At 41.0% G+C, this 287046-nt stretch overlaps 3 protein-coding genes, 1 non-coding gene and 2 pseudogenes across 15 annotated transcripts; 4 read left to right on the plus strand and 2 right to left on the minus strand.

Moving 5' to 3' along the window:
• Positions 1–3822: 3822 nt before the first annotated feature.
• Positions 3823–164020, minus strand: CPLANE1 (ciliogenesis and planar polarity effector 1). 10 transcript variants are annotated; one of them, XM_033179383.1, is made up of 53 exons: positions 163844–163973; positions 161540–161667; positions 159032–159167; positions 158801–158920; positions 157966–158198; positions 156922–157028; positions 153397–153553; positions 152573–152676; positions 140419–140601; positions 136797–137046; positions 136466–136621; positions 135527–136296; positions 133475–133683; positions 133196–133276; positions 130472–130636; positions 121386–121559; positions 113800–113899; positions 112613–112752; positions 108906–109123; positions 105714–105878; positions 102174–102312; positions 94404–94513; positions 94085–94243; positions 93286–93394; positions 91476–91776; positions 89454–90393; positions 87260–87408; positions 86087–86253; positions 85426–85508; positions 83692–83771; positions 81872–81949; positions 79737–79932; positions 76041–76331; positions 74778–75554; positions 73022–73188; positions 71495–71627; positions 70219–70273; positions 68373–68474; positions 64435–64556; positions 63895–64093; positions 63539–63646; positions 57342–57595; positions 51756–51843; positions 45857–46021; positions 42607–42637; positions 41997–42125; positions 30744–30909; positions 27288–27346; positions 26127–26294; positions 18212–18336; positions 12627–12716; positions 5876–6054; positions 3824–5374 (listed from the first exon to the last, which is right to left on the minus strand). In XM_033179383.1, the coding sequence occupies exons 2-53, from the start codon at positions 161618–161620 to the stop codon at positions 5198–5200; spliced, it is 9645 nt and encodes a 3214-aa protein (XP_033035274.1). In that variant the 5' UTR covers positions 161621–161667; positions 163844–163973; the 3' UTR covers positions 3824–5197. The 10 variants fall into 10 exon arrangements, 8 of the variants coding, with proteins under 8 accessions (XP_033035275.1, XP_033035277.1, XP_033035279.1 ...); XM_033179380.1 differs by having other exon boundaries at positions 86087–86250; positions 113800–114028; XM_033179379.1 differs by having other exon boundaries at positions 113800–114028.
• Positions 35771–36435, plus strand: LOC117064640 (annotated as a pseudogene).
• On the plus strand, positions 116846–120020 carry LOC117065032 (oral-facial-digital syndrome 1 protein-like). The gene has a single exon (XM_033179389.1). It carries the CDS (start codon positions 116885–116887, stop codon positions 119903–119905), a length of 3021 nt encoding a protein of 1006 aa, XP_033035280.1. The 5' UTR covers positions 116846–116884; the 3' UTR covers positions 119906–120020.
• Positions 164021–206661: 42641 nt separating the features above from the next.
• Positions 206662–284471, minus strand: NUP155 (nucleoporin 155). 2 transcript variants are annotated; one of them, XM_033179390.1, is made up of 35 exons: positions 283820–284471; positions 280250–280387; positions 279562–279658; positions 270526–270596; positions 268053–268145; positions 266853–267019; positions 265796–265901; positions 264813–264886; positions 264148–264239; positions 258615–258712; positions 257162–257314; positions 253571–253671; positions 249450–249620; positions 247823–247933; positions 246201–246295; positions 245353–245441; positions 244510–244572; positions 243833–243980; positions 241485–241551; positions 239589–239704; positions 233032–233129; positions 226922–227052; positions 222885–223076; positions 221396–221534; positions 219564–219699; positions 216460–216613; positions 216142–216246; positions 214677–214831; positions 214202–214331; positions 212859–212972; positions 210865–210985; positions 210293–210403; positions 208656–208792; positions 207547–207653; positions 206662–206975 (listed from the first exon to the last, which is right to left on the minus strand). In XM_033179390.1, the coding sequence occupies exons 1-35, from the start codon at positions 283974–283976 to the stop codon at positions 206837–206839; spliced, it is 4176 nt and encodes a 1391-aa protein (XP_033035281.1). In that variant the 5' UTR covers positions 283977–284471; the 3' UTR covers positions 206662–206836. The 2 variants fall into 2 exon arrangements, with proteins under 2 accessions (XP_033035281.1, XP_033035282.1); XM_033179391.1 differs by lacking the exons at positions 279562–279658; positions 280250–280387 and having other exon boundaries at positions 283820–283893.
• LOC117066235 lies at positions 242712–242773 on the plus strand. The gene has a single exon (XR_004430217.1). It is a non-coding gene; the product is annotated as a U7 small nuclear RNA (small nuclear RNA).
• On the plus strand, positions 272940–274279 carry LOC117065034 (annotated as a pseudogene). The gene is made up of 2 exons (XR_004429801.1): positions 272940–273669; positions 274031–274279. The product of XR_004429801.1 is annotated as a stathmin-like (transcript).
• Positions 284472–287046: the final 2575 nt, after the last annotated feature.

Below are 287046 nucleotides of genomic sequence, written 5' to 3' on the forward strand. Positions count from 1 at the left end.
CCCAAGTAGCTGGAATTACAGGCATGCACCACTATGCTCGGCTAATTTTTGTAAGTTTAGTTGAGGCAGGGTTTTACCATGTTAACCAGGCTGGTCTCAAACTCCTGAGCTCAACCACTCCACCCACCTCGGCCTCCCAAAGTGCTGGGATCACAGGCATGAGCCACCATGCCTGGACTCTAGTTTACTTGTGATGTTAGGTTGTTGATTTGAGATCTTTCTGTTGTGGGGATTTAGTGCTATAAACTTCCCCGTTAACACTGCTTTAGCTGTGTCCCGGAGATTCTGGTACATTGTCTCTTTGTTCTCATTAGTTTCAAATAACTTCTTGATTTCTGCCTTAATTTCATTTACTCAGGAGTCATTCAGGAACAGGTTGTTCAACTTCTACGTAGTTGTGTGGTTTTAAGTGAGTTTCTTGAGTTCTAACTTGATTGTGCTGTGGTCTGAGCAGTTTGATTTCAGTTCTTTCGCATTTGCTGAGGGGTGTTTTACTTCCAATTATGTGATCAATTTTAGAGTGCCATGTGATGAGAATAATGTATATTCTGTTGTTTTGGAATGGAGAGTTCTGTAGATATCTATCAGGTCCACTTGATCCAGAGCTGAGTTCAGGACTTGAATATCTATGTTAATTTTCTGTCTTGATGATCTAATATTGTCAGTGGGGTGTTAAAGTGTCCGCTATTACTGTGTGGGAATCTAAGTCTCTTTGAAGGTCTCTAAGAACTTGCTTTATGAATCTGAGTGCTCCTATATTGGGTGCATATATATTTAGGATAGTTAGCTCTTGATGAATTGAACCCTTTACCATTATGTAACGACCTTTTTTTATCTTTGTTGGTTTAAAGTGTATTTTGTCAGAAACCAGGATTGTGACCCCAGCTTTTTTCTGTTTTCCATTTTTCCTCCATCCCTTTGAGCATATGTGTGTTTCTGGATGTGACATGTGTCTCCTGAAGAGAGAATACTGATGGGGCTTGACTCTATCCAGTTTGCCATTTTATGTCTTTTAATTGAGGCATTAAGCCCATTTACATTTAAGGTTAATATTTTTATGTGTGAATCTGATCCTGTCATCATGATGCTAACTGGTTATTTTGCAGACTTGTTTATGTGGTTCCTTCATAGTGTCATTGGTGTGTATACTTCAGTGTGCCTTCGCAGTGGCTGTTAATGGTTTTTCCTTTCCACATCTAGTACTTCCTTCAGGAGCTCTTGCAAGGCAGGCTTGGTCGAGATGTATTCACTCAGCATTTGCTTGTCTGAAAAGGAGCTTATTTCTCTTTCATTTATGAAGCTTAGTTTGGCCGAATATGAAATTCTCGGTTGGTAACTCTTTTAAGAATGTTGAATATTGACCCCCAATCTCTTCTGGCTTGTTGGGTTTCCACTAAGAGATGTGCTATTAGTCTAATAGGCTTACTTTTTTAGGTGACCTGGCCTCTCTGGCTGCCCTTAACACTTCTTCTTTCATTTTGACCTTGGCAAATGTGATGGTATGTTTTGGGGTTTTCTCGTAAAGTATCTTACTGGGGTTCTATGGATTTCCTGAATTTGAATGTTGGCCTGTCTTGCTAGGTTGGGGAAGTTCTCCTGGATGATATTCTGAAGTGTGTTTTCCAACTTGGTTCCATTCTCCCCATCTCTTTCAGGTACCCCAATCAGTCACAGGATGTCTTTTTACATAATCTCATATTTCTCGGAGTTTTATTAGTTCCTTTTCACTCTCTTTTCTTTATTCCTGTCTGCCTGTTTTATTTCAGAAGGATAGTCTTCAAGCTGAGATTCTTTTCTCCACTGGGCCTATTCTGTTATTGATACTTGTGACTGCACAGTATATTTCTTGTGTTGTGTTTTTCAGCTCTATTAGGTCAGTTTTGTTCCTCTCTAAACTGGTTATTCTGGTTATCAGCTCCTGTAGTTTTACCATGGTTCTTAAGAGTCTCTGCATTGGGTTCTAACTATGCTCCAGGATAGGCGCGGTGGCTCATGCCTGTAATTCCAGCAGTTTGGGAGGTCTAGGGGGACTGATCACCTGAGGTCAGGAGTTAAGAGACCAGCCTGGTCAACAAGCTGAAACCCCATCTCTACTAAAAATACAGAAAAGTAGCCGGGCATGATGGCACGTGCCTTTAGTCCCAGCTACTCAGGTGGCTGAGGCACAAGAATCGCTTGAACCTGGGAGGAAGAGGTTGTAGTGAGCCAAGATTGCACCACTGGACTCCAGCCTGGGTGACAAAGTGAGACTCTGTCTAAAAAATAATAATAATAATACACCATAATTCAGCCGAGTGTGGTGGCTCATGCCTGTAATCCCAGCACTTTGGGAGGCCAAGGCAGGCGGATCACCTGAGGTGAGGAGTTTGAGACCACCCTGGTCAACATTGTGAAACCCCATCTCTACTAAAAACACACACACACACACACACAAATTAGCTGAGCATGGTGGCAGGTGCCTGTAGTCCCAGCTATTCAGGAGACTGAGGCAGAAGAATCACTTAAACCCGGGAGGCGGAGGTTGCAGTGAGCCGAGATTGTGCCATTGCACTCCAGCCTGGGCGACAAGAGTGAAATTCCATCTCTCCATGTGATATTATTACACAGTTATAATAACAAAAACAGCACGGAACTGGCATAAAAACACATAGACCAATAGAACAGAATAAAGAACCCATCAATAGGTTGGGTGCGGTGGCCCATCCCTCTAATCCAAGCATTTTGGGAGGCCGAGGTGGGAGGATCACTGGAACTCAGGAGTTCCAGAGGAGCCTGGGCAACATGAAACACTGTCTCTATGAAAATCACAAAAAATTAGCCAGGCATGGTGGCATGCACCTAGTCCCAGCTACTTGGGTGGTCGAGGTGGGAGGATCGCTTGAGCCTGGGAGGTCAAGGCTGCAGTGAGCCAACATCACACCACTGTACTCCAGCCTGGAGAACAAAGTGAGATCCTGTCACAAAGGAAAAAAAAAAGAACTATCAATAAATCCATGCACTTACAGTCAGCTCATTTTTGGCAAAGACATTAAGAACATACAATGGGGAAAGGATACCCTCCTCTTCAATAAATGCTGCCAAGAAAACTAGATGTCCATTATAGAAGAATAAAACTACATCTGTATAAATCATATATAAAACCAAAATAGATTGGACTTAAATGTGAGAACTGAAACTATGAAACTGCTTGAAAAAAAATTTGGGAAACATTTCAGGACACTCGTCTAGGCAGAGATTTTTTTCTGAGTAAAACCTCAAAAGCACAGGCGATGAAAGCAAAAATTGACAAACAGAATTACATCAAGCTGAAAAGCTTCTGCACAGCAAAGAAAACAATCAACAAAGTGAAAAGACAACCTAAAGAATGGGAGAAAATATTTGCCAGCTACCCCTCCAACAAAGCATTAATAACCGCAATATATAAAGAACTTAAACAATTTAGTAACAAAACAGAATCCTACTACAAAATGGACAAAATATCTGAATGGACATTTCTTAAAAATGACATAAAAATGGCCAACAGGTATATGAAAAAATGCTCAATACTACTATCATGTGAAAAATGCAAGTCAATATCATAATGAGGTATCGTTGCACCCCGGTTAAAATGACTACTATAGGAAAGATGGAAAATAAATGCTTGTGGGCATACAGATAAAGGGGAATGCTCATACAGCCTTGGTGGGAATGCAAATTAGTACAGCAGCTATGGAAAACAGTATGGAGGTTCCTCAAATAATTAAAAATAGAACTACCATATGATCCAGCAATCCCATGGCTGGGTATATATCCAAAAGAAAGAAAATCAGTATATGAAAGAGATATCTGCACTTCCACATTTATTGCAGCTCTATTCACAACAGCTAAGATATAAAATTGATGTAAGTATCCAACAATGGATAAATAGCTAGAAGAAAAGGTTTGGAATGTTTCTAACACAAATAATGATAAATGTTTGAGGTGATGAATATCCCAATTACCCTGATTTCATTGCTAAACATTGTATGCATGTATTAAAATATCACATGCACCCCATTAAAAATGTACAAGTATCATGTATCAATACCCATAGAATACACAAAAAAGAAACAGAAAACGTTGTAAAATATTTTAAATGACAATAACAATTACATGACAATTAATAATAATGTTAGCATATAAAGCTATTTTCTAAAACAATTTAGTAAGGAGAGTGGCACTGTTTTATAGTTCAACAAATCTCTTTAATGTTTAGCTTAATAGAAGGCAGCTATTACCATACCTGCTTCTGCATTCAACTTGCTGCATATGTTGTAAAATCTGGCTTCACACAGGTAGATATTTGGAAAAAAGGGGGTATTTAATTGCTTTTTCAGATAATAGTGTGCTTTGATATTATACCAAACATTGATGAAGTAGTTGAAGGATCCTGGTTCTGAGTCAATTGTCATAAAAATTATCTCTTAAAACTATAACACTGTTGGAGCTCAATACCAAAACCTAACCAGGTCTCTGTACCATGGTTCTTACAAATTTAAGGTAAGCCTTCTAGAGCCTGGAGTCATATTCCCCTACTTTCCCGCCCAAAGCATCCACGCCTGTTTCTTCCTCCAAGGCTTCAGGCTGCAGGGCAGAAGACAGAAGATCTCCTGGCCTCCATGAAACTTGGCTTATTTAGAAATTCATGGTTGGTAAAATGTAGCTGGTTTTTCTTTTTTCTTTTCTTTTCACGGTTGGTAAAATGTAGTTGGCTAAACCCTGCATAGGTGTTTTAAAATAGGGTTCATAATTGAGTTCTCAGGTGAGACTGTGATTTTCTTCTCAAAGAAAAGAATTTTTTTCCCTATTAATCTATATATGGTTGTTTCTCAAAACTCAGAGGGTAATAAAGGAGGAGGCAAGATAGAATGTTTTTATTGAAAGTAGGTTATGCAAACTTGGCTTGAAAGGTACTTATCATTTTAAAAATTATGCCTAATGATGCAGCAAATACAAAAACATATAATACATCAATAGTCAACCTTTTCCCCATGAAGGCAAAGTTATTGAGAAATGTTTATTTTTCCTCTTGAAATGGCTAATCCAGTTAATAATATGATAGCAGATGGAAAATTCACATTGCTTCTTTCATTGCTTCTGTCCCTTAAACCTGTTAATCTTTCAGAATCACATTACTGAGGTGCTGGCCTGTGTATGGAAACAGAATGATATCCAGGTCTTACAGGTCCAGGGCCCAGTGGACAGACAGGCCCTGGTCCTCCACGCTGGCCACCATGTCTTCAATGGCATTCCAGTCCAGCTTGCTGAGGATGCTGCCAGTTCTCTCAGACACGCTGTCCATGCCGCCCACCCCAAAAGGATGCTCTGGCTCTTCCTCTTCAGTTGGAGACAAGTCCTATTGAATTGAAAAGATAGTCAGTTGTGGTCCTAGCCCCTAAAAACAAACAGAAAAACAAAAACAAAAAAACCTGGAGTGTGAACTAAGCTTTCAAAAATTCTAGAGTTGTTCATCCATCAAAGGGCTGAAGGAAATGTGCCAGGAAATAGGGCTGTCATTGCCCAGCACATCCAGATGGACAAGAGCTGAACATCATCTCACACAACGAGATGCTGGCACTGGATTCAAAGACAGGGAAGAATGGACGTTGATACTTGTAGTACGATTTTATATTCTTACATTTTGGTCATTTTTTAGTTAAAAAATACAGTCACAGAGAATTCTGAAAGATAAATGCTGGAGTACTAAGCCAAAAGGGAAGATGTTTTGCATCACGATTTCAAACTGACCTAACAACCTTTCAGTATTTCCACATCCCACAAAAAACAAACTAAAAAACAAACACAAAACCTGAAGAACATAGAGCAATCACTAGACAAAATCTAGAACAATGCTTACTTGTAGAAGGGAATTGTGGCTGTCATGAAGAATCTTACGGATTTCTGAAGGTATCGTCCAGGGACTCACCACAGTCTCCTCTCTCTCATACTCCACACACACCTGCTTGGTTTGAGGTGCAAGTCCAGCACTTCCATGTTTTTTTGTATGCTGCTGACTACGACATGGAGCATTAGGGCCTTTTAAGGGATAAGAACAAAGCATACATTGGGATGGATTGATTGATTGACTCATTTGTTAATTGTGACCTTTATCATCAAAGCAAAGGTAGTCACATTTTAAATAATATTCAAATCATAAGGTCTGGATATGGTTCACTTTGGGGTTCGAAAATTCCTGTCCTGTCAGTGTACGAGATGGAAAATGAATTCCAGCCTTCTTTGGATTTGAAAACTATTAGTAATTAATCTCTAAGACAAGAAAATTTAGGGAGGAGAGGCCACAGATATAACAGAACTGTGGAGAGGTCTTCACATCAAAAGTTGGGTGAACTCTGAAACCTGTGCCTTCCCTGTCTTTTACGGAAAGTCTTGTGAAAACTTCTTTTTTTCTTTTTTTTGAGATGGAGTCTTGCTCTGTCTCCCAGGCAGGAGTGCAGTGGCGCGATCTCAGCTCACTGCAAGCTACGCCTCCCAGGTTCAGGCCATTCTCCTGCCTCAGCCTCCCGAGTAGCTGGGATTACAGGCACCCGCCACCATGTCCAGCTAATTTTTTTGTATTTTTAGTAGAGACGAGGTTTCACCATCTTAGCCAGGATGGTCTTGATCTGCTGACCTCGTGATCTGCCCGCCTCGGCCTCCCAAAGTGCTGGGATTACAGGCGTGAGCCACCGCGCCCGGCCGTGAAAACTTAGAAGCAATGCTTTGGGCATCTTCACCCAGGCTTAATGCTTACAATCTGCCTTTGGGCAAAGGCATCACAGTGAGTGTGGTGACAACACATTATGACCCTCTTTCTTCTTACTGCATGTATCAGTATTTGTTGAAAAGAAACTTTCATTCCAGCTAATGCCCAGAAGCAGCTTAGTAAACCCACAAACCAATAAGGTTTCTCCGCACAAAGTCCTAGAGGAGCCTACCTCACCTAACACAATGTTCCAAAGCCAGCGTCACAGCATGTTCTACCCTTCAAGGTGATTTCAAGACATGGGGCAAGATGGGATTAGATCCCAAACAAGCAGTCATGTGGCTCCCTGAAGCAGGAAGAAGAGGTAGGACAGTGCTGAAGTTTGGGCCCTCTTTGTCTTTTGTAACTCTACCAACCTTATGTCCTTATGTACTTGAAGCTGAGGATATCTCCAAGAAATAAAGCCCCCAAAATAATCACAGCACACACTTTGGCATTTATATGGGCTAATAAGCACTTTTACATTCAGTCCCTTGAACTTACCAGATATTCATGCCTGGTCTTTGGATTTTCTAACACACCTCTGCTTTCCCTAGCTAACTTCATTTAGTTCCATGGCTTTAAATATCACCTACATGCTGATAACTCTCTAAAACCTGTACCTCCAGTCTCAAAGCTAACTGCCACTTCTTAAAATCTTTGCTTGGATGTGCCATAAACATCTGAACTTTAACAGGTCAAAAACCACACTGTTAATTTTTACCCCTAAACTGCCCCATCCCAGGAGACACTCAGGTTAAAGTCCAGTTGTTTATCTTTCTTTTTTTTTTGAGACGGAATCTCACTATGTCCCCAGGCTGGAGTGTAGTGGTGCGATTTCAGCTCGCTGCAACCTCCGCCTCCCGGATTCAAGTGATTTTCCTGTCTCAGCCTCCCGAGTAGCTGGGATTACAGGCATGCGCCACCATGCCCAGCTAATTTTGGTATTTTTAGTAGAGATGGGGTTTCACCATGTTGGCCAGGCTGGTCTGGAACTCCTGGCCTCAAGTGATCTGCCTGCCTCAGCCTCCCAAACTGCTGGGATTACAGTCGTGAGCCACTGTGCCCTGCCTCATCCTTCTTTCTTATACATGTCACATCCAATCATCAGCAAGTCCTAATTTTGTCTATCTTCAAAATATATCCAAATCAAACCATTTCCCCCATCTCCATTGTTAAAACCCTAGCCCAAGCAATCTATCCTTGTATGCTGTCTTCTTTTTCTCCACATGTTCTAAAACATAAATTATTTTATCTCTGCTTAATTGCCTAAAATGGAGTCTCACTGGATCTCAAGTAAAATCCAAACTCCTTGCCTTAGCCTACAGTATCTAGCCCATCTCTTCCACCATATCTCTTGTCACTTTTCCATATTGATCTTTTCTGTCATACCAACTTTGTTTCTGTACCAGGGCTCTGAACTTTCTGTTCTGCCTTATCTTTATATAACACTCTTACCAGAACTTTGAACTTCTGCCTGAAACTGTTTTGCCTTATCTTTACCTAACAATCTCCTTTTCATCATTTAAGATCTTCACTTCAACATCACCTTCTCTTTTTCTAACTTTTTTTTTTTTTTTTTTTTTTGAGACGGAGTCTCGCTCTGTCGCCCAGGCTGGAGTGCAGTGGCCAGATCTCAGCTCACTGCAAGCTCCGCCTCCCGGGTTTACGCCATTCTCCTGCCTCAGCCTCCCGAGTAGCTGGGACTACAGGCGCCCGCCACCTCGCCCAGCTAGTTTTTTGTATTTTTTAGTAGAGACGGGGTTTCACCGTGTTAGCCAGGATGGTCTCAATCTCCTGACCTCGTGATCCGCCCGTCTCGGCCTCCCAAAGTGCTGGGATTACAGGCTTGAGCCACCGCGCCCGGCCTCTTTTTCTCAATTTTTATTTAATTTTTAATTTGCTTCATACTAAGAGCTGGAGTAAGAGTTTCACCTTCTCAAAGAGACCTTCAACCACCCTTGCTAGAGTAGTTCCAACTAGCCAGCCTCATTCTCCCTTATTGATGTGCTGCTTTCTGTGTTGTTCATGAGTAACAGTGCCTGGTATGTTGTAGAAGCTCAATGGGCAGTTGCTGAGTGAATACTCTTCCTGACAGTTCTATGGAGAAAGCATTATTTTATTTATTTATTTTTTTGAGATGGAGTCTTGCTCTGTCGCCCAGGCTGGAGTGCAGTGGCCAGATCTCAGCTCACTGCAACCTCTGCCTCCCGGGTTCACGCCATTCTCCTGCCTCAGCCTCCCGAGTAGCTGGGACCACAGGCGCCCGCCACCTCTCCCGGCTAATTTTTTGTATTTTTAGTAGAGACGGGGTTTCACCGTGTTAGCCAGGATGGTCTCGATCTCCTGACCTCGTGATCCGCCCGTCTCGGCCTCCCAAAGTGCTGGGATTACAGGCTTGAGCCACCGCGCCCGGCCACGAATAGATCTATTAATTTGCATCCACAAGGTGGCAGCTTTCCAAAAGCTTCTTCCTGGATTAGTGCCAAAGGGAAGGGAGCAGTGGTACAGACAGCTTAGGGATTTTTCTTTTGACTAGCCCCAAGAGTCTGAAAAAGAAACAAAGCTAACATCATTTGGTAGCACCTGCTACTGTAATATCCAGTGTGAGAGCTATGCTCTAGTTGAAAAGGTTTGACATTTTTTCTGCTACTTAAAGACATCAGAGAGTATTTTGAAATGCCACTGAAAGTCCCATGTTAAAATAATTCAGTAAATTATTTTTCAGTAAATATTATTCAGTAAATAATTATTTCAGTATATATTAATAAGAAACAAATTTTGAAAAACCTTATAAAGGAAAAAATCTACAAGCAGATCACAGGAATGCATATGAGAACAAATACTGTGGTAAAAAAGAAAACAGTCATTAAAACAGAAAAAGTGAGACTGAAAGAGAAACCAATGAGTGGTTAAGCAACACAACCACAAGAGTAGGCTTCCACTTCAAAGCAGATGGGAACAAGTGGAGGTGGGGTGCTAAAGTATCCTTCAAGTATTCACGATATGACTAGAGATTAGCAAAGACTACAAACATCAACTAATCCCAACCCCATCTTGGCTACAATTAATTTGGTATCTAGACATTGACACTCTTGTTTTGTCAAATGAACATGATTATTGCCAGCTAGAAAGAATGACAAAATCAAACCACTACCTAGTCTGCTAAAATTACAGTTAAGAGTCTTGCACTTTAGGATAAATCTTCACCTATGGGGTATTACAAACCTTGAGAGGCTATCACTGGGTTTCTCTCACCTTGCTTTACCTAGAGATGGTTTTGTAATATCCTTCCTTTCAGATCATAATGCATTTTTCTAGGGTTTATCTGGGATATCCAATTTGAGATAAAAATATAATATGAGAAAATTTCTGTGAAACTGAGCATGCATAAGCCTTTTCAAGGTAAACTGTCCTGCCCCATCGGACAGTGAAAGCTTTCTAAAGTGAAAGGTAAGTTACAGATCAAGAAGACACCCCACAGCAGAAACCAGACTGCCAAGTACACTGGCTTCCCTCAGCAAAGGAAGTACTCTTTCTCTAGGATGATGGGCACTGACACTCAGTTTCTTTATAACATAACACCAAACAGTGTCTACAGAGTCTAGCCTGAGAAATCTGAAACTGGATGATAAAACTAAACCTATTACCTCCACCATTCCCAAAGAAAATCCTGCTTCTTTTCTTGCTCTACTTGTGTCAATTTGTGGGTCACAGTCTATCTAAGCACTTAAGCTAGAAAGTTGGAGTCATACACATTTCCAACTTTCAGAGGCAGGGTTACCATTGAACAATGAAACAAATATGTACAGCTTTCTATGGGCAAGGCCTCATGTTAGATTATAATGACCTCAAGAACACAAAACTCTGGATCTCTGGGACTTTCAAAAACAAAACAATATAATGGTACAAGTAATTTCAACTGTTTTGAGAGGTAACATTGTATTTGGGGAACATTTGATCTGTTGAACTAGACATTGCTAGATATTTGCTTTGAAAAGAATAAAAAGCTATTGAGTACTCTAAACTAGAAAATAATTCATAATGGATAAAAAGGAAAGACTTTGAAAGTGAGAAAAGCTAGCATGGGATTTAGAAGCTGATATGGTTTGGCTGTGTCCTCAACCAAAACTCATCTTGAATTGTAGTTCCCATAATTCCCATGTGCTGTGGGAGGGGCCAGGTGGGAGGTAATTGAATCATGGGGGCAGTTACCTTCATGCTGCTGTTCTTGTGATAGTGGGCTCTCATGAGATCTGATGGTTTTATAAAGGGGAGTTCCCGTGAATACGCTCTCTTGCCTGCCACCATGTAAGACTTGACTTTGCTTCTCCTTTGCCTTTTACCATGATTGTGAGGCCTCCATAGCCATGTGAAACTGTGAGTCCATTAAACCTCTCCTTTTACATTACCCAGTCCCAGGTATGTATTAGCAGCGTGAGAACAGACTAATACACAAGCACAGGAAATGATGCTTTGAGGATTCAAATTGATCCAAATGACCAGAAACTTGGGTTTTAATGCGTACACGGGGAAAAGAGTAGAAAAAGTACCAAATGCATCGTCTAGAAAATACAGCCATAGACATTAAAAAGTTGATAAATGAGTTAAATAATGGATTACACATAGGTAAAACGAGATAGGGTAAACTGAACGACGGATCTGCAAAGTAATGAGCCAGTAGTAGAGAACGAGGCATAATACCAAGCCTAGGCTAATTACTTTGTATTTCTCATCATTTCTCACAGTACATATAAATTAGTGGGGTTTGTTTTGTTTTGTTTTGAGACAGTCTCACTCTGTTGCCAGGCTGGAGTGCAGTGGTGCAATCTCGGCTCACTGCAACCTCCACCTGCTGGGTTCAAGCGATTCTCCTGCCTCAGCCTCCTGAGTAGCTGGGACTACGGGTGCATGCCACCATGCCCAGCTAATTTTTGTATTTTTAGTAGAGACGGGATTTCACCATGTTAACCAGGATGGTCTCAATTTCTTGACCTCGTGATCCACCCGTCTTGGCCTCCCAAAGTGCTAAGATTATAGGCATGAGCTACCGCGCCCAGCCAAATCAGTGGGTTTTTAAAAAATAATTACCCCTACCAAATTTAGTTCTGTTCTTTCAATAGGGGATAACTGCACAGATTTCATTGGGTTTAATGTGAGGATCAAGTGAGATAATGCACATGAGGTGTGAACATAATGCCTGGCATAGAGTAAATGCTCTATACCTATTAGCTACTATTGTTATTGTTTTAAGGATATCTGAACAAGTCATTTAACTTCTCTATGTCTGTTCTCATAGTAAGACACGGATAATAGTTACCCTGTTCACCTACCAAGGTAGTTACATATATCCTCACTACTATAATCTGTATTTTTTCCAGGTGAGAAAATTAAGGATACATAAATGGGTTAGAAATTTGTGTAAGGTTGAGTAAGTGGTTAACTTGATTCCATAAAGCTACTCCAAAACTTCTTCTCTGAACCACTGCAGCACAGAGTCACAGCATTCACTCTGAAATCTATATTTGAAATTGAGTGATTTATAATTTTTAAAAATTTAGTATTAAGGGCCAGGCACAGTGGCTCATGCTAAAGCCCACGCACAGTCGCAGGACTTTGGGAGGCCAAGATGGGTAGATCACCTGAGGTCAGGAGTTCAAGACCAGCCTGGCCAACATGGCAAAACCCCATCTCTACGAAAAATACAAAAATTAACCGGGCGCGGTGGTGGGCACCTGTAATCCCAGCTACTGGGAGGCTGAGGCAGGAGAATCGCTTGAACCCAGGAGCCGAGATCGTGCCATTGCACTTCAGCCTAAGAAAATTTAGTATTAAGTCTGAGAACTTTATCTTCTTTATCCCTTACCTTTTCGGAAGGTAACTGGAGACTGCATAGCCTTTCTTACTGATGCTTTGGCTCCACCAGCTTTTTTCTGTATGGTGAAAGTGGCAGTTCCTGTACAGACAAACATTATTAATCTTCCATAGGCATTCATGATTTTTATATATATTGTGAGTTATTTGAGGACAGGCATCTTCTCCTGATCAGCTCTGAATCTACTCACCAAGACCTTTTCACAGTAGGGGCCCAATAAATGGTGGCTGGTTTGAACCAAGGCGGCAAAACATAAGTGCAGACAAAGAAAGGGAACACTCTGCTTTGACACCTGGTATCCTTCAAGCACAGCCATATTCTTGTTTCAAATAGCAAATGTGTTTTGACGTTTCTGGCAACTGGAAAAGCTAGGAACATAATACACCTCTTAGCAGTAAACACCTAGACAAAATGCCAAGTTAAATTTTATCAACAGAATGATTAGTTTCTTTTACTCAAAGATTAATAACAATCATTTACTTCCATGTTATGCAATATGTTCTCTTATTAATATAATCCTCAACAACTCTCTGAGGTAGGTTTCAGATAACTTATCTGAGGGCAAAAATCAGCAGCAGAGCTGGGATATAAACCTAAGTTCAGGGGATTTTAAAACTTAGACTTTTATTTCTTTTTTTTTTTTTTTGAGATGGAGTCTCGTTCTGTCACCAAGCTGGAGTATAGTGGTGCAATCTCTGTTCACTGCAACCTCCACCTCCCAGGGTCAGATTCCCCCGCCTCGGCCTCCCAAGCAGCTAGGACTGCTGGTGCGTGGGCCCGGCTACCTTTTTGTATTTTTAGTAGAGATGGGGTTTCACCATGTTGGCCAGGATGGTCTCGATCATCTGACCTTGTGATCTGCCTGCCTCAGCCTCCCAAAGTGCTGGGATTACAGGCATGAGCCACCATGCCCAGCTGACTTTTACTTTTTTATGCCTAAGATGCTTCTCGGTTACTAATCACATAATCTTTGTATTGTAGTTGACAGAACTAAACATAAAACAAGCAACAATAACACAAACTACTCCTGGCCAGGCACGGTGGCTTATGCCTGTAATTCTTGCACTTTGGGAGGCCAATGTGGGAAGACTGCTTGAGCCCAGGAGTTTGAGAACAGCCTGGACAACATGGCAAGACTCTTGTCTCTACGAAAAAATTTAAAAATTACCTGGGTGTGGTGGTGCTCACCGGTAGTTCCAGCCATTCAAGAGGCTGAGGTGTCTAACATACCACTAGGCACGGTGGCTCATGTCTATAATCCCATCATTTTGGGAGGCCAAAGCTGGCAGATCACTTGAGGCCAGGAGTTTGTGACCAGCCTGGCCAACATGGTGAAACCCTGTCCCTACTAAAAAATACAAAAATTAGTTGGGCGTGGTGGTGTGAGCCTGTAGTCCCCGTTACTCCAAAGGCTGAGGCAGGAGAATTGCTTGAACCTAGAGGGCAGAGGTTGCAGTGAGCTGAGATCACACCACTGCACTCCAGTCTGGGTGACAGAGCAAGACTCTGCCTCAAAAAAACAAACAAAAAAAACAGAAACAAAAAAAGGCTGAAGTGAGAGGATCATCTGAGCCAGGGAGGTCAAGGTTGCAGTGAGCCATGATCACACCACTGCACTTCCATCTGGGCGACAGAATGAGTTCCTGTGTCAAAACAAACAAACTCTTAACAGTATGGAAGCAGGGCTGAAGAAATTAGCCAAAAACTACATACTGCTTCACAAGATAGAAAGCAACATACAGCCAAACTCCCAAGTACATTAAGAAAAACTCTTCATTTACAAATGAACTGCAGTGCATTTGAAAATCTTGATGGAGCCTCACCTCCCCACATGTGCAATGACTGAACTTGACCTATGTGAGTTCAGGTTATCTGTATCACTGACAAGGAAAAGGTCTGGAATCAGTCTTGCCTGGGTTTCCCTTCATTCTCCCAAACACTGGGGGACCTGAAACTTCTGAATGTAGCCAGGTGAAATGGTTGGGTGTGGGTGTGACAGAGGCCACAAGAACAAGGGGAGCCACAGCCTGCTCTACTGAGGCAGAGAAGTCAGAATATCCACAAGCACTCAGGCTGCCTCTTTTATCTTTGCCTTAAAAGACAGGACAATAGCCAGGCATATGGTATTATTCTCTGACGTGATATAAATACTATAATACCTGCCTATTAATATCCTTGAACAATAATTTGTTTATAAATAGCTATGCTTAGGCAAAAAGCTCAATAACTATTTTTTCCATTTATCCATTTGTTCAATGTTTGAGTATTTCATTTGTTCAATGTGAGGGGTAATATGAAGATGAATAAGGGAATACTGCTGCAACGTATTCTAGTATGGGGCATGAAGTTTACAGGTAACAATAACAGGACGCCTGTTGTAGTGCTTCAAGAGGGACATAAACACGTGACTAAGGGTTCAAAGAACAGAAAAATAACTGCTTTGGCCACCATTATCTCTAACTTTCATAGCAACCATGCAGATTAAATATAAGCCTCAATTTAGAAATGAGAATGTAGAATTTCAAGTTGATTATATCAGATTGGACAAACTAAATAATTACGATTAGGAATGTCTTCAGACATACAGAAGTGAGACATTCAAGGTATAAGGGAGCATAAATCATGTCATGCGGTTGGAAAACAAGCTGCTGAGCAGCACAGGTTCTATGGGGAAAGGAGGTCAAGGAAGCAGGAGAACACACAGAGGATGCTTGAAGGCCAAGCAGAGGGTCTAGACGTTTTTGCATGGGTATGAGTGTTGCTGAGGGTTTCTGAGACCAGGAGTAGCAGGAGCACCTCCTCAGCATAATCCAGCAAGGGCAGGTGAGATTAACGGAAAGACAGGCTAAGGCCACAGCAACTGTCAAAGCACAAGGTAAAAATAAAGACTTGAAATTGAACATATATAACAGGAAGACATATTTCTGTATAATTCAAGACTTTTTCATCAGATGTTAAGAAACCATTAGATGTTAAGAAACCATCAGATGTTCTTAAAACCTTGACAATTTTAGATATGTGTTTAATTCTGGCAAATATATCAGGTGTAAAATAATTTTTTTTAAAAAAGTATGGTTCACTATTTTAAAATTTCAGTTTTAAAAGAGCAGTATTTTCTTACTGTAATTTGTCAATCAAAAAAGCCAAGAGCTGGTCAGGCATGATAGCTCACACCTGTAATCCCGGCACTTTGGGAGGCTGAGGTGGGTAGATGCTTGAGCTCAGGAGTTCAAGACCAGCCTGGGCAACACAGCGAGACCTCCCCCCATCTCTACAAAAAACTAACAAATAACCAAAAATTAGCTGAGAATGGTAGCACACACCTATAATCACAGCTACTCGGGAGGTTGAGGTGGGAGACGTCTGTTGAGCCTAGGAGGCAAAGGTTGCAGTAAGTCAAGATTATCGCACAGCACTCCAGACTGGGCGACAGACTCTGTCTCAAAAAAAAAAAAAAAAAAAAAGCCAAGAGCTAACCAAATCATGAAGGGTTTCATCTAAAGAATTGGGATTTATGGAAATTTCAATTTTCTAAATTGAGGCAGCATATTGAAGTGTTGGTTCTATGTGTGTAGGCTCTAGACCCACCCTAGGATTAAATCTTGGCTCTACCACTTCCTAGTTGTATGATCTTGGGCAATTATTTGAGCTTTCTATCTGCCTTGGTTTCCTCGTCTTTAAAGTGGGAACATAATAGCACCTATCTCACAGGGTTGTAATTAAAGAACATAAACAGAACCTGCCACATAATTAGTTGTTATTCTACTTTTTTTTTTTTTTTGAGACAGAGTCTCGCTCTGTCACCAGGCTGGAGTGCAGTGTTGCGATCTCAGCTCACTGCAACCTCTGCCTCTTAGGTTCAAGCGATTCTCCTGCTTCAGCCTCCAGAGTAGCTGGGACTACAGGCGCATACCACTATGCCCAGCTAATTTTAGTATTTTCAGTAGAGACGGGGTTTCACCATGTTGGCCAGGATCTTCTCAGTCTCTTGACCTTGTAATCTGCCCGCCTCGGCCTCCCAAAGTGCTGGGATTACAGGCATGAGCCACCACACTGGGCTTATTTTGCATTTGTAAATGTACACATTTATATTACATGTCAGCTATTATAATACATTCTTAATATATAAACATATTACAAATAACTATGTTTTACTTTAGTAATCAAAACTCAAATATGGCACAATTACCTAAAGAAAGGTTAGTAAATAATGGATATATCTTGAAAAGTGGAAAAGAATTTTTTTTTTTTTTTTTTTTTTTTGAGACGGAGTCTCGCTCTGTCTCGCGGGCTGGAGTGCAGTTGCCGGATCTCAGCTCACTGCAAGCTCCGCCTCCCGGGTTTAAGCCATTCTCCTGCCTCAGCTTCCCAAGTAGCTGGGACTACAGGTGCCCGCCACCTCGCCCGGCTAGCTTTTTGTATTTTTTAGTAGAGACGGGGTTTCAACGTGTTAGCCAGGATGGTCTGGATCGGCTGACCTCGTGATCCGCCCGTCTCGGCCTCCCAAAGTGCTGGGATTACAGGCTTGAGCCACCGCGCCCGGCCTGGAAAAGAATTTTCAAAGGATAAAAACATGATATTATTTCAATCTGAGCTTCTTAGCATTTCTCTTCTGTGATGTATTCATCCTGCAATCTATCAGAACTTGATTTGTTCAAATGCCTACATCTTTAGCCAGATATACAAAAGAAACAGACTCCCAAAAAAGTTATATCTAATACCCTGACTCTTCAAATGCTATTATAAAAAAGCCATTCGGCCGGCTGCAGTGGCTCACGCCTGTAATCTCAGCACTTTGGGAGGCTAAGGCGGGCGGATCACCCGAGGTCAGGAGTTTGAGACCAGCCTGACCAACATGGAGAAACCCCGTCTCTTCTAAAAATACAAAATTAGCCAGGCGTGGTGGTGCATACCTATAATCCCAGATATTTGGGAGGCCGAGGCAGGAAAATCGCTTGAACCCGGGAGGCGGAGGTTGTAGTAAGCCAAGGTCACACTACTGGCACTCCAGCCTGGCAAACGAGCAAAACTCCGTCTCAAAAAAACGAAAAATAAAAAAATAGTCATTCAAGGCCAGGCGTGGTGGCTCACGCCTGTAATCCCACCACTTTGGGAGGCAGAAGCAGGTGGATCACCAGGTCAGGAGATCAAGACCATCCTGGTTAACATGGTGAAACCCATCTCTACTAAAAAAATATTAAAAATTAGCCAGGCATGGTGGTAGGCGCCTGTAGTCCCAGCTACTTGGAAAGCTGAGGCAGGAGAATGGCGTGAACCCGGGAGGCAAAGCTTGCAGTGAGCCGAGATCTCACCACTGCACTCTAGCCTGGGCGACAGAGCGAGACTCCGCCTCAAAAAAAAAACAAAGCCATTCATTTAGAAAAATTCCTAGGGCCTTACTTCAAAGCAGAAAAAAAAAAAAATTACAGCTAAGTCTTTATCAATGCTTTGCATTATGTTCAAATCAGAACGCCTCTTTACTAAGACTTATACCTTTTACTAATGAAAACACAACTTTGGAAACAAGAAGGAATAGGTCCAAATCAGACAATTTACAAAAAAGCTTTAAGTCTTACCATGTGGCCAAGGTGAGCCTTGAGGTTGCCCAAAAGACTTTCTCTTATGGATGTAACTTGGTTTGGACATATATTTGACTTTCCCAGGTCGATTTATTAGAAAACTGTAACCATGTTGATTCTCTCTATAGTAGAAATCACATAATTATTATATTCCTAGAATCTCATATCAGTGATAAACTTTAATATTTCAAAAAGCCCAAATTAAGCTGGGCACAGTAGCGCAAGCCTATAGCCCCAGCTCCTGGGGAGGGTGAGACAGGAGGATCACTGGAACCCAGAGGCTCGAGCTGTGGTGTGCCATGATTGCACCTGTGAATGCCACTGCACTCCAGCCTGGGTGACAGAGCAAGACCCCGTTACTTTAAGGAAAAAAAATGGACCAAAATATAGCTCAGATTATATTCACTTGATACTGCCTATTCTGTACCTCAGTGATACACTTAACATATAACTCTCAACAAATTATTCTTTGTATCTCATACCTCAAACTTCATTTTTTTCACAAAATTTTTTTGTGGTTATCTCACTCCCCATTTCAAATTATCCATATACTGGGAGGGGCGGAGCAAGATGGCCGAATAGGAACAGCTCCAGTCTCCAACTCCCAGCGCGAGCGACACAGAAGACCGGTGATTTCTGCATTTTCAACTGAGGTACTGGGGTCATCTCTCTAGGGAGTGCCGGACAATCGGTGCTGGTCAGCTGCTGCAGCCTGACCAGCGAGAGCTGAAGCAGGGCGAGGCATCGCCTCACCTGGAAGCCTTGCAAGGGGGAAGGAAATCCGTTTTCCTAGCCAGGGGAACTGAGACACACAACACCTGGAAAATCGGGTAACTCCCACCCCAATACTGCACTTTAAGCAAACGGGCACACCAGGAGAATATATCCCACACCTGGCCGGGAGGGTCCCATGCCCACGGAGCCTCCCTCACTGCTAACTCAGCAGTCTGCGGCGATCTATCCGCAAGGCAGCAGCAAGGCTGGGGGAGGGGCAACCGCCATTGCTGAGGCTTAAGTAGGTAAACAAAGCCGCTGGGAAGCTCGAACTGGGTGGAGCTCACAGCAGCTCAAGGAAGCCTGCCTGTCTCTGTAGACTCCACCTCTGGGGACAGCCCACAGCTGAAGTCCAATAGGGGAAGCAGCGGGGGCCGGTGCAAACGCGAAGGACTCTGTCTGACAGCTTTGGGGAGAGCCGTGGATCTCCCAACGCGGAGGCTGAGATCCGAGAACGGACAGACTGCCTGCTCAGGTGGGTCCCTGACCCCTGAGTAGCCTAGCTGGGAGACATCCCCCACTAGGAGCAGTCTGACACCCCACAACTCACAGGGTGGAGTCACCCCTGAGAGGAAACTTCCAAAGGAAGAATCAGACAGGTACACTCGCTGTTCAGCAATATTCTATCTTCGGCAACCTCTGCTGCTGATACCCAGGCAAACAGGGTCTGGAGTGGACCTCAAGCAATCTCCAACAGACCAACAGACAGTCCTTCTGACTGTCAGACGGAAAACTATCAAACAGGAAGGACACCTATACCAAAACCCCATCAGTACGTCACCATCATCAAAGACCAGAGACAGATAAAACCACAAAGATGGGGAAGAAGCAGGGCAGAAAAGCTGGAAATTCAAAAAATAAGAGCGCATCTCCCCCTGCAAAGGAGCGCAGCCCATCGCCAGCAACGGATCAAAGCTGGTCAGAGAATGACTTTGACGAGATGAGAGAAGAAGGCTTCAGTCCATCAAACTCATCAAACTTCTCAGAGCTAAAGGAGGAATTACGTACCCAGCGCAAAGAAACTAAAAATCTTGAAAAAAGAGTGGAAGAATTGACAGCTAGACTAATTAATGCAGAGAAGGTCATAAACGAAATGACAGAGATGAAAACCATGACACGAGAAATACGTGACAAATGCACAAGCTTCAGTAACCGACTCGATCAACTGGAAGAAAAGAGTATCAGCGATTGAGGATCAAATGAATGAAATGAAGCGAGAAGAGAAACCAAAAGAAAAAAGAAGAAAAAGAAATGAACAAAGCCTGCAAGAAGTATGGGATTATGTAAAAAGACCAAATCTACGTCTGATTGGGGTACCTGAAAGTGAGGGGGAAAATGGAACCAAGTTGGAAAACACTCTTCAGGATATCATCCAGGAGAACTTCCCCAACCTAGTAGGGCAGGCCAACATTCAAATTCAGGAAATACAGAGAACGCCACAAAGATACTCCTCCAGAAGAGCAACTCCAAGACACATAATTGCCAGATTCACCAAAGTTGAAATGAAGGAAAAAATCTTAAGGGCAGCCAGAGAGAAAGCTCGGGTTACCCACAAAGGAAGCCCATCAGACTAACAGCAGATCTCTCGGCAGAAACTCTACAAGCCAGAAGAGAGTGGGGGCCAATATTCAACGTTCTTAAAGAAAAGAATTTTCAACCCAGAATTTCATATCCAGCCAAACTAAGTTTCATCAGTGAAGGAGAAATAAAATCCTTTACAGATAAGCAAATGCTTAGAGATTTTGTCACCACCAGGCCTGCCTTACAAGAGACCCTGAAGGAAGCCCTAAACATGGAAAGGAACAACCGGTACCAGCCATTGCAAAAACATGCCAAAATGTAAAGACCATCGAGGCGAGGAAGAAACTGCATCAACTAACGAGCAAAATAACCAGTTAATATCATAATGACAGGATCAAGTTCACACATAACAATATTAACCTTAAATGTAAATGGACTAAATGCTCCAATTAAAAGACACAGACTGGCAAACTGGATAAAGAGTCAAGACCCATCAGTCTGCTGTATTCAGGAGACCCATCTCACATGCAGAGACATACATAGGCTCAAAATAAAGGGATGGAGGAAGATCTACCAAGCAAATGGAGAACAAAAAAAAGCAGGGGTTGCAATCCTAGTCTCTGATAAAACAGACTTTAAACCATCAAAGATCAAAAGAGACAAAGAAGGCCATTACGTAATGGTAAAGGGATCAATTCAACAGGAAGAGCTAACTCTCCTAAATATATGCACCCAATACAGGAGCACCCAGATTCATAAAGCAAGTCCTTAGAGACCTACAAAGAGACTTAGGCTCCCATACAATAATAATGGGAGACTTCAACACCCCACTGTCAACATTAGACAGATCAACGAGACAGAAAGTTAACAAGGATATCCAGGAATGAACTCATCTCTGCACCAAGCGGACCTAATAGACATCTATAGAACTCTCCACCCCAAATCAACAGAATATACATTCTTCTCAGCACCACATCGCACTTATTCCAAAATTCACCACATAATTGGAAGTAAAGCACTCCTCAGCAAATGTAAAAGAACAGAAATTATAACAAACTGTCTCTCAGACCACAGTGCAATCAAACTAGAACTCAGGACTAAGAAACTCAATCCAAACCGCTCAACTACATGGAAACTGAACAACCTGCTCCTGAATGACTACTGGGTACATAACGAAATGAAAGCAGAAATAAAGATGTTCTTTGAAACCAATGAGAACAAAGATACAACATACCAGAATCTCTGGGACACATTTAAAGCAGTGTGTAGAGGGAAATTTATAGCACTAAATGCCCACAAGAGAAAGCAGGAGAGATCTAAAATTGACACTCTAACATCACAATTAAAAGAACTTGAGAGGCAAGAGCAAACACATTCAAAAGCTAGCAGAAGGCAAGAAATAACTAAGATCAGAGCAGAACTGAAGGAGAGAGAGACACAAAAAACCCTCCAAAAAATCAATGAATCCAGGAGTTGGTTTTTTGAAAAGATCAACAAAATTTAGAGACCGCTAGTAAGACTAATAAAGAAGAAAAGAGACAGGAATCAAACAGACGCAATAAAAAATGATAAAGGGGATATCACCACCGACCCCACAGAAATACAAACAACCATCAGAGAATACTATAAACACCTCTATGCAAATCAACTAGAAAATCTAGAAGAAATGGATAATTTCCTGGACACTTACACTCTCCCAAGACTAAATCAGGAAGAAGTTGAATCCCTGAATAGACCAATAGCAGGCTCTGAAATTGAGGCAATAATTAATAGCCTACCCACCAAAAAAAGTCCAGGACCAGATGGATTCACAGCTGAATTCTACCAGAGGTACAAGGAGGAGCTGGTACCATTCCTTCTGAAACTATTCCAATCAATAGAAAAAGAGGGAATCCTCCCTAACTCTTTTTATGAGGCCAACATCATCCTGATACCAAAGCCTGGCAGAGACACAACAAAAAAGAGAATTTTAGACCAATATCCCTGATGAACATCCATGCAAAAATTCTCAATAAAATACTGGCAAACCAGATTCAGCAGCACATCAAAAAGCTTATCCACCATGATCAAGTGGGCTTCATCCCTGGGATGCAAGGCTGGTTCAACATTCGCAAATCAATAACGTAATCCAGCATATAAACAGAACCAAAGACAAGAACCACATGATTATCTCAATAGATGCAGAAAAGGCTTTTGACAAAATTCAACAGCCCTTCATGCTAAAAACGCTCAATAAAGTCGGTATCGATGGAACGTACCTCAAAATAATAAGAGCTATTTATGACAAACCACAGCTAATATCATACTGAATGGGCAAAAACTGGAAAAATTCCCTTTGAAACCTGGCACAAGACAGGGATGCCCTCTCTCACCACTCCTATTCAACATAGTGTTGGAAGTTCTGGCTAGGGCAATCAGGCAAGAGAAAGAAATCAAGGGTATCCAGTTAGGAAAAGAAGAAGTCAAATTGTCCCTGTTTACAGATGACATGATTGTATATTTAGAAAACCCCATTGTCTCAGCCCAAAAGCTCCTTAAGCTGATAAGCAACTTCAGCAAAGTCTCAGGATACAAAATTAATGTGCAAAAATCACAAGCATTCTTATACACCAGTAACAGACAAGCAGAGAGCCAAATCAGGAATGAACTTCCATTCACAATTGCTTCAAAGAGAATAAAATACCTAGGAATCCAGCTTACAAGAGATGTAAAGGACCTCTTCAAGGAGAACTACAAACCACTGCTCAGTGAATAAAAAGGACACAAACAAATGGAAGAACATACCATGCTCATGGATAGGAAGAATCAATATCGTGAAAATGGCCATACTGCCCAAGGTTTTTATAGATTCAATGCCATCCCCATCAAGCTACCAATGAGTTTCTTCACAGAATTGGAAAAAACTGCTTTAAAGTTCATATGGAACCAAAAAAGAGCCCGCATTGCCAAGACAATCCTAAGTCAAAAGGACAAAGCTGGAGGTGTCACGCTACCTGACTTCAAACTATACTACAAGGCTACAGTAACCAAAACAGCATGGTACTGGTACCACAACAGAGATCAAGACCAATGGAACAGAACAGAGTCCTCAGAAATAATACCACACATCCACAGCCATCTGATCTTTGACAAACCTGAGAGAAACAAGAAATGGGGAAAGGATTCCCTATTTAATAAATGGTGCTGGGAAAATTGGCTAGCCATAAGTAGAAAGCTGAAACTGGATCCTTTCCTTACCCCTTATACGAAGATTAATTCAAGATGGATTAGAGACTTAAATGTTAGACCTAATACCATAAAAACCCTAGAAGAAAATCTAGGTAGTACCATTCAGGACATAGGCATGGGCAAGGACTTCATGTCTAAAACACCAAAAGCAACGGCAGCAAAAGCCAAAATGGACAAATGGGATCTAATTAAACTAAAGAGCTTTTGCACAGCTAAAGAAACTACCATCAGAGTGAACAGGCAACCTACAGAATGGGAGAACATTTTTGCAACCTACTCATCTGACAAAGGGCTAATATCCAGAATCTACAAAGAACTCAAACAAATATACAAGAAAAAAACAAACAACCCCATCAAAAAGTAGGGAAAGGATATGAACAGACATTTCTCAAAAGAAGACATCCAAACAGCCAACAGACACATGAAAAAATGCTCATCATCACTCGCCATCAGAGAAATGCAAATCAAAACCACAATGAGATACCATCTCACACCAGTCAGAATGGCAATCATTAAGAAGTCAGGAAACAACAGGTGTTGGAGAGGATGTGGAGAAATAGGAACACTTTTACACTGTTGGCGGGACTGTAAACTAGTTCAACCATTATGGAAAACAGTATGGCGATTCCTCAAGGATCTAGAACTAGATGTACCATATGACCCAGCCATCCCACTACTGGGTATATACCCAAAGGATTATAAATTACTCTACTACAAAGACACATGCACACGTATGTTTATTGCGGCACTATTCACAATAGCAAAGACTTGGAATCAACCCAAATGTCCATCTGTGACAGACTGGATTAAGAAAATGTGGCACATATACACCATGGAATACTATGCAGCCATCAAAAAGGATGAGTTTGCATCCTTTGTAGGGACATGGATGCAGCTGGAAACCATCATTCTTTGCAAACTATCACAAGAAGAGAAAACCAAACACTGCATGTTCTCACTCATAGGTGGGAACTGAACAATGAGATCACTTGGACTGGGGAAGGGGACATCACACACTGGGGCCTATCATGGGGAGGGGGGAGGAGGGAGGGATTGCATTGGGGAGTTATACATGATATAAATGATGAATTGATGGGTGCTGACAAGTTGATGGGTGCAGCACACCAACATGGCATAAGTATACATATGTAACAAACCTGCACGTTATGCACATGTACCCTAGAACTTAAAGTATAATAATAAAAAAAAAAAAAAAAACAAATTATCCATATACTGGGCAGTTATATATGTATTTAATCCCTGGTTTATTCTAGAAAAGTCCCAATGGGAATCTTTGGTATTGGAAGTAAACTCCACAGTACACACACAAATGATCTGATTACATCTGGGTTTGTGTTGGTAGTATCTCCTCTAGGCTCTTAAATTATGTGATTATGTTTATAATTCTAATAATTCATTTTGTCAAAGGTGGTGATGCTTAACAACACTGTACTCCATTTCATGTTCACCTTATGATTATCAATAGAACTTTGCATGTTTGTTGACCATGCATAAGAAATTTTATACTTGGGTAGTTTTCTTCAGCGTTCTATGTTTAATTAATTACTGCCTAATGAACTCACATATAACCCCTCTGTAGGTGATTAAAGTGAAATACATGATAGTAGCTACAGTTGGCCGGGCGCGGTGGCTCAAGCCTGTAATCCCACCACTTTGGGAGGCCGAGACGGGCGGATCACGAGGTCAGGAGATTGAGACCATCCTGGTTAACACGGTGAAACCCCGTCTCTACTAAAAATACAAAAACTAGCCGGGCGAGGTGGCAGGCGCCTGTAGTCCCAGCTACTCGGGAGGCTGAGGCAGGAGAATGGCGTAAACCCAGGAGGCAGAGCTTGCAGTGAGCTGAGATCCGGCCACTGCACTCCAGTCCGGGCGACAGAGCGAGACCTCTCCTCAAAAAAAAAAAAAAAAAAAAAAAGTAGCTACAGTTGAATGAGCATAACTGGGCAGGTCTGGGGTGGGTAGCAGAAAGGGAAGTGGTAAGCAGCTGGGGACTGGCTGTTTCTGCAAGAGAGATGACAAATGGAAAAATAGGATGAGCAGTTAGGAGGCAAATTACGGAGGCAAATATTAACAACTAACTAAATAAAACAGGACTGCACACATATTAAATTTCATACTTCTGGAATACCTAAATGCTCTGTAAGCTTAGTGAGAAATGTAACACAATTTCTGCCTTTTTCCTTGGTGATTATATCAATGTATAAAGACCTCATGATTATGAGACTACTTTTTTTCCTTCACTTTATCATCACAACTCTAAGCAGGGTAAATGCAAATGCACTGAACTTAGGTCACAAAAGTGCTACATTTCTTCTTATCAGGCCTGACATTATCTTGCCAAATGGCATGTCAAACCTTGTCTTACCCTCTTGGAGAAGGACAGTGTTGACATCTGGAAGAGTGAGTAGGGCTGGGTTTGTTAGGCAATGGTTTCTGTGGTACAGTTGGTAGCTGTACTGACTCAGATAATAGTTCATTCATCAGACCGTATGCTTGTGAGATTCGACGACTGTAGTGTTCAGAGAGCAGCAATCTGTAGACAAAGAATTAAGCATCATTTACTAAGAGTCGCTAGTATCTTACTTCCATAAAATGGACACTCAGAAGAGTATCCAGAGGGAATATAGTGTTTGAAGATCACCTAGCATTTTCTTTCCTTTTTTTCTTTTTTTTTGAGACGGAGTTTCACTCTTGTCACCCAGGCTGGATTGCAATGGCACAATCTCGGCTCACTGCAATCTCCGCCTCCTGGGTTCAAGTGAGTCTCCTGCCTCAACCTCGTGAGTAACTGGGATTACAGGCACGGGGCCACCATGCCTGGCTAATTTCACTGAGCATTTTCTTTCTTCAACGCTTCTCACATCCTTCTATTTATCAGGTTTCTGAAAATGATTAGGCAGTATTATTAAAAGTACTTGTAGTGGGCCGGGCGCGGTGGCTCAAGCCTGTAATCCAAACACTTTGGGAGGCAGAGACGGGCGGATCATGAGGTCAGGAGATCGAGACTATCCTGGCTAATACGGTGAAACCCCGTCTCTACTAAAAAATACAAAAAACTAGCCGGGCGACGAGGCGGGCGCCTGTAGTCCCAGCTACTTGGGAGGCTGAGACAGGAGAATGGCATGAACCCGGGAGGCGGAGCTTGCAGTGAGCTGAGAGCCGGCCACTGCACTCCAGCCTGGGCGGCAGAGCAAGACTCCGTCTCAAAAAAAAAAAAAAAAAAAAAAGTACTTGTAGTTATGGTCTCTGGAGTATTTCCCAAATGCATGTAAATATCTGGCTTGGGAAAGGGAGAACAGCAGAAATAAAAGTCATAAAAACTGAATGAAACACATAATATTTGAAAGCAAATTTGAAAAAAGGGTAGTGAGTCTCATTATTTTCCTTGCAGTGATATCTTCCATAATTTTCTGTTTATTCACAAAAAAGAGACTATTGTGAACACAAAATTCCTAAGGCATTAACCTATGCCTTAGGCAGTAAGGAAGTCAGAGAGAATATACAGGGTTACAGCTACCAAACTCACCTGTCTTTTTCATGCTTCATCTTTTGTCTCAGCCTTATTTCCCTTGAAGTCATGTAAAGCTGCATAAGAAATATCCAGTTGATTCATTATTGTTCAATCCAAATAATTAAACCATTAGACATAATTCTGTTATTGAGGAAACAGTACAAAACACTGTGGTGTTTGATGAAGCTTCCTACTCTAGCACAAAACATAAAAATGTTAAATTAAAACATCATGTAATTAAAGTAAAAACCAAGTTAGGGAGGCGGCGGCAGGCGGATCACCTGAGGTCAGGAGTTCCTGACCAGCTTGGCCAACATGGTGAAACCTCGTCTCTACTAAAAGTACAAAAAGTAGCCAGGTATGTGGCACAGGCCTGCAATCTCAGCTACCCAGGAGGCAGAGGCGGCAGTGAACTGAAATCGCGCCACTGCACTCCAGCCTGGGCGACGGAGCAAGACTCCATTTCAAAATAAAGAAAAATTTAATAAATGGAATGCAAAATCTATTTCCTAGTTCAATTAATATATTTTATTGAGTTAATTAGGAGAGAACCTTATTTGGCTGCACAAAAAATGTGAAGTAGGAACATTTTAGGTGGAAGCACCTATGCTTTGTACTCAATCTTGTAACTAACCTCACCAAGAGCCTGTTAATAAAGCTGAAATTAGACATTTAAAATCATTTTTATGTTTTTTTTTTTTTTTTGAGACGGAGTCTCGCTCTGTCGCCCAGGCTGGAGTGCAGTGGCCGGATCTCTGCTCACTGCAAGCTCCGCCTCCCAGGTTTACGCCATTCTCCTGCCTCAGCCTCCCGAGTAACTAGGACTACAAGCGCCGGCCACCTCGCTCGGCTAGTTTTTTGTATTTTTTAGTAGAGACGGGGTTTCACTGTGTTAGCCAGGATGGTCTCGATCTCCTGACCTCGTGATCCGCCCGTCTCGGCCTCCCAAAGTGCTGGGATTACAGGCTTGAGCCACCGCGCCCGGCTATTTTTATGTTTTAAAATGTTTATCAGAAACCTACTACAGCGAATTGACTGTGACTTGTAAACTCTTCAAGTTATACACCAGAAGGCAAACAACAAATGTCAGACACATTACATATTATTCCAGAACATTAAGAACTATTGGTGTGAGTTACATGTGAGGTTCTTTTCACACACAATTATGTATATAAAAATGGACACTCAGAAGTAAACACACTTTTTCAAGGTCCTGTAGAGAAGTAATCACTAACAAATTAAAGGTCTTGTTGATTTCTAATAGAAATTCAAATGAAAATTTTAATTACATTAACACCTCACTAATCTCATCCAAACTTACCCAAATAGAAGTTAAAAAACAAAACAAAAAATGTCTGCAATCTTGAATGAGACCACAAAATCTATGAACCAAGCAGTTCTTAAACCCTTAGAGTTTACTTATTTTGAGACAAGAGCTCACTCTGCTGCCCAGGCAGGAGTGCAGTGGCATGATCACAACTCACTTTAACCTCCAACTCCTGGGCATAAGTGATCTTCTCACCTCGAGTAGTTAGGACTACAGGTGTGTGCCACTACATCTGGCTAATTTTCATTTTCTTATTTTTTATTTTTATTTTTTAGAGACGAGGTCTTACTATGTTGCCTAGGCTGGTCTTGAACTCCTGGCGTCAGGTGATCCTCCTATCTCGGACTCCCAAAGTGCTGGGGTTACAGACATGAGCCACTACTCCTGGCCAATTTATTCTAAATTTGGACACAATTCTAACCATCTTGGGTATTTACTTCACTGACAGCGAGAAGGTAATGTCAGAACCCATTCTACATTAGGCTGGGGGAACACACATACACACACACACACACACACATTCTTCTCTCAAATACACATGCACACACTTTAAGATTCTGGTCATGTACCTCAGTAGCCCTGAAGGCCACTACCATGTCTCCTGGGCTATCAAGAAAATGTTATGTTAACACCAATATACTCTTTTCAGAGACAGGTAAGTAAATTGCACACTTTAAACAATAGTTCACCTACTTTTGCAGCATTTGGTGTTTTAATGGAACAGTTTATCTGGAAAATTCACCAAAAGAATTTGTTATCCTAATGATGCTGAAAAAATGAAGGGATATTGTATTTTATTTCAGATTACAAAGTAAAAGATAAACTGTAATCTAAATGTAATTTTCATAGTAATGTGACTATCAAAGTAACAGTGCTTTGTTTTACCATCTGAAAAAAAATATACCTGACCTAACTATGGTGATGTCTGTATTTAGGGCTCAGTAAATAAACGCTGACAGTTTTAAAGACAGTTAAAAAAACAAAAACCACACACACAGAAGTGACATTGTTCTGTTGATACATGATTGGACAATTTTTTTTTTGTATTTTTTGTAGGTAACTTATTAACAGAAAATTAAGGGGCTTTTTATTTGTTAGCTTTTGCTTTATTTGTAGACACAGGGTCACCCTTTGTCTCCCAGGCTGGAGTGCAGTGGTATGATCATAGCTCGATACAGTCTCAAATTTCTGGGCTCAAATGATCCTCCTGCCTCAGCCTCTAGAGTAGCTGGGACTAAAAGTGTGTGCTACCACACCTGGCTAATTTCTGTTTTTTTTTTTTTTTGGTAGAGATGAGGTCTCACGATGTTGCCCAGGATGCTCTCAACTCTTGGTCAAAAGTGATCCTCTCACTTTGGTCTCCCAAAGTGCTGGGATTACAAGCATGAGCCACCATGCTGAGCCTCAAAGTTTTCTAAGCAAGTAAATTTTATAAACTAAGTAAGGGAGCAGGCATAGAAAAGTGAGTTTTTAAAATGGCTTTAATACACATAGTTGTTTCAACTGCCAATGACTCTCACTGAAAATTAAAGGAACAACTCCAACTGGTCACCCAATTACTCAACCTCCTCCTCTTGTTAAAATGCTATGGCCGGCCGGGCGCGGTGGCTCAAGCCTGTAATCCCAGCACTTTGGGAGGCTGAGACGGGCGGATCACGAGGTCAGGAGATCGAGACCATCCTGGCGAACACGGTGAAACCCCGTCTCTACTAAAAATACAAAAACTAGCCGGGCGAGGCGGCGGGCGCCTGTAGTCCCAGCTACTCGGGAGGCTGAGGCAGGAGAATGGCGGGAACCCGGGAGGCGGAGCTTGCAGTGAGCTGAGATCCGGCCACTGCACTCCAGTCCGGGCGACAGAGCGAGACTCCGCCTCAAAAAAAAAAAATAAAATAAAATAAAATGCTATGGCCATCATTAGCCTGGGGGACAAAAAAAATTTAAGATAATTCAGTATAACTTGGTTAGCACAATATCCGGTAACATTTTAAGGTAATTAACTTTTCCTGACTTAAGTAAAACATTTACTTTTCTATATGCCAAATTAAAAATGTGTCCAAATTATGTTCATCTTTTTCTTAAAATTTTGCCAGGAAAGTAATTACACATATTCTATAACTCCATTGCCCTTGACACTGCAGACTTACTGGATTGCTTCTGGGACAGAAAGGATCATGTTCTTGCCCTCTCTTTTCTGCCAGCTCATTTAAGTACTTTGCCATTCTTTCTTTTCGTTTTCTTTTCATCCAGGCTTGAATCTCTCTTCTTTCCTTGTCAGTTCTTTGTGAATGTCTGCCAGAAGAATGCTGAATTCTGAGAAATTTAACAAGACATCATTTGCTTTTAAATTTGTTATGCAGATAAGATATATCACGACTAAACACTATTTATCTGGAAATATTTTGCCCCATCTTCAAAAGCAGTATATACTTATGTTCTCTAGTCAACTCACTCCAATTTGTTACCTGAACTCCAGTGAAAAGGGACTCAGAAAGCTAACAACTTCTTTACAACATTTGCCTTAAACTCTTTTCCCTTCTTCTTTAAACTCTATCTTACTGGGTCTTTTCCTAACTCTCAGAAAACTATATAGCCTCCTGCATTGGCTCCTTTCTTCTCTGCTCACTGCTTCAAAACTAATGTCTTAAAGGTTCTCCTTTTGACTTTTTTTTTAACTTTTTAATTTTGTGGGTACATAGTAGATGTATATATTTATAGGGTACATGAGATATTTTGATACAGGTATGCAATGCATAATAATCACATCATGTAAAATGGGGAGGTTTTCACTTCTTTATCTATTAATGTAACTTATTCCCTGTACTGTTTCTATCACTTTCAAAACTTCTAATACAGGGCTGGGCTCAGTGGCTCACACCTGTAATCCCAGAACTCTGGGAGGCCAAGGCAGGTGGACTGCTTTAGCCCAGGAGTTCAAGGCCAGCCTGGGCAAGATGATGAGATGCCATCTCTATAAAAAAGAAAAAAAAAATTTGCTAGGTTGAATGGCACATGCCTGTAGTCCCAGCTACTCAGGAGACTGAGGTGGGTGGGAGGATCACTTGAGCCTGGGAGGTCGAAGCTGCAGTGAGCAGTGATCGTGCCACTGCATTCCAGCCTGGGTGACAAAGGAAGACTGTCTCAAAAAAACAAAACAATTGCAACACAGAGGTGACTTCCAACACTTGCCCTTCTGGATCTACTCCCATGCTTAGGTTCATGTCATACTTTCCATGGTCTGGCCCAAATTAATGGACTAAGCACGGCAGGGATACTGCGAAAGGCCCATTCCTGCAAGACACAGGTGACTCTGTGGGTAACTTGGCCTGAGGTCTTACCACTGACCCAGCTGAAACATTCATAAAACTACACAGTGCACTGAGACTCTGTCTCCCCCACCCTTTTTCCCTCTCCTTTGCAGGGAGGGCTGAGAGCTGCTTCGTAGTCTGATGCTTCTCCTTACTTCTTCCCCGCATTCTGCTATCCTCTCACAAGCATTTTCCCCAGTAAATCTCTTCTGCAGCTAAACCGACCTTAGCTTCTTGGAGGATCTGAACTAACATACATGTACTAGGAGTGGTCTGAGAAAATGGGTGGTGCAAAATGGGGATTTGGAGCCAGGTGCAGTGGCATGCACCTGTCGTCCCAGCTACTTGGGAGGCTGAAGTGGGACAATCATGAGTTTGAGCCTAGTTTGGTCAAAATAGCAAACCTCCGTCTCCAAAAAATAAAATTTTAAAAAATTTCTGTTTTAAAAGATGGGGACTTGGACAGATGCATCACCCAGTGATTGAAGAAGACACCCTCCTAAACAGAAGACTAGTCACAAATACAAACACTACATTTTATTCTGAATATCTGCTTTCCTTTTGAGACTCTGGAATCTTAACACATGGCAGGCAGTATCCTCCCAGTAAAACCCCAGGCACTGAGTTTCTAATGGGCTTGCCTGGTAGACATTTCACACATGTTGTCACAACTTGTTACTGGAGGAATTAAGTGCATTCTGTGTGACTCCACTGGGAAAAGACTCTTGGAAGTTTGTGCCTGATTTCCCCTGGAATTTACTCCATGTACCTTTTGCCTCCTGTTAGGATAAATTATAGCCATGAAAATGACTATTTGCTGAGTTCTGTGCATCCTCCTAGGTGATTTCTGAACCTGGGGGTGATCTTGGGGACTCCCAGCACAGGGTCAGCTCTACATCAGCACTGCAGTCTGATAGTTTTCCCCAATTTTATGGCATCCTCCCTTTTTCCTTCACAGGCATTTCTCCAAATAAATCTCTTGCTCATCAAAATCCCATCTGCTTTGCAGAGGACTTAAAACTAATATACCACTGAATATTACCACTCGATGTTTTTCTGCCACCTTATATCTAAAACTGCATTCTCTTTTTTATTTATTTATGTTTTTGAGATGGAGTTTCATTCTTGTTGCCCAGGCTGGAGTGCAATGGCACGATCTCCGCTCACTGCAACCTCTGCCTCCCAGGCTTAAGTGATTCTCCTGCCTCAGACTCCTGAGTAGCTGAGATTACAGAATTGCAGCACCATGCCCGGCTTTTTGTACTTTTAGTAGAAACGGGTTTTCACCATGTTAGCCAGGCTGGTCTTGAACTCCTGATCTCAGGTGATCTGCCCACCTCAGCCTCCCAAAATGCTGGGATTACAGGAGTGAGCCACTGAGCCCAGCCATTATTTAATTAAATTAATTAATTAAATTATTTATTTGTGTTTTTGAAACCTAGTCTCTACCAAAACTATAAAGACTAGCGGGATGCAGTGGCACATACCTGTAGTCCCAACTACTTGCAGGCTAAGGTGGGAGAATCACCTAAGCCTGGGGAGGTTGAGGCTGCAGTAAGCCATGATTGTGCCACTGCACCCCAGCCTGGGTGACAGACTGAGACCCTATCTCAAAAACCAAATAAACAAACAAAAGATATATTATGTCCTTCTCAGGGAAGGAAGCAAAATTAACAGAATGCAGGATTTAAAAGATATTTTTATTAAAAAAAAATTTTGAGATTGGGTTATGAGGCTGGCTAATTTTTATATTTTTGGTAGAGACTGGGTTTCCCTGTGTTGCCCCTGCATTCTTTATCCTGCTAAAGAAATCACCATCAACTCAGTCACCCAAGTAGAAAAGCTGTCACTCTTACCACCTGATAGCCTCCAAATGTTTACTTACACCTATTACCCTACACTCTCCATTCTGATCACCTCATCTCTAAACTACTGAAATAAGTCTTCTAACCGGCTCTAATTTCCATCTTAAAGCCCTGTGCTGCATGCAGATGGTGCCACCTGGAGCTTAAGGACCTGCATGCATGTATTACTGCTGAAAGAAATCATAAATAACAAAACAAATGGAAACGCATCCCATGCTCATTGATGGGTAGAATCAATATTGTGAAAATGACCATATTGCCAAAAGCAGTCTACAAATTCAATGCAATTCCTATCAAAATACCACCATAAGGGCCAGGCGAGGTGGCTCACACTTGTAATCCCAGCACTTTGGGAGGCCGAGGCGGGTGGATCACCTGAGGTCAGGAGTTCAAGATCAGCCTGGCCAACATGGCAAAATCCCATCTCTATTAAAAACGAACAAATTAGCTGGGTGTGGTGGTGCGGACCTGTAATCTCAGCTACTAGGGAGGCTGAGGCAGAAAAATTGCTTGAACCCAGGAGGTAGAGGTTGCAGTGAGCTGAGATTGTGCCACTGCACTCCAGCCTGGGCAACAAAGTGCGACTCTGTAAAAAAACAAAAACAAAAAAACAAAACAACAACAACAACAAAAAACCCCATCATCATTCTTCACAGAACTAGAAAAGACAATCCTAAAATTCATATGGAACCAAAAAAAGAGCCTGTATAGCCAAAGTAAGACAAAGCAAAAAGAATAAATCTGGAGGCATCACATTATGACTTCAAACTATAAGGCCATAGTCACCAAAACAGCACGGTACTGGTATAAAAATAGGCACGCAGACCAATGGAACAGAATAGAGAACCCAGAAATAAACCCAAATACTTACAGCCAACTGATCTTCCACAAAGCAAACAAAAACATAACGGGGGAAGGACACTCTATTCAACAAATGGTGCTGGGATAATTGGCAAGCCACATGTAGAAGAATAAAACTGGATCCTCATCTCTCACCTTATACAAAAATCAACTCAAGATGTATCAAGGACTTAAATCTAAGACCTGAAACCACAAAAATTCTAGAAGATAACACAGGAAAAATTCTTCTAGACAGTGGCTTATGCAAAGGCTTCATGACCAAGAATCCAAAAGCAAATGCAACAAAAACAATGATAAATAGGAGGAACTTAAACTAAAAAGTTTCTGCACAGCAAAAGAAACAATCAGCAAAGTAAACAGACAACTCACAGGGTGAGAGAAAATCTTCACAATCTATACATCCGACAAAGAACTAATACCCAGAATATACAAGGAACTCAAATAAATAAGCAAGAAAAAAAATCCCATCAAAACAATAGAGTTAAGGCATGAAGAGACAATTCACAAAAGAAGATATACAAATGGCCAACAATCATATGAAAAAATGCTCAACATCACTAATGATCAGGGAAATGCACATAAAAACCACAATGCGATACCATCATACTTCTGTAAGAATGAACATAATTAAAAAATCAAAAAACAATAGATGTTGGCAGCGATGCGGTTAAAAGGGAACACTCCTACACTGCTGGTGGGAATGTAAACTAATACAACCACTATGGAAAACAGTGTGGATATTCCTTAAAGAACTAAAAGTAGAACTACCATTTGATCTAGCAATCCCACTACTGGATATCTACCCAGAGGAAAAGAAGTCGTTATATGAAAAAGATACTTGCACACACGTTTATAGCAGCACAATTCACAATTGCAAAAATATGGAACCAGCCCAAATGCCCATCAAGCAATGAGTGGGTAAAGAAATTGTGGTACACATATACACCATGTCATACTATTCAGCCACCAAAAGGAATGAAATAATGGCATTCGCAGCAACCTGGATAGAATTGGAGACCATTATTCTAAGTGAAATAACTCAGGAATGGAAAACCAAACGTCGTATGCTCTCACTCAAAAGCTATGAGGAAACAAAGGCCTAAGAATGATATAATGGACTTCAGGGACTTGGGAGAAAGGGTAGGAGGTGGGTGAGGAATAAAGACTACAAATTGGGTACTGTTGAGGTTGATGGGTGCACCAAATCTCACAAATTACCACTGGAGAACTTACTCATGTAACCAAATACCACCTGTTCCCCCAAAACCTATGGAATTAAAAAAAAAAAAAAAAAAGAACCTGCATGTACACATCAAAGACAATGGCCAAGAACAAATTAAGGGGGCAGAAGTCCAGGAACGTATTTCACATTGCCAGCCACAACAACTTTAAGGCAAAAAACAAAGCAAAGCCAAGTGATTCTCCTGCCTCAGCTTCCCGAGTAGCTGGGATTACAGGCATGTGTCACCACGCCCGGCTAATTTTGTATTTTTAGTAGGGACGGGGTTTCACCATGTTGCCCAGGCTGATCTCGAATTTTTGACCTCAGGTAATGCACCTGCCTCGGCCTCCCAAAGTGCTGGGATTATAGGCGTGAGCCACTGCACCCAGCCCACTAATCTTAAAATATACATTATGAATGATGAAAAGTTAACAATGTGAATAAAGCATTTGTAAATATACAAAAGGAACTAGAGAACTTCTCAAAAGCCCTTTCTCTTGAACCTCTGCAAAAAGAACCAATTCCTCAGAAACATCACGAAAGCAAACCAGTTAATGTCGATGAAGCTGTAATACAGTTGTGATACAGTGTAATACAGTGATGTGATACAGTGTAATACAGTGATGATGCATCTAATTCCCCCCAAAAGACCAATACATTATATGTTTTATACAATTTTATTTTTAAAAATCTTAACGTGCAGGCACTGGCACATTTAAAAACAAACTACATAAACAGATCTTTCCTCCAATCTAGGAAAAATGGAAAGTCAGAAGTCAACAAAATGTGATAAACTTAAAGTACTAAAACAGAAGGCACTTCACCAAATCTGTTCATTGAAACAGTTATATATCCTTGCTTACATCTTTCACGTTATAGACTGCAGTGAATGTCTGTCTGGATAGAAGAACATACAGGAAATAGTTTCATGGCAATAAAAATGTAAGTCGAAGAAGTGACGAGTACTTTGCCAACGTATTTTGTTTTTGATAACCTTCCTTTGTTTTTGATAACTTTCCTTTTATAAGAGGAGAAAACAGGATTCAGAATTGGAAGAAAAGTTGAAATCGTAGAATGCAGCCAAGTACTTGGGGGATGGGGAGGTTGGAAGATATTAAATCGTTTTTCCCCTGAAGCAAAATGAAAAGAAAAAAAGCCCCTTCTTATCACCCCCTACTGCTTGTCAATAGGTTGAACTCAGTGATTCCCTCTGGTCTCCACACTCAGCTAGTCCCACTCTTCCCTTCTAATGCACAAACTCTAGTTACATCTAATTCCTTGCCCTTCACTTATAAATACAAGAACTGCTGTGAATGCCTTCTTTCACTGACTTTCTTCCCCGAGCTCAAATAAACACTGATATAACTTGGTCTTAGAGCTCTAAGAGGTGTGTGTGTGCGTGCGTGTGTGTGTGTGTGTGTCTGTTGTAAATGGGACTGCATTCTTGCTTTGGTTCTCCATAGAAATGCTACTGATTTTTGTATATTGATTTTGTATCCTGAAACTTTACTGAAGTCATTTATCAGTTGTAGGAGGCTTTTGGAGGAGTCTTTAGGTTTTCTAGGTATAGAATCATACTGTCATGGAAAAGAGATAATCTGAATTCTTATTTTCCTATTTCAATGCCTTGCATGTATTTATCTTACCTGATTGCTCTGGCTAGGACTTCCAGTACTATGTTATATAGAAATGGTAAGATTAAGCATCCTTGTCTTGTACCAGTTCTTAAGGTGAATGCTTCCAGCTTTTGCCCATTCAGTAAGATGTTGGCTGTGGGTGTGTCATAAATGGCTATTTATTGATTTGTGTATGTTGAACCAATCTTGCATCCTAGAAATGAGGCCTACTTGATTGTGGTGAATTAACAATCACCGCAATTTGATGTGCTGCTTTCGGTTTGCTGTATTTTGTTGAAGATTTTTGCTTCTATATTCATCAGGGATATTGGCCTACAGTTTTCCTTTTTCCTTGTGTCTTTGCCAGGTTTTGGTATCAGGGTGATGCCACCTTCATAGAATGACTGGGGATGAGTCTGTCCTTGATTTTTTAAAAAGAGTTTCAGTAGAATTCCTATCAGCTCTTATTTTATGTCTGGCAGAATACGGCTGTGAATCCATCCAGTCTCGGGCTTTTATTGGTTGGTGGGTTTTTTATCACTGATTCCATTTCAGGACTTCATATTGGTCTGTTCAGGGTTTCAAATTTCTTCCTGATTCAATGTTGGGAGGTTGTGTGTTTCCAGGAATTTACCCATTTCCTCTAGATTTTCTACTTTGTGCATACAGGTGTTCATAATAGTCTCAGGATCTTTTGTATCTCTGTGGGATCAGTTGTAATGTCACCTTTGTTGTTTCCTCTTTTTTTCTTTGTTAATGTAGCTAGTGGTCTATCAATCTAGTTATCCTTTCTAATAACCAACTTTTGGCTTTGTTGATTCTCTGTATGGATATTTGGTTCTCGATTTTGTTCACTTCTGCTCTGATTTTAGTTACGTATTTTGCTAGCTCTGGGGTTAACTTGTTCTTGTTTTTCTGTTTCCTCTATGTGTGATGTTAGATCACTAATTTGAAATCATTCTAACTTTTTGATGCAGGTGGTTAGTGCTATAAATTTTCCACTTTTTTTTTTTTTTTTTTTTTGAGAAAGAATTTTGCTCTTGTTGCCCAGGCTGGAGTGCAATGGCACGATCTTGGCTCACCACAACCCCTGCGTCCTAGGTTTAAGTGATTCTCCTGCCTCCGCCTCCCGAGTAGCTGGGATTACAGGCATGTGCCACCATGCCCAGCTAGTTTTATATTTTTAGTAGAGATGAGGTTTCTCCATGTTGATCAGGCTGGTCTCCAACTCCCAACCTCAGGTGATCTGCCCGCCTCAGCCTCCCAAAGTGCTGGGATTACAGGCGTGAGATACCATGCCCAGCCTCTAAATTTTCCTCTCAGTGTTGCTTTTGCTGCGTCACACCTGTAATCCCAGCACTTTGGAAAGTCGATGGGGACAGATCACAAGGTCAGGATATTGAGACCACCCTGGCCAATATGGTGAAACCCTGTCTCTATTAAAAGTATACAAATTAGCTGGGCGTGGTGGCATGTGCCTGTAATCCCAGCTACTCGGGAGGCTGAGGCAGGAATCACTTGAACCAGGGAGTCGGAGGTTGCAGTGAGCTGAGATCGCACCACTGCACTCCAGCCTGGCAACAGAGCGAGACTCCATCTCAAAAAAAAAAAACAACAACAACAACAACAACAACAAACCCATCAGAACTCGTGAAATAGTGTTTTTACTATCACGAGGACAGGACAGAGCAAACTACCTCCATGATTCAATTATCTTCACCAACATGTGGGGATTATGGGAACTACAATCCAAGATGAGATGTGGATGAGGAAACAACCAGACCATATCATTCTGCCCCGGCCCCTTCCAAATCTCATGTCTTCATAATTCAAAACACAATCATGTCCTTCCAACAGTCCCTCAAAGTCTTAACTCATTCTAGCATTAACTCCAAAGTCCAAGTCCAAAGTTTTATTTGAGACAAGGCAAATCCCTTCTGCCTATGAGCCTGTAAAATCAAAAGAAAGTTAGTTACTTCCTAGATACAATGGAGGTACTGGCATTGGGTAAAAACACCCGGTCCAAATAGGAGAAATTAGCCAAAACAAAGGGGCTATCAGCCTCATGCAAGTCCAAAATCCAATAGGGCAGTCATTAAACCTTAAAGTTCCAAAATGATCTTCTTTGACTCCATGTCTCACATTCAGGTCATGCTGATGCAAGAGGTGGGTTCCCATGGTCTTGGACAGCTCTGTCCCTGTGGCTTTGCAGGGTACAGCCCTCTGCCCCAGCTGCTTTCACAACTGGCATTATCTGTGACTTTTCCAGGCACATGGTGCAAGCTGTTGGTAAATCTACCATTCTGGGGTCTGAGGATGGTGGACCTCTTCTCACAGCTCCACTAGGCAGTGCCCCAGAAGGGAATCTGTGTGGGGGCACCAACCCCACATTTCCCTTCTGCACTGACCTAGCAGAGTTTCTCCATGAGAGCTCTGCCCTTGCAGCAAACTTCAGTCTGGGATTTCCATACATCCTCTGAAATCTACGAGGAGGTTCCCAAACCTCAATTCTTGACTTCTGTTCACCCACAAGCTCAACACCACATGGAGGCTGCCAACGTTTGGGGCTTGCACCCTCTGAAAGCCACAGCCCGAGCTGTATCTTGGTGCCTTCTACCCATGGCTAGAGAGGATAGGATGCAGGGCACCAAGTCCCTAGGCTGTACACAGCAGGGAGGGCCTGGGCCTGGCCCAGAACATCATTTTTCCCTCCTAGGCCTCTGGGCCTGTGATGGGAGGGGCTGCCATGAAGGTCTCTGACATGCCCTAGAGATATTTTCCCCATGGTCTTGGTGACTAACATTTGGCTTCCCATTATTTATGCAAATTTCTGCAGTGAGCTTGAATTTCTCCCCAGAAAATGGGTTTTTCTTTTATACTGCACTGTCAGGCTGCAAATTTTCCAAACTTTCATGCTCTGCTTCCTCTTGAATGCTCTGCCACTCTGCCACTTAGAGATTTCTTCCACCAGATACCCTAAATAATCTCTCTCAAGTTCAAAGTTCCACAAATCTCTAGGGCAGGAGCAAAATGCCACCAGTCTCTTTGCTAAAAGATAATAAGAATCACCTCCTCCAGTTTCCAACAAGTTCCTCTTCTTCATCTGAGACCACCTCTGCCTGGACCTTACTGTCCATATTGCTATCAGGCTTTTGGTCAAAGCCACTCAACAAGTCTCTATGAAGTTCCAAACTTTCCCACATCTTCCTGTCTTCTTCTGAACCCTACAAACTGTTCCAACCTCTGCCTGTTACCCTGTTCCAAAGTCGCTTCCACATTTTCAGGTATCTTTGCAGAAGCACCCCACTCTCTGTGGTACCAATTTACTATATTAGTCTGTTCTTACACTGCTAAATAAGACATACCTGAAACTGAATAATTTATAAAGGTATAAAGGAAAGAGGTGTAATTAACTCACAGTTCAGCATGGCTGGGGAGGCCTCAGGAAACTTAAAATCATGGCAGAAGGGGAAGCAAACATATCCTTCTTCATATGATGGTAGGAAGGAGAAGAATGAGTGCCCACTGAAGGAGGAAGTCCCTTATAATACCATCAGTTATTGTGAGAACTCACTCACTATCATGAGAACAGGATAGGGCAAACTGTCCCCATGATTCAATTATCTCCACCTGATCCCTCCCATGACACATGGGAATTATGGGAACTACAATTCAAGATGAGATTTGGATGGGGACACAGCCAAATCATATCAGTCAGATTTCAGGGTTTTTTAAAAAATTTATTGAGACTTGCTTTACAGCCAAGCATTTGGTCAATCTTGGAGTATATTCCATGTGCAGATGAAAAGAATGTATATTCTGGGGTTGATGGGTGGAGCATTCTGCAGATGTCGATTAGGTTCAATTGATCAAGTGTCTAATTTAATTCTAGAATGTGTTAGTTTTCTGCTTTGATGATAGGTCTAAATTTGTCAGTGGGGCGTTAAAGTCCCCCACTATTACTATGTGGTTGCCTAACTAGTTTCATAGGTCTGTAAGTACTTATTTTATGAATCTAGGTGTTCCAATGTTGAATGCTTATATATTTAGGATAGTTAAGTCTTTTTGTTGAATTGAACTCTTTATCATTATGTAAAACCTTTCTTTGTCCTTTTTTACTGCTGTTGGTTTAAAGTCTGTTCTATCTGATATAAAAACAGTAGCGCCTGATCTTTTTTGTTTTCCATTTGCATGATAGATCAGAAAAGCTATTTAAAATGTATTCTAAGGGTTAATTTTAGGATAAAGTGCTATGAACTAAATCATTAATTACTTCTAGTAAGAGATAGGATTAAATGTATGTTGTACTTAGAGTGATTCTTGGGAAAACTCACAGGATACAGTTATATACTATAAATTGTTAGGGAAAAGGGAAGACTGACACATATACATAACAAAACATGAAGAAAAAATCTATTCTATGCTTCAGATTTTTTTCATAAAAATCACATTAAAATATGACAAGTTTTGAACATTCTTGAATGAGAAGCATTTTAAGCAGGTTAAAAATGAATTATTCAATGATTACCTGGAGGTGCGCTTAGCTTGTTCTGTTAAGCCCAGCTCTTCACTGGAAACTCCGTCTTTAGTTATAAGGTCATCAATAATGTCTGCAATATCAGTCAATCCAGTCATCTGGAGTGGATCTACTGAAGCACTTCATTTGCAAATGTAATTTAAGAAATATAAATCAGTATCTACAACTGAATTACATCAAGCAAAAATAAACATGTAACAAATAAACACAAAATGATAAACATATATCTACTGTTCCTTCTATTTCTGCAATTCTAGTATCTCTCATCAACAAAAAGTAATGACTTAGATTTTCTTTAAAAAGGAAACATATGGCCCAGAAGAAAACCTCTATAGATTCTGCCTGTTTAAATTTGATCTATATTTATATAAGAAAATATAGTAACTATAGTCTATTGAATTCTAATTACTTGTGCTAAAACAGTAAGGGATATAGCAATCCTCAATTTCTTAAAAATATTCCATACCCAATGAAAACTTATATTCCTTTAAACCACAAAGATATGTATAACGTAAAAATTCACACACACATGAACAACAAAATTTCCACTATCTACACCCAACTTTAAAGAAAATCATGAATTAACACTTAAGATATTTACCTCTCAAATAATTCATCATTGCTATTCATACCTAAAAAAAAAATCATTATTAATAAAAATTTTGGGTCATTTTTTTTTGCTGTCAACTGTTAATCTAATTTAGAAATTATATAACCAGAAATTAAATTAAAATACTTTTAAACCTCCAAATTGGTTTACAGATATATATTTACAGCATATTTATCCTCCTCTGGAATATGCTACCTGATAGTGAATACTGTCTACATGTTTTTTAAGACCATGTCTCACTCTGTCACCCAGGCTAAGCGCAGGTCATGGCACACTACAATCTCTGCCTCCAGGCTCAAGCGAACCTCCCACCTTAACGTCCTAAATGGCTGGGATTACAAGTGCGTGCTGCAATGCAGGCTAATTTTTGCATTTTTTGTAGATATGGGGTCTTGCTGTGTTGCCCAGGCTGGTCTCCAACTATTGAGCTCAAATGATTCACCTGCCTTGGCCTCCCAAAGTGCTGAGATTACAGGCATGGGCCATTGCACCCAGCTGGTATAATATTATTACTTTTCTATCCTGAGTACTCAGTATAATATATGTCAGAAGGTACAACCCTTCTTTGCTTAGTACACAGTTTAGAGTGCTGGAGTGCAATTTACTTTATAAAATATACACAAACAAAAAACAAACCTTTGGTGATCTGAAAGTAATATATTTCAGAAAATATCTTATTTAAATCCAAGGAGCAATTTACCTGCAAGAATGTAACCCAAAATATAATTTTTTGTTGTTGTTGTTTTGTTTTGTTTTGTTTTGAGACGGAGTCTCGCTCTGTTGCCCGGGCTGGAGTGCAGTGGCCGGATCTCAGGTCACTGCAAGCTCCGCCTCCCGGGTTCACGCCATTCTCCTGCCTCAGCCTCCCAAGTAGCTGGGACTACAGGCGCCTGCCACCTCGCCCAGCTAGTTTTTTTGTATTTTTTTAGTAGAGACGGGGTTTCACTGTGTTAGCCAGGATGGTCTCAATCTCCTGACCTCGTGATCCGCCCGTCTCGGCCTCCCAAAGTGCTGGGATTACAGACTTGAGCCACCGCGCCCAGCCCAAAATATAATTTTTAAGTCTTGTCCATTATTAACTATATGTTTTCAAAGAAAAACACTTAATCTATTCAATCTTCTATATGTTTAATTCTAAAAACAGAACTGAATTAATTTGGGAAAAGTGTTCTGACATCTCTTCTCAAAAAATATTCCTTAAGATTTTATTATCTTAAGATAAACCAAATCTGTCCTTAAGACTTATACATTCACATGGTTTTAATATGAAATACCTGTTTTCTTGAAAGTACATTGTTCTATTTAATTTATTAACCTCCAGATCAAGCATTTTATTTTTGTTCTCAGAATCTGGGCATCTGTGGGTTCTTAAGGATGACTAATTCAATTAAATAAGAGAGAAATACCTTACATAAATCTAAGGTTAGTGTAATAGTAACAGTACTACCCTTAATAGCTTTTTGCTAGGTAGAAAAAGATATTAATCCTATGTACTTAGAAAAGAGAGGGTCCATTAAAGAGACACTTTCTATCAGTATTTGAGAGGCCCCTACTGGCCTATTCATGAAAAAAAGCTTGAAGGATTCTCTTCCAATACTGACTGGGCTGCATATGGGGAAGCAGATGAGATTAGTGAAGATGGTGACCTCTTGGGTTAAAGGTTGAAGTGTTTGTTAAGTAACAAGTTGCCCTTTCTACTATTAGTAACCCAGGATCAGTAACCCACGGCCACAGTACCTGTTTACTACCAAGTAAACGTTCTTAAAACATTATGAGATTTATGCATGGACTTTTTTTTTTTTTTTTTAGCTCATCAGCTATTGTTAGCGTTAGGGTATTTTACGTGTGGCCCAAGACAATTCTTCTTCTTCCAATGTGGTGCAGGGAAGCCAAAAGGTTGGAGTCTAGACTTTGACATCAGACCTAGTTATATCTTTGCCTTAGACTCTGGCAACACTAAACAACCATGTTCCCCCTCTCCTCCTCTTTTACCCACCTAGTCACTGAGTACCATCAGTTACTAATTCAAAATGTCTCGTTTCTTCTATTTCTTTCCCATAACACTAGCCAGGCCCTCATTATTTCCCAGGTCAGATTTTAGTAGCCTCCTCAGTGGTCTCTATGCTTCCATTCTATTTTTCCTCAAAACCTCCTCATTTTACTTCTCTGCCTGGAATTCTCCCATGATTCCCAAGTATAAAATGGAGTGTAAACTTCTCAGATATAATTGGAACCCTCTACCATCTAGCCATACAAATCCTGTTTAACCTCATTTGTCAATCCTATCCCAGAGAAGAGAAGAGAAAAGCTATCAGTGACCAAGAAAATGAAACAAGATTCTGAGATGCTTTATACATGATATTCAGTCTTCACAACTCTGTGAAGTGGAAATTATTATCCCCATATGTTGATGACTAAAACATACATGGCATCTAGAAAGAACTGAGAAAATCATTACAAGATTTAAAGTCAGCTTACTAATAGCTTTTCTTTAAGTAACAGTAATGTCATTCAAAATAGCATTTTTACTATTTATATCACTTTAATAATGGTAATAGAACATATACTAAACACTCAGTAAAATCATTTTAATTGACCATCAATATCTGAGAGAAAAAAACATATTTCCAAGCCACTGTCAGTGATTGAACTGATGTATTTACTATGTCCTATTATTCATAGGATAAAATGTATTCATTAGGACTAAAGAATAGCAGTTTTAATTGCTACCTCCAAATGAAATGAAACAAAAAGTGGCACTAAATCCTTCTAAATCTCAATCTCCTCAACTGTAAAATGGGAATAATAATAGTGTCTACACCTCATAGGTCAGGCTTAAACCAGAATCTACGCATATAAAACAGTGATGTTTGGCACATGGTAGAGGTGCAAGAAAAGATAGATACTATTTTGTTTTCAAATTAAAATTCAAAGTTCTTTTAATTGGAAGAGTTTTAGTTTTTCAATTTTTGTAAAAGTCAACTATTATAGTAATTCCAGTTGCTATATATTTCATATTAATAAGTTACACCAAGATATGATACATGATTGCATTATGTTTTATGAAGGTGACAAGATGTCACAGTTCTTCATGTGAATAGCAAGTTTTAACTTTCCTTCTCCTAAAATATTACAAAATGACTTCACAAACCTTTCATAACTGTATTTCTAGTAAATCACATTCAGTAACATTATAATGGAGAATAAGAGTATGTGTAAATGAAAAAGTGAAGAACAATACCAGGAGAAGTAGTATTCTGATCACTGGAAAGGCTGACAGCTGAATCGGCAGTAGGAAACACACAGGTTTTCTGACCAGAATAATTTTCTGTTATTGAAAATTCAGGTTCTGAAGTCTCCTTTTTGTCACTTTGATCTTCTTCATCCATATGTGTCAAAAAACGCACTAATCCAGAGTATATATTACAATTAAAATAAAATAGTAGAGAAAAAAAGATCACATGGAAAAGACAACAATTTTGCTAATACTTCCGACTGGCAACATAGATATTAGAAGTTTACCACATATTATGCTGATAGCTTTCTACTGTATAATGAATTTAATAAAAAATTTGAAGTTAAAGCTCTCCCACAGTAAATAAACCATAAAATTTATTATCAACTTCATTAAACGTGGCAGACTGAGCTGAAGTACACAGGCCTATGCCCTTCCATAAAAACACAGACATGCTAAATTACAAAAAATATATATATTTAATATACAACCAATCTTTCTAAACAGAGAAATCCCCTGGTGCCAGAAAAGAAAAAGGAACTCAAAGCTGGAGCAATAAGTGGGCAATGATGCTAGGATAGTCTACTGAGGAATAGGAGATGTGGTTTCTGCAGACTGCAATGAGGGAAAAACTGAGCTACCTTCATTTATCTTAGAGCACTGAAGGACAGCTTTGTCCATAAAATAGGAATAAGAAAATCTCTCCCCTGGTGAAACAGCAAATAAGTTTTCTATCTGCATGGACAGTAGCTGAGAGAAAAATAAAAGTCAACTTAGAGAAATCAAAATCTCTGACTTGCCACAAGCATGAACAGGGTCTGAATTTCTACCATCAATACAGTACAGCAACCCCAAGTGAAGAAATGTATACTAAAATTTGTTTCAATTTTTTCCTACATTGTTCAATGATAGCAAAAAGCAAATGCAAAACTACTCCAGAGACAAATACATATAATCTAGCAGAACTTCTACTAATCGTAAGCCCATGATAAAAAATTACAAATCACACAAAGGAACAACCAATCATGAAAGAGAGTCAGTATGCAGATTCAATAATTGATAATGTGCACATATGAAATACAACAATCAGAAAAGGTTAGTCATAAAACATGACTAAAATTATTAAACAGATAAAGCATAGGAACAGCAATAAAAAAAAACAGGACAGGACATCCAAAGAGCAGATAGATCTGAAAAAGAAATAAATACAACTTCTAGATATTAAATGTAGCCACCAAAATTAAAATCATAATGAATAGCTAAAACAGCAAAGACATAGCAAAAAAGAGAATTAGTAAACTAAAAGACAGACCTGAGGAAATCATACTGAGTGCACCACTGATAAAGGGAGGAAATTATGCAGAAGAGGTTAAAAGAGATAAGGAGGCCAGGTGTGGTGGCTCACACCTGTAATCCCAGCATTTTGGGAGGCCGAGGTGGGCAGATCACCTGAGGTCAGGAGTTCGAGACTGGCCTGACCAAAATGGAGAAACCCTGTCTCTACTACAAATACAAAAAATTTGCCAGGGGTGGTGGCACATGCCCGTAATCGCAGCTACTCAGAAAGCTGAGAACCACTTGAACCCATAAGGTGGGGGTTGCGGTGAGCTGAGATCATGTCATTGCACTCCAGCCTAGACAACAAGAGCGAAACTGTCTCAAAAAAAAAAAAAAGATATAAGTAACAGAGTGAGAAGGTCCAACACACCTCTAATAGGTGTTTTAGAAAGAAAAGAAAAAATGGGGAGGAAGCAGTACTTCAAAATATTATGGGTGAAAAGTACCCAAAGTTAAATCTTAATACTAAAGAATCATTCCTACTCCAATAGAAGGTAAATAAAAGAAATATGGCTGGGCCCGGTGGCTCACACCTGCAATCCCAGCACTTTGGGAGGCCAAGGCGGGTGGATCACAAGATCAGGAGATTGAGACCATCCTGGCTAACACAGGGAAACTCCATGTCTACTAAAAACACAAAAAATTAGCCAGGCATGGTGGCAGGCGCCTGTAGTCCCAGCTACTCGGGAGGCTGAGGCAGAGTATTGCTTGAACCCGGGAGGCAGAGGCTGCAGTGAGCTGAGATCATGCCACTGCACTCTGACAGAGTGAGACTCCATCTCAAAAAACAAACAAACAAAAAAAAGAAGTGGATCTAAGAAGCAACTGTGGGCAACAATAGCAGAGAAGAGAAAATATCAGAGAGCATCTCAGGCAATAAAAGGTGTCATGAAACTTGTTTCGGTTTTATACGTTTGTTGCCTACATATTTACATTATTTAAATTAGAAATTTTAAAATGAAGTAATTGTTGGCAAAGAAAATGACAAATATGGAGAAATCCTAACTAAGCACTGACTTAAAAAATAAAAGGCAAGGGGAACTAAATGGGAGGGTTAAAAACAGAGTAGATCTACAAATATTTGAAAACAGTATCAGAGGCTGGGTCGGTGGCTCACACCTGTAATCTCAACACTTTGGGAGGCCGAGACGGGCGGATCACAAGGTCAAGAGATTGAGACCATCCTGGCCAACATGGTGAAACCCCATCTCTACTGAAAATAGAAAAAATTAGCTGGGCGTGGTGGTGTGCACCTGTAGTCCCAGCTACTCGGGAGGCTGAGGCAGGAAAATTGCTTGAACCTGGGAGGCAGTGGTTGTAGTGAGCTGAGATCACACCACTGCACTCTCCATCCTGGGCCACAGTGCGAGACTCTCAAAAACAAACAAACAAACAAAAAAAAAAACAGTATCAGAGAAGATGGAGGGAACAAATCAGTGCTAAAAAGGTCTAAAGTCCTTATATTGTTTGGGAGGTAGATATATTTACCTTAATTTAAAAAGAAAAAACTTTTGAGATGGTGTCTCACTATGTTGTCCAGGTTGGAGTGTAGTGGCTATTCATAGGTGTGATGATAGCATACTACAATCTTTAATTCTTGGGCTCGAGTGATCCTCCCACCTCAGCCTCCCAAATAGCTGGGACTACACGTATGCACCACCATGTCCAACTTCACCTTAAATTTTAACTCAACTATGAATGTTAAAAATTCAAGAATAACCACTAAAAATTAAAAATCAAATGTATAATTTCTGAATCAATACAGTAGGAAAGACAGAAAATAGAAAACTCAATCCAATAAAAGGCAAAAAAGAGGAACAAAAAATAAAGGAAAAAAATGGCAAAAAAACCCCATGAAATAAGATATTAGAAATAAGCACAAATATATCAGTAAATACAATAAATGAATACTGATTATGCTTGCTGGTTAAAAAAGATTGTCTAGGTCGGGCACGGTGGCTCAAGCCTGTAATCCCAGCACTTTGGGAGGCCGAGACGGGCGGATCACGAGGTCAGGAGATCGAGACCATCCTGGCTAACCCGGTGAAACCCTGTCTCTACTAAAAAATACAAAAAAACTAGCCGGGCGAGGTGGTGGGCGCCTGTAGTCCCAGCTACTGGGGAGGCTGAGGCAGGAGAATGGTGTAAACCCGGGAGGCGGAGCTTGTAGTGAGCCGAGATCGCGCCACTGCACTCCAGTCTTGGCGACAGAGCGAGACTCCGTCTCAAGAAAATAAAAAATAAAAAAATAAGAAAAAAATAAAAAAGATTGTCTAATTATTTAAAGGAATGAAATCTTGGTAGATGCTGGACACAACTACAACATAATCAAACAGCCTGAAAGTAAAGGGATATCCAATTTACAAGAAATACGGAGGAGAAAACGACACATTAAATGACATCACAGAGACTCAATTAGCAAAACTCAGACTCTGAAAAACACTTCAGAACAAATATCTTGTTTCTTCAACAAAGAAAACTTCAAGGAAGAAAAAGCAGAGAAGGAACCCAGAAGTAAAGAGACTTACAAGCCATCAACCAATGGCCACATATAGATATTACCTGGGTTCCAACTATAATAATTAAAAAGTTTTTTTTGTTTTTTTGTTTTTTGAGACGGAGTCTCGCTCTGTCGCCCAGGCTGGAGTGCAGTGGCATGATCTCGGCTCACTGCAACCTCTGCCTCCTGGGCTTCAAGCAATTCTCCTGCCTCAGCCTCCTGAGTAGCTGCGACTATAGGTGCCCACCACCACACCAGGCTAATTTTTGTATTTTTAGTAGAGACAGGGTTTCACCATATTGGCCAGGCTGGTTTTAAACTCCTGATCTTGTGATCCGCCTGCCTCAGCCTCCCAAAGTGCTGGGATTACAGGTGTGAGAAACCATACCCGGCCTAAAAAGCTATTTTTTGAAACAAGACAATCGGCAACATTTGAACCCTGATTAGATATATAAGTATATTAAGAATTTTTTAAAGGACTGTCAATATTATTGTGCTTATATTTTAAAAATGGACCTGATCTTTTAGAGATACATATAAAATATTTATATATAAAATAACGTGCTGTCTGGGTTTCACTTCAAAATAATCAAGAAAAAGGTGGGAAGAGTGGGTGGGTGTGGGTAGGTGTTTAGGTAAAAAATGGATTGGCCATGAGTTGATAATGATTAAAGTTTGTTGTTGAGTATATGAAAGTTAATTGTATGATTCTGTCTTCTATTAAAATAGCATAGAAATTTTACATAAAATTTTAAAAAATAAAACATATCAAAAAGTTATACCAGAACACAGGGGTAGTAATGTTCATATTAAACAAAATTGACTATAAGTCAAAAAGGATTATTGGGAATAATTACTTAATGATAAAAGAGACAAAATCCAACAAGAAATATAACAATCCTGAACTATTTTCACCTTATAGCCTTAAGATGAATGTAACAGATTTACAAGGATAAATAATTCCATAATCACTATGGGTAATTTTTAATGCAACCTTCTGAGAAATTAATGGATCAAGCTGACTAAAGAATCAGAAAAAATATAAAAAGCTGGACAATACAATTTAGAAGCTTGACCAAAGGGAGATATATACACATACAATACATACAACCAACAGAAAATGTTTGGTCTCTTCAGATAAATGTGGAACATAACGTAAAAACTGACTATCCTCAGCCACAAGGAAAATCTTAACAAATTTCTAAGATTTGATATCATCATACACATCAGCTAATCAAAATACAATGAAAGTGGAAATCAACCACAAAAACATAGCCCTGTATATTAGAATTCTTAATATTTAGAAGCTAAAAATTCCTTTTACAAGCTAAAGAAATCATAATGCGAACTACAAACTATGTAGACCTGAACACCACCAGATGATGATAAGTAGGTCCATGCAGGACCATATTCAGCCTCAATTACACATATTAGAAAACAAGAAAAAGTAAAATTAGAAAAAAGCCAACAAGTTAATCCTCCCCAAATAGAAGACATAATAAAGATTAATGAAAAAGGAAACTGAGAAACAAAGAGAATTAACAAACACTGGTTTTTGAAAAGACTGACAAGACTGAATGAGAAGAGAACACAGGTATAAACTACACACACAGTAGAAAGTAAAAACAAATTCATTCTTTCAATAAAAAATGAAAAAACTTAATACCTCACCACTGCCTGGCCATTTTACCAGAACCTCAAATTCCAGCTCAGCTGATGATCACAGACAAACAGCAACCTCAGCACAAAGTTCTGTGCAATCCTCAGCACTATGAGGTCAATGGCTTGGAATCCACAAAAACTGAGCTCCAGGCCACACTTGCCCCATCCTGGTATGAAATTCAGAGGAGGTTACTGCCTTCTCAAAAAAAAAAAAAAAAAAAAAGGCTTTGAGGTGGAAGCTAATCACATTACAAAAAAAATAATCCTTATCTAAAAACTGGGAAGCTGATGAGTTAAGCTCACATATGAAAACTATTCCTACTTCTGGCACTCCACAAAGCAATGTTTATTCTTTCAGGTCAACTAAAGCAAGACTTCAGCCAGTCCCTGTCAGCCCCTACAAACCTTCTTCAGAAATGCTAACGGTTTTTGAGACTAATGTTTTTTTGAATTCAGGGCCAGAAGAGAATTCAATGTGATCCACTGGTCCAATCTGTAGAAAAAACACACACGACAAAACAATGGTAATACTTGGATAATTTCAAAATAACAAACAAGTTTTTGTAAGTTTTAAACACTTGCATTAATGCAAAAGTAAAAGAAATGGGATTAAATCCAATATAACCTAAATGGTAGGGATCAATAAAGCAGAGGAAATTTTTACTTATTTGTAGCTTAACTGAGTTATAAACTTTTAAGAGGCTCAGGAAAATTGTATCATAAAATTTTAGAATGAAGAAGAACCTTAATTACCATCTAGACAAACTCATATTAAAAAGGAGAGAACAAAGCCCAGAGAGATTCAATGACTTTTTTAGTGGCATGACACGGTCAATTCAAGTCTTCAAGACTACTTCCTACTCAGTGTCTGCCCAGAGTATCCCTGGGCCTCTTCCAGGACTCTAAGCTGTTTTCTTAGGCAAGTGAAGATGTTTGTATTTATGTGTACATTATAACAATGTGAGAGCATTTTTTAAAAATATACCAAACCTGCTGGGCCCAGTGGCTCACACCTATAATCCCAGCACTTTGGGAGGGTGAAGCAGGCAGATCACTTGAGGTCAGGAGTTTGAGACCACCCTAACCAACATGGCAAAACCCCGTCTCTACTAAAAATACAAAAATTAGGTGGGCATGGTGGCAGGTGCCTGTACATCCCAGCTACTCAGGAGGCTAAGGCAGGAGAATTGCTTCAACCTGGGAGGCAGAGCTTGCAGTGAGCCAAGATTGCGCCACTGCACTCCAGCCTGGATGACACAGTGAGACTCCATCTCAAAAATAAATTAAATAAATAAATTGTGTGTGTGTGTATACAAAATTAACGTTATTTCCCTCAAACTGGTCATTTTAGAAGACTAAATACCCTCTTTTTCTCTGGGAGATATGTTCCAAGACCCCCAGTGGATGCCTGAAACTGTGGGTAGTACCGAACCTTATTTATAGCTGTCCCTTAGTATCCATGAGGGATTGGCTCCTGACGTCAAAATCCACAGACACTCAAGTTCCTTATATAAAATGGTGCAGTATTTGCATATAACCTATACACATTCTCCCATATACTTTAAATAATCTCTAGATTACTTACAATATCTAATACAACGTAAATGTTAAATATTAATAGTTGTTATGACATATTGTTTAGGAATGACAAGAAAAAACTCTGTACATGTTCAGTACAGATGCAACCATCCTTTTTGTTTTTATTAAATATTTTCAATCCACACTTGGTTGAACTGTCAGATGCAGAACCCATGGATATAGAGCGCCAATTGTACACTATGTTTTTTCCTATGCATACATACCTATGATAAAGCTTAATTCATCAATTAGGCACAGTAAGAGATTAATAATTGCTAAGAATAAGATTGAATGATTATAACAATATACTGTAATCAAAGTTATGTGAATGTGGTTTCTTTCTGTCTCTCAAAATATCTTCTTATACTGTACAGAGGGTAACAGAAACCTCAGAAAACAAAACTGCAAATAAGAGGGGACTACTGTACTTAGGGGCTCTGAGCAAATGCTTTTGGAACTCTTCCTTTGAAATTGTCTCCCAACCTTCTGCCACAATTATAAATAACTGTTCTAGTGGTGAATCTTTAGTATGTTAATGTGATTTTATTAGTGCCAGAATCAAAACTAAGATAGCAAAAACAACCATTAAACAAATACTTATTAAATGCCCACCCTGTGTAGCAAAAGACATTGTCCCTACCTTCAAGTCTTAAAAGGCTTGAGAGAGGAGCCCTATCAGAATTTTTGAGAGCCTTTTCAAAATGCCATGCCATCTCCACCTCCCCAGCAGATTCCGCAGGGATAGAATGTATACTCTGAAAAAGCATCTGAGTGATCTTGACAGGCACAGGAGTTCAAATGCTTAATGGACAGGAGTCCATTAAGCATTAAGATATGTGGAAATTCCCTCCTGCAACTCCTGCTTTGGCTGGCTTTCTTCTGAGTCTCTTATGACTTCAGACTGCTATCAAGTCTTGTTGAATCCTCATCCTTACAAGGCAGTGTTTCTACAAGATTCTTTGCCCTCTTCTTTTCTCCTCTATGTGCTCTCTGAGGAGCGCCTATGCTATCATGATTTGAACTTCCTCCTAACTGATTACTGAACTTCCTCCTAACTGATTACTCCAAAATCTGTAACTTCAGCCCAGTTGTAGTTCCTCAGCTGCTTCTGAGGAACTACCTACTTATCTCACAGCACCTCAAATTTGTCATGTCCCTGATAGAAATCATTGTGCTTCCCTCCCCCAACACACACATACACACACACACACACACACACACACCCCTCTTCCTCTTCCTTACTTTGGAAAATGGCTCCACCATTCACTCAGGCTGGAATCTGGACACCACTGTGAATCTCTGTTGTCTTCTTCACCTTCCCACGGCTTATCAATCTCTAAGTCCTATTAATGTCTTCCCTCCATTCTTACCGCTCAAATTCGGGCACATTGTTAATTTCCTGCCATAGATATTTAGTGGATCTCAAACACTTACCAGTGGACCTGATATAGAGCTAGCAGCATAAGAATCATTTGTGAAGCTTGTTAATAACACAGATTCCTGGGCTCTAACCAGACCTACTTAAAATCAGAATTTCAGGGAAATGGGGCCCAGAAATTTGCATTCTTAACAAGTTTCCTAGATGATTCTAATGGGCAGTCAGATGTGGAACCACTGTAACCCATGTGGTCTCCTTGTTCCCAGACTTATCCTTTCCAATCTACCCTCCACATTACTGTCTGCATATCTGATCATCTCCCTTCACTGTTTAAAATACTTCTGTGGTTTCCCGCTACCTGCTTATAGGATAAAATCCCAATGGCTTGACATAGTAAATGCTTTCTGTTCCTCCTTGTCTCCCCTCTCCTACCTCTACTGCCAAATGTCTTAAAGTCCAATCCCACTAACTTCTACCTCTAAGTAATGCTCTTACAGCTCCCCAAACACTATGCCATTTGGTACCTTTCTCCTTTGCTCACAATATTTTGTCAGTCTTTCCTTAATTAGCTGATGAATACCAATTCATTACCAGCTCGAGTCACCACTACAAAGCCTTCTTTGATGCCACAGCTTCACTTACCCCATCTAGTCACAACACGCCAGGCATACCTATGTGCCTCATTAGACCCAGTATGTATGTATTTATTGGTATATACATCTATCTTCTTTTATTAGATTTTACACTCCTTGAGAGTAGGTACTATGCCTTATTTATCTTTCTATTCCTGGAATTTAGCACAGGGCCTAATATGCAGTAGATGCTCAATAAATGTTTGCTGAAGGAATTAATGATTCATGAACTCTTCTGAGAGTGAGCAAACCAGGATCAAGACTAGATTTGGGTATAATCAAGTATCTGGCTGTAGATAATGAATACTAAACTAGCTCAAAGGCAATTTCAAAAGAGATTCTTTGAAGTAAGGAGTTCCAACAACTGCTTTGATGCTGAACATTTATTTGGATGTGAAGATCTAAATCTGGGTTTAAAAAAAAAAACAGAAAGCAGGCCAGGTGCAGTGGCTCACACCTGTGATCCCAGTACTTTGGGAGGCTGAGGTGGAGGATCATTTGGGCCCAGGAGTTAGAGACTGGCCTGGGCAACATGGTGAAACCCCAAATCTACCCCCTAAAAGAGAGGAAAACAACCAAATAAGCATCATAATATCATTACTTAGTATTAATATTTTTACTTAGTCGTAGTACTGCCTCATATGCTTTCAGTATGGTTTCACATATGCTTAATCTTAATTTTTAAATGTGTTAAATGTTTGGATTAAAGGTGTACTATAAACCTAATAAATACATTTTTTAAATGTCAACACACTAGCAAACTGGAATATTTGTAAGGTAAGTCAATAACGGAATTCTTATCCTGCAGACTATTTTGCATTTCCCAATATTAGACTTTAAGACATTTAACTTTGTTTTTTGTTTTTTTAAGAGGCAGGGCCTTGCTCTGACACCCAGGCTACAGTGCAGTGGCACAATGATAGCTTACTGCAGCCTTGAACTCCTGGGCTCAAGTGATCCTCCCACCTCAGCCTCCCAAGTAGCTAGGACTAAAGGTGCACACCACCATGCCCGACTTATTATTATTTTTATGGAGATGAGGTCTCGCTATGTTGCCTGGGCTGATCTCAAACTCCTGGCCTCAAGTACCCAACCATGGTCTCATTTAACCAATTATTTGTAACATAATATTTGTTCTCTAATCTTTTTGATATAAATTGTTCTTCCTTTAAAAAAAAGGACAAAATGTGCAAAATAATTTTTAAGACTTCCTGTTTTATTTAACTGTCATTATATATAAACATTATTTTGTATGTCTACCTTTTAAAGATATAGAAAACTAGGCTGGTATGGCGGCTCACATCTATAATCCCAGCACTTTTGGAGGCCAAGGCAAGACTGCTTGAGGCCAAGAATTCGAGGCTAATTTGAGCAACATAGGGAGAACTTGTATCCACGAAAAAATTTTAAAAACTTAGCTGGGAGTGGTGGTGCACACCTATAGTCCCAGGTACTCAGGAGGCTGAGATGGGAGGATTGCTTGAACCTGGGAGATTGAGGCTGCAGTGAGTCATGATCGCATCACTGCACTCCAGCCTGGATAACAGAGCAAGACTATGACTCAAGAATAAAAAGAAAAAAAGATATGAAAAATTTCTAAGGAACTGACTACTAACTCTCTTATATAAAATATTTAAAAGAAACTCACAAAAACTCCAAATAGAAGGACAATAATATTTATAAAAGTATAAAAATCTTTCAGAAGAAAATGATAATTATAAGTGGGGTTCCTTTAAAATCAATTCTAGTTTTGTAATTCACATATTCCTTTTCTTGATAGGAAGCATGGGTTTACTTCATTTTTGTGTGGGAGGACTCTAGAAAAAGCTTTATTTAGAGCAGATCAGCTGAATAGCCCTATATCTACAGAAGAAACTAAATTTATACTGTAAAATGTCCCAACAAACAAAACTTTAAGCATCTTCAGTGAAGATGGCTTCACTGAATTGTACCGAACATTTAAAGAAGAAATAGTACCAATCCTATAAAAGATTTTCCAAAATATAGGAGAGGGTAATATTTTCCAACTCATTTTATGATAATAGCATTATACATGGGTTTACTTCTTAAAGGTAATGGTTCTCAACTGAGGGTGATTTTGGCTCCCAGGGAAAATTTGGCATTATCTGGAGACATTTTTGACTGTTACAACTAGGAAGCAGTGCCACTGGAAACCAGTGGGTAAAGACCAGGGATGCTGCCAAATACTCTACAACACATGGGGCAGTCCCCCACAACAAAGAATTATCTGGCTCAAATGTCGATAGTGCTGAGGTTGATAAACCCTAGCTCAAAGAAAATAAACTTCTCATTATTTTGAAAAATCAAGTATCCAAAGTTATATCACACTACAAATCTAATAAATCAGTTGCAAACAAAAAACTAAAAATAAAGGTAGTCTACCTTATCACAATGTAGATCTAGCACTTCAGGTTTGGGGAAATCCTGCTCTATCTTTTCAGCAATGTTCTGTATTGCTAGCAACTGCTTGTCAATTTTCTGAAGCTTAGCAGTAAGATGCTCTAGTCGGTGAGCTGCAAAGCTTGGTGCAGGGCGAGCTGCAGAGACACCTTGCAGCCGATTCCACAACAGATAATCTTCCGCAGAGTCTGACTTCGTGCTCTGTCCTTTGAATTGGAACTCTGGTTTTGGCAGATCTAAATATTAATAAGAGTAAAAGCAGAATTGATTATAATTAAAGAAGAGGTATTATTGATGATCTCATTTTTTGATGACTTCATTTTAAACCAACACAACACTACTTTCCAAATCAGTTTTAATTAAATATACCTAAAAATTCCTTTTCAGCTTCTTGATTTCTGGGATAAGAATACATAAATTACTACCACAAAGTTCCACATACAAGGAAAGTCTGAATATTACTTTCATTCCTTGCTACAAACATACACTTCGTCAAAAAGCAAATTTAGGCCGGGCGCGGTGGCTCAAGCCTGTAATCCCAGCACTTTGGGAGGCCGAGACGGGCGGATCACGAAGTCAGGAGATCGAGACCACCCTGGCTAATATGGTGAAACCCTGTCTCTACTTAAAAATACAAAAAAAACTAGCCAGGCGACGAGGCGGGCGCCTGTAGTCCCAGCTACTCGGGAGGCTGAGGCAGGAGAATGGCGTAAACCCAGGAGGCGGAGCTTGCAGTGAGCTGAGATCTGGCCACTGCACTCCAGCCTGGGTGGCAGAGCGAGACTCCGTCTCAAAAAAAAAAAAAAAAAAAAGCAAATTTAATTTTTTTTTTTTTTTTTTTTTTTTTTTGAGGCGGAGTCTCGTTCTGTCGCCGGGACTGGAGTGCAGTGGCCGGATCTCAGCTCACTGCAAGCTCCGCCTCCCAGGTTTACGCCATTCTCCTGCCTCAGCCTCCCGAGTAGCTGGGACTACAGGCGCCCGCCACCTCGCCGGCTAGTTTTTGTATTTTTAGTAGAGACGGGGTTTCACCGTGTTAGCCAGGATGGTCTCGATCTCCTGACCTCGTGATCCGCCCGTCTCGGCCTCCCAAAGTGCTGGGATTACAGGCTTGAGCCACCGCGCCCGGCCCAAATTTAATATTTTTAATGACTTTTTCAAATTCTACTTGAAAACCAAAAACATCACACATTAAAGCTGGCCCCAATATTGGCTATTACTGACTTATATGGGATCTCAGGCAAACGTTAAACCTCCTAAAACCAAAATCAAAGCCAATGACTCTTCTTCTTCTTAAATTCAGTTGATTCTTCTGCCAAATTTGCAACACCTCCTTTTTTTTTTTTTTTTTTAAGAGCCTCGCTCTGTCACCCCGGCTGGTCTCGAACTCCTGGGCTCAAGCAATCCTCCCACCTCAGTCTCAGGAAGTGCTGGATTACAGGCGTGAGCCCCTGCACCTGGTCTGCAACTAAATGCACTCCTCTTCTGATGTCTGGGTCTCCTCCGGCCTGTATTGCTCATACTTCTTCTGCTGCCATCCACTCCTTTTACCCATCAGTACTTCCTGGGCTGCCAGCCTGAACTCACTTCTCTACTTACTCTTCCCACTTTCTCTGAGTTATGTCATTGATGAAAGATGACTCCCAAATCCATATGGCAGTCTTTTTTAGCTCCAGCTCCTCATATCCTGAACATACCAGTTAGGTTGTCCCATAAGCACATAAAAATGAATTCATTGCTTCTGCCCCTCCAAATTGCTCCCTCTTCCTTGTTCCGCAGCTCAGCAAACAGCACCACCATTCAGTTTCCCACACCACAGACCAGAAAGTCACTTGAGGCTCCGTTCTTTCCCTTAGATCCAAAGTGACAAGTACTGATGATTCAACCTGCTAAACGCCTACATTCTTAATACCACTACTTGGCTGAAGCTTTCACAATAAATAGACCCCAAATCATATCTCTATCTGTAATTTATCTCTATCCTATCTAGTCCATCTTCCACACCAGGTCCAGAGAGATCTTTTAAAAACAGAAATCACGTTCCTTTTCTGTCCAAAACTCTTCAGTGTGTCTCCAATGCCTTCACCTTAAAAGTCCAAATGCCTCCATATGACAGACAATGGCACACATAATCTTTCCACTGTCTACCTCTCCAGCTTCATCTCTTGCTATTTCTTTAAACAAACAAACAAAATACTACTCCGTTTGACTCCAGGCATAATGAACTTTAATTTTCTTTTCTTTTCTTTGAGACATGGTCTCGCTCTAGCACCCAGGCTGGAGTGCAGTGATGAGATCTTGGTTTACTGCAACCTCTGCCTCCTGGAATCAAGCGATCCTCCTGCCTCAGCCTCTAGAGTAATGGGAATACAGGTGTGTGCCACAACACCTGGCTAATTTTTCTATTTCTCATAGAGACAGGGTCTCACTATGTTGCCAAGGCCGGTCTCAAACTCCTGAGCTCAAGCAATCCACCCGCCTTAGCCTCCCAAAGTGCTGGGATTATAGGCGTGAGCCACTACACCCAGCCCAACTTTAATTTTCTCAAACTAAAAAAGTTCCATTAACTTACTGCAAAATCTATTCTGTCTGTCTGAAGGCCCATTCTCTCACTAAAACCTACTTTCCTTTAAGATTCCATTTAGGTGTCTCTCCTCCAAATAGCCCCAATCATCCCCCGAGATGGATTCCATGCTGTCTTACCCAAGAATCTCATTCATCCCGTCACTGCAGAACTTACCAAGCAGTATCATAATCATCTTTTTATATGTCTGTCTTTCCTTTCCCCTGTAGGCATGCCCGCAGACTGAGAGCCTGGTGTTTCTCTCTTCTTTAGCCCTGGTATATGGTCTTTAACTTCATGTTTATTGAATGAAGAGTCAGTCAAATGAAGATTATGATGCCTGCCCTACCTAACTTACACGTTTTGTGAAGATCACATAATGTGGCAAAGTACTTTGAAAAAATGTGAACTACTAAAAAAATATAAATAGTGCTTATTATATTTCAGTCCCAGTCTAAGATGAACCTTCCCATGATAAGACAATAGTAAATGGCAACATTGGCAATGGCAGTTATATAGTATTTCCCTACCTGTTCTGGCCCTACCCTTTTTAGCTTGACTCTCACAGTACTTTATATCTATCTATCCCTGTTTCTCAGCAGCCTGAAGCATCAGCTTTAATCACTCTCAGGAAAGAATGTGATGCATACAAACTTCCAAGTGGAAAATACAGCAAAAGAGAAGTACATGCTCAAAACCCAGAACGTCCTCAATATATAATGAAACTAGCTTCCCTTTCTCTGGAGAACCTGTTCCGCTTCCACTGACTCATAGAGAAATCACCCATCCAAGAATGTTAAACACTGAGTTCCACTGACCCTGCAATGCTCTTTCTAGGCCCAGCAAAACTCTGCTTGCTATTACTGATGATATTCCTAATAAGAGATGACTTCCAAAATAAGATGCTACTGTCATTCAAAAAATAATGAGCAGGTCTCACTAAAACAGAAATTTATTGTTTGTTTGGCTTTTTGTTGTATGCATCTAGTGACCTTGTCCCTCCCTTCTCCTCACCTTTTCCTGTAATGTAAATCCCAGTCAACTCTAATGTGTGACTATATTCTGAGTTTCTAAAGCATATTATGGGCCAGGCGCGGTGGCTCACATCTGTAATCTCAGCACTTTGAGAGGCTGAGGTGGGTGGATCATGAGGTCAGGAGTTCAAGACCAGCCTGACCAACATGGCAAAACCTTACCTCTACTAAAAATATAAAAACTAGTCTAGTGTAGTGGCACATGCCTGTAGTACCAGCTATTCGGGAAGCTGAGGCATGAGAGTCACTTGAACCTGGGAGGCAGAGGTTGCAGTGAGCCGAGATTACACCACTGCACTCCAGCCTGGGTGACACAGTGAGACTCCATCTCAAAAAAAAAAAAACAAATAATAAAGTATATTACGTAAAACGACAGAATTTAATTTCAAAATATAAAACTTTTCCTTTTAAAGTTCTTCTCTGTAATTAGAGTACAAGGATCCACTGATAAATTTTTGCAACCAGGCATTCTCCCCCTGTAAGGAAACTCCAAAGGTTGATTATAAACCCAGTCTCATTGATAAATGAAATTAATCTGTAGCTTATGGTCATTTGAAATGCTGGCCTAAGATACTCAGGAGTCACAGAGAGAAAAATCTACTTCCTGTCTGCCAGAACTTCAAAAGTTGATTGGCATGAAAATGAAGGGAAACTAACAGGGTACATAAGCAGCCACAGACACTTGGCTAGATGTACTTCATGACAACCCTCTGAGGTGTGTCCTACAGACATACAACTGAGGATCAAAGAAAGTTAATTGATTTGTAAAACGTATCTAAGCTATTAAGTGACAGAGCTGGGATTCAAATCCAGGTCTGTTCTATTTGAATCTAAAAGCCAGGCTCTGTTCACTTTCCCACATACCTCCCCCGTCTGAAAGATTGCTAGCTTCATACGTCCTCCATTCACCACCCATGCACCTTAGCAACCCCATGACAGAAGAGAGAAGATGAAGGCTTTAAAATCTGAAATGCTGGTACTTGTTTGTACATGCAGCTGTAATACACATGCCCTAACACATCCTAACCCATCCCTTCCTTGCTCCTCATGTCTCCTGAGTGCCCACTGTCATTATATAATAATCAGGCAGAGCTAGACTCTGTGCCCAAGCATCTTGCAACCACAGGGCTGGCTATGTCCATACCTCACAACCACTGTGGAACCTAGGGGAGACTTAGGTCTCTGTTGCAGGAAGTCTGATTGCATATTGGATTAACCTAACCAGTCACAGGATGTAGTAGCTTCAGGTTGTGGAGGGATATTCTTCTAGGCTGGTGTGGTGGCTCATGCCTGTAATCCCAGTACTTTGGGAGGCTGAGGTGGGAGGATCACTTCAGACCAGGAGTTTAAGACCAACCTGGGCAACATAGTGAGACCCTGTCTCTATAAAAAAATTTTTTTTTTTTTTTTTTTTTTTTGAGACGGAGTCTCGCTCTGTCGCCCAGGCTGGAGTGCAGTGGCCGGATCTCAGCTCACTGCAAGCTCCGCCTCCCGGGTTTACGCCATTCTCCTGCCTCAGCCTCCGGAGTAGCTGGGACCACAGGCGCCCGCCACCTCGCCCGGCTAGTTTTTTTTTTTTTTGTATTTTTAGTAGAGACGGGGTTTCACCGTGTTAGCCAAGATAGTCTCGATCTCCTGACCTCGTGATCCGCCCGTCTCGGCCTCCCAAAGTGCTGGGATTACAGGCTTGAGCCACCGCGCCCGGCCTAAAAAAATTTTTTAATTAGCTAGGCATGGTGGTGTCTGCCTGTAATTCTAGCTACTTGGGAGGCTGAGGCAGGAGGATCCCTTGAGCCCAGGAGTTCGAGGCTACAGTGAACTATGATCGAACCACTGTACCCCAGTCTGAACAATTCAGCAAGATTCTGTCTCTAAAACACAATAACAATACACACATATATATGTATTTTATTTAAAAATTTAAATATATATAGTCTTCTAAATCTTGTAAAAAGTTACCATAATGCAACCTGACTATAAAACTGAATATTTATAAATACTATTGAATTGCGTACACCTGGCCACAAAGATGGAAACAACAGACACTGAGGACTACGAGACGGAGAGGGAGGGAGGAAGGTAAGGGATGAAAAACTACCTATTGGGTACTATGCTCACTACCTGGGTGATGGGTCCAATCATACCCTAAACCTTAGCATCATGCAATATACCTAGGTAACAAACCTGTACATGTGTCCCAAATTTGAAATAAAAGTTGGGAAAAAAAATATTGTTGGCTACCATGCCTGTTTATTTTTGGTGTGCTATTTGATAATTTCCCACCTTTTACAATATAAGAATTGCTTTTTAACATCAAAACACTCATGAACTCACACAGAATATTTATTTTTAGCCTTATTAATTGAGAAAAGACATATGCATAAACAGATTTGTGACTTTTTACAAAATATCCATGGGTCCCAGCTTTGGAATCATGTCTCTACTTCATTTACCTATTTGCCCCATGCTCCTTGGCAAGGGACAGCTCTTTTTCTGGTTTCTTTTGCAATTACCAAATTTTGCTGCTTGTTTCCAATACAACAGTAATTCAGAAGAGGGTCATGCTATACCTCTTGGCTGTTTACCTTCGTTCTGCTGTATGTCTGATGGTGTAGGTGAGGTGACACTAGGCTCCTTCACTTCTGTAATGCCTGCTCTCAAGCTTTTTCCATCCAAACAAGCTGGAGCTACTTCTGCAGGTTTGGAAAATAAATTCATAGAGGAATTGGCTGATTCTATCAAGAATATGAAAAGCATTCAAAGACTGATTCTAAACTTCTAAATAAGGTAATGAGAAGGTTAACAGAACATTTCTGTGAATATAAACATCCAAAAATACAGTGGGTTTTAGGAGGAGAGCTAAGAGATGTGAGTAGGGATAACAATGCTATATTAAAGAACTTTTCAAATCATTTTTGTTTTAAAAGTAGGAAAAAATTACCTTGACTCTTAAAATTATGTGGGGGAACAGCATTAGTAACTGAAGCTGCCATATAATGTAACTCTGCAGACGATGGAACTGCTGGATGATCGCTTTGCTGTTTGATAACATTATCATTTGAAGGCTCTTCTCTCACAGGTAATTCCTGTAGAAGATCATCAGCTTCAATGTCAATCACATTTATATAAGTATGTCCAACCTGAGCCAAAACACATAAAATCAAAGAGGGTTACATTCTTTTTACTCTATATGGTCACTCTGTCCCCCCAAATAAAGGCTTAATTCTTAACTCTTATTAATAACAAGGAAAGAAGGGCCTGAATGTGCCCAACTTGGGAAAAGGAGCAGGAAGTATGTATTATTGATCTTAGTCTACAATATTTTTGGCACAATGCTTAAATTAATTTTTGAACTTTTACTACAAAACTACCTAGATGAGATTTTTAGCCTCATTTCATCTACACAATTGAATAATGTCTAGATGACCATAATACATTTTAGTGCAAAGGCATTATTAAAATTTCTGAATAAAACACAAACCAAGTTTGCTACTGTATGAGGTGTTGAGGGTGACAAAGGTTTCTCTGACATTTCAGTGGAAAGCTTCAGATTTAGATATACATCTGGGACCAAGAGCTGAGGAGCATTCAAAGGCTCATGTTCTGAAAATTAAAAAAGAAATAATCAGAAACTTTAAGAAAAACACTGTAAACTGCTCCAAACCATCAACTTTGTATGAACAAGTTAGCAACAAACAACATAAATTGTACTTCTTGAAATCTAAGTAGAAGTGACATGCGTATAAATAATTAAAGCAAATTCTATTCTAAGGGTAATTTAGAATTCATAATTGAATGCAAGCTGACTATTGTTTTTCTCATATGAATGATTCACAAGAACAGTAAAGTAACTAAATTACATCAAGAAAATGCTAAAATTTCCTATTTCTATATCAGATATATTAAGTCATGTTTGGTTACTTTAGGGAAGTTTCAAAAAAAACCAGATTTTAGGAGATTAACCTATAACTAATTTTTTTTTTACTATGAACAGTTTCTTGTTATTTGCTTATTTTTATTGACAGCTTTATTGAAACATAATTCACATTCTCTTTTTCTTTTTTTTTGAGACAGAGTCTCGCTATGTCACCCAGGCTGGAGTGCAGTGACGTAATCTCGGCTCACTGCAACCTCCGCCTCCCGGGGTCATTCTCCTGCCTCAGCCTCCCAAGTAGCTGGGACTACAGGCTCCTGCCACCACGCCCAGCTAATTTTTTTGTATTTTTAGTAGAGACAGGATTTCACTGTGCTAGCCAGGATGGTCTTGATCTCCTGACCTCGTGATCCGCCCACCTCAGTCTCCCAAAGTGCTGGAATTACAGGTGTGAGCCACCGTGCCCAGCTAATTCACATTCTTTAAAAGGGTATCATTCAGTGGTATATAGTGTATTCACAGAGCTTATAATTAAATTTTACCACTTAAAGTGTTTTAACATCTAAATTTCACAAATGTTAACTGCTTCTTATTTAACAGTAAAATAAACAGGCCTGTCACAGGAGATCATCAGACAGTTTAACTCTGTGCCTTTTGTTCTAGGCCTCTAGCCTTATTTTCTAGCATTGTTTTTTCAATAAAGCACTATTTTCAAATGTTACTCGTATTGAGTACTTATTACCAAAGCTTGAATTTAAACCACTTACAACTAGAAAAAAAAGAAAAATAAAAATACTGAAATCATTCTCTCTTAATTGATTGGTTTAACTGCTTTCTTATGGGGGACAGTGACTAGCTTTGGCATCATGCAGATATATCTTTAATAAGTCATACTGCTCTTAGAAAAAAAAGAAATCACACATGATGTGCAAGAAATGATTTGCTGCTTGGTACCACATTGAGAAACAACTTCTTGAGAAGTAGCTTACTTATCTTGTAGTACATTAAAAAATTTAAGACAAAAAGAGAAAACAAAAAAATTTCACAAACACAAGAAAAAATTAAAATATATGAATACAGATAATTAGATTTTATGCATAGAAGGTGATAGGCAGAAGCATAGAGTGACAGCTTAACAATGTAATTTTAAATAATTAATGTAATTTCAAATTTTATTATTATTTATATCTTGGGCCTTCACCTAGATGAACAGCAGACTCAGGAAATAGCTGCCAACTTCAATAAACCACTTAACAACAAAAGCAATGTACCTCCAAGGCTTTCTCAAAGATATGCTTAGATAATTTAAGCATATCTAATTTAAGAATGTTTCTCAGTTCCGATGTGGTGGTTCAAACCTGTAATCCTAGCACTTTGGGAGGCCAAGGAGGGCAAATCACTTGAGGTCTGAGACCAGCCTGGCCAACATGGTGAAACTCTGTCTGTACTAAATATACAAAAATTAGCCAGGCACAGTGGAAGTCACCTGTCAGAAGACCTTGGCTATTTGGGAGGCTGAGGTAGGAGAATTGCTTGAACCTGGGAGGCGGAGGCAATCTTGAGACAAGATTGCACTACTGCACTCCAGCCTCCAGCCTGGGCAATAGAGCAAGACTCTGTCTCAAAAAAAAAAAAAAAAAAAAAAAAGTTTTTCAAATGCAGACTCATCATTTATATCAAAAACATTTACACATGCTCAACTTCATTCAGAAAGAAATACAAATTTAAATAATGACTTTTGTTTTTCTTTTTTTTTTTGAGATGGAGTCTCACTCTGTCACCCAGGCAATGGCGCGATCTCAGCTCACTGCAAGCTCCACCTCCCGGGTTCATGCCATTCTCCCACCTCAGCCTCCCGAGTAGCTGGGACTACAGGTGCACGCCACCACGCCCAGCTAATTTTGTTTTTGTATTTTTAGTAGAGATGGGGTGTCACCGTGTTAGCCAGGATGGTCGATCTCCTGACCTCGTGATCCGCCTGCTCTGGCCTCCCAAAGTGCTGGGATTACAGGCGTGGGCCACTGTGCTTGGCCTATAATGACTTTTTTTGACCTATCAGATTGGCAAAGTTAAAAAGGTAGCTAAGTCATAGTAATAACCAAAAAAGTCTCTTATGCAGGAAGATATTCATTGAAGCCTAATTTGTAGGAGAAAAAACTGGAAACTAATGTATAGCTGGAAGAAGGAATATGTTTATGAAATATTTCTTTGATGACACAGAGACTGGTTTGCCATACATATAAATCAAAGTGAAATGAACAGGATACAAAATACAGGTATCCCTTTTTATGCAAATCTAATCCACTTCTGCAAATGTGCTACATAGTGAATTTTCCAGTTCCAGGAGACTTTATGACAGTATTTCAAATGGAAATAAAAAGGTGTCCTAGCCCATCTAATTTTTCTAATAAAAAGGTGTGCTAGCCCAAACATCATTAAACAACTCTTAAATACTTAAATAACAACTCATCAAGGATTACTACATATAAAGCATTTTAAATATCTTTTTTATTAATATTCATTTAATTCATTAGTTAGCATTCAATATGCAATAATACTGAATGCATTAGAGATGAATTGCCTTCAACACTGCAGCAAACATACTATGATGCAAATAACAAAATAAATAATATGTTAAAGATACACTCTAATTTAAGAGCATCCCAAGGTACTTGGAAAAAAACAACATTGGGACCCAGGAGGATTAAACTAAACTCTCATGGAAAAGCTAGAGAAGACAGCCATAATATCTGGACAATGAGAGTTTAGATACTAAGGGAGGACACCTATGCTATATACTGTATCTAACTATGTAAAATGCACAAAAGACTGAAAGAAAAAACAATATCAAACCATTATTGCTAAGTGGTGTGATTATGGTTAATTTTCATCTTCTTCATAGATTGCTAAATTACCTAAATATTCTACAATGATTACATTTTTAAGACATAAAGTTAGAGAGGCTTTTTAGCACGTACAAGGTTCTGTACATGGGTAAAAGAAACAGTTTACTAAAAGTCATAAAAAAGAATTACTATGATACAATGGGTAGAGCACTATTCAAGATGCTATTCATAATGATAAACAATATTAAGGAGGAAATTTGTCAGGAAACATTCCAAATAATAGGTCCTCCAACACTTATTTCCTCTACTCCTGGACATAGTTACACACCCCTCCCTCACCAAACCCAATCCAGTCCTTCCTAGCTCACCTTCACTAGCCACAGTCCCAGGCCTCCCAACCTTGGACATGCAATTCCAGCGAAGGTAATTAATAACACAGAGAATCCAAATTCAAAGCATTATTTTTACTGACTTAGGATGTAATCTATGGCAATTTTGAAGAAAAGTCTCTATTATGTTTTACTAAGTTATAAATTTGATTTCTAAAGTATATACCAAGATTGGAGAGAAAAATCTAGGGGGAGTAAATCATATCTCGTAATTTAAAATTCCCTTTAAATCACTGCCTTAAAGGAAAAGTCTAGATAACTCAATTATATCAAAATATATGAATTTTTTCAAAAGAAAAACAGCATTTACCTGGGTCTGTATTTGTACTTGCATCTTGACTTCCTATAGCTTTCTTTTTCACAGAGGCCATGAAATGCAATCCAGCTGAAGTATTATCATCTTGTAGCATTTCTTAAATATAACAAAACATTGGAAGTAATCATTGAGAAGCTAACATATTACCAGGAGCCCAGCAGCACAGTACCTAACTCAATGGAAGTAAAATATGGGGTGTCAGGATGTTATTAAAATTTTTTTTTTGAGACGGAGTCTGGCTCTATTGCCCAGGCTGGAGTGCAGTGGCGTGATCTCGGCTCATTGCAACCTCTGCCTCCCAGGTTCAAGCGATTCTCCTGCCTCAGCCTCCCGAGTAGCTGGGATTACAGGTGCCCGCCACCATGCCTGGCTAATTTTTGTATTTTTAGTAGAGATGGGGTTTAAGCCATTTTGGCCAGGCTGGTCTCAAACTCCTGACCTCAAGTGATCCACCCGCCTTGGCCTCCCACAAGTGCTGGATTACAGGCATGGGCCACCATGGCCAGCCTAAAATGGGCTTTCTGAATGAAGTGTTATGTAAGTTGAATTTCAAAGACATGGTAGAATCAAAACCAAAACTGTTGAGGACTCTGCATGTCCAGCTTAGAAACCTAGATATTCTTCTGGGAATGAAGATCCAGTAGAAGCTGTTAAGCAGAGAAATGATACGGTCAGATTCATATTCTAGGAAAACAATCTAGCCAGTGTGTGGAAAATAGGTTTGAATGGATATACCTAGTAATGGTGAGGGATGGGAAAACAGGATAAATGTAAGAATTACAAAGGAAGCAAAATAGGTAAGAATTGATTATTGACTGGATAAAAGGGAAGACAGAATTCATAATCACGTGTTTCTGGCTTAGGCTGATATCAACACAAATGGAGAAAGAGAACATAGGAGGAAAAAACAGTCAGGGCAGAGTAGAAATACTGAATTCAGAATTCACATGGTGTACCTGAGGTAATTTCTACGCAAGTGGAAAAACTCAAGAGGAAAGAGAACCAAACTCCAAAGTCTACTGTGAGAGTTTGGGTTTACATGTGGATTTCTCTGGGAGATCACCCAGGAAGACTAGGTAGAATAAGACAGTATCAATTATGGAGCATTGTGGTATAATGAAAAATGTATATTTGGTCTACAAAGACCCAGTTTCTTGCACACAGGTCCTCAGAATCTTGGGATTTCCTGATAGGAGTGTCTGTTATTTCTAACGAGCCCCTTTTGATCACACCTAAGTATATGCTAGAGGTGTCTCTTCACAAGCCCCTAGATGGCTTTAGCATAGGGCCTAGTCACCAGAGGAACCAACCACATGATGAGAGGGTTAGAACGATCAGCCCCCAATTCACCCATCCTACTGCCACATCTGGGAAAGAGAAGGGGCTGGAGATTGAGCTCAATCACAATGGCCAGTGATTTAATCAATTATACCTATGTACTGAAAAGTCAATAAAAATCCTGAAGCAAACAGGTTAAGAGCGATTCCCAGTTGGTGAATACATGGATGTGCTAGGAGAGTGGCCATTCCAGAGAGGGCGTGGAAGCCCTGTGCTGCCCAACCCCACCACTGCCTTGCCCTGTGCATCTCTTCCATTTAGCTGTTCCTGAGTTGTATCCTTTATAATAAAATTATAATCATAAGTAAAGTGCTTTCCCAATTTCTGTGGGTTTTCTAGTCAATTACCAAACCTGAGTTGAGGGGGGTAGAGTATAGGAACCCTTGAATTTGTAGTCAGCTGGGCAGAAATGTAGGTAGCCTCATTTTCATATTGTACATATTTCTAAAAAGCTAATTTTAACTCTAAACTTAGACGTTACATTAATCATACACATACATACCAAAAGGAATGTTGAAGTCATCCAAAGAATGGGAACCACAATGTTCTTCTTGTTCCTAAATGAATTCCCACAGGATTAATCTATGATTAACTCAAAGACATGTATTATTTTGTAAAAAATTACTCAATAGCTATGAAGATTGAATTCTCATGTATAGGTTCAATTTCCATCATTCTAGGCATAATTATTCCATCAAATTATTTACTCTATTGAAGTAACTCTACAAATGAGTTAAGAAAATGTATAAGCCAAACAATAAAAAAGCATTACCAATTTAATGTAAGGTTCCTAGGTTACCATGTGCAACTCTCTCCTACAAAGTAGCTTTGATAATACTCAAATAGTACACCATCTTGTCAAAAATCTTTCATGGACTCAACAAACAGTTGTACTAAGTGCCTCTAGACATGCTCTTGAGGACTGACTGAAAAAGCATGCCTTTTAAAAAATCAATGTAAACAAAACTATTAATACATTTCTCTTTATTTAATCTGTTGTTGCAAAAATAGTTAGACAGTCACCAAATACAGAAGATATATTTAAAAAGACTTGACTTAACACTGGGCATGATGGCTAACACCTATAATCCAAGTGTTTTAGGAGGCTGAGGTAGAAGGATCACTTGAGGTCAGGAGTTGGAGATCAGCCTGGGCAACACAGCAAGGTCCCATCTCTCAGAAAAATATTTTTTAATTAGCTGGGCATGGTGGCACACACATATAGTCCCAGCTACTTAGGAGGCTGAAGCAGGAGGACTGCCCAAGTCCAGGAGGTAGGGGCTGCAGTGAGCTATATTTGTGCCACTGCACTACAGCCTGGGCAACAGAGCAAGACCCTATCTCTAAAAAATAATAATACATTAAATTTTTTAAAAAGATTTGACTTAAAATAGAGTTTACACAACAAACCTGTTTGGGAAGTCCTAGAGGAATCTCAGAGAAGGGTGAAACTGTATTAGGAGAAGCCCAAATAACATAACATATACGTTAAGATGTCATAGAAATAAGCAAAGGGTGACTTCAAATATAAAAAAAGCCACATAGGCAGATGCTCTAAACTGCAGTTTTTGATATACCATCAAGTTGCTTTTCACATTCAGAACTCTAAGTCTACTGCTCTGTGGAGGGAGGCAGCAGGGACTGATATACTGAATGATATAAAGATCCTCCTAATCACAATCAGAAGCTCCCAGCAATCAGACTAGATAAACCACAAAGACATACCAAACTCAGTGTACATGCAAACCAGGGAACAATCAATAGCAGTTTTTCTATACCTTGGGTTTCTTAATGATTTCTGAATTATCGTTATTAATTATGGAATTTTCTGGTCGAAAAGTCACATTTGGTTTTCTCCTCAATTTCTCAGATTTTTTTTCTTGCAGCTCTTTCTCAGCTCTTCTCCTTTGTCTGTTAAACATAATAGCATAAAACATATTTTTACAATTATAGCAACATTTGCTTTTCATTTATCATGCTATATAGGGATACAGTTAACAAAATTATGTTCATAAATTCTTTTCAATAGCATTTAATTAAATTAGCAAGACATTCTGCAAATACAAGCAAATATAAGCAAAACATCAAATATGAAATTTATTTCTAGAACCTCTAATACTGAACTGACTATTCTATGTTAGTCACTGGAATCTAAGGACAGGGTTACAAATCTTAGATAATTATTAAACTCTCTTTTCTGTGAATTTGCAGCTGGTGCCAGAAACCCTATCAGATACCTCCATTAGTCTATTTGAAGACATTAAGCACACTTAGTCACCTCAGCAAAATCACAGCAAGGAGGAAAGAGGTCTCAAAACGCTAAGGGGAAGACTAAATTTGAAGAGGGAACAAATGGAAACAAGAAGACCTTTTCTGGAAAGAGAGCACTAGTAACAGATTCTACAGTCTGATAAATGTGAAAATAAATAAATAAATAAATAAAGTATTTTCTAGACTTAGTAATAATCTACCAATCAATATATGTGGTAAAACACTACAGTAAATGCTCTTCACTAGAAGTCACAGCCTTGCTTTTCACATACACATTTCTTAGTGCCCTGAAACAATTTACATCACCTACCCTCCTGCTTACTGTAAGAGTCTGAAGAATATGGTAAGATGATTGGTTCAAAGTATTGGATGATACAGTTGTCCCCCCTTATCCATGGTTTCATTTTCCAAGGTTTCTATTTATCAGAGTTCAACCATGATTCAAAAATAGATGAGTTCAGTGCAATAAGATATTTTGAGAGACAGAGGGAAAGAGATCACATTCATATAACTTGCCTTACAATATAGCTATAATTGTTATATTTTATTACTAGTTATTGTGCATTGCTTACTGTGCCTAATCTATAACTTAAACTATATCATTGTTATGTATGTACAGAAAAAAACAAAATATATAATAGGGTTCAGTACTGTCTGCAGTTTCAGGTATCCACTGAAGGTCTTGGCATGTATTCCTAGGAATAAGGGAGGACTACTGCATATGGGATATTGTACCAAATATTTGAGAAGCAAATGATGACTGTTCATTCTATTATAGACACTGTAAAAGAATCCTCCAGTCTACGAATGGTAGGAAAGAATTCCTTAATACGATGGGAAAATATTATAGTATTTGTCTCACAAAATAGGAATTTTTCTCACATAAAATGTGTTCAGATGCATGACACTTGAAAAGAAAACTGAATGTGCAATTGTGTATAGCCTAGGAGACAACCAGATTACCGTGTGATTTTAAATAATAATGAACTTGCTGATATATGATATTATTAAATAAAATTTCACTTAAATCTTGCCTTTTTTTACTGTCCTTTCTTTGTCTTACTTCAGGTGGTTCTATTTTGACCTTTAGAAGATGAAGGTGTCCAGCATCACCTTGTTCAAATAAATTATGTGTTAGTTTCTGTTGGCTTTGTTTAAATGCAACGAGGTTTTCAAGTGGGATAAGTTGTGTTTTTTTGCACTACAAGAAAGAAACAAAGCATAAGAATGACAAATTGCAAACTCAATTATGTAATATTTTAACAAAAGACTGAGGAAAAATGCATTTCTTTAAACTGTGCGACAGAACAAATCAAATATAACAAGTTGATTTAAACTGGCAATATGAGTATACATATCTTAGAGAAAAAGTGATTTAAAGTGCTGAAAGTTTCAAATGGGTCATCCTATTTCAGATATTAAGCTAGACGTTCTCACCTTCCTAATTTCATTCCCATATTAAAAATCTTTCCTCTGGTCAGGCGCGGTGGCTCACGCCTGTAATCCCAGCACTTTGGGAGGTCGAGGCGGGCAGATCACAAGGTCAGGAGTTCGAGAACAGCCTGGGCAACATGATGGAACCCTGTCTCTACTAAAGATACAAAAAATTAGCCAGGCGTGGTGGTGCATGCCTGTAATCCCAGCTACTTGGGAGGCTGAGGCAGGAGAATCACTTGAATCTGGGAGTCAGAGGTTGCAGTGAGCTGAGATTACGCCATTACACTCCAGCCTGGTGACAGGGCGAGGCTCCATCTCATATAAAAAACAAAAACAAAAACAAAAAACAAAAAAAAAAAACCCTTTCCTCTTATAAATGAAATTATATAATGTCCAGCATTCAACTTAAAATTATTTGGAACAGGGAAGATGCAGAGGCACGAAGAACACAGATGGAAAAGACCAGCAATATGCTGAAAATCCCTGAAGCCTTGGGAATTGGATGGTAAAAACTTGGGGTTCTTCTTCGGTTCATGTTATCTTCAGAAGAAAAGGAAGCATGGTTAAGTATTTTTTCTAAGGAATAACCATTTGTTTTCCCAGTACCATCTTCAAATCATAAAAGTATACCTGAGAATGCATTACTCAATTATCTCCCTAAGATAGTACTGCTCTCCTCAAAACTAGAGCCTAAACCATTTTAATTTCATAAATCAAAAGTTATACCTTTAAAGAGGACTTGGTGGGTCTATAAAACTACCATTTTAATATATGTGCTACTAATCACAGATCTGGGTCTATTTAACAAATTTAACCTGTCAAAGATTTGAAGATCATACAATAATTGCTAGGAACCTCAAACTATATGTGTGTTCACTTGCTCTCCTCTCTACACGCACATAAACAAAAGCATCTGGTAATTTTTTTGCCTTTTTTTTCCACGTGTTTAAATCTTACACAAAGTACCTGGTAATTTTACTGTTTATTTCTTTCTAGAGCAGCAGAAATATCTACGAAAGAGTCTAGTAAACTCCGGTATTGATAGAAAGACCTAAAACCTTTAAAATACACAATTTTTTAAAAATAGAGACCGCTTCTCCCTACGTTACCCAGGCTGGTCTCAAACTCCTGGGATCAAGGGATCCTCCCATCTTGGCCTCCCAAAGTATTGGGATTATAGGCATGAGCCACTATGCCCAGCTACAATCATTATTTTAAACCTAATTTTTTACATGCTATTTTCTATAACAAGCATTTTTTTATGTACAAGAGCTTTTCACTGACCATATGGTACTTATGGTATGAAAAAAATGCAAGACATTGCTTTTGCATTACCATACAAAAATTCATTACCATATTTTCTGGGGACAAACGTGGATGAAGTAATGACAATCTTGGGTATTTTCTTTCTTCTGCTATAGGTTGGATAGGTGTTGAGGGAACTGTAATAGATGCTCTTGAGGTTGATGGAAACGTATTAGGAGGTTTAAGTGGCAGGTATAGTAACGGAAGTCCAAAGGAATGGTGAGGAGCTATCTCAAGGGGCCCTGGCTTAACAGCAAATAGTTTTTCTGGTTTTATAAACACTGAAGAGTCCTGTGGAGGTGTCAGATTTTCTTGTCCAACATATTGATCCAAGTTTACATGCTTAGGAATTTCTGTAATTACAGTTTCTGCCCATGTCTTCTGCTCAACTTCTTTTTTTTTGGCTTCAGTATTATACTGGCTTACATTCAAATGGGATGCTGGAGGAGTTTGTGCTACTCTCTGTGGCAGAGCAGGTTGGAAGGAGTCAGATAATCCCCAAGCCTCTCTTGGTTGTGGCAGAGGCCTGAAGGGAGCTTGTGGAATACTTCCTGCATGTAAGAAAAGGGGCTTGAATTCTTGTTTAGGCTTAAATTGAAGCAAAGGAAAGCCATCACCAGGACTAAATGTTTTTGCATGTGGGATAAGTCTAGGTCTAGGTGCCTTCTGAACAACAGAAGGTGTGGACAAAAGGCAGAGGTGAGTATTTCCAGCAGGAGCTGGATAAAACAAAGTGGATGGTAAGTTTTGAGATGATGGAATTGGTCCTCTTTTCTGGGGCTGGCCATTTAATTGACATAAAGGAATGCTCCCATGTAGAACATTCTGGAAGAGAAAAAAGATATTATGTAAGTTTAGAATATATTAGAAATTCCTTACTTCGTAAATGGCATTCAATATGTTTTGCAGCGGGTAGAATGTAGTAACTGCTTAAAAAAAAAAAAAGTATTTACTCAACAAAAACAAAAAACACGACGACTATCGAACTACTCAGGACATTATTATTATTATTATTATTTTCCAAGACAGAGTCTCGCTCTGTCACCCAGGCTGGAGTGTAGTGACATGATTTTGGCTCACTGCAACCTCCACCTCATGAGTTCAAGCGATTCTCCTGCCTCAGCCTCCTGAATAACTGGGATTACAGGCATGCACCACCACACCTGGCTAACTTTTGTATTTTTAGTAGAGATGGGGTTTCACCATCTTGGCCAGGCTGCTCTCGAACTCCCAACCTCAGGTGCGGCCTGCCATAGTGCTAGGACATGAGCCACCACGCCCAGCCATTAAAGGTATTTTTACATACATTACCTGTACATTTCCAGTACTACTTTGACCAGATGGGATAGTTCTTTCATGGCAGTGTGGGTTGTTCTTGCGAGGCTCTCTGGTGTCCTCTCCCATTGACTGTGGCTTAACAAAAAATCTCTCCTTAAGATTTTTGTTGCTGTCTTCAACATCACCACATCCTCTTAGATTTGATTCCTGGCTTCCCCCTAAATGCACAGACTGAGACTGCTGTACAAGTTGTTGTATATCTGGGAGATTAGCAAAGGATGATCCTACTATTTGCATTAGGCTCATGAAGTTGATCTGTTGCAGCTTGAATAAAACAAAAATTGAAGCAATATCTTAAAATATAACAAAAAAACTAAGGAATCAACAATAATCATATGAGTACTCTACAACAGTCACACCTTTGTCTTAGTATCTATGAGAATTATGAATGCTAAGCAGGAGGCATAGTCACAGAATTTTTTTTGTTTTTTAAAGGGAGAGGAAAAAAATGATAACTTCCTGTCAATCAAGCATATGAATACTCACTTGCGAATGAAACTTGGAACTATTTGTAAACAGTTTACAGTATTCAGTTTCCATAAACATCCCAGGGATCAAAGGAGTGGGATAAAGACAGATTCCCAGAATAGGCCGGGCGCAGTGGCTCACGCCTGTAATCCCAGCACTTTGGGAGGCTGCAGAGGGCAGATCACAAGGTCAAGAGATTGAGACCATCCTGGCCAACATGATGAAATCCCATCTTTACTAAAAATACAAAACTTAGCTGGGTGGTGGCACGCACCTATAGTCCCAGCTACTCGGGAAGCTGACACAGGAGAATCGCTTGAACCAGGGAGGTGAGGTTGCAGTGAGCCGAGATCGTGCCACTGCACTCCAGCCTGGTGACAGAGTGAGATTCTGTCTCTTAAAAAAAAAAAAAGACAGATTCCCAGAGTAAGTATATTTTGAACAGTTTTCAGGAATAAGCAGAAAGCAGTACACAGGTGAAGAGCAAGGAATTCCCTTGGAAAGGCTGATTAGGTGAAAGAAAAGTCAGATACCAGTTGTCCCCAAACTATGCTGCACATTACAATCACCTGAGAAGTATCTATAAGTCCCGATAACCAGGTCACCCCCTATCAATAACATTGCAATGTCTGGGGATGGGAACCAGCATCTGTATTCATTAAGACGACCAGGTTATTTCAATGTCCAGAAAATCTTGGGAAGCACTAGCACAGACATTGGCTTAGCAGGAACAGGAGATTTACAGCAGGGATAATGAAAAGATAGGCTAGTCCGGAAGTTCTCAAACTTCGGCATGCACCAGAATTATCTGGAGGACTTGAACCACTTTGCTGATCCCTATCCAAAGTTTCTGATTCAACGGGTCTAGGATCGGGGCCTGAGAATTTGTACTTCCAAAGTCTAAGTGATGCTGATACTACTCGTCCAGGCATCATACTTTGAGAACCACTAAACTTGTGAAAGTAAGGCAGGAAAGGAGGGAAGGTAAAGACTTCAGAGTGAAGTTTTTGAAGGCCAACAGAAAAATTTGCATTTGATAGAACAAACCAATAGGGAAACAGTGCAGGTTTTTAAAAATGCAGTTTTCTTTTAATTATTCTAAAGCAAATACACACAGGAAAAAACAGAAATTTTAAAAATAAAATAAATATCATTCATAATCCTACCCTCAAAAATAATGAGCATTGACATTTTAGTATATTTCCTTTCTCTTGCTTACTATCTATCTATCTATCTATCTATCTATCTATTTATCTATCTATTCTATCTAAAAGAAAAGGTGTCACCATGGTAGCCAGGCTGGAGTGCAGTGGACTGACCACAGCCCACTGTAACCTCAGATTCCTGGGTTCAAAGCATCCTCCCACCTCAGCCTGCCGAGTAGCTGAGACTATAGGCATGTGCTACTATGCCTGGATAATGGTTTGCTTTTTGGGTGTTTTGTTTGTTTGTTTGTTTGTTTGTTTTGTAGAGATGAGGTCTTGCTATGTTGCCCAGGCTGGTCTCAAACTCCTAGCCTCAAGCAATCCTCCCACCTCAGCCACCCAAAGCACTAGGATTACAGGTGTGAGCCACCTCTTACAAAATTTAAAAATATAAAGAGCCTGTCTTCTTTATATTTTTAAAACAAGATTGATACCATATATTATACAAATTCCTGAAGTTTACTGAAGATTTTTAAACAGGTGACTAATATTATTAAAATAATACCTGAAGAAAGTATCCTAGAAAATGCAAACAGACGACAATAGAAGTATGAAACTAAGAATCTAAGGTTACCCACTGCTATAGAAATAGCAAGTGACTATACTGACATATAGTATCGGCAAAAAATTCAAGAGGGCATAATAAAACACTGGGTAAGGGTTATGAGAGAAGGCAAAGATGACTTTTGAAGATAGTGATTCTTAATCTTTTGTGTGCATCAGAATTATCTGGAGAACTTGTTAAATATATAGGACAGTGACCAGTAAAGTCCCCAAGTAATCCATCTAACAGTTTGAGAGATGGCTCTAAAACATTAAACTGGTAGAATAGGTGGTGCCACTAAACAGAAAAAGAAAAGAAGGCACTAGGGAGAATAAGAATAAAATCAGTTTCAGTAAGTTTCATGGGACAGGGGGACATGCTGAACAACTATTCTCATCAAGGCCCATAAGTTCAAAGAGAACATTAGTACAGCCGGTGCGGTGGCTCACACCTGTAACCCTAGCACTTTGGGAGGCCAAGGCGGGCAGATCACCTGAGGTCAGGAGTTTGAGACCAGCCCCACCAACATGGTGAAACTCCATCTCTACTAAAAATATAAAAATTAGCCAGGCAAGGTGGCGCATGCCTATAATCCCAGCTACTCAGGAGGCTGAGGCAGGAGACGCTTGAACCTGGGAGGCAGAGGTTGCAGTGAGCCGAGATCGCGCAACTGCACTCCAGCCTGGGCGACAGAGTGAGACTCTGTCTCAAAAAATAAAAATTAATAAAAAATTTTTAAAAAGAAAATTAGTGCCGAGAATCATCAATATGATGGTATATTACATCACATAAAAGGATATGGAAGTGAATGCAGGACAAATGAGCAGAGCTTTAGATCTGAGGGAAACTAATGTTTCTAAAAAGGTAAATAATCAACCATTGTTGGTAAACAGAAAAAAAGGATAGCCAGGTATGATGAAAGTCAAAGTGAACAGTAATTTGAAATGCAGTTGACAGTTTCAACTCAAGCACAAGAAATATGGATAAGAAATATGTGATAGTGTCAGCTGGAAAATAAGCCTTGGATACTTCTGAGTAGGAGCCCACTGATCTGGTTTGATTACTCCCCACCTCATTTTTGTAAGCAGCTGCATCCCAAAGAGCTCAGTAAAAAGAAGTCATTGTGAGAAGTAGGTAGCTTAGCCTGGACCTCTAGGCCCTGGAGTTATGAACTTTTTTTTTCCTAGTAGAGTTGGCGGTCTCATTATGTTGCCCAAGCTGATTTCAAACTCCTGGCCTCAAGCAATCCTCCTACCTTGACCTCCCAAAGTGCTGGGATTACAAATGTGAGCCATTGAGCCCAACCAGTTACAAACATTTGAATGAAAAGTACCCAAAGCAGAGAAATGCTTGTGATATAATTTTAACTTGTCAATTTCTGGAAATCAGTTAATATTTTAAAACCCTACGTGTACACTATGTGTAGATTTACTTATATAGAGATGTGCTTACCTGAACTAATTTAAACATTTCATCTTGGAGCATCTGCCTAACGGACTCTGAACAATCTGGTAACTGAGCCCTGCATTCATTTCTCTGGGTCTTCTGAGGTGGTGGAACAGGTGGTTGTGAAGCAACACTGACTCCATTTGATATTATCAGAGGTGGAACTGAGGAACATTTGTCTTTATATGTAGAAATCTGTGTACTACGTGGAAAGCATTTAAATAAAAAACATGCATTAATTGACAAAAAACAAACTGAATATCTATGATCTGAATATTTTGATTGACTTTTGTCTTCCAATTTAGAGGTTATTCTGGTAGTTTTCTAGAAATTTAAACCCTAAAGCCTTTCTCTCTAGTGCCCGTCAGACCCCAGACACATTCGTCATGAGCTCAATTTTCATCTTTATTAAGGGACTGTCAAGTCAGTGATGAGCTCCTTCATAGGGTGTTGCAAATCCAAGAGCTGACATGTGTTTTACTTGCCTGGTCCCTGTGGACAACAGAATTTGAGACCTGTGGAATCATTCTGACTAACTGTACAGACTTCATAATTTGTACTTTTGTTTAGAAATACATTTTTGACTAAAATTAATGATCTAGCATAGAGTTAAGAAAACTAGGGAAAAAACAGGATTAAAAAATTTAATTCTAGGATCAGTAGAGAAAAATACTGTTTATTATCATTAAATGTGAAACAACAGTACTGTGAACATTTCATTTCCAAGCAAACCTCAGAGTTTAAATGTATCATAAACCCTAATAAAAATGCTTATTTACAAACAAAAATTAAGGATCAAAACAAGGTGTTTAGCTGTTTTTTTTTAACAGAATGACTGTTGGGAAATGATTCCTCAAACATAGCAGATACTCAAAGTTTTCTACGTTTTATAAACTAAGCAACGGAGCAGGCAATTATCAGATACAAATAGATCATTATTTCCAAAAAAGAAATGAATATATTAAATTTCATATAGACTTATTTAGGTTTATATTCATTCCCATTTGGCAATAATATTTGCCTTTTATTGAGCATCTAACACACCCAATAAAAAGCTTTATTTGGCAAATTCACAAAAAATAGGCATTACAATTGATCTGCCTTTTCTTTTTTTGCCAAAGTGAAAGCTTTGGGTGTTGCTCCTTGAGAATCATGTTTCTCACAGCTGCTACCAGCCTCCACTGTCCCCAGCTTTCTTAGCTGGGTGACGAGCGAGTTAGTTGCACAGTGACAGGGATCTGGAATCTAAAGAGTGAGCTGGAGCCAAAGAAGGTTGAGAAGGCACCCTGTGGGGACTGGGTTCCTGAAGTGTGATGGAAGAGGGCATGGGTTTCAGGCTGGCCCCTCTTCAGGCATTCCTAGTAAAGCCACAAGGGGCTCCAGGGCTGTAGAGGTCCCCTTGGGCACAGGGTGGGTGCATTCATGCTTGCACAAGTCACTGGCACTCAAGAAGGCCTTGGGACAGTAGGGGCAGGTGTAGGGGTAAACTGAGCTGTAGGTACAGCTGGATGTGCACAGCCCAGCCCAGTCTCAGAAGGTCTTTAAACTGAGTGCAACGAAAGGGCTGGACATGGGTGTGAGCACTCATGCAGACTCAACAATATTTTGTGAAGGTCTCCTTGCACAAACAGATTTGCCCATTTTAAAACAACTTTATTGGGCTTTGCTTTCAACAGGTCTCAAGGAGATTGATTCTAACTATGAAAATTTTTTTCTGAGGTAAAGCTGTGCTATATTTTCCTCCTATTTCGGCAAGACTTCTAAACACTAAGCACTCTGTTCAAAAGAACTGGATGAATCTGTTCTATGAGAGAATTAAAAGCATTTCAAACTCTGTAAGAAATCACTTAGAAGCTGAAAATGAGCAACAACTTCATCTTTCAATAATATATCACTACTTTTTTTCAGAAAAGACTGTTCTAACATAGTTCCTGTATAACTTTAAAATACAATCGCTAGTGGAAACTCAGTAATGAAAGATGTCAGATATGCATGCTTATGCTGCTCTTTCAGTGTTTTATGTTGCTTTTATTTTCTTAGTTTTTAGTCAAAATGCAACAATTGTTTCAGAGTGGCATATTTTCACTCTGATTTGTAAAACACAACTATTTTTAAATGGTATAGTAGGTAAAACTTCTTACCTAGAAATGTCCGAACTTGTATCTACTTGCGTTGATTGAGGAGTGGTATGCTCAGGATGTGAAAAGGCTTCGATCATACTATCAATAAAAATTAATAGGTGATTAGGAAGCAAGATATTCTTTGCATTATCTAAGGTACGAGTGACCTGTGCTCAGCCATCTAAGAGTCTAAACATCCTCTAATCTTCTATAATGTTTAGCTCATAATTACAATCTGTTTACATTTGTCTCCATAGCAATTAGTAACAGACCTAAGCAAAAGCAAAAAAAATATGTCTGGGTGACTTAAAACACCACTTAAATACTGCTGACTGCTCAGCAATGAAAACAACAGAACCCAAAATGAGGGGACATGAGGTTAGCTAAGACCCAAATTTCACTTATAGAAGAGGCAGACATTTTGCTCAGAACACTAGAGCCCACTGTCACATTTGAAACTGTAAAGAGGCCGGGCATGGTGGCTCACGCCTGTGATCCCAGCACTGTGGGAGGCCGAGGCAGATGTATCTCCTGAGCTCAGGAGTTTGAGACCAGCCTGGGTGACATGGTGAATCCCATCTCTACGAGAAATACAAAAAAATTAACTAGGCGTGGTGGTGCGCACCTGCAGTCCCAGCTACTCAGGAGGCTGGGGCAGGAGGCTGGGGCAGGAGGATGGCTTGATCCTGGGAGGTGGAGGTTGCAGTGAGCCAAGATTGCACCACTGCACTCTACCCTGGGCAACAGAGCAAGACCCTGTTTCCAAAAAAAAAAAAAAAAACAAGAAAAAATAAACTGTAAAGTTTAGTATTTGTCTTATCTCTCTCTTTTCTTGGGTAATTTTCCTAAGGAATCATTTTTATGAATGGAAATATCTAAATTACTTGTAAGGCACATAGTATTAAATATATTCTTTGTAATTGTCCACAGAAAACCTAACAAAATTTGTATACTGAAAAGAAAAAGAAAATCTAATAATGTTGCCTTTTTTTTTTTGAAATGGAGTCTTGCTCTGTTGCTCAGGCTGGAGTGCAGTGGCACGATCTCGGCTCACTGAAAGCTCCACCTCCCCGGTTCACGCCATTTTCCTGCCTCAGCCTCCCGAGTAGCTGGAACTATAAGCGCCCGCTACCACGTCCAGCTAGTTTTTTATATTTTTAGTAGAGACAGGGTTTCACTGTGTTAGCCAGGACGGTCTCGATCTCTTGATCTCATGATCCACCCGCCTCAGCCTCCCAAAATGCTGAGATTACAGGCATGAGCCACCGCGCCTGGCCATGTTGCCTTTCTTATCTAAGGGAATTCTAAAATTCTAGAACTTCTAAAATTCTAAAGATTTAGAAATCATGTCCAAACTGTAATACATGAAAACTGCCTTCAGCTCTCCTTGAAGCAATAAGCTAGCAGGCAGTGTAAGTGTACATCATAGCCCTAATGAATAGTGCATAGTAATCATCACGACAGTGAAAGATTTTATACATACATAAAATAATTCATAATCGTTCTTTATTTGATTCAATAAATATGGAATAAGTATGAAAAGTGGTTCCCTACTTAGCAGCTAAATAAGCTTTGGCCGATTTACAGCTTTATTTTGATAAGGCTGATAGTGATGAGAGAACAAAAGGCATTTTAGAGATCATTATTTATTTCACTCTATCAATACATAGAAGTATAACACTTACCAAAAATCATTTTACCATAACTATAAGCTGAAGTTACAGTTTCAGTAGATACACAATACCACCCTAAATCATGTATTGTAAATTATGAAGGAAAAAAGCTGAAAGCTTCACTGACGTAACCAGAGACAATCACTGTCATACTTTTTTCCCCCTTACCCTTTCTGTTCAGCAGATTTTTCCTCCATATTTGTCTCCAGGGGTTCTTCCCTTTGACACTGAACCTCTTCTGTGAACTCCTTTTAAAATTAATAGTATGCAAAAAGAAAACATGTAAAACAAATAGGTATTACTGTCTTGAGTATTTTCAGTCTCATATTAGCCACTTAACCAGAGTAACAACAGTCTACAAGCAAGTGAGAAATCACACAGTAAAATGTACTCCCAGTCCTGCTCTGACCAAATATTTATACTGTGTGAACTGCCTCCAGTCTGTCACACTGGGCTACTGAGCATGCTAAGTTACAAAGACAAGACTGTGTCAATAGACTAACACACTGTAAATTATATACACCTAATACTACATGATTATTCATTTCCCTGCAAAAACAACTATAAAACCAGGAAAAATGAATCCATTTTAAAAGAATTGCTACAAGGCAGGTGGATCACTTGAGGTCACTTGAGGTCAGGAGGTCAAGATCAGCCTGGCCAACATGGTGAAACTCTCTCTACAAAAATTACAAAAAATTAGTCAGGCATGGTGCCGCATGCCTGTAGTCCCAGCTACTCAGGAGGCTGAGGCAGAATTGCTTGAACCTGGGAGGCTGAAGCTGCAGTTAGCCAAGATCACACCACTACACTTCAGCCTGGGCAACAGAGCAAGACTGTCTCAAACATAAAAATAACAATAAAAAAGAACTGTTAACAACAGATAGGGCACAGTGGCTCACACCTGTAATTTCAGCACTTTAAGAGGCTGAGGCTAGGAGTTCAGGACCAGTCTAAGCAACATAGCAAGGCCAAGTCTCTACAAAAAAATGTTTTTTTAAAAAATTATCTGGGCATAGTGATGCACACCTATAGTAGGACCCAGCTACTTGGGAGGCTGAGGCAAGAGGATGACTTTATTCCAGGAATTCCAGGCTGCAGTGAGCCACGATCATGCCACTGCACTCCAGCTTGGGCAAAAGAGCAAGACCCTCATCTCAAAAAAAAAAAAAAAAAAAAAACAGAACTGTTACAATAATTGGAAATGTCTATGCTCCCCCTGGAAATTCAACATATAGAGTTTTGAGAAAAATAATACCAAAAAGCATATATATGTATAAAAAGTACAGCTGAAATATACTTTTTAATTTTTTTTTTTAAAGACAGGGTCTCACTCTGTTGCCCAGGCTGGAATGTACTAGCACAATACAGCTCACTACAGTCTCAAACTCCTGGAGTCAAATGATCCTCCCACCTCAGCCTTCCAAGTAGCTGAGACTATTACAGGTGCATGCCACCATGCCTGGCTATTTTTTAATTTTTCGTAGAGATGGAGTCTTGTTCTCTTGAGCAGGCTGGTCCAAAACTCCTGGGCTCAAGCAATCCTCCCGCCTCAGCCTCCCAAAGTGCAGGGATTACAGGTATCAGTTGCCATGCTTGGCCATACTTCCATACTTTTTAAATAAAGGACACGTTTGCTACTCTTGATTAAATAAATTTGCTGAAGCAGTTTATGGCATGAAAATTTCATTGCCTGAAATTATTGGACATGTTACTACACTGTACTAGAATTTCAGGGAAAGAAAAATGTCACACAGCATGGCTATATTCTACAACCCATAGTGCATTTTTAAGAGCTAGCCTTGCTTTGATATATTTAATAACAATGAATAAAAACATGTATAATTTAAACACTACACAAAATGAAAGATGAATAATTGTATCCACTATTTATTGACTTACTTCTTCTAACTGCTGTGGTAAAGTCATCTTGCAAATCGCAAGATTGGGACTTCTGAAACCTCTAACAGATTCTTCAATGTCTTCTAGCGATAAGTGAAGATGAAGAGAAAACTGATCATTAAAAAAATTAAACTATTGACTTTTTAGGGGGCTCAGGGAATATTACCAGAAACAATATAATGACAGAAATATTTTCTATCCTTTTTATAAAGACAGTCTTTGAAAACACCTGGAGTCTATTCCGTCTTCATCAGCAAAATCCCAGATGAGCCTTGAGAGGCCTTATTATTCAGTATGTTTAACTCCATGTAGTGCTCTGAGAGTTTCTGTTTTAAGGAAGACTGCTGGGGAGAGGTTTGTAGAGTTGCTTCACAGAAATTAAGAGACCATAATTATTACATAAGCAGCACAACAGGCCCAACAATTGTAAAAGAGCACCAACATAAAAATATCTTAGATCTTCTTGGTTTTAGCAAAACCAAAATTAGAGTTAATATGTTCAATGTTTCATAAATATTTAATTCTCTTAATTTTTTATTTTAGGCTCCTGTAAACACACTTAGGTGGAAGACTAAATAAGTTATCTCAGATAGTATTATTTACCATATTATTTACCAATTTCAAATTAATAAAGCCAAATAAATAGATTAAATAAACTGACCTTCATAGTCTGATATGTGCATATCCATTTCCTCTTCTGTAAATGCTTGTACTTCTAAAAGATCCTCATCAATATCTATAAATTCTTTTTTAGTATTATGAATGACGGAAATAATCTCAACATTGATTTCTTTTATATCAGGATTTTTTGCTTCAGTTGGCATTCTACTGAAAAAAATGCAGCAACTAAAATTACAACTATTCTTAGAGATAAAGAGCTACTTTACATTTAATTCAGTTTTTGTTTTTGTTTTTTTTTGAGATGGAGTCTCGCTCTGCCGCCCAGACTGGAGTGCAATGGCACAATCTCGACTTAATTCAGTTTTTTAAAAACAAAGAACAAACTCTGGTTTCATATTTATAAAATCTTTCTTTAAAAAATTCTGATACATAGAAGCTCAGTTAAAGATTGTTCAGTAGGCTGGGTGCGGTGGCTCATGCCTGTAATGCCAGCACTTTGGGAGGCCGAGGCGGGTGGATTACCTGAGGTTGGGAGTTCGAGACTAGCCTGACCAATATGGAGAAACCCCGTCTCTACCAAAAATACAAAATTAGCTGGGAGTGGTGGCACATGCCTATAATCCCAGTTACTAGGGAGGATGAGGCAGGAGAATTGCTTGAACCTGGGCGGCGGAGGTTGCGGTGAGCCGAGATTGTGCCATTGCACTCCAGCCTGGGCAACGAGAGTGAAAGTGAAACTCCGTCTCAAAAAAAAAAAGGATTGTTCAGTAAATAACTAAACATCCTAGTTTTTATTTATTCAAATGATTGGAATAATTTCAATTTATCTAAAATTATCATTCTCACAAAGGACTGACTATTCATGCTATAATGGCTTTTGCCTTGGGATTCAAAGCTATGTTACTCCTAGCATTGCTTCATATATAAAAATGGATGAAAGGATTAGTTCAACTTCTGATATGGGAAATAAATTGATAAAGGAATCTCTCAGGATGAATTAATTGCTCTCTCAGAAAATATAAGCTAGACCAAGAGGGAAAAAATACAATTTGCAATGAATTGTTAAAGCACCTCAGAAAGCTCACTGCCTGTTCCTCTACTTCAAAAAATGCTTATTCCTTTAACTTTCAAGGGTTTGATTCTTCCCTTTAAGCCCAAAGGCCATCAAACCAGGTGTCTTATACTGAAAAGAAGAGTATAATCAGCAACTTACTTCAAGATATTTTGACAAGATTTATTCAGACCATTTCTTTCCTCTGTTCCACCTGGAGTTGCCACTGCAACTGAACTGCCAGCATCTGATTTGCTCTCCCTCTCAATACTGGGTACAATCTGACATCCAGTGTCACGATTCTCTACCATCTAAAGTAAACCATTTACAGTATTTAGTATTTATTGAACCCTTTATTTTTCACCATATTTTAAAATTATTCATTCTTTCTACAGGAATTCTGAATAATCCTCTTATTCATTTATCAAATATTTACTGCATTTCTACAACTCAATATTTGTTGCTGAAGCAATGATCAAGTCTTTATTCTAATTGGAAAAAGCAAATCTGACTACCTAAATAGTATTCAAAAGAAATCAGCCCTACACATTTGCAAGGGAAACTGTCATTGTCTTCAGGCCACGAAACAGTGGCAAAAAAGTTATAATATTCTCATTTCATTCCTTTTGCTATATCATAAAGACATTCAGTAGTTATTTCAAAATGACATAATAAACAAAAATACATACAGCTAAAAACACAAGGTACGTATCCCTTTTGTCTCAATTAAAATTTCCATATACATTATCTAGAAATACAAATTTCAAGGATGACAAATATCACAGTATCATATAAACTGTATACCTTATGATAACAGAAACCAATCTCAAGGAAAAAAAAAGAGGACTGGTATGGTGGCTTACGCCTGTAATCCCAACATTTTGAGAGGCTGAGGTAGGAAGATCACTTGAGCCCAGGAGTTTGAGATCAGCTTGTGTAACACATGGAAATTCTGTTTCTACAAAAAATTTAAAAATTAGCCAGGCATAGTGGCATGAGCCTGTGGTCCCAGCTGCTTGGGAGATTCAGGTGGAAGGATCACTTGAGCCCAGAAGGTCAAGGCTACAGGCAGCTCTGATCCTAAGACTGCACTCCAGCCTAGGTGATAAAGCAAGACTCTGGACCAGGCGCAGTGGCTCACACCTGTAATCCCAGCACTTTGGGAGGCCGAGACGGGTGGATCACGAGGTCAGGAGTTCAAGACCAGCCTGGCGAATACAGTGAAACCCCGTCTCTACTAAAAAATACAAAAATTAGTCAGGCGTGGTGGCGCGCACCTGTAGTTCCCGCTACTCGCAAGACTGAGGCAGGAGAATTGCTTGAATCCAGGAGGCAGAGGTTGCAGTGAGCTGAGATCATGCTACTGTACTCCAGCCTGGGTGACAGAGTGAGACGCCATCTCAAAAAAAAAAAAAAAAAAAGCAAGACTCTGTCTCAAAAAATAAATAAGTAAAAAATAAAAGAAAACAAATTCACACACACACACACACACACTCTCTCACATCCTTCAGCCTAGAATAAACTACTTTAGAATAAAGGCACTTGCCATTGACTAGGGAAAAAAGAATAGTTAATTAAACACTAACTCCTCTACTGACTCCCATCTGCCTTTCTGAGTTTGATTCTTCAACTTCTTCTGGCCTGAGAGTATAAGAAAAACAACCCACTAATGGACTTGATGAGACATCAGTAATTAAAACTAGAGAGCTACCTCGTCCTTCTTCTGAACCAAAACCTGAAACCGAAAAAAGAAATAATATAACTGTAATACCACTTGTAATATCACTAAAATTATCTCCTTTCCTTTTTTCTTTTTTTTTTTTTGAGACGGAGTCTCGCTCTGTCGCCCGGCTGGACTGCAGTGGCCGGATCTCAGCTCACTGCAAGCTCCGCCTCCCGGGTTTACGCCATTCTCCTGCCTCAGCCTCCCGAGTCGCTGGGACTACAGGCGCCAGCCACCTCGCCCGGCTAGCTTTTTGTATTTTTTAGTAGAGACGGGGTTTCACCGTGTTAGCCAGGATAGTCTCGAACTCCTGACCTCGTGATCCGCCCGTCTCGGCCTCCCTAAGTGCTGGGATTACAGGCTTGAGCCACCGCGCCCGGCCTCCTTTTTCCTTTTTTATAAATACACACAAAACTTCAAAACCTCACAGCCTCTCTGAAAAAAGCACTTTCACTTTAACTATTGTTAAGAATTAAAGGAACCAGTAGAAGAAAAAAAATAGGAGATACTGATTATAATCAACATTGTCATTTTCTATTATTTAATGATTCTTTAATAGATGGGAAATGTAACATAGTTTTAATCAAAAATGAGAATTCTCGTTTGTATGTAATGAACAATTGATATGCTTACCTGAATAATGGCATTTTTTGCCTTATATGTAGCAAAATAGGGTTGTTCCAAAAGCCATAATGATGTAAGAATGGCAGCTGTAGAGGTCTTTACACGAATTACTGGACTGTACTCAGAGGACGACTCAGTTATACCAGAATCACAGAGTAGTCTTCTATTAGACCACCTTATCATCCATTCCAGCAGTCTTCCTATACTGCCAAATGTGTTTAGTGCTAAAGGAAGATCTTCTTGAGGGTTAATATCATCGCACTGAATAGCTTTGAAAACACATCTTCTAGTTTTAATGGACTTGGGAGTCCAAAAAATGTTGTTTGATGATCTCTGGATTAGACATTTTTCTCTAGTGTCATCTTGTATTCTGTAAATTGACTTTTGTTTTAAACCAAATAATCCACTCATTCGTTCATTCTTATTGACTTCATTCAAAGGATATTCTAAAAAAGGTTTGATCCCTTGATTAACCCGTACCGATGATGAAAGTTTCTGGTTTTCTAAATGCATGCTATATTCATCATTTAAAGAGGATGATTTTTCTGATTCATAGGACTTAGGAGCAACAACAAAGCAAGAACCAGCTCTAAACACATTCTGGCTTTTAGTTTTGCTCTGACGTCGTTTTAATGTTGTATGTACATCAAAAAGTAAAGAATTAAGTTCATGTTCTCTAAGCATTCCAGAAAAACTGGTTAGAAATGGAATTCCAGCATCCCTGGAATAAGGTAGGTCCCTTTCAAGAATGTAACTCAAAAAGAGATCAAGGAATTTAATATATTCATCATCATCACGTTCAAATTCCCAAACACCTATTACAGGAAGTGTATTTTGTGATAACTTTTCATGATCTTCTTTCTTTGTAGGATTTTCTTTCTGATTACACATTTTCTTTTTATCGGTAGGCTTACCAATCGATGTTAATTCCATGTGATTTGGGGCATTTCTACAGCAAAAAAATAAAATAAGACAGAATTAAAGATCATTTAATCACTAAAACTGATATTAGAATTGACATGAAAAATTCTCTCCAATGATTAAGTCATGTATATTTTGTGTGCCTTGATTACATATATTTCAAATGAGGGAGTGGGACTAAATGATTTGTAAGTGTTTTCAAGAGTGGAACATTTCTACGAGATCAAAAAAAATTAATATCAAAAGGGAAAATTTGTATTAGAAGAGATTAAAATGTGTCCACAGAAATTTCACTATAAAAGAACATGAATGATTTTTCTGTGGGTAAAAAAAAAAAATAGTCCTCTAATGGGTCAGATTTTAGGAATACAAAGTCAACAAAAACTCCAAGCCACTGATACACAACAAAACTTAGGATTTCTTTTCTTGCATCTGCCCGCTCAGCTCCCCTAATACCAAGTGTAACAAGCAAGACTGTCCTTTTTTGTTTTACCACACAAAATTAGGAACTTTTTCTAAACACTTTTAGCTGCTATGAAACCAGTTAGGCAGATACCTTAACTGCCCAACCACAATTCCTTTTAAATGTTTCTTCTCAACATGGTTCTTAGGGCAGAACACAGATCCTTAGTTCCCTCAGTAAGATAACAGGTATTGGCCACCTGGGCTGAAAGCATCCCATCCCTTCTGATTGAGGCAATTTCCTTCCCTGAAATATTTCCCTTAAAAATAGTAAGGAAATATACGGAAAAATTTTCCTTAAAAATAATATGGCTAACTCAGTAACCCAAAACTATTTAAGTCTAAAGATTACTAAAAAAAACTGAAAGTCCTCCAGTGAAGCGTAGAATTTCATCTACTCCTCTGATTTTATAATTTCAGATGGCAAAATTATTTCATATATCAATAATATTTAAAGTAAATTTTCGAATGTACAGTCTCATTTTATACTCCTAATATTCTTATGAGTGGAGGGGGTGGCACTTATCATTCATATTATTAATAGTGCAATCTGTGAGGGTTGCTGGGACCAGAAATCAGCTCATCAGATGCCTGAAAGCTACTTTTCAAAGGAAGCGAATGCCTGTTATTAAAAGATCTCAATTGTACCTTTGATAGATATTTATCCTACTTTTTTCTTCAACCGACAAAGCTTCAGAGAATGTAGCTGCCGTATCTTCATCACTGTGAACCATAGAATTCCCCAGTTCTGTGAGTGTACTTCTGCTCAAACTAGTCCCCAGGGAAAATCTGTCAAAACCTGGCACCTCATCTGGTTTCTCTTCTTCAATTGGTTCCCATATATTCAATTCAAAAGAGCCTATATTTCTCTGTACACGTTTTAGAGCTTTCACCCTCACTTTCTGGATAGAATGAATGACAACAGACATCATTTCCTCAGTCTGGGGACCTGGAAAGAAAAGAATAAAAAGTCTTAGTGTTCATTAAAATGTTTCAATTCGAGACATACGGAGACCCAACTCTGGTTCCTCCTGGGGACAAGAAACCTAACTCATGACTTATTTCCACTTTCTTTTTTTTTTTTGAAGCGGAGTCTCGCTCTGTCGCCCGGACTGGAGTGCAGTGGCCGGATCTCAGCTCACTGCAAGCTCCGCCTCCCGGGTTTACGCCATTCTCCTGCCTCAGCCTCCCGAGTAGCTGGGACTACAGGCGCCCGCCACCTCGCCCGGCTAGTTTTTGTATTTTTAGTAGAGAGGGGGTTTCACTGTGTTAGCCAGGATGGTCTCGATCTCCTGACCTCGTGATCCGCCCGTCTCGGCCTCCCAAAGTGCTGGGATTACAGGCTTGAGCCACCGCGCCCGGCCTATTTCCACATTCTTACAGGTCGTGTTTTCTTCAGTATTTACTGGAAAGTTATTTTAAAGTAGAGCTGCAGAAGCTAAAGAAGGTCCATTAAAGAACACAATAAAAGAGATAGAACCTAGACCTGATGAAGAAACAGTATGCCCTGGAAAAAAAAAAACTTTAGGTGATTTAACTGTTTTAAAACTCAGAAGGATAATTATATTTAATAAAAAGAATAACCAATGTTTTTTCCATTCTCACATAGTAGAGAATAAGATAAAATGAGTATAATTCTAGTCAAAAAAATCAAGGACATTTTTCTTACTACAAGTAATAGGAAACAATAGAAGGGAAGGTTTTCAAGGCTGCCTATAGAAAAATTTTAAAATATTATTTAATATATAAACAGAATATTTTAAAGGATATCAAAAAAAGAATTAAGAAAAAGACAAATCACAAATACAATATATTAATAGAATAACACAAAATCACTGGACATACCTGGACTTAAATACTGAATTATAGTTCTAAAAAGCAGTGTAATTTTAATTCTTTAAAAATTCCACAACGTTGTAAATGTACTTAATGTCAATGAATTGTATATTTTAAATGACTAAAATGGCAAATTTTATATGTGTTTTACCCCAATAAGAAATGTGTGTATTCTAATTTTGAAGAATAAAATTAGAAGCATAAAAAACCATAAAGGGAAAGGAAAATTACTTGTTTTCAACAAATACTTGCAATATACAAAGCACTATATGCTCATTTTATATTATCTTATTTAATCCTCTCTGAATACACATCATAAAGCAGGTAATACTATGCCCACTTTACAAATAAAGATATGAGGCTCAGAGAGACTGAGCAACTTGCCTAAGGTCACACACTTACTGACTGACAGAGCCATGAGCCGAAGTCAGCTCCATCTGGTTCCAAAGCAAGAGATTAGTCTTTCTGCAATGGAAAAATGTTTCTACCTTCTCATACTCCTATCTTGAGGAAGAGGCAGAAATGCATAGACACATAAGCAACAGTAAATAAATATTTTCAAAACAGAAAGGGAATCTTCCGCAATTTATCTATTAGCTATCTGAGAAACAACAAATAATACCTTTCACAACACAGTGTGTGAGTCTCTGGTGAAGAGAGTGATATTTGTCTCTTAAAGGAACCCTCACATCCTCAGGATAGGGAAATGCTTTCACGAAAATTTCTGCTACCTTCAGAAAAAAATTTTTTAAGTTTTATGAGAAACAACATTCTTTTTTCTTCCATTCCACAAATATTTTATTTTAACTAAAAATATAAATGCATATTTCTTACTAATCTTTTGAGGTCAGGTCACAGCCTCTCCCTGAGCATGAGTCTGCTAATAGGAGTTTCGTATCAACTTACTTTTTTATTTTAAAACACGTAATTGACAAAACGTGTGTATATTCAAGGTGTACAATGTGATGATTTAATATACATATACATTCTGTGATTTCCACAGTCAAATTAATTAGCACATCCATCAATACACACAGTTACTATTGTAATATCCTCCCTTATCAAATTTCAGGTAAACAATACACTACGATTAACTATAGTCACTACATTATACATTGGATCCCTAGAACTTAATTCATCTTATAACTGAAAGGTTGTACCCTTTGACCAAGATCTCCCCATTTCCACGACATCCCCAACCTCTGGCAACCACCATTCCACTCTCTGCTTCTGTGAGTTCAAAATTTTTATATTCCACACATAAGTGAGGTCCTACAGTATTTATCTTTCTGAACCCAGAAGATATTATGCTAAGTGAAATAAGCCAAAGAAAGGCAGTATCATCCTTAATTAAAATTAAATAAAAATCTTTTAAAGTCCCTGCTTCTGATGTAGTTTACTTTCACCTACAAGCACATTACCTTTCTGATTGGTGGCAGTTCTCCAATAAGGCTCAAAATTAAATCCTGAATAAGTTCTTCCATATTAAAGAACCGAGAGAAAGGCAGCATTCTATAAGCCCATTCCACCGCACTAAGACAGTGCTCAATCATACAAGAATCAAACTCCACTTCAAGGTCCTAAAAGGATATTGAAAAACATTCATTTCTTTTTTAGTTTAGATGGTAGACCAGAATGAATTCAAAAGAAAGTTTTGCTGCAAACAATAAAATCTTCTTTTAAACAATAATTTCCCAAGTAATGTGTGTTCATTTTTCTTATTTTTGCCCTGGTAAATACCTTTTCTCCTTTTACATTTTCTCTTGCTTTCTGATATTGCCTGCAACTAAGGGATAACTTATCACGGACATGCAGCATCCAACACAGAGCACAAAGTTCTCTGAAGCAACCTAAAGCAGGAACACAGATATGAAAGAAAATTATATGAGTATGTACATTAATATTATAACAACTCCACCTCTGCTGGTCATTTTTTTCAAAGTAAAGGTCTTTATTTCATTAATTATAACATGAGCACATGCATTGTAAATTTATATAAAAGTCCTTATCTAAAAATCATGGAGACTGACTTAAAAGTCACTTACTGATATTCATTTATGTTTAAACATTTTTAATACTAAAAACAATTTCTAATAGTAAATAATTTATTAGAAGCAATACAAGTACACAAAGATATATAAAATCATACTATGTTTGCTGCTTTGCAACCAGCTTTTTTTTCACCTACTATATCTTAGATATCTTTTCACGTGCTTTTCATATACTGAGTCTTCTTATTGCCGATACGGTGTTCCATTGTATGGAGCATCAGGATTTAACTATAAACAATGCACGGGCTCACAATCCAGCTATCAAAACTAGTTTTCACTCTTCTGCTAATCTTAAATTTCTATTATAGTTAACGTGTGACCAATTAAGTGAAAACCACCTCTCTACCCTACTGTTCTATGGTCAATAGGACCTTTTCAACGGTGTGATGTAGGCTTTGTAGACAGAGCAAGACTTTGTCTCCCAGCTACTTGGAAACCTGAGGTGGGAGGATCGTTTGAGCCGAGGAGTTTGAGACCAGTCTCCATATTGGTATGGACGTGGTGAAAAGGAAACACTTTTACACTGCTGGTGAAAACGTAAACTAGTACAACCACTATGGAAAACAGTGTGAAGAGTCCTTAAAAAACTAAAAGTAGATCCACCATTTGATCCAAACAATCCCACTACTGGCTATCTACCCAGAGGAAAAGAAATCATTATATGAAAAAGACACTTGCACACACTTGTTTCTAGCAGCACAACAGCAAGACTGTCTCTGGAAAAAGAAAAATATAGGAACTTTTCCTTTGGAAAAAGAAAGATAATACTCTAAAATTTAACAGTCATTCATTTATGCCTTATTTATTTTTATTTATTTTTTACTTATTATTATTATTTTTGAGACGGAGTCTTGCTCTGTCTTGCCCAAGCTGGAGTGCAGTGGCACGATCTTGGCTCACTGCAGCCTCCACCTCCCAGGTTCAAGCAATTCTCCGGTCTCAGACTCCAAAATAGCTGGGACTACAAGGCATGTGCCACCATACCTGGTTAATTTCGTATTTTTAGTAGAGACAGGGTTTCACCATGGGCCAGGCTGGTCTCCAACTTCTGATTTCAGGTAATCCACCTGCCTTGGATTACAGGTATAAGCCACCGCACCCAGCCTATGCCTTAATTTTTTAAATAAGCCTTATTTTTACAATAAACTGACTTTTATATTAGTAGTCAGTTATGTTCATTTTCTTTAGGGAGCTATTTAGTATGGTTTTAAAATAAATATTACAAAGTCAAAAAGAACAGTTTGACATTATAGAAAGTGAGCAGAAAGCAGGTCTTCTACACATTCTATTCATCCCAATAGTGAGAGAGGATGGTGGGTACACGGCCCCAGGGGGACTATCGGGGTCTCCAATGAGCATTTTCACACTACAGCCAACCCCACACATCAGATTCTCATAGATTCTGCCAGGGGAGCATGGCCCAATCTTTTGAGAAACGCATCATTACTGACAGATGTGTTTCATTATTTCATATTTCACAGGCAAGCTGGGATAGAACTAAGGCCAAGAACTAGCAAGATACAGTGCAGCAGCATACTAAACAGTGACTTATCTAAAAACATTCCTTATCTGTGTTTTTCAGACTGTGGATTACAACCTATTATTAATTACTAGGCTATAAAATCAATTCAGTGAGTCTCAATCATCTTTTAAAAATAGAATACAATAGAATATATCAAGAGTGCATTGCGGCCGGGCGCAGTGGCTCACGCCTGTAATCCCAGCATTTTGGGAGGACGAGGTGGGTGTATCACCTGAGGTCAGGAGTTCGAGACCAGCCTGGTCAACCTGGTGAAACCCTGTCTCTACTAAAAATACAAAAATTAGCTGGGCGTGGTGGTGTGCACCTGTAATCCCAGCTACTCGGGAGGCTGAGGCAGGAGAATCACTTGAACCGGGAAGGTGGAGATTGCAGTGAGCCAAGATCACGCCATTGCACTCCATCCTGGGTGACAGGCTGAGACTCTGTCTCCAAAAAAAAAAAAAAAAAGAAAGAAAAAGAAAAGAAGAGTGCACTGCACACAGTAAGAGTAAAGGTAGTTCATTAAAGCTCCAAGCATGGTATTGCCCCTGAAGACCTTCCAGGAGAACAGGAAGTGAAGGACAGAGATATTGATGATCCTGACCCTATGTAGGCCTAGACTAATGTATATGTTGCGTCTTAGTTTAAAGAAAAAAAAAATTAAAGAGTAAAAAATAAACTTCAAAATTTTTCAATAGAAAAAATCTTGGCCGAGCGCAGTAGCTCACACCTGTCATCCTAGCATTTTGGCAAGCTGAGGTGGGAGGATCGATTGAGCCCAGGAGTTTGAGACCAGCCTGGGCAACATAGTAAGACTATGTCTCCATTTTATAAATAAAAAAAATTAGGCCAGGTGCAGTTGCTCACACCTGTAAACCCAGCACTTTGGGAGGCAGAGACAGGCGGATTGCTTGAGCTCAGGAGGGCAAGACCAGCCTGGGCAACGTGGTGAAACTCCGCCTCTACTAAAAATACAAAAATTAATCAGGTATGGTGGTACACGCCTGTTGTGCCAGCTACTCAGGAGGCTGAGGCAGGAAAAATGCCTGAACCCAGGAGGCAGAGGCTGCAGTGAGCCAAGATGGCATCACTGCACTCCAGTCTGGGTAACAGAGACTCCATCTCTACAAAAACTAAAAAATAAATTAGCTGGTACAGTGGCTCATGTCTGTAGTCCCAGTACTCAAGGACTGAGGTTGGAGAATCCTTTGAGCTCATGACTTTGAGGCTGCAGTGAGCTATGATTATGCCACTGTATGTCTCTTTTTTTTTTTTTTTTGAGACGGAGTCTCGCTCTATCACCCAGGCTGGAGTGCAGTGGCCGGATCTCAGCTCACTGCAAGCTCCACCTCCCGGGTTCCCGCCATTCTCCTGCCTCAGCCTCCTGAGTAGCTGGGACTACAGGCGCCCACCACCTCGCCTGGCTAGATTTTTGTATTTTTTTAGTAGAGACGGGGTTTCACCGTGTTAGCCAGGATGGTCTCAATCTCCTGACCTCGTGATCCGCCCGTCTCGGCCTCCCAAAGTGCTGGGATTACAGGCTTGAGCCACCACGCCCGGCCGCCACTGTATGTCTCTTAAGCCAAGTATGATTACAAGAGTCAAAAAGGTTTTAATTTTTTTAAGTACATAAAATAAAAACATTACAATAAACTATGGTTAATTTATTATGGAGGAAAATATTTTTAATAAATTTAGTATAGCCTAAGTGTACAGTGTTTACAAAGTCTACAGTAGTGTATAGTAATGTCCGAGGCCTTCAAATCAACTCACCACCCACTCAGTGACTCCCCTGGGGTAAAAACTTCCAGTCCTGTAAGCTCCATTCATGGTAAGTGCCCCACACTTACCATTTTTTACAATCTTTTATACTGTATTTTTACTGTACCTTTTCAATGTTTAGATATGTTTATATATATAAATACTTACCATTGTGTTAAAACTGCCTACAGTATTCAGTGTAGTCACATTCTGTATTCAGTACTGCAGTATTCAATATGGCAACACTTCTTTTTAGAGACAGGGTCTCACTATGTTGCCTAGGCTGGAGTGCAGTGGCTATTCACAGGTGCAATCATTGCACACAATGGCCTTGAACTCCTAGGCTCAAGCAATCCTTTTGTACAGGTTTGTAGCCTAGAAGCAGAAGGCCATATCATATAGCCTCAGTGTGTACTAGGCTATTTTTGTCTAAGTATACCCTATGATCACACAACAAAATTGTCTAATGACACATTTCTTAGGACGTATCCCTATCACTAAGCAGGCCTGACTAAATATGATATTAAAGATTTATTGTCCATTTTGTCAGTCATGATAATAGAATTATGGTTTTAAAAATTACCTCATCTGGGCCAGGCACAGTGGCTCACACCTGTAATCCCAGCACTTTGGGAGGCTGAGGCGGGCGGATCATGAGGTCAGGAATTCAAGACCAGCCTGACCAACATGGTGAAACCCCATCCTACTAAAAAATACAAAAATTAGCTGGGTGTAGTGGCCCGCATCTGTAATCCCAACTACTCAGGAGACTGAGGCAGGAGAACTGCTTGAACCCGGAGACAGAGGTTGTAGTGAGCTGAGATTGTGCCATGCCATTGAACTCCAGCCTGGGCGACAGAGCAAGACTCCGTCTCAAACAACAACAACAAACAAACAAACAAACAAAAAACCTCATCTGTTCACTACATATACTGAACTACTTATCATACTTATAATATACTCAGATCTGCTTTGAGGCATTGACAATTGTTGTAAGCGTGTGAGAGGTACTCGAATGCTTATAAATCTCTACTTTGGTTTAAATTTTCTGTAATAAAAAAATCTTCAAAACAGTGTGAAATCCTGGGCCAGGCATGGTAGCTCACACCTGTAATCCCAGCACTTTCAGAGGCTGAGGCAGGTGGATTACCTGAGGTCAGGAGTTCGAGACTGGCCTAGTCAACATGGCAAAACCCCATGTCTACTAAAAATACAAAAATCAGCCAGGCACAGGAGCGGGTATCTGTAGCCCCAGCTACTCGGAAGGCTGAGGCAGGAGAATCACTTGAACGCAGGAGGTGGAGGTTACAGTGAGCCAAGATTATGCCACTGCACTCTAGTCAGAGTGACAGAATGAGACTCCATCTCAAAAATAAATAAATAAAATTCAAAGTTAAAATCTACTATTTTAGGTAACAAACTAGGCAACAAACCTCGTTTTTTTTTTTACTTTTTAATTTAATTTAATTTTTTTTTTTTTTTTTGAGACAGAGTCTCGGTCTGTCGCCCAGGCTGGAGTGCAGTGGCCGGATCTCAGCTCACTGCAAGCTCCGCCTCCCGGGTTTACGCCATTCTCCTGCCTCAGCCTCCCGAGTAGCTGAGACTACAGGCGCCCGCCACCTCACCCGGCTACTTTTTTGTATTTTTTAGTAGAGACGGGGTTTCACCATGTTAGCCAGGATGGTCTCGATCTCCTGACCTCATGATCCGCCCATCCTGGCCTCCCAAAGTGCTGGGATTACAGGCTTGAGCCACCGCGCCTGGCCTATTTTTTTTTTTTTTTTTAAGAAACAGAGTCTCGCTCTGCCACCCAGGCTGGAAATCAGTAGCAAGATCATAGCTCACTGCAGCCTAGAAATCCTGGGCACAAGGAATCCTCCTGCCTTGGCCTCCCAAAGTACTGAGATTACAGGCATAAGCCACTGCACCTGGCCAGAAAGGAATCTTTTTTTTTTTTTGAGACAGAGTCTCCTCCTGTTGCCCAGGCTGGAGCACAATGGTGCAATCTTGGCTCACTTCAACCTCCATCTCCCAGGTTCAAGTGATTCTCCTGCCTCAGCTTCCTGATTAGCTGGGATTACAGGTACACACCACCATGTCTGGCTAATTTTTTTTATCTTTTAGTAGAGACAGGGTTTTACCATGCTGGCCAGGCTGGTCTTGAACTCCTGACGTTGTGATCCGACCGACTTGTCCTCCAAAAGTGCTGGGATTACAGGCGTGAGCCCCTGCGCCCACCCCGAAAGGAACCTTTTTAATCTAGACAAATCACTTCCCAACAATCAAGAGACCAAATCAAACAAAAGAATAATTAAATAGAACTCAGGATCAAAATGAAAATATTAAAAATATATGTTCAAATCTTTAAGTCACTTCAAAGGACTATGTCCCTATTTATGAGCAAATATCTTTTAACTGGGATTGTTGTGAATTTAACTCACTTCTTACAGACCTAGATTTTTAAGAAATGAAATGAGATTGTATATACTTTTCCAAATGACACCTGCCTGGCCCTTTTGTAACGGTGAATGAAGAGTCTATGAAACTAAGCTCATGACAGGTGAGAGAAGCAATCAAGAAACATTTCAATGCCATTTCATTTGGAAAAACAATCTGAGCCCCGGGACATGTAAGATTATACTAAGGGTGAGTGAGTTAAGAATAAACTTTTTTTTGACTCACGCCTATAATCCCAGTACTTTGGGAGGCCGAGGTGGGCAGATCACGAGGTCAGGAGATCAAGATCATCCTGGCTACCATGGTGAAACCCCATCTCTACTAAAAAAATACAAAAAAATTAGCCGGGCACGGTGGCGGGCGCCTGTAGTCTCAGCTACTCGGGAGGCTGAGGCAGGAGAATTGCGTGAACCCGGGAGGCAGAGCTTGCAGTGAGTGGAGATCGCGCCACTGCACTCCAGCCTGGGCGACAGAGCTAGACTCCATGTCAAAAAAAAAAAAAAGAATAAACTTTTTTTTTTTTCAGGACAGGGTCTCACTATGTTGCCCAGGCTGGAGTGCGGTGGCTATTCACAGGTACGATCATTGCACACAAGAGCCTCAAACTCCCAGGCTCAAGCAATCCCACCTCAAGCCTCCCAAGTACCTGGGATTACACCACTGTGCCCGGCTTTAAAGTAAAGATTTTAATCAAAGTCTAAAGATAAGATCAGGGCTTAATATAAATAGAACGGATTAGGATTAAGGAATGATTAAGGAGAAAAGAGTGAAATGATACCTAAAGTTTTACTTCTTTTTAAACTTGTTACACAAATAACTGGACATAGACCATGAATTAAGAAATTAATTTAGGTCAGGCACAATGACCCATGCCTGCAATCCCAACAATTTGGGAGGCCAAGGCAGGTAGACTGCTTGAGCTGAGGAGTTCAAGATCAGCCTGGGCAACATGGCAAAACCCTGCATCTACAAAAAATACAAAAATTAGCTGGGTGTGGTGGTGTGCACTTGTCATCCCAGCTACTCAGGAGGCTGAGGCGGGAGGATGGGTTAAGCCCAGGAGGTGTGTTGCAGTGAGTTGAGATCATACCACTGCACTCCAGACCGGGCAACAGAGCCAGATTCTGTCTTTAAAAAAAAAAAAAAGGCCGGGCGCGGTGGCTCACACCTGTAATCCCAGCACTTTGGGAGGCCGAGGCGGGCGGATCACGAGGTCAAGAGATCAAGACCATCCTGGCTAACACGGTGAAACCCCATCTCTACTAAAAATACAAAAAATTAGCCGGGCGTGGTGACGGGCACCTGTAGTCCCAGCTACTCAGAAGGCTGAGGCAGGAGACTGGCGTGAACCTGGGAGGCGGAGCTTGCAGTGAGCCAAGAGCACACCACTGCACTCCAGCCTGGGAGACAGCGCAAGACTCCGTCTCAAAAAAAAAACAAAAACAAAACAAACAAACAAAAAAATTCAGTTTAATAATGAAGCATGATATAAGGTAACAGGTATCACAATTTGTTTATATAATAAATTTCTGACTATCATATATATCATATATGTATACACATAGCTGTTAAAGTGCAATATTTACTTGTGAACACAAAGTAAAATCATAGAGCATACTGTACTTTGAAGAGTCAATACTTTCCCAAATCAAATGAAAAATTCATACCATTATTCATACTTAGGCCTAATGTCTAAGCAAGCAGTTCATTTGGACAAACCTATTGCTCTAATGGAAACTTCATCAAGTTTATGGTCTTCAGCTGCTCCAGGTCTAAAGCATACAATACCTCCTTTACAGTAATTAAGTAATGACTGAGGAAAAGGACTCAGTGAAGGAAGGGATCCTTTCATTCGAATCTAAAAGTAAAGAATAACCAAATATGTTAATTACCAGCAGTATAAATCACTTTTAAAAGAAACTATAAAAGAATCAGGCAGGTAAGATGAACCATACAGAATGGAAAACACAGCATATGAAATCAGCTACATTTTCAGAAACTTACAAATTTAATTCAGGAAAGTCCCTAGCTTGTTATCTCAAAAAAAAAAAAAAAGGTTCTAAGTAAATCATTTGCACTCTCTTGTCACAATTTTGCCTGTATAAGAAGAATTTAAAGCTATTTGTCCCTGGCTTTCCTCACTGGCATAGCAAAGAAAATAAAGAAATATAAGAATCTTAACCTTATCCCAAATAAAGCTGTGTACAGTAACTAAAACAAATACAAAAAGTTTATGCCTACATACATAACTTTTAAAAAAACTAATCTATAAATGGCAGAATTAGAAAGACACCATTTGGCAACCCCTAATAATGACTCTAGGCAAGGGTCATTAGTAAATGCTAACAGAGTAAAAAGCTGATGGGTTGACAGGGATATGTGATAGAGGGTGTGACATGATCCAAACTCTATCTCCCTATCCCTAAAAGTAAAATAAGCAAACACATGTGCCACGTGCAACACAGAAGCACACAATACTTATGAAAGATTCATTTCTAAAAAAATTTGAGGCGAAGTGCGGTGGATCACGCCTGTAATCCCAGCACTTTAGGGAGGCTGAGGTGGGCAGATCACTTGAGGTCAGAAGTTTGAGACCAGCCCAGCCAACATGGTGAAACCCCATCTCTACTAAAAACACAAAAATTAGTTGGACGAGGTGGCAGGCGCCTGTAGTCCCAGTTACTCAGGAGGCTGAGACAGGAGAATCGCTTAAACCCGGGAGCCGGAGGTTGCAGTGAGCCGAGACCATGCCACTGCACCCAGCCTGGGCAACAGAGTGAGATGCTGTCTCAAAAAAAAAAAAAAGAAAAAAAAGAAAATTTGAATCTCAATCTATTTAAACCTCTCTGCCTCAATGAGCACAGATTAATGACCGGGTTACAGGGGGGAAAAAAAGAAAGAGAAACAAGGTAAACGACGTTAAATGAAGAAATGATCAGATAAATTTAGAATATGGTGCAGGAAAAATTACCTAGTTTTTTTTGTTTTTAATCAATCAAGAATAAAAAGAGAAGGAGCTTCTACAGATAACAGTCTGATTTAAATATATTTGGAGATGATAAAATTTATTTCCACATTTCAGGAAAGGGCTCTAAGAGACTTAAACCTGGGAAAGAAGCATTAACATAAGGCTTGCAATTGATTTTCTCCTGCTAGTCACTTCCAGAAAGACACAATCTAATCAAATCTCCGGGGAAGCATGCTAATGACAGACTTCTTGTCAAATACATTAATGGCATTTACTACCAGGATGGTACTAAGAGGTAGAGAGAGAGAGAGAGCGTGAGCCAGCAAAGAAATGGGGGACCTCAGTCCTACAGCCACATGCAACTGAATTCTGGAACAATCTGAATGTGCCTGGAAACAGATGTTCCCCTAGCACCTCTAGAAAGGAATGTAGCCCTGCTGCCACCTTAATTGGCCTTGTGAGACTCTAAGCAGAGACCTAGCTGAACCACCCTGTGGTGGTTCTGATGCACAGAACCTGTGGGATATTAAATGGGTGCTATTTTAAGCTGTTAAATTTGTGTTAATTTGTTAGGGTAGTAATAGAAAAGTAATATGGTTCAGAATCTTTGTTTCAGCACCACTTTTTAATTGAGCTATAACTCACATAACATCAAAGTCATCTTTTAAAAGTGTACAATTAGTGGTTTTTAGTAAACTCACAAAGTTAGGCAACCATCAACACTGTCTAATTCCAGGTCATTTTCGTTTTTTTTTTTTTTTTTTTTTTTTTGAGACAGAGTCTCACTCTGCCGCCCAGGCTAGAATGCAGTGGCACAATCTTGGCTCACTGCAAGCTCCACCTCCTGGGTTCACGCCATTCTCCTGCCTCAGCCTCCCGAGTAGCTGGGACTACAGGTGCCCACCACCACACCCGGCTAATTTTTTGTATTTTTAGTAGAGATGGGGTTTCACCGTGCTAGCCAGGATGGTCTCAATCTCCTGACCTGTGATCCACTCGCCTCGGCCTCCCAAAGCACTGGGATTACAGGCATGAGCCACCGTGCCCGGCCCTCTTTTTTTTTTTTTTGAGACAGAGTCTCACTCTGTCACCAGGGCTGGAGTGCAGTGGCACGATCTCGGCTCACTGCAACCTCTACCTCCCTAGTTCAAGAGATTCTCCTGCCTCAGCCTCCCGAGTAGCTGGGATTACAGATGCCCACCATCACGCCTGGCTAATTTTTGTATTTTTAGTAGAGACAGGGTTTCACCATGTGGGCCAGGATGGTCTTGATCCCTCGACCTCGTGATCCACCCGCCTCGGGCTCCCAAAGTGCTGGGATTACAGGCGTGAGCCACCGCACCCGGCCAATTCCAGGTCATTTTCATCACCCCAAAAAGAAAAACAAAAGCAGTCACTGTCCACTTCCTACTCTCCCTAACCCCTGGCAACCAACCACTATCTACTTTCAGTTTCCATTGTGATGCCAAAATATAAAATGAGTACAGTTTTAATTTATATTTTTATAGAAACTATATCCAAATTTCACAAACTTTCTTTTTCTCTAAAAAAGGGTAATTTTCAAAAATACTTTTAGATAACTTCTCAAAGTCTCTCCAAAGGTTCCTATTAAAAATAATTATATTTTTTTTAGGCTGAATTAAACACATTTGGAGATGATGAAATTTATTTCCACATTTCCGAGACAGTAGGCATATAAAGGGCTTAGAGCTGGATAAAGGGACCTACCAGGTGTCCTAGCTGGCTGGAAATCTGATAAGAATGAAGTGACAGCTCAGCTAAAGTCAGTATAGGAGGAGATGAACACCTGGGAATCAAACTGAATTGCACATCTCAGAAAATAGCAAGGGGGAGACCCTGACTAGTGGAGGCTACTGGATGGAAACAGACGAGAATGAACTATAACTTTCCATTCTCTGAACCCACAGAAGCCCCCACAGAATGCAGACAACACCTCAAGGAGAACTGGGAGAAAGCCCTGGACTGAGTTTCAATCTTTAATGAAATGATGGGGGAGTTGGAAAAAAGTAACTGTAATTCCCTGGAATTAACGGACTAGATTACATTATCTTTTGCTAGACAGGGTGGAACTAAGCTACAGACCCAGTTCAGAGTCCTTACCTTTCAACAGGAAGAATCTGGTCTGTTTAGTCTGTTTATGAATAAACCTGAAATTTATGATTTATAGGGCACAACTCCTTGGGAAAATGTAACAATTATAAAAACAATAATATAAATATTAGTATATTTCAGTTAACACAGCACGTAAATGACTTAAGATATTTCCATACCTTCTGCATGACTTTTCTTGCCCACCTCAACTGCAAGATATACCACTGTGCCACAGGAAAAGAACACCGAGCCGCCCGGAAAAGCAGGAGAACACGCTGAAGGATTCCAGATACCTTCTGGCGATTATTTTTTTCAGCTTTTAAAAGAAGATCATCACCATCTTCCTGAGGAAAATAAAACAATCCATTTTAGTGGCTAGTAATGAGAAAATTTAGAATGGTAAAGTAAAAATAAAGATAGGCTAATGAGGCTGGGCACAGTGGCTCATGTCTGTAATCCCAGCACTTTGGAAGGCCGAAGCAGGAGGATTGCTTAAGCTCAGGAGTTGAAGGCTGAAGTGAGCCATTATTGCATCACTGTACTCAAACCTGGGCCACACAGTAGCACCCTGTCTCAAAAAGAAGAAAAAAAAAATGATAGGCTAATGAAGCTCACTGCTTCTCAAACTAGAATGTTCCTGGAGATTTATAAAGGAAATTCTGAGGCACAGGCTCTGAGATTTCAACTATGACTATTTCTAGAATCAAGAAAATTTTATCTCCCCTCAACGTAAAGGGATAAGCTGACCCTTGTTCCCAGTCTTACCCTAGAACAGTTAAAGCCCACCACTCCAGACTCCACTGGTGGAATGTTAGAGAGGTCCATCTAAGCAGAATCCCTTTTCTCTTCCTCTGCTGGGAAGAATCCTACTTATATTTCAATGTCACTTCCTCTGTGAAGCCCATCCCTCTGTGCTACAAGAGCACTCTGTTCACACTTCTACTGTAGCTTTCACCAATTAATTACATATCAATTTATACCTGTATCTCACTGTACTCAGAACTCCCAAGAGGAAGGAAGGGCCTTGCCATTTGTCTACATATGGCCACAGTGTACTCACTCAAGTCTGATACATATTAGGAACCAATAAATGTTTGTTGAATAAATGCTATTCAAACCAGTAGCTAAAGATTATTTTCCCAGATAATGAGATAATGTGAGCACTGTAAACATCTGCTTCCCCAACATCCTTCTTCCCTGCCCACTTCTTTACAGTATTCAGTTTTTGAGTATCTGCCCATCTCCTACATGGCTCATACGATTGAGGGAAAGCTCATCCCACCTCAAAGAAGGCTCTATTCACGGGCCAAGCAGTACCCCGTGTTAAGCCTAGCCAGAAAGACTGTTTGAAGAACAGGTATGTGACCTAAGCCAGTCTCAATAAGAGTGAATCTCAACCCTCCTGCTTGGAATGCTGGGACAGAAATAATTTTGCCACTTTTCTTTGTCTCAATCCCTGTGCCCAGGGACATGGACAAGGCATCGTTAGAAGCTGTTAGCGGCCATCCTGCTCCCACAAGGTGAGCTAGTCTTCAGGTGAAGATGATACCTCAAAAAACAAACTAGAGCAAAAGACAGAGCCCAAGTCTTTGGTAACATAACTAAATCAGAAACCTGCCCTACCACTAGGCTTCTTCATTATGTGAGCCAATAAATGCCTTTATTGTTTAAACCATTTTGACCAAGTGTTCTATTACTTGCAACACAAGGGGTTCTAACTGATACATAGTGACATTTAGAAGAAATCTTACCAAGGAGAATTGCTTTAATAAAAAACAATAAAATGAAGCACTACTAAAGATAGTAACCACTCAAACTACTCGAACTATTATCTGCATAGGCTATTGAAAAAACTTTAACTGTCATTTCACATTTCTAAACCAATTACTAAAGACTCAGATGCAAGAGGAAAGATGAATTATTAAGAAATGCCATGGACTTTTTATTCCTTCCATTTGTAAAATCAACAAGTAAAATGTTTTAGACTATTGAAATATAACCAAACAGAACAAATGAGAAATTAAAAACTAGAGGTAGAAGTTGCCAATTTTGAAACAGGAGGTAGTAAAAAAATAATACCCAGAACTACTTCAAAGTGTTAATCAAATACTTCAAAATCTAAATGTAAGTAATTTACAATAACATTTTAAATATTAAAACCAGCTAATTATAATGTTATGATTTTTTAATAAGAGCAGAGAAAAAGTTTCTGAGCGGAATATAGTATTTATAATATAGAACTATCAATTGACTAGTGCAGGAAAAAAAAAAAACCTTTTAAATCAAAGTCAAAAATCAGTTCTTTCTTTTCCTTTTTGAGACAGAGTTTTGCTCTGTCACCCAGGCTGGAGTGCAGTGCTGCGATTTCAACTCACTGCAACCTCTGCCTCCTGGGCTCAAGTCATCCTCCCACCTCAGCCTACTGAGTAGCTGACACTACAGGCGCGTGCCATGATGCCCAGCTAATTGTTGTATATTTTATAGAGACAGGGTTTCGCCATGTTGCCTAGGCTGGTCTCAAACTCCTCGACTCAAGCAATCTTCCTGCCTTGGCCTCCCAAGTTCTGGGATTACAGGTATGAGCCACTATGCCCAGCCGAGTCTTTCAAAAAAGGCAAACACAAAGAGATAAATAAGAGACTGAAATAATGTATGGCTTCTAATTCTGACACTCATTATTTCATTTGTTACCCTAAACAAATGCCTAATTTTTAAAAGTCTGGATATTAAGATTGTGCTATATTGTTAAAATAATTTTTTTTTGAGACGGAGTTTCGTTCTTGTTGCACAGGCTGGAGTGCAATGGCATAATCTCAGCTCACCGCAGCCTCTGCTTCCTGGGTTCAAGCGATTCTCCTGCCTCAGGAGAATCCCCCAAGTAGCTGAGTTTACAGGCGTGTGCCACCACAGCCAGTTAATTTTGTATTTTTAGTAGAGACGGGGCTTCTCCATGTTGGTCAGGCTGGTCTCAAACTCCGGACCTCAGGTGATCTGCCTGCCTCTGCCTCCCAAAGTGCTGGGATTACAGGCATAAGCCACCATGCCCACCCTATTGTTACAATAATTTTAACATTTATTGAGTAATTACTATATGTCCCAGGTCCTGAGCTAGCAGATTTTATAGGATATCTCAATCCTCACAAAAATGCCATGAGAGGTACTATTATCATCTGCATTTTACAGATAAGGAAACTTAAACAACAGTTTAGTACATTTCCTAAGATTATACAATTAGTGAACAGCAAAGCTGGGATCTAAGTTTGTCTTTAGAGCTTGAATTTTTAACCTGATGATTATTATGAAGTTAATTATTTTAAAAACTCGACAAAATCAACTTTAAATTAATGAAAAAGTTAATGCTATAAGCTTACTTCACTAAGAATAGCTGGCTGGGGACAGTACAATGGAGGAGCTGGAAGATACAAGCCAAATGGCACTAAGCCCCACAGTCTTTTACTGAAGTCCTTGGCAGAGTCTATCAGAAGTTGAAATGTCTCCGAAAGAATATCTGCATCAGCCATAACTGATGCTTTCAGTACTTCTTGTACTGAACCAAATAGCAGATTTGCATCTTCCTCTTCAATGGGATCTATCAAATACAAAAATTTGGTAAAATAGTTAAAGTTTGTATTAAACTTCTTATCCATTTTGTAGGAAAAAATTTCAAATCTAAAAACATTCATTGTCAAGAACGAACATATTGGTTGACATACAAACATTCAAACTTACAGACAGAAATTACAAACTATCTTGTTACTTTAAGATTATAGATAAGAACATGAGACATTTTTATACAAGATATTATAGAAACAACTATACAATAAAAATATTCTTAGGATGTAGTTCTGAGTCAAAATAATTGAAAAAATATTAATGGGAAAAGAATGTCAAGAAAGACACCAAAATAATATACAAGATTATGTGAGAGTAACTTTTTCCTTTTATTTATTTATTTATTTTTTGAGACGGAGTCTCACTCTGTCACCCAGGCTGGAGTCACTCTGTCACCCAGGCTGGAGTGTGAAGTGCAGTGGCAGGATCTCGGCTCACTGCAACCTCTGCCTCCCAGGTTCTACCAATTCTCCCACCTAAGCCTCCCGAGTAGCTGGGATTACAGGCACCCACCATCCAGGCTAATTTTTGTATTTTTAGTAGAGATGAGGTTTCACCATGTTGGCCAGGCTGGTCTCGAACCCCTGATCTCAGGTGATCCATCCGGCCTCCCAAAGTCCTGGGATTACAGGCATGAGCCACCATGCCTGGCCATTTTTCCTTTTCTTAATAGTACATGATAGTACTTTTGTAACAATAAGTTAATAAAAATGACTTATGAAAGAAACAGGAAAACACAAAATAGTCATGCATATATTATGGCTTCAACTATGCAAATATCTATACATATGTGGGCATGTCCCAGAAGGCAAAATGTAGGGAGATGTGGTGGTAGAACTGGAAACTCAGGGATTTTTCTACTATAAAATATTTTAAGCATACTGCAAAATATAGAATATATGAAAGTATAGAGTATGTCAAACCCTCATGTGCTGACTTCTCATCCTTGTCTGATAGGAACATTTTTGCTATATTTAACTTAGGTAGCCACTATCCAGCATTTGGTGTGGACATACTGGAATTTCAATTAAATATACGTTGTCTTTCTGTTCTGTGTGTTCTATAAAGCTTCTCTTTCATATTTTTCAAATCTATGTCCCTATCTATTTTGTATATATTTATCTTTATCTTTATATATTTTATAGATATATAGATACATAAACATAGCTCAGATTCATCTTTTCCAGTTCACAAATTTGCTCCTAAATTGGTCTAGTAACTTTAACCATCTAGTAAGTTTTTGTTTTCAAATCAGGTTGAGACATAATTTACATACTATATTCATCCTTTTTAAAGTATACAGTTCAATAAAATTAAACAAATCTATACTGGCTTGTAATAACATTTCCATCACTCCAAAAAGTTATCTTATGCTTCTTTGTAGTCAATTCCCCATTTACTCTCAGGCAACCCCGATCTGTTTTCGGCTCCTATAGTTTTGTTTTTTATAGAATGCCACAGAAATGGAATCATACGGTATGTAGTCTTCGTTCCTGACTTCTTTCAGGACTACTTACCATGACGGTTCTGTGATTCATCTATGTTGTCACATGTTATCAGTAATTTGTTCCTCTTCATTATTTGTTATTCCATTTTAAAGATACATTTGAATTTGCTTATCCATTCACCAGGTGACAAACATTTGAGGTGTTTCCAAATTTTGGCTATAAACATTCATGTATGGGTATTTGTTTTGTTTCATTTTTTGAGACAAGGATCTCACTATGTCACCCAGGTTGGAGTGCAGTGGCACAATCATGGCTCACTGCAGACTTGACCTCCTAGGCTCAAGTGATTCTCCCACCTTAGTTAGCTTCCCAAGTAGCTGGGACTACAGGCGTGTACCATCATGCCTGGCTAATTTTTGTATTTTCTGTAGAGACAGGGTTTTGTCATATTGCCCAAGCTGATCTCGAACTCCTGGGCTCAAGTGATCTGCTGGCCTTAGCCTCCCAAAGCATTGAGATTACAGGCGTGAGCCACTTAGCCCGGCTTCGTGTACAAATGGGCCTGTTTCTATTTCTCTTTAATGGAATGGAATTCATTCAAGAGCAGCTAAAGAGAAAGAAATGGAACGCTTTGAGTTTTTATTTGCTTTTTGTTTCTGACCTCTGGCAATTCCCCTTACTTTCTTTAAAGCCTGGCCTTTAAGTGGCATTTTTTGTATCTTATCTAGAAACACATTTTATCTATGTATTTATTGTGGAAGAGTTTTCAGATCATTTAAAACAACATATTGCCAAAACTCAAAGTTCAGACTGGAGATGTCTTAGTCCCTTCTTTAAAATCCAACTTTCAAATAGTAACATCTTTTCATTAATTAAAACAAACGAACTACACAGAAAATTATCAAAGAAAAGTTTATAGTCAGATTTCCAAGTATTATAGATTCTCTCAAAACAGAAACATTGTAAGTTTTAGGAATCTAGAGTTAGAAGTTTCACTCCTTACTGGAGCAAAGCACCAATAAAAACAGAAGGGCCTCACAGTTGTCCTGGTTTTACATTAAATATATGACATTAAATGACTGATTTCATTACTTTTAATCTAAATTTCTCCTACTGTAAAACAGATAAATTTTATAGGATTCCTGTGTGAATCTATGTAGTACATGTAATATTCTATCATTTTAAATTGTTTAACACCATTTTGAACTTTTCAAATTAAAAAAAATTATAATTTATGCACTAGGTGAGAGTTGAAATAAATCACTCCTAAGTACCCTTCCAGGCTTGAGATTCTACAGCTCCAAAAGAAAATGATATAAATGAAGCGAAATATAATTAGTATAAAGGCATGTAGGAAGGCTACTCTCAAACATAGTCTCTGGGGTGGCCTTGCTCTGCAGGAGTCAGAAAGCTGTAACACTGCAGCATCAAGAAAGCTACTTTAGTATTTTAAAAAAAAAAAAAAGGGTACGTATGGAAAATCAGAAAATCTTTCAGTTATCAACCCTTGTATCGTGAGCTGGCATCAGTTTTGGGTGTTCCCATGGCTAAGTATAAATATCATACTTTCATTTTTTGGCCGGGCGCAGTGGCTAACGCCTGTAATCCCAACACTTTGGGAGGCCAAGGCGGGCAGATCACCTGAGGTCAGGAGTTTGAGACCAGCCTGGCCAAGTTGGTGAAACCCTGTCTCTACTAAAAATACAAAAATTAGCCAGACGTGGTGGTCCACACCTGTAATCCCAGCTACTCGGGAAGCTGAAGCAGGAGAATTGCTTGAACCCGGGTGGCAGAGGTTGCAGTGAGCCAAGATCACGCCACTGCACTCCTGCCTGGGTGGCAGAGTGAGACTCCATCTCAAAAAATAGTAATAATAAAATAAAAATAAATATCATGCTTTCATTTTTGGTAAGTTCATTTCAAAGTGTTAATACATTTGTAGACATGTATAAGCTTTTTAAAGTATCATAAGGTTTATATTAATCTGACACGAGTCAGACCATACATACATAACACACCTGTAAACTGTTTATATTTTGAGTCCATTTCATTTTTTGCTTCCAAAGAGGCTGGTTGACCTAAAAAACACCGCAGTTTTTCCTGAAAAATCTGTGCTGGAGTCATACGTAGTGGTAGATTCAGACTCTTTTTCTTGGACCTGAAATAACATCAAATTAAGGGAAATGAATCCAAATTTTGAAAAAAAGGAAAGGTTTCACACATCAAGGACTAAAGATAAAAGTTTCAGAAATAATGGAATTTACTTTTTTATCTATCATACATGTAAAAAAGATATATTCAAGGAAATATTGTATTAAGACCCTCCACGATTATGATCCTAATACATTCCCCCATTCTTATTTCTAATTGCTACCCTAAATACGGGCTTTACTAACACATAGTGTACTAAATAAATGGTTTTTGTTTGTTTTGAGACAGGATCTCACTCTGTTGCCCAGGCTGAGGTGTAATGACATGATCACAGCTCACTGCGGCCTTGACCTCCCGAGCTCAAGTGATCTTCCCACATCAGCCTCCCAAGTAGTTGGGACCACAGGCACGAATCATCGCACTTGGCTATTAATAAAAGTTTTTTTTTTTTTTTTTGAGACGGAGTCTGGCTCTGTCGCCCGGGCTGGAGTACAGTGGCCGGATCTCAGCTCACTGCAAGCTCTGCCTCCTGGGTTCACGCCATTCTCCTGCCTCAGCCTCCCAAGTAGCTGGGACTACAGGCGCCCGCCACCTCGCCTGGCTAGTTTTTTGTATTTTTAGTAGAGACGAGGTTTCACTGTGTTAGCCAGGATGGTCTCGATCTCCTGACCTCGTGATCCGCCCGTCTCGGCCTCCCAAAGTGCTGGGATTACAGGCTTGAGCCACCGTGCCCGGCCTAATAAAAGTTTTAACACAAATAAGTAAGCCACTGAACTGTTCAATACAGTAACCACTAACTACATGTGGCTATTTACATTTAAATTAACTAAAATTAAATTGAAAATTTAATTCCTTGGTCTCACTAGCTGCATTTCAATAGTTACTTGTGGTGAGTGGCTACCATACTGGACAACACATTTCCATTACTAAAGAATGTTCCATTGAACAATGCTGAACTAAGGATTCCACATAAAATGTAAATACCAGCAAAAAGAGAAATATAAAATACATAGTTCAATCATACTGTATCTTAAAATTGCCTAAAATTCCATACCTCATGAAATTGCTATCACGTTTACAGAACAGCTGGAAAGCCACACCAATTGAAACAGACGTCTTCCAGTCTCCAAGTTTATATGCCAACCACACAGCCTCTGGAACTAGGCCACCAATAAATAGTAATTCAAGTGCATATTCAACTGTCCAGACATTAGAGAGATTCTGATCTCTAACGACGCTGGCCACCTTAGAGTGTTGCAGAGGAATAAGTCGAAAGGACTGCTCTGTGAGTAAATTTTAAAAAATGGATTATTACAATCACATCCAAACTCATGATTCCTTGCATGGGTATATTTATCTCTTCAATCAGTATTATCTACAAAAAACCACCAGGAAGATACATACAAAATGGGCTAAAGTAATACTCAACATGCCCTAGAACACTTTTAACACTGACAAATGTGCCTCATTCATGCGTCATGAAACAAATGCCAGCATTATTTTTAAAATGAAACAAAAGAGAGAAAAAAACAGAGTAGAAAGTGTTAGACAATAAAGGTAAATACTGTTTAGTGAAACTTTTGTGTCAGGTAATATGCAAATACATACAAAAAACATTTATATCTACTCTACTATTGGTACACAATGTACAATTTATTACCGTGACATGGGTCACAATGTGCTGTTTATTACTGTGGGATACTCAGAAATACATGCTTATTTCTCATACTAGATTATGAAATGCAGAAGGCAGAGACTACATTTTATCTGATTTTTGTGTTACCCACAGTGTTATGCAATAAAAAACTAAGTTGAGGTAACAATGAAGGATATTAAGTGTCAATATTAGTGTTGATTACGAAGTAGAAAAGTGTAATTTTCAGTAATTCCGACTAAATAATAAGATTGCTATCTGGCCTGTGATTTAATACAAAAGGATAATATTCCCCCTGGCCTTCTGTCCCTTTCCCTAATTGAAGTAACTTGATAAAGCAACTTAAAAATACGATAAAAGAAATGTTATTAAAAAATAGATGTTGATGGGATTTTTACTCATTCTCTCAAAATAAAAGTCATAAATAGTATTCATGAGCTTCTCTGCTCCTTGAAATGGTTAGTTTCTCACATGACCTACACAGGCAATGTCTACAGCAAGAACTAACATTTTAGCTCTCTGACAAACACACCTGGAAAAACAAAAAAGTTTTCAACCACTTGGATGTCTGATTTTGCATAAGCAAAGGAGCCAGGATACTGGCTAAATTTTTCCTATTTTTATTCAGTACGAGCAAGGTAATATACTAGGTTCACTACTTTTTAAAATATCACACCAAATAAGCAACTCAAATCCCTAGAAAAATTCTGATCAGAAAAATTAACATGAAATGTATACACATCCTGAAACATTGACAGAACATAGGAGTTTGAACACATAGTTCAAAATCCATGGTTCTATGACTGATTATATTTGCTGACCACTTGTTGTCGTCCTTATTAAACTTCTAACTATATTTTAACTAGTACTACTCTAACCTAGGTGTGCCTTGTACATACCTGTGTATCTGTTCATGTCTACTCTTGCTTAAAGCCCTCCAACAGATTCCCATGATACTTAAAATAAACTCAGATTTCTTAACATGGCTTACACCATCTGGCCCTTTTACTGAATGCAACTCATATCACTCTCCACTTCTTCCTCTAGTTTTTTTTGTTTGCTTTGGGGTTTTCTTTGTTGTTGTTTTGGTGTTGTTTTATTTTGTTCTGTTTTGTTTGAGACAGTCTTGATCTGTCACCCAAGCTGTAGTGTAATTGCATGATCTCACTGCAACCTCTGCCATCCCGGCTCAAGCAATCCTCTTGCCTCAGCCTCCCAAGTGACTGGGAATCTCAAGTACATGTCACCATGCCGGGCTAATTTTTGTATTTCTTGTAGAGACAGGGTTTCACAATGTTGTCCAGGCTGATCTCAAACTCCTGGACTCAAGCAATAGGCCTGGCTTCCCAAAGTGCTGGGATTACAGGCATGAGCCAACATGCCCAGCCATCCTCCTCCAGTTTACAGCCACACAGATCTTTCCGTTTCTCAAACACATCAGCCTTGTTCTTGCCCTGGGGCTTTTACACAAACTCAGGTTAGAATGCCCTGTGCCTTGATGTATCCAATTCTTTTTTGTTACTAAGAGTTAGGCTTAGAGGCCTGAGCGGTGGCTCACGCCTGTAATCCCAGCACTTTGGGAGGTCGAGGCGGGCGGATCACGAGGTCAGCCTGAGATCGAGACCATTCTAGCTAACACGGTGAAACCCCGTCTCTACTAAAAATACAAAAAACTAGCAGGGCGAGGTGGCGGGCGCCTGTAGTCCCAGCTACTCGGGAGGCTGAGGCAGGAGAATGGCGTGAACCCGGGAGGCGGAGCTTGTAGTAAGCCGAGATGGCACCACTGCACTCCAGCCTGGGCGACACAGTGAGACCCCATCTCAAAAAAAAAAAAAAAAGAAAAGAAAAAGAGTTAAGCTTAACTTTCACCTCCTCAGAGAGCTGCTCCTGAAATTCCCAATCTAAAACTGCCACTCAGTCACGCTGTATTGCTCTATTTTAATTCTCTCCGTAACAGTTATAACCATTTATCTTGTTTATATATTTAATTTTCTGTCTCAACATATTAGGCGTAAACCCCATAAAATAACAAGTACTTTATCATTTTGTTCATGGCAGTTAGGCTAAATCTGTTCCACAGATAAAAAAAAAACAACGCGCATGCGCCGTAGCTCTCCAGACCGGGAAGGCTGTACTTAGCCGGTCGCCGGGAGATGAAGGATGGGATGTGAGGCGGTCCTGCCTTGCCGCCTTCCGTCCCTAGTCTCCGGGTCCCCGCCCTCCAGTCGCCTTTGAGTCGCACCTGGGTCACGGTCCTCACTCATGCCTCAGAACCGAAGGAAGCTCGCGTGTTTGCTAGAAAACCTAGTTGGAAGTGCAAGGCAGAAAGCGTTCAGCACCCTTGTTCCTCCCCACCCCCCGGGACAGAGACAGAGCTCTGGAGGGCAGGGAATCCCCCTCGTCTTGGCCCATCCCCGGCTGGGCACTAAACTCAGGCCACGGTGGGGCGAGCGAGGCGGGCTCCAGAGGAAGCTGACGGCTGATAATGGCTCAGTCGAACATGCTCCCCGTGGCTGATGTGTTGAGTCAAGATGAACTGCGCAAAAAGCTATACCAGACATTTAAGGATCGGGGTATACTGGACACGCTCAAGATACAACTTCGAAACCAGCTAATTCATGAGCTGACGCAGCCTGTATTGAGTGGAGAACTGCAAACTCGGTCCATTTCAGTGCAAGGGAGCTCCCTCTTAATAGGTGCCTCTAACTCTTTAGTGGCAGATCACTTACAAAGATGTGGCTATGAATATTCACTTTCTGTTTTCTTTCCAGAAAGTGGTTTGGCAAAAGAAAAGGTATTTACTATGCAGGATCTATTACAACTCATTAAAATCAACCCTACTTCCAGTCTCTACAAATCACTGGTTTCAGGATCTGATAAAGAAAACCAAAAAGGTTTTCTTATGTATTTTTTAAAAGAATTGGCAGAATATCATCAAGCTAAAGAGAGTTGTAATAAGGAAACTCAGACAAGTTCGACATTTAGCAGAGATTCTCTGGCTGAGAAACTTCAGCTTATTGATGATCAGTTTGCAGATGCTTACCCTCAGCGTGTCAAGTTCGAGTCTTTAGAAATAAAGCTAAATGAATATAAGAGAGAAATAGAAGAGCAACTTCGGGCAGAAATATGCCAAAAGTTGAAGTTTTTTAAAGATACTGAGATAGCAAAAATTAAAATGGAAGCGAAAAAAAAGTATGAGAAGGAATTAGCCGTGTTCCAGAATGATTTTGACAAAGCTTGTCAAGCAAAATCTGAAGCCCTCGTTATTCAGGAAAAGAGTACCCTTGAGAGAATTCAAAAGCACCAAGAGATTGAAACAAAAGAGATTTATGCTCAAAGGCAACTTTTACTAAAAGATATGGATTTGCTAAGAGGAAGAGAAGCAGAGCTGAAGCAAAGAGTTGAAGCTTTTGAACTGAACCAGAAGCTCCAGGAAGAAAAACATAAAAGCATGACTGAGGCACTTAGGAGACAGGAGCAGAATATAAAGAGTTTTGAGAAGACCTATGACCAAAAGCTCAAGAATGAACTTCTAAAGTATCAACTTGAACTAAAGCACGACTACATCATTAGAACTAATCGACTGACTGAAGATGAAAGGAAGAATAAAGAAAAAGCAGTTCATTTGCAAGAGAAGCTCATAGCTTTTAATTCAAAAAAGGAGGAACTCAATCAATCTGTAAATCGCATAAAAGAACTTGGGCTTGAGTTAGAGTCTGTCAAAGCCCAGTCTTTGGCAATAACAAAACAAAACCATATGCTGAATGAAAAGGTTAAAGTGATGAGTGATTATTCACTACTAAAAGAAGAGAGACTGGAGCTTCTAGCACAAAATAAATTACTTAAACAACAACTGGAAGAGAGTAGAAATGAAAACTTGCGTCTCCTAAACCGCCTAGCTCAGCCAGCTCCTGAACTTGTGGTCTTTCAGAAAGAACTACGGAGAGCAGAAAAGGCTATAGTGGTTGAGCATGAGGAGTTCGAAAGCCGCAGGCAAGCTCTGCACAAACAACTGCAAGATGAAATTGAGCATACTGCACAGCTGAAGGCCCAGATACTAGGTTACAAAGCTTCCATAAAGAGGTTAACTATTCAGGTTGCCGATTTAAAACTGCAACTGAAGCAAACTCAGACAGCCCTAGAGAATGAAGTGTACTGCAATCCAAAGCCGTCTGTGATCCATCATTCTGCCAATGGATTAATAAATGGCAACATGGTGCTTCACAATGGTGAGATAAGTGGGGACTTCTTGAACAATCCTTGTAAACAGGAAAAAGTTCTAGCAGGTATGGTTGCATCAAGGATCACAAATTATCCAAATACAGGGATGGAGGGTAGTTCCCCTGATTCTGACCTTGAGTTTGTCGCCAATACTAATGCAAGGGTCAAAGAGCTTCAGCAAGAGGCCGAACGCCTGGAAAAGGCTTTCAGAAGTTACCATCGGAGAGACATTAAAAACTCTGCCACAGGCCCACTACCAGCAAAGAGCCCACCATCTCTGCACTTGCTGGAAGCCTTCAAAAACATTACTTCCAGTTCCCCGGAAAGACATATTTTTGCAGAGGACAGAGTTATCTCTGAGCAGCCTCAAGTGGGCACACTTAAAGAAGAAAGGAATGACATCTTGGAAGCACTGACAGGCAGTGTAGCCTCAAGGCTAGGCAGGGGCACTTCCTGCAGACACCTCTCCTCCACATCCCTTCCAGAAGCAAAAAGAAGCCTTGAAAGTGAAATATATCTGGAAGGTCTGGGCAGATCACACATTGCTTCCCCCAGTCCTTGTACTGACAGAATGCCCCTGTCATCACCCACTGAGTCTAGGCACAACTTCTCCATCCCTCCCTTCTCCAGCCCTCCGGGGCAGAAAGCTGGTCATTATCAGAGACAAAATGAACTTCAAGACAAAAGTGAATTTTCAGATGTGGACAAGCTAGCTTTTAAGGATAATGAGGAATTTGAGTCATCCTGTGAATATGCAGGGAACGTGCCAAGGCAGTTTGAAATGGATGAGCCCTCTCCTGCTGGGGATATGCTTCATATGGGTGCTGCTGCAGCTGCTGTGCCCCTCTCATATCAGCACCCAAATGTAGATCAGAAACAAATTGAAGAACAAAAGGAAGAAGAAAAAATATGGGAACAGCAAGTGAAAGAACGAGAGCAGAGAGAAGAAAGAAGGCAGAGTAATCTACAAGAAATTTTAGAAAAGGAACGAAGAGAACTAGAAAAACTGTATCAGGAAAGGAGGATCACTGAAGAATCACTGAAGATTGAAATGGAAAATGAATTAGAAATGAGTAATCAAGAAATGAAAGACAAATCTGCTTACAGTGAAAATCCTTTAGAGAAATATATCAAAATAATCCAGCAGGAGCAAGACCAGGAGTCAGCAGGTAAGAGCTCAAAAAAGATGGTCCAGGAAGGCTCCCTAGTGGACACACTGCAATCTAGTGACAAAGTCGAAAGTTTAACAGGCTTTTCTCATGAAGAACCAGATGACTCTTGGTAACCATGTTTGCTGCCCAGCTTCTAACTTACATACCATGAGAAGTAACATAACATTTACTCCTTTGTAAATGTTTCTCTATCAACAGATAAAACTCTCAATAAAAATGTATATAATCAAAAAAAAAAAGGAAGAAAGAAACTGCAAATGTTTTAGTATTATCAATTTCATGTCACACAAGCTAGTATATTTGCAGCACCAAGAATACTGTGTGGCAAACAGCAGGCACTTAATAAAAATCAGAATAAATGAATATCATAGAAATTTGTGTACATGTTTATACTGAGAACAGGGCAGTTATCTAGCACAGGATTAGATGCATTTTGGCCATACTAATGAAAGTATTAAATTTAAAAAGTAAATGGCCCAAATAAAATCATAAAAGTAAATCATCCAAATAAACTTAAATATTGAATTAGCAAGCTCAATATTTATTGAATTTCTACATTTTGACATAAATGAAGGTGGTAGCTCTTTCACTTTAAAAATTGAAACTTTCCTGTAATCCCAGCACTTTGGGAGGCTGAGACGGGCGGATCACGAGGTCAGGAGATGGAGACCATCCTGGCTCACATGGTGAAACCCCGTCTCTACTAAAAATACAAAAACTAGCCAGGCGAGGTGGTGGGCGCCTGTAGTCCCAGCTACTCGGGAGGCTGAGGCAGGAGAATGGCGTAAACCTGGGAGGCAGAGCTTGCAGTGAGCTGAGATCCGGCCACTGCACTCCAGTCCGGGCGACAGAGCGAGACTCCGCCTCAAAAAAAAAAAAAAAAAAAAAATTGAAACTTTAGCTGGGCACAGGGGTATACACCTATAGTCCCTGCGACGTGGGACGCTGAGGTGGTTAAGATCATTTGGCCGAGCACAGTGGTGCACGCCTATAATCCCAGCAGGGAGGCCAAGGCAGGTCGATCACCTGAGGTCAGGAGTTCGAGACCAGCCTGACTAACATGGTAAAACCCCGTTTCTACTAAATACAAAAAATTAGCTCGGCGTGGTGGCACATGCCTGTAATCCCAGCTACTTGGGAGATTGAGGCAGGAAAATTGCTTGAACCCAGGAGGTGAAGGCTGCAGTTAGCTGCGATCACGCCATTGCACTCCAGCCTGGGCAACAAGAGCGAAACTCAGTCTCAAAAAAAAAAGATCATCTGAGGCCAGGAGTTCAAAACCAGCCTGAGCAACATAGCAAAATTCCATCTCAAAAAAAAATAATTAAAATTTAAAAATAAAAACTTTATAAAGATCAACTTGTCCCAATTTTGTGATTTTTTAAAATCCATATTCAACAAAAACAAATCTAAGCCATTACTTTTCTCAGATTCTATTCATTCACAAATAGTCATAAATCGCCTCCTGTGTTTCAGATACTATGCTAGAACAGTATCATTTCCATAGAGTAATGGCCTCTGTATAATATGTTTTAAATATTCTATTATGTGCAATGCAAAAAGAGTTTAAAAAGGATTTGTTTACTATATTACCTGTTTTAATATGAAGTGGGGGAAGAACATTCACATGATGAGGTGGCAAAATGCAAAGCTGCTGATTGGTGAAATAGGCAGCCATGAAACGAGCCATGGACTGGACGACTCTCACTGCTGCCTCAGGATGAACACCACCCGCCATTTCACACTCAAAATGAGACTTCGCAGCACCTAAGGAATACAGCAATGACCTAAGAAGACTGTGATCAACTACCAAAAGTAGTAATATTTAAGTTCCCAACATTATACAAAAAGAAAATTGTAATACGTTTTTTTCTGAGATGAGCACCCATGGCCAATACAGGCTGAATTATAATAGGTACCATACTTCTTAAAGACAATAAAACCAAAAACAATTACAGCTGACCCTTAAACTTCACGGGTTTGAACGGCACAAATCCACTTATATATATAGATTTTTTTTCCATAAATATACTAGAAAATGTTTTGGAGATTTGTGACAATTTGAAAAAATTTGTAGGCACACCACATAACCTAGAAACATCAAAAAATTAAAAAAGAAAAAGGTATGTCATGAATACAAAAAATATATGTAGATATTTTATCATTTAGTACCATAAAATACATATAAACTATAAAAAGTTAAAATTTATCAAAATTGGCTAGGTACAGTGGCTCCCACCTATAATCCCAGCACTTTGGGAGGCCAAGGTGGGCTGATCTCTTGAGCTCAGGAGTTTGAGACCAGCCTGGGCAACACGGTGAAATCCCACCTCTATAAAAAAATACAATTAAAAAAAATTAGCTGGGCATGGTGGTGTGCACGTATAGTCCCAGCTACTCAGGGTGCTGAGGTAGGAGAATCACTTGAGTCTAGGAGGTGGAGGCTGCAGTAAGCTGAGATCGTACCAATGCACTCCAGCCTGAGCAACAGAGCTAGATACCCCAACTCAAAACAAAAAAAAATTATCAAAATTTACACAAACACTTACAGGCCATATATGGCACCGTTCACAGTCAAGAGAAATGTAAACACACATAAAGTATTAAATAACTGCATAAAATTCATTGTAGTTCCTACTGTACTACTACTGTATTAATTTTGTAGCTACCTCCTGTTGCTACTTTGAAGAGCTCAAGTGTTGGAAGTATTTGCTGAAAATACTGTGCGATGCTAATCATCTCCGCAAGAGCAGTTCATCTCTCTAGTAAAGCGCATATGGCAATAAAAAGCAACCTCAAAATTCTTGTGTGGTTCTCATCACATTTAGTGTTATACCATAAACCTTGAATAACACCATGAGACCTACAAGAAGTGCCACAAGAGATCCTGGAAGTGATCCGAATAAGCAGAAAAAATCCATGACATTACAAGTAAAAGTTGAATTGCTTGAGACATACCATGGATTGAGGTCTGTATTTATGGTTGTCCACCATTTCAGACAATTAATCTTGGAAACAGATAACATAAACTGGTGGTATCAATAAATACAGTACAATACTGGAAATGTATTTTCCCTTATGATTTTTTCTTTTTTGTTTTCTTTTTTTGAGACAGAGTTTCGCTCTTATTGCCCAGGCTGGAGTGAAATGGCACAATCTCAGCTCACTGCAACCTCACTTCCTGGGTTCAAGCGATTCTCCTGCCTCAGCCTCCCGAGTAGCTGGGATTACAGGCATGTGTGCCACCACGTCCGGCTAATTTTGTATTTTTAGTAGAGACTGGGTTTCTCCATGTTGGTCAGGTTGGTCTCAAACTCTTGACCTCAGGTGATCTGCCTGCCTCGGTCTCCCAAAGTGCTGGGATTACAGGCATGAGTCACTGCACCTGGCCTCTTAGGATTTTCTTAATACAACTTTCCTTTCTCTAGCTTACTTTATTCTAAAAATACAGTATATAATATACACAAAATACAAAATATGTGTTAATCAACTATGTTATCAGTAAGGCTTCTAATCAACAGTAGGCTATTAATGGTTAAGTTTTTCGGGAGTCAAGTTATACACAAATTTTTGACAGCATGGGGGTGTCAATGCTCCTAACTCCTGTGATGTTCAACAGTCAACTGTAGTTAGTAATTATGTGTACATACACCTAAGAACTGTTCACAACTTTAAGTTTTATTTTTTAAATGGAGGTATCTATACAAAATGACCCAAGCATGACAGCCTTGCAAGTTTAGAATTTCATTATTTATTTTCCGTTTTTCCTTCCCTTTCCTTTTTTTTTTTTTTTAAGATAAAGGGGGCAGGGTTTACTATAAAAATAATCTAAAAAGCACTGAAACAGATTTTTTTTTTCTCTTTTTTTGAGACAGAATCTTGCTCTGTCACCCAAGCTAGAGTGCACTGGCACAATCTCAGCTCACTGCAACCTCTGCCTCCAAGTTTTATGCCATCTTCCCGCCTCAGCCTCCTGAGTAGCTGGGACTACAGGCACACGCCATCATGACCAGCTAATGTTTTTTGTATTTTTTTGGTCGAGATGGTGTTTCTCCACGTTGGACAGCCTGGTCTTGAACTCCTGAGCTCAAGTAATCGGTCCGCCTCAGCCTCCCAAAATGCTGGGATTACAGGTGTGAACCACCATGCCCGACCCAAGATTCTTAATGCTTTTGTCTGTACCATTAGATCTGAGAATCTAAATATACTCCCATTAGTAATAGTAGCTCACTAGTATAAGATTTTGGGGGCAGGTAGTATCAAAAAGGATATGTGGGGTGGGCCAGGCACAGAGGCTCATGCCTGTAATCCCGGTACTTTGGGAGGCCCAGGTAGGAGGATCACTTGAGCCTGTCCAGGAGTTTGATACCAGCCTGGGCAACATGGAAAAACCCCGTCTCTGCAAAAAATACAAAAATTAGCCAGTGTGGTGGCATGTACCTATGGTCCCAGCTACTCAGGAGGCTGAGGCAGGAGGATCACCTGAGCCTGGGAGGTTGAAGCTGCAGTGAGCTGTGATCACGCCACTGCACTCCAGCCTAGGTGACAGAGTGAGGCCCTATCTCAAACACACACACAGACAAATGTGTGGGGTGAAGGGAGATGGCTAGATAGCAGGTGGGCAGAAGAGTCACATCAACATTTCTGGTGTAACTCCAATGTGCACTAGCAGGATTAGAGGACAAGCATCATTTCCACTTGAGAATCTCCATAATAATATAAGCTGGCATTCACAAATTTGAAAATAAATTAGTTCAAAACTACTAAATACTGTATAGATAAATACCAGGATAACATTAGTTGGTATGAAGTGTATGGCCCCAACAATAGAAAGGTATCTTTCTTTTCCAGAAGTGATCTGGCACATATTCATGGGAAATTACATTTTATATGTATATGGATTTCTATCTTGTTCACTGGATGTCCCAGCACCGAGCACTTCTCCTCTCATATAGTAGGCACTCAAAGGAATATTGTTAATTTAAAAAATTGTTAATTAATGTTACCTGGTTTCTTTTTTTAAACAAAAGGAATTGAGAAAATTTTATTAGCCTTCAAGCAGTAGTCTTCATTTGGTCACTGTAATATTTGGGGGAAAAAAAACTTACTATTTCTTCACATTCAAGTTAGAGATACATGGGTAAAAATTTTTTTCTCCTGGGTAAAACTTATGGAGGAATTATACAAAGTTAAGATTTTCAGTAATCTTAATCATTCAAACCTTATGCAAAACCCAGGAATCAGCCTCTTAAATAGGGAGTGATTTATTGATGAGTAAATAAAAGTTAATATAAAAGTTCCTGTCACAGAATAAAGCTGTATGAATTCAGAAAGTAAAAAAACTTTGAAAGTATAAAACTTGACCACGCGTGGTGGCTCACGCCTGTAATCCCAGCACTTTGGGAGGCCAAGGCAGGTGGATCACCTGAGGTCAGGAGTTACGAGACCAGCCTGGCCAATATGGTGAAACCCCATTTCTACTAAAAATACAAAAAATTAGCTGGGTGTGGTGGTGCACACCTGTAATCCCAGCTACTAGTGAGGCTGAGGCAGGAGAATCACTTTAACCCAAGAGGCGGAAGTTGCAGTGAGCCGAGACTGCGCCATTGCACTACAGCCTGGGTGACAGAGCGAGACTCCATCTCAAATAAATAAATAAAAATAAAGTGTAATTCTGTACAGGGTGCAGTGATAATGTTAATAACAGAAACCCGGTTGGGTGCAGTGGCTCACACCTGTAATCCCAGCACTTTGGGAGGCCGACGGGGGAGGATCACCTGAGGTCAGGAGTTCGATACCAGCCTGGCCAACACGGTGAAACCCTGTCTCTATTAAAAATACAAAAAAAATTAGCCAGGTATGGTGGCAGGAGCCTGTAATCCCAGCTACTCAGGATGCTGAGGCAGGAGAATCGCTTGAACCCAGGAGGCAGAGGTTGCAATGAGCCGAGATCGTGCCACTGCACTCCAGCCTGGCGACAAGAGCAAGACTCTGTCTCAAAAAAAATAAAAATAAAAATAAAAAAATAGAAGCCCTATTTAATAAAAGTTAAATAACTATAGACAAGTATCTAATAAGGTAGGTGTGCAGAGAGGAACTACCATAGCATGCACAACTGCTTGAAATGCTTGCTTGTAATGGTTGGTCCTTGGCTGGTATCTGGGAACTTGGATTTTGGGAGGATTTCCACCATCCTAACTGATAAGAGGAGCTCACTGAACCTAAACTGTTTGTATAAACAACGTGGTTTATGCTGAACATCTCTTTTGCCTCTGAGAGTGTAGAATTTTGGTTTGTACTCAAGCAGAAGGGGACTATGTGACCAGCCCCCCAATTAAAAACCCTAAGCACTGAGGTTCTAATGAACTTCCCTGGTAGACTACATCTCACATGTGTTGTCACAACTTGTCACTGAGGAAACTAGGGACATCCTGTGTGACTCTACTGGGAGAGGATTCATAGAAGTTTATTCCTGGTTTTCTCCAAACTTCATACCATGCACCTTTTCCCTTTGCTGATTTTGCTGTTTCCTTTCACTGTAATAAATCATAGCTATGAGTACAACTATATGCTAAGTCTTGTGAGTTCCCCTAGTGAACCATCATATCTGGGGGGTAGTTTTGGGGTCCCCAACCCAGTAAGTATATGCTTAATATATTTTAAGCAATCATCATTAAAAATTAAGACAAATGGGCTGGGCGCAGTGGCTCACGCTTGTAATCCCAGCACTTTGGGAGGCTGAGGTGGGTGGATCACCTGAGGTCAGGAGTTCAAGAACAGCCTGGCCAATGTGGTGAAACCCCGTCTCTACTAAAAATACAAAAATTAGCTGGGCGTGGTGGCAGGCGCCTGTAATCCCAGCTACTCGGGAGGCTGAGGCAGGAAAACTACTTGAACCTGGAAGGCGAAGGTTGCAGTGAGCTGAGATCGTGCCACTGCACTCTAGCCTGAGCAACAAGAGTGAATGAAACTCTATCTCAAAAAAATAAATTTAAAAAAATGAATTATTACAGGCTCAACTTATCATGAAAGTTAAATCATGTAAGGACAATATTGCAAAAATAAATAAATATAAACACTATCCAGTCATTTAAAAGTCATATATAGAAGTCTTTCACCCTGGGTACAGTGGCTCACACCAACAACCCCAGCATTTTGAGAGGCTGAGGTGTGAAGATCACTTGAACCCAGGAGTTCAAGACCAGCCTGGGCAACATATCAAGACTCATCTCTATAAATAATAAAATAATTTTTTAAAATTAGCCAGGCATGGCCCAGCATGGTGGCTCACGCCTGTAATCCCGGCACTTTGAGAGGCCAAGGCGGGTGGATCAGGAGCTCAGGAGCTCAAGACCAGCCTGACCAACATGGTGAAACTCCGTCTCTACCAAAAATACAAAAATCAGTTAGGCGTGGTGGTACATGCCTGTAATCCCAGCTACTCAGGAGGCTGATGGAGGAGAATCACTTGAACCCAGGAGGCAGAGGTTGCAGTGAGCCAAGATCATGCCACTGCACTCCAGCCTGGGTGACAAAGCAAGACTCCATCTCAAAAAAAAAAGGAAAAAAAAAAATTAGCCAGGCATGAGGCACATACCTGTGGTTCCAGCTACCTCATTTCCCAGCAGACTCATTTCTCGGAATTTATCTTAAAGAAATTATTAGTAGGCTAGGCGCAGTGGCTCATGCCTGTAATCCCAGCACTTTGGGAGGCCAAGGTGGGTGGATCACAAGGTCAGGAAACCGAGACCATCCTGGTTAACACAGTGAAACCCTGTCTCTACTAAAAATACAAAAAATTAGCTGGGCGTGGTGGCAGGCGCCTGTAATCCCAGCTACTCGGGAGGCTGAGGCAGGAAAACTACTTGAACCTGGAAGGCGAAGGTTGCAGTGAGCTGAGATCGTGCCACTGCACTCTAGCCTGAGCAACAAGAGTGAATGAAACTCTATCTCAAAAAAATAAATTTAAAAAAATGAATTATTACAGGCTCAACTTATCATGAAAGTTAAATCATGTAAGGACAATATTGCAAAAATAAATAAATATAAACACTATCCAGTCATTTAAAAAGTCATATATAGAAGTCTTTCACCCTGGGTACAGTGGCTCACACCAACAACCCCAGCATTTTGAGAGGCTGAGGTGTGAAGATCACTTGAACCCAGGAGTTCAAGACCAGCCTGGGCAACATATCAAGACTCATCTCTATAAATAATAAAATAATTTTTTAAAATTAGCCAGGCATGGCCCAGCATGGTGGCTCACGCCTGTAATCCCGGCACTTTGAGAGGCCAAGGCGGGTGGATCAGGAGCTCAGGAGCTCAAGACCAGCCTGACCAACATGGTGAAACTCCGTCTCTACCAAAAATACAAAAATCAGTTAGGCGTGGTGGTACATACCTGTAATCCCAGCTACTCAGGAGGCTGATGGAGGAGAATCACTTGAACCCAGGAGGCAGAGGTTGCAGTGAGCCAAGATCATGCCACTGCACTCCAGCCTGGGTGACAAAGCAAGACTCCATCTCAAAAAAAAAAGGAAAAAAAAAAATTAGCCAGGCATGAGGCACATACCTGTGGTTCCAGCTACCTCATTTCCCAGCAGACTCATTTCTCGGAATTTATCTTAAAGAAATTATTAGTAGGCTAGGCGCAGTGGCTCATGCCTGTAATCCCAGCACTTTGGGAGGCCAAGGTGGGTGGATCACAAGGTCAGGAAACCGAGACCATCCTGGTTAACACAGTGAAACCCTGTCTCTACTAAAAATACAAAAAATTAGCATCTCTACTAAAAATACAAAAAATTAGCCGGGCATGGTGGCAGGCACCTGTAGTCCCAGCTACTGGAGAGGCTGAGGCAGGAGAATGCCATGAACCCGGGAGGCGGAGCTTGCAGTGAGCCGAGATCGCGCCACTGTACTCTAGCCTGGGCGACAGAGTGAGACTCCGTCTCAAAAAAAAAAAAAAAAGAAAGAAAGAAAGAAATTATTAGTAATGCTCACAAAGATTTAGGTACACTGCAGCATTATTTAAAATAGTAAATACATGGCAACAAAATGTACAATGGGAAAAAGGTTCAATAGATTTTTTTTAAGTTTATTGGCACTGGAAAATATTCATCATAATATTAAATTTATAAGATTATCCAGCTGTGGTAATATATACATATACATAAGCCAAAAGGTCCTAGACAAAAAAACTAAACTTATAAGTGATTTTGTTTCCTTTCTACTTTTCCATATTTTCAAAATTGCCTAATATGAACATGTATTACTTCCTTAATGAACACAAAAATTTAAAAAGATAAAAATCAGAAAGTAAGCCAAGCACAGTGGCTCACACCTATAATCCCAACACTTTGGGAGGCCAAGGTGGGCAGATTGCTTGGGCCCAGGAAGTCAAGATCAGCCTGGGCAACAGGGTGAGATCCCATCTCTACAAAATATACCAAAATTAGCCAGGCGTGGTGGCACATGCCTGTAGTTCCAGCTACTCACGAGGCTGAGGTGGGAGGATGGCTTGAGCCCAGGCGGCAGAGGTCAGGTAAGCTAAGATCACTCAACCACACTCCAGCCTCGGCAACAGAATAAGACCATGTCTCAAAAAAAAAAAAAAATTCACAAAATAAGACATTTATAAACAGTGGCTGAAACAATCAAGAATGAAATCGGTATCAACTCTATTTAGAAATTTCGAATACATTGGGCCTTTCAGACACATTCATATATACAGTATACATCTAGCAGCCTACCACCCTATAACCATTATAAATATTTTACATGTTCATTCATACTTATCTTTCCCTCTGGTTATGCCCTAATTTAAATATACCTCTTTGAAAAAGTCAATCCAGATACTCTGCAATCTCTTAAACAGATTTTTTATTTATTTTTTTTCTTTTTGAGATGGAGTCTCGCTCTGTTGCCCAGGCTGGAGTGCAGTGGCGCCATCTGGGTTCACTGCAAGCTCCACCTCCCAGGTTCACGCCATTCTCCTGCCTCAGCCTCCTGAGTAGCTGGGACTACAGGTGCCCACCACCACGCCTGGCTAATTTTTTTTGTATTTTTAGTAGAGACGGGCTTTCACCATGTTAGCCAGGATGGTCTCAATCTCCTGACCTTGTGATCCACCCGCCTTGGCCTCCCAAAGTGCTGGGATTACAGGGGTGAGCCACTGCGCCCAGCCCAGATTTTTTAGAAGACTCAAAATATCTCGGAAAATGATTTTTATGATTTCACTAAACCGCTGTAAGCAACAGTTAACATACTAAGGAAAAACACTTGGGTACCTAATATTATGTCTAACAAATATGGTTATAAGAAAGCAATTATACTATCAGCTCAGCAGGCAATTACTATACTGCTAAATCCTGGGGATTCTAAGATTTAAAAACAAACAAACAAAAAACCTCAACATAGTCCCTGCTATTAGGAAACTGAGAGTCCAAAATCCAACATAATATACTTAATCACCAGAGAGGTAGAACAACCAACTTTTATGTATAAGCAATTTCATGTCTATACTATAAATACAAACTAACAAGTAAATATACTGAATTCTGTAGTCCTAGCCACTTGAGGCAGCTGAGGTGGGAGGATTACTTGAGCTCAGGGGTTTGAAGCCAATCTGGCAACATAAGGAAACTGTCTCTTTTTAAAAATAAAAGAAAAAAAAAACATACCTGAAAAATCTTTATTTTCTTTTACAGGTAGTTGGGACCATCTCAGGATTTCTCTTGCTAGCTGATCACACAATCCTTGAGCATCATTTAAATTATAGCTATAGAGGTGGCAGTATAAAAGAGAAAGATAATAGCGTATCTGAAGAAAATATGTCCTTCCTCCTCCTGAAACAAGAATTAAGTTTACCTTAAAAGTATGTAAGCAAAGGAATAACCTTCCTGTAGTGCTCAATTGACAGGAGTGTGTAGTTTGTGAAAATTTATCAAGTTGTACACTCATGATATGTAAACCTTTCTGTTTCACACTTCAATAAATGATTTTTTAACAGGTGAGTCATACTTTGCTCTTTTTCATTTTAAATTCTAAACAATTTATTTTCTTTCATCACACCCTAGGATGACTTAGATTTTACTCAAAGAAAGCTGCAAATTCTTATCATCTTAGCATTAAGGTCTACTAATAACTTTTATCTCAAGTATACACAATATGAAACAGAAGGGAACATGCCACAAAAACTCCAAGGAACCATATGTATATCAAAGGGATGGCCAAATAGACTACCTGAAGCAGAAAAAACAGTTATCCAATAAGATAGGAGCAGCTCTGACAACTGCCTTTACATATCTAAAGACTGAAACTGCTGGTCACCTACCATTCTTTCTGAGTAAAATAATTCCAATTTTATTTGGGGATATAATGCACTGAGATCACAATTTCTCCCTAGATGTGGCCATGTAAAAATGTGACTATGTTCTCATTCAAGAGATAATATTGTATACAATTTCCAGAAAAGCTGCTTAAAGAAGGGTAAATTAGCTAGGAAATGCAACCTTTCTAGCTCTACCAACCTTTATCCTATTTGCTGCCTAGAATATGGATGTGATAGCTGAAGGTCCAGGCCTATGTAATGGCCTTAAGGTTGGAAGCAATGCACTAAAGATGATACAGTAGAAAAACTAAAGGAGCCTAGGGCCTTGGTGATACCATGGAAACACCAAATCAGCCCCAAACTGCAACTTCTGCCCTCCTTTCACAAAGGAAAGCCACTCTTTCTCTGCTACTTTTAATCTCCATTACTAGAAGCCATTCCTAATGGATGTAGCTGTAAATGAAATTAAACATTACAAAAACTTTTCTTTATCCAGAACTTCACATCTCAGTGAATGCTGCTCTTCTTCATCCAGATGGACAATCCCAAAGTCAGAGAACTACACTAGCCTTCTTTCTCCAAGTCTACTCAATCACAAGTAGACTGATCAAGCCTATTAAATAACTGCCAAATGTAACCTCTGTTCTCCATTACTCTTGACATTGCTTTGGTTTCAAGCCTCCTCATCTGACTGATTTTCTTGCTTCCAAGTAAAACTCACATCCCTACATCATAGTCCTGCAACTGACCTTCCACAAATGACCAAAGTGATCTTTCTAAATGGCCTATCCTTATTTGTACAAGTCCTTTCCTACCTAAAGTGTCTTAACTGATCCCACTGTCTTCAAGATAAATCCTAATTCCTTAGCACTCCATTAAAGACCCTCCTTCATCACCTATTGTCCATCTGCCTCTCAACTTAGCTCTTATGATCCTCTCACCAATATCACATATACATATATCATGTAATCTAGTCCTACTAAACTACTTGAAGTTGAACAAATTGCCAGGGTTTCTCAAGCCTTTCTGGTTTTAGAATACTATATCCTCTGTTATGTCATTTCCATGACCTTAATTGGTCAATATCTACTCAATTTTAAATGTCAACTCCAAGAGGCTTTCCCCAGACTGATGCTTGCACTCCATCCTGATTGTATTGAGGTGTTCTTCTGTGCTCCCTAAATGTCTACCATAAAACATAATGAGAAAAGTGACTATGGGCAACTTGAGGGTAAAGTTAATTTATTTCAGTTATCCTAGTGCCTAATACAGTGCTGGGCACATAGCAGACACTCAACAAATACTGGTTAAGTAGATGAATTAATGAAACATACAAAGTCACAGCAGTCAGAAAATAAATGTAATAATAGGCCAAATCTGACCATGTAGGAGTTGCAGTCAGGGTTCCAGGGTCACCAGCTGAGAACCTCTGTCATCTCAGCCATATCCTCAGCTCTATATCATAAAAGCTATAACCAGTTTCTAACATCCACACCCCATATCCTTATCAAAAACTCCACGAAGCCCATACTTAATGCAACAATACGTTTAACTGACACACAATTCTTAAAGTTAAATTACTTAAAGGCAAAAAGCCCTCACTCTATTTTTCTCTAAGTCTGTAAGTAGGTGGTGAAATATATGACCTATAGTTTCCCATTTAGATACTTGCAGTCTCTCTAACTGACAAAAAAAAGACCCAAATTATTTTATTTAGGATCTAAATCTCATTTTTCCCATCAACAATCAACCACAGGCTTTATCACAAATCAAAGAAAGGACTTACCTATAGATCACTGAAAAGATTCTTAGTGTTACCAATTCCAAGGTTAAGAATAATTTTAAATAAGTATTCATGAGTGTCAAGTTGCCTACAACATGTATTCTATTTGGCATTAGGATATCATAAGCACTCTGAAATTTAGAATTATTTTTAAGGTCTATGGCAAGTTAAAAGATGTCCTGCTAATATAATGGCACATATGTTTTGGAATTCAGAATTACTGTTAAGGCCTATAGCAAACTAAAAGGTGTCCTGCTAATATTATGGCACATATTTTTAACACTCTCCTACCTTTCTCTCCGATTTCTTGTAGAGTTTTTTTCCACAGCTGAACAGACTTTTCATATGATCCTAATAAGAAACACTCTTCCCCTAGAAAGTTTTTAACCAACAATTAGTCATAGTTAATTATATTACTTCATAAAAATTTACTTTGTTTTAAAATTCAGTTAATGGCACTCAGTCAGAAATTATTTTGAAAAACAAATCATTACAACCAATTAGAAATTCAAAGTCTGGTTAACTATGTCATTTATTCATGGAGTTAGAAAATATTCATAAGATACTCACCATTGATAGATTTAAGTTCTAAGGTTTGATTCAAGCAATCTCCAGTACTCTGTAGGTTAGCCTGCAAATGACATAACAGGGACTTGACAGTAGATGCTTCATGTGTTATCTTTTCAGTTAACTGACTATCAGCTTCAGGAACTCTTCGATTTAATTGTGCTTGATACCATAAAGTTTTTTTGTACAGTATTCTCCAGAGAATACGCAATCTGCAAATAAAATCAGGTAACTATCAAAAGTAAATTTCAGGCTAATGATGAGTTTAGCCTCTTTTAGCCTTTTTTTTTTTGCCTGTATTCTTCATCAGTATAACATACATACAAACTGATCACATTTAAATATAGCGCAAAATAAAATGATCAAAAAATGCTTTATATAAAATCTTCATAAATATTTTAAGCACCTGTAATCTTTTTTTTTTTTTTTTAAAGACACAGGGTCTTGCTATGTTGCCCAGACTGATCTCAAACTCCTGGGCCCAAGCGATCATCCTACCTCAACCTCCTGAGCAGGTGAGATTACAGGTATGTGCCACTGCACTCCAGCCTAGGAAACAGGGTCTTGCTCTGTTGACCAGGCTGAATTGCAGTGGCTCCATCACAGCTTACTGTAGCCTCAACCTGCTGGGCTCAAGCAATCCTCCCATCTCAGCCTCCCAGGCAGCTGGGACCACAGGTGCACCACACTGGTTTTTGGGTTTTTTTTTTTTTCTTTTCAGGCAGGGTCTCCTTCTGTCGCCCACGCTGGAATGCAGTGGCGTGTTATCTGCTCAACCTCTGCCTCCTGGACCCAAGGGATCCTCTCGCCTCAGCCTCCTGGGTAGCTGGGATTACAGGCACATGCCAACAGGCCTGGCTACTTTTTTAGTTGTAGAGTTTCATCATGTTGCCCAGGCTAGTCGTGGGGTCAAGTGATCCACCTGCCTCAGCCTCCCAAACTGCAGGATTACAGGCATGAGCCACTGTGCCCAGCCTAACTTTTTTAAGAGGTCATTTTGGCCAGGCACGGTAGCTCACGCCCGTAATCCCAGCACTTTGGGAGGCTGAGGTGGGCGGATCACCTAAGGTCAGTAGTTCTAGATCAGCCTGGCCAACATGGTGAAATCCTATCTCTACTAAAAATACAAAAATTAGCCAGGCGTGGTGGCAGGCGCCTGTAATCACAGCTACTCAGGAGGCTGAGGCAGGAGAATCACTTGAACCCAGGAGGCGGAGTTTGCAGTGAGCTGAGATTGCACCATTGCAGTCCAGCCTGGGGGACAAAAGCAAGACTCCATCTCAAAAAAAAAAAAAAAAAAAAAGAGGTCATTTTTTAACAGTACTTAACTAAACCAAAATCTTTCAACATCATGGGTTTCCGAGACTAAGAAAATACATATTGCACAACATTTGGCATAAATCCTGCAATTTTTTTTGGCAAACTAAAAGTGTATACATTTATCACATATAACATGACATATTTAACACAATGTTTTGAAGCATGTACTTAAATATTTTAAAAAATAAAATCAGGCCGGGCGCGGTGGCTCAAGCCTGTAATCCCAGCACTTTGGGAGGCCGAGACAGGTGGATCACGAGGTCAGGAGATCGAGACCACCCTGGCTAACACTGTGAAACCCCGTCTCTACTAAAAACTACAAAAAACTAGCCGGGCGAGGTGGCGGCGCCTGTAGTCCCAGATACTCGGGAGGCTGAGGCCGGAGAATGGCGTGAACCCGGAAGGTGGAGCTTGCAGTGAGCTGAGATCCGGCCACAGCACTCCAGCCTGGGTGACAAAGCGAGACTCCGTCTCAAAAAATAAATAAATAAATAAATAAATAAATAAATAAAATCTATAATGCTGAGTGCTAACAAATACAAGGTTTCCTTCTGGGGTGATAAAAACGTTCTGAATTAGTGCTGTTTCAAAACCTTATAAATATACTAACAAACACTGAATAGTACATTTTAAAATGATGAATTTTACAATATGGGAATTGTAGCTCGGTTTCTAAAAAAGTAAAAACATCCAAACTAATAGTATCCCAGTATTTATTAAAATAAGTGATTATACCTGTGTCCTGGCTGCTGCACAGGATATACTACTTGAGGATGAATCTTGAAAAATGAGTTCCAAGACCAGTTTTCCTGAGAACCATCATCTCGAAACATTTGAAAAATAGGTACCACCAATGAATCTTGAGCTGTTATTTTATTTCCATCAGCTGATGCTGAAATAACTTCAGGCTGAAGACTGTATATACCATTTAAATTGTCAGCTACCATTCTGAGTAAATAAAAACAGGCTAACAGTTTCTCTGAGAATAACTGACCCTTTTGTTGCTGAGTCAGCAAAAGTTTTATAGTATTTGAGGTCAGCTTTATCAAATGCCCCACATCTTGTTTGTATCTTATATCCCAATAATGGATTGATAAACACTGATGAAAAAGTTGAAAGATACAAAGTATCCATGCATTATGTCTTGAGCTTTTGCTTAAAAAAAGATCAAGTTTGGGAAAAGGACATTTTATAAATTGAAGAATGTAAAAAAAATGAGTGATACAAACCACTATGTAATTTAACATTAAATTTTTTTCTGTCACAGTTTTTGAAATTCCTATAGTCCACGCAGCAAGTAGACTTTTCTGGATAGAATGCAGTTCTGTAATGGTTCTGTCTGTCTCCTCACTAGCATCCTTTGTATGTATCGTATCAAACATAGATGCAAATTCCAATCTTCCTTCCTTCATAGTACTACACAGCACATCATCTCTTTTGTTCCAAAAAGGAAATAAGTTGTCTGGAAAGTGTCTGTCTTTGTTAGTTTCTTCTGCTTCAAAATCCTAAAACATGAGGGGAAAAAAACGATACTTACTACCATTTAATACCTTATCAATAGAATCACTTCGGTGTTCTTATATTTCTCTTCCCTTTAACAAGAGAAAAACAAAATATGTTTCTTGGAATAAAGTCATAATTGTTCCAAGCAAATAAAATACTGCTACTAAGTACCTGAAAATCTGCTGTATTTTCATTTAAATTTATTGTTTCTTCTGCCTGCAAGAATTTGGGGACAGTGAAATCGGCTGAACTTTCATTTCCTTGGTGTTTTAACAGGCTAGACCTTAGGGAATTCAGTGATCGCAAGTTCAGTCCTTTGCCTTCTGGCTAAACAAGAAAAGACGAAAGATTTCCAAGAGCAAAACGTTATATGTAATTCTATTATAAGCAATTAAAAATTCTATAGACAACGGTATACAATTCAAGGACATTATTGTCAGTAAAGTTTTAAATTTGAAAAGAAAAAGGCAACTTTTCCCAATGATATAAAAAAGCCCTGTACCTTAGACAAGAGCACACTTTGATATATTTTCTCAAGCCTTTGGGTTGAATCAAGTAGAAGTGATCTCATGTGCACTGACGGAGACAGGCTATCAAGAAATCGAAGGGTTGTGACCATATATCCATCAGATATAACGAGGTAGGGTAACCGTGAGTGTGCTTTTATAGAAAATCTCTGTCTCATAGGGTCACTGTCAGAAGCTGATGAATCAACAGAATTATTTGAATCTTGAAATGTAAACTGCTGTGGTCTAGTAAACAAACATCAAAATACAAGAATCAATAAGAGAAAGATCTTAAGGAAAACAACAATGTTTTTCAAAAAAAAAAGAAGAAGTTACAGAACAATGAAAAAGCAAGCAGGTGAAACACACAAAAAATATTAAAGTGTATATATATCTTTCAGGAAAATATAACACAGTGATTAAGACAAAATAATATATAGGTTCATATGTTTTAAAATTTTCCTAAATGGTAGCATTTATTCTATTTCATATTTAATCTACATACAACCTATTTCAGAAAATAATTTTTACTATTAAAGAGAGTTAAATAGTTAACTTTCCTCTTACCATATATTTACATATACTTACACAAATAAAATTATGAGCTATCAGTATACTTTTTATTAAAGAGGAGAAAGAAAAAAGTTGAGAAGATTTGGAGAGAAGAGTGGTGAGTAAAATTTTACCTATTTAAATTTGAGTTTCCACTTAACTTAAACATACATTATTGTTATTATGATGTACCTGATTCTGATTATTTAATATCACTCCTTATTAAAGTTGGGGCTTTATGCCAGGCGCGGTGGCTCATGCCTGTAATCCCAGCACTTTGGGAGGCCGAGGCGGGCGGATCACAAGGTCAGGAGATCGAGACCACAGTGAAACCCCGTCTCTACTACAAATACAAAAAATTAGCCGGGCGTGGTGGCGGGCGCCTGTAGTCCCAGCTACTCAGGAGGCTGAGGCAGGAGAATGGCGTGAACCCGGGAGGCGGAGCTTGCAGTGAGCTGAGATCCGGCCACTGCATTCCAGCCTGGGCGACAGAGCAAGACTCTGTCTCAAAAAAAAAAAAAAAAAAGTTGGGGCTTTACAAATATAAAAGGAACAAAACATCAAAGTATATTGTAATATTTTTCTGGTTAGGCAGCTATTCAAATACAGATTTTTTTTATTAGTCAAATGGCAACAATAGAAAATTGGTAATTACAGGACATACACACCACAGACATCTGTAGAACCATTAAAAATAATGCCTAACATGGAAAGATATAAAGGATATACTGTTAAATCAAAAATGAAAAATAGTAAACAGGATATATCACATAATTTAGTCTTTAAAAAAGAAACTAATATTGCTATTATCATTGTTATATGAATATTTTTAAAATCTGGGGGACAACATATTAAAATGTTAATAATTGTTATATTTGAAGTATAGGATTACAAGTATTTAATTTTCCACATTATTTAGTTTTGTAAATTTGATTTTTGAGTGCTAAAATATATAATGAATACTATACTTTCATAATCAGAAAAAAAGCAATCAGTTTTGGAAGGCCCCAAATATTAATTTTAAAGGAGAATATGAGAAAATTCTAATGAATTATGAATTAGACCACAACAAGTAAGTAAAAAATACTTTCACTGCAGGAAGTGACACATTTTTCCATTAGCATTACCAATTGCTAAAAATTGTCATTTTTGGAAGGCTGAGGCGAGTGGATCACGAGGTCAGGAGTTTAAGAACAGCCTGACCAATATGGTGAAACCCCGTCTCTAATAAAAATACAAAAATTATCTGGGCGTGGTGGCGCGCCTGTAATCCCAGGTACTCAGGAGGCTGAGGCAGAAGAATTTCTTGAACCCAGGAGGCAGAGGTTGCAGTAAACCAAGATTGCATCACTGCACTCCAGCCTGGGTGACAGAGCAAGACTCCATCTCAAAAAAAAAAAAAAAATTAAATGTCATTTTTTTGCTAGATATAATCAAGGAAACACCCTACCTCAGTTTCCTTTCTACAAAGCAAAAGGAACAGATTAATTTCAAAGGTCTTTTCCAACTTTTCTGTCTTATAAATAGTTATGCATATGTGGCTAGCCACATATAATCAACATCAATAACAAATATTTACTGAGCACTAATTTTATGCCAGCCTGTGCTGATTTACAATTATGTATTATCTTACTTCATTCTCTAAACCCTAAGACACAATTAGTGTCACACTCATTTCACCATAAAAGAAACTGAGGCTTAAAGAATAACCCTTCTGCAGGATTGGAGATCAAAAGAAATTTTTATTTATTTTTTTTTTTATTTTTTTATTTTTTTATTTTTTTTATTTTTTTATTTTTTTCAGACGGAGTCTGGCTCTGTCTCCCAGGCTGGAGTGCAGTGGCCGGATCTCAGCTCACTGCAAGCTCCACCTCCCGGGTTTACGCCATTCTCCTGCCTCAGCCTCCTAAGTAGCTGGGACTACAGGCGCCCGCCACCTCGCCCGGCTAGTTTTTGTATTTTTAGTAGAGATGGGGTTTCACCGTGTTAGCCAGGATGGTCTCGATCTCCTGACCTTGTGATCCGCCCGTCTCGGCCTCCCAAAGTGCTGGGATTACAGGCTTGAGCCACCGCGCCCGGCCAGAAATTTTTAAAAATAAAAAAATTAGTCGAGTGCGGTGGCTCACACCTGTACTTCTAGCACTTTGAGAGGCCAAGGCAGGTGGATCACCTGAGGTCAGGAGTTCGAGACCAGCCTGACCAACATGGTGAAACCCCTTCTTGTAACTAAAAATACAAAATTAGCCAGGCGTGGTGGCACATGCCTGTAATCTCAGCTACTTGGGAGGCTGATGCAGGAGAATCACTTGAACCCGGGAGGGGGCGTTGCAGTGAGCTGAGATCACACCACTGCACTACAGCCTGGGCAACAACAGCAAAACTCTATCTCAAGAAAAAAATAAATAAGCATGAAAAATTTAAAATTAAAAAAAAAAATAAAAAGAATAACCCAAAGTCATACAACTAATAAGTAAAAGAACTGGTGTGTGAATCTTGATGTGACTCCAAAGCCAAATTGCTACTTCATCTCACAAGTAAAAATTATAATATGAAACATGCTATGCATGTAACAAAATATCACATGTATCCCATAAATATGTAAAATATTGTGTATCAATAAAAAAATTTTAAAAACAACAACAAAAATTAAAATACGGCCAAATCCTACAGTTTTCTATCCATTTCCAATAAATTCTCCCCTTTGGGAAAAAAGTAGATAAATTCATATGTAAAGTTAATTTTGAGTTATTAATTTTCTAAGTGCTATTCTTTTATAACAATAAACGCTATATCATACTTTTATTAACTTTTATATCAAAGATAATTTTTAGTGCTATTAAATATTTAAATAACTTATACTTCCATACTCACAATGTCAAATTTTCACCAGGATTAAGCCACAAAAAGAAATAGAAGAAAACCATAAATAAGAAACAGATATTGAGATGATAGACTCAAAGAAAAAGTAAGACAATTTGAAAGATGAAATTTTTTAAAAATACACAGTAAAGTAATACAAAACAGAAAAAAATCTATAAACAAATTAACACAATTCAAATGTCTCACCTATATGTTATTAGTGGATGAAGAGGAATAAATTCTGCTGGCCCAAATTCTATAGAGCAACCAAATGTAATTAATGTTAGCAATTCACCTTGGCAGGTCAATAAAACCAGAGAGCCACGTTTTAACATACAAGCCAGAAAAAGACTATCATGCGTCCAGCTGATATCACCTACCCAGTAGGACCTGTAATAAATAAAAAACAACATGTTTAGAAAAGATACTTTACAATGTCTGTGACGATTTAAAATGGGCTGTACCAAGCAGAGGTATGAAGGTTCAAAAACTGAGGGCAAAAGAATGACTGGTAGTAGACAACTGCCACACAAATTTCATGAATTTTACTTCCTAGAACAAAGAAGTTTGTTCAAAACATCTATCTCAACAATATTCCAATTAGAAATTCATAAGCAATTAAAAAATGAAAATATTCGGCCAGGCGCGGTGGCTCAAGCCTGTAATCCCAGCACTTTGGGAGGCGGAGGCAGGCAGATCACCTGAGGTCAGGAGTTCAAGACCAGCCTGGCCAACATGGTGAAACGGCCGGGCGCGGTGGCTCAAGCCTGTAATCCCAGCACTTTGGGAGGCCGAGACGGGCGGATCACGAGGTCAGGAGATCGAGACCATCCTGGCTAACACGGTGAAACCCCGTCTCTACTAAAAAAAAATACAAAAATCTAGCCGGGCGAGGTGGCGGGCGCCTGTAGTCCCAGCTACTTGGGAGGCTGAGGCAGGAGAATGGCGTAAACCCGGGAGGCGGAGCTTGCAGTGAGCTGAGATCCGGCCACTGCATTCCAGCCCGGGCGACAGAGCGAGACTCCGTCTCAAAAAAAAAAAAAAAAAAAAAAAAAAACATGGTGAAACCCCATCTCTACAAAAATACAAATAAGCCAGGCGTGGTGGCAAGTGCCCGTAATCCCAGCTACTGGGGAGGCTGAGGCAGGAGAATGGCTTGAGCTGGAGAGGCAGAGGTTGCAGTAAACTGAGATCGCACCACTGCGCTCTAGCCTGGGCCACAGAGCGAGACTCTGCCTAAAAAAAAAAACCAGAAAATACTCCTAAAGAACTGAGCTTTTTAGTCACTCACCTATTAGAATGAATTTTAATCGTATTAGAGTCTACAATCAAGATCTACTGATAGATTTCAAAGCCACATCTGTCCTCTCTACAGGAGTCCTCTCAACAGCAGACTCTCCCTCTTCCCAAAGCTCTAATTGGTACTACTCCTTAACTATTTCGTGATTTTTTAATTTATTTTATTTTTATTTTTTAAAATTTTAGATTTTAATTCCTTTATTCCCTTCTTTTCACAGGTGTTGATATCTGGTGATACTAATGTTTAATTAGAACAAACAGTAGGTCCTCCTCAGAAAATGACAGACACTAAATCAAAAAGACCACTGAACTGAAACTAATACTTTCAAAGTATTTTAATGTGAATGAGAAATTTACCAAAGAGCAAGGAACTTGTGGAGAGTAAAAGAAAACGAAGAGGCAGGGCTACATAAACCTGAAAACTCTGAAAATGCATAGAAGAGCATGGAAAAGTATTCAGAAAAGGAAGTTAGAAGCTCTAAGAGGAAATTCTCCTGCTCTGTAATTTTGCATAGATCCTGGTGGTAGTTCATGTGCCATCCCAAATCACCACCTATGTTACTATTGACTCATATGTAGAGGATGCATATGTAGAGTCTTGTTTAAAAGACTAGGCTTGGCCAGGTGTGTGGCGCAGACCCATAATCCCAACTCTTTGGGAGGCCGAGGGAGGTGGATCATGAGGTCAAGAATTCAAGACCAGCCTGGCCAAGATAGTGAAACCCTGTCTTCACTAAAAATACAAAAAAAATTAGCCAGGCGTGGTGGTGGGCACCTGTAATCCCAGCTATTCGGGAGGTTGATGCAGAGAATTGCTTGAACCCAGGAAGCAGAGGTTGCAGTGAGCCGAGATTGCACCACCACACTCCAGCCTGGGTGACAGAGCAAAACTCCATCTTGAAAAAAAAAAGACTAGGCTCTCTCGGCCAGGTGCAACGGCTGACATCTATAATCACAGCATTTTGGGACGCCAAGGTGGGAGAAGTGCATAAGGCCAGGAGTTCAAGATCAGCTGGGGCAACATAGCAAGACACCGGCTTTACAAAAAAAAAAAAAAAAAACACTGGTCATGATGGCATGCACCTGTAGTCCCAGCTACTTGGGAGGTTGAGGCAGGGAGGGGGATAGCTTGAGCTTAGAAGTTTGAGGCTGCAGTGAGCTATGATCACACCATTGCACTCCAGACCAGGTGACAGAGCAAGACCCTGTCACATTAAAAAAAAAAAAAAGGAAGACACTCAGTTCAAGACAGCTGACTAGACACAGGTAGTATGTAACTCCTCCATGGAGAGGAACCATGAACTATCTACTTACTATTACGTAGTAAGTAGATATTCACATTTTGAGCAAATCCTCTAGGAGAGAACACTAGGATTTATCAGAAAAGAGATGGGAAGCACCAGAAGAGAGGGTTAGAGGCAGCCTGCCAGCCAGGGACTGACTAAGATTGGGGAAAGGCTCCTGAACACAGGGAAACAGTAAGATTAAAATCCACAGGGCTTCACACCCCAAAACAGGCTTTCATAATCTCTGAGTGGGAGAAACCCTCAACCCACTAGGGCCTTGGGCCTCACATATGGAGCTGCCTAAAGATTGCTCAGAGACATTGCTCCAGAAAGGGAAAGCACATGGAATCCCACAGGCATCCAAGCCTAGAGCAGCCTCAGAAAGCCTAGATACCGGGGATCTACAGACTTGGCTGCTGCTGCACTGCTTCAGGGAGGAAGAGGAGACCAGGCGCTCTCAGGCACTCCTGGGAGGCTCCCTATCACCCTGCTATGGGCTGCTGTTGAGACCGAGATGTGAGCAGGCTGCACTCCTCACGGCTTCTTGCCTACACTGCTTGCCTGGAAGGGATACCACCCTCTCTGGTCCCAGGCCCAAGGTACCATTTTGAGTGTTTATAGCTGGGTTACGTCCCACCCTTGGGCTCAGTTGGGGCTGAGGTGGCTGCAGGCACCACCCAGCTCAGGGAAGAATAGGACAGACCAAGCTCTCCTAAGCACACTAAGGACAATGCCCACTAACCTGCCACAGAGCAGCTATGTCACTAGAGACTAGTTCCCCCAAACCATCACAACTTCCAGTAGCTCCAACATGGACAACTTGGGTCCCGGTGGGTTGCTTCACCACTACTACTGCCATCGCTCACACCATGCCAGATACTCAGAGGCCTGGGAAACTGCCCACACACCTAGACCACCACTCCCACTACTAGCTTCTAAGCATGCCACCTGGAGGCCCAAGAATCAGCCTTCAGGACCCACCAATACCAGGGCCAGTATAAGGTGGTCTAGGGCCTAAAAACAGGTACACTCACCCCACTGCTGCCACTACTAGGGCCTGAAGACTGGCTCAGTTGTTGTCCAAGTCCCTAGCAAAACTTCGCCATAACCTCAACTAATAACTATACCTTAAGCCACTGAGGAAATCACAGATGCCACCAACCCTGTGTACTACTGAAGAAGTCATACAAAGATTACATTACCACAAGTATGCAAAATCAAAGCCAAAGTATCCTACTCAATCAACAACATACATCTTCAGGAAAAAATTCCCCTCTATAAATGCATTTTCAAAAAATTAAAACAAGCAACTGCTGTACCAGATGTATAGACATCAATGGAAGGACACAGAAAACATAAGAAAAGCAAGAAAACATGACACCACCAAAGGACCACAAAAACTGACCAGCAATAGATGCCAATCAAAAATAATTCCCCCAGAGGTTCCAAGATGGCTGAATAGGAACAGCTCAGGTCTACAGCTCTCAGCGTGAGCAACGCAGAAGACGGGTGATTTCTGCATTTCCAACTGAGGTACCGGGTTCATCTCACTGGGGCTTGCCGGACAGTAGGTGCAGCCCACCGAGCGTGTGCCAAAGCAGGGTGAGGCATTGCCTCACCCGGGAAGTGCAAGGGGTCAGGGAATTCCCTTTCCTAGCCAAGGGAAGCTGTGACACACGGCACCTGGAAAATCAGGTCACTCCCACCCTAATACTGCACTTTTCCTTTCCAACGGTCTTAGCAAACGGCACACCAGGAGATTATACCCTGCGCATCGCTCGGAGGGTCCCATGCCCACGGAACCTCGCTCATTGCTAGCACAGCAGTCTGAGATCAACTGCAAGGCGGCAGCAAGGCTCGGGGAGGGGCACCCGCCACTGCTGAGGCTTGAGTAGGTAAGCCAAGTGGCCAGGAAGCTTGAAGTGGGTAGAGCCCACCACAGCTCAAGGAGGCCTGCCTGCCTCTGCAGACTCCACCTACGGGAGCAGGGCATAGCTGAACAAAAGGCAGCAGAAACTTCTGCAGACTTAAATGTCCCTGTCTGACAGCTTTGAAGAGAGTAGTCGTTCTCCCAGCATGGAGTTTGAGATCTGAGAACGGACAGACTGCCACCTCACTTGGGTCCCTAACCCCCGAGTAGCCTAACTGGGAGACACCTCCCAGTAGGGACCAACTGATACCTCACACGGCCAGGTGCCCCTCTGAGACAAAGCTTCCAGAGGAACAATCAGGCAGCAACACTTGCTGTTCTGCAATATTCGCTGTTCTGCAGCCTCTGCTGGTGATGCCCTGGCAAACACGGTCTGTAGTGGATTTCGAGCAAACTCCAACAAACCTGCAGCTGAGGGTCCTGACTGATAGAAGGAAAACTAACAAACAGAAAGAACATCCACACCAAAACCCCATCTGTACATCACCATTATCAAAGACCAAAGGTAGATAAAACCACAAAGATGGGGAGAAACCAGAGCGGAAAAGCTGAAAATTCTAAAAATCGAGTGCCTCTTCACCTCCAAACAAATGCAGCTCCTTGCCAGCAATGGAACAAAGTTGGATGGAGAATGATTTTGACGAGTTGAGAGAATAAGCCTTCAGATGATCAAGCTTCTCTGAGCTAAAGGAGGATGTTTGAACCCATCACAAAGAAGCTAAAAACCTTGAAAAAAGATTAGACAAATGGCTAACTAGAGTAACTAGAGAAGAGAAGACCTTAAATGACCTGATGGAGCTGAAAACCATGGCACAAGAACTACGTGATGCATGCACAAGCTTCAGTAGCCAATTCGATCAACTGGAAGAAAGGGTATCAGTGACTGAAGATCAAATGAATGAAATGAAGCGAGAAGAGAAGTTTAGAGAAAAAAGAGTAAAAAGAAATGAACAAAGCCTCCAAGAAATATGGGACTATGTGAAAAGACCAAATCTACGTCTGAATGGTGTATCTGAAAGTGACGGGGAGAATGGAACCAAGTTGGAAAACACTCTTTAGGATATTATCCAGGAGAACTTCCCCAACCTAGCGAGGCAGGCCAACATTCAAATTCAGGAAATACAGAGAACACCTCAAAGATACTACACGAGAAAAGCAACTCCAAGACACATAATTGTCAGATTCACCAAAGCTGAAATGAAGGAAAAAAATGTTAAGGCCAGCCAGAGAGAAAGGTCAGGTTACCCACAAAGGGAAGCCCATCAGACTAACAGTGGATCTCTCGGCAGAAACTCTATAAGCCAGAAGAGAGTGGGAGCCAATATTCAACATTCTTAAAGAAAAGAATTTTCAACCCAGAACTTCATATCCAGCCAAACTAAGCTTCATCAGTGAAGGAGAAATAAAATCCTTTACAGACAAGCAAATGCTGAGAGATTCTGTCACCACCAGGCCTGCCTTACAAGAGCTCCTGAAGGAAGCACTAAACATGGAAAGGAACAACCGGTACCAGCCACTGCAAAAACATGACAAATTGTAAAGACCATTGATGCTAGGAAGAAACTGTATCAACTAATGAGCAAAATAACCAACTAACATCATAATGACAGGATCAAATTCATATATAACAATATTAACCTTAAATGTAAATGGGCTAAATGCTTCAATTAAAAAACACAGACTGGTAAATTGGATAAACAGTCAAGACCCATCAGTGTGCTATATTCAGGAGACCCATGTCACGTGCAGAGACACACATAGGCTCAAAATAAAGGGATGGAGGAAGATCTACCAAGCAAATGGAAAACAAAAAAAAGCAAGGGTTGCAATCCTAGTCTCTGATAAAACAGACTTTAAACCATCAAAGATCAAAAGAGACAAAGAAGGCCATTACATAATGGTAAAGGAATCAATTCAACAAGAAGAGCTAACTATCCTAAACATATATGAACCCAATACAGGAGCACCCAGATTCATAAAGCAAGTCCTTAGAGACCCACAAAGAGACTTAGACTCCCACACAGTAATAATGGGAGATTTGAACACCCCACTGTCAACATTAGACAGATCAATGAGACAGAAAGTTAACAAGGTTAACAAGGAATTGAACTCAGCTCTGCACCAAGCAGACTAATAGACATCTACAGAACTCTCCACCTCAAATAAACAGAATATGCATTCTTCTTAGCACAACATTGCACTTATTCCAAATAATAGGCATTAGAGACTACAAAAGACGGGAGTGGAGTGAGGGCTGAAAAATTACTTATTGAGTACAATGTTCACTATTAACACTAAACGCCCAGACTTCACCACTACACAACATATGCATAAAGTGAGTGAACTTATAAGTTATCAGTATGCCTGAGGGGTAAGAGAGATCAAAAAGAGACGAAAACATATTTAAAAGAATAATAAATGAAAACTTCCTAAGTCTAGCAAGAGAGTTAGACATCCAGATACAGGAGGCCCAGTGATCCCTACACAAATACACAGCAAAAAGGACTCCACTAGAGGATATTATATTCAGAATGTGTTAAGTCAAAGGGAAAGAAAGAATTTTAAAATCAGCAAAAGAAAAGAGTCCAGTCACCTATAAAAGAAACTCATCAATTTCCTCTAGGTTTTGTAGTTTGTGAGCGTATTATTCCTTTTTTTTTTTTTGAGACAGTCTCGCTCTGTCGTCCAGGCTGGAGTGCAGTGGCCGGATCTCAGCTCACTGCAAGCTCCGCCTCCCGGGTTTACACCATTCTCCTGCCTCAGCCTCCCGAGTAGCTGGGACTACAAACGCCCGCCATCTCACCTGGCTAGTTTTTTGTATTTTTTAGTAGAGACAGGGTTTCACCGTGTTAGCCAGGATGGTCTCGATCTCCTGACCTCGTGATCCGCCCGTCTCGGCCTCCCAAAGTGCTGGGATTACAGGCTTGAGCCACCGCACCCGGCCGAGCGTATTATTTCATAATAGTCTTAATAGTCATTGTATTTCTGTTGTATCAACTATAATGTTTAGAACTGGAACAAGACAAGGATGCCTACTTTTACCACACCTATTCAACATAATGCTAGAAGTCCTAGTCACAGCAATCAGGCAAGGTAAAAAAATAAATGGTATCCAAATTATCACTGTTCACTGACAATATAATCTTATATCTAGAAAACCCTAAAGACTCCACAAAAACTCTTAGATTTGATAAATGAATATAGTAAGATTTCAGGATTCTTTATATAACAAAATGAATATACAGAAATCAGTAGAAAATACACCAGTAACTATGTAGCCAATGATTGAATCAAGAAGGCAATCCCATTAACATTAGCTACAAAAAATAAAATACCTAGCAATATATTTAGTCAAGAAGGTAAAAGATCTCTGGCCGGGCGCGGTGGCTCAAGCCTGTAATCCCAGCACTTTGGGAGGCCGAGACGGGCGGATCACGAGGTCAGGAGATCGAGACCATCCTGGCTAACACGGTGAAACCCCGTCTCTACTAAAAAATATAAAAAAATTAGCCGGGCGAGGTGGCGGGCGCCTGTAGTCCCAGCTACTCGGGAGGCTGAGGCAGGAGAATGGCGTGAACCCGGGAGGCGGAGCTTGCAGTGAGCTGAGATCCGGCCACAGCACTCTAGCCTGGGCGACAGAGCGAGACTCCGTCTCAAAAAAAAAAAAAAAAAGATCTCTATGAGGAGAACTATAAAACACTGATAAAAGAAATCATAGATGACACAAACAAATGAAAAAGCAACTCATGCTTACGGATTAAAAGGCCAGTATCATTAAAATGAACATACTGCCCAAATAAATCTACAGATTCAATGCAATCGCTATCAAATTACCAGTGCCATTTTTCACATAATTAGAAAGAACAATCCTAAAACTCGTATGGAACCAAAAACAAAAGAACAAAGCTGGAGGCATCATATTACTTAATTTCAATTTTTTTTTTTTTTTTTTTTTTTTTTTGAGACGGAGTCTCGCTCTGCCGCCCAGGCTGGAGTGTAGTGGCCGGATCTCAGCTCACTAGAAGCTCTGCCTCCCGGGTTTTACGCCATTCTCCTGCCTCAGCTTCCCGAGTAGCTGGGACTACAGGCGCCCGCCACGTCGCCCGGCTAGGTTTTTGTATTTTTTAGTAGAGACGGGGTTTCACCGTGTTAGCCAGGATGGTCTCGATCTCCTGACCTCGTGATCCGCCGTCTCGGCCTCCCAAAGTGCTGGGATTACAGGCTTGAGCCACCGCGCCCAGATTTTTTTTTTTTTTTTTTTTTTTTGGCGACGGAGTCCCGCTCTGTCACCCAGGCTGGAAAGCAGTGGTGCGATTTCAGCTCACTACAACCTCTGCCTCCTGGGTTCAAGTGATTCTCCTCCATCAGCCTCCTGAGTAGCTGGGATTACAGGCGGCCGCCACCACGCCAGCTAATTTTTGTATTTTTACTAGAGACGGGGTTTCACCATGTTGGTCAGGCTGGTCTTGAACTCCTGAACTCATGATCCGCCCGCCTCTGCCTCCCAAAGTACTGGGATTATAGGCGTGAGCCACTGCCCCCAGGATTTTTTTTTTTTTTTTTTTTTTTTTTGAGACAGAGTTTCACTCTTGTTGCCCAGGCTGGAGTACAATGGTGCAATCTCTCGGCTCACCACAACCTCCACCTCCTGGGTTCAAGCGATTCTCTTGCCTCAGCCTCCCGAGTAGCTGGGATTACAGGCATGTGCCACCATGCCCAGCTAATTTTACAAAATCCAGGTTAGTAGAGACAGGATTTCTCCATGTTGGTCAGGGTCTCCAACTCCCACCCTCAGGTGATCCACCCACCTCAGCCTCCCAAAGTGCTGGGATTACAGGCGTGCGCCACCATGCCCAGCCTACTAATTTCAAACTATACTGCAAGGCTATAGTAGCCAAAAGAGCATGGTACTGGTATAAAAACAGCACACAGATAAATGTAACAGAATACAGAACCCAGAAACAAAGCCACATTCCTACAACCAACTGATCTTCAGCAAAGTCGATAAAAATATACACTGGGGAAAGGACATCCTATTCAATAAAAATAGTGCTGGGAAAATTGGATAGACGTGCAGAAGAATGAAACTGGACCCATACCTCTCATCATATAAAAAAATTAACTCAAGATGGATTAAAGACCTAAACACAAGGCCTGAAACTATAAAAATCCTAGAAGAAAACCTAGGAAAAACCCTTCTGGACATTGGGCTAGGCAAAGAATTTAAGGCCACATCCTCACACGCAAATACAACAAAAATAGACAAATGAGAATTAATTAACTTAAAAAGCTTCTGCACAGCAAAAGACACAATTGAAGTAAAAAGACAACCTACAGAATGGGAGAAAAGATTTGCAAACTATGCATCTGACAAAGGGCTAATATCTAGGATCTATGAAAAACTAAGACAACAACAACAAAAAAAAAACCTCATTAAAAACTGGGCAAACGGCATGAACAGACATTTCTCAAAAGACATATAACCAGCCAATAAACATATGAAAAAATGCTCAACATCACTAATCATCACAGAAATGCAAATTAAAACCACAATGAGATAACATACCAGTCAGAATGGCTATTACTAAAAAGTCAAAAAACAACATGTTGGCAAGTATGCAGAGGAAAGGGAACATGGGAACATGTTTCTCATGGGAACACGAGAAAAGGGAACAAACAAGATTGGTGGGAATGTAAATTAGTATAATCATTATGCTACAGACATTTCTCAAAGAACCAAAATAGGAACTACCATTCAATCCAGTAATCCCACTACTGGGTATATAACCAAAGGGAAAGAAATCATTGTATCCAAAAGGTACTTGCACTCATATATTTATCACATTACTATTCACAATAGCAAAGATAGGGAATCAACAAAACCATCTAACAACAGAGGATTTTTAGTGGAGATGGGGTCTCATCGTGTTAGCCAGGATGGTCTCGATCTCCTGACCTCGTGATCCAGCCACCTCAGCCCCCCAAAGTGGTGGGATTACAGGTGTGAGCCACCACGCCTGGCATCAAATACTACATATTATAACTTATAAGTGGGGACTAAACAATAGGTCCACATGGACATACAGAGTAGAATAATAGACACTGGAGACTACAAATGACGGGAGGGGAGTGAGGGTTGAAAAATTACCTATTGGGTACAATGTTCACTATTAACACTAAAAGCCCAGACTTCACCACTACACAACATGTACATGTAAGAAATATGCACCTGAGGCCGGGCGCGGTGGCTCATGCCTGTAATCCCAGAACTTTCAGAGGCCAAAGCAGGTGGATCACAAGGTCAGGAGATCAAGACCATCCTGGCTAAAATGGTGAGACCCCCGTCTCTACTAAAAAAATACAAAAAAATTATCTGGGCATGGTGGCGGGAGCCTTTAGTCCCAGCTACTGGGGAGGCTGAGGCAGGAGAATGGCATGAACCCAGGAGGCAGAGCTTGCAGTGAGCCAAGATCGTGCCACTGCACTCCAGCCTGGGTGACAGGGCGAGACTCCATCTCAAAAAAAAAAAAAGAAAAGAAAAGAAATACGCACCTGTACCCATTAAATAAATTTTTTAAAAATTTTTTTAATTTTTAAAGACTATAAACCCCCCAGGCTCCCTGATTAAATAATGGTCTTTCCAAACAAGCCTTTTTCATTTCAGCCTCTCCAATTCATCCCAACATTTCTCTACTTACTCATGATTAAATTTCTCCCAGGAAGACACAAAAATAAATGAAAGAGAAAAGAAAGTATGTTATCTACTACCCCACCAGACCCTTTCTTAAAGTATTTAAGGCATTCCTTATATAAAGCAACTTTTAGGCTGGGCATGATGGCTCAGGCCTGTAATCCCAGCACTTTAGCAGGCCAAGGTGGGAGGATCACTTAAGGCCAGGAGCTCAAGACCAGCATGGTCAACATAGCAAGACCCTGTCTCTACAAAAAACTTTAAAAAGTTAGCCACATACAATGACACACACCTGTAGTCCCAGCTACTCAGAAGGCTGAGGAAGAAAGGACTGCCTGAGCCCAGGAATTCAATGCTGCACCGAGCTATGATCACACCACTACACTCCAGCTTGGGCAATAAGTAAGACCCCATCTTTTTTTTCTTTTTTTTTTCTTTTTTTTTTTTTTTTGAGACAGTCTCCCTCTGTCATCCAGGCTGGAGAGCAGTAGTGCAATCTCAGCTCACTGCAATCTCCGCCTCCTGGGTTCAAGCCATTCTCGTGCCTCAGCCTCCCAAGTAGCTGGGACTACAGGTGCATACCACCACACCTGGCTAATTTTTTTTTGTATTTTTTTTAGTAGAGATGGGGTTTCACCATTTTGGCCAGGCTGGTCTTGAACTCCTGACCTCAGGTGATCCACCCACCTCAGCCTCCCAAAGTGTTGTGATTACAGGTGTGAGCCACCACGCCCAGCCTCAGCCTCCCAAAGTGCTGTGATTACAGGCGTGAGCCACTGTGCCCAGTCTTTTTTTTTTTCTTTGAGATAGGGTCTTGCTCTGTTGCTCAGACTCAGACCGGAGTGCAGTGGTGAGATCATAGTTCACTGCAGCCTCTAACACCCAGGCTCAGGTGATACCCTCTATCCCAGCCTCCCAAGTAGCTGGGACTACAGGTGTCCACTACCATGCTCGGCTAATTTCTTTCTATTTTTCAGTAGAGGCGAGGTCTCATTATGTTGCCCAAGCTGGTCTCAAACCCCTGAGCTCAAATGATCCTCCCACCTTGGTTTCCCAAAGTGCTAGAATTAAAGGAGTGAGCTATCACACCTGACAGAGACCCATCTCTTTTAAAAGAAAAAAAAAGAAAAAAAAGACAGACAAAAGAGTTCTTACCTAATAAGTGCAGCTGGAACCACGCGACTCTTGTTACTACATCCTTTAAGACTACCACAGAGAGTAACAAAATTCAGTGTGTTTATAAATAATACCTGAGTTGCCTAGAAAGGAAAAAAAAGACAAGAAAACTATTAAAATTATTTTACTGTAACCATCACTTATAATTCTGGCGACATAGAGATTACTATATTAATAAACTATCTAGGGAGAATTTCTCAACTGGCAAGGCAATATTGACCCCTGGTAGCCTTTGCTCTTTTATGTTCCACCTTAAGAACATTAGTTACCACAGTGCTCTTCTTTCCTCTTTTTCCCTTATTCTTTTTTCATTTCTGAAAGCCAAGTTTTGAAACTTACTGCATCTAATTTAAAGAATTTTACCAATCCACAATGTTAAGTTGGATTAAACACCACCAACTTAAAGAATATAAAGTAGGCTGGGCACAGTGGCTCACACCTGTAATCCCAGCACTTTGGGAGGCTGAGGTGGGAGAATTGCTCGAGCTCAGGAATTCAAGACCAGCCTGGGCAATATGGCAAAACCTCATCTCTACCAAAAAAATACAAAAATTAACCAGCCATGGTGGTATAAGCCTGTGGCCCCAGCTACTTGGAAGGCTAAGGTGAGAGGATCACTTCAGCCTGGGAGGTCGAGGCTGCAGCAAGCCATGATCGCACCACTATACTCCAGCCTAGGCAACAGATGGAGACCCTGTCTCAAAAAAAAGGGATATAAAGGAGTATTTAGAAAAAGAAAAATCTCAAAACTCGAATAAACTCCTTCTTTTATAGATTACTTTCTAAGACAGATATTTACTGACCTTGGGGTCTTTCTGATTAAGAGTTACTGCCAGGGTAAGGCCATCTCTTGAAAAGGCAGAAATTAGAGCTCCTCTTGACTTTACTGATTCACATTTAGGAATTAGACTGCAGAGATGACAGTCTTGTTGAGCCCAATGAACATGGTATGGCAATGATCTAAAAAAAAATGAAATAATTGAAAACAAAATGTATAGTAACTTTTAAATTTATATATAGTTCATTACAAAAATTAAAGGATCCATCCAAATTCCTACATGTGCACATATACTTAGGGAATATTTTAGAGACTATGTTAATCCATTGTGTTGCTGTAAAGGAATGCCTGAGACTGAGTAATTTACAAAGAAAAGGGGTTGGCTGGGCACGGTAGCTCACAACTGTAACCCCAGCACTTTGGGTGGCGGAGACCGGTGGATCACTTGAAGCCAGGAGTCTGAGACCAGCCTGGCCAACATGGTGAAACCCTGCCTCTGCTAAAAACACAAAATTAGCTGGGCATGGTGGCATGCACCTGTAATCCAAGCTATTCAGGAGGCTGAGGCAGGAGAACTGCTTGAACCTGGGAAATGGAGGTTGCAGTGAGCCAAGATCGTGCCACTGCACTCCAGCCTGGGCGACAGAGTGAGACTCCATATCAAAAAAAAAAAAAAAAAGAAACAAAGAAAGAAAAGGGGTTTATTCGGGCTCACGGTTCTCCAAACTGTGCAAACATGGCTTAGGCATTTCCTCGGATTCTTGTGAGGGCTTCAGGAAGCTTATAACCATGGCAGAAAGGAAAGAGGGAGAAGCATTTTCCCAAGAGAGGGAGTACGGGAGAGAAGGAGGAGATTCCAGGCTCTTTTAAACAACCAGATCTCCTGTGAACTCAGAGCAAGAACTCATTACTGTTAAGCAGAACACCAAGCCATTCATAAGGGATCTGCCCCCTTGACCCCAACATCTCCCACCAGGCCCCACCTCCAACACTGCAACATTAAGGATTATTTTCAACATGAGATTTGGAGGGGATGAACATCCAAACTATATCAGAGATCTTTCAGAAGTCTGTGCACAAAACAACAGCTGCAGATTATCTCAATAAATTGAATATCAGAGTTCTGTTAGTAGAGCCATGTTTTTATATGCATCCCCAAATATATTATACCTGCTTCCACTAAAAGTTTGGATAAACATATTTCAACATAATACCAAACATTTTTACAGGAATTTAAAAAGTAGGTCAGGAGTTCAAGACCAGCCTGGCCAATATGGTGAAACCCCATATCTACTAAAAACACAAAAATTAGCCAGGCATGGGGGTGCACACCTATAGTCTCAGCCACTTGGGAGGCTGAGGCAGAAGAATCACTTGAACCTGGGAGGCAGAGGTTGCAGTGAGGCAAGATTGCGCCACTGCACTCCAGCCTGGGCAACAGAGCAAGACTCTGTCTAAAAAAAATAATAAAATAAAAAATAAAAAGTAGAGAAGGCCAGGCATGGTGGCTAATGCCTGTAATCCCAGCACTTTGGGAGGCCAAGTCGGGCAGATCATTTGAGGTCAGGAGTTTGAGACCAGCCTGGCCAACAAGGTGAAACCGTGTCTTTACTAAAAATACAAAAATTAGTTGGGCATGGTGGTGTGAGCCTGTAGTCCCCGTTACTCTGAAGGCTGAGGCAGGAGAATTGCTTGAACCTAGAGGGCAGAAGTTGCAGTGAGCTGAGATCACACCACTGCACTCCAGTCTGGGTGACAGAGCAAGACTCTGCCTCAAAAAAACAAATAAACAAAAAAAACAGAAACAAAAATACAAAAAATTAGCTGGGCGTGGTGGTGCATGCCCATCATCCTAGCTACTCAGGAGGCTGAGACAGGAGAATTGCTTGAACCTGGGAGGCAAAAGTTGCAGTGAGCCAACATTGCACCACCACACTCCAACCAAGGAGACAGAGCAAAAAGACTCTGTTTCAAAAATAGATAGATAGATAGATAGATAGATAGATAGACAGACAGACAGAAAAGGGAAACTTCTGGGATAGTATCAATGTTCTACAATTGATCCAAGTGATATATATATTATATTTCAAATAGGTGTATATATTTCTCAAAGTCTATCTAGTTGTACACTTAAGATTTGTTCATCTTATTTTATTTATTTATTTATTTTCCAGACAGGGTCTCACTCTGTCACGCAGGCTGGAGTGCAGTGGCACGATTTCAACTCACGGCAACCTGGACCTCCCGGGCTCCAGTGATCCTCCCACCTCAGCCTCCCAAGCAGCTGGGACTATAGGTATACACCACTATGCTCAGCTTATTTTTTTTATATTTTTTGTAGAGATAGGATTTTGCTATGTTGTCCAGGCTGGTCTTGAACTCCTGGGCTCAAGTGATCCTCCTGCCTCAGCCTCCCAGAGTGCTACAATTACAGGCACCCACCACCACATTCAGCCAAGATTTGCTCATTTTACTTTATGTAAGTTATATCTTAATGTAAAATATAAAAATAAAACAAACAGAAAAATAAAAATAAACATCACACCGTTTTACTCAATCTTACTTAGGCATTGTAAGAAAATAATGCATATTTTCAGCCAGGTGACGTGGCTCACGCCTGTAATCCCAGCACTTTGGGAGGCCAAGGCAGGTGGATCACAAGGTCAGGAGTTCAAGACCAGCCTAACCAACATGGTGAAACCCTGTCCCTACTAAAAATACAAAAAGTTAGCGGGATATAGTGGTGGGCACCTGTAGTCCCAGCTACTTGGGAGGCTGAGGCAGGAGAATCGCTTGAACCCGAGAGGCGGAGGTTACAGTGAGCCGAGATCGCACCATTGTACTCCAGCCTGGGTGACAGAGTGAGACTCCATCTCAAAAAAAAAAAAAAAAAAAAAAAGTATATTTTTTATTTTCTTAGGCTTTTCAGAATAAAACTATCTTTAAATAAAATAACACTTAAGCATTTAAAAGGTATAATAGCAAATCAAAATAGTTACATCTCTTTTAAATTTCAATTGAATTCTTTTCCAAAATAGTTACTTTTATAGTCTTAGACAAGTAAAACCATAGCTTGTCTTATCTTTTACAAGTTCTCAAAAAAGAGAAACAAGACAAAAACAATATAAACTTTCTGGATTAAACATTTAGAAGTAAGAGAGGAAGAAATGATTTGCAAAGCCTCAGAAATCAAAACTCACAGTAACATTTACAAATTTTATTATATGTATATGGATCAAAAGATAATATTGTTTAAAAAGGGATAGAAAACATGGGGCCAGGTATGATGGCTCATGCATGTAATCCCAGCATTTTGGGAGGCCAAGGCAGGAGGATTGCTTGAGTCCAGGATTGCAAGACCTTGTCCGTTAAAAAAAAAAAAAAAAAATTAGCCAGGCATGGTGGCACACACCTGTAGTCACAGGTACTCAGGAGGCTGAGCTATGATTGTGCCACTGCCTCCCCAGTCTGGGTGACAGAGCAAGACCCTGCCTCTAAAAGAAAAAAAAAATCAGTAAGGAAATAAGGAAGAAAAAAACATTTACCTCACCTTATAGATGTAAATACATTCTCATGCCACCGAATTGCTAGAAATGTTAACTTCAGGCATTCCCCAGAATAAAAAGTAAATGAACACAGGCAGCAGTCTCCAAATAACTGTAGATAAATTTAAGATACTTTAGTATAAAATTAATGTGAAAATAAATCAAGATACTAAACATATATATATATATTCCTCGTCATAAACTAGTAAAAAATATTGAGATCTTGCTTATATTTTTAATTCTTAACATTAAGCTAAAGACTAAGTAATTTTTTTCTGAGCCAGAGGCAGGTCTCAAATATCAGGTTGTAGTTTACGCTCTTAAGGAAATATTGACATTTATTGTGACTATAACTGAAACTATTCTTACATATTTATTTTTCTCTTTTTATACTTTTATACTATTTAAATTAGCGCACCACCCTGAGAATGGGGAGGGGGGACAATAAAACTTTAAAATGCAATTTCTAACAATAGTGGTTTGGATAATAAAATGCTGATCCATACATACAAAGAATACTAAGCAGCTATTTTAAATGTGTTTTGGCTTTTTAAGTTCATGAATCTTTTATTTCCCAATTAAATGGCATATTTAGTATCAATTCTAGCTTGTTAATTTACCAAACAAGCATATACATATATATATATATTTTTTTTTTTTTTTTTTTTTTTTTTTTGAGACAGAGTTTCACTCTTGTTGCCCAGGCTGGAGTGTAATGGCATGATCTCGGCTCACTGCAACCTCCAACTCCTGGGCTCAAGCAATTCTCCTGCCTCAGCCTCCCGAGTAGCTGGGATTACAGGTATGAGCCAACGTGCCTGGCATAACAAGCTATATTTTTAAATCAAGGATAGAGAAAAGGAGTTCTAAGTTAAAACTACTTTTAATAAACACTTTTTAAAAATGTGACCCAAGAAATATAAAAATATCTTCTCCATATAAGAATTGCACAATTACTACGAAAATTTATGGTGACTAAAAATATACAGTTATATCATTATGCACTCTGCTAATCTGCTTCACAGATAAGAGTCTGAGACTGATTTTACCTCATTTTTTATAAAAACAGCATTCACTACAGCTTCTTTATCTTCAATGGAAGGCAAGAGAACTACTTCTTCAGGTATGACCTGGGACCACTGACCCACCAATGAAAGGCTCTTAGAAGATAAGATACTCTTTAATTCCAAATATTCCCAAAGAAATATGCATCCAGAAGGTGTTATGAGCAGAATTCTTTTCCCATTTCCAGATACATACAAATAAGGTCTCAAAGAGCTTGCTAAAAAAAAATAACAAAAAACGTAATTAAACCTCTGAAGTCTAAATTCCCCCCAAGAAAGTACTTAATTTATGTATTCTTACAATAAAAAACTAAATAATGTTACCATTCAGGATGTCAAAACTAAGACACTAGCAAAAAATTAAAAATACAACCCAGGCACAGCAGCTCATGCCTGTAATCCCAGCACTTTGGGAGGCTTAAGGAGACGGATCGCTCGAGCCCAACAGGTCAAAGCTGCAGCTATGATCATGCCACTATACTTCAGCCTATGTGACAGAACAAGATCCTGTCTCTAAAAAAGAAAAAGGTACAAAAAATAGCAATGTTTATCAAGTACTTATGTGGTATTAGAAACCTATTATTATCACAGAAATATTAGGCATGCCAGAATTTTCTTCTTCAAGTTGAATCTCAGTATCACAGATAAACACGACCAAAAAATACATATATATACACATACATGGAAATATATATACATATAGATACACATATGCACATATACAGAAACACATTTTCAAGACAATAACAGAAAAATGTTTCATGATGTTCTCCTATTTTTCCTAGTTAAATGAATTTAAACAAATAAAAAAATTTCCCACCGACTGTAGCTTTGATCATTTCCTTAGGCTTTTCAGTTATTGGTATAGTTTTCAAACAATCTTGATCTTTGTTCCAAAGGAAAAGCTCTCCTGTAGTTAGTACCCCAGCCAGCCAGGCATCTGTTTCCAAAAATGAAATGCAATACTTATAATCTAATATTTTCTTTAACATCACCCTAAGTTATTAAAAAATACAGTTTTAGTCATTTGAAAACATCAGTGCTACTTAACCATTACTGGATGTTGTTAGGACAAGAACATTCTTCAAGAAAGGCTGCAGACTAGGAATTTTCTTCTTTATCTTTCCTGATAGCAAATTAATTTCATTTATGAATTTATCATCCAAAAGAAAAACAGCTTCTTTTTCCTAAGAGAAGAAACATGTGAAGGACTCAAGAGGTGTTCGAAATTAATTCAACTTACTGCCTAAATAAATTATCCAGAAACCAAAGCAACATTTAAGAAAGATTATCCATTTGACCACAAATCATAAAATTAACATTCAGCTTAATACGCTATAGTAACCCGAACATTTTGAATTCTGTTTTAAAATACTTCATTAGAATTAATAGGCAAGGTGAACTAATAGTTGTATTTCAATTTCTTTGAAGTTTAAAATTATAGGAGTGTCTTCTAATTCTGCCAGCCAAAACTGGCTTATCTGTTTTTTAATCTTTTGTTGTTGTTTTTGCCCAGCCTGGAGTGCAGCAGATATTTACAGGCACTATCCCACTACTAATAAGCAGGAGAGTTTTGACCTGGTCCATTTCTGATCTGGACCAGTTCACCATTCTTAGGCAACCTGGTGGTTACCCCAGCCCCTTGATCCCGGGAGGTCATCATATTGATACGGAATTTACGGCAGACACCTAATCGTTATGGCACACTGCAGCCCAGAACTCCTGGGCTCAAGCAATCCTCTTGCCTTAGCCTCCTGAGTAGCTGGGACCACAGGTGCATAACACTGCACCTGACTCTCATCAATTTTAACAGCAGTAGGGGCCGGGCGTGGTTGCTCACGCCTGTAATCCCAGCACTTTGGGAGGCTGAGGCGGGCGGATCATGAGGTCAGCAGATCGAGACCATCCTGGCTAACATGGTGAAACCCCATCTCCACTAAAAATACAAAAAATTAGCCGGGCGTGGTGGCGGGCACCTGTAGTCCCAGCTACTCAGGAGGCTGAGGCAGGAGAATGGCGTGAACCCAGGAGGCAGAGCTTGTAGTGAGCCAAGATTGCACCACTGTACTCCAGCCTGGGCGACAGAGCAAGACTCTGCCTCGAAAAAAAACAGTAGTATGAGCAAGTTCTTTAATTATTTACTTAGATTAAAATATATAGCTTCTGAAATTCATAAATCCATGACTCTGCTCATCTTTTAATATCTAGAAAAAGTAGGCTGTTTTGAATTAACTGTTTTCATATATTTTAAGGCAGTGATTTTCAAAGCATAACTGAGCCAGCAGCATCAGCAACACCTCAGAAGTGGGGAGTTCAAGACCAGCCTGACCAGGCCGGGCGCGGTGGCTCAAGCCTGTAATCCCAGCACTTTGGGAGGCCAAGACGGGCGGATCACACGGTCAGGAGATCGAGACAACCCTGGCTAATACGGTGAAACCCCGTCTCTACTAAAGAATACAAAAAACTAGCCGGGCGACGAGGCGGGCGCCTGTAGTCCCAGCTACTTGGGAGGCGGAGGCAGGAGAATGGCGTAAACCTGGGAGGCGGAGCTTGCAGTGAGCTGAGATCCGGCCACCGCACTCCAGCCTGGGCGACAGAGCCAGACTCCGTCTCAAAAAAAAAAAAAAAAAAAAAGACCAGCCTGACCAACATGGTGAAATCCCATCTCTACTAAAAATACAAAAATTAGCTGGGCGTGGTGGCACACGTCTGTAATCCCGCTACGCGGGAGGCTGAGGCAGGACAATCACTTGAACCTGGGAGGCAGAAGTTGCAGTGAGGCAAGAAGGTGCCATTGCACTCCAGCCTGGGCAGCAAAGCCAGACTCCATCTCAAAAAAAAAAAAAAAGAAAAATACAAAATACAAAATATCCAACCCTACTGCAGACCTAATTAACTGAAAACTTTGGGAGTGGGGCCCAGCAATCTGTGTTTTAACCAGCTCTCCAGATAATTCTGATACATTGTAAAGTTTGAGAACTCCTGTTCTAGGGGAGTTAGTGGTATAGCTTCTCAGAGGAAATGTAACACTTAATTTCAATGATCATTACAAATACAGTAGGGTTGCCTACTTTCCCTAAGTGGGGAATCTATGCCACATATTATGAATGGCATTCCTGGATTACTAACGTACTGTGGCCCATTTCTTCCATCCTAGTTCCAAGAACACTTCATAGCACAATCATGAAAACCACAACAGGAGGAAACACTCCACTAACTGTTCCGGTAAAGGAAAGCTCAGGACATTAAATTTTCCATTTTGATATATGATGCCATCTCAAACTTAACTTAAACTTGACTTAAACATAATATGAATAAGAAAGTTGAAGTAAAAATCTTCTAAAACCACTTAACATTCTGGAAAAGCTAATTTGCTCATTATTATAAAGACAAAACACACACAAAACCCTGTTCAGTGTGCAGGTAGGTGATCCTCCTGTAGATCCTCCTCCAGTAAATGAAGTTTTATTTACTTAAGATCATAGAACACTCCTATATTACAGGCAAAACACACATGCAACATATAAAACTGGTACTGCTTGAATAAAGAAAAACCTACCTTTCCCAACCAGGAGACACGTGGCCATGGTTTTTTCTGCTTAATACTTGTTGATGTCAAAATTTCTAATCTTATCTCCATGTTTGTTAAGATATCAATGACCAATTAAGTAAAACAGTCCCAAGATTCTGTAAACAATAATAGTAATAATCATAAATGATCCATAATATTCACTGGGTTTTTGTTTTTTTGGTTTTTTTGTTTGTTTTGAGACAGTTTCGCTCTGTTGCCCCAGCTGGAGTGCAGTGGTGCGATCTCAGCTCACTTGCAACCTCCACCTCCCAGGTTCAAGTGATGCTCCTGCATTAGCCTCCCAAGTAGCTGAGACTACAAGCGTGTGCCACCACTCCTGGCTAATTTTTTTGTTTGTTTGTTTGAGACGGAGTTTCGCTCTGTCGCCCAGGCTAAAGTGCAGTGGCGCTATCTCGGCTCACTGCAAGCTCCGCCTCTCGGGTTCACGCCATTCTCCTGCGTCAGCCTACGGAGTAGGTGGGACTACCGGCGCCCGCCATTACGCCCAGCTAATTTTTTGTATTTTTAGTAGAGAGGGGGTTTCACCGTGTTAGCCAGGATGGTCTTCATCTCCTGACCTCGTGATCCACCCGTCTCCGCCTCCCAAAGTGCTGGGATTACAGGCGTGAGCCACCACGCCCGGCCACGTCTGGCTAATTTTTGTAATTTTTTTTTTTTTTTTTTTTTTTTTAGTAGAGATGGGGTTTCACCATGTTGACCAGGCTGGTTTCGAACTCCTGACCTCAAGTGATCCACCCACTCTGGCCTCCCAAAGTGCTGGGATAACAGGCATAATCTACTGCGTATGGACCACTGAAGATCTTAACTAAAAAATTTTCATAAAGTTTTGATTTATACTTTATTTCTGAGTTGGAGTTTTGCTCTTGTCGCCCAGGCTGGAGTGCTGTGGCGCAATCTCGGCTCACTGCAACGTCCGCCTCCCGGGTTCAAGTGATTCTCTTGCCTCAGCCTCCCGAGTAGCTGGGATTACAGGCATACAGCACCACACCAGGTTAATTTTTTTGTATTTTTAGTAGAAACGGGGTTTCACCATGTTGGCCAGGCTGGTCTCGAACCCCTGACCTTGGGTGATGCACCCGATTCAGCCTCCCAAAGTGCTGGGATTACAGGCATGATCCACTGTGCTCGGCCAAAATAGATGGGGTTTTTTTGTTTGTTTGTTTTTTAATAAAATAGCTTTAAAAGAAAAACTACTCTGAGACAGCACACAAAGATCTATCAAGATGCTAGCTATCAGCCAGCACGAAGGCCGAGATGGGAAGATCGCTTGAGGACAGGAGAGTTCCAGGCTTCAGTGAGCTGTGATTGTGCCTGTGAGAGCCACTGCACTCCAGCGTGGGCAACATAGCGAAGACTTCGGCTCAAAAATAAATAAATACAATTACAAATAAAATAAATTCTTTCAAAAGGGTTAACCAAATGCAAGAGGAACACTGGCATTAGAAAAGCATCATTTGCAGCTCCTAATGAAATAACAAATCCAGTCAATAGTATCAGTGCTGCTAAAATTATTGAGTGAAAAAAGACTGGGAACTTTATGCACTGACATACCCCAAATCCATTAGTCAATCTTATTTTTTTTTTTTTTTTTTTTTTTTTTTGAGACGGAGTCTTGCTCTCTCGCCCAGGCTGGAGTGCAGCGGCACCATCTCGGCTCACTGCAAGCTCCACCTCCTGGGTTCACACCATTCTCCTGCCTCAGCCTCCCAAGTAGATGAGACTACAGGCGCCCGCCACCACGCCCGGCTAATTTTTTGTATTTTTAGTAGAGACGGGGTTTCACCCTGTTAGCCAGGATGGTCTCGATCTCCTGACCTTGTGATCCGCCCGCCTCGGCCTCCCAAAGTGCTGGGATTACAGGAGTGAGCCAAAGCACCCAGCCCCATTAGTCAATCTTAAAATTGCTAACAGTGAGGAAAATTGACATTCTATTCCTCCGGATCCTGCACAAGAGGCTGGGGGGCTGGGGTCCAGGGCCGAGGTGTGGCCCAAGCCTGGCACCACCCACGCCGGGCGGCTGACCCCGGCCCCTCGGGGCTCCCGCGCTCCGTCAGCAAGCGACGCCGGGAGGCTGGGGTAGGCCCAGAGCGAGGACGGGCCCCGACTGGGCAGTGGGGATGTACCAGGGCCGGGTGCGGCTGGAGACGGCCCGGGAGGGAGGTCGCGGACCTGCCCGACAGAAGGGTGGATGAGGGGATACCAAGGACGCCCGGGTCCGGGGAGCCTAAGAGGAGGCCAGGGTCGCGGGGTAAGGAATCCGCGGGCAGTTACCTCCGCCAGGGGCAGGGCCCGGCCGGTCCGATGCGAGAAGGCGCGACAAGGCAGACTGAGCGGGGTGGAGACGCCAGGCTGCGGGCCCTACTGCCTTCCCCGACGCGGGCCTGCGTCCTGGCGACGGCGGAGGGCGGGCAGGAGGCGCGGGCGCTGCCACGGCGCCTGCTCGGAGCCGGCCGGGAACGCTGGCGGGCCTCCTCCGTCCTCCGCCCCTCCAGCCCTGCTCTCAGGCCCCCGCCCAGGCCCTCTAAGCTGGCAGCCGCGCCCGCCTCCGCGCTCCTCGCCCCTGCTGCAGCGAACTCCCCTCCTCAGCGGCCGCCCGGCCCCCTCAGTTCACTTCTCTTACGCGTTCCTCGGACGCTCCTCGTTTGAGCTCACAGGCATTGGGCGGGGCTTCGTGGGGGAGTCGCTTAATAACCGACCAAAACGGAACTCAAGGGCTGCCCCTTCCTAGCGGGGACCCTGCACAGACCCGAAAATAAGGAGGTTTTACTCTGCCCTCCCCAGTTCACATGGGCACCTTGGAACACTGAAGAAGGCATTTTCCGAACTCACTGCCCTAAGGACTTATTTTCCGCCCTGTTTTCACCTCCTTCACCCCTGTTCTCGTGACTGACAGGATTTGGGGTCACAAGCGGGCAGCCCGAGAGCTCTGCTCACCTGGAAAAGCATTTTTGTGTAGCTTAAATGTGAAGGCCTCAGGCAGTGGTCTGCTGTCCTCCTCCACCTGCGCCCATCATCACTCTTTTCTGTGACTGGCCTGTTTTTGAAGGCAGGACCTTGTCACCCTTGGCTAGGCCAAGTATGTTCTGCACAGAAAATGGCCCTGCCCTCTGCATTGGATAGCTAGCTCCTAGGTTGGTTTATTTTAGCTAATAAGCGTTACAGGATAGGAGGACTCCTGGCTGCATCAGAACCACAATTACCCCTGTGTTTCTGGGTGGGATAAGTGGCAGCTGACATTCTGGCAGCTCAGCCCCGCTTATCTCGGAGGTTATAGATCTGAGATGGTTTAGATCCACCCCCAAATCACGAACATTTTACATAAGCCGTGCTAGAGTTAGCATAAAAGTCTCACACAGAAAAATTTGGAAACTGAGAAATCCTAACCTATTCCCACAAATCTGTGTTCTCATTTTTAGGTCTTAAGATATGAAAACAATGGGATAACTGAGGCTGATTTTGCTGTGTGGCCATTAGACCTAGAAGTATTGGTGTGATTCTGGAGTTGATTGCTCACAATCAACTTACTTACTTATTTATTTATTTATTTATTTTCCTTTTTTTCCCTCCACTTCCTCCTCCTCTATTTAAAAACGTATGGAAATGTATCTGGCAATGTTTGCTGTAAAAGATAATGTATGGGGATGACTACGATTTGCTAAAATAAAAATCATTGAGCACTTATGTGTGTCAGACACTATGCTAGATATAAAGAGGGGAAGACAATGTTGTCCCTATTCAAAAGAGAGTCATGCACACAAGTTACAGTGCAGTCATAAATACCATGATCACAGTATGTGCAGGTCCATTTTCTCTATCCGGGCGATGGGAAGGTTCAAAACTAAGCTAGGTTTTGAATGAGGAATAGTTTCATTTTGAAGCACATCCATTTTGCGATACCTCTGGACCTATCTAGTGAACAATTTAGATGCATGGTTCAGAAGCTCGATGGGAGGCTTGGGAACACAGAATGTGTAAAATAAGCATCAGTCTCCCCTTCATGCTGCTCTGCACTTTTAAAGAGTCATCTCTCTTTAGTATATATTGGTAAGAGATTTTATGGATGATACCAATTCTTTTTTTCTTTTTTTTTTTGCGACAGAGTCTCACATTGTTGCCCAGGGTGGAGTGCAGTTGCACAATCTCTGCTCACTGCAACCTCTGCCTCCTGGGTTCAAGTGATTCTCCCGCCTCAGCCTCCCAAATAGCAAGAATTACAGGAGCCCACCACCATGCCCGGCTAATTTTTGTATTTTTAGTAGAGACGGGGTTTCACGATGTTGGCCAGGCTGGTCTTGAACTCCTGACATCGTGATTCACCCGCCTTAGTCTCCCAAAGTGCTGGGATTACAGGTGTGAGCCACTGCGGCCCGCCAGCATACCAATTCTTATGAGAGAGTGTCAGGGGTAGAAGAGATCCAGGAGAATGGTTGACCAGGTAAAAAAAACTGATAGAGGTCAAATAGAAATAAGCCTGAGAATTGCCCCGTCAGATTTAGTGTTTAGTAGGTATAGTTATAGTACCACATATACAATAACTGCATTCCTTTTGAAAGCATATAGTAAAATCGAATCTGATTAGCCTAAGTAACAGAGGTGATTTATTGTAATGATTCTGTAGATATTCTCCCTAGAGTGCTCCTATCCAATATAAATTTCTGTAATGATGAAAATGTTCTGTCTGCTCTAATATGGTAACCATTAGCCAAAAGTGCTATTGAGCATGTGAAATGTAGCTAGTGCAACTGAGACCCTGTAAACTAAGATTCCAGTCAAAGAGAAAGGAAAAAACAGTGAGCTTGCCCACAGTCTTTAAGACCTGGGCCCAGAAATAGTACACAATATTTCTGCTTACATTCCACTGGAGATAACTTAGTCACATGATCACACCTAACTGCAGAGAAGCCTGGGAAATGTAGATTAGTGGTGTACCTGGAAAGACTGAGAAAATGGTTTTGGTGGACAACTAGTGGTGGTCAGAATACAAAAAGTAATAATACAGATTTCCTGCTTTCAAGAATATCACAGGTTTAGTGGAAGACAGATGAGTATTTTACTAGCAATGAATAAAGAACATGCTGTACAAACCCAAAGAAAACAGTACGTATAGTCTGGATATTTGTTCCTACCTAAATCTCATGTTGAATTGTAATTCCCAGTGTTGGATGTGGGGGCTGGTGGGAAGTGATTGGATCATGAGGGTGGATTTCTTGTGAATGGTTTAGCACAATTCCTTGGTGCTGTCCTCATGATAGTCAGTGAGTTCTCATGAGATCTGGTTGTTTAAAAGTGTATGGCACCTTGGGAGGCTAAGGCATGAGAATCGTTTGAATCTGGGAGGCAGAGGCTGGAATGAGCTGAGATCATGCCACTGCACTGCAGCCTGTGTGACAAAGCAAGACGCTCTCAAAAAAAAAAGTGTGGGCCGGGCGCGGTGGCTCAAGCCTGTAATCCCAGCACTTTGGGAGGCCGAGACGGGCGGATCACGAGGTCAGGAGATCGAGACCATCCTGGCTAACACGGTGAAACCCCGTCTCTACTAAAAAAATACAAAAAATTAGCCAGGCGAGATGGCGGGCGCCTGTAGTCCCAGCTACTCGGGAGGCTGAGGCGAGAGAATGGCGTAAACCCAGGAGGCGGAGCTTGCAGTGAGCTGAGATCCGGCCACTGCACTCCAGCCTGGGCGACAGAGCGAGACTCCGTCTCAAAAAAAAAAAAAAAAAAAAAAAGTGTGTCACCTCCCCCTCCCCCATGCCTGTGTTCCTGCTTTTGCCATGTGACTTACGCACTCCCACTTTGCCTTCTGCCATGAGTAAAAGCTTCCTGAGGCCCCCGCCAGAAGCAGATATTGGTGCTATGCTTCCTATACATCCTGTAGAACCATGAGACAAGTAAACTTATTTTCCCATAAATTACCCAGTCTCGGGTATTTCTTTATAGCAATGCAAGAACAGCCTAATACAATGGTATTTCTCAAACCTTAATGTGCATGTGGATCAACTGGGAATCTTGTTAAAATATACATTCTGGGCTGGGCATGGTGGCTCATACCTGTAATCCCAGCACTTTGGGAGGCTGAGGTGTATGGGTCACTTGAGGTCACGAGTTCGAGACCAGCCTTGACAACATGGTGAAACCCCATTTCTACTAAAAATACAAAAATTAGCCGGGTGTGGTGGTGGGCACCTGTAATTCTAGCTGATTGGCTCATTGATGCAGAGGTTCAGCAGGTTTCATGCAAGTTTGATTGGGCAGGACCCTCGTTCAATTTTTCTTTAATTCTCTTCACTCTGCCCTTTGTCTTCAGGCCGGCTTCCTTTGTGGTAAGTGAGATGATGGAAAATTTACACATCTTACAAAGAAAGTGTAAGGTTTTTTTTTCTATAATTGAGCATTCCTTATAAGCCTCTACCCCAATGTGTTAGAAGGGAAGTCTTTATGTTGACAAATAATGGTAGTTCCATTTTGCTGTTGTTGTTGTTGGTACTTAAGTCTCTTTCCTATAACAGTTCTATCTTGTAGATTTTCTTTCTCTCATTCTAATCAACCTACAAAGTGGATCAATAGTGATAGTGGGCTGGGTGCAGTGGCTCACACCTGTAATCCCAGCACTTTGGTAGGACGAGGTGGGCAGATCACTTGAGGTCAGGAGTTTGAGACCAGCCTGGCCAATAGGATGAAACCGCCATCTTTACTAAAAATACAAAAATTAGCCAGGCGTGATGGCACACACCTGTTGTTGGGGTCCGCGTGTTTCCTAAACAAAGGAATGAACACACAAGACAACACAGGACAAGACATACATGGCGGCCGTGCCGAACGGCACACTCTGCTTTATTGTATACAGCCGTTTGTGGAATGTGACCAAGTCATGGGGCATGTGTTGCTTCTCTCACCTTTCCTTGACTCCCAAGATCAGTAAACATTAACCAGTTCCCAGAGCCCACTGTTTACAGCTGGCTCCTTTGTCCTTTCTGTTTGCAGAGAAGGACCGTCCTGCTTTGTCTGCAAGAGCAGGGCTTATCGGGAACGTCTCGTTTGCGAGCACGCAGTCCTCTACACCTGTAATCCCATCTACTCAGGAGGCTGAGACAGGAGAATTGCTTGAACCCAGGAGGTGGAGGTTGCAGTGAGCCGTGATAGCACCACTACATTCCAGCCTGGGCCACAGAGCAAGACCCCATCTCAAAGAAAAAAAAATTAGCCTGGCGTAATGGTGCACGTCTGTAGTTCCAACTACTTCGGAGGCTGAGGCAGAAGAATCACTTGAACCCAGGAGGCACAGGATGCAGTGAGCCAAGATCGTGCCATTACACTCCAGCCTAGGTGACAGAGCAAGACTCTATCTCCAAAAAAAAAAAACAGTGATAGTGGTAGGAGGGATTATATGCCCTAATGGTAGAGGGGAAGAGAGTGCTTGTAATTAACCTTTCTTTAATTATAAATATAGAAGATATAGAAGTATATATTTACATAATTATAAATATATAATCTATATTCTTATTTGGTGTGTTCAGTTTACTATAACAAAATACCATTGTGAAAGTTGTCATAGTCTGACCGGGCATGGTGGCTCACACCTGTAATCCCAGCACTTTGGGAGGCCGAGGTGGGTGGATCACTTGAGGTCAGGAGTTCAAGACCAGCCTGGTCAACATGGCGAAACCCTGTCTGTACTAAAAATACAAAAATTGGCCTGGCGTGGTGGCAGGTGCCTGTAATCCCAGATACTAAGGAGGGTGAGTCAGGAGAATTGCTTGAACCCAGGAAACGGAGGTTGCAATGAGCCAGGATCATGCCATGGCACTCCAGCCTGGGTGACAGAGCAAGAGTCCATCTCAAAAAAATAAAAGTAAATAAAAAATAAAAGAGAAAGAAACAAAGAAACTAAGAAAGAAAGAAAGAGAGAGAGAGAGAGAAAGAAAGGAAGGAAGGAAGGAAGGAAAGTAAGTTAGTTGTCTTAGTCAAAATAGAGTCACTAATGTTAAGAAAACCCTGACAAATAGAGCTGAGGAAGACCAGAAGACCATGAAGAGAGGGTTCTCACATTTACATGCCTGATAACAAGAAAGACTCTGCAACCTCACACAAAGGCCATCGCAATCATTAACAAAAAATGCTTCTGAAAGGACATCTGCCCAGCAACTGCCTGTGCAACTTCAGACTGGTGTTACCCTTGTTATTGATCTTTGTAGCCAGGTATAATTATTTTAAAACAATTATGTAATTCTCATTTTTTTCCCTTCAAAAACCATTGTCTTCCTTTATCTTCCTGAATACACACATAGTTTTTACCATGGCATGCGTATTTCCATTGCAGTGCCGTATTTTCAAATAAACATCATTTTCTTTTGGAAAGTCTCCTCAGTTTGCTGTTTAGATTGACATATGTGGTGTCAGAAGTGAGATCTGAAGAAAAGTTCACTATTGAAAGGAATCAGCTATGCTTGGAACCAGTTTGCAGTACCCACTTGAACTCTTTGAGCTCTCCACTTCCACAGTTTGCGTTTTCTGGCTTGGTGAGTCTTCTCTCAGGTTGAGCTTCCCAACTTCAAGTAGAAGCTTTTTTACTTTATTTGGGAACTGGTGTGGATAAGGCAATCTTAATAGAAGATTGTGTGTACCTTCTGGGACTATAAAAGGCTTTTGTGTGTATGTCATTTCTGGTATAAAGACAAGCATCTTCCTAAATGGAGGACTCTTCATTACTACAGAATTTTCATTCTGTGTGTGAGGCATGTCTTCTCTGGTTTGCATGCCTAGTTTAATATTTCATTTGATCTGCACAACTAAATTAAAATGTTGGCAAAAACTCTTATCTTGGTTTATTTTTATTTGGTTTGACTCCTTCCCCTTGCTTGTTTCTGAAAATCTTCCAAGAGCCAAAACAAACATTCTTGGCGGTGGGTGCAGGACAGCTAATTAAACACCACTAGAGTGGTTGCCATCAGCTAAAACAGTAGTCTAAACTCCCGATATTCCCTGAAAGGATTTATAGAGTATTCTTTGCTCTCAATAAATTAATAAGAAATGGAATGATCTTTTCAAACATTAAGGCAGGCAAGGTTTTCTGGGACTCTCAGGCTGGTCTTGAGCCTCAAGAAATCCTCCCACCTCAGCCTCCCAAAGTGCTGGAATTACAGGCTTAAGTCACCATATCTGGTCCCATTTCTTAAGGTAATTTTGTTTGAAACTTCTCAGATTTCTATCTAAGAAGTTCAGCTTTTGCTGTATTTCACTGTATGAGATATGCAGAGCATACATCATGGCCTCTGTTATTTCTCTCCTTGAAAAGGTATATCTTTTTGCTTGGCTGGAGTGATAACTCTAACCTTCAACTGTTTCATCAACTCCTATAACTTTTTTTCTCTGGTTCCAGCTCTGCTGTTACGGCCTGACACTGATATGTTTGTCTTGAAGGTGTACAAAGGCAATGTTTTCCCACAGCATAACTTGATTCTCTAGTCTTGGCTGTTCTTGATGTGTCTGAATTGTTGCATGTAACCAGGAAACTCCCCATGCTTTTACTGAGAGCCAGCTATTTTTCTATTCAAGGTACTAGATTTTTTGTTTCTATTCCTTTATAATATAGTGTATGTTCAAGACTCTGGTCACATTCTTCCTGTGTCTACTTAAATTCAAATACCATTTTCATCAAGTTTAACTTCCAGGTTATGTAAACAGGCTTCCCCTAATGAGAAGCAATTTTCCTTTACTTTTCTGGTAACTGGGCTTTAAAAAGACAAAACAAAGATCTTAGTTTAGTTTAGCTTTTTGAGATGGGGTCTTGCTCTGTCGCACAGGCTGGTTTTGAATTCCTGGCCTTAAATGATCCTTCCATTTCAGCAAGACTTTACATTTTATCAAGATAATTCATGTATTCTCTTTATTGAGTTTTTATTAGCTGGAAAACTGAGCTTTTAAAGGGTTAGTTTTTTATATCCATGTAACTTTCTGTATTGCTTTTGAAGTCTTTTTATTATTATTTTACTGTGATTCTGTTTTAATCAAATGTTTTGAACCTTTTGACATTATTGGCCAATTTCCCCAGGATCCGAAGCGTGTGTTTTTGGCCTAAAATTAACATTGGGATTTCTAGTTGGGTCCCTGGGAAGCCTCAAAGAATATGTCTTTCATCTTATAGAGATAGTAAATGATTTGGCTTATTTGGCAATTTGCATAGGAGGCATTGTGAAATGACAAATGATACTAGACATTCTTTCAGCTGCATTATGGGTATAGTATCAGTATAAATGTTCCAAAAATTATATAAACATAAAAAGTTAATATGTTATTAGTCATAATTTTGATTATTGTGTTGAAACCTTTCTTAAGTTATATTTATATGGATATGTTATTAATATGAGTATTCTAAAGATTATTTAAAATTTGATCAGGTGCGGTGGCTCACACCTGTAATCCCAGCCTTTGGGAGGCTGAGATGGGCAGATCACTTGAGGACAGGAGTTTGAGACAAGCCTGGACAACATGGTAAGACCCTGTCTCCATTAAAAATATTAAAATTAGCCGGGTGTGGTGGCTGGTGCCTGTAATCCCAGCTACTTGGGAGGCTGAGACAGGAGAATCACTTAAACCTGGGAGGCAAAAGTTACAGTGAGCCGAGATCGTGCCCTTGCATTCCAGCCTGGGTGATGAGAGTGAAATTCCATCTCAAAAAATAATAAAATAAAATAAAATGTATAGGCTGCAAGTGGTGGCTCACGCCTGTAATCCCAGCACTTTGGGAGGCCAAGGCAGGTAGATCACCTGAGGTTGGAAGTTTGAGACCAGCCTGGCCAACATGAAACTCCATCTCTACTAAAAATATAAAAATTAACCAAGCATGGTGGTGCATGCCTGTAATCCCAGCTACTCAGAAGGCTGAGGCAAGAGAATCACTTGAACCCAGGAGGAGGAGGTGGCAGCGAGCCAAGATCATTCCATTGCACTGCAGCCTGGGTGACAAGAACGAAACTCCGTTTCAAAAAAAAATTTTTTTTTTGAGTCTAATGGTCCTGATATGACACTGTCAGTCATGATACTGGGTTTTCTTTTCTTTTCTTTTTTTTTTTTTTTTTGAGATGGAGCATCACCCTGTCACCCAGGCCAGAGTGCAATGGCATGATCTCGGCTCACTGCAACCTCCACCTCCCAGGTTCAAGCAATTCTCCTGCCTCAGCCTCCCTGAGTAGCTGGGATTACAGGTGTGTGCCACCACACCCAGCTAATTTTTGTATTTTTAGTAGAGACAGGGTTTCACCATGTTGACCAAGCAGGTCTTGAACTCCTGACCTCAGGTGATCTGCCTGCTTTGGCCTCCCAAATTGCTGGGATCACAGGCATGAGCCACCACGCCCTGCCTAACAAGTACTCTTGAACACAGATTTCTGATAATTTTAAGATCAATGAACTAAATAAAAATTTCCAGAACTCTAATAAAGAAACTGATGCATTTGGCCAAGAGTGGTGGCTCACGCTTGTAATCCTAGGACTTTGGGAGGCCAAGGCAAGCAGATTGCTGAAGCCCAGGAGCTCGAGACCAGCCTGGGTAACATGGCAAAACCTCATCTCTCCAAAAAATACAAAAAATTAGCTAGGCATGATGGTGTGAGTCTCTAGTACCAGCTACTCAGAAGGCTGAGATGGGAGAATCACCTGAGCCTGGAAAGCTGAGGCTGCAGTGAGCCATGATCCCACCACTGCTCTCCAGCCTGGGCATTGGAGTGAAAACCTGTCTCAAAAAATAAAAGAAAAAAAGAAACTGATGGGCTTTATGAATCAAGCAAAAAGCAAAACAAGACATCAATTACATGAAAGTTAAGTAGTTAATAAATACAATGTTTTTATGGCTTTTATTTAAGACGCTGTTGGCTCTTAATGTTTTGTTTTCCAGATTTAAGGAATTTTTCTCTCATAAGCGATCTATAGTTGACAGCAATTTCATAAAGTGTCCTTTTTGGACAAAGATGGAAGCATTTGCTTTTTCTCCCTACTTGATTCCTCCAAAAGTTGGAAACTATATGTGAGTATTCTTATTCTTAGTTTTACTTTATTATTATCATTATTATTATTATTATTATTATTTTGGAGATGGAGTCTCCCTCTGTTATCTAGGCTGGAGTGCAGTGGCACCATCTCAACTCACTGTAACCTCTGTCTCCTGGGTTCAAGCATTATCCTGACTCAGCTTCCCAAGTAGCTGAGATTACAGGCACGCATCATCAGGCCCAGCTATTATCTGTATTTTCAGTAGAGATGGGGTTTCACCACGTTCGTCAGGCTGGTCTTGAACTCATGACCTCAGATGATCCACCTGCCTCTGCCTCCCAAAGTGTGGAGATTATAGGCGTGAGCTACCACGCCCAGTCTATTTTCTTTCTTTTTTTTTCTTTTTCTTTTTTTTTTGAGATAGAGTCTCAGTCAGTCTCTGGAGTGCAGTGGTGCAATCTCAGCTCACTGCAACCTCCACCTCCCAGGTTCAAGTGATTCTCCTGCCTCAGCCTACCAAGTAGCTGGGATTACATATATGTGCCACCACACCTGGCTAATTTTTGTATTTTTAATAGAGACAGGTTTCACCATGTAGGCCAGGCTGTCTCGAACTCCCAGCCACAAGCGATCTACCTGCCTTGGCCTCCCAGAGTGCTGGGATTACAGGTGTGAGCCACTGCACCTGGCTGTATTCTTAGCTTTATTTACATAAGTTCAATAAAAATCTGCTCTCTATATAAGGAGGATACAATTGGAACATTGGTTTTACTACGAAGGCTTTGACTGAAATGTCTTAAAAATGTACATGAAATGCCTAGCTTCAAGAATTCCCAGCCTTATAGTGAGCGAATAAAAACAGTCACTTCCCGGCAGGCCCAAGAACATTATAAGTAAAATCTAAAGTCTTCTTTGTTTGGCTTCCTAACCTTAAGAAATTTTTAAATCTGAGATTCATGTATGCTCAATATAGAGAGAAAAATTTATGTTTCTAAAGAGAAACTACAATACATCTTTTGTTATATAGTAGCCCTGTGCCTTACTTCCAAGTTCTTGTTATCTACCTGTAGACTGGAGTAGATCCTGAAGCCGCCTAATTTCTCCAATATTTGGCTGCAGCTTTCACCTTCAGAATGAAAGCTGCTCTGTTCCTAAAGTCCTATAAGCTAACATTAGATGAATTTTAAGGAACAAGCCTCGTGCTTGATGTGTGTGCCACACAAAAAGTTCACCAAACAGTCCAATGTCATGACCAAAGACACTGAAATTACAAACCCAGAGAAGTTAATGTTTTCACACTGTGAAGAGCTTTTCCCAAGATGTTAGAACAAGGCTCCATATCACAATGAGACTTTTATCCCCCTTAATGCTACCTTGTTTACTTCGCAGGATAATGGTGTAACTGACTTTGCCATCAATACCTTCTTACTGGTAACTTAACAGACTCTAACCTAAAAAAAAATTTAGTATCCATTGATTAAATTTTTAAAAGGTCTGTGCTATTGCTAATACTACATTCTGTATCTAAGTAAATCCTCTGGGAAAATTGAGACCCATGTACACAAAATAAACAATTAGGCCACGTGGTTACAACAGCTCTCACCTAATTCTCTCTGGTCTTTTGATTTATTCAACTGTTTGTCTTAAAAATAATGATTTATAGGCCGGGCGCGGTGGCTCAAGCCTGTAATCCCAGCACTTTGGGAGGCCAAGACGGGCGGATCACGAGGTCAGGAGATCCAGACCATCCTGGCTAACACGGTGAAACCCCGTCTCTACTAAAAATACAAAAAAAACTAGCCGGGCGAGGTGGCGGGTGCCTGTAGTCCCAGTTACTCGGGAGGCTGAGGCAGGAGAATGGCGTAAACCCGGGAGGCGGAGCTTGCAGTGAGCTGAGATCCGGCCAGTGCACTCCAGCCTGGGTGACAGAGCGAGACTCCGTCTCAAAAAAAAAAGAAGAAAAAAAAAAGAATAGTCCAGTTTGGCTGGGTGTGGGGGCTCACACCCGTAATCCAAGCACTTTGAGAGGCCGAGGCAGATGTATCACAAGGTCAAGAGATCGAGACCATCCTGGCCAACATGGTGAAACCATGTTTCTAGTAAAAATACAAATATTAGCCGGGCATGGTGGCACACGCCTGTAATCCCAGCTACTCGGGAGGCTGAGGCAGGAGAATCACTTGAACCCAGGAGGTAGAGGTTACAGTGAGCTGAGATCACGTCACTGCACTCCAGCCTGGTGACAGAGTGAGACTCTGTCTCAAAAAAAAATAAAAATAAAAAAGAGTAGTCAGTTTCCACTGTTTTAGTTATTTTGAAATTTACAATAAATTGTTGTTAACTATAGTCATCCTATTTTGATTCCAAATACTGATCTTATTCATTACATACAACTGTATTTTTGTGCCATTAACCATCCCCACTTTATCCCTGCCTTCTCACTACCCTTCCAAGCCTCTGGCAACCACCATTCCACTCTTTATCACCATGAGATTGGTTTTTTAGCTTCCACATATGAGTAAGAATATGTGATATTTGTCTTTCTGTGCCCAGCTTATTTCACTTAACATGATGTCTTCCAGTTCCATGAATGTTGTTGCAAATGACAAGATTTTGTTCTTTTTTGTGGCTGAATAGTATTTTTTTTTTTTTTTTTTTTTTGCTATTTCATTCATGCTTTTTAAAAAAAATTTTTTTATTATACTTTAAGTTCTAGGGTACATGTGCACAACGTGCAGGTTTGTTACATATGTATAAGCCGTATTGGTGTGCTGTACCCATTAACTTGTCATTTACATTAGGTCTATCTCCTAAGCTATCCCTCCCCTCTCCCCACTCCCCACCACAGGACCTGGTGTGTGATGTTCCCCTTCCTGTGTCCCCGTGTTCTCATTGTTCAATTCCCACCTATGAATGAGAACATGCAGTGTTTGGTTTTTTGTCCTTGCAATGGTTTGCTGAGAATGATGGTTTCCAGCTTCATCCATGTCCCTACAAAGGACATGAACTCATCCTTTTTTATGGCTGCATAGTATTCTATGGTGTATATGTGCCATATTTGCTTAATCCAGTCTATCATTGATGGACATTTGGATTGGTTCCAAGTCTTTGTTATTGCGAATAGTGCCGCAATAAACATATTTGTGCATGTGTCTTTATAGCAGCATGATTTATAATCCTTTGGGTATATACCCAGTAATGGAATGGCTGGGTCAAATGGTATGTCTAGTTTTAGATCCTTGAGGAATTGCTACACTGTCTTCCACAACGGTTGAACTAGTTTACAGTCCCACCAACAGTGTAAAAGTGTTCCTATTTATCCACATCCTCTCCAGCTGAATAGTATTCTACTGTGCATATATGCAACACATTTTCTTTATCCATTTGTATTAGTCAGGCTTCTCTGGAGGGACAGAACTAATAGGAGATATATAGATATATATAGGGGAGTTTATTAAGTATTAACTTACATGATCACAAGGTCTGACAATAGGCTGTCTGTAAGCTGAGGAGCAAGGAAAGCCAATCCAAGTCCCAAAACTGAAGAACTTGGAGTTGAATGTTCAAGGGCAAGAAGCATCCAGCATGGGAGAAAGATGTAGGCTGGGAGGCTAGGCCAGTCTCTCCTTTTCTTGCTTTTCTGCCTGGTTCATATTTGCTGGCAGCTGATGAGATTGTGCCCACCAGATTAAGGGTGAATCTGCTTTCCCTGGCCCACTGACTCAAATGTTAATCTCTTTTGGCAACACCCTCGCAGATACACCCAGGATCAATATTTTGTATCTTTCAATCTGAACAAGTTGACACTCAGTATTAACCATCACAAGTCCACTCCTAGTCAACTTGAACCGATACACATCTCCTGAGATCATACATGGTCTTCAAATAAAGACAATAGTAAGGTCACAATTATGCCTAACACAATACAACTATCCTTCGTACAGCAGGAAGCATACCAATCCCCAAATACTGTTACATAAAGTTAACAATATTTAAATGCTGATATGAAGGCAATAAATCTTATGTCACAAGATAAAGGAAAAGGAAATAAAATAAAGATATTTTCTTAGTACAAGTTTATACATGCACAAACATGTTTTCAGCAAAAGAGAAGGAAATACTCAGGACAATTACAGTCCCCATTTCTGCAGCTGGTCACTTCATTGTAACTCGTATTCATGACTACCTTGTTCTACTAGCCATTCTGTATTCCCCCTGCTTTCAGCAAGCACCTCAGCAGGTTGTGGGTTTTTTCCTGGTGGAGTGACCCAAACCTTCATCCCTGAGGGGTCTGGGCCATTTGTAGTCCTGCCTGGATTGGGCTGTTGTAGTTTCCCATTGACCTTAATCACAGGACATGGTAATATTAAGAGACATCCTAATGGATCTCCTGTATTTCATGCATTCTCTTCCTTCCCTCCATTGTGAAGTAGTAGACTGATTTCATCTTGATAGTCCAGGTCAACCACAGCCAACACTAACTCTCTTCTTAGCCTGTTGACTTAGAGGTAGGAGGAACCCAAAGTGTCCAGGGGGCAATCTTAACTTCCAGTTTAATGGAATAATTGTTGTGTATCCTGGTTGCAGCATTCTTCCCTCTGGAACTAAGACCTCTAGGCCATCAGAACGTAATATCATGGGAAAAGAAAGCAAAAATTTTGCTAGTGGATCTCTAGGGGTGATGGTGAGTGGTGCCACTTCCACTCTAACCCCTTGATTCCTGGACCCGTGTATCCTAGCTATGGGAGAAACAGTACCATATATTGGATGCTGATTCAGAGCATACATGGCTTTATGGAGAACATTGCCCCAGCCGTGCTAAGTGTTGTCACCTAGCTGGCATTGTAATTGTGACTTCAAAAGGCCATTCCACCGTTTTGTCAATCCAGCTGCTTCAGGATGATGGGGAACATGGTAAAAACAGTGAATCCCATGAGCATGAGCCCACTGCTGCACTTCTTTAGCTGTAAAGTGAGTGCCTTAGTCAGAGGCAATGTTGTGTGAAATACCATGACAGTGGATAAGGCATTCCACGAGTCCACAGATGATAGTCTTGGCAGAAGCATTGTGTGCAGAATAGGCAAACCCATATCCGGAGAAAGTGTCTATTCCAGTGAGGACAAACTCTGCCCTTTCCATGAGGAAAGAAGTCCAATATAATCAACCTGCCACCAGGTAGTTTGCTGATCACCCCCAAGGAATGGTGCCATGTAGAGGGCTCAGTGTTGGTCTCTGCTGCTGGCAAACTGGGCACTCAGTAGTGGCCATAGCCAGGTCAGCCTTGGTGAGTGGAAGTCCACGTTGCTGAGCCCAGGCATGACCTCCATCCCTGCCACCATGGCCACTTTGTTCATGGGCCCATTGGGTGATGACGGGGTGGCTGGGAAAAGAGGCTGAGTGGTGTCCACAGAACAGGTTACCCTGTCCACTTGATTATTAAAATTCTCCTCTGGCCGAGTGCACTGGTTCATGCCTGAAATCCCAGCACTTTGGGAGGCCGAGGCAGGTGGATCACCTAAGGTCAGGAGTTCAAGACCAGCCTGACCAACAAGGTAAAACCCCATCTCTACTGAAAACACAAAAATTAGCCAGGCATGGTGGCAGGCGCCTGTAGTCCCAGCTACTCGGGACCCTGAGACAGGAGAACTGCTTGAACCCAGGAGGCAGAGGTTAGTGAGCCGAGATTGTGCCACTGCACTCCAGCCTGGGCAACCGAACAAGACTCCGTCTCAAAAAAAAAAGAAAAAAATTCTCTGCTGAGGTCACCTGTTGGTGAGTACTCACACAGGATACAAATATCTTCACAGTTTTTGCCCAGTCAGAGAGGTCCATCCACATACCTCTTCCCCATATTTCTTTGTCATCAATTTTCCAATCATGCTTCTTCTAAGTCCCTGACCAGCCAAACCATTGGCTACAGCCCATAAGTCAGTATATAATCACACATCTGGCCATTTCTCCTTCCATGCAAAGTGCACAACCAGGTGCACTGCTTGAAGTGCTGCCCACTGGGAAGATATCCCTTCACCTTTGTCCTTCAGGGGTGTCCTACAAAGGGGCTGGAGTGCTGCAGCTGTCCACTTTCAGATGGTGCCTGCATATTGTGCAGAACCATCTGTGAGCCAGGCACTAGTCTTCTCCTCCTCTGTCAACTGATCATAGGGAACTCCCCATGACACCATTGGTGCAGGCTGGAAAGAGAAGGCAGGGTGGCAGGAGTGGAGGAGGTCATGGGCATTTGAGCCACTTCCTTGTGTAACTTACTTGTGCCTTAAGGACCTGCTTGAGCCCTATCACGTATATACCATTTCCATTTGATGATGGAATGCTGCTGGTTGCACGACCCCTTTTATAACTAGATGGGTCAGAAAGCACCCAGTTCATGATAGGCAGTTCAGGTCATAGGGTTAGTTGATGACCCATAGTCAAATGTTCAGTTTCCACCAAAACCCAGCAACAGGCCAAGAGCTGTCTCTCAAAAGAAGAGTAGTTATCTGAAGAAGATGGCAGGGCCTTGCTCCAAAATCCTAGAGGCCTCCACTGTTATTCACCTCTGGGGGCCTGCCGAAGGCTCCAAACAGCATCCCTATCTGACACTGACCCCTCAAGCACTATTGGATCTGCTGGGTCATATGGCCCAAGTGGCAGAGCAGCTTGCACAGCAGCCTGGACCTGCTGCAGAGCCTTCTCCTATTCTGGATCCCACTCAAAACTGGCAGCCTTTCAGGTCACTCAATAAATGGGCCAGAGTAACCCAAATGAGTAATGTGTTGCCTCCAAAATCCAAATAGGCCCACTAGTCGTTGTGCCTCTTTCTTGGTTGTAGGAGGGGCCGAATGGAGCAACTTATCCTTGGAAGGAATATCTTGACAGGCCCCACACCTCTGGACCCCTAGAAATTTTACTGAGGTAGAAGGTCCCTGAATTTTCCTTGGATTTATTTCCCGTCCTCTGGCATGCAAATGTCTCACTAATAAGTCCAGTGTGTTTGCTGCTTCTTTCTCACTGGATCCAATCAGCATACTATCATCAATGTAATGGACTAGTGTGATATTTTGCAAAAGCAAAAAGCGATCAAGGTCTCTTTGAATCAAAGCTGGAGCATTGATATACCCCTGAGGTAGGACAGTAAAGGTATATTGTGGCCTTGCCAACTAAAGGCAAATTGCTTCTGGTGGGCCTTATGGACAGGAATTAAGAAAAAGGCATTTGCCGAATCAATGGCTGCATACCAGGTACCAGGATGTGTGTTAATTTGCTCAAGCAATGAAACCACATCTGGTACAGCAGCTGCAACTGGAGTCACCACTTGGTTAAGCTTACGATAATTCCCTGTCATTCTCCAAGATCCATCTGTCTTCTACACAGGCCAAATGGGAGAGTGGCACGGGGATGTGGTGGGGATCACCATGCCTCCATCTTTCAAGTCCTTGATGGTGGCACTAATCTCCGCATTCCCTCCAGGGGAGAGATACTGTTTTTGATTTACTATTGCTCTAGGTAGAGGCAGCTCTAATGGCTTCCATTTGGCCTTCCCGCTTAATAGCCCTCACCTTACCAGTCAGGGAGCCAATGTGGGAGTTCTGCCAGCTGCTAAGTATATCTATGCCAATGATGCATTCTTGCACTGGGGAAATGACCACAGGATGAGTCCAGGGGCAACTGGACCCACTGTAAGTCAGACCTGAGCTAAAACTCCATTAATTACCTGACCTCCACAAGCCCCTACTTTAACTGGAAGACCACAATGATGTTTTGGGTCCCCTGGAATCAACGTCAGCGCAGAGCCAGTGTCCAGTATTCCCTGAAATGTCTGATCATTTCCTTTCCCCGATGCAGTTACCCTAGTAAAAGGCCAGAGGTCTCTTTGGGGAAGGATGGGAGAAAGATTCCCTGCATAGATGACATGATTGTATATTTAGAAAACCCCATTGTCTCAGCCCAAAATCTCCTTAAGCTGATAAGCAACTTCAGCAAAGTCTCAGGATACAAAATTAATGTGCAAAAATCACAAGCATTCTTATACACCAGTAACAGACAAACAGAGAGCCAAATCAGGAATGAACTTCCATTCACAATTGCTTCAAAGAGAATAAAATACCTAGGAATCCAACTTACAAGGGATGTAAAGGACCTCTTCAAGGAGAACTACAAACCACTGCTCAGTGAAATAAAAGAGGACACAAACAAATGGAAGAACATACCATGCTCATGGATAGGAAGAATCAATATCGTGAAAATGGCCATACTGCCCAAGGTTATTTATAGATTCAATGCCATCCCCATCAAGCTACCAATGACTTTCTTCACAGAATTGGAAAAATCTGCTTTAAAGTTCATATGGAACCAAAAAAGAGCCCACATTGCCAAGACAATCCTAAGTCAAAAGAACAAAGCTGGAGGCATCACGCTACCTGACTTCAAACTATACTACAAGGCTACAGTAACCAAAACAGCATGGTACTGGTACCAAAACAGAGATCAAGACCAATGGAACAGAACAGAGTCCTCAGAAATAATACCACACATCTACAGCCATCTGATCTTTGACAAACCTGAGAGAAACAAGAAATGGGGAAAGGATTCCCTATTTAATAAATGGTGCTGGGAAGATTGGCTAGCCATAAGTAGAAAGCTGAAACTGGATCCTTTCCTTACTCCTTATACGAAAATTAATTCAAGATGGATTAGAGACTTAAATGTTAGACCTAATACTATAAAAACCCTAGAAGAAAACCTAAGTAGTACCATTCAGGACATAGGCATGGGCAAAGACTTCATGTCTACAACACCAAAAGCAACGGCAGCAAAAGCCAAAATAGACAAATGGGATCTCATTAAACTAAAGAGCTTCTGCACAGCAAAAGAAACTACCATCAGAGTGAACAGGCAACCTACAGAATGGGAGAACATTTTTGCAATCTACTCATCTGACAAAGGCCTAATAGCCAGAATCTACAAAGAACTCAAACAAATTTACAAGAAAAAAAACAAACAACCCCATCAAAAAGTGGGCAAAGGATATGAACAGACATTTCTCAAAAGAAGACATTCATACAGCCAACAGACACATGAAAAAATGCTCATCATCACTGGCCATCAGAGAAATGCAAATCAAAACCACAATGAGATACCATCTCACACCAGTTAGAATGGCAATCATTAAAAAGTCAGGAAACAACAGGTGTTGGAGAGGATGTCGAGAAATAGGAACACTTTTACACTGTCGGTGGGATTGTAAACTAGTTCAACCGTTATGGAAAACAGTATGGCGATTCCTCAAGGATCTAGAACTAGAAATACCATATGACCCAGCCATCCCATTACTGGGTATATACCCAAAGGATCATAAATCATGCTGCTATAAAGACATGTGCACACGTATGTTTATTGCGGCACTATTCACAATAGCAAAGACTTGGAATCAACCCAAATGTCCATCAGTGACAGACTGGATTAAGAAAATGTGGCACATATACACCATGGAATACTATGCAGCCATAAAAAAGGAAGAGTTTGAGTCCTTTGTAGGGACATGGATGCAGCTGGAAACCATCATTTTTAGCAAACTATCACAAGAATAGAAAACCAAACACGGCATGTTCTCACTCATAGGTGGGAACTGAACAATGAGAGATCACTTGGACTCGGGAAGGGGAACATCACACACTGGGGCTTATCATGGGGAGGGGGAGGGGGGAGGGATTGCATTGGGAGTTATACCTGATGTAAATGACGAGTTGATGGGTGCTGACGAGTTGATGGGTGCAGCACACCAACATGGCACAAGTATACATATGTAACAAACCTGCACGTTATGCACATGTACCCTAGAACTTAAAGTATAATAATAATTAAAAAAAAAAAAAGATTCCCTGCATAAATTGTTGGTAATGAGCTGGACGTGGTGACTCACATCTGTGATCCCAGCACTTTGGGAGGCAGAGGCAGGCGGATCACCTGATGTCAGGAGTTCGAGACCAGCCTGGCCAACATGGTGAAACTCCGCTTCTACTAAAAATACAAAAATTAACCGGGCGTAGTGGCACACACCTGTAATCTCAGCTACTCGGGAGACTGAGGCAGGAGAATCGCTTGAATCCAGGAGGCAGAGGTTGCAGTGAGCCGAGATTGCACCATTGCACTCCAGCCTGGGCGACAGAACAAGACTCTATAGCAAAAAAAAAAAAAAAAAAAAAATTGTTGGTAATGTAGTGGTGACCTTCCTCAAAGGGACCCGGCCTCCCCTTTATTCAGGGAGCTCTGGGTTGTCAATTGGCTCAAGTCTGGAAATTGATTGAGAAGCCGTGATTCTCTGTTTTTATCATTCAAATCATTGTTTTGTCCATTCAACCTAGACATTTCCTGCTTGTATAAATTTGGTAGGAATGCAGTAGGCTTCCTATCAATTTAACTTGTAGGAACACCATGATTAATTAGCCAATGTCAGAGCTCTACACAAGTCAGACTATTCTGATTGCTGCTTTGCCTCTGCTGTCCATTATGGTATCTATGCCCACCTTGCCTTTGACAGTTGAGTGCCACCACTTGGCCCCTGCCACCTTGGAATTCAGTTATTTCCATTGTATTTACTTATTATTTTTATTTTTTATTTCTGAGACAGAGTCTTGGTCTGTGGCCCAGGCTGGAGTGCAGTGGCTCAAATCTCGGCTCACTACAACCTCCACCTCCTGGCTTCAAGCAATTCTCCTGTCTCAGCCTTCCCAGTAGATAGGATTACAGGCACCTGCCACCACACCTGGCTAATTGTTGTTTTTTTAGTAGAGATGGGGTTTCACCATGTTGGCCAGGCTGATCTTGAACTCTTGACCTCAGGTGATCCACCCACCTCGGCCTCCCAAAATGCTAGGATTACAGGCATGAGCCAACGTGCCTGGCCTATTTCCATTGTATTTAAATTTTGTAGTTGAGCAACTGTGGTTCCCACTGTTATATACAGAGAAGAGGAATGACAGGGCTCTTCAAAGATGCAGGTGCTGCCCTCCCAAATCTATTTAGCAAGGCATTGGTCAAGGCTATATCTTCTGGACCCTCCCAGCTGGGATGAGTAGGTCTAAAGTCACTAATCTACTCCACCATCCCAATCTCCCTAAGCCATTGGATCCCTTCCTCTACATTAAACCAAGGGAAATCGGGCATTTTAGCTCACTCACAGTGGACCATATTTTAATCCATATTTCTGCTAACCAAGCAAGTAAACAATTAGAACCTTTTTTAACTCCCTTTTTTTTTTTTTTTTTTTTTTTTTTTTTTTTTGAGGCGGAGTCTCGCTCTGTTGCCCGGACTGGAGTGCAGTGGCCGGATCTCAGCTCACTGCAAGCTCCGCCTCCCGGGTTTACGCCATTCTCCTGCCTCAGCCTCCCGAGTAGCTGGGACTACAGGCGCCCGCCACCTCGCCCGGCTAGTTTTTGTATTTTTAGTAGAGACGGGGTTTCACCGTGTTAGCCAGGATGGTCTCGATCTCCTGACCTCGTGATCCGCCCGTCTCGGCCTCCCAAAGTGCTGGGATTACAGGCTTGAGCCACCGCGCCCGGCCTTAACTCCCTTTTTTAACTGCAACATTAAAAGCAGAGTCCCTACTTAGTGGGTCAAATCAATAAATTCAGCCTGATCCACTTCTATGTTTCTTCCACAATTATACCATACCCTTAGTACCCATTCCACTGCCTGTTCTCCTGGTTTCTGTTTCTGTAAATTAGAGAACTCAAACAGTTCCTTTAGACTGTAGTGCACCACCTCATGGGTCACACTCTCAACCTCACCTCTAGGGGTCCACCAGGACTTTAGTCTAGTTATAGGTCTAGAAGCAAACAGAGGCATTGGGGGTGGCTCCTGAGGAGAATCAACATTATCTTGCACGGCAGCTGCCTCAGGGGAGGCCATCGCTATTGCCTCAGGCAATGCAGGGTTTATCTCCTCAGACCAAGGTGGAAAGGCTGATGGCATCATGGGTCGGGGAGGGGATGCTGCTACTACTGGGGATGGGGAAGCTGTTCCTTGCGGCAAAAAACGTTCATCAGAGTTTACAAACTCAGTGTCCCCAGCTTCATCAGGGTCCTCCCACAAATCCACATTCCAAGTTTCAGGGTCCCATTCTTTTCCCATGAATGCCCTCACTTTAACAGTAGACACCTGGCAAATCTGTGCGTGTATCTTTCGTTGCAGGTCAGCCACTCACATGATAAGAGCTTGTATCTGTTTTTCCACAATTTCAGTTTTCTCTACAGGAGATACGACTCTCACTCAGGGCAATCTTAGCAGATTTGAGGCTCAGTATCTGTTTCTGATGCCAGGAGACAGAATCCCTGAGTTCATCATTTTCTTTCACCACTTTGTCCACTGAACTTAGGAGCAACCAACCAGCTTTATTATGTTCCTTGGTTCTCCACATATGGTCAAAGGTATTATGTATAGAGTGTCTCAACTCTTTGCCTCTCTCGAGTGGTGAATCAGGAGTGTCAAATGCATTTATTTTGTATAACTCTCTAAACAGTTCACACCAAGGACTATCAGTGTTCTCCATACTCTTAGAAGTACAGTCCTTAGCATTTTGGGGTCTAATATTAAGCAGCCAAATCCAGAAACCCCAAAAATGAAAAAACTCCATCCTTAATATGTAGTTCCTATAGAACCACTCCTGATACCAAAATACGTATTAGTTAGTGTTCTCTAGAGGGACAAAATTAATAGGATATATATATATATCCTATTAATATATACATATACACACACACACACACAAAGGGGAGTTTATTAAGTATTAACTCACGTGATTACAAGGAACCACAATAGGCTGTCTGCAAGCAGAGGAGCAAGGAGAGCCAGTCCAAGCCCCCACAACTGAAGAGCTTGGAGTCCGATGTTTGTGGGCAGGAAGCACCCAGCAGGAGAGAAAGATGTAGGCTGGGATACTAGGCTGATCTCTCCTTTTCACATTTTTCTGCCTGCTTTATATTTGCTGTCAGCTGATTATATTGGGCCCATCAGGTTAAGGGTGGATCTGCCTTCCTCAGCCCACTGACTCAAATGTTAATATCTTTTGACAACACCCTCACAGCCACACGCAGGATCAATACTTTGTATCCTTCGATCCAATCAAGTTAACACTGAGTATTAACCATTATACCATTCATCCAATGATGGAAAAGCAGTTGATTTCAATCTGATTTGGGGTATCTAATTATTAGGGTACTTGGTATAATAAATTTTTAAATGCATCAGGAAGCTAAAGAACGAGTCATGAATAAACAAAAAATATTCATTATACAATATGGATACCATAGCATATTTCACCCATTCTAAAATGTAATTCCCTTCTACTTCTCATCTTAACATCTCAAACTGGAATCAGTAGTATAACACTTGTCAGTAATTGCCTCTGCATGTGCACCAAAACTTGCAGAATGGCCATTGCCCACTTGGCAGAAATTTCCTGAGTCCATAACAGAATGCCCTTAAGAAATGCGTAATCGGCCGGGCGCGGTGGCTCAAGCCTGTAATCCCAGCACTTTGGGAGGCCGAGACGGGCGGATCACGAGGTCAGGAGATCGAGACCATCCTGGCTAACACGGCGAAACCCCGTCTCTACTAAAATATACAAAAAATTAGCCGGGCGAGATGGCGGGCGCCTGTAGTCCCAGCTACTCGGGAGGCTGAGGCGAGAGAATGGCGTAAACCCGGGAGGCGGAGCTTGCAGTGAGCTGAGATCCGGCCACTGCACTCCAGCCTGGGCGACAGAGCGAGACTCCGTCTCAAAAAAAAAAAAAAAAAAAAAAAAAAAAGAAATGCGTCATCACCAACATTCTTGATGGTCAGATGTTGATATTTGTTAAGGTCTTTAAAGAGTCTGGGATTTTACTCTCCTCGCAAGCTAACAAGCTACTTGTTAAATTGTGTGGATCCAAGCATGGGGTGGATTCTGGCAGAAGATGTGAGACTCGAGGGTTTAGAGAAAAAAGTCAGCATTTCTCAAGTCAAAAGCAATAGATGGAGTGTTCAGGTGACGTTCATGAGGTTTCTCAAGCCTCCCAATTCCCACAGGGACAACACAGGTGGCCTAGATGGATAAATTGGGTTGTGTTACAGGATAAAAACGTTGAGCTGGGAGATTTATCATTTTTACAGTGAGTGGCAAATAGGCTGACTCTGTTGGGACATTACCTCAGCAAACACTACCCTAAGGAATAGCTTAGGGAAGGAGTGGTCAGGGCCTTGCATTCTTGGCATACCCTGCAAGGGCACGGTGTACTCAAGGTCATTGCATAGTCTTTCCCATCAATATTGTGTTAGAAAACAGACATCAATATCTGAATTCGAAAATGGTTTAGAAGAATTGGTCTATCAATATAAAATTATTTTTAGTATACCTTAACTAATTTATTTAGTTTATATTTTCTTTTTATGAATGTACAACAATAATATGATAAAAATCTACCATAATAATCTAAATAACTCTTTCAATAAATGTAAAATAAAAATTCTTTTTTTTTTTTTTTTTGAGATGGAGTCTCATTCTTTTGCCAGGCTGGAGTACAATGGCACAATCTTGGCTCACTGCAACCTCCGCCTCTCATGTTCAAGGGATTCTCCTGCCTCAGCCTCCTGAGTAGCTGGGACTACAGGCGCCCGCCACGATGCCCAGCTAATTTTTTGTATTTTTAGTAGAGACAGGGTTTCACCATGTTGGCCAGGATGATCTCGATCTCTTGCCAAGATCATGCCACTGCACTCCAGCCTGGGAAACAAGGAGTGAAACTCAGTCTCAGAAAAAAAAAAAAGATTATGTTTAAGTGCTGTAGCATTTAAATATTAGACATTAAGTATTCATAATAATTCAATCAAATAGTGTTCATTTTTTATGTCTACATTTTAATAGTAAAATGTATATACACAGAAGTATATATAAAATATGTATGTAAAGTTAATAAAATATGGACTAAACATCTATGAAAATACCACCGAGGTCAAGAAAGACAAGATTGCTAGCTTTCTAGAAGTTCATCGTGCTCCTTGGAGGTAAGCATTAGACCTTTTCTTTTTTTTTTTTTTGACACAATCTCACTCTGTCAGCAAAGATGAAATGCAGTGGTGTCATCATAGGTCATTGCAGTCTTGACCTCCCTGGCTCAAGTGATCCTCCCACCTTAGCCTCCCAAGTTGCTGGGACACCACCACGTGGCTATTTTTTTTTTTTTTAAATAAATATGAGGCCCAGGCTGTGTTGCCCAGCTAGTCTCAAACTGGTAGGCTCAAGTGATCCTCCTGCTGTGACCTCCCAAATCGCTGGGATTACAGACATGAGCCACTGTACCTGGCCCGTTAGACCAAATTTTATGATATCTTTGGTTTCTCTATGGTTTTTGCCAATTGTGTATATATATTTAAACAATACAGGGCAGGGTTATTATTATTATTTTTGCTCTGTTTGAAATGTGGGTAAATGGAGTCATAGTGCAGATACTCTTTTGTTACTTAATTATTTCACTTAACATATTGTTGCTTATTGTGCCATGGTTGTCCATTGCATGAATACACCACAGTTTGTTATTTATTCATCTAATTATGGAAATTTTTATTGTTTCCAGTTTTGGGCTAGTATCAGTGAAGCTGCTCTGAACGTTATTGTGCAAGCTTTTCTGTGGACATAGGTTTTTATTTCTCTTGAGTAACTATCTAGCAACAAATCACTAGGGATTTCTGAGTTACATGAATACATGGTTAACTTTAAAAGAAACTGCCAAACTGGTTTTTTTCCTTCTTTTTTTGTTTTTTTGTTTTTTGTTTTTTGTTTTTTTGAGATGAAGTTCCGCTCTTGTTGCCCAAGCTGGAGTGCAATGGTGTGATCTCAGCTCACTGCAATTTCCACCTTCCTGGTTGAAGCAATTCTCCCACCTCAGCCTCCCGAGTTGCTGGGATTACAGGTGTGAGCCACCGCGTTGGACCTAATGTACTATTATTTTGTATTCAAATTAACAACATATGAGTTTCAGTTACTTCACATCCTTGCCACTGCTAGAAATGGCCAATCTTTTTAATATGAGTAATTCTTGTGGATGTGTAGTGACACATCTTATTATAGTTTCAATTTGCCTTTCTCTACTGAGTAATGATGTTGAGCATTTTCTCCAGTGCTTATTGCCATCCGTGTATCTTCTTGGGGAAAGTAGCCAAATATTTTGCCCATTTTTTTGGAAGGGTAGGGGCTGTCTCTTTATTGAATTGTAAGATTATTATAAATATATTATGTATTATAATTATTTTTGAGACTGAGTCTAGTACTTTTGCCCAGGCTGGAGTACAGTGGAGTGAGCTCCACTCACTGCAGCTATTCTCCTACCTCAGCCTCCCGAGTAGCTGGGATTACAGGCATGTGCCACCATGCCCAGCCAATTTTTGTATTTTTAGTAGAGACAGGGTTTCACCATGTTGGCCAGGCTGGTCTTGGACTCCCTGACCTCAAGTGATCTGCCCACCTCAGCCTTCCAAAGTGCTAGAATTAGAGATGTGAGCCACAGTGCCTGACCAGTATTATATATATTTTAGATACAACTACTTTATCATATCTATAGTTTGTAAATATTTTATTCCAGTTTGTGGTTTGCCTTTTCAGTTTCTTTTGAAGAGCAGATGTTTTTCACTTTGACAAAATCCAATTTAGCAACTTTTTCCTGATTAAAGTTTTTTGTGTTCTAAGAAATCTGCCCTGATGGGTTCAGCACACCAACATGGCACAAGTATACATATGTAACAAACCTGCACGTTATGCACATGTACCCTAGAACTTAAAGTATAATAATAATAATGAAAGAAAGAAAGAAAGAAAAATAACTGGAAAAAAAAAAAGAAATCTGCCCGACTGGGTGCAGTGGCTCACGCCTGTAATCCCAGCACTTTGAGAGGCTGAGGAGGGTGGATGACCTGAGGTCAGGGGTTCGAGACCAGCCTGGTCAACATGGTGAAACCCTGTCTCTACTAATAATACAAAAAAATTAGTGGTGCGTGATGGCACATGCCTGTAATCCCAGTTACTCTGGAGGCTGAGGCGGGAGAATCGCTTGAACCCAGGAGGTGGAGGTTGAAGTGAGCTGAGATTGCACCACTGCACTCCATTCTGGGCAATAGATTGAGACTCCGTCACAAAAAAAAAAAAAAAGAAAGAAGGCCAGCCTCTGTGGCTCACACCTGTAATCCCAACATTCTGGAAGGCTGAGGCAGATGGATCACCTGAGGTCAGGAGTTTGAGACCAGCCTGATGAACGTGGTGAAATCCCGTCTCTACTAAAAAATACAAAATTGGCTGGGTGTGGTGGCGCATGCCTGTAATCCCAGCTTCTTGGGAGGCTGAGGCAGGAGAATTGCTTGAACCCAGGAGGCAGAGGGAGCAGTGAGCCAGGATAGTGCCACTGCCCTCCAGCCTGGGCAACAAGAGTGAAACTCCGTCTGAAAGAAAGAAAGAAAGATAAAGAGAAAGGGAGAGATGAGAGAGAGAGAGAGAGAGGAGAGAGAGAGAGAAGAGAGAGAGAGAGAGACAGAAGAGAGAGAGAGAGAAAGAAAGAAAGAAAGAAAGAAAGAAAGAAAGAAAGGAAAGAAAGAGAAAGAAAGAAAGAGAGAGAGAGAGAAAGGAAGGAAGGAAGGAAGGAAGGAAGGAAAGAAAGAAAGAAAGAAAGACAGAAAGAAAGAAGGAAAGAAAGAGGGAAAACCCCAGGTCAAAAGGATTTTTCTCCACCATTTTCCCATTTTCCTTCAGACGTTTTGTAGTATAAACTCTTACATTTAGGTCTATGATGCATATCAAATTAATTTTCACATATGGTGTGAGCTAAGTGTTGAGGCTAATTTTTTTCCATTTGGATACTCAGTTGTTCCAGCATCATTTGTTGAAAAGACTATTCTTTCCCACAATGAATTAGCTTCACATCTTTGCTGAAAATTGATTGTCCGTATATGTATATATCTAATCTGTATTTATTCTATTCAATTTATATGTATATCCTTACATCAATTTCACATTATGATTACTGTAGCTTTATAATAAAATACTGAAATACACAGTATATGTTCTTCAGTTTTATTCTTTTTCTAAAATTTTTTTTTGGCTATTCTAGTACCTCTCATTTCTATTTAAATTTTTCAAACAGCATGTCAATTCTAATTTTAAGAAGTTTGCTGGCTGGGCGCAGTGGCTCACGCCTGTAATCCCAAGCACTTTGGGAGGCCGAGGCGGGTGGCTCATGAGGTCAGGAGATCAAGACCATCCTGGCTAACACGGTGAAACCCCGTCTCTACTAAAAATACAAAAAATTAGCCGGGCATGGTGGAGGGCGCCTGTGGTCCCAGAGACTCGGGAGGCTGAGGCAGGAGAATGGCGTGAACCCGGGAGGCGGAGGTTGCAGTGAGCTGAGATCGCGCCACTGCACTCCAGCCTGGGTGACAGAGCGAGACTCAGTCTCAAAAAAAAAAAAAAAAAGAAGTTTGCTGGAAATTTTATTGGGATTGCATTGAATCGGTACGTCAATTTGGTGAGAATGTTAATAGACTCAGTGTTCCAACTCATAAGCACAGTATATATATACACACACACATATATGTGTGTGTGTGTGTGTGTGTGTGTGTGTGTATATATATATTTTTTAGATGGAGTCTTGCTCTGTCTCTAGGCTGGAGTGCAGTGGCGTGATCTCAGCTCAGTACAATCTCCGCTTCCCGGGTTGAAGCGATTCCCCCGCCTCAGCCTCCTGAGTAGCTGGGACTACAGGCATGCACCACCACACTCACCTAATTTTTTGTATTTTAGTAGAGACGGATTTTCACCATGTTGGCCAGGATGGTCTCGATCTCCTGACCTCATGATCTGCCTGCCTTGGCCTCCCAAAGTGTTGGGATTACAGGCCTGAGCCACTGCGCCCAGCCCCACAGTATTATTTCTCATTTGGGGTTTATTTTTTCCCACACTCTCTTGTACTTTTCAGTATGTAGGTCTTACACATGTTTTGTTGGAATCACTCATATTTTATGTTTTTTTTTTTTTTTACATTTTATTGAGACAGAGTCTGTCACCCAGTGGTGTGATCATAGCTCACTACAGCCTTGACCTCCTGGGCTTAGGTAATCCTCCCACCTCAGCCTCCTGAGTAGCTGGGACTATAGGCATGTGCCACCACTCCTGGTGATATTTTTTGAATTTTTTAGAGAGACAGGGTTTTACTTTGTTGCCCAGGCTGGTCTCAAACTCCTGGACTCAAGCTATCCACCCACCTTTACCTCACAAGGTGCTGGGATTACAGCCGTGAGCCACTGCACGTGGCTCATTGTATGATTTTTTTTTTGAGATGGAGTCTTGCTCGGTCACCCAGGCTGGAGTGCAATGGTGCGATCTTGGTCCACTGCAACATCTGCCTCCCGGGTTCAAGTAATTCTCTGCCTCAGCCTCCCGAGTAGCTGGAATTACAGGCACCCGCCACCGTGCCCGGCTAGTGTTTTGTATTTTTAGTAGAGACAAGGTTTCACCACCTTGGCCAGGCTGGTCTTGAACTCCTGACCTCGTGATCCACCCTCCTTGGCATCCCAAAGCGCTGGGATTACAGGAGTAAGCCACCGCGCCCGGCTATGTTTTTTTTTTTTTTTTTTTTTTTTTGAGACGGAGTCTCGCTCTGTCGCCCAGGCTGGAGTGCAGTGGCCGGATCTCAGCTCACTGCAAGCTCTGCCTCCCGGGTTCACACCGTTCTCCTGCCTCAGCCTCCCAAGTAGCTGGGACTCAGGCCCCCGCCAGCTCACCCGGCTAGTTTTTTTTGTATTTTTTAGTAGAGACGGGGTTTCACCGTGTTAGCTAGGATGGTCTCAATCTTCTGACCTCGTGATCTGCCCGTCTCGGCCTCCCAAAGTGCTGGGATTACAGGCTTGAGCCACCGCGCCCGGCGGGTTTTTAAATGATACTTATTTATTTATTTTTTTTGAGATGGAGTCTCCCTCTGTCGCCCAGGCTGGAGTGCAATGGCACGATCTTGGCTCACTGCAACCTCTGCCTCCCGGGTTCAAGTGATTCTCCTGCCTCAGTCTCCCTAGTAGCTGGGATTACAGGCGCACCCCACCAAGTCCAGCTAATTTTTGTGTTTCTAGTAGAGATGGGGTTTCGCCATGTTGGCCCGTCTGTTCTCGAATTTCTGACCTCAGGTGATCCACCTGCCTCAGCCTCCCAAAGTGCTGGGATTACAGATGTGAGCCACGGTGCCCAGCCTTATGATACTTAATATTTATTTATTTATTTTGAGACAGGGTCTTACTCTTGCCCGGTCTGGAGTGCAGTGGCATGATCGTGGATCACTGCAATCTCTGCCTACTGAGCTCAAGTGTTGATCCTCCCACCTCAGCCTTGCAGGTAGCTGGAACTACAGGTGCATGCCACCACATCCAAGTAACTTTTTAAAAATTTTGTAGAGATGGGGTATCCTATATTGCCCAAGCTGGTCTCGCACTTCTGAGCTCAAACAATCCTTTCACCTTAGCCTCCCAAAGTGCTGGGGTTACAGGCATAAACAACTGTACGTGGCCTTCATGCTACTTTATTTTTTATGAATATATATATATGTATATACACACACATACATACATACACACACACACACACCACACACACACACATTTCTTGAGACAGAGTTTTGCTCCTGTTGCCCAGGCTGGAGTGCAATGGCCCGATCTCGGCTCACTGCAACCTCTGCCTCCCGGTTTCAAGTGATTCTCCTGCCTCAGCCTCTTGAGTAGTTGGGATTACAGGCGTGCCACCACGCCTGGCTAATTTTGTATTTTTAGTAGAAATGGGGTTTCACCCTGTTGGCCAGCCTGGTCTCCAACTCCTGACCTCAGGTGATCTACCCACCTCAGCCTACCAACATGCTGGGATTACAGGAGTGAGCCATCATGCCTGGCCCTTGATGCCACTTTAAATCATTATTTTATAAATTTTTATTAATTGTTGCTGGTATATAGAATTATAATTGATTTTTGTACATTGACCTTATATCCTGTGACGTTGCTAAACTTTGTCCTAGTAGTTCTGGTTACTGGTTCTAGTATTTTCTGTATATTCTATAGGACTTTCTACATAGACAATCATGTCTGTCAATGAAGACACATTTACTGGCTGGGCACAGTGGCTCACGTCTGTAATCCCAGCACTTTGAGAGGCCGAGGCAGCCAGATCATGACGTCAGGAGTTTGAGACCATCCTGGCTAACATGGTGAAACCCTGTCTCTACTCAAAATACAAAAAACCAGCTGGGCGTGGTGGCATGCGCCTGTAGTCCCAGCTACTCGGGAGGCTGAGGCAGGAGAATCGCTTGAACCCAGGAGGCAGAGGTTGCAGGGAGCCGAGATCATGCCACTGCACTCCAGCCTGGGTGACAGAGCGATACTCCATCTCAAAAAAAGAAAAAAAAAAAAAAAAAGACACATTTACTTAAGCTTTTCTAAACCGTATGTCTTACATTACCTTTCTTGTTTGCCATATTGTACTGGTCAGGACCTTCAATACCATATTGAATAGAAGTGGTGAACAGAGACATTTCTTTTTAGCATATTTGAAACATTTACTCTTTCACCATGAAGTGTGATTTTAGCTGAATGTTTTCCACAGGTGTCGTTTGTCAGGCTAAGTTCCCTTTTATTCCTAGGTTGCCAAGAGTTTGATTATGATGTGTCTGTAGTGTTTTTGTCTATTCTGCTCTGGGTTCATTGAGTTTCCTGGATCTGTAAGCTTATAGTTTTCATCAAAGCACAGTAAGTGAATGCTATGCAACGCAGGTGGACTGAAGTGCCTACTACATCTGATGTGCATAGCTGAGATTGTATGTATGCCCAGCATCCAATCCTTTAGGAAAGCATTTCTTTCCCTTTTCATATGGTTTGCATGATGATCCCGTACCACTATGCCCCAAGACTAGTCCATGACTCAAGCTGGACTCATTGATCAGAGCCCTTCCTAGGACTTTTCTGTTAACTGTATCTCCAGGTTACAGCTAACAGGATGTAACACTGCCCATACTCTCCCAGGGGTCATGGGTAGACAAATTGCAAGAGGAGAGTGACATGAAAAAAGAGGAACTGAGCTAGAGAAAGCCCTGAAAATTTTGAGGCTGGGGATGTAGTCAGGTGGAAGTTGCCTATATGTGGACATTTTAGTTTTGAGGGCCAATAATTTATTCTTTTGCTAAAACTAACATGAGACTTTTATTATATTTTTGCTCAACTACAATGCAGTGCTTATAAGCCACACTAGGAATCTGTAATTTCTTGAGGAAAAAGGTAGGAGTATATTTCAAGTTACATTTTTTTTTAAGACAGAGTCTCGCTCTGTCACCCAAGCTGGAGTGCAGTGGCACGATCTCGGCTCAGTGCAAACTCCGCCTCCCAGGCTCAAGCGATTCTCCTGCCTCAGCCTCCCAAGTAGCTGGGATTACAGGTGCCCACCACCACAGCTGGCTAATTTTTGTGTCTTTTAGTAGAGACAGGTTTCATCATTTTGGTCAGGCTGGTCTCGAACTCCTGACCTAATGATTCATCCACCTTGGCCTCCCAAAGTGCTGGAATTACAGGCATGAGACACCATACCTGGCTACATTTTTAAAAGGAATATAGGCGGGGCATGGTGGCTCATGCCTGTAATCCCAGCACTTTGGGAGGCCGAGGCAGGTGGATCACAAGGTCAGGAGATCGAGACCATCCTGGCTAACATGGTGAAACCCTGTCTCTACTGAAAATACAAAAAATTAGCTGGGTGTGGTGGCAGGTGTCTGTAATCCCAGTTACTTGGGAGGCTGAGGCAGGAGAATGGCGTGAACCAGAAGGTGGAGCTTGCAGTGAGCTGAGATCGTGCCATTGCACTCCAGCCTGGGCGACAGGGCGAGATTCCGTCTCAAAAAATAAAAATAAAAAATAAAAAATAAAAAAATAAAAGGAATATAAAACTACTTCTTGACCACCGTTCACCAGTATTCACAATAAACAATATACAACTGGAATAACACTCTGACTACTACAAACTTATTTTTCCTGGCTTCTGGTGAACCAATAAAACGAATATTGAAAAGACTGTAAGGAATGAGCAGGGATAAGGAAAAAACATCCAGATCAATAGTTTAAGATAAAAGCCTTGTTCTTCCAGGTCCTAAACTACAACCGTCTCTAACCATCTGATTAGGTTTCCATGAACCGAGTCTCAGATATTCCATGAATCATGACCATTGAATCAACATAGCACAGGGATTTCAACTTTTTGTAAAGAAAAGGTTCACAAGATGAATCTTTACATGTCCATTTTAGTCTTGTTTAAAACACACCAGGCTTTGTCTAGTTTCCTCTTCTGGGTGGGGAGGTTGTTCGCAGTGATACAGTTTTTCCTTTCAGGAATTCTGTAAACAAACCGTTATGTTTATGACTACATGTATAGATATAGATTCTGATTAGGTGCTGTATTAATCCATACTCACACTGCAATAAAGACATACCCGAGATGGGGCAATTTACAAAAGAAAGAGGTTTAATGGACTTGCAGTTCCAAGTGGCTGGGGAGGCCTCGCAATCATGGTGGATGGCAAGGAGGAGCAAGTCACATCATACAAGGATGGCAGAAGGCAAAGAGAGAGCTTGTGCAGGGGAGCTCTTCTTTATAAAACCATCACATCTCATGAGACTTATCTACTATCACAAGAACAGCACAGGAAAGACTTGCCCCTATGATTCAATTACCTCACACTGGGGCCCTTCCACAACACATGGGAATTCAAGATGAGATTTGGGTGGGGACACAGCCAAACCATATCATTCCACCTCTGGCTCCTTCCAAATCTTATGTCCTCACATTTCAAAACCAATCATGCCTTCCCAACAGTACCCCAAAGTCTTCACTCATTTCAGCATTAACTCAAAAGTCCACAGTCCAAAGTCTTGCCTGAGACAAGGTAAGTCCCTTCCACCTATGAGCCTGTAAAATCAAAAGCAAGTTAGTTACTTCCTAGATACAATGGGGGTACAAGCATTGGGTAAATACAGATCCCAAATGGGAGAAATTGGCCAAAACAAAGGGACTACAGGCCCCATCCAAGTCAAAATCAAGCAGGGCAGTCAAATTTTTTTTTTTTTTTTTTTTTTTTTGAGACAGAGTCTCACTCTGCCTAGAATGCAGTGGGTGATCTTGGCTCACTGCAACTTCCACCTGCCAGGTTCAAGTGATCCTACTGCCTCAACCTCCCAAGCAGCTGGGATTAGAGGCACCCGCCACCACGCCCAGCTAATTTTTTGTATTTTTAGTAGAGAAAGGGTTTCACCATGCTGGCCACGGTGGTCTCAAACTCCTGACCTCAAGTGATCCACCCACCTCTGCCTCCCAAACTGCTGGGATTACAGGCATGAGCCACCACGTCTGGCCAGGCAGTCAAATCTTAAAGCTCCAAAATTATCTCCTTTGACTTCATGTCTCATATCCAGGTAACACTGATGCAAAAGGTGAGTTCCCATGGTCTTGAACAGCTTCACCTGTGGCTCTGCAAGGTACAGGTTCCCTCCTGGCTGCCTTCATGGGCTGACATTGAGTGTCTTCGTCTTTACCAGGTACACAGCGCAAGCTGTCAGTGGATCTACCATTCTGAGGTCTGGAGGACAGTGGCCCTCTTCTGACAACTCCACTAGGCAGTGCTCCAGTAGGGACTTTATGTGGGGGCTGCGACTCCACATTTCCCTTCTGCACTGTACCTAGAAGAGGTTCTCCATGAGGGCCCCGCCCCTGCAGCAAACTTCTGCCTGGGCATCCAGGCATTTCCATACAACTTCTGAAATCTAGGCAAAGGTTTCCAAACCTCAATTCTTGACTTCTGTGCACCTGCAGGCTCAACAGCATGTGGAAGCTACCAAAGCTTGGGGCTTGTACCCTCTGAAGCCACAGCCCGAGTTGTACTTTGGCCCCTCTTCACCATGACTGGAGCGGCCGGGACGCAGGGCACCAAGTCCCTAGACTGCATACAGCACGGGAACCCTGGGCTGGGCCCATGAAACAATTTTTTTCCTCCTAGGCCTCTGGGCCTGTGATGGGAGGGGCTGCCGTGAAGCCCTCTGATATGCCCTGGAGACATGTGATTAACATTCATCTCCTTGTTACTTATCCAAATTTCTGCAGCCAGCTTGAATTTCTCCTCAGAAAATGTGGGAAAGTTAGGAGCTACTTAGAGACGTGTTGAATGGCTTTGCCCAAAATAATGACAGCAATCTGGACAATAAGGTCCAGACTGACCTAGTCTCAGATGTAAATGAGCAACTTTTTGGGAAGTGGAGCAAAGATGACAAAGATGACTCTTGTTATGTTTTAGTGAGGAGACTGGTGGCATTTTGCCCCTGCCCTTGAAATTTGTGGAACCTTGAACTTGAGAGAGATGATTTAGGGTATCTGTCTTCTTCTGGGCCCTCCAAACAGTTCCAAACTCTGCCTGTTACCCAGTTCCAAAGGTGCTTCCACATTTTCAGATATCTTTTCAGCAATGCCCCCCTGTACTGGTACTAACTTACTATATTAGTCCATTTTCATGCTGCTGATAGACATACCCTGGCTCACGCCTGTAATCCCAGCACTTTGGGAGGCCGAGGCAGATGGATCACAAGGTCCGGAGTTTGAGACCAGTCTGGCTAACATGGTGAAACCCCCTCCCCTGTCTCTACTAAAGATACAAAAATTAGCCGGGTGTGCTGGTGGGTGCCTGTAGTGCCAACTACTCAGGAGGCTGAGGCAGGATAATTGCTTGAACCCGGGAGGCAGAGGGTGCAGTGAGCTGAGACCATGCTCTGGGGGACAGAGCATCTCAAAAAAAAAAAAAAAAAAAAAAATTAAATAAAAAAGAATACCCAAGACAGGGTAATTTATACAAGAAAAAGATTTAATGGACTTACAGTTACATGTGGCTGGGGAGGCCTCTTAATCATGGTGGAAGGCAAGGAGGAACAAGTCACGCCTTACATGGATGGCAGCAAAGAAGGAGTTTGTGCAGGGGAACTCCTCTTTATAAAACCATTGGATCTCAGGAGATTTATTTACTATCATGAGAACAGCACAGGAAAGACTTGCCCCCATGATTCAATTACCTCCCACAACACATGGGAATTCAAGATGAGATTTGGGTGGGGACACAGCCAAACCATATCAGGTGCTTTTAAAATATCCAATTCGGCTGGGCATGGTGGCTCATGCCTGTAATCAAAGCACTTTGGGAGACTGAGGTGGGAGGATCACCTGAGGTCAACAGTTTAAGACCAGCCTGGTCAACATGGTGAAACCCCATCTCTACTAAAAATACAAAATTAGCCAGGTGTGGTGGCACATGCCTGTAGTCCCCGCTACTCAGGAGGCTGAGGCAGGAGAATCACTTGAACCTAGGAGGTGTAGATTACAGTGAGCCAGGATCATGCCACTGCACTCCAGCCTGGGTGAAAAGAGCGAGACTCCATCTCAAAATAAATAAATAAATAAATAAATAAATAAATAAATCCGATTTAAATTATGCAATTAATTAAAGAATCATCTATTTAATGTCATGACTTCAGGAAAATTTTCAATTTAACATGAAGTGATTTATTTCTTAGAATCCTCTGAATGATGGCATCTCAGAAATATGGGCTTACTCATGATTTTTTGTTTTGGTGAATGGTTAAAAACAAAAGAAGGCCAGGTGCGGTGGCTAATGCCTGTAATCCCAGCACTTTGGGAGGCCGAGGGAGGCGGATCACCTGAGGTCAGGAGTTCAAGACCAGCTTGGCTAACATGGTGAAACCCCATCTCTACTAAAAATACAAAAATTAGCCAGGTGTTGTGGTGGGCGCCTGTAATCCCAGCTACAGGGAGCTGAGGCGGAGGTTGCAGTGAGCCGAGATCGCACCACTGCACTCCAGCCTAGGGGACAAGAGCAAGACTTTGTCTCAAAAAAACAAAAAACAACAACAACAACAAAAAAAAACAAAAGAAAAATGTTTATATATCCATCTTATGTACACACACACACACACACACACACACACAAAACCACAATGGTTCTTAAGTATATAACAAGTTCTAATTGAGTAATGACTATGGAAATTTCCCCCGAAATTTAGAAAAGCTGTTCTCTAATGCCGAGGAAATAATATACCATCGTACCAAATATTCTTTCCTGGTAAGGGAAGCAATCACAGAAAGCTTTCATTTGTTGAAGGCAACCAGTGCTATTGATGCAAACAAAACAAAATCCCAATGACTCTCCCCAAACTACTTTTATTTATTTTTATTTATTTTTGTTTGAGTCAGGGTCTTAATCTGTCGCCCAGACTGGAGTGCAGTGGCATGATCTCAGCTCACAGTAACCACTGCCTCTCGGGTTCAAGCTATTCTCTTGCGCCAGCCTCCCAAGTAACTGGATTATAGGCATGTGCTACCATGCCCAGCTAAATTTTCCTTCCCAAGATGGAGTCTCACTGTGTCACCGGGCTGGAGTGCAGTAGCATCATCTTGGCTCACTGTAAATTCCGCTTCCTTTGTTCAAGCGATTCTCCTGCCTCAGCCTCCTGAGTAGCTAGGATTACAGGCACCTGCCACCACACCTGGCTAATTTTATATTTTTCAGTAGAGACAAGGTTTCACTGTTGGCCAGGCTGGTCTTGAACTCCTGACCTCAGGTGATCTGCCCACCTCAGTCTTCCAAAGTGCTGGGATTACAGGCATGAGCCACTGTGCCTGGCCTAATTTTTGTATTGTTTAGTAGAGACGGGGTTTCACCATGTTGATGAGGCGGGTCATTAAACCAAACTACTTTCTTTCTTTTTTTTTTTTGAGACCAAGTTTCGCTCTTGTTGCCCAGGTTGGAGTGCAATGGCACAATCTTGCCTCACCGCAACTTCCGCCTCCTGGGTTCAAGCAATTCTCCTGCCTCAGCCTCCCAAGTAGCTGGGATTACAGGCATGCACCACCATACCTGGCTAATTTTGTATTTTAAGTAGAGACGGGGTTTCTCCATGTTGGTCAGACTGGTCTTGAACTCCCCACCTCAGGTGATCCACCTTGGCCTCCCGAAGTGCTGGGATTACAGACGTGAGCCACTGTGCCCAGCCATAACCTGAACTACTTTCAGAATGAACATATCAAACTTGATTTTTATTAGAATGCAGTTATTTCTTCACATTAATAAAGCAAAAAGCAAGAGCCCAGTTTTATATACATTTCATATTTTCTTCTTTTGCTAACACCAAGTCTGCTTTATCTGAATTTTCCATTTCATGAGTATCAATTCTCCACTGCTGTCTGCACAGCCAATTATTTTTTTCAGAATCAAGTCTCTTGGTTTGCAGCATCTCTTTCCTTCTTTGATTTTACGTCATCCAATTGTCAGGTAAATATTTTCTTCTTGTACCATCTTTTTAACAGCTTTTTTGAGAATTAAATGTTTCAAGTAACTCTGGACAAGCTAGTTTCTTCAGGTTCCCAAGTATTTTCAGCGTCTACAAATCCCTTCCACATCAGGAAATGCTCTACCTTGCCATTCACTGCACATTGACCCAGTACTTTTTCCACTACAAATTCTTCAGGCTCTGCCTCAACTTTTTTTTTGGAGATGGAGTTTCACTCATGCTGCCCAGGCTGGAGTGCAGTGGCGCCATCTCAGCTCACCACAACCTCCATCTCCCAAGTTCAAGCGATTCTCCTGCCTCAGCCTCCTGAGTAGCTGGGATTACAGGCATGTGCCACCACACCCAGCTCATTTTTGTATTTTTAGTAGATACAGGGTATCTCCATGTTGATCAGACTGGTCTTGAATTCCCAACCTCAGGTGATCTGCCCACCTTGGCCTCCCAAAGTGCTGGATTACAGGCGTGAGCCACCGTACCCAGCCCCAACATTTTTATTCTATTGTTTCCTTTCCATTTTTCTGCTCACCACCTCACACTGCTCTGGGTTGAAGGTCTGCAGTGTCTCCAGCTGTGCATGCCTCAAGCTCAAGCTTCGTCTCAAGGGCTAAATTTAGATTTTAAAAAGATCACTGTGTCCTTGGTGTAGAAACAGAGATGAAGGAGGGGTCAAAGTAGAGGCAGGAAGACCACTTTGACCTGTTTTAAGCACCCAAGTCAAACAGGGTAACTTTAATCAACCCTGAAAGCCTAAAGTAATGAGACAATTGGGCAGATACAGGGGATATCAGTAGACTTGCTTAAAAACTGGTTTTGAAGGGAAGAAAATTGAATGATTTTCATATTTTTTATTTGAGACGATAATAAAGAGGCAGAAAACAAGGAAGAACAAGAGTGGGCAGAGAGCAGAGACAGAGGGATGAGTTCGGGTTTGGTTGTTTTGACAGAGGTGCTTTAGTGGGTCATTTCAAATGTAAGTTGAAAATATATATGGGGATCCCAGATCCCACATGGTAAATTGATTTTGTTTTGTTTTTGAGACCAAGTCTTGCTCTGTCGCCCAGGCTGGAGTGCAGATCTCAGCCTGGTGTGGGATCTCAGCTCACTGCACCTTGGTCTCCCAAGGTTCAAGTGATTCTCATGCCTCAGTCTCCCAAGTAGCTGGGACTACAGGCGCCCACCACCACGCCCAGCTAACTTGGTAGAGACAGGGTTTCACCATGTTGGTCAGGCTGGTCTCAAACTCCTGACCTCAGGTGATCTACCCGCCTCGGCCTCCCAAAGTTCTGGGATTACAGGTGTAAGCCACTGCACCCGGCCCTTGATTTATTTTTAAAAGTTTTATTATTTGGCTTCAATCTCATTTATATATGAGGAAAATGAAGCTCAGAAGAGTTTCAATTATTTAATGGAGGACTTAAAATACTAGAAAAAAGGGTTTTATTATTAAGAGAATTTAAATGAAGACATTAATAGAAAATGAAAAGAAATTATGAACCCTTTCAAAACCTTTCAATTCAATGTTCTAGTTCTTCATTTCCTTGATACAACTCTGTACCATGGTCATAATTTTTCTGTCTCATGAATAGGAGGAAAAATGATAGGAGTGGAGACTATCCTGAGGAATACTTTTGAGATTAGTGGATAGGTGTTCAATGAATAAGTCAGGTACGCCTAAAAAAACACTGAACGTATATGTACATCACAGTCAGTATCTAATACTGTGAACAGTTAGTCAAAACAGCTGTCTCTTTCCCATTTTGCCATACTACAATGATCTACTTAAAACACAAATTTCAAAACTTCAATGATTCTTCACTGCCCACAATTTTTTAACGCACTGCTTCATAGACTATGTTCTACCAATTATACATTGCCTATATATAACAGTCACTGTAAAGAAATAATGAACAGGCGTGGTGGCTCATGCCTGTAACCCCAGCACTCTGGGAGACTGAGGCAGGGGAATCGCTTAAGGCCAGGAGTTTTGAGAGCAGCCTGGGCAAGAGTGAGACCTTTTGACTACAAAAAAAAAAAAAAAAGGTGGGGCGGGGGCCTGGGTGTGGTGGCTCACGCCTGTAATCTCAACACTTTGGGAGGCCAAGGTGGGTGGATCACCTGAGGTTGGGAGTTTGATGGTTCTGAATGTGAAAGTTTTAGAAACACTGTTCCAGAGGGTAAAAATGAGGGGACCTAATTTCTTCTCTTTTAGGAATCTTACCCACCAAAAGGTATTGCAAGCATCTGTTGTGGGGCTGGAATTCCTAAAACCTCTCAAAGCATGCTGTGTGAATACAAGGACAGTGTTTAGATTTCTGACTCTAACAGACCATTTAGCCATGGAAGCCTACAGCTCTTTTAAAACATGTACTTTCAGTGTTGTGAGCAGAGTATATTTAACATATTGCTAGTATGTTAATGTGCTTAAAACAAAAATGAAGTTCTTATCTCTAGCAGAACCGGAGTCACACCTAAATTACAGCATTCAGACAAGGCCTTCATTTTAAGTAGACATAACAGAATTTAAAATTTATAAAATTAATGTATCACGTACATTCACTTTACATACTCAAAAAAAGCTATACTTAAGAAATTAAAAAGTTGAGGCCGGGCGCAGTGGCTCAAGCCTGTAATCCCAGCACTTTGGGAGGCCGAGACTGGCGGATCATGAGGTCAAGAGATCGAGATCATCCTGGCTAACATGGTGAAACCCCGTCTCTACTAAAAAATACAAAAAACTAGCTGGGAAAGGTGGCGGGCGCCTGTAGTCCCAGCTACTCGGGAGGCTGAGGCAGGAGAATGGAGTAAACCTGGGAGGCGGAGCTTGCAGTGAGCTGAGATCCAGCCACTGCACTCCAGCCTGGGCAACAGAGCGAGACTCCGTCTCAAAAAAAAAAAAAAGAAATTAAAAAGTTGAAAAATAAGAGGTAGTAGTACCGAGTGATATTCTGGCATTCTATTAAATATTCTACACTAGAAGATTATAGGGAAAAGGGAGCTGAATTCTAAGAGAACAAATGTAGAGAAGGCAACCCTATGGTCTTGGGAAAAGACAAACATGGAAGGAAAAATATATTCAAAATGTATCCTAAAAATTGTTAGACATGCACCGCTTACAATAAACAGGAGGTAATCATTTGTGGTAGCATAAAACAAGAAGGGAATAGGCCAGGTGCGGTGGCTTACGCCTGTAATCCCAACACTTTGGGAGGTTGAGGTGGGCGGATCACTTGAGGTCAGGAGTTCAAGACCAGCCTGGCCAACATGGTGAAACCCATCCCTACTAAAAATACAAAAACTAGCTGGGTGTGGTGGTGCATGCCTGCAATCCCAGCTACTCGGGAGGCTGAGGCAGGCGAATTGCTTCGAACCTGGGAGGCAGAGGTTGCAGTGAGCCAGGATTGCGCCACTGCGCTCCAGACTGGGCTACAGGGTTAGATTCTGTCTCCAAAAAAAAAAATGGAATAGAGTGTTTTGTTAGCTCTGGTCACTCCCACTCTTCTCTCTTGTTGCTATTACTTTGAAGCACTTGGTTTAGTTATTCTATTTTGTTAAAGAATAATTAAAAAGTACATTACTAACAGTTTTGCTTTATATAGTGTGCCTTGGGCAAAACTTGTGTGAGTGGTTATTCACAGAGAATGGGGAAGGAGGAGCCACATAGGGAGTTCAATCCATAAACTATGGAAGGCAGCAGTATCCTTTACTGCAGTGGCTTTCAAATTTGACGTGCACCAAAATCTCCTGGAGAACTTGTTAAAACACAGAAAGCGGGGCCTCATCCTCCACGTTTTTGATTCAGTTGGTCTGGGTTGGGGCTCGAGCTTTTGCATTTCTAACAAATTCCTAGGTGATGCTGATGCTTCTGGTTTGGAGCACACACTTTGAGAAGCACTACTCTAATGGAATCAGTAGTCACAAGGCCAAGGAGCCAAGTAGACACTAAGGGAAAATAGTACCTCCCTGTGTAGCTTTTTATGACACAACATTAGTTACAAGTTTTATCACCTGCTCAACCAACCAGGTATATATATCAATCCTCAAGGGCTTTAACTGACAAAACTAGTTGTCGGAGGACAGTTCTTTCAAGGGTGAACCCAACACCTAAAAAAAGTTTTGAAAAAGTCAGTTATTTGCCTATTTAAAGACAGTTTTAGAATCCACTATTATGGGAATGGATCTGCTTAGCCTATTTGGAGGTTTTTTATTTTTTGAGACAGAGTCTTGCACTGTTGCCTGGGCTGGAGTACAATGGCAAGATTTCGGCTCAGTGCAACCTCCACCTCCTGGGTTCAAGTGATTCGCCTGCCTCAGCCTCCCGAGTAGCTGGGATTACAGGCACCTGCCACCACGCCTGGCTAATTTTTTTGCATTTTTAGTAGAGATGGGGTTTCACCATGTTGGCCAGGCTGGTCTCAAACTCTTGACCTCGTGATTTACCCACCTCGGCCTCCCAAAGTGCTGGGATTACAGGCGTAAGTCACCGTGCCTGGCCGCCTAGTGGAGTTTTAGTGCCAATATCCTTGGACTAACTTGAAAATGAATAATATAAATTCGAAATTTCTGCCTGCAGTACAATTCAAAATAACAGCGTCTAAATATTTTTAATCCTTACGTTAAAATAATAAAGAATCTCATTTCGGTTGTTTTTCACCCAATTACTAAAAAACAAAACAGTCATAAAAAAGAATTCATTTAGAAAAGGTACTATTTGTAGATGTTAGCCACTTATTAAAAACATATTTCCATTAAGATTGTTCTTACATTCTTAGATTTAGAACACCTGATATCTGGACCCAGCTGAGTTTTTATTTTACAGATCACAAAACGGATGAAAGTATATCACAGTAATTAATGAAGCCGTTCTAATTTAGCTTGAAGAGATTTAAAATTCCCAGTGATGGCTTGTACTGCTACTGACGAGCTCATAGACTGGAGCTCAACAAGGTAACCACAAACAGCATCCAGGCAGAGATTTGTAAATCTTCTCCTATAAAGAAAAAGACACATGATTAATTATACATTTACAAACATTTCCTCCTAAAGGACTTCTTCCCCACCAACTTCTGGCAACTTTAATTCTCACAGAAGAGGAAAGACCATGTGATTAAGTAAATAAGAAATAAAGTAAAAAAGAAAACTTAGGGGGTAGGTGGGTTCCATTTGAAGATTTTTACAATGAGAAGAAAGCAGTAAGAGATGATTCCTGCTAATACTTTTTTCAAAAGAATATCCCTTAAATGGCCAATAATACCGCAAAGATATAATTGAAATGTTTTGGTCCTAGGTCACTAATCTAAAGCAGAAGAAATGAATAAATTATTTATGTTCAGCTGTAGAAAGAATTTAGGACAAGGATTGAAAATAGAAAAAACTCCTATTTTTCATACATGGTGATCAATATCATTCAAACAGTTATTGCTAATATACACAAGAGTTTAAATTCCCTGTACTTCTTTACAATTCCCATATCTTACCATCTTCTCTTCAAATTTTTTACCCAGGTATTTATTAGAAGCATTTAAAAGCTTTTGCTAGTGCAATATTTAATTCATAGGTACCTTTCACAATTTAAAACTTGGCTGGGATTCTCAACATATCTTGTCAATAATACATGTATACAATCCAAAAGGTGCAGTGGCTTCTTCATTCTGTTCCAGAATGGATCCTATGAAGAAATATACATAATGAAATGTGAGGCAAGTTGTGTCAACTGATTCTTTAAATCATTTATACTAAAGTAGACATCAGGGTCCATGCAAAACTTATTGCTATTAAAAAGCATTTAATTTTACATGGCTACTAAATTATATATCTGATTATAGTTAATATTTCAAACAACATTAAAAACTTATTAATTAACAACACTATGATATTACTTAGGATGAATATTTGATATACCAATCTACTTTGCAGAGCATGTAAATGTCCTGCTTAGGAATCTGAGGTAAGAGAAAAATCTTTCTTTCTATGGGTTGTGACACCACTTTCACTTTGAACCTATGCAGATTTAGTCTGACATCATAAAGAGACTAAACTAGCAGTAACAGAAACTTAATTCTAGGTCTGGCTTCACCAGTTACTAGCCATGTGACTTGAGCAGGTTATTTAACATCTCTGCTCTTGTCTTTTTGCAATATAAGATGGAGATACTACAGTTACCTGCTCATTTCCATCACAGACTAATGTTGTAAACACTGTGTGATGCTACTATAGATCTACTTTGAAAAGTTTTTATTTGGATCTTTTATCCTTAGCATAAAAATTACAAAACATATAGTCTGATAAGGCTCAGCAGGGTGAGAAGGATCTTTAAGCATTGACATTTTAGATGAGATTATAGTAAATAAATACAATGTAATCTTGTTCTTTTAAAGCAAATGATGATTCTTAATGTAATGAGTTTAGCCCACACCTTAGTTTAGCCTCTTCCACCAAGAGTAAAGCATATGTTTATTAATATTCAAAAATAATATTTCATTTTAATCATGATATACAGGAAAGCAACTCTCATTATCAGTTTAAAAAGTCTAAAGCATAATTTCCAAGACTCAACCAAGTGTAATTAGACTAAGTGATAAGATACAAAAATACAATCAAAATACCCCACTCTGTATCTACAAAGCTATTTTAAAGAAAATAATTTTATGTTATTTAATATTTTCCTTACCCGTGATTTGAACAACTGATCATAAACTTCTAGTAGTCTAGGTAATGGTACTCCAATTTCATTCATTGTCTGTATTACGAAGCCCACATCCCAGTTCAAAGAACAAACCTGCTGTTCTAAAAACTGTACAATAAAATCTGGGAAGAAAAAAAAAAGGTTGGAAATTTGTACTTGTAGGTCTTGATACTAAAAGGTAGGTCTTATTCATAACTGAGTAGTTTCTAGGGGGATATCTTCTGAAATCCAGTTGCAATTTTTTGGGGCAGGGTTTTTCTTTTTTTTGCTATGTTGCCCAGACTAGCAATAGTGGCTACTCATAGGAGTACCTACACTGTATGAGAGCCTTGATCTTGAACTCCCGAGCTCAATCCTCCCACCTCAACTTCCCAAGTAAGCTGGGACTACAAGTGTGCACCATCACTCTCAGCTTAAAAGGAAAAAAACCTTTTTCTAATAAAAGTAAGATATATACCAGAATAGGCAAATCTAAAGTAGATTAGTGGCTGCCTAGGGCTGGAGGGTGTGAAGGAATGGAAAGTGACAACTAATGAGCACAGAGTTTATTTTCGGGATGATGAAAATGTCCGAAAATCAAAATTACAGAACCTAGAAAATTCAGAAAGATACAAGAAGAAAACAGAGACCATTCACAATCCCAATAATGAAGAGGACTTCGCTGGTAATTTTTTTTAATATCAGTATTTTTAAAAAACATGTTTCCTCAATTTAACAGCTTTTCAGAAAAGGGCAACTGCATCCTGATTTCAGAAATATTAAATGTGTTTTTTAATGCCCTAACCCTAGATTTATTTGATAGTTCTAACTGTGGCCTCATTTTTACTTTTAACTGCCTGTCTTATCATAAACAGTAACAACCAAATTTATAGTTATGGCCAGGCGTGGTGGTTCATGCCTGTAATCCCAGAACTTTGGGAGGCCACGGTGGGCAGATCACCTTCGGTCAGGAGTACCAGCCTGGCCAACATGGTGAAACCCTGTCTCTATTAAAAATACAAAAAAATTAGCTAGGCGTGGCTAATTCAAGACTGGCTTGGGCAATATCGTGAGATCCCCTCTCTATCAAAAGAAATATATATATATAAATAAAACATAGAAATCCTCCTGCCTCAGCCTGATTAGCTAGGACTATAGGCACGTGTTACCATGCCTAGCTAGTCTTAATTTTTTCTGTAGAGATGGGGTCTTGGTATGTCCAGGCTGGTCTCAAACTCCTGGCTTCAAGGAATCATCCTGCCTTTTGCCTCTCCAAAGTGTTGCGTGTGAGTGTGAATCAATCACAGATTACCTATGCACAATAACATCAACCAAGTTTTTCTTTTCTCTTCAGAAACTTGTATAGGGTTACCAACAATATAATCATAGTTTGTCAGTCAGCACAATCCTAAGATAGATATATAAACTTGGAAAGTTAGTCACAGAAAGTTTCATACTCAACTCTTCATTAACAAATTTTGCCATTCTTTGGAAATCTTTCCAGATAAGCAGAATTAAACTGCTGAACTAAATAGCAACAAAGAAACTCTTTATTTTACTCAAAAGATCATTATTTGTCCATATCAATGGAGAAAACCATCAGAACAGAAAAATACGTGACTGCACCTAAGATCACAGCTTACCTAAAGGAAAGAAGCGTGGTGTGCCAGCATAAATTTTGCCAAGGAGAACAATCTTGAGACTAAGAGCATGCATTCTATCCGAGGAGCTCAATGTCACACTGTCATTCAGTTCTGTAACAAAAAGACATATCATTTGAAACCCAAATTATTTTTAATGTGAAATGTTTACATTGGCTATTTAATTGTTTCAAGGTTCAAAATACTTTAGAACAGTCACATTAATATGATTAACAGATTTGGTGTTTCTGTTATTGACTGAGATACTCTCACGTCTTAATAGGTTATACTTGGTTATTAGATTCTGAGGAGAGTGTCTCAGTACCTGTAAGGCAGCACAAACAATATAAATTAAACAATCTTTTCACTGAGTATTCTCCCAAATATTCACTTGGGTCATTCTCTGTACGATCATCCTCCACCATACCCATGTGACTTCCACTTACTCTCTCCTTAGGTATATACAATTTTCATGAGCCACTAGCAGCTTGCATTATATTAGTTACTAGCAGCTTGCATTCCTCCACCAAGTCACTACATAACATATGCTAACATACCTATAACTGAACACTTACCTTTCTCTATGATATCTTGCCAAAGTGTCTGCACCAATATAGGGTCTGAATAACCGGCACAATGAATTATTGCAAGTTTACACTCTGCAAGTTTAAATGGGTCAGCAAATTCCCCATAAAGCTGTGAGAGAAAATCCCAAAATTAAACATCCAACTAGAGGTCAACATTTAGAGATTAACAGTAAAGCACTCCTTGAAAATTAAAAAATAACCAAATATTTTGTGTAAAGTTTCTGAAATATGATATAAAGATGTGATGATGTATGTAGCTGGTTATAATTCCATATTTAAAAAGGTAAGGGTATGGGCCAGGCACCGTGACTCACGCCTGTAATCCCAGCACTTTGGGAGGCCGAGGTGGGCGGATCACGAGGTCAGGAGATTGAGATCATCCTGGCCATCATGGTGAAACCGGGTCTTTACTAAAATACAAAAAAAATAATTAGCCGGGCGTGGTGACGCAAGGCTGTAGGACCAGCTACTCAGGAGGCTAAGGCAGTTGGAGGCTGAAGTCAGCCGAGATCACGCCTTTGCACTCCAGCCTGGCAATAGAGTAAGACTCTGTTTCAAAAAAAAAAAAAAGGGGGTAAGGGTATGGTAAATACATTCAAACAGATTTTAGCATGTAGAGCTTTTCTTGGCTGAGAAGAAGATGTTGCAACGACATTCCATTTATTTATTTATTTAAAAATTTTAAAAGCCACTTTTTCAAATTTCTATGGGTACACAGTAGGTGTATGTATTTATGGGGTACATGAGATGTTCTGATACAATCATGCAATGAGAAATAAGCATGTCATGGAGAATGGGGTATCTATTCCTCAAGCATTTATCCTTTGAGTTACAAATAATCCAATTACATTTTCTACTTTAAAATATACAGTTATTATTGACTATAGTCACCCTATTGTGCTATCAAATAGGTCTTATTCATTCTTTCTATATTGTTTTTATACCCATTAGCCATCTCCACCTTCCCCACAACCCCCCCTGCAATGCTATTTTAGAATTAGTGTTGTATAAACAATGGGTTGAAGAATCACAGGAATACTGACAAATCTCAAAGTGTTTCAGGGTACCTGGAACTATGTCTAAGAATAAATGAAGACGAAGGAACTGCTCAGAAAATTACAGAGCGAGAAAGAAGTTTAGAGAGTTAAGCAAAAAGATAAGTTAGTTTTTCCACGGCAAGAAGTGAGACCATAAATAAGATGATTTTTCTTTTTTTTCTTTTTTTTTCTTTTTGAGACAGGGTCTCACTCTGTCACTCAGGCTGGAATGCAGTAGCACCATCGAGACTCACAACAACCTGGGCCTCCTGGGCTCAATCAATCCTCCCACCTCAGTCTCCTGAGTAGCTGGAACTACAACTGCACACCACCACAACAAGCTTTTTTTTTTTTTTTTGACAGAGTCTTGCTCTATCGCCCAGGCTCCTGGACTGCAGTGGTGCGATCTCAGCTCACTGCAACCTCTGCCTCCCGGGTTCAAGTGATTCTCCTGCCTCAGCCTCCCAAGTAGCTGGGATTACAGGCACGTGCCACCACACCTGGCTAATTTTTGTATTTTTAGTAGAGATGGACTTCCCCCATGTTGACCAGGTGGTCTCAAACTCCTGACCTCAGGTGATTTGCCTGCCTCAACCACCCAAAGTGCTGGATTACAGGTGTGAGCCACAGTGCCAGGCCTTTTTTGGTGTTTTTTTGTAGAGATGAGGTTTCGCCATGTTGCCCAGGCTGGAAATAAGCTGGTTTTAACACAGCTCTCGTGAGGTTGATAGGTTCTTTGTAGCTACTGGCCTGGAAAGAGTAGCTTAGCCTTTTCTAGGAGTCAGATGAAGCAGTGGTGATCTGTCAGCCTACTGACAAGCTGCCAAAGATGCCTTATCTTATTTGCGGAGATAAGGTAATTTTCCCCATGAAACAAAAAGCAAAATAAAAAACAAAACTTTCTCATTATTAGATGACGACTATAAAAACTTGCTTTTTTATTACCTTAGTTATGTCCATCAGCTCAGAATCCAGCTGAGACACTGCATCCTGTACAGAAGAATGATGGGAATACTGCCTTTGTAGTGTCTCTTGTATCTGAAGTTGGATCCTAGCAACCTAGTTTGGGCAAAAAATAGGATGTCTTAATTTATTTATGATAAATCAACATACATTTGAAAGAGTGGCTCCTACTATCTGACTTTCTAAGTTTGCTAAAATAATGTATAAATGAAGATTTCCATCATAATAGGCTAACATCATCATAACAGACATCAACTAAACATAATAGATTTCACAGGAAGTGTACTGTGGCAGACCCCTTGCTGCCCACCAATATTCATAACCTCCAAGCCTGTAGCCAAATGGTTAGACTATACAGCTCAGTCTCCTTTGCAAGGGAGGTATGGCCATAAAACCAAGTTCTCTTGAAAGGAATGTGAGTAGAAGTAAAGTGTGTCATGTCAGGGCTGTAGTTTTTGAGAGAGTGAATGTGTTCTTTTCTTTCCTCCCTCTGATGAAGATAAAGCAAAAGGCCCTAGGGAATGGTAGTGCCAGAAAATAGAACTTGGGTTCCTAAATCAACCACATGAAGGAAAGCCGGCTGCCAATCGGAAGACTAACCCTGGATTTTTGTGAATAAGAAACAAACTTTTGTATTTGGATGATGGTATGTTTTTGATTCTCTTAGTTAGGGAAGTTTTAGCCTACTCTACTTCATACATCTACTTATTTGCTTCCAGAATAAATGATGAATGTGATGTAATCCACTTGCTGTTTAAACAGTTGGGAAAAACTTTTATTTTTTATTATTATTATTTTCCGAGACAGAGTCTCACCCTGTCTCCCACATTGGAATGCAGTGGTGCAATCTCAGCTCACCGCAACCTCCGCTTCCTGGGTTCAAGTGATTCTTTTGCCTCACCCTCCTGAGTAGCTGGGATTACAGGTGTGTGCCACCACCCCTGGCTAATTTTTGTATTTTTTAAAGTAGAGACAAGGTTTTGCCATGTTGGCCAGGCTGGTCTTGAACTCCTGACCTCATGATCTGGCTGCCTCGGCCTCCCAAAGTGCTGGGATTACAGGCGTGAGCCACTGCACCCAGCTGGGAAAAAGTTTTAGAAATGCCAAAGAGAAAACTTCTAAATTATAGCAATGTTTTTATGACCCAAGTGTATCCTTAGAAATCTCTTTAAGATTTATATCTAAACATAAAAATAAACAGGCAAAAGCAACTAGAATAATAATGACTTCTACAGACCTATTACTTACCAAGGGAAGAATGGAATGTGGAAAAACTATGTGGCTAGTACTCAGCGTAGACACAGCTTAAGATCTTTAGCGCTTACCTCCATTTTTTCTTCTAATTCATGAAGGAATTCACCATCGGCAGCTATTGATGAAATGGCAGTGGAACTTTTCGCACTAAGAATGGCTCGAGCAATGTACTCCAGTCGCTGCTGAAGTGAAATTTCTGTGCTAGAAGGGAAAACGCTTATTTTTAGTTACACAATTTCTTAAGGATTGAAGATACAAATATGTCAATTAGTATGTACTGTTTCATACCAAATGCACATAAAAGGCCATCTGAAACTTGAAAAATATCATTAGATTTAAAAAAAAATCTATTTTAGATTTCTAATAAGATCCACAATTTTAGACAACACACAAAGAAATACTTTATGTCTAAAAAATAACATCCTATTTAAAAAATTTAGGTCAGTATATTAAAACTTAGATTCTTCTAAAATTAAGGAAAACTGAAGGTAAGTACATATAGCTCAGTTTTCAATCATCCTTCACAATGAGAATATTATGCCATACCTATGCATGTCAGCCAGTCTGGACAGTACACGAGCAGCATTACTGAAACTTCTGTTCTTCTCGTAATACCGCCAGAGTAAATCCATATAACGAACTCTGTTTTGATCAACTTTGGCCATTCGGACTAGATGGGGCTCCAGAAATGGAGAAGCAACCTAGAAATTATATAGTTATTCAGAAAAATTTTCTAACCACCTACAGATAATGTTCCTGATAAAGAAAATACAATATTTTTAAGTCAACTACAACTTTGCCTTGTTTTATGAAAATAAACAAACTTATAATCCAACAATAACAAAAGAGAGGGCAAATTTTCTTATTATAAACAATTTTTGTTTTACCACAGTTAGCATAAGAGTTCCCAAAATAATTCTATTAGGCTGATAACAATAGTTTAGTAGGCTTGGCATGGCGGCTCATGTCTGTAATCCTAGCACTTTGGGAGGCCGAAGTGGGCAGATCATGTGAGCTCAGGATTTCGAGACCAGCCTGGGCAATATATGGCAAAACCATGTCTCTACAAAAAAATTAGCTGGGTGTGGTGGTGTGGGCCTATAGTTCTAGTTACTCAGGAGGCTGAGGTGGGAGGATCACCTGAGTCTAGGGAGGTCGAGGCTACAACGAGCCATTATCATGCCATTGCATTGCACTCCAGCCTAAGCTACAGATTGAGACCCTGCCTCAAAAAAGAAAAGGAAATTTGGCTGGGCATGGTGGTTCATGCCTATAATCCCAGCATCTTGGGAGGCTGAGGCGGGCAGATCACCTGAGCTCAGGAGTTTGAGACCAGCCTGGCCAACATGTTGAAACCCCGTCTCTACTAAAAAGATATAAAAATTAGCCGTGCGTGGTGGTAGGCACCTGTAATCCCAGCTACTTGGGAGGCTGAGACAGGAGGATCGCTTGAACCCAGGAGGTGGTGGAAGTTGCAGTGAGCCGAGATCGTGCCACTGCACTCCAGCCTGGGTGACAGAGTCAGACTCCATCTCAAAAAAAAAGAAAAAGAAAAAGGAAATTTACTACAAAATAACACGTTTTAAAATAAACTTTGATAACACAGCTATTGATTCCTAGACACTGAGCTCAAAGGCATTATTGAAATTATCAAATGCTATGTATTCATTAAATAGACTGAGGAACACTGAGACTTAGGGTAGGTAAAAGGACATATCTGAAGTCACATAGTGACTTAACGGCAGAGTTAAGATGACCTACAGGACTCATAATTCATAATCCAGTGATTTCTACCCCGCAATATAAACTATCTCAATCAGCTTCGAAATAACAAGAAAATTGGAGCAGTAGCCTACTTTGCCCCTTTTTATTGCATTACTCAGCTTTACACTAACATCTAATAGTAGACATGGGATGAGAAATTGAATTTTTTACATCTATGTACATGCTCAAATCATTGAGTTATGCTCCTTAAGAATAATTAACACAACTGCAATAAAAAAAAATTTACCTGTAGCAGCTTATCTGCAAGATCAGCTTGTATTAGCCAATTATAAAGGGCAATACTAAACAGCTCATCCTTGGATCGCTGTGACAATTTAAGCATTTGTTCAAACTAAAATAAAGAAAATAGTAAAAATTAGCAGTTAAAGGCTCTATTTCTGGGCATCACAATCCTTTAGACCTATAAACTCCAGTAAGAAATCAAGAATCCTTACATGATAACTTCTAAGAACTACTACCTTTCCCCAAGATGACTGTGCCACCATTACCATGCAGAACTTCTAAACAGTGTATTCTCAGAATGAAAATATACTCTGTCCCTTACATGATGTCCTGCTTCTTCATTACTCAGCATATTTGGATCAGATGACAACACTGGAGGACCAGGTTTTTTGGGTACACTGGGAGACTGAGGAGCGGCCTTACTTTGATTTACCAGTTCTTGAAGTGTGTCTGTAATGCACTTGTAACTGTTTAATCTGAAAGAGAATGGAAAAGGAACAATTACATTATTTAACTAGAAAGCAGATGATGGCAAGTGTGGTGACTCACGCCTGTAATGCCAGCCATAGGGCGGTCAAGGTAGGAGGAGGGCTTGAGGCTGGGAGTTCAAGACTAGCCGGGGCAACAGAGTGAGACCATGTCTCTACAAAAAATTGGCCGGGCACAGTGGCTCACAACTGTAATCCTAGCACTCTGGGAGACGAAGGCAGGGGGACTGCCAGAGGTCAGGAGTTCAAGACCAGTCTGGTCAACATGGTGAAACCCCGTATCTGCTAAAAATACAAAAATCAGCCAGGCGTAGGAGTGCACGCCTGTAGTGCCAGTTATTCAGGAGACTGAGGCACAAGAATTGCTTGAACCTGGGAGGCAGAGGTTGAGGTGAGCTGAGATCATGCCACTACACTCCATCCTGGGCGACAGCAAGACCCTGTCTCAAAAAACAAACAAACAAAAAACAAAAAAACCAAACCAAAACAAAAAATTAACCAAGCGTGGTGGTATGCACCTGTAATCCCAGCTACTTGAGAGGCAGAGGCAGGAGGATCACTTGAGCCCAGAAATGTAAGGCTGCAAGTGAGCTATTATCATGCCACTGCACTCCAACCCAGGCAACAGAATGAGGCCCTGTCTCAAAAACAAAACACAAAACCCCCCAAAAACATAACAAACAACAAAAAAAGAAAGCCATTGACTTACCTTACCTAATTTAAGTATATACAAGGATTTCAAGACTATTTGGCAGAATATATGTACATACTTGGCATTTAAAGTAACAGAAACCATATACTTTTTCAGTAAGTTTGAGAAGTGTTTGGTTAAACATAAAAGGGTAAAGTCATTAAATATAGTAATAAAAAAATATGTTTTCGCCAGATGTGGTAGCTGACACCTGTAATCTCAGCACTTTGGGAGGCTGAGAAGAAAGGATTGCTTGAGCCCAGGAGTTCAACACCAGCTTGGGCTTATAGTGAGGCCCTGTCTCTAAAGAAATTAAAGAGATAAAAAAAATTAGCCGAGTGTGCTGACATGTGCCTGTAGTCCCAGCTACTCAGGAGGCTGAGGTGGGAAGATCACTGGATCACTCGAGCCCAAAAGGTCAAGGCTACAGTGAGCTATGATGCTGCCACTGAACTCCAGCCCAGGTGACAGAGGGACGCTTTGTCTCAAAAACAGAAACAAAACAAAACAAAACACCCTCCATATATATATGTTATAGAAAGATTATATATATTTCTCTTTATTTCTGAGACGGAGCCTTGCTCTGACACTCAGGCTGGAGTTCTGTGGTGCAATCTCAGCTCACTGCAACCTCTGCCTCCTGGGTTCAAGCAATTCTCCTGCCTCAGCCTCCTGAGTTGCCAGGATTACAGGTGTGCACCATCACGCCTGGCTAATTTTTGTATTTTTAGTAGAGTCAGGCTGGTCTCAAACTCATAACCTCATGATCTGCCCACCTTAGCCTCCCAAAGTGCTGGGATTACAGGCGTGAGCCACTGTGCCCGGCCTATATTTCTTTTAAGGACATACATTTCTCTTTTAACAGTCTCAACAAATTTGGGAATACATAAAAATTATCCTTTAAAATGAAATACTAGGCCAGACACAGTGGCTCACGCCTGTAGTCCCAGAACTTTGGGAGGCCAAGGTGGGCAGAATATCTGAGATCAGGAGTCAGAGACCAGCCTGCTCAACATGGAGAAACCCTGCCTATACTAAAAACGCAAAAAAGTTAGCTGGGCGTGGTGGCGTGTGCCTGTAATCTCAGCTACCAGGGAGACTGAGGGAGGAGAATCGCCTGAATCCACGAGGTGGAGGTTGCAGTGAGCTGAGATTGTGCCACTCCACTCTAGCCTAGGCAACATGAGTGAAAATTCTGTCTCAAAAAAAATAAATACATGAATAAAATAAAATGAAATACTAATCATCATCCAGAACCAAAAATTTGAGAAGAAAAAAAATAGCTAGTTTTGTTTTCAAACAAGTAATCCTATTTAAAAACACATTAGTAAGTCTCAGAAGAATCACAGAGGTAAGTTAAAAAACACTCATAAGCATTTAAGAATTCTCATCAAAATACATTTTACCTCTAGGTTAAGAATAATAACCTATGAGCAGGGCGCAGTGGCTCACGCCCGTAATCTCAACACTTTGGCAGGCTGAGGCAGGTGAATCACTTGAAGTCAGGAGTTTGAAACAAGCATGGCCAACATGGTGAAACCCCGTCTCCACTAAAAATACAAAAACTAGCCGGGCATGGTGGTGTATGTCTGTAATCCCAGCTACTCAGAAGACTGAGGCCGGAAAATCGCTTGAACCCAGGAGGACGAGGTTGTAGTGAGCTAAGATCGTGCCACTATACCCCAGCCTGGATGACTCAAAAAAAAAAAAAAAAAAAAAGTTATAACCTATAACCTTAACCTATTAATATTCAGGCCTTTGATAAAACAAGAAGTCACTTTTAAGTAAAAGTAAAAGGATAATTCAATTATTATAAGGGTTACACTTGAAATATTATTTCCCTAATACTGTCAATTAAACCTTTACACAAGGAGGCCAGACAAGGTGGCTGATGGCTGTAATCCTAGCACTCTGCAAGACTGAGGTGGGTGGATCAATTGAGGTTAGGAGTTGAAGACCAGCCTGGTCAAAATGGTGAAACCCTGTCTCTACTAAAAATACAAAATTAGCCAGGCGTGGTGGTGCACACCTGTAATCCCAGCTACATGGGAGGCTGAGGCACGAGAATACCTTGAACTTGGGAGGCAGAGGTTGCAGTGAGCCAAGATTACACCACTGCACTCCAGCCCAGATGACAGGGCAAGACTCTGTCTCAAAAAATATATATAAATCAAAAAACAAAAAACTTTACGCAAAGAAAAGTCTGTATCCATAAATATGACAATCTGCTAAGGTAATGGAATATACCTTTCTTGGAAGGCCTGAAGTCCAACTATATCTTCTTCTGGTTCTCCATGTTTATAGAAATGAAGTCCAAGACCTTGAGGATCTTTTTTCTCTGCAGCCGTAAGAGAAAGTTCCACCACACCCTCATAAAATCTCACTGATGGGAAAGAAAAGAATGAAGGCCTATGACTTACTACTAAGTTGGATACATTTTTCCTTAGCTGGCACATAAAAATAATGGTCAAGGTTATGTCTCTACTGTACAATAGTGACCCTGCTAACATAAAATATTTCTGATAGGTCTTCAGAAGAAAAAAGTCTTAACATGTCTAAAAGGCATCTGTTAAATACATTTCTTCATTGGGGGCCGGGTGTGTAATCCCAGCACTTTGCGAGGCTGAGGCAGGCAGATCACGAGGTCAGGAGTTCGAGACCAGGCTGACCAACACAGTGAAACCCCGCCTCTACCAAAAATACAAAAATTAGCCGGGCGTGGTGGCACATGCCGGTAATCCCAGCTACTCAAAAGGCTGAGGCAGGAGAATCACTTGAACCAGGGAGGCAGAGGTTGCAGTGAGCCGAGATTGCACCACTGCACTCCAGCCTGGGCGACACAGTGAGACTCTGTCAAAAAAAAAAAAAAAAAAAAAAAAAAAAAAAAACCAAAACCAAAACCAAAAACATATATATATTTCTTCACTGGAAAAAAAAGATCATATTTCAAACAACAAAAGGAAAGTTTTAGATCCCTACGGGAGGGGGGAAAAATACCTTGGGATTAAATATAATATCTGTGCAAACAGAGCCTTTACATTATGTTAGATTTGATTTAAAGTAATTTTTTAAAAAGTAAGCCAATTATACCTTAAAACTCAATAAAAAATTTTAAATACCTGAAAAATAAATGTAATCCAGAGCAATCTAAAACATACAGTAATTGAACTGGACAAGAACTGAAATTCTAATGCTAAAAAGTTACATATTTCAGCCAGGCGCAGTGGCTCACGTCTGTAATCCTAGCACTTTGAGAGGCTGAGATGGGTGTATCACCTGAGGTCAGGAGTTCTAGACCAGCCAGGCCAACATGGTGAAACCCTATCTCTACTAAAAATACAAAAATTAGCTGGGTATTGGCCGGGCATGGTGGCTCACGCCTGTAATCCCAGCACTTTGGGAGGCTGAGGTGGGCGGATCATGAGGTCAGGAGATCGAGACCATCCTGGCTAACACGGTGAAACCCTGTCTCTACTAAAAATACAAAAAACTAGCCAGGCTTGGTGGCAGGCACCTGTAGTCCCAGCTACTTGGGAGGCTAAGGCAGGAGAATGGCGTGAACCTGGGAGGCAGAGCTTGCAGTGAGCTGAGATCATGCCACTGCACTTCAGTCTCGGCGACAGAGAGAGACTCCATCTCAAAAAAAAAGTAAAAAATAACTAAATAAATAAAAATTAGCTGGGCATGGTGGTGCGTGCCTGTAATCCCAGCTACCAGGGAGGCTGAGGCAGGAGAATTGTTGGAAACTGGGAGGCGGAGGCTGCAGGGAGCTGAGATCGTGCCACTGTACTCCAACCTGGCTGACGGAGAGAGACTCCGTCTCAAAAAACAAACAAACAAACAAACAAACAAAACTTATACATTTCAAAAGATAAAAAGACCAGCTTCTGCAGGTCAGTGTAGTCATCAAATACTGCAACACAATGATATGACATTCCTATGTCCTTTCACTCGGCCTCTGATGTTGAAAGAAGATTTGCGTCTGGAAAGTGGCTTTTCATCATTAGCTCGCTTCATTCATACGCTATCATTTATCTTCTGAGTTGAGTAAAAGATACAAGAAATATTTTATTTCTCACCTTGTCTATACTGAGCACAAACATTGGAAAGGTCCACTTGATTGCTAATTTTTTGATATTCCTTTAATGATTCCCTTAACATTCTTTCTTTTTCAGTCTTATTTTGAACTTGTCGGGAACGCTGGAGAAGCTCATTTGCCTAGAAGAGGAGATAACAAGAACTTAAAAATATATAAAACCAAGCAGACAGATGATGCTGTCAACTAAGTTTTAGTCTACGTCTAAATTTATATATGATTATTACTATTAAAAATGAAAACAACTCTACAAACTTACTTCTTAATTTTAGGCAGAAAAGTTTTTGACCAAAAATTCCTAGCTATTCTTAATTCCTCTCACAAATATGTTAAGCAAGAGAGCTTTTGTCTGGTAATTATCTTGCCTAGTCAATACATTATTGGGCAGCAGGCAGTCCATGTGATACTCATTTATTTATTTTTTCCACCTGTAGGAAAGGATCAATAAAAATGCCCCCACTAACTCTAATTCACCAAAAGATTTACTTGAAGTTTTAGTACTTTTCCTTAACTTCTAAGGAGATAAATTATTCCCTAAATTTTCTTAATTTGTAAATTTAGTGATTTTTCTTAATTTCTCACCTTTGACTTTTTAATATGGCCTAGAAACACTATCAAAGATTCTTTATGGGCCAGGAGCAGAGGCTTATGTCTATAATCCCAACACTTTGCAAGGGCGAGGCAGGCGGAGGTCAGGAGTTCAAGACCACCCTAGACAACATGGTGAAACCGTGTCTCTACCAAAAATATAAAAAATTAGCCGGGTGTGGTGGTGCACACCTGTAATCCCAGCTATTTGTAAGGCTGAGGCAGGAGAATCACTTGAACCTGGGAGGTGGAGGTTGCAGTGAGCTGAGATCGTGCCACTGCACTCCAGCCTGGGCGACAGGGCAAGACTCTGTCTTATAAAAAAATAAATAAATAAATAAAAATATATAAAAAAAATAGAAGATTCTTCATGAAAAACTTAAAGGAAGGCCGGGCATAGTGGCTCACACTTATAATCCCAGCACTATGAGAGGCTGAGGCAGGAGGATCCGCTTGAAGCCAAGAGTTCAAGACTAGCCTGTGCAACAAATTGGAACGCATCTCTATAAAAAAGAAAAAATTTGGCTGGGTGCAGTGGTGCACACCTGTAGTCCCCAGCTACATGAGAGGACTGCTTGAGTCTAGGATTTAGACACTGCTGTGAGCTATGATCACAGCACTGCACTATAGCCTAAGCAACAGAGTGAAACTCTGTGTCAAATAAATAAACAAAAATATTTTTAAAAAGAAAAGCTAAGCTTAAAAGAGTATACACAGGTTTTAAGAAGCCACATATTCCAACCTCTTTCTTAGATGAGGATCCTGAGGCTAGGAGAGGTTAAGAGATCTAACTGACTGAGGTCCTATATTAAGTGAAACAAGATGGTTCATCATACATGATACCTCTTATAACTAACAATGAAATAGATAATAAAGTATCATACCTTAGAACAAATGGCATCATCAGTGCTATACAGAAGTGGGCAGATATCCTGCAAATGTAAACTAATGCCATCAACAGCGGCATTATCTCTGATGTAGCAGTTGATAAGAGAAGCAATTAATGCCCCTGTGAGTTCTTTGTCCCTGATTACAAGATCTTTAAAGGTGGTGATCTTCAGCTGCTCTTGAAGTTCCTAGGAGCATAAAACTTTTCTATCACAATTATAAAAATACCATATTACTAAACATAATGAAATTATTGTAATAACTTAAAATAACCTAAACATTGATAGACTCTGTAATTGAAAAGCGAAAATATACTAATTAGTAGAAACAAATTTTTGCAAACTTACATAAAATCATACAGAGTTGGAAAAGAACGTACAGTACATCTAGTCCAAAACTCTCACTTTCCAAATGAGAAAAGTAAAGCTTAAGTAGAGCCAAAACTAGAGCCAGATCTCCTCGCTTTGGTTATAAAATGGAAAAAACAATCACTTGGCTACATTTGAAAATCTTGGGCTTACATTTTACTTCTTCCTAAATCTGTTAGAATTCCATTATTCTAGACCTTATAATATTGGAGTTTAATCTGTATTGTGAACAAATCTGCTTGTCCAAATGAAGCTCTAAAGTACTGATTTATACTATAGTAAAAGATTCTGTTAGTGATGTGACTGCTATCTCTTTTTTCTAAATTCAAGGAAATATCGAAACTATGTTAAAATTCTTGAACAAATCTTCAATTTGCATTCATTGAGCACACAATTGGTGATGTAAGGAAGAGAGCTTTGAAGATGGATCACAAAAACATACCCAGGATAAAAACCTACCTACAATATATTTATCACTCAATAAATACTCAAAATTATTCCACTTGGTATGAAAACGCTAACAGTTTCATAATTAAATATATTAGCTTGAATTTTTAAAAAGAAAAAACAGTATCTATTCATCGGACACTAGTGGAAAGAATTAGGAGATTGCCTTCTAACGTTGAAAAATGGTATACAAGAGTCAAAAATTAAGCGTTTCAGAGTAATGAAATATCCATATAGGACAGGAAATTTTTTTTTTTTACAGAATTGCAGCTAGTAACTAGGGAAGGAATCACAGATTTAAAATATCCTTTTGGCCGGGCACAGTGGCTCATGCCTGTAATCCCAGCACTTTGGGAGGCCAAGGTGGGTGGATGACCTGAGGTCGGGAGTTCAACACCAGCCTGGCCAACATGGCGAAACCTTGTCTCTACTAAAAATACAAAAATCAGTCAGGCATGGTGGCACATGCCTGTAGTCCCAGCTACTCGGGAAGCTGAGGCAGGAGAATTGCTTATACCCAGGAGATGGAGGTTGCAGTGATCTGAGATCGCTCCACAGCACTCCAGCCTGGGTGACAGAATGAGACACTGTCTCAAAAAAATAAAAAACAAACAAATAAATATTCCCCTTTTGTAATCCTAAATGAAATAATAAATTCCAGCAATGATTATCAATGGATGATTAAAGTCTGATGGAGAGGCCGGGCGCGGTGGCTCAAGCCTGTAATCCCAGCACTTTGGGAGGCCGAGACGGGTGGATCACGAGGTCAGGAGATCGAGACCATCCTGGCTAACATGGTGAAACCCCGTCTCTACTAAAAAAATACAAAAACTAGCTGGGCGAGGTGGCGGGCGCCTGTAGTCCCAGCTACTCGGGAGGCTGAGGCAGGAGAATGGCATAAACCTGGGAGGTGGAGCTTGCAGTGAGCTGAGATCCGGCCACTGCACTCCAGTCCGGGCGACAGAGCAAGACTCCGCCTCAAAAAAAAAAAGTCTGATGGAGAATTCCACAATGGCAGTACTAGGCTTAACTACTTGAATCCAGCAATCCATCTCAGTATCACTAAAAGGACAATGAAACCTTTTGTGTCTTCTAACAGTCTGATGAACAAACCACTACCTATGAAGTATTCTATTCTTCCTCAAAAAAGGAGCTGAACTGAATCAAGCTTATATAATAAACTTTCATTTCAAAGAAAATGCAGGAGATAGAGGAAGAAGTTCACTACAAAGAGGATTAAAAAAAAAAAAAGCCTTAGAATGTCCTTACAATGCTGGACATTCTACTGGATTGATGATTGGATTTCTACAAGGCAAAAGCCAGGAAAAGAAAAAGAAGGAAAGACTGCTTCAGATTGAAACAGATGAAAGATAAACAATAAATTCCACGAGCAAACCAACTAAACTGTTTAGATCCTGATTTGAATGAACCAATCTGTAAAAAGACATTTTTCAGACAGATTTTGCTATCAAATATTGATAGTTAATACTGGTAACTATCCAACCTAGGAGATACGGTGAAACCCCATCTCTACAAAAAAACAAAAAACAAAAATTAGCTAGGCATAGTGTTGTGTGCCTATAGTACCAGCTACTCGGGAGGCTTAAGTAGGAGAATCACTGGAACCCAGGGAGGTCAAGGGTGCAGTGAGCTGTGATCGTGCCACTGCACTCCAGACAGAGCAAGACACTGTCTCAAGAAAAACTGGTAACTGTGATAATGACATTGTTGTTATTCAAGGAACTATTTTTTTTAAGAAACACAATATCTTGAAAATGCTGAATGAGTCAAATGTATGTGGGAGTTACAGTTTTTGCTCTACTTCTGTATACGTTTAGAAATGTTCACAATTAAATAAAAGGTAGGAATAAATTTCCTCTATATATTCTAACAGCAGTTGCCGGGCACGGTAGGTCACGCCTATAATCCTAGCATTTTGGGACGCCGAGTCGGGTGGATTACCTGAGCTCAGGAGTTCGAGATCAGCCTGGGCAACACAGTGAAACCCCGTCTCTACTAAAATACAAAAAATTAGCTGGGCATGGGTGGCGTGCACCTGTAATCCCAGCTACTTGGGAGGCTGAGGCAGAAGAACTGCTAGAACCCGGGAGGCGGAGGTTGCAGTGAGCCGAGATCGCACAACTGCACTTCGGCCTGGGCAACAGAGCGAGACTCCATCTCTAAAATAACAACAACAACAAAAATACATAAAATGAAGTAGGAGTGGTTTGTGTGTGTGTGTGTGAGAGAGAGAGAGACAGGGTCTCACTCTGTCACCCAGGCTGGGGTGCAGTGGCACAATCACGGCCAACTGGTGCCTCAACCTCCCAGGCTCAAGTGCTCCTCCCACTTCAGCTTCCCAAGTAGCTGGGACTACAGGCATGTGCCATCACATGATGTGATGGCACATGCCTGTAGTCCAGGATAGTGCTGAACTCCTAGGCTTAAGTGATCCTCCTGCCTCAGCCTCCCAAAGTGCTGGAATCGCAGGCATGAGGCACGGTGCCCAGTCAAGAGTATTTATTTTAGGTTGTTGGGTACTTTGAAATTATATGCAAAAGTCTGTGTGTCCATGTTGATATGCATTTCTTTAAGGGTAGTGAGAGATAGCTTTTATCAGATTCTCAGAAGAACCTGTAGCTCAAATAAAGGTTACAGTCCACTGTTTTAAAAAATATGTTTGTAGGCCGGGCGCGGTGGCTCAAGCCTGTAATCCCAGCACTTTGGGAGGCCGAGACGGGCGGATCACGAGGTCAGGAGTTCGAGACCATCCTGGTGAACACGGTGAAACCCCATCTCTACTAAAAAATACAAAAACTAGCCGGGCGAGGTGGCGGCGCCTGTAGTCCCAGCTACTCGGGAGGCTGAGGCAGGAGAATGGCGTAAACCCGGGAGGCGGAGATTGCAGTGAGCTGAGATCCGGCCACTGCACTCCAGCCTGGGCGACAGAGCAAGACTCCGTCTCAAAAAAAAAAAAAAAAAAAAATATGTTTGTAAAGTATGATTTCATTCACATACCCACAAGTAAAAACTTGTGGCTTTGAAAAAAATAGGTCCCCCAAGTTAGTAAGGTTTTGTGCAATGTTCCTATAACATACTAACTTCATTATTAACGTAAATGCTTCCCAAAATAATCTCCTCCAAAGCCAAAATACTCATCAAAAAAAATCCAAACATAGTATTAATGGTAAAATCATAAAAAAATAAAAAAAACTTACCTTCTGAAGTTCTGCCACAATGACAGTGAATTGATGTTCACAAAGAAGTTTCCATAAAGCCAGAGCCTGATATGATTTTCGAACCAACTGCTGAATTGCCTGAAGTGAAATCTTTTCACTTAGTTGAGCCTCTAATGAGAAAACAAAACTAATAAATTATTATAAAATAACATAGGTTAAGATGCTTTATTTCAAATAAAAACCATGGTTAAGGTTGAAATACCCATTGTTTTCCTCCCAGCCCCCATTAGAGGCAACTATGATAATCAGTAGTATTTATGTTTTTATCTTTTCTCTGTGTCTGTATATATACATGCTTCTGTGTTTGTGTAGGTACACATAAACCATGAAAATATTGCTGCATGGCCGAGCAGAGGCTCACGCCTGTACTCCCAGCACTTTGGGAGGCCGAGGCAGGTGGATCATGAGGTCAGGAGATCGAGACCATCCTGGCTAACACGGTGAAACCCCATCTCTATTAAAAATATAAAAAATTAGCCAGGGAGGATGGCAGGCGCCTGCAGTCCCAGCTACTTGGGAGGCTGAGGCAGGAGAATGGCGTGAACCCGGGAGGCGGAGCCTGCAGTGAGCCGAGATTGCGCCACTGCACTCCAGCCTGGGCAACAGAGCAAGACTCCATCTCAAAAAAAAAAAAGAAAAAAAAAATTGCTGTATTTTTAACAAATACACCATCGCTTTTTCTACTCAGTTATATGTTTGCAGGCTATCTACACCGATAAATATAAATCTAGTACATTTATTTTCACTACTGAGTGTTTCATCATGTAAGTATACCACAATTTGGCCCATTTTTCACTTGGAGGACATTACACTGTTTCTAGTATTTTGAAAATAAAACAATGATGCAATAAATATTCTTTTTTTTTTTTTTTTTGAGACGGAGTCTCGCTCTGTCGCCCAGGCTGGAGTGCAGTGGCCGGATCTCAGCTCACTGCAAGCTCCGCCTCCCGGGTTCCCGCCATTCTCCTGCCTCAGCCTCCCGAGTAGCTGGGGCTACAGGCGCCCGCCACGTCGCCCGGCTGGTTTTTTTTTGTATTTTTTAGTAGAGACGGGGTTTCACCGTGTTAGCCAGGATGGTCTCGATCTCCTGACCTCGTGATCCGCCCGTCTCGGCCTCCCAAAGTGCTGGGATTACAGGCTTGAGCCACCGTGCCCGGCCAATAAATATTCTTAAAGAATATCTCCTAGAAACCACAGTCAAGTTAGTCTAGGACTGAGTTTCTCAAACCCTAGATCAACATGCATTGGCGATTCATGAAATCAATTTAGTCAGTGATGATAGCTTTTCGCTCACCCCTCAAATATAGAAAGTAGAAAAAAATTCAAAAAAGAAAGAAATATCAGAGTATAAAACAGGTAGGGCCGGGCGCGGTGGCTCAAGCCTGTAATCCCAGCACTTTGGGAGGCCGAGACGGGCGGATCACGAGGTCAGGAGATCGAGACCATCCTGGCTAACACAGTGAAACCCCATCTCTACTAAAAATACAAAAACTAGCTGGGCGAGGTGGCGGGCGCCTGTAGTCCCAGCTACTCGGGAGGCTGAGGCAGGAGAATGGCGTAAACCCGGGAGGCGGAGCTTGCAGTGAGCTGAGATCTGGCCACTGCACTCCAGTCTGGGCGACAGAGCGAGACTCCACCTCAAAAAAAAAAAAAAAAAAAAAAAAGAGTATAAAACAGGTAGAACTACTTCAGGAAAATCTATTTTAGTTTGTATGTATGCTTTTAAACATCTGAATCATAATGTAAGATATATTTCTTTTTTTTTTTCCCCTGAGATGGAGTCTTGCTCTGTTGCCCAGGCTGGAGTGCAGTGGTATGATCTCAGCTCACTGCAACCTCTGCCTACTGGGTTCAAGCAATTTACCTGCCTCAGCTTCCCGAGTAGCTGGGATTACAGGCACCCACCACCACGCCCACCTAATTTTGGTATTTTTTTGTAGAGGCAGGGTTTCACCATGTTGGCCAGGCTGGTCTCAAACTCCTGATCTCAAATGATCTGCCTGCCTTGGCCTCCCAAAGTGCTAGGATTAAAGGCGTGAGCCACTATACCTGGCCATGTAAGATATATTTCTTACTGTGGGAAAAAGTTTGAAAAAAACTCCTTTAAGGATATATACCTAGAAGTGAAACTATCAGCTTTCAGAATATATGTTTAGCTTTTACCGGATATGATCAAATTGCTCTCCAAAGCAGTTGTTTCAGTATAAACTGCCAGCAATTCAAATGCTCCTATTTGTACAAATCCTCACCAATGTTTAGTGATGTAATCTCAAAGTCATACTGAAATATCATTAGCTGCTCAGAAAAAAAATTTGCAAAATGGTGGCTGGGCACAGTGGCTCTTGGCTGTAATCCTAGCACTTTGGAAAGCCGAGGTGGGCGGATCACTTGAGGCCATGAGTTTGAGACCAGCTTGGCCAACATGGCAGAACCCCACCTCTACTAAAAATCCAAAAATTAGCCAGGCGTGGTGGCACACGCCTGTAATCCCAGTTACTCAGGTGCCTGAGCCACGATTATTGCTTGAACGCAGGAGGTGGAGGTTGCAGTGAGCCAAGATGGCACCATTGTACGCCAGCCTGGGCAATATAGCAAGACTCTGTCTCAAAACAAAACAGAACAGAACAGAAACAAAATTGGAGGATAGGCAAACAATTTCAACATTTTTTAAAAAAGAAAAAATTTAAGGCTGGGCACAGTGGCTCACGCCTGTAATCCCAGCACTTTGGGCGGCCGAGGCGGGCGGATCACAAGGTCAGTGGATCAAGACCATCCTGGCTAACATAGTAAAACCCCGTCGCTACTAAAAATACAAAAAATTAGCTGGGTGTGGTGGCAGGCGCCTGTAGTCCCAGCTACTTGGGAGGCTGAGGCAGGAGAATGGTGTGAACCTGGGAGGCAGAGCCTGGGCGACAGAGTGAGACTCCATCTCAAAAAAAAGAAAAGAGGGAGAAAAAATTTAAAAGACAGTAAAAAAGAATTTACAAAATGATGAATGGAAACCTAGGGTCCTGAGTAGGGAAGAAAGTAGCTTGGGACAAAAGTAAATGGTTGAGTGTTGAGAAAGTTCTATTGGCCAGGTGTGATGGCTCACACAAGTAATCGCAGCATTTTGGGAGGCCGAGTTGGGCGGATGACCTGAGGTCATGAGTTCAAGACCGGCCTGGCCAAAGTGGCAAAACCCCGTCTCTACTAAAAACACAAAAACTAGATAGGCATGGTGGCACACGCCCGTGATCCCAGCTACTTGAGAGGCTGAGGCAGGAGAATCGCTTGAACCTGGGAAGCAGAGGTTGCGGTGAGCCAAGATTGCGCCACTATACTCCAGCCTCGGCGAAAAAACGAGACTCCATCTCAAAACAAACAAAAAAACCAGAAAGTTCTATCACGGCCAGAAAAAGTAACGCTAACCCTAACAATGGAAGGCAAAAGAACTTAGAAAAAATTAAATGGCACAAAAAGTTCATGAAATAACTTATTATTCTTCTAATTTGCATCTGGAATAACTGAAGATTACGAGAACTTTTCAGTTGCCTTATTCTTTCCTTGTTACTAGTTATAATTGATAAAAAGCACAACGAAATATTTGACTCATATTTTTAGCTCTATAAAAAGGTATATTACTAATCATTAGGGAAACGTAAATCGAAATGCCAATGAGATGCCATTCCATATTCATTAGGATGGCTATATATAAAAGGAAAGAAAAATGACAAATGTTGGCAAAGATGTGAAGAAATTGGAATCTCTGTGCATTGCTCCTAGAAGTATAAAATGCTGTAGCTGGCCAGGCGCAGTGGCTCACACCTGTAATCCTAGCACTTTGGGAGGCCAAGGTGGGTGGATCACCTGAGGTCAGGAGTTCAAGACCAGCCTGGCCAACATGGTGAAACCCACTCTATACTAAAAATACAAAAATTAGCTGGGTGTGGTGGCCTGTAACTGCAGCTACTTGGGAGGCTGAGGCAGAATTGCTTGAACCTGAGAGGTGGAGGTTTCAGTGAGCCGAGATTGCACCATTGCACTCCAGCCTGGGCGACAAGAGTGAAACTCCGTATCAAAAAGAAATAAAGATAAACATAAACATAAAATGCAGTAGCTGCTATGAAACAGTATGGCGGTTCATCAAAAAATCAGTAATAGAATTACTATATGATATAGCAATTCCACTTCTGGGTATATACCCAAAAGAACTGAAAGCAGAGACTTTAATTCCTATTTGTTCACCCATGTTAATGGCAGCATTGTTCACAATAGCCAAAAAACAGAAGTAACTCAGCGTCCATCAACAAATGAATGGATAAAGGAAGTGTAGTATGTGTGCACATATGCACATACACACAATAGAAATTACTCAATCTTAAAAAGGAAGGAAGTTCTGACACATATTACAACATGGATGAACCTTGAGGACAGTTTAAAGCTAAGTGACATAAGCCTGTCACAAAATGAAAAGCTTGGTTTCATTCTAATAGGGTACCCAGAGTGGTAAAATTCAGAGACAGGAAGTAGAATGGTGGTTGCCAGGGACCTGGGATAGGGGAAAAAAATGGGGGGGTTATTATTTCATGGGGACACAGTAACTTTTGTTGTTTTTTATTTTGTTTTTTAAGACAGAGTCTTGTTCTTGTTGTCCAGGCCAGAGTGCAATGGCACAAATTCAGCTCATTGCAACCTCCACCTGCTGGGTTCAAGCGATTCTCCTGCCTCAGCCTCCAGAGTAGCTGGGATTACAGGAGCCCGCCACCATGCCTGGCTGATTTTTGTATTTTTGATAGTGACGGGGTTTCACCATGTTGGCCAGGCTGGTCTGGGAACTCCGGACCTCTGGTGATCCACCTGCCATGGCCTCCCAAAGTGCTGGGATTACAGGCGAGAGCCACCGTGCCCAGCCCAGAGTGACATTTTGGGGAAGATGACAAAAGTTCTGGAGATGGATATTGGTAATGGGGACATAAAATGAATATACTGAATGCCACTGAACTGTACACTTAAAAATAGTAAAAACGGGCCAGGCGCAGTGGTTTATGCCTGTAATCCCAGCACTTTGGGAGGCTGAGGCGGGCGGATCACAAGGTCAAGAGATTGAGATCATCCTGCTTAACACGGTGAAACCCTGTCTCTACTAAAAAATACAAAAAAAAAAAAAAAAACTCGCTGGGCGTGGTGGTAGCCACCTGTAGTCCCAGCTACTCAGAAGGCTGAGGCAGGAGAATGGAGGGAACCTGGGAGGCGGAGCTTGCAGTAAGCCAAGATTGTGCCACCGCACTCCAGCCTGGGCGACAGAGTGAGACTCTGTCTCAAAAAAAAAAAGTAAAAGTGGGGCCGGGTGCGGTGGCTCACATCTGTAATCCTAGCACTTTGGGAGGCCAAGGTGGGTGGATCACCAGAAGTTGGAAGTTTGAGACCAGCCTGACCAACGTGGAGAAACCCCATCCCTACTGAAAATACAAAATTAGCCCAGCGTGGTGGCACATGCCTCTAATCTCTGCTACTCGGGAGGCTGAGGCAGGAGAATTGCTTGAACCCGGGAGCGGAGGTTGCAGTGAGCCAAGATCGCGCCATTGCACTCCAGCCTGGGAAGCAAGAGTGAAATTCTGTCTCAAAAACATAAATAAATAAAAAGTAAAAATGGTAAATTTTATGGTAGATACATACTTCACCACAATAAAAAAAATCGTAAAGAAACAGGTGTGTATCATGTTTTCTGGTGCAGGAAGGAACAAAAACGTATATGCTAAAAGAGGAAATATACAACATCCATATTATCCTACTTTCTCAATCACACTTTTTTTATTTTTATTTTTGAGGTGGGGTCTCACTCTGTCACCCAGGCTGGAGTGCAGTGGCATGATCTCAGCTCACTGAAACCTCTACCCCCAGGAACAGGTGATTCTCCCAACTCAGCCTTCCAAAGTGGTGGTATCACAGGTGTGAGCCACCACCCCAGACCCAATTACACTGATATTTTAATTACAAATATTTGTGTACAAAGTACATTTTACCAAGAAAACTCCATTGTTTTCTATTCAAGTAACAAAATTTTACTGAGGTCATGTACGCTTAACTGATGAGAAGCAGTAATTTACCATGAAACTTCCTCTGAAGCTCCTGTTGCATTTGCTGGGGATTTCCATTTTCAGGACGCATGAATCCTATCAGCCTCTGCTGCACTTTAGCAGTAGTACTGAAACAGAAATTGCAGAATGTGTGTTTATAACAGCTTTATTGAGATATAACACATACTTACACAGTACAATTCATTTAATATGTATTTTTTTTTTTTTTTTTTTTTTGAGACGGAGTCTCGCTCTGTCACCCAGGCTGGAGTGCAGTGGCCGGATCTCAGCTCACTGCAAGCTCCACCTCCCGGGTTTACGCCATTCTCCTGCCTCAGCCTCCCGAGTAGCTGGGACTACCGGTGCCCGCTACCTCACCCGGCTAGTTTTTTGTATTTTTTAGTAGAGACGGGGTTTCACCGTGTTAGCCAGGATGGTCTCGATCTCCTGACCTCGTGATTCGCCCGTCTCGGCCTCCCAAAGTGCTGGGATTACAGGCTTGAGCCACCGCGCCCGGCCTAATATGTATAATTTTTAAAAATAATTCATAAGGTAGGGCAACCATCACCAGAAGGGCTGGTTGCCATGAAAAAAAAAACAAAAATTGACAAATAAGAAATAATTCTTGGAATTAAAAATTTGATGGGCAAAAAAATTGAGGCAGTCTAAACAGATGCTACTTAAAATGACTGAGATTAAATCAATTAAATGACTGAGAACATCAGCTATAAATTTTCCTGTAGAAAAAAAAGATCAAGCAAAAAGAGGGGGTAAAGGAGAGAAAGGAAGGAAGGAAATTATGGAAGAGAAGAAACAAGCTAGATACAAGAGAGTAATATGATTCTCCAAAGAGAATGGGACAGAAGAAATATAGATTGAGTATCCCTAATAAAAAAAATCTAACATCTGAAATGCTCCCAAATCTAAAATGTTTTGCACATCAGCATGATGCTCAAAGGAAATGCTCATTGGAGCATTCTGGATTTCACATTTTCGGAATAGGAGTGCTCAACCTAAGTATAATGCAAATACTTAAAAATCCAAAACACTGGGAAAGCCAAAACACTTCTGGTTCCAAACAGTTCGGATAAGGGATACTCAATGTGTACCACAATACATAAAAAACAGGAGGAAAAAACTGATTAAAGCCAAGACGTTCATTCTAAAGGCTCACTGAGAGCTGTAAAGAAGATATACCTAAAGACATCATGTTGTGATTTTTGAATTTCGGTAATAAAAAGAAAAAAGCACAAAAAAATTTCAAAGTCAACACTAAGTCACTTACAAAGGAAAGAGAATCATACAGGTAATGTACTTTTTCATCTACAACATTAAACTTTGGCAAGAAAATGGTGCAAAATGTATACGAAGATCTGAGAAACAGTCTATGATCTTAAAATTCCACATTCATTGGGCAATAAAAACGAACAAAACATGAATACATACTACAACATAAATCTCAAACATGAGCCCCAAAAACACAGTAAGTGAAAGAAGCCAGACTCCAAGACCACACAGTATGATTCTGTTTATATGACATGTCAAGAATAGGCACATCTACAGAAATACAGCAGATCAGTAAGTGTGTGGGACTAAGAAGTGGGAATGGAAAGTGACTGCTAATTGACATGAGGTATGTCTCCTAGATAATGGAAGTGTGCTAAAATTGGACTGTGGTAATGGATGCACAATTCTATGAATTTACTAAAAGACACCAAACTGAATATTCAAAATGAGTAAATTTAGTGGTATGTAAAGTAGATCTCAAAAATCTGTTTAAAAAATTTCCATACTCAATGAAACTAATGTTACAGAATTCCAGGGGCTGGTCAAAATTAGGACATATAATTGATTAATTATTGATATAATTCTATTGTTAAAGAGGGAAAATGATATGATCATCTCTGTAAAATGCAGTAAATACATCTGACAAACTCACTTGCTGAATATGTTAAGCATATTCAATATATGAATATGCTAAATATATTCAATAAGGGCTGAGTGCAGATGGCTCATGCCTATAATCCCAGCATTTTCTGAGGCCAAGACAGGAGGATCGCCTAAGCCCAGGAGTGCAAGATCAACATGGGCAACACAGTCAGACCTTGTCTCTATAAAATATGAAATAAAAAAATTAGCTGAGCATGGTGGCATGTGCCTGTAGTCCCAGCTACTCAGGAGGCTGAGGTGGGAGGATCACTTGAAGCTGGGAGGTCAAAGTTGTGGTGAGCCGTGATCGTGCCACTGCACTCCAGCCTGGGCAACAGAGTGAGACCCATCTCAAAAAACAAAACCAAAAAACACCTCAGTAAGGGAGGATGCAGTGGGTCATGCCTGTAATCCCAGCACTTTGGGAGGCTAAGGAGGGAGCACCACTTGAGGCCAAGAGTTTGAGACCAGCCTGAGCAACACAGTGAGACCCTATCTCTGAGAAAAATAAGAAAAAATCAGCCAGTTGTGGCAGCACACGCCTGTAGCCCCAACTACTCAGGCGGCTGAGTTTGAAGTTGCAGGGAACAATGATCACACCACTGCACTCCAGCCTCAGTGACAGAGCAAGATTGCCTGAAAAAGAAAAAAAAAAACAGAGAGAAAAGACAGAGAGAAATTAGTGGCTGGGCGCAGTGGCACACGCTTGTAATCCCAGCACTTTGGGAGGCCGAGGCGGGTGGATAACCTGAGTTTGGGAGATTGAGACCAGCCTGACCAACATGGAGAAACCCCGTCTCTACTAAAAATACAACATCAGCTGGGCGTCGTGGCTCATGCCTGTAATCCCAGCTACTCGGGAGGCTGAGGCAGGAGAATTGCTTGAACCCAGAAGGCGGAGGTTGCAGCAAGCTGAGGATCACACCATCGCAGTCCAGCCTGGGCAATAAGAGTGAAACTCCGTCTCGTCTCAAAAAAAAGAGACAGAGAGATTACTTTGTGCAGACAGAAGAAAGCAAGTAGAGCTAGAAAAGAAAAGATGGAAAAGATGAAACTATCTCTATCTGCAGATGACAGAACTGCATATGTGAAAATTCAAGAAACATCAAAATTCAAAAACATCCTGCTAAAAACTGTAAAGAGAAATGAGTAATTAAGAGAAATCAGAAGATTAGAAAATTTACATATAATTGCAAATGTAATGGTAAAATTCAATTAACAAAAGACCACAATGTTGGAAAAAAAACCAAACAAACTAAAAACATCTGACAACGAAAATTCCAGATAATTTGGAGGGAGAGCTATGGCAGAAGGCAAGGAAAGGAAATAATAGACTTTGTTAAATTATTAATGGTGACTGAGATGTATGTCTGTTAGAATTTAAAACTAGTAGAGGAAGAAAAATCGTATGTAGAACTTCTTAATTAGTGTTTAAGTAGAGAGAGGCCCGATCAATCCAATACAATAAGGAAATGGCAAAGGGAAGAAAATAAACAAAAAGCACAAATTCAGGATGGAGAGAAAAAAATCAAACATTTAACTAGGTCAGATGCAGTGGCTCACACGTAATCCCAGTACTCTGGGAAGCTGAAGCAGGTGGATTATCTGAGGTCAAGAGTTCAAGATCAGCCTGGCCAACATGGCAAAACCCTGCCTCTACTACAAATACAAAAATTAGCCAGGCATAGTGGTGTGGGGCTGTAATCTCAGCTACTTGGAAGGCTGAGGCAGGAGAATCACTTGAGTCAGGGAGGTGGATGTTGCAGTGAGCTGAGATTGCACCACTACACTGCACCCTGGGGACAGAGCAAGACTCTGTCTCCAAAAAAACCAAACCAAAACAATAAACCACATTTGACTAATCCCAATAAAATGGGAAGGAGGTAAGTTCTCCTACTTAAAAGATAAAGACTGGCCAGGTGTGGTGGCTCACCCCTGTAATCCCAGCACTTTGGGAGGCACTTTGGGAGCCTGAGGCAGGCGCATCATGAGGTCAAGAGATGGAGACCATCCTGGCCAACATGGTGAAACCCCATCTCTAATAAAAATACAAAAATTAGCCAGGCATGGTGGTACATGCATGTAATCCCAGCTACTCGGAAGGCTGAGGCAGGAGAACTGCTTAAACCCAGGAGGTGGAGGTTGCAGTGAGCTGAGATCACACCATTGCACTCCAGCCTGGGCGATAGAGCAAGACTCTGTCTCGGGGGGGGGGGGGGAACCCCCCAAAAAAAACCATATATATATATACACACACACACAAAGTGTGAACAATGTTACATAAAAGTGTATTTACTTAGACTCTATTTTTGCTTTTAAAGAAGTGTATATTTATGTATGCTTTATTATTTGTTTTTGTTTTTGTTTTTGAGACAGAGTTTCGCTCTTGTTGCACAGGTTGGAGTGCAATGGCACTATCTCAGCTCACCACAACCTCCGCCTCCCAGGTTTAAGGAAATTCTCCTGCCTCAGCCTCCCTAGTAGCAGGGATTACAGGCATGTGCCACCATGCCCGGCTAGTTTTGTATTTTAGCAGAGACAGGGTTTCTCCATGTTGGTCAGGCTGGTCTCGAACTCAGATGATCCGCCCGCCTCAGCCTCCCAAAATGCTGGGATTACAGGCATGAGCCACCGCGCCCGGCCTATTTATATGTTTTTGTAGTGACAAGGTCACCTATATTGCCCAGGCTGGTCTCGCACTCCCGGCTTCAAGCAATCCTCCTGCCTTGGCTTTCCAAAGTGTTGGGATTATAGATGTAAGCCACTCTGCCCAGTCTATATATGCTTTAAAAAGATTATACTCTAATAACCCGTTAACAATTGTAAGGAGTGATGTGACTCCCCGAATGCAATGTGATTATTATTTTTTCAACAAAAAGTCCGTATTATTTCAGAGGCTAAAAAATATCCATTCTTGGCTGCGCATGGTGGCTCACGCCTGTAATCCCAGCACTTTGGGAGGCCGAGGTGGGCAGATCACGAGGTCAGGAGATGGAGCCCATCCTGGCTAACATGGTGAAACCCCATCTCTACTAAAAATACAAAAAATGTGCCAGACGGTGTGGCAGGCACCTGTAGTCCCAGCTACTCAGGAGACTGAGGCAGGAGAATGGCGTGAACTTGGGAGGCGGAGCTTACAGTAAGTGGAGACCACACCACTGCACTCCAGCCTGGGTGACATAGCGAGACTCCATCTCAAAAAAAAAAAAAAAAAAAAAAAAAAGGAAAGAAAAGAAAAGAAAAAATCCATTCTTGCTGGGCATGGTGGATTACCTGAGGTCAGGAGTTTAAGTCCAGCCTGGCCAACACAGTGAAACTCCATCTCTACTAAAAATACAAAAATTAGCTGGGCATGGTGGCAGGCGCCTGTAATCCCAGCTACTCAGGAGGCTGAGGCAGGAGAATCGCTTGAACCCAGGAGGGGGAGGCTGCAGTGAGCCAAGATTGCACCATAGTACTCCAGCCTGGGCGATAAGAGTGATACTCTGTCTCAGAAAAACCCCAAATGTCCATTCTTGGTTGGACGCTGTGGCTCACACCTGTAATCCCAACACTTTGGGAGGCTGAGGCCAGTGGATCACCAGGTCAGGAGTTCGAGACCAGCCTGGTCAACATGGTAAAACCCCGTCTCTGCTAAAAATACAAAGAAGAACTAGCCAGGCATAGTGGTACACATCTGTAATCTAAGCTACTTGGAGGCTGAGGCAGGAGAATTGCTTCAAGCTGGGAGGTGGAGGTTGCAGTGAGCCAAGAGGAAGCCTTTGTACTCCAGCCTAGGCGACAGAGCAAGAGTCCGTGTAAACACATGTCTACACAAAAACTTGTACAGGAATGCTCATATCAGCACTCTTATTAGCCAAAAAGGTGAAACAACACAAATATCTATCAACTGATAAACTGAGAAATGAGACAAAGTAGTAATACATGCTACAACAGTCAAACCTTGAAAACATGCTTAGGGAAAGAAACAGACACCAAAGGTTATCTGTTGCATACTTCCATTTATATAAATGTTTCTATAAATATTCCGTTTATATAAATATTTCTATATTCCATTTTTTATAAATATAGAAATATTCCATTTAAAAAATATAATATAGAAACATTCCATTTTTAAAATAACATTTGTATAAATATTCCATTTATATAAATATAACATTTGTATATTCCATTTATGTAAAAAGGACATTTATAGAAATATTCTATTTACATAAGTATATTCATATATTTATATATTACATTGTATACTATAAATATTCCATTTAAATATTTATATAAATATTCCATTTATATTAAAATTCCATTTAATTCCATTTAATATAATATTTCCATTTAATATAAATATTTATATAAATATTCCAATTTATATAAATATTCAGAAAAGGCAGATCTGTGGAGACAGAAAGTAGATTAGTGGTTGCTAGGGACTGGGGGAAGGTCCATGAATAATAATGGCTGGTCATGGGCACAGAGTTTCTTCTTGGTGTGATGAAAATGTTCTGGAATTAGACAGTGGTGATGGTTGCATAACCTTGTAGATACACTAAAAACACTAAACTGAACACTTTACAAGGACCAACTTTATAGTATGTAAATTATCTCAACAAAAAATACAATGAAAAGAAAAAGATGAATTAATAAACCTTATTTATTCTTACTTTGGATTTCCTAATGGTCCTCCTGCAAACTGGGAATTTCTGTCTAGAAATTCCTGCAAACCCTTGAGTTCTTGTAGCACTGATTCTAGCAGTTGGCAGGGAACACTACTTTCAATCTGTAAAAATGAAAGAATTTTCAAAAGTTTAAAAACACACCCTCTGTATAGCTATAATATAAACAATTTTAATTTTGAAATGACTATCTCTATAAATAAAGTTATTTCTTGCCTCAATTCACACCTGTTGATCCAAATAATACCTACATAATTCCTCTCCTGCCAGTAACACTGATGCATAATTTACAGTAAAATACAAATATTAAGAAAACATCTTGATTACTTTTATATATTTCTGTATAGTCATTACCCAGACCACAATACAGAAAATCTCCAACGCCAAAGAAAGTTTCCTATGTTCCTTTGTAGACATGAGTCATCCCACCTGAGGTAACTACTTTTCTTAGTCCTATCAACATAGATTAATTTTGCAAGTGTTTAAACTTCATATAAATGGAATCATACACTGTGTTAGGCAAATACATTCTTATTCTTAGAAACCTGAACTTTTTTTTTTTGAGAGAGAGGGTCTTGTTGTTGCCTTGGAGTGTAGTGGTGCGGATCATATCTTACTGCAGCCTTGGCCTCCTAAGTTCAAGTGATCCTCCTGACTCAGCTTCCTAATTAGCTGGAACTACCGGCACATGCCACTACATCTGACTAATTGTAATCTTATTTTGTAGAAAAGGGATCTGGCCATGTTGCCCTGGCTGGTCCTGAACTCCTGGGCTCAAGCCTTCCAAAGCACTGGGGTTACAGGCACGGGCCTCTGTGCCCAACTCATGAACTTTAAGAGTCTCACAATTAAAAAATATATTTGGGCTGGGCACGGTGGCTCACGCCTGTAATCTCTGCACTTCGGGAGGCCAATGTGGGCGGATCATTTGAGGTCAGGAGTTCGAGACCAGACTGGCTAACATGGTAAAACCCTGTTTCTACTAAAAATACAAAAAATCAGCTGGACGTGGTGGCACGCGCCTGTAATCCGAGCTACTCGGGAGGCTGAGGCAGGAGAATCACTTGAACTCAGGAGGCGGAGATTACAGTGGGCCGAGATTGTGCCATTGCACGCCAGCTTGGGCAACAAGAGCAAAACTCTGCCACTGCACTCCAGCTTGGGCAACAAGAGCAAAAAGCAGTCTGTAAAGTATGCCAATTCATGGAAATTAGTGCTGGGTCCATGGAGTTTTTGTTCATATATATGTCAAAGTATTACATAGTAAATTTTGAACAATATTAAGTTGCTGGAATTATCCCTTATGACACCTTATGAGGGAGATATACTACTCCCCTTCTTTTACCATGATGTATCAGACTCTGAAATGTTAAGTAATTTACTGATATTCAGACAATCAATGTTAGAAATAAGATTTAAACCTGAAGGTAAGCAGTTTGCTGTCCAAGAACGCAAACATGTACATAAAAGAATAACGTGCCAGGCGCTGGGGCCCCCTGCCTATAATCTTAGCATTTTGGGAAGCAAGGCAGGTGGTTCGCTTGAGTCTAGGAGTTCGAGACTGGCCTGGGCAACATGGTGAAATCCTATCTCTACAAAAAATACAAAAATTAGCCAGGCATAGTGGCACACGCCTGTAATCCCAGCTACTCAGGAGGCTGAGGTGGGAGGATTGCTTAACCCCAGAGGGCAGAGGTTGCAGTAAGCTGAGATTGGGCCACCGCACTCCAGCCTGGGTGACAGAGCACGACCCTGACTCAAAAAAAAAAAAAGAATAACCTTTGCCATCCTATTTGTGTAATATCAACAAACGTGAAACAATCTAACCATTTATACCACCAACTGGCTACACAAAAATAACAGAGTAATATTATACAGACTTACTGCAGTGATCTCTCTGTTGCCACTCTTGAATATTCTCTCCACAACTAAGCTTGCGTCCCAAATGTTTCTGGAACAAAAAAATGTTTTAATGATTATGCTGTAAATAAATAAAAAGAATTACAATAAATTTCTCTCTCTAGGAACTTAATGGCTTTATTCAGTTTTTAAAACTTGCAGTGGTTTCATTTAACATTTTACTAAGCTATCCAGAAGAATGGAATACTAGAAAATTTTCATACCTGATGTACCTAAGTTTTTCAGATAATGAAATATTACTTAAGAAAAATCAAAAGGCTCTGTATAATAAATTATAAACAGGAAATGTATAAAGGGGCTCTGTTCTGTTTCATACTTTTAAGCAAATGAGATGAATGAAATCATACATCTCAATTTAAGAGAAATATATATTAGGCATGATAGCTAAGATAATATGACAGACTGATTGCAAAAACGACCACATTTCTTTATCCTTCCCTATATCTATCCCCTTTGCAGTAAGATTTTGATGTCTCTCCCCTAAAAGTGTTCTATTTCCCACCTTTTAAATCTGGGTTGGCCCTGTGACTTCCCTCTGGTCAAGTGAGTAAGGTGGAAAAGTGCGTGGTAAGCCAGTTCTGAGCCTAGGATAAAGGTTTTGCAAGTGTCTACTCTTTCTCAAGGAACCCTGCCACCACCAACTAAATAATCCTTGGCTGGCCTGCTGGAGGATGAGAAACCATGTGGAGAACCACTAAGCTGTTTCAGCTTAGGCCATTCTAGACCAGCTGGAAAACATAACCTTGAACATGTGAGAGTCTAGCCAAGATAAGCATAGCTCTCTTTAACTTCACAACTGATTGCCTATTCTTGAGTTAGCCCAGCAAGACAGAACTGCCCTGTTGAACTATAGACACATGTTACTGAGTTATGGGGAAGTTTGTAACACTGTACATTAATATGTATATAGACATACAGTTGACCTTTGAACAATACGGGCTTGAATTGTGTGGGTCCACTTACACACAGATTTTTTCCCACCTATGCTACCCCAACACATCAAAACCAACCCTTCCTCTTTCTACTCCTCAGCCTGCTCAGCGTGAAGACAAGGATGAAGACTTTTATGATGATCCATTGCCACTTAATGAATAGTAAATATATTTTCTCTTCCTTATGATTTTCTTAATTTTTTTCTCTAGCTTACTTTATGGTAAGAATATAGTGTATAATACATATAACACAAAATATCCATGTCACATCTGTTTTAGAATTTGTCTAGGAGGTTTTCTGGTTTTTACCAGACTCCCCCACACTCCTACATCATGCAAAAGTTAAAAACAAAAATACAAAATATGTGTTAATTGATTACTTATCAGTGAGGCTGCTAGACAGTAGGCTATTAATAATTAAGAAAGTTGAAAGTTGTACATGAATTTCTGACTGCATGAAGGCTGAGGAAGGGTGGTTGGCATCCCCTAACCTGTGTTGAGGAACAACTGTATTTTGACGCTACACACACACAAACACAGATCATGACAGAGTGAGAGAAATAAAACACAGCAATGAATATAGTTAGATAATAAAAACTGAATAATAGAAAAGTTTTATTGATGAAAAATGAGCTAAAAATATAATTTAATAGGAATAAATGGCCGGGCGCGGTGGCTCAAGCCTGTAATCCCAGCACTTTGGGAGGCTGAGACGGGCGGATCACGAGGTCAGGAGATCGAGACCATCCTGGCTAACACGGTGAAACCCCGTCTCTACTAAAAATACAAAAACTAGCCGGGCGAGGTGGCGGGCGCCTGTAGTCCCAGCTACTCAGGAGGCTGAGGCAGGAGAACGGCGTAAACCCGGGAGGCGGAGCTTGCAGTGAGCTGAGATCCGGCCACTGTACTCCAGTCCAGGCGACAGAGCGAGACTCCGCCTCAAAAAAAAAAAAAAAAAAAAAAAAAAGGAATAAATGACACCCCAAATTAATTCAGAGTTAAAAATACTTAACTAGGCCGGGCATGGTGGCTCACGCCTGTAATCCCAGCACTTTCAGAGGCCGAGGCAGGTGGATCACGAGGTCAGGAGATCGAGACCATCCTGGCTAACATGGTGAAACCCCGTCTCTACTAAAAAATACAAAAAATTAGCCGGGCGTGGTGGCGAGCACCTGTAGTCCCAGCTTCTTGGGAGGCTGAGGCAGGAGAATGGTGTGAACCCGGGAACCAGAGCTTGCAGTGAGCCGAGATTGCGCCACAGCACTCCAGCCTGGGTGACAGAGCAAGACTCTGTCTCAAAAAAAAAAAAAAAAAAAAAAAAATTAACTACTCAAGATGGGGCAAGGTGAGCAATAGTTCATTATTTCATAACAAACTTACCCCATGATCCGAGAAAAGTAAATGCAAATACCATTGTGTTTTCCAGAGTACACAATCTCTGGTCCAGTCACACAACTCATATTTGTGGCCTGAGTTGCTGGGTTTCCCAGAGCACACACTGGAGTTGACATGGCAGGAGGCTGTATACCTTGTACACACATAAGAAAAACAAATATCTTAAAAACAGAACCCATAAAATTCAGAATTCAAAATAACCCAAGTTTGTGTATCTAGACACAAAGGTATTTACAAAAATAATGAAATACATAGATATTTAATTTGGTTTTCCTTAATAAGAAGACAGATTTAAATGTGCATGGATACTCCCAGGTAGACTTGCAAGTGTTCACAATGCAGAATGAAAAGGAAACAAACTTGCAATAACTGCTTGTAATGCTGACAGTGAAACAGAACCAATTACCCAGATTTTAGGGTCCAATTTAATCCTGGAACCCAAACAATGGGCTTTCTAGGCATATTATAAGAGGAGTTTTTCCTAAATAAAGGCATTCACATCCAAATGCTAAAACTTGGTTGGACAGTGCTTCTAAAATTATATTTATTTTCAAGGGAATAAGGCAAGTTCATCTTTTTCACACTAAGCATTAAAGATAACTCATAATGTGAGCACTTCAAAATGAGCAGTAAAAGCAATCCAAAACAAAGAAAAGAGGTACCCTGAGATGGTGTTCCCAAAAAGGATGGATTTGGATAGGGACTACCACTAGGAACAGGAGAACCTAAAAAGGGAAAGAAGAATATAAAGATTTAGAAAAGAACATCTCAATCTTTTGAATGTGATCAAAATTAGATACAGAAGGTATTTCTTTTTTCTTTTTTTGAGGCAGGGTCTCTTTCTGTGGCCCAGGCTGGAGTGCAGTGCCATTATCTCGGCTCACTGCACCTCTGCCTCCTGGGTTCAAGCGATCCTCCCGTCTCAGCCTCCTGAGTAGCTGGGATTACAGGCTCATGCCACCACAGGCACAGGCCGGCTAATTTTTGTACTTTTATTAGAGACAGGGTTTCACCATATTGGTCAGGCTGGTCTCAAACTCCCAACCTCAGGTGATCCGCCCACCTCAGCCTCCCAAAGTGCTGGGATTACAGGTGTGAGCCATTGCGCCCGGCCACAGAAGCTACTTATAAGCATAAAAAGGAGTTACATTGTCCATGATATACGCAAGAATTAGGGACTCATCTCCTAGTAAGTTTCTAATAAGTCCCACCTTGGAAAACACTGATGTGGGAGTTAATTACTATTAAATCATTCATCTGTTTCCCTCTGAATATACACCAAATGAGTTACGTAAATATGATTGGTTACATCTTATTTTGCTTCCTTATGTTAAGGATTCAATATTAATAGATCACTTTTAAGAATCAGAATCTACAGATATATTCATCAATTATACAGTAGCAGTAAATAAAACATAATGAAAAGGTTTATTGACAAAAATTGCTGTAAAGATTCTAAGATTCAAACGATTAGAAACAATTTCATTTCAATGTTTCATACTCACTAGAATAGACAGGAGACCCCAAGATGGGACCAACATTACTTGGAGGCGGAAGAGTGGTTGGAAATCTCATCTGTGCTTCACCACCATACCTATTTTTATGACAAGAGGTTGAGTTTATTCAGTAAAACAAACTATCCATCTTAAAAACTGGAATTGTTCTTTTTCCTGCTTAGCTTCCAAATAAATGCTTTAAACATTACAGACTTTAACGTATTGTGCTGACAGTAAAATATATGCATAAGACTTATAATATTTATTCAGTAAATATGGACTTGAAATTGCTACCAGGAAGAATTATAAGAGACTCCGATAACTTCTAAGAACAAGATATGCAATGCATAGAATTTACTCTGTGAGTAAATGGCATTATAATTTTCACACTAGGTTATGATTAGATAGTATTTCAAAAAACGTTTCTAACAAAATCACATTTCAAATTCTTAAATATTTTCTAAATAGAAATATCTCTTTGGTACCAAGTTTCCTTAAAGTAATTCAGAAGCCTTCAATACTAATGATACATATTAAGCAGAATTGGCATGGTGTTTGGGGAAGTAAAAAAGATAGATGAGACAGTAACTGAGGTAGAACAAAGTATAGAAAGTAGACAAGAAGTTACAGAACAGAATCCAGAGTTAAAGTAATAATGCATAAACTATGCTAATTTAGTTGCTTCTATTACCATTATAATCTCTCCAGATTTCACCCTTTTGCAAATGAATTTTGGTAATTTGCCTACATAGTCACTCAACTGTTTGGCAAGGCTTTATTACATTGATAATAAAATCATTTTAAAAAGTGGCCCAGTAAAAAAAACAAACAAATAAACAAAAAAACCTTTCATATACCTAAAGAAAGCCCGAGTAGCCCAGGCAGATACTTCTCTGTCACAGGCAGCAGTGGAGCAAGCAAGAATAAGGCAAGTAGCACAAGCCTGGTCTTCCTGTAAAAAGAGGAATATTGGCCTTATATTAAATATAAACCTTTAAAATGATTTGTGTACTGCTAGATGCAATATTAAAGTCTGTATCTAGCACAGAGCAAGCGTTCAATAAATACTTGCTGACTGAATGAAATCAGTTAGTGTTAAAAAGACAAGTAAACACTACTGGTTTTATTTTAAGTTCATCAAAAGCACTAGGATTACAGAATGCTCTCTTTTCCTTTTTACCTAGATTCTGACTTACTTTTCAGCTTATGTCTCCAATTTTCTTCCTGTGGTCTTTCTACTTTCTAGAAAGTAACAATAAGTGGTAACTTTGAATACCTACCATGTGTCAGGTACTATTTTAAGAGTTTAGCATATATTAATCCTCGTAACACATATTATAATACATAAGGAAACTGAAGCCCAGAGAAGTCAAGTAATTTACCTCAGTGGTGGAGCTGGGATTTTTACCACAGGTGCTTTGAATCCAGGGTCTGTATACTTAACTTTGAACTATCCCAATTTTAACCATATCAATTCCAGTTATGGCTCTGAAATACTAAGATCTCTACACTGTTGCCTCAAGTTTCTTCCTCAGGTCATTAAGCCAAAGCAAACAAACAAAAAAGAACTTGTCCCTAAATGTCTTGTGCTTTTAATGAAAAGGCATTTATCATATAACCTGAACAAGAAACTTACTAGTAGACTTCAATAAGAATTTATCAACAACAGGCCAGGCACGGTGGCCCATGCCTGTAATCTCAGCACTTTGGGAGGCCGAGGCAGGCGGATCCTGAGGTCAGGAAACCGAGATCATCCTGGCTAACACAGTGAAACCCCATCTCTACTAAAAATACAAAAAATTAGCCAGGCGTCGTGGCAGGTGCCTGTAGTCCCAGCTACTTGGGAGGCTGAGGCAGGAGAATGGTGTGAACCTGGGAGGCGGAGCTTGCAGTGAGCTGAGATCGCTTCACTGCACCAGCTTGGGAGACAGAGCGAGACTATGTCTCCCAAAAAAAAAAAAAAATTATCAACAACAGAGAATAAAAATCTGAAAGCTCACTACAAGACTTATATTAATCCTGCTTTCACATGTCAGTTCACATACAGTGACTGAGGCAAAGAAAGGAATATTGTTAAGATTATTTATGGCTGGACATAGTGGCTCATGCTGTAATCCCAGCACTTTGGGAGGCCGAGGCTGGTGGATCACATGAGGTCCGGAGTTCGAGACCAGCCTGACCAACATGGAGAAACCCCGTCTCTACCAAAAATACAAAATTAGCCGGGTGTGCTGGCACATGCCTGTAATCCCAGCTACTAGGGAGGCTGAGGCAGGAGAATCGCTTGAACCTGGGAGGCGGAGGTTGCAGTGAGCCAAGATCGCGCCATGGCACTCCAGCCTGGACAACAAGAGCAAAACTCCATCTCAAAAAAAAAAAAATCTATTTATTACAGTATTCCAGTCCCAATATACATAAACTATGACTCCCACTGTTTGATTAAAATAGTATCACATTTTTTAAAAGTATATATAATTACCTGATGTAATTTAAAGAATCTTTCAATCTCTTCTCCATCTCCACCCACATTACTCACAAGTAGATGCCTCAGTTGATCTACAGGTCTAAGTTTATGAAACATAAGGCTCCCCTAAGAAATTTGAAGAAAGAACATGAAAAAGAGATTTACCAAGACTGGCTGATAGCAACGGACCCTGCTACCTTATTTGATAAAATAAATGAAACAAACAAACAAAAACCCTTCGACAATACAAAGTAGGCTGGGTATGGTGGCCCACACTTGTATTTCCAGCGCATTAGGGGGCTGAGGCAGGAGGACTGGCTGACGTGATATAAAAAGTAAAACTGGTCAAAAGGATCATCTACATCTCAACTCAATCTCCAGTAGATCTATGTATCTATGAAGAAAACTTAATGCAATTGCCCCTGCAAAGCTGCCCCTGAAACCAGAGAATTACAGTTAGATTATTAATTAATCAGGTTGCTACTATTTGTATCAATTTAGACAAAAAAAAAAAAAAAAAGCTAGAAACATAAGTCATACCTTATACCAGAGTAAATTCCAAATAGATCAAAAGACTTAAAGGATAAAATAAAACCATCATAGTATTAGGTTAGTACAAAAGCAATTGAGGTTTTTTGTACCAATTAGGTTGGTACAAAAGCATCATAGTATTAGGTTGGTACAAAAGCAATTGAGTATTAGGTTGGTACAAAAGCATTGATTGTAATGGCATTACAATCAATGGCAAAAACCTCAATTGTTTTTGCACCAATCAATAAACAAAAGGAACTACGAGTGGATTCTTTTATAAACCTTAGTGAGAGGAAGCTTTTCAACTATGACATATTTCAAATGATGGCTGGGCAGATTAGCTCTCGCCTGTAATCTCAGCACTGTGGGAGGATGAGGTGGGTGGATAGCTTGAGCTCAGGAGTTTGAGACCAGCCTGGGCTTTAGTGAGATCCTGTCTCTACAGAAAATACGAAAATTAACCGGGTGTGGTGGCAAACGCCTGTAATCCCAGCTACCCAGGAGGCTGATGTGGGAGGATCCCTTGAGCCTGGGAGGCAGAGGTTGCAGTAAGCCAAGACTGTGCACCACACTCCAGCCCGGGTGACAGAGTAAGACCCTGTCTAAAGTAAAATAAAATAAAATATCTAATAACTGATAATTTTGATTACTTACAAGCTTGTGTGCTGGGAAAAATCTCAATAAACAAAGTCAAATAACAAACCAGGAAGGCTGGGTGCAGTGGCTCACGCCTGTAATACCAGAACTTTGGGATGCCAAGGCAGGTGGACCACCTGAGATCAGGAGTTCGAGACTATCCTGGCCAACATGGTGAAACCCCGTCTCTACTAAAAATACAAAAATTAGCCAGGTGTGGTGGCATGTGCCTGTAATCCCAGCTACTCAGGAGGCTGTGGCAGGAGAATCGCTTGATCCGGGGAGGCAGAGGTTGCAGTGAGCTGAGACCACACCACTGCACTCCAGCCTGGGTGATGAGTGAGATCCCGTCTCGAAAAAAAAAAAAAAAAGAAAAAAAAAAAGAAAATGCTTCCATTAAGCCACTTCAGAGTACTAGACAAAAATATTATATATCGCTTATTTTTGTCACTACCTTAACAGAATATGTACATACCTGTGCTGAGAGGAGAACAAATTTCTTCGGAGGTAACATGTGCTGCTGTACAACAACTGGTGAATCAGTTATTGGAATATGATCCTTGTTTAAGGGTGTAATTATTTTATCTACTTTCAATTCATCTATCGCAGAAAGTGCCCAGGAATGACCATCAACACGGGTTGTCATCTACATAAAAGAAATAAATGTTTTACATATCATATTGAAGTTACACAATGCAAAAGAAAAAACTACAGACTTAATAAATAAATAAGTAAATTTAACAAATAGTACATTAACATGAATATTTTCGAAAGTATTACATAATTTTCTACTATTTTTTTTTAATCAGGTATTTTTCTGGGTTTTTTTTTCTTTTTTTTTGAGATGAAGTTGTCTAGGCTGCAGTATAGTGGCATGATCTTGGCTCACTGCAACCTCCGCCTCCCAGGTTCAAGTGATTCTCCTGCCTCAGCTGCCCCAGTAGGTGGGATTACAGTCATATGCCACCATGCCAGCTAATTTTGTATTTTTAGCAGAGACAGGGTTTCTCCATGTTGGTCTGGCTGGTCTCGAACTCTTGACCTCAGGTGATCCGCCCACCTCGGCCTCCCAAAGTGCTGGGATTACAGGCATGAGCCACCGCACCTGGCCTCTGGGTTTTTTTTTTTTTTTTTCTGAGACAGCATCTTACTCTGTCACCCAAGTTGGAGTGCGGTGGCATGATCACAGCTCACTGCAACCTTGACCTCCTTGGGTTCAGCTTATTCTTCCACCTCAACCTCCCAAGTAGCTGGGACTACAGGAGAATGCTACCACGCCCGCCTAATTTTTCTTTGTTTTGTATAAACAGGGTTTTACCATGTTGCCCAGGATATTCTCAAACTCCTGGGCTCCTGCAGTCTGCCCATCTTGGCCTCTCAAAGTGCTCATCAGGCATTATCTTTTTTTTTTTCTGAGACGGAGTCTCACCCTGTCGCCAAGGCTGGAGTGCAGTGGCGTAATCAGAGCCCACTGTAACGTCTGCTTCCCAGGTTCAAGTGATTCTCCTGCCTCAGCCTTCCAAGTATGTGGGATTACAGACGCACAACACCACGCCCGGCTAATTTTTGTATTGTTATTAGAGACCGGGTTTTGCCATGTTGGTCAGGCTGGTCTCAAACTCCTGACCTCAGGTGATCTGCCTGCCTTGGCCTCCCAAAGTGCTAGGATTACAGGTGTGAGCCACCACGTACACCATAAGCAGGCATTTTCTACACTAATACATAAATCTGTTTGTACTAGAAGACAAGGGCAAACTTTTCTCAAGATAAACTGTAAATACTCTTTAATAAGATTATAATTCTCTCAATCAAATAACTACCTTCTACCATGTTTCCAGGATTGATTAAACCTGCTAAGATACTATCTTTCCTTTAAAAAGTATTTTACCGGCTGTATTTTACTGGCTGAGCGGGGTAGCTCACACCTATAATTCCAGCACTTTGTGAGGTGGAGGTGGGCAGATTACCTGAGGTCAGGAGTTCGAGACCAGCCTGGCCAACGTGGTGAAACCCTGTCTCTACTAAAAACAGAAAAATCAGCTGGGCGTGGTGGCACACGCTTGTAATCCCAGCTACTCGGGAGGCTGAGGCAGGAGAATTTGTTGAGCCTGGGAGACGGAGGTTGCAGTGAGCTGAGATCGTGCCACTGCACTCCAGCCTGGGTGACAGAGTAAGACTCTGTTGTCACATTAAAAAAAAAAAAAAAAAGTATTTTACCAGCCTAGACAACATAACGAAACCCTATCTCTACAAAAAATAAAAAACTACCTCGGTGTGGTGGCATGTGCCTGTATTCCTAGCAACTCAGAAGTCTGAGGTAGGACGACTGCTTGAACCCAGGAGTTTGAGGCTATAGTGAGCTATCATGCCAATGCACTCCACTCCAGAGCAAGACCCTATCTCACAATTAAAAAAAAAAAAAGTATTTTAATCCTTTAAAATACTTTATAATACAAAATTTCAAGCAGCCAAAAATGTTGAAAATACAGTAAAAGTCCACATGCCCAATACCTACATTCAACAACTGTTAGCAGTTTGCCATATCTGCATTCTCTCTCTTCCTGTATATTTTTGTTTTATTGTACTATTTGAAAGGATAGACATCATTTATCACTCTTAAATACTTTTGTACATATCTCCTAAAAATAAGAATGTTTTCTTACAAACCATATAATAACATTTAAAAATGTTATTGTCTGGACGAGGCGGCTCATGCCTGTAATCCCAACACATTGGGAGACCAAGACAGGGGGATCCCTTAAGCTTAGGAATTCAAGACCAGCAGGGGTTACATGGCAAAACCCTGTTCCGCGATCTCAGCTCACTGCAAGCTCCGCCTCCCGGGTTCACGCCATTCTTCTGCCTCAGCCTCCCAAGTAGCTGGGAGTACAGGCGCCGCCACCACACCCGGCTAATTTTTTGTATTTTCAGTAGAGACGGGGTTTCACCGTTTTAGCCAGGATGGTCTCGATCTCCTGACCTTGTGATCCACCCACCTCGACATTATGCTGGGATTACAGGCGTGAGCCACCACACCCAGCTTACAAAAAATGTAAAAATTGGCTGTATGTGGTAATGCACACCTGTAGTCCCAGCTACTTGGAAGGCTGAGGTGGGAGGACTGCTTGGGCCTGGGCAACAGGGCGAGACACTGTCTTTTTTAAAGGAGTTTAAAAAAAAAAAAAAGAAAAAAGCTAACATTTATGGAATGGTGCTTCCAATGAGTGCCAGGCATTGTTTTGAGTGTTTTACACACATGAGCTCATTTAGTCTCACAACTCCATAGTGGCAGGAACGATTATAACTATTATAGAGGAATAAACAGCCAAAAACGTGTCCTCTGCTCCATAGTTTTGAGGAAGTAGAGATAGGATTAAAATCAGCATCCCCCACCAGCACAAAATCCCAACCAGAACATGGTTTATATCTTAATAAGTTCTGAATCCTCACAGTTTATCACAGCACAAGGCTGGTAGTACATGCTCAGTAAAGCTCAAAGAATAAAGGAAAGAAGAAGAAGGGCACTCCTTATCTCCCCCCTGCTCCTACCCCAGCTCTTTGAACCTTGTCAGAAATTTGGTAGAGCTCATGCAGACAATACTCCTATCCCTGAGAGTTCTGCTTTTCCTCCTCCCACTTACACACACCTTTTGCCAGTCCCATCTGGAAGGGTTCAAATTTAAGAACCACCAGAAAACCACTAGTTTTCTGTGAAAACTAGAAGCAAAATGCCTGTGAAGAGGTAGCTCCAAAGACACAGTACCAGACATTCACACTCCACTAGGGGCTGGTTTATCTGGTTTGATCAGCAGCCTCAGTCGGCTATGCAGGACTATTTAGACAGGCAGGAGTGAGCAGAGGACACCAAGGGGATGGGGACAGGCAGCCTCCCCTAACCTTCTTACAAACTGGGGACTAGGATGGGCAGCTGGGGGCAGGGGTAGTTCGTGGGTTCACAGCAGCCTCGGCCCTCACCTACGAAGACCATATCCACTTCATGATGTACATGGTGATTTTTGTGTTTAAAACAAAACCATGTGTTTGTGGGTGTCCCTTTGTTTATGTCAGAAAGAAAAATGAAATACAATAAGAAAGATGTTGCAACTCAGTTCTCTTATGTGAGGTTCAATTGACTCTTCAAACTTTATGTCTGAAAGTTTCCGTAATTAAAAAAAAAAAAGACAAAATTACAAAGAGATTGTTAGAATAAAGTTCTAAGTCACAACTATAATGGATGGCCTCATATTTAAATAACTAAACAAACAACATATTTAAATGAGATAAAGATCATTTCATATGAACCTGACATGTTTTCAGAAAAAAAAAAGATACATGTATTTTCTGGTACATTATGGAAAATATTCTACAAGGGTCTAACGTTTTCTTTAAAGATGTCTTTTTGTGATTACCACAGTAACTTCTAACCTGACAGAGGAAAAACAAATAATTGACAGGATAACTTCTTTACATTATAATTTCTAATCATATGTTATTAGAAGCAAACAGCAATAAATCAGAAGATAAAAAGTTTCTTACCATATTATCCTTCACTTAAAATTATATAATAGTTTTTTCAGAATTGTCAGGATAACTTACCTGGGTTTCCATCATTGGCTTTTGGAAAGGGAAAGTATCATGGTTGACACACCATAAAATATCATTATCCTCATTTTCTGAGGCTGCCATCAATAGAATACCTAAAAGTTTAATATACAAAATATTATTACATCATGTCAAATAATATGCATCCTCAATAACCTTAATAACTATTATTAGGTTGGTGCAAAAGTAATTGCGGTTTTGTAATTAAAATTATAAAACCGGGCTGGGCATAGTGGCTCACGCCTGTAATCCCAGCACTTTTGGAGGATGAGGTGGGCGGATCACAAGGTCAGGAGTCCGAGACCAGCCTGACCAGCATGGTAAAACCCTGTCTCTACTAAAATACAAAAATTAGCTGAGCATGGCAGCAGGCCTCTGTAATCCCAGCTATTCGGGAGGCTGAGGCAGGAGAATGGTGTGAACCCAGGAGACGGAGGTTGCAGTAAGCTGAGATTGTGCCACTGCACTCCAGCCTGGGTGACAGAGCAAGACTCTGTCTCAAAAAAAAAAAAAATTTTACAAAACCACAAGTACTTTTATGCCAACTTAAAATTAGCACATATAGATATACACACACAACATCGATCTTTATAAACAAACAAGTTGGCCGGGCGCGGTGGCTCAAGCCTGTAATCCCAGCACTTTGGGAGGCCGAGGCGGGCGGATCACGAGGTCAGGAGATCGAGACCCTCCTGGCTAACACGGTGAAACCCCGTCTCTACTAAAAAATACAAAAAACTAGCCGGGCGCAGTGGCGGGCGCCTGTAGTCCCAGCTACTCGGAGGCTGAGGCGGGAGAATGGCGGGAACCCGGGAGGCGGAGCTTGCGGTGAGCCGAGATCGCGCCACTGCACTCCAGCCTGGGAGACACAGCGAGACTCCGTCTCAAAAAAATAAATAAATAAATAAATAAATAAATAAACAAACAAGTTACAAAATAAAATAATTCCATGAAAGACTATATAATTATTTTTAGGGTAGACTCAAGTGTTCTCAATTTTAAACTGTATTTCTCTCAGGTAAACATATTTTTTTTCACATTTTAGCATTTCTGAACTTAGGGTGTATCTTGCAGTCAATGGGCTTATCAATTTAATTATTAATTTTATAAAAACATATTTAGTATATAAAAAATGCTGTGACTGACAATTCACAATGTAATAGAAGCTAATATTCAACGAAATACAGTTTATATACTGGTTAATTCAAACACACCATGAATAAAAAATGATGAAGGTGCCCGTGGAATGGCAGAGATAAGTGTACTATAGAAGCAATCATCTGGGCCAGGTGCTGTGGCTTATGCCTGTAATCCCAGCAGTTCAGGAGGCTGAGGCAGGCTAATCACTTGAGCCCCATGAGTTGGAGACCAGCCTGGGCAATAGAGTAAGACCTTATTTTAACAAAAATTGAGGCAGGAGGATTGCTTGAGCTGGGGAGGTAGAGGTTGTAATGAGGCAAGACTGCACACCGCACTCCCACTTGGGTGACAGTAGACACTGTCTCAAAAAAAAAAAAAAAAAGCGGCCGGGCGCGGTGGCTCAAGCCTGTAATCCCAGCACTTTGGGAGGCCGAGACGGGCGGATCACGAGGTCAGGAGATCGAGACCATCCTGGCTAACACGGTGAAACCCCGTCTCTACTAAAAAATACAAAAAAACTAGCCGGGCGAGGTGGCGGGCGCCTGTAGTCCCAGCTACTCGGGAGGCTGAGGCAGGAGAATGGCGTGAACCGGGAGGCGGAGCTTGCAGTGAGCTGAGATCCGGCCACTGCACTCCAGCCTGGGTGACAGAGCGAGACTCCGTCTCAAAAAAAAAAAAAAAAAAAAGCAATTATCTCAACAAAACTCACCAACATGGTGGCTCACACCTATAATCCTAGCACTTTGCGAGGCAGAGGTGGCAGGATTGCTTGAGCCCAGGAGTTAAAGACCAGCCTGGGAAACATGGTGAAACCCCATCTCTACAAAAAATACAAAAATTAGCCAGGAGTGGTGGCACACACCTGTAGTTCCAACTACTCAGGAGGTTGAGCAAGGAGGATCACCTGAGCCCGGGAGGTTGAAGCTATGGTGACCCAAGATCCTGCCACCGCATTCCAGCCTGGGTAACAGAGTGAGAACCTTCCTCCCTACCCCCAAATGACTTGGAAAAATATTCCGTGTTCATGGATTTGAAGACTAAATATAGTTAAGATGGCAACATGCCCCAAATTGATACACCGATTTAGCTATCACAATCCAACCTCACTTTTTTTTTTTTGAGATGGACTCTTGCTCTGTCCCCCAGGTTAGAGTGGATCTTGGCTCACTGTAACCTTCACCTCCCCAGTTCGAGCAATTCTCTTGCCTCAGCCCACAAGTAGCTGTGACTACAGGCATGACCCCCAACACCCGGCTAATTTTTGTATTTTTAGTAGAGACGGGGTTTCACCATGTTGGCCAGGCTGGTCTCGAACTGACCTCAAGTGATCCACCTGCCTTTGCCTCCCAAAGTGTTGGGATTATAGGCGTGAGCCACTGTACCCGGCCCCACCTCACTTTTTTTTGCAGAAATTAACAAGGTGATTATAAAATGCACATGAAAATTCAAGAGAGTGAGAATAGCCAAAATCATCTTTAAAAAAAAAAATCAGGCCAGGTGCACGGTGGCTCATGCCTGTAATCCCAGCACTTTAGGAGGCCAATGCAGATAGATCACTTGAGCTCAGGAGTTTGAGACCAGCCTAGGCAACATGGCAAAAGCCTGTCTCTACAAAAAATATAAAAATTAGCCAGGTGTGGTGGCACACGCCTATAGCTTCTCTCAGCTACTCAGGAGGCTGAAGTGGGAGGACAGCATGAGAATGGGAAGCAGAAGTTGCAGCGAGCAGAGATTGTGCTACTGCACTCCAGCCTGGGCAACAGAGCCAGACCATCTCAAAAACAAAAACAAAAACAAAAAAAAACGCAGATCAAAGTTGGAATAGTCATACTTGCCAATTTCAAAACTTATTACAAAGCAACAGTAATCAAGACTGTGCTACTGACATAAGGATGGATAATATAGACCAATAGAATAGAACTGAGAATCCAGAACCCATACATTAACGGGTAATTCACGTGAGAAAGTAAGATGAAGACAATTCAATGGGGAAATAACAGTCTTCAACAAATGGTGCTCAGACGGCTAGATATCCACATGCAGACGGATGAAGTCAGATTCCTACCTCATACAACATATAAAAATTATCACAAAACAGATCAAAAACCTAAATGTAGGAGTGAAAACTACGCTTTCAACTTCAACTTTTGAATTTCACTACAATTTCAAATTTTAGTTTATATTCAGCAGGTACACGTGCAGATTTGTTACTTGCGTATATTGCGTGGTGCTAAGGTTTAGGGTACAACTGATTCCATCACTCAGGTACTAAGCATAAGACCCAACAGTCAGTTTTTCAACCCTTGTTCCCCTACTTCCCCAACCCTTCTAGTAGTCCCCAGTTTCTACTGTTGTCATAGGGTATTTTCAAATGCCTCAAAATGCCATATAATTTTAACAGTTTTAAGAATCTCATCTTAAATCTGATAGTATTTCAGAACTTACCTTTACTATAAAGTGCTCTATGTACTTTTGAAGGCTTTTCTACGGTTGAAGATGCTGAGAATCCAGGAGGTAAGCGGACGTGAATCAGCGTCAGTGTATTAGGCCGTGCTAATGGCTGTCTGAATGGACAAGTGCTGAAATATAACCTTACACCTGAAGATGGGGTAAAATTATGCATCAGTAAAAGAAAATAAGGACCTGAGGTAAATGTGTTATTGAAGCAATGACATACAGCAACGCAAAACTCTGCTAAAACCATACATAACTTTCTGGACTAATTTTTTTTGAAGGGGATGGAGTCTAGCTCTGCTAGACTCCAGGCTGGAGCGCAGAGGCGCCATCTCGGCTTACTGCAGCCTCTGCCTCCCGGATTCAAGCAATTCTCCTGCCTCAGCCTCCTAGGTAGCTGGGACTACAGGCATGTGCCACCACACCCATCTAATTATTTTTATGTTTATTTTTATTTTATTTTTGAGACAGTCTTGCTCTGTCGCCCAGACTGGAGTGTAGTGGTGCGATCTTAGCTCACTGTAAGCTCCACCTCCTGGGTTCACGCCATTCTCCTGCCTCAGCCTCCCAAGTAGCTGGGACTACAGGTGCCCACCACCACGTCCGGCTAATTTTTTGTGTTTTTTAGTAGAGATAGGGTTTCACCATATTAGCCAGGATGGTCTCGATCTCCTGACCTCAGAATCCATCTGCCTTGGCCTCCCAAAGTGCTGGGATTACAGGTGTGAGCCACTGCGCCCAGCCCCCTGACTAATCTTAAATTACCATATAGACTATCAGCTGAAATATATATCTAAGAAAATGTCACTCAAAATTGAGAGGTGAATCAATACATTTCATTAGAAAGAACTTGCAAAGACAAACCAAGAAATCTTGTGTTCTAGTTCAGGCTTTGTTACAAAATGTGAGCCACTGTGCCATTTAGGCTTGGCTTTTGTTTTGCTTTTTTACTGGTTTCTTGAGACAGGGTCTTGCTCTATTGCCCAGGATGAAGTATAGTAGCATAATCTCAGTTCACTGCAGCTTCAAACTCCTGGGCTCACGCGATCTTCCCGCCACAGCCTCCCAAGGAGCTGTACTACAAGGCCGTGTCACTACACCTAGCTAATTTCTGTATTTTTAGTACAGACAGGGTTACAGGGTTTCACTATGTTGCTCAGGTTAGTCTTGAACTCCTGGGCTCAGGCAATCTGCCCACCTTGATCTCCCAAAGTGCTAGGATTACAAGTGTGAGCCACCATGCCTGGCCTAGGCTTGGTTTTATATCTATAAAATGAAGAAAAAGAAAAATCTCCCAGTTTTCAAAATCCTTTATTTTACAAATTATTTATAGGGCTTTAAAGCAGATATAGAAGTAAAAATGTATTTCTAATCATAAATTTCCAAATCTAAGAATTCTCAGAAGCTGTAACAATAACACAGATATGTAAATAAAACAACATACCTGCATATGTGACAGCCAATAACTGGCAGTCCAGTGATTCAGAATTTTCAATCACTGCTATTTGGACAATTGGTTTAAAAACAGAACGATCGATGGTCCTAAAAGAAAGGAGAAAATAAAGTGTATTTTTAAAATGTGTCTGCTAAATTATAAGAAACATTTCCCATCAGAATGTTTACATATTTTCATATTTTCTTTTTTTTTTTTGAGATGGAGTCTCACTCTGTCGCCCAGGCTGAAGTACAGTGGTGTGATCTCTGCTCACTGCAATCTCCGCCTCCCAGGTTCAAGGAATTCTCCTGCCTCAGTCTCCTGAGTAGCTGGGATTACAGGCTTGCGCCAGCAGGCCTGGCTAATTTTTGTATTGTTTTGTAGTAGAGACGGGATTTCATCATGTTGGCCAGGCTGGTCTCGAACTCCTGACCTCGTGTGAGCGTGCTCTGCCTGCCTCGGCCTCCCAAAGTGCTGGGATTACAGGTGTGAGCCACTGTGCCCGACCACATGCTTCCACATTTTCTAAATATGCTAACTAATTTAAGACTAGCTTTTTAGGAAAGTAATACAAGAACAGCAAGAACTGGAAAAACTCTTAAATGTGTACGTTTTACACTTATATTGTTAAGAGTAACCCTATTTTCAAACAAAGATCACCAAAAGACTAAAACCATTGGGTGAATGGTTGGTGGGGAGCAGTGTTCTCAGAGTGTCAAAATATCATTACTACTAATTAAAAAGGGAGAAAGCGCAGGTGCAGTGACTCACACCTGTAATTCCAGCATTTTGGGAAGCCGAGGCAGGCGGATCACCTGAGGTCAAGAGTTCAAGACCGGCCTGGTCAACATCGTGAACCCCATCTTTACTCAAAATACAAAAAAATAAGGCAGGTGTAATGCATGCCTGTAATCGCAGCTATTCAGGAGTCTGAGGCAGGAGAATCACTTGAACCCAAGGTGGAGGTTGCAGTGAGCTGAGATCACACCACTGCAGTCCAGCCTGGGCAACAAGCCCAGACTCTATCTCAAGAAAAAAAAAAAGGGGGGGGAGGAAATGAACCTTTATAATGTAGACATTTAGTTAACATCACCTCAAAGAAGTTTTCAACAGTGAGAAAACTGCTATTATGTGTCTCCTGATATAATGTAGTAAGACATTTCACACTGCCTATGTGAATTCATTACAATGTGAATTGCCATTTCACATTGTAGTAAGACATTTCTCAGCACTTGGAGAGGCTGAGGCAGTCAGACCACTTGAGACCAGGAGTTTGAGACCAGCCTGGTCAACATCTTTACTAAAAAATATATAAAAATTAGCCAGGAATAGTGGCGCATGCCTAGAGTCCCAGCTACTTGGGTGGCTGAGGCACGAGAATCACTTGAACTTGGATGCAGAGGTTGCAGTGAGCCAAGATAGCGCCATGGCACTCCAGGCTGGGTGACAGAGCAAACCTCTTTATCAAAAGAAAAAAAAAGAAAAAATATACATATACATATATAAATACATATAAACATTGTATATAAAATATATGTATATAAAATGTATTACTGAGAATCTAATAATAAAAAAAGATAAATTCAGAAAATTGTATAATTCTCCTGCCCCTCCCTTCCAAATGTCAATATTATAAAAAAAAGAAAGGTGGCCACGGGGCTGTTTTATACTAAAGAGCCCAATCCAACCAATCCAATTCATAAATTCTGATTGTAATTTGACAAAAATGGAAAGAAAAACAACTATAAAAGATTTTGAAGCCACGCGTGGTGGCTCACACCTGTAATCCGTGAGCCACGGATTGCCGCTTTGGGAGGCTGAAGTGGGTGGATCATTTCAGGTCAGGAGTTCAAGACCAGCCTGGCCAACATGATGAAACCCCATCTCTACTAAAAATACAAAAATTACCCAGGTGTGGTGGCTCGTGCCTGTAGTCCCAGGTACTCAGGAGGCCAAGGCAGGAGAACTGCTTGAACCCAGGAGGTGGAGGCTGCAGTGAGCTGACATCGTGCCATGACATTCCAGCCTGGGTGGCAGAGCAAGACTCCATCTCAAAAAAAAAAAAAAAAAAAAAAAAAAAGATTTTGGGGGCATGGTGGCTCACACCTGTAATCCCAGCACTGTGAGAGGCTGAGGCAGGCACACTGCTTGGGCCCAGGAGTTCGAGACCAGCCAGGGCAACATGGTGAGATCTCCTCTCTACAAAAAATACAAAAATTAGCCAGGTGGAGCTGTGTGTGCCTGTGGTCCCAGCTACTTGAGAGGCTAAAGTTGGAGGATCACCTGAGCCTAGGGAGGTCAAGGCTGTAGTTAGCCATGATTGCACTACTGCACTCAATCCTGGGCAGCAGAGTTTAAAGAAAAAAAAAAAAGGAAAAAAAGATTTTGGGGACTACTGGGCAATTTTAATACAGACTAAGTATACCGTTGTTATTTAAGAGACTAAAGGCATGTCAGAGGCTCATGCCTGTAATCCCACACTTTGAGAGGCTGAGACTCGTGGATTGCTTGACCTCAGGGATTCAAGACCAGCCTGGGCAACAATGGTGAAACCTCATCTGTACCAAAAATACAAAAAATTAGTCAGGCGTGGTGGCGCACGTCTGTGGTCTCAGCTACTTAAGAGGCTGAGATGTGAGGATGGCTTGAGCCTGGGGGGAGGAGGAGGAGGCTGCAGTAAGCCAAGATCACACCACTGTAATCCAGCCTGGGTATCAGAGTGAGACTCCATTTCAAAAAAAAAAAAGAGTTACAATGTCTACAACATATTTTCAAATGGCTCATAAGACAGACAGGCAGGGCCGGACGCAGTGGCTGTAATCCCAGCACTTTGGGAGGCTGAGGCGTGTGGATCACGAGGTCAGGAGATCGAGACCATCCTGGCTAACACAGTGAAACCCCGTCTCTACTAAAAATACAAAAAACTAGCCGGGTGTGGTGGCGGGCACCTGTAGTCCCAGCTACTCGGGAGGCTGAGGCAGGAGAATGGTGTGAACTGGAGGGGTGGAGCTTGCAGTGAGCTGAGATCGCATCATGCACCACTGCACTCCAGCCTGGGCGACAGAGCGAGACTCTTCTCTTTCTCAAAAAAAAAAAAAAAAAAAGACAGGCAACAAAGAGGCAAAATGTTAACAATTGAGATAAAGAGTGTATTAGTTTTGCTGGGTGCAGTGGCTCACACCTGTAATCACAACACTTTGGGAGGCCGAGGTGGGGGATCACGAGGTCAGGAGTTCGAGACCAGCATGGCTAGCATGGTGAAACCCTGTCTCTACTGAAAATACAAAAAATTAACCAGGCATGGTGGTGTGTGCCTACAGTCCCAGCTGCTTGGGAGGGTGAGGCAGGAGCACTGCTTGAACCTAGCAGGCAGAGGTTGCAGTGAGCTGAGACTGAACCAATGCACTGCAACCTGGGTGACGTGACAGAGCAAGATTCCGTCTCAAAAAAAAAAGGGGACTTTGGGAGGCCGAGACGGGTGGATCACGAGGTCAGGAGATCGAGACCATCCTGGTCTACACGGTGAAACCCCGTCTCTACTAAAAAATACAAAAAACTAGCCAGGCGAGATGGCGGGCGCCTGTAGTCCCAGCTACTTGGGAGGCTGAGGCAGGAGAATGGCGTAAACCCGGGAGGCGGAGCTTGCAGTGAGCCGAGATCGCGCCACTGCACTCCAGCCTGGGCGACAGAGCTAGACTCCGTCCAGAAAAAAAAAGGGGGGGGGAGGGAGGTATTTGTTTTGCCACATTGTTCTTTTAATTTTTTTTTTTTTTTTTTTTGTGGATTTGAAAAACATTCCAGAAAAAGGAGGGAAAAACAGAAAATTATGTTTTCAATTGTCTGCCTTCAGAATTTTTTCTTGTCACTGAACAATAAAACAAAACAAAGTTAGCCTGAGCAAGGTAGCAAGACCCCAGGTCTACTAAAAATAAAATTAGGTGGGCATGGTGGTGCACGCCTATAGTCATAGCTACTTCGGAAGCTTAGGCATGATCACGTCAGCCCAGGAAACTGAGGCTACAGCAGACTACGATTGCATCACTGCACTCCAGTCGGGGCAACAGAGTGAAACCCTGCCTGAAAAAAACAAAAAGTTGATTTATTTCACTTCGATTGTAGCAATAACCTAGGCACAATGACAACAAAAGTTGAAAATTTGAGGCCTTCGTTATAAAAATAGTGTTTGCAGGTGGGGCGCGTTGGCTCATGCCTGTAATCCCAGCACTTTGGGAGGCCGAGGCGGGTGGATCACCTGAGGTCGGGAGTTCGAGACCAGTCTGACCAACATGGAGAAAACCTGTCTCTACTAAAAATACAAAATTAGCCGCTATTCAGTAGGCAGAGGTTGCAGTGAGCCGAGATTGCACCATTGCACTCTAGCCTGGGCAACAAGAGCGAAACTCATCTCAAAAAAAAAAAAAGCTCGCGCCTGTAATCTCTACATTGGGAGGCGTGGTGGGTGGATTACCTGAGGTCAGGAGTTAGAGACCAGCCTGGCCAACATGGCGAAACCCAGTCTCTACTAAAAACACAAAAATTAGGCTGGGCGTGGTGGCTCACGCCTGTAATCTCAGCACTTTGGGAGGGCTAGGTGGGTAGATCACGAGTCAGGAGATCGAGACCAGCCTGGCCAACATGGTGAAACCCTGCTTCTACTAAAAATACAAAATTAGCCGCTATTCAGTAGGCAGAGGTTGCAGTGAGCCGAGATTGCACCATTGCACTCTAGCCTGGGCAACAAGAGCGAAACTCATCTCAAAAAAAAAAAAAGCTCGCGCCTGTAATCTCTACATTGGGAGGCGTGGTGGGTGGATTACCTGAGGTCAGGAGTTAGAGACCAGCCTGGCCAACATGGCGAAACCCAGTCTCTACTAAAAACACAAAAATTAGGCTGGGCGTGGTGGCTCACGCCTGTAATCTCAGCACTTTGGGAGGGCTAGGTGGGTAGATCACGAGGTCAGGAGATCGAGACCAGCCTGGCCAACATGGTGAAACCCTGCTTCTACTAAAAATACAAAATTAGCTGGGCGTGGTGGTGCATGTCTGTAATCTCAGCTACTCGGGAGGCTGAGGCTGGAGAATCGCTTGAATACACAAGGCAGAAGTTGCAGTGAGCCGAGATAGCACCACTGCACTCCAGCCTGGGCAACAAGAGCGAAACTCTGTCTCAAAAAAAAAATATATATATAAATTAGCCAAGCGTGGTGGCAAGGACCTGTAATCCCAGCTACTAGGGAGGCTGTGGCAGGAGAATCAGTTGAACCCAGGAGGTGGAGGTTGCAGTGAGCCAAGATTGTGCCACTGCACTCCAGCCTGGGTGACAGAGTGAGATCCTGTCTCAAAAAAATAAAAATAAAAATAAATTAAAAAAAAAAAAAAGAGTCTCTAACAGTTCCATTCAAAACATAACATAGAGTGTCATCTCTTCAACATTCCTTATCTTTTAGAGACATTTTGGTTGGGGAATAATATACTTTTAGAATGCTACACACAAATAGTATAATTATGCCTGCTTAATGCTTAATAATAAATTACATATTACCTAGCAATGTTACCAGCAGCAGAGACAATGGCATTCTGTGACACAGAGGCAACTCTGCTCATTCCTTGTCCATCTTGTCCCAAATCATACACCTGTGAATACAAATCATTCTCACTTAAAACATGATTACATACTATACACATATTAATAAACTTTTCCTTTTAAGGGATCCTTTAATATTGGTATTTAAAACAAACATGAAAACATTCAGATTTGAAATTTCATAGAAAGGGGCCCCTTCTGAGAAGTGAATTGGGCTTTTTTTTTTTTTTTTGAGATGAAGTCTTGCTCTGTTGCCCAGGCCGGAGTGCAAAGGCGCGATCTCAGCTCACTGCAACCTCCACCTCCCAGGTTCAAGCAATTCTCCTGTCTCAGCCTCCCAAGTAGCTGGGATTAAAGGGGCATGCCACCACACCCAGTTCATTTTTGTATTGTTGGTAGAGGCGGGGTTTCATCATGTTGGCCAGACTGGTCTCAAACTCCTGACCTCAGGTGATCCGCCCACCTTGGCCTCCCAAAGTGCTGGGATTACAGGCGTGAGGCACCACGCCTGGGAGGCTTTTTTTTTAATTATACAGTTCATAGGAAAAGTTTAAGAGGCAGGAACTATCGGCCTTAAAAATAAAGATTTATATTACTCTTAATGGTATAATATTAATACTAACCTGTATTACTCCTTTCTCAGATCGTGTATATAAAATATTTCTAGAATTATCAATTGCAATTTGAAGAATAGGATCTAAAAGTAGGACAAAAAAAAAAAAAAAGAAAAAAGCAAAGCCAAGGATTAACAAAGCAAATACACTAGCTACTTACAACAAACCGTTGAATCAGAACTTTGTATTCAGGGGCTTTCTACTCCCTTGCTTTAAAGTTAAATACAAGGATGTTTGCACAAGATCCAGTCCAAAAAGCATTTTGGTCAGACAACACATGAAAAAAACAGATGCTAAATATTGTGACTGGGTTACAAGCATAGAAAATAAGTTATTTTGTCCTCTAAATGAATTTTAAGCCAAACCAAAAACAAGTTCTAAGTTATTTCTTCATTCAATAATATTTAATGAATGTTTACTACATGCTAGAAATACGTAGAATAATTATACCTGGTGCTTTATGTTAAGAAACTTCCAGTTTGGCCTAATTGATTGTGTGAAAGAAAATAATTTAAAAATTTAGTCACATTAATATTTGGGTATACTGATCTTATGTTGCCAAAGCATTTTAAAAATTATTTCACCTGTTTGAATCTCTCAGTTCATTAAAAGTTAAGATATATTATTTTTATATTGGAAATTTCTTCTAGACCAAGCAATGTATTAGCTGTCTGAATGTCTGTCTCTCTCATTAAAATGTCTGTTTAATATCTGTCACACACACAGACATTCTGGTTTAAGTATGTACAGCTGTTTTAGACATAAGTTCTCTGATGCTACATTTATAGGAAATAAGTAAACTTAAGAATAAAATCCACACTTTCTCTGTTATAATCTCTTCTTATCCTTTAAAAGACCTTATGAATATATACTAAATGCTACTTAACATAACAAATTGTTTCAATTAAGAATGATAATTTCTGAAGAAAATGTTGAGGGAACAATATGTTAGAAATTAGTTTTACTTGCCAAATTTATTGTTTTCTACTTACCATCTTCTGAGAATGTGAATTGTAGCAAAGAAGGAACAAGGAAAGAAAGTGAGCTCTTTGAGTGGTTTATTTTCCTACATCTTTGGCTAAACCACCCTGCTTCAGCCTTAAAGAAAAAAATAGAAAGAAGACTTATAAAAGTATGTAACTCCCTTACAATAACTACTGTATATCCATATTTATAAAAACCTTCAAATCTTCATGAAATACCAGTTATAATCACTAATACCAGTTATAATCAACAAAAAGAGACACATTATTCAAAATTAACTACGGAGTTTAGTCCATAATTTAAAATATCAACCAAATACTGACAAGGAAAGAATTTCAAGACATACTGTTAAATGAAAAGCCACTTACGGGCTGCGCACAGTGGCTCACACCTATAAATCCTAGCACTTTGGGAGGCCAAGGCACACGGATCATTTGAGGTCAGGAGTTCAAGACCAGTCTAGCCAATATGATGAAACCCTGCCTTTACTAAAAACACAAAAATTAGCTGGATGTGGTGGTGGTGCACGCCTGTAATCCCAGCTATCAGGAGGCTGAGGCAGAAGAACTGCTTGAACCCAGGGGATGGAGGTTGCAGTAAGCCAAGATTGAGCCACTGCACTCCAGTCTGGGTGATAGACCCGGGTGACAGAGTAGACTCCGTCACATTTAAAAAAAAAAAAAAAAAGAAAAAGAAAGCAATTATGAATTAAATCAATAATCCAAGTGAAAACATACATTTGCAAAAGTACATTATGTATTTGTGTATGTGTATACACTCACAAACACATGTGCATAGATGTCTATAGAGACACATACAGTGATGTCTGCTTTATGTTCCACAAGGACATACATAGAATTAATAATGACTTTTACCTCTAAGGAGAGGACTGAGTTTTGTAGGCATGGTGTAGTCATGGGGACTACAGCTTCAACTGTATGCTTGAATATTTGCCATAAAAATATATTAATGTCCTTACATAACTAGAAAACAAAATAAAAGCTTACTTTTCCCTACTCCATCAAGAGAGAAAAAAAAAAAAACATTTACAAATATCAGACTTACCTGGTAGGCTACTTCATATAAACAGCCATCCTTTCCAGCCAAGAAAATTCTGCCATTATCAGTGGAAGTTATTGTTAGAAGGTAAGTATTGTCAGTAGGAAGAGAATATAAAGGATCTGGAAGCAACTGCATTCCACCAGACATACTATCATTAAGAACTCCAGAACCTATTTATTTTAAGAAAGAATACATAAATCAGTTTATTAGCTACTCTACAGTTTTTAAAAATCTGTGCATTATTGTCAGAATTGATATGTTTACTCAATTCTTATTAACAATTAACACAGTCAACAGCTTCTATAATACACATTTTAAAATTACTAAAAGAAGTCTGATACAATTTGATAATTCAAGTGAAACAGAACCTTCTCTGTGTGTGTGTGTGTGTGTTTATTATATAGTAAAACAATAAACAAGAAACTAACCCAGCCGGTGCCGTGGCTCATGCCTGTAATCCCAGCACTTTGGGAGGCCAAGGTGGGTGGATCACCTGAGGTCGGCAGTTTGAGACCAGCCTGACCAACATGAAGGCACCCGTCCCTACTAAAAATAGAAAATTAGGTTGGGCGAAGTGGCTCACGCCTGTAATCCCAGCACATTGGGAGGCCAAAGCAGGCAGATCACGAGGTCAGGAGTTTGAGAACAGCCTGGCCAACACAGTAAAACCCTGTCTCTACTAAAAATACAAAAAAATTAGCTGGGTGTGGTAGCGGGCGCCTGTAATCCCAGCTACTTGGGAGGCTGAGGCAGGAGAATCGCTTGAATCTGGGAGGCGGAGGTTGCACTGAGCCAAGATTGCACCACTACACTCTAGCCCAGGTGACAGTGTGAGACTCCGTATTGAAAACAAACAAATTAGCTGGGTGTGGTGGTGCATGCCTGTAATCCCAGCAACTCAGAAGACTGAGGCAGGAGCATCACTTGAACCCGGGAGGCAGAGGATGTGGTGAGCTGAGATCACGCCATTGCACTGCAGCCTGGGCAACAAGAGCAAAAATCCGTCTCAAACAAAACAAAACAAAACAAAACAAAACAACTAACCCAACGTTAACTTGTAGAAAAGAGCCTGAGGATTTGGCAGTAATAATCATTAATTTGAGTCAATGGAATTCAACATTTCACCCAGATTAGCTTTTAATTATAATATCAATTGGCCAAAATATTATTATTTTAAAAAACATAACAGGTGGGTTGCCATACCTGTTTGCAAATTAGCATAGCTGAGTCCAAGAATTACTATGTCTACAGGGGTCGCCAAAACCAGGAGGTGTCGTACATGAGGTTGAAAGATGCCTAAGATAAAGTAGACAAAGGACAGGAAAATTTTCAGCATTTAAGCACTAACAGAGTAAGCTTTTATTACCATTAAAATGAGCTACTAATTAAATATTACTATGTATGATCATTTAAATAAGTAAATTTTGAATGTCATCAAGGTAATGAAGAAGAGAAAAAGTAAACAGCAGTGGAAAAGAACCACCTTAGAAAACAATCACTTCAGTATCTAATGCTGTTTAAAAAGTGTTATATTACAAAATAGTTTAAATGTATTAAAATATAAAGATGTATATTTGTATATCCGTGTTCATAGCAGCATTTTTCACAATAACTAAAAGGTGAAAACAAAATCCAAGTGTCCATCGATAGATGGATTTTAAAAAATGACATACACACACACACACACACACACACACACACACACACACACACAATGGAATACTACTGAACTTTAAAAAGTAAGAAAGTTGGCCGGGCACGGTGGCTCACGCCTGTAATCCCAGCAGTTTGGGAGGCTGCGGCAGACAGATCACCTGAGGTCAGGAGTTTGAGACCAGCCTGGCCAACATAGTGAAACCCCATCTCTGCCGGGCGCGGTGGCTCAAGCCTGTAATCCTAGCACTTTGGGAGGCCGAGACGGGCAGATCGCGAGGTCAGGAGATCGAGACCATCCTGGCTAACACGGTGAAACCCCGTCTCTACTAAAAACTACAAAAAAACTAGCCGGGCGAGGTGGCGGCGCCTGTAGTCCCAGCTACCTGGGAGGCTGAGGCAGGAGAATGGCGTGAACCCGGGAGGCGGAGCTTGCAGTGAGCTGAGATCCGGCCACAGCACTCCAGCCTGGGTGACAGAGCAAGACTCCGTCTCAAAAAAAAAAAAAAAAAAAAAAGAAACCCATCTCTACTAAAAACAAAAAGTTAGCCGAGTGTGGTGGCACGTGCCTGTAGTCCCAGCTACTCGAGAGGCTGAGGCAGGAGAACTGCTTGAACCCGGGAGGCAGGGGCTACAGTGAGCCGAGATCATGCCACTGCAGCCCAGCCTAGGCAACAGAGTGAGAGTCCAGCTCAAAAAAAAAAAAAAAAAGGAAGAAAGTTCTGATGCATGCTATAACACAGATGAACTTTGAGGACATAGGTTAAATCAAATAGGCCAGTCACAAAATGACAAATATAGTACCATATGATTCCATTTATATCAGGAAACCTAGAATAGTCAAATTCTTACAGACAAAAAGTGGAACGGTTACTACCAATCGCTGAGGGAAGGAGGAACAGGAGTTTTTAGTTAATAGGCACAGTTTCCGTTTTATAAGATGCATAGAGTTCTAGATACAGATGGTGGTAAAGGTCACACAATAATGTGAATGGACTTAATATCACTGAAGTGTTGGCTTAAAAACAGTTAAGAGCCGGGCGCGGTGGCTCAAGCCTGTAATCCCAGCACTTTGGGAGGCCGAGACGGGCGGATCACGAGGTCAGGAGATCGAGACCATCCTGGCTAATACGGTGAAACCCTGTCTCTACTTAAAAATACAAAAAACTAGCCGGGCGACGAGGCGGGCGCCTGTAGTCCCAGCTACTCGGGAGGCTGAGGCAGGAGAATGGCATAAACCCAGGAGACGGAGCTTGCAGTGAGCTGAGATCCGGCCACTGCACTCCAGCCTGGTGGCAGAGCAAGACTCTGTCTCAAAAAAAAAAAAAAAAAAAAAACAGTTAAGATGGCAAAGTTTGTATTATGTGCATTTTACCATGATTAAAATATATATTATATATTTCATTTTGAAATGTAAATAAAACCTAGAAAATTTTAGAAAATAAAACTTAGACCTATAGTTACCTACAAAAGAAAAGATTACAACCTTGATAATAGTATAGAGCAATATTTACACATTTATGCATCTCTTTTAGATTCCCAGGACTTTGAGAGGGCAAGGTGGGTGGATCGCTTGAGGCCAGGTGTTTCAGACCAGCCTGGCCAACATGGCCAAACCACATGCTACTAAAAACACAAAAATGAGCCGGGAATGGTGGCGCATGCCTGTAATTCCGGCTACTCAGGAGCCTGAGGCAGGAGAATCACTTAAACCCAAGAAGCAGAGGTTGCAGTGAGCACTGAGGTGGCGCCCCTGTACTCTAGCCTGGGTGACAGAGTGAGACTCTGTTTCAAAACAAACAAGCAAATGCACTCGGGAGGCTGAGGCAGTAGAACTGCTTGAACTCGGGAGGTGGAGGTTGCAGTGAGCCAAGATTGAACCACTGCACTCCAGCCTACTTGATGGAGCGAGATTCCATCTCAAAAAAAAAAAAAAAAAAAAAAGGTGTGTTGTTGTTCAGGTCTATACCATTGGAGTTTACGTATACAAACATAATCTCTTCCTTATAGCTTTATTTCTTACCAGCTTTTGGTTTCACAAGCCCCACAGCAAGAATAGTCTCACTAAGTCCATCAAAATAGGCAAGGTCTCCTCTGTGAACAAATGAAGAAAAACATGTTACACATATAAAGCAAACAGACCAGATGTGGTGGCTCACGTCTTTAATCCCAGTACTTTGGGAATCTGAGGCAGGAGGATTGCCTGAGCCCAGAAGTTCAAGACCAGCCTGGGCAACACAGTGAGACTCTGTCTCTACAAAAAAGAAACAAAAAATTAGCCAGGCATGGCAGTGTGAGGCCACTGAGGTGGGAGGATCTCATAGGCCTGTGAGGTTGAAGCTGCAGTGAGTAGTGATCATGCCACTGCACTCCAGCCTGGGTGACAAAGTGAGAGCCGGTCTCAAAAAAGAAAAGAAAAGAAAAACAGAAAACAAAGTGTTATCTTACAGTGCTCTTTATTATTATTATTATTATTACTATTATTTTTGATAGAAGGTCCAGCTCTGTCACCGAGGCTAAAGTGAAGTGGCACCATCTTGGCTCACTGCAATCTCCACTTCACACCTGGCTAATTTTGTATTTTCTGTAGACAAGGTTTGGCCATATTGCCCAGGCTGGTGTTGAACTCCTGAATTCTCTTTATTAGTGAAATAAATTTAGACATAGAATATAATGAAAAAACTAGCCAGGCATGGTGGCTCACACCTGTAATCCCAGTACTTTGGGAAGCCAGGGTGGGCATATCACAAGGTCAGGAGATCGAGACCATCCTGGCCAACATGGTGAAACCCCGTTTTTACTAAAATACAAAAAAATCTCTGGGAGGCTGAGACGGGCGGATCACGAGGTCAGGAGATCGAGACCATCCTGGCTAACCCAGTGAAACCCCATCTCTACTAAAAAATACAAAAAAACTAGCTGGGCGAGGTGGCGAGGTCCCAGCTACTGGGGAGGCTGAGGCAGGAGAATGGCGTAAACCTGGGAGGCGGAGCTGGCAGTGAGCCAAGATCCAGCCACTGAGCTCCAGCCTGGGCGACACAGTGAGACTCCGTCTCAAAAAAAAAAAAAAAAAAATATATATATATATACACATACAAAAAATTAGCCAGGCATGGTGGCACACGCCTGTGGTCCCAGCTACTTGGGAGGCTGAGGCGGGAGAATTGCTTGAACCTGGGAAGCAGATTGCAGTGAGCCAAGATCACGCCACTGCACTCCAGGCTGGCTAGAGAGTGAGACTTCGTCTCAAGAAAAAAAAAAAACAAAAACTGGGAGAGGTGGCTCATGCCTGTAATCTGAGCACTTTGGGAGGGTGAGGCAGGAGCCCAGGAGTTCAAGACCTTGGGAAATGTAGTGAGACTTAGTTTCTATGAAAAATTTATATTTTTTATATATATATAATTTTTTCATTTTATATATATTGAATATATATATTTTTCATTATGTATATATAATGAAAAAATAAACGAGCAAACAAAATTGTTTCAGTTCCAAGACCCAGGGACCCAGACCTGCTTATGGCTAAGCATGAACCAGGAAAATAGGGAAATAAAAAAAAAGAAAACGCTGCTTCCCATTCCAAACATCCCCGCAGCCGGACTGCAAACATCAAGGAACAGCAATCTACTGCTGGGGCAGGGGCAAGTGTAAGAAGAGGGCCATCTTAGAAGGATGGAATCATAGCAAAAGCCTAGGACTGAGGATATAAGAGGAACACTGAGAAAAAATCTCCAGTAAACCAACTTGTACCCTAAGGACAACAACAAAACCCAAATTCAGCTCGTCCTGACCTAGAAAAAGGCAATTCCCCATACAGTAAAGATACCTGAGCCAAGGAAAAGACATGCGCATTTCTAAGAATAAATACCACTTGCTACTTACTTACAGTATCTACTGTCTTACACATGATTTCTAGCTTTCAATAAGAAATTATGAGACACAAAATAGCAAGAAAAAAAACCCCAGTGTCAAGAAACAAAGTAATCAATAGAACCAGACTCAGCTATGAATCCAAAGTATCAGACAAGAAACGTAAAGTTACTATGAACTATACATACAGGCTTTATATAGGAAAAATCATCTGATATATGTACAAATAGGTAAAGTTGGGAGGTTGAGACAGGTAGATCACTTGAGGCCATGAGTTCAAGACCAGCCTGGCCAACAGGCTGTCTCTACTAAAAATAGAAAAAATTAGCCAGGCATGGTGGCGCAGGCCTGTAATCCCAGCTACTCAGGAGGCTGAGGCATGAGAACCACTTGAACCTGGGAGGCGGAGGTTGTAGTGAGCCGAGATGACACCACTGCACTTAAGCCTGGGCAACACAGCAAGGCTCTGTCTCAAAAAAAAAAAAAAAAAGGGAGAAATAAAAAAGACAAAAAAAAAAAAAAAAGGTAAAGAATTTCGAGAGTGTGGTCAGGCGGCTTGGACCGAGCAGGGCTTTCCTTATCCCAGTGGATTGTGCAGAATACACTGCCTGTCTAGCTTGTCTTCTATTCACCATGGCATCTTCTGATATCCAGGTGAAAGAACTGGAGAAGGGTGCCTCAGGCCAGGCTTTTGAGCTGATTCTCAGCCCTCGGTCAAAAGAATCTGTTCCAGAATTCCCCCTTTCCCCTCCAAGGAAGGAGGATCTTTCTCTGGAGGAAATTCAGAAGAAATTAGAAGCTGCAAAAGAAAGATGCAAGTCCCATGAAGTTGAGGTCTTAAAGTAGCTGGCTGAGAAACGAGAGCACAAGAAAGAAGTGCTTCAGAAGGCAATAGAAGAGAACAACAACTTCAGTAAAATGGCAGAAGAGAAACTGACCCACAAAATGGAAGCTAACAAAGAGAACCGAGAGGCACAAATGGCTGCCAAACTGGAGCTTTTGCAAGAGAAGGATAAGCATATTGAAGAAGCGCGGAAGAACAAAGAATCCAAAGACCCCGTTGACAAGACTGAAGCTGACTAATTTGATCTGAGAACTGACTTTCTCCCCATCCCCTTCCTAAATATCCAAAGACTGTACTGGCCAGTGTCATTTTATTTTTTCCCTCCTGACAAATATTTTAGAAGCTAATGTAGGACTGTATAGGTAGATTCAGACTGTAAGATGCTGTTTTAGGGGCTAAAGGGGAGAAACCAAAAGTGTTTCACTCTTTTTCTAAAGTGTTGGTCTTTCTAATGTAGCTATTTTTCTTTTTTTTTTTTTTTTTTTTTTATTTTTTTATTTTTTTATTTTTTTATTTTTTTGAGACGGAGTCTTGCTCTGCCACCCAGGCTGGAGTGCAGTGGCCGGCTCTCAGCTCACTGCAAGCTCCGCCTCCCGGGTTCACGCCATTCTCCTGTCTCAGCCTCCCGAGTAGCTGGGACTACAGGCGCCCGCCTCGTCGCCCGGCTAGTTTTTTGTATTTTTTTTTTTAGTAGAGACGGGGTTTCACCGTATTAGCCAGGATGGTCTCGATCTCCTGACCTCGTGATCCGCCCATCTCGGCCTCCCAAAGTGCTGGGATTACAGGCTTGAGCCACCGCGCCCGGCCCTCTAATGTAGCTATTTTTCTTGTTGCATCTTTTCTACTTCAGTACACTTGGTGTACTGGGTTAATGGCTAGTACTGTATTGGCTCTGTGAAAACATATTTGTGAAGAGTGTGTAGTGGCTTCTTTTGAACTGTTAGATGCTGAATATCTGTTCACTTTTCAATCCCAATTCTGTCCCAATCTTACCAGATGCTACTGGACTTGAATGGTTAATAAAACTGCACAGTGCTGTTGGTGGCAGTGAAAAAAAAAAAAAGAACTTCGACAGAGAGATAAATTACAGGAAGTCAGTGAGGCCGGGTGCGGTGGCTCATGCCTGTAATCCCAGCATTTTGGGAGGCTGAGGTGGGCGGATCACGAGGTCAGGAAATCGAGACCATCCTGGCCAACATGGTGAAACCCCATCTCTACTAAAATACAAAAAAAATTAGCCGGCCATGGTGGCGCACGCTTGTATTCCCAGCTACTCAGGAGGCTGAGGCAGGGGAGTCGCTTGAACCAGAGAGGTGGAGGTTGCAGTCAGCCGAGATCTTGCCACTACACTCCAGCCTGGGCAACAGAGTGAGACTCAGTCTCCAAAAAAAGCCAATGAAGACCAGGAGCGGTGGCTCATGCTTGTAATCCCAGCACTTTGGGAGGCTAAAGAGGGCAAATCACTGGAGGTCAGGAGTTCAAGACCAGCCCAGGTCAATATAGTGAAACACCATCTCTAATAACAATACAAAAATTAGCCAGGTGTGGTGGCCCACACCTGTAGTCCCAGCTACTCCAGAGGCTGAGGCAAGAAGTATTTAATTCAGGAGGCGAAGGTTGCAGTGAACCAAGATAGTCCACTGCACTCTAGCCGGGGCGACAGGGCGAGACTCCATCTTGGGGAAAAAAAAAAAGACAATGGCTGAACAGAAAGTAAAAGAGAAAGAGAGAAAAATAAAGATAATAGCTGAAAAAAATTCTAAAAATAGTAGAAGACATCAAACTAAAGATCTAAGAAGCTCACATGAAGCAGAAAAAATACCACGAAAAAAATATGATCCAGACTTTCAAGAAAGCTTCCAGTCAGCCTGAAAAGGCCATCCACACAGGAACAAAATAGCCAAATGGCAACTTATGTGGACTAGGATTCCCCATCCTCCTACATCATGCCATCCCACAGGGCCCTTTGATAATTGGCACAGCCTCTTGAAACTATGATCCAGTGCTGAGATAGCTGGGGGTTAGAGAACAATGAAATGACCAAGATTACCTTTTTATCATCCAGATGGAATTAGGATTTATCATAGAAAGCCAATTGAATATTTAAGTATAAATTTTAAAAAATTGAATTTGTGGACCTATTAGTGCCTTCATTTTTTTAAATAAGTTCATTCTTCAAATAATTTTTCTTTAAATGAACACACACTGCTATGGATAAAATATCTGTGTCCTCTTAAAATGCAGGTTAAATCCTAACTCTTAATGTGACAGTATTTGTAGGTGGGACTTTTGAAAGGTTATTAGGTCATGAGGGTATACCTCATGAATGGGATTAGTGCCCTTATAAAAGAGGACCCAAAGAACTCCCCTACCCCTCTGCCATGTGAGGACAGAGTGAAAAGATAGCCATCTATGAACATGGAAGTGGGCTTTCACCAGACCTTGATCTTGGACTTCCAGCTTCCAGAACCTTGAGAAATAAATTTCTTGGCCGGGCACGGTGGCTCAAGCCTGTAATCCCAGCACTTTGGGAGGCTAAAGAGGGCAAATCACTGGAGGTCAGGAGTTCAAGACCAGCCCAGGTCAATATAGTGAAACACCATCTCTAATAACAATACAAAAAATTAGCCAGGTGTGGTGGCCCACACCTGTAGTCCCAGCTACTCCAGAGGCTGAGGCAAGAAGTATTTAATTCAGGAGGCGAAGGTTGCAGTGAACCAAGATAGTCCACTGCACTCTAGCCGGGGCGACAGGGCGAGACTCCATCTTGGGGAAAAAAAAAAGACAATGGCTGAACAGAAAGTAAAAGAGAAAGAGAGAAAAATAAAGATAATAGCTGAAAAAAATTCTAAAAATAGTAGAAGACATCAAACTAAAGATCTAAGAAGCTCACATGAAGCAGAAAAAATACCACGAAAAAAATATGATCCAGACTTTCAAGAAAGCTTCCAGTCAGCCTGAAAAGGCCATCCACACAGGAACAAAATAGCCAAATGGCAACTTATGTGGACTAGGATTCCCCATCCTCCTACATCATGCCATCCCACAGGGCCCTTTGATAATTGGCACAGCCTCTTGAAACTATGATCCAGTGCTGAGATAGCTGGGGGTTAGAGAACAATGAAATGACCAAGATTACCTTTTTATCATCCAGATGGAATTAGGATTTATCATAGAAAGCCAATTGAATATTTAAGTATAAATTTTAAAAAATTGAATTTGTGGACCTATTAGTGCCTTCATTTTTTTAAATAAGTTCATTCTTCAAATAATTTTTCTTTAAATGAACACACACTGCTATGGATAAAATATCTGTGTCCTCTTAAAATGCAGGTTAAATCCTAACTCTTAATGTGACAGTATTTGTAGGTGGGACTTTTGAAAGGTTATTAGGTCATGAGGGTATACCTCATGAATGGGATTAGTGCCCTTATAAAAGAGGACCCAAAGAACTCCCCTACCCCTCTGCCATGTGAGGACAGAGTGAAAAGATAGCCATCTATGAACATGGAAGTGGGCTTTCACCAGACCTTGATCTTGGACTTCCAGCTTCCAGAACCTTGAGAAATAAATTTCTTGGCCGGGCACGGTGGCTCAAGCCTGTAATCCCAGCACTTTGGGAGGCCGAGACAGGTGGATCACGAGGTTAGGAGATCGAGACCATCCTGGTCTACATGGTGAAACCCCGTCTCTACTAAAAAAATACAAAAAACTAGCCGGGCGAGATGGCGGGTGCCTGTAGTCCCAGCTACTCAGGAGGCTGAGGCAGGAGAATGGAGTAAACCCGGGAGGCCGAGCTTGCAGTGAGCCGAGATCGCGCCACTGCACTCCAGCCTGGGCGACAGAGCTAGACTCTGTCTCAAAAAAAAAAAAAAAAAAGAGAAATAAATTTCTGCTGATCATAGACTATGGTATCTGTTTTAGCAGCTCAGACTAAGACACACAGTAAGGTAGGATTGTTTGTTCCATGAGGGCAGAACCACATTCATCTCATTCAGTACTGTTCCTACCACAACAAGAGTGTCAGATACATAAGATCAATATGTATGCGTTAAATAAACATGTTGGATATTAATGGAAATGTAAAAAATTTCATTAAAGTGAAAACATGTTTTTTTTTTTTTTGAGATGGAGTTTTCACTCTTACTGCCCAGGCTGGAGTACAATGGCACGATCTCAGCTCACCATAACCTCTGCCTCCCAGGTTCAAGTGATTCTCCTGCCTCAGCCTCTCAAGTAGCTGCGATTACAGGCATGTGCCACCATGCCCAGCTAATTTTGTGTTTTTAGTAGAGATGGGGTTTCTCCATGTTGGTGAGGCTGGTCTCAAACTCCTGACCACAGGTGATCCGCCCGCCTTGGCCTCCTGAAGTGCTGGGATTACAGGCGTGAGCCACCACGCACAGACAAAAACATATTTTAAAGAAAACAATTGGCCGGGCGCGGTGGCTCAAGCCTGTAATCCCAGCACTTTGGGAGGCCGAGACGGGCGGATCACAAGGTCAGGAGATCGAGACCATCCTAACACGGTGAAACCCTGTCTCTACTAAAAATACAAAAAAAAAAAAAAAAAAAAACTAGCCGGGCGAGGTGGCGGGCGCCTGTAGTCCCAGCTACTCGGGAGGCTGAGGCAGGAGAATGGCTAAACCCGGGAGGCGGAGCTTGCAGTGAGCTGAGATCCTGCCACTGCACTCCAGCCTGGGCGACAGAGCAAGACTCTGTCTCAAAAAAAAAAAAAAGGAAAACATTTATTCTCACATTTATCTGTTTTGTAATATTTTTGCATTGACTTCTCTTGAAAAGATATATAGCTAAACAAAAAGGTTTTATTATTTAGCATAAAAATGAATGTGTTGGCTGGGTGCGGTGGCTCACACCTGTAATCCCAACATTTTGGGAGGCTGAGGCAGGCCGATCACGAGGTCAGGAGATCGAGACCATCCTTGCTAACACGGTGAAACACCATCTCTACTAAAAATACAAAAAATTAGCCGGGTGTGGTGTTGGGCGCCTGTAGTCCCAGCTACTCGGGAGGCTGAGGCAGGAGAATGGCGTGAACCCGGAAGGCGAAGCTTGCAGTGAGTGGAGATCACGCCACCGCAGTCCAGCCTGGCTGGGCGACAGAGCAAGACTCCGTCTCAAAAAAAAGAAAAAAAAAGAGGAATATGTTATGGTAACATAACAAAGTGGGGAACTTTCAGGGTACATGAAAAATAATCACAACCACACATCACTGCTATTACAACTATTACATTTCAACAAGAAAAATTGCTATGAAACTTCTAATAGAAAAAAATTATTTCATTTAAGCTATAGGTATTAAGCTGTCATTTAGCTTCAATTTTGTTTCAATAATACAGTGTTTTGTTGCTGTTTTTGAGATGGAGTCTTGCTCTGTTGCCCAGGCTGGAGTGCAGTGGCACTATCTCAGCTCACTGCAACCTCTGAGGTCTCCCCCGTTCAAGCAATTCTCCTGCCTCAGCCTCCCTAGTGGCTGGGACTACAGGCATGTGCCACCACACTCAGCTAATTTTTGTATTTTTAGTAGAGATATGGTTTCCTCATGTTGGCCAGGCTGGTCTCGGACCCCTGACCTCAGGTGATCCACCCGCCTCGGCCTCCCAAAGTGCTGGGATTACAGGCATGAGTCACCATGCCTGGTCGATACAGTGTTTTTTTTAATGCACACGTGTTCTTAAAAAGATCATTAATTACTTAAGAGCAAGAGTAACACCTTAATTATATGGGCTTTCCTATGTTTATCCCATACCTCATCTAAGGATAATATAATGGACAACTGGAAGTAAAACAAAATCTATTTCTAAAAAGTCAACAGGGAGATCACCAGACCAACATGCTGTATTTAAGCAAAAGTTCCTTAGGCTTTCACTCAGAATCATTTCTATACATGTAATTTACACACAGGTCAAATTCACAAAATGACAACAAATAAATATCAGATGCCTACTCCATAGAAATGCAAGGAAAACAGAAGTCTTTAAAAATGTCCAATCATCTCTCAACGAACTGCCAACATCTATTTTTACTACAGGCTAAAAGCTTGGGACCTGGGCTCCTGCTACTCAAGAATGGCACCTACACCAGCAGCAGCAGCTGGCAGTTTGTTAGAAATGCAGACTCTGGAGCCTCACTCAGGACTACTAAAACAGAACGCACATTTGAACATCCCCAGATGATTGATACTGAGAAGCATACTGAGAAGCACTGACCCAAAGGCTAGATGAATGAAAGATAAACCAAGCAGCTTCTAATGAGAACACTAGCTACAGTAAAGTTTATATAAATTCCAATCACCCTTAAAGCAAACCAGCCTTAAATACATACCCATCCTCATAGTTCCACATGAATATATCACTGTCAATTGTGAGCCAAGCTCTGCTGATAGGAGGGAACACACCCATCATGCAATTACACTGCATATCTGAGGTAGTGTGGATGTAAGGCAGACAGAGTTGAATCTTATTTTTCTTTAACTTGCTTCAATAGCTTTTGACTTAATATTTATGTAAAAAATCACTATATGTCCACTCCTTTTTTTTTTTTTTTCTTTTGAGACGGAGTCTCGCTCTGTCACCCAGGCTGGAGCGCTGTGGCGCGATCTCGGCTCACTGCAAGCTCCGCCTCCCGGGTTCACGCCGTTCTCCTGCCTCAGCCTCCCGAGTAGCTGGGACTACAGGCGCCCGCCACCTCGCCCGGCTAGTTTTTTTTTTTTTTTTTTGCATTTTTTAGTAGAGACGGGGTTTCACTGGGTTAGCCAGGATGGTGTCGATTTCCTGACCTTGTGATCCGCCCGTCTCGGCCTCCCAAAGTGCTGGGATTACAGGCTTGAGCCACCGCGCCCGGCCGTGTCCACTCTTCAATACAACAAAGAACCCATATACTTAAACATATTGTAAATAAAACCCTTACATGAATTGATATATAACACATTAATTAAACATAGAACAAGAATTATAACAATGAAAAATACCAATTTTAACGTTTTTAAAATAAATACAAAGTAATAGGATACGTCCAAACTGCTCAACAAGTTCAGGTGGGAGAGGAACTCTTCGGATGGAACTGATCTCTGGAAGGTTGGGTACGGACAGCAAACCAGGTCCTTGTAAAGGATAATCCATATCTGACATGCCAGAAACAGTGGGATTATCTACAAAAAGAAAATGAAGCGTTTATAATAAAGTACTGTTTATCAACTGGGCATACAAAAGGACTGAGTGCCACAAAAAAATTGCATGTGCTGGTTCCAAAGGTACAGAGAGAATATACTAGTTTTGACCCGACACAAAGCAGGCCTGAAATACTCCACTGTTAAGGTAGGAACAGTTACTGGCTTCACGCCTGAAGGGAAAGTCGTATCTCACAAAAACTTGCTCTATAACAAAGGAATGTTTAAATTTGATAATTCAGTGTTATTGCCCAGTTTATTTCTGTTGCCCAGGCTGGAGTACAGTGATGCAATCACAGCTCACTGCAGTCTTAACCTCCCCATCTCAGGTTATCCTCCCACCTCAGCCTCCCAAGTGGCTGGGGATCCAAATGTGTGCCACTATGCCAAGCTAATTTTTGTATTATTGTATTTTTTTTAAGTGGCTGGGTTTGCCATATTGCCAAGACTGGTCTCAAACTCCTGGGCTCAAGTGATCTACCCACTTTGGCCTCAAAGTGCTAGGATTACTGGGCTGAATTCACATTAAAGCAAATCCAGGTTGGGTGCAGTGGGTCACGCCTGTAATCCCAATGTTTTGGGAGGCCGAGGTGGGCATATCACATGAAGTCAGGAGTTCAAGACCAGCCTGGCTAACACGGTGAAACCTGTCTCTGCTAAAAACAGAAAAATGAGCTGGGCCTGGTGGTGCACACCTGTGATCCCAGCTACTCAGGAGGCTGAGGCAGGAGCATTGCTTGAACCTGGGAGGCGGAGGCTGTAGTGAGCCAAGATCATGCCACTGCACTCCAGGCTGGGTGACAGTAAGACTCTGTCTCAAAAAATAAATAAATAAATAAAGCAAATCCAGACATCCCATTTAATCCTAAAACATTTAACTTTAATAGGCCAAAGGTGGCAGATCACTACGTTAAATGGCAATGGGAACACAGAGGGAGGAATTGATAATTTTAGTGAGAATGGGAATGGTAAGAAAGACTTCAGGCCAGGAGTGTGACTCACATCTGTCATCGCAGCATTTTGGAAGGCTAAGGTAGGAGGACTGCTTGATGCCAGGAATTTGAGACCAGCCTTGTCAACAAGAGTGAGACTACGTCTCTACATAAAAATTTAAAATTAGCTGGGTGTGGTGGCAGGCGCCTGTAGTCCCAGCTACTGGGGAGGGCAAGACAAGAGGATCACTTGAGCTCATGAGTTAGAGGCTGCAGTGATCATGCCACTGCACTCCAGCCTGGCAACAGAATTAGACCCAGAGTCAAAAAAAAAAAAAAAAAAAAGAACAAAAAGAAAGACAACAAAGAGAAACTAAGGACTTTCACAGGGAGTCTGGAAGAAGTTTGTTAGGCAAGGAAAGAACATTGCAGAATCAATAAAAGTAAAATAAAATCCTGAGGAAATCCTGAAGATGGGCTTCTTATGAAAATATGATAAATTCTCTGTAATCAGAGCAAGGGGTGAAGAATCGGATGAAAAAGAGGGGAAAGAGATTGGGTGAAAGAGGAAGGTGAGTGTAAAGACATGAGATATATAAGAGGAGGACCAGAAAGTATGCACTGTTTTTATATCTTGTTTTTACACCTAAGGAGGCCAAAGCGAGTAACGCTGTTCAAGATGATAGTTGCTAATAGGCCAATCAGGTATTATAAGACACGCTCATTGTTAAGTAGCTGTAGGGAGCAAATACTATCGTTGTTTCTATCATTTCTTTGATTACAAAGCTAGCAATGATTTTTATAAATAATCAGAAGTAGACCAGGCGTGGTGGCTCACGCCTGTAATCCCAGCACTTTGGGAGGCCGAGGTCGGCGGATCACGAGGTCAGGGGATCAAGACCATCCTGGCTAACAGGGTGAAACCCCGTTTCTACTAAAAATGCAAAAAATTAGTCGGGCGTGCTGGCGGACGCCTGTAGTCCCAGCTACTCGGGAGGCTGAGGCAGGAGAATGGCGTGAACCTAGGAGGCAGAGCTTGCAGTAAGCAGAGATCGCGCCACTGCACACCAGCCTTGGCAAAAGAGCGAGACTCCGTCTCAAAAAAAAAAAAATTAATAATAATCAGAAGTGTTCTCGGTTTACACTGCACAAATTATCCTATTCAGATTATTTCGATTCTTGCTCACCAACAATCTCTTTCCTTTCTCACATTTCTCTGGTTTTCTCCAAATTCCATCTCACAAAGGGGTAACTTTTTCTAGCAACTGATGTAATTCCATAAGCTGTGGGAGCTAGTTATAATTTAAAACTGTTAAACACTTTCCAGTCACCTCTATTGTCAACACATATTCTGCCTGACCCTCCCTGTATGTGAGCACGGCTGATTTCCCTGTTCTCTTCCTTTATTCCACTGGCAGTTCTTGTAAGATCCTCCAGCATTTCATAATACACATCTCTACACACAACAAAGCGTTTCTTGGCCGGGCGCAGTGGCTCACGCCTGTAATCTCAGCACTTTGGGAGGCCGAGGCAGGCGGATTACTTGAGGTCAGAAGTTCGTGACCAGCCTGGCCAACATGGTGAAACCTCGTCTCTACTAAAAAAAACACAAAAATTAGCCGGGCGTGGTGGCGGGCGCCTGTAATCCCAGCTACTTGGGAGGCTGAGGTAGGAGAATCGCTTGAACACGGGAGGCGGAGGTTGCAATGAGCCGAGATCGCGCCATAGCACTCCAGCCCGGGAGAAGAGGGAAGCTCTGTCTCAATAAATAAATAAATAAAAATAAAGCAAAGCGTATCTTTAAGATAACATGCTACATTTCCAAATTAATTTCGTTTGCTCTTACGATCTACTCAAATACTAACAGGAGAAATGAACAAATTAGAATTGGATCTGGGCCGGGCGCGGTGCTCAAGCTGTAATCTCACTTGGGAGGCCGAGACTATCACGAGGTCAGGGGATCGAGACCATCCTGGCTACACGGTGAAATCTCTACTAAAAATTAGCGGGCTCTGGCGCTGTATCCCAGCACTCGGGACTGAGGCGATGCAAACCCAGGCGGAGCTTGCAGTGAGCTGAGATCCGGCACTGCACTCCAGCCTGGGCGACAGAGCGAGACTCCGTCTCAAAAAAAAAATAAAAATAAAAATAAAATAGAAATTGGATCTGAAGATGCTTCTCATATGGCCTTAGCCATAAACACTTGAGTGCGGCGAGAAGCTCATTAAGGTTGGGGTCTTTGCCTCTTTCTGCTTCAACTGGGAGCCTGCTCTTCGCTCTTGCCCTCTCAAGTATCTGCAATGAAAAAAGTGAGGAAAGGAAAAAACCTGAAAATAAGCTGCTTGCTGTTCTCCAAAAATGCAGCCAACAGTGCCATAAATCTCAGGATATCCTCGCCGGGACTAATGCTGGGGATAAGTGGCAAATTAGGAAGTCAGGCGCGAGTCTTTTAGGCTGAGAAAGCAGGGTCACTATCACTCACTTGGGGCAGACACCATAAGCAACTCGGAAAGGTCCGGGTACATGCGGTCCTCTTGCAACTGACGGTCGATGAGCCGTCCAGCATTTTCCAGAGCTTCCTGCAGGGCTGCGGCCGATGTAGAGGCCGGCATCACCGCGCCCAACAAAGAAGACGGCATCTCGGAAATCGTAGACACCAGGGTCCAGAAAAAGTCAAAAGCCACGGAGAAACAAGAAAAGATCCAAGCACTTAGCTTAGATCCGCCGCCTAGGGCGCGCGCGCCAAACGAGCGCCTTGGCGCCTGGACATGACGCACTTCCGGCTCATACGGTGGGGAACTGGAAGACGCCGTTCTGGCCTGGGAAGAGGAAGCTGTTGGGAGGGGGCTCGAGGTTGGGGGTGGGGCGAAGAGTCTGCTGATGCTTTCCAGGGGGTTGAGGGTTTTAAGGTGTGGAAGGGTAAAAGTAGAGTAGGTTATTTAGGGAACGGACGGAGGGAAGGAAGGGAAGGGACGGAGGGAAGGAAGGGAAGGGTAAAGGGGAGGGAACTGGGAAGGAGAGGGGCGGGATGGAGTTTGGGTGGGGTGGGGAGGAAGGAGGGAGGAGGGATACGCTAGGTGGGAGCTAGATCGTGTGTCTGGCCTAGGAGACTGCTCTGGTTCGGTTGGTTTAAGCGCGTGCTCTACCTGAGTCTTGGAACTTCCCACGTCGGAATTCCTTAACTGCAGTTATATGAGTGCGCGACCTCAAGTAACTGCTGTTATTAAAGAATTGGTAGCTCCCTGTCATATAGAGGGATATGGACCAATATCTCACTATATTCTTCACGGGCTTCAGTGTAAATTAGAATTCATCAGGCTTTTCCATTTGCATGTCGCTGTCTTTTGACTTTGTGGCCCCTTAGTATAAAATACGTGTTTCAGGAGGAGCTGAGTGCGGGTGGACAGCTGCCGTGCTTTTTATCGTGGCAGAGATAGACCTACTTCATCTTTTCATTCCCAGCACTAGTACAGGAACTCGTATGAGATAGGAACCCAAGAGATCATACAATCCTAAGAAACTGAATACCTGCCTTGTGCCTGGTGCTGGGACTATCAAACTAACAAAATGTTTCCTGTCCTTAAGGTGCTTCAAGCAGAGACAAAGGACTTCACTATAATTTTTCTATTTGGATAGGTATAAACTGTAGCAGAAGGATAGAAGAAAGCAGTGGGGTAAAAGAGGCTTCATTTACTACAGAAGGCAACCTGAGTGGGTAAATCAAAGCACTTTTTAGAAAGCTGTCCTTATTTAGAATCTCACCTAAGAAAGCTTCCAGTTATGTTCTTTAGAATTTAACAAATCAATAACTGAATTACTCTAAATTGGTCTTTTGCCATTTGAATTACATTTTTACTCCCCCAAAGACTTGATTACGTTTCTGAAAATTGTAAGTTCTATGATGTTACCAATCTACACTTAAAATTTGACATAGACAATATACCAAGAAAAACTAGATTTTTTATTATTGTTATATAAATAGGCAGTTGGGTCTCTAGCTGTCAGTTTATTTGGTATACCATAGATTGAAAAGTGGTGGCCTGGCACCGAGTTTGTTTTTAGTTTGAGACAAAATACACAATTGAAAGTTTTCAACTCCACAAATTGGAAGATTGAACAATGTTGGTGTGATATTCCTGCATAGCAACAAAGCTCCCCAAAGTGTAATCTAACTAACTTAATTTATTGGCTTATTGCCTGTGGCTGCTTTCCAACTACAACTGCTAAAACAAGTAGTTTACACAAGACTGCAAAGCCTAAAATACAGACTCTGGCACTTTACAGGAAAAGTTTGCTGACCTCTTCTCTAGAACATGTAATTATGAATTTTTTTGGTCTTCGGACTCCTTGATACCCTTAAAAATTATTCAGGATTCCAGAGAGTTTTTGTTGCGTATTGGTTGCATGTATTAATATTTGTGAATAACTCGGCCGGGCGCGGTGGCTCACGCCTGTAATCCCAGCACTTCGGGAGGCCGAGGCGGGTGGATCACGAGGTCAGGAGATCGAGACCATCCTGGCTAACACGGTGAAACCCCGTCTCTACTAAAAATGCCAAAAAAAAAAAAAAAAATCAGCCAGGCGTGGTGGCGGGCGACTATAGTTCCAGCTACTGGGGAGGCTGAGGCAGGAGAATGGCATAAACCCGGGAGGCGGAGCTTGCAGTGGGCCGAGATCGCGCCACTGCACTCCAGCCTGGGCGACTGAGCAAGACCCCGTCCCAAAAAAAAAAAAAAAAATTTGTGAATAACTCATAAACTGAAAATTAAAATGTTTAACAATGTATTTAAAAGCATAACAAGGCCAGGCACAGTGGCTCACGCGTGTAATCCCAGCACCCAGCGCTTTGGGAGGCCAAGGCACGTGAATCACGAGTTCAGCCTGGCCAATATGGTGAAACCCCGTCTGTACTAAAATACAAAGATTACCTGGGCATGGTGGCATGCCCCTGTAGTCTCAGCTGTTCAGGAGGCTGAGGCAGGAGAATTGCTTGAACCTGGGAGGCAGAGGTTGCAGTGACCCAAGATCGTGCCACTACACTCCAGCCTGGGCAACAGAGTAAGACTCCATCACAAAAAGAAAAAAAAAAGCATAACGAGCTTAATACATGTTAATATAACACTTTTAAAAATGAGAAATCACTATAGTTTCTAAAACTAAAACGGAGAATGCGATTATTTCGTATTTTTGCAAATGTCTTTAGTGTCTTGATCAGTAATGGATAGCTGAATTATCGTATCTGTATCTGCTGTCAACTAAAGAAAAATAACCGGCTTTTAAAGAATTAAAGTCAGTTTGATTCAGAGTCAGGATTGCAACCTTTCAGAGAGTTTCTGTTAGACTGTTCCAAAGTAGTGTTTTAGCACATAGCTTACATATCAGGGGTTGCAAGTTCTGCATGTGCTCAGAAATTACATTAAACATGCTCATAAACTGGGTATAGTGACGCACACCTGTAATTCTAGCACTTTGGAAGGCCTATGCATGAGGATCTCTTGAGGCCAGGCATTCAAAACCAACCTGGGCAATATAACGAGACCCCTATCTCTAAAAACAAAATTTAAAAAAATTTTTTTTTTTTTTAATTTGCCAGGTGTGGACCTGTAGTCCCAGCTACTTGGTAGGCTGAGGCAGGAGGATCACTTTAGCCCAGGAGTTCCGGGTTGCAGTGAGCCATGACCATGCCACTGCATTCTAGTCTGGGTGATA

The sequence above is a fragment of the Trachypithecus francoisi genome, unplaced genomic scaffold (assembly GCF_009764315.1).
Source record: "Trachypithecus francoisi isolate TF-2019V2 unplaced genomic scaffold, Tfra_2.0 Lachesis_group2, whole genome shotgun sequence".
NCBI lineage: Eukaryota > Metazoa > Chordata > Mammalia > Primates > Cercopithecidae > Trachypithecus > Trachypithecus francoisi.

What these genes read in the sequence shown, in the direction of transcription:
- CPLANE1 (XM_033179379.1), bottom strand. Translation starts at nt 161,620, where the DNA reads ATGGAGATAAGATTAGAAATTTTGACATCAACAAGTATTAAGCAGAAA. An exon ending in AGAACTTAAATCTATCAATG is followed by an intron (nt 133,277 to 133,474) that starts GTGAGTATCTTA and finishes AAAACTTTCTAG; the next exon opens with GGGAAGAGTGTTTCTTATTA. An exon ending in CCCACTTCATATTAAAACAG is followed by an intron (nt 114,029 to 121,385) that starts GTAATATAGTAA and finishes ATTTACTCACAG; the next exon opens with AGCAGTCCTTTCGACTTATT.
- NUP155 (XM_033179390.1), bottom strand. Translation starts at nt 283,976, where the DNA reads ATGCCGTCTTCTTTGTTGGGCGCGGTGATGCCGGCCTCTACATCGGCC. An exon ending in GATTCTTTAAATTACATCAG is followed by an intron (nt 246,296 to 247,822) that starts GTAATTATATAT and finishes CTCTTTTTACAG; the next exon opens with GAAGACCAGGCTTGTGCTAC. An exon ending in GGGGTCTCCTGTCTATTCTA is followed by an intron (nt 244,573 to 245,352) that starts GTGAGTATGAAA and finishes TTCCCTTTTTAG; the next exon opens with GTTCTCCTGTTCCTAGTGGT.
- LOC117065032 (XM_033179389.1), top strand. Translation starts at nt 116,885, where the DNA reads ATGGCTCAGTCGAACATGCTCCCCGTGGCTGATGTGTTGAGTCAAGAT.